Raw genomic sequence first — 239238 nt, forward strand, 5'->3', positions numbered from 1 at the left:
CATTACCGTAAACCCCAGAGTCTCAGCTGCACACTGACAGCTGGGCGGGCGGGGAAGGAAATGCCTCACTGCTGGCTCTGTTGTTTCACAGAACTTGATCACAGCCTCGGAGGTACGGCATGCACCGAGGGAGGGGCCTCTTCTGGCCAGTTCCCGTGAGCTGAACACGTAACTCCTCCACCCCCCCAGAATTCTAAAGCCTGCTGTGGCCAAGTCTTCATAAGCCATTGCATGAGGATGTGTAGATGTCTTCTGAACATCACATCATTTGCTTTGTCTTACATTTATTCAACAAACATTACATGAGAAACTACTGTATACCAAGCACTGGGGTTCCAACAGGAACCCTTCCTGTTGTTTTACTCCCAATGCCAAGCCCAGGGTCTGGCATGTGGCAGGTGCTCCGTTCGTGGTCGTTGGATGGATGAATGGGTGGATGGAGGAGGGACAGATGGACAGATGATGGATGGATGGGTGGATGGGTGGGTGTGTGGAGGGATGGATGGATGATGGGTAGGTGAACAGATGAGTGGAACAGGCCCTACGCAGAGGGGTGTAGGCTGATAAATAAGACCCAGTTGCCACCCCAAAGGAGTCCACTCTAATGAGACTTTGCTTATGCCACCCTATACCCTGATTACACACATGGTGGGAGGGGAGAGGGGAAGTAGGAAGCGAGGGAGTAGGGGAGAGAAGGGTTACATCTGGCTGGGGTATTTTAGGCAGAGCATTTGGCAGAAGCCTTCTCAAAGACCTCAAGCCCAGTAAGAGGAGCAGTGCCCATGCCCTGCCTCACAGAAGTGGTCATCCAGAAGCATCCTTTTGGGGGGTGACCCCAGGGCCACTGGGTCCACTGGAGTAGGAACTGGCATCGGCTGGTTTAACCAAGGCACGGCCAGACCTGGGTCCCTCACGGTGTCCACCTGCTTCAGCGTATTCCCGGTAAGTGAGCACACGCTAGAGACCCATCTCCTCCCGGTCACCCCATGGCCACAAATGCACCCTGCTTGGCTGTGCACACATGCCTTCAGCCTCTGTACCTTGCATTTTAGCACCGGCTCCCTCTTGCGTGTGCGCCCTCTCCTTCCGCGAGTCTCTACCTTCCACATATACCCACTTCCTGGGCAGGCACATGTCACTCCAGGTGTGGTCAGTGATTAGAAATGCCCAAACAGGGGCGCCTGGGTGGCTCAGTCGGTTAAGCCTCTGCCTTTGGCTCAGGTCATGATCCTGGAGTCCTGGGATCGAGCCCAGTGTGGGGCTCCCTGCTCAGCGGGGAGCCTGCTTCTCCCTCTTCCCACACTGCTCTCTCTCTCAAATAAATAAATAAAATCTTTTTAAAAAATAAAAAGGAGATTTAGAAAAAAGAAATGAAACAGACCCAATTCCAGGCCACCCCAGAAGTGTAACAGTCACCTCTAGAAACGCCAGACCAGACCAACTGTCATGAGATCGTTCTTATTTTTTAAAACTGGAACACCCAAGCACCCCCCAAACACCACTCTGTCACAGCAGAATGACTCGAACCTCGAGTGTCCCTGTGCATGTAGGGAGCAGCTACACTAAGCTGAAGACTAGAACCTGCTCCAACCTTTTGTTTCCCATTTAAATGACAATAACAAAAAAGTCATGGATTCCAACAAAAAAACCATTCCACTCCAACAAGGCTGTTGTCGGAATCGCCCCTCTTCTGGAGCTCCGACCTCACTGTTGTGGATGCCTGTGACTGACAGGCAGGCTTGTTTCCCCACATGTCAGGTCAGAATTGTCCCAACTGCCTCCGCATCCCAAGCATCAAGGGAAATTCAGGGTGAGTCCAAATGCGTTTAAAACTGCAGCTCTTCCCTGCAGCCCCACTCAAACTCCAGTTTTGACTTTTGAGCTGTTAATAAGGGTCTCATGGAGCCAAGAGCTCCTTAAGCCTTTCCGCCTCCTCGCAGGGGTTGGTAGCAAACTTAGAAGGTTGTCGCGGGACTTTGTCAGCCAGCTGTGCACAGTGGAGAGACTGCGACCCACGCAGAGACGCCCCACCCCTCCCCTCGCCCTCCCCCAGCCCTGCGCCTCTCCCCCCCTCCACCTCTGTAGAGGGGCTGCCCCCCGGCCCCCGGGTTTACGCTAGCATTTATCGCCCCCCAGCAGCATCAGATAGGCTCAGCTGCTGATATTCAAGGGCTCTCCTGTTTCCTCCACGACCACACCCTTCCCTTCCCTACAGCCACGCGATCTCCAGGGGACAAGGACTGACACTCCTGTCCCTCGGTGGGTCATCCATAAATCCTCCCTGGGTCTGTAAGCCAGTTGCCTAAGGCTTGTGCACCAAATATAAATCTACAGCCACAAACTCTGGGTTCCCACACTGTCAGGTTCCTTTTGTTTTCCTTTAAAGCACACTAAATCTCCCTCTGAGCCCCTATCCTCAGGAAATGGGGTCCCCACCGTCATAACGAACGGCCTGGGGTCTACAGGAATAAGACCCAGGAAAGCTGGGCCTTGGAAATGCTTTCATTCACTAGCTGTGGGGCCCAGGCAACTAACTTAACCTCCCTGAGCTTTGGTGTCCTGGTGGATAAAATGGGAATGATTGCACACACATGCACACACCACACTCATGCCCAAGATATAATGGGTCACAGCACTTTGTAATCCGAGGCCTATGAGTCCTATTACTTACCAAAAACGAGTATTTTCACATTTTTGTTTTGGTCTGCGTCTCCTCTGGATTCCCGCCTCCTCAACAACTTCCTTGAGGAGACCAATGTTACGACCAGTCACCGGAGGTTACAGGCTGCAGTCGTCCCATTTGAGGAAGGGCGTGCCCCAGACTCAGAGCTTGGGCTCTTGTCATGCCCATTTTACAGCAGAGCACACTGAGGCCCAGAACAGTGGGAGAGCGCAGCCGGCATCATGCCACTGCTAAGTAACAGGGGAAGGCGAGTTCAAGCTGAGATCTGAGGGAAGCCCGCCCGGAAGCAGGGAGAACGCATGGCACAGAGACTATAAAGTATCGTATTTTACGAAAATAAAAAACAATTTTAAAAATTCAGCCTTAAAGAAGTCTCTAAACATTTTGGAAGACTTCAAGCTTTTTCCTTCTGTGGCTTCATATCAGGAAACCAACCCCTTCTGGACTTGAATAGAGTGAGTGAGTGAGGGGACCCTACTGTTGGTTCCCTTCCCTCCCTCCTCTCCTCAACCCCACTCGCCCCCCCCCCCAGTCTGTCGAGCGGATGCTGAGTCATCATTTTGCTGATGACTTTGACCTTGGCCTCTCAGGGGGCAGCTTGTGTGGGAAAATGAGAACCGCACTCAGACGGGGTTGCAGTTTAGTTCCTCTGCTGAATTCTCTTATTTTCATCCTTCCTGGTCCTTTGCCACAAACTGCAAGCGTCTTATTTTTCCCCCCCTTCTTTGCCTTAGTTGAATTAACTTAATTAGGGCACTTGCTTTTGACAATGCTGGGAGATTTTTAGATACTGAACACTCCTCAGGAGACCAGCAGAAAGTCTGATGCTCTCTGCCTGCAATTATGGAGCTAATCACTGGAAACACACTCACTTGTTGTGTCTATTTATACCTTGGGACATAAACCTGCATTTCCATTTTCTTTAGCTCTGCCATGTGTGCCAGGCAGTGAGCTAGTTACCAGGGGCACGAGATGAGCCAGTTGATTACAGAGCAGCTAGGAACGCAGACAGTAACAAATAGTAACGCGTAGAAACACATAATTACAGGATGGCAGAATGCCACCGAGAAATAACACTTTGAAATATTTCCTTGTCTCCAGAGTCCCTTAGAAGATGGTGAATTTGAGCACACCTTAAAACCAAAAGTGATGCTTTTTGAAATAGTCTGTTTGAAATCAAATCCGTTCCCCAGCATGGTCAATGGAGGGCTCAAATATTCCTTTCGTTCACAGGCTGTAACCGGGGTTCCCCGATGCCCAGCCCCGAGCTGGTCACGGGACACGCAGAAGAGGCATATTTCAGCGAGATCTCTTCTAAAATTCACACCAAAGCTACAGTCTCTGAACTCCCTGGGATTAGACATATTTTCCTGTTTCTCCGTGGGTCGCAGATGTGCTGCTTTCTACCTCAACTTGTCAAAAAGACAAACCTTTCAGTGTCAGGGGGAAAAGTGGCGAGATGAAAAAGGAAGAAAAAAAAGAACCACGAGATCAGAGTCTTCACTTTTTCCCAAGTGGCGAGAAACAAACCACAGCGTTCCCAGCAGTGACTGGCAAGCGCTCTGAAAACTTCACCAAAGGATCACTTTTTCCTTTATTGGGGAAAAAAAAAAAAAAAAAAAAAAGCAAGGGCATTCAGTTGTCATTAGTGACAACCAAATTTCTCTAAATATTCCAGGGCTTCTCAAAATACCACATTGACAAATTGAAGTAATAAAAAAAAGTGCTGTGGGAGTTTTGAAAAACGTCCGGTTAGGGAGATGCAAGTTTCCTTCTTGCTGGGGTCCTCCTCGGAGGACGTGTTCATTCTGAAGATAAACCGTGGCCTTTGCAAGACTGAAGAACTGGTTGCAGACTGTGCTGATCTTGAGGAGCACTGTCTTCTTCCATCCAGTGCCATCAAAACAGCAGTTCTTGGAAGGGGACAGGTCCCAAAAGGGAGCTCAGAGGTGGTTCTAGAGGTACAGGTGGCTCCCACAGTGTGGAAACACGCTGACAAAGTTATTCCTCCGTAATCCCCCCTGAGTCGGCCAAAGAGCATCTCCGCTGGGGGCTGCCCTACTTATAACCCATCCCTAATGCTGCCAACCCGTTTTTAATAAAGAGAGCAAGCGGCTACAACATCGAACTAGACCTTCACCACCTTGGTGTCCATTACTTTTACAACCACCTTCTACATACAGCAAATGGTACTGGTTTTCCATTTATGGTAAGGATTTAAAGTTTCCTTTTTATTTTATTTTTTTTTTAAGATTTTATTTATTTATTTGACAGAGAGAGAGAGACACAGCGAGAGAGGGAACACAAGCAGATAGAGAGGGAGAGGCAGAGGGAGAAGCAGGCTTTCGGCTGAGCAGGGAGCCCGATGCGGAGCTCGATCCCAGGACCCTGGGACCATGACCTGAGCCAAAGGCAGACGCCAAATGACTGAGCCACCCAGGAACCCCTAAAGTTTCCTTTTTAAATGAAGGTGTGTAAATGTACAAAACAAGATTAACAATAGCAGAGGTGTGGTAGGGGGGATGTGAATGACAGGTTTGGGAATGAGGACCATCAACAGGAATAAAATCCAAGTGGGTTCTCCTGCTTTCCCTATGCTGCAGCTCAAAAGAAAACTAAAATTAATTCCTTTTGCAGGGTGACGAAGAAGATAGAGCGTCCGGAAGGAAATTCACCAAACCACTAAAAGCGATTCCCCCCTAGGGAAGGGGCTTGCGGGCCGGGGGGAAAACATTCACTTTTGACTTTAAACCCATCTGGATTATTTGAAAGTCTGTGTTGCATAGAAATTAACCCTTTGTCTGACATACAAGTTATATTTTCCCTCCTTTAGTTGTGTGTGTACTGCCTTCGTGATATCTTTGGCATGGAAAAGTTTTCTATTTCACAGAGTAAAAAAAAAAAAAAATCAATCTTTTCTTTATAGCTTTTGGGTTTGCAATCTTGATTAGGAAGTTCTCAGCCCCTAGATTGTATGTGCAGTATCATAAATTTCTTGCAAGACTACTGCAATTGTTTTATTACTTGTAAGTCTTTAATCCTTCCAGAATTTATTTCTGTATATGGGGATGATTGGTTCCATTTTTCTCGCATTTGTCAATGGATCCATCCTTCGTCCTCGAAAGTGAACCACCACACTGGCTGTCTGTAGAGATAGCCCCTGAGTTACACCAGCACGTACCGCTTCACGCATCAGGGTGCCTGTTCTCCCACCAATACTGACTTTACGGGGTCGTTAGAGCATGTACTTAGCATCTGGAGGGGTAAATCCCCATCACTGCCCTCATTTTTCACATCTCCCTAGCTATGTTGGGGTCATTTATTCCTCCATATGAACTCTAAGATCATGTTTTCATGCATCACTTTAACAATTTTTCAAAATAAAATTTCTTTCATTATTAAAACAGGGAAAGGAGTCTTACAATGTCTCTTTCTTATACACCAAGAATGAAGATATGCCAGCATTTGAAACAGAAAATGGCTGCGGGTTCATCTGGAACAAGGCCCTGGACCCCAACTCCCCCTCCGGGGGCATTCCCTGAACTTCCTTCACCGGGAAGGCAGGGGACGGGAGGATGGAGCCCCAGACTCCAGAAGCCCCACATTTGGCGCCCAGTCCCCTCCTGCAAAGTCGCCTTCAGACAAGCTAACACATTGTGGGGGAGCAGGATTGTGACCCAGAGCTTTACAGCCCGTTCCTGGCTGGGAGCTGGGTACCCTTGCTAGAAGCCTGTGGACAGGGCACTGGCTTGAACATGAATCAGCTCCAACTGCAGCTCCAACTGCAGAGAGCCCAGGATGGAGCATGTGTTCTTTTTCCGAGGGTCTGCAGGCTTGGGAGGCCCCCAGCCAACAGACCACGTGGAGAGCGAGGAAAACAACCACTACACAGATAAAAATAGGGGGTCAAGGCCCCTGAGTGCTCACAGGGGCCACACAGTGTCCTATGCCAGATGCTCACACTAACCACATCCCCCATTTCACAGAGAAGCCTCTAGAAAGCTTCACTCTCATCCACATCCGAAAGGCTCAGGAGCAATTGGGCTGAACGCTGCTCCACACTCAGACCACTGCTCTGAGCAGAACCCAAGCCACCAGGGCTGGCAGCACCTTGGAAGAAAACATGCAATGTCCCTGGGCTCCGCCCTGACTATGTGGACATTTATGAACAAAGGCACTGATTGCCAGCATATATATAAGAACAAAACCGGCTGAGACTGACCTGCCCTCTGAGAGGCAAAGGAGATACAATTGCGTTGATGCCAGGAGCCAGCAGCATTCAATAGACAAAACAAAATAAGGAGAGTCATTCTTTCAACATGTTCCCACATCAAACCTAGTACGTGTTCACCCATCACTGTTGTTTGAAAAAAGCCCAACCTTAACCCTAACCAATAACCTTACCTGCAAGCCCTAACCATAACTCTAACCCTTAACCCTAACCCTAACCCTAACCTTAAACCTAATTCCTAACCTAACCCCTAACCCTAACCTTTACCCTAAACCCTAACTCTGACCCTAACCCTTACCCTGACCCTAACCCTAAGCCTGACCCTAACCCCTAAGCCTGACCCTGACCTCTGACCCTAACCCCTAAGCCTGACCCTGCTGATGCACAGGGTGGTGAAGTCTTCGTTATCTCCCCCTTCCGCTTGTCGAAGCTCAGAGTCCTCGCGAGACAACACGAAGAACATGAAATGGATAAAGTGTTCGGCTGCTTCTCTTTCCCGGACTTTCATAAAAGTTCGGTGTCCAAGTGACTCAGCACACCCAGACCCTAACAACGATATTTTGTGCAGAATTCTGGGATCAAAATACAATTTCAAAAATAATATATTTTCTGACATCCTCCAAGAAAAAAATTACTGGTTTCTTTCCTCTAAAAGGATTTAGATGGAATAACATCTGTGTTGAGAATATTGTGAATATGTTAAACTGACAGGCAGTCTCTAAGGCACTCTGCTCATTAATGTTCTGTGCATAAAATTAAAACTTGAAATATATTTTTAAATCCATTTTGAATCATTTAAGCAATTCTCCCGCAAAGAAACTATTGTGCTGAAATAATATATTTGGAGCGAGGAATATGAAAGCTATTAAAATGTCTTAGACCCCCTGCCTTTCATGGGAAGAAGGGGGGAAAATGTTCTCTCTCTTTGATTTGAAACACGCTCTGTATAAAATATATCCACCAAAAGAAAAAAAAAGTGGTTTGAAATTACACTAAGAGTTTGATTTAAACCCAAAAGGAGCCAAAGAACTCAACGTTTCGTCTTTTTACTTCTGCCTTAATGTGCCCGGCCCAGTCAGCGGCATTTGGCAAGGGCCTGGGAGGGCCCAGCTGGGGTGTGCACCTTCCCTCGGTCGGCAGCACGCACCCCCGAGAGCGAGAAACCCCAAGGGAGGGAGGAAGACAGAGGTGGAAAGAGAGTCCTGTGCTGTCCCGGCCTTGTCCCGAGCTCGGCAAACACCCCCGTGGACGCTCAGCACAGTGATCAGCAGCCATTTGGCATAAGCGCGTGGCAAGAAGAGCAGGCTGCGGGCGCCTGGGTGGCTCAGTCGGTTGGGCGTCTGCCTTCGGCTCAGATCATGATCTCAGGGTCCTGGGATCGAGCCCCGTGTCGGGCTCCCTGCTCAGTGGGGAGTCTGCTTCTCCCTCTGCCCCCCCGCCCCGTTTGTGCTCTCTCGCTCTCTCTCAAAATAAATAAATAAAATATTTTTTTTTAAAAAGCAGGTTAACATTCTCTCAACATTGCCTCATCTGTGCATTCGACAACTATTTACTGAGTGCCGACCGAGAGCCATCATTGTCCTGGACTCTGAGAGTTCGGTGTTGAGCAAAATTCACCTGTGAAAATTCACTGTGAAACACACTATAAGGGAAAGAACATTCTTACAAGTGCTACCAAACTGTGGGAAGGCCTCTGGCCTGGTCTGGGAAGCCTTCCTGGAGGAAGTGACAGCAGAGTTACTTTCTAAGAGAAGAGGAGGAAAAGCAGCATGCATTCCAGGTATAGAGAAGGCAAGTGCAAAGGCCCGGAGGCAGGAATATGCCTGAAGTGGTTCCTAGATGGAACCCAGCCAGTGTGGCAGGAGCTCAGACCGTGAGCAGTTGGAGGTGAGGTCAAGGTGAACGAGTCAGCACAGGCAGGGCCTATGCCCACCATGGGCAGCCTCCACTTGACCCTAAGAGCAAACACTTTCATTGTCTTTAACACGTGCTAGGCAGCGTGCAAACGGCTGTCATATAGGGCAGTAAGTCATCCTGTCCTCATGACAACTGTCAAGGTGGGTGTTACCATGATCCCCGTTTTACAGATGAGGAAGCATCTTCCCAACTGGGCATGGGCTGGTAAACAGGGGAGGATTCGAACCCAGGGAGCCTGGCTCGGCAGCCCCGCGCTCATCCCACAGCATCACTCCTGAGGACAAGGAAGGGCCATTGGGGGCGTTTAGGGAGGATACATGCTCCAGATTGTGACTGCCGAGCCCACTCTGGCCGCCCATGGGGAGCAGTGAAATGGGTCAGGTGGGGGCTCATCAGGTGGGATGGGAGGCGAGCAAGGTCAGGGGCCATGGACATGCTATTTCCCAGCCCAGCCCTGTGTCACTGGTTCTCTCGGCCTGCTCCCCACTGCTTCCCACTGCTTCCCACTGCTCAGATTTTGAGACTCAGCTGCAATAGGCTGTGCCCTCGACCATGTCATGCTGGGACAGGGTGGGTCCTTGATGACACACTGCACTCCTTCCTTCACTGCCCACATGCAACTGGACATGTCCAGCCACCCCACAGCCCAGGAGCTCTTGGAGGCTCCAACCAGGGCTTACTCCCACCATACGCCACTGTCCACCATGGGCCTTCCACCAACTGGGACTTACAGAAAGGCTCCCGAAGGCAGGGACCACACAAGCCTTGCTCACCTACCCACGTGCACCTGGGACGCTCGTAAACATTTGTTGCATGAATGAATTTCAGTGTTAACTGAACTAAAATAGAGCCATCGGGTGTCATGAGCCTTAAGCTTCCAGAATTGATGACGGCAAGGATTTCTGACGCTTTTCTGCTTAAAAGTCAATGTTCTAGGAGACTGCCAAGTTGTCGGAGCCACCGGAGAACATCTGACCCCCCGCACCCCCCTGCAGATCCATGTGTGTCCCTCTCTTGTCCTGGATGCATCCAGGTAAGATCCAGAGTTGTTTCACAAAACCATGTCACCAATAGCCAAGTCATTGGCAGTCTCTGAGTGGTGGACACCGTGAGTATGTGGCAAACATGGTAGCATCCCCCGTGATTCCACACAGATCGTGCATGGAGATACGTAACCCCTGCCTGGCTCCGTGGAAGGGTTCGCACCTGTGGCTCCTGTGTGGTTGCTGGGTGATTATCATCAGAGACCAGAGTTCAGGAGCAATAGTATCCAGACATCCTTTGAGCCCACGCCCTTCACTGCTTTTGAACCACAGACAAAATAGGGGAGCCTCTGAGAGACGGGGACCGACCACAAGCACAGGGACCTCAAGGACATGTGGAGACCCTACAATCCCAAACGACTTGGTGTGAGTCTTAAAGGGTGAAGAATCTGTGGATGGGAAGACACATTTTTGTTAGAAGACCCAGCAAAAGGCCACAGGTGGGTTGGAGCTCCCATCTCTGGGTGGGGAGGGAGCCTCACAATTTAACCATATGGCTTGAGCTGCCCCGACACACCCAAACACCTCCCTGAGCTCAGGCTCTGATGTTCCTCCACACAACAAACTTACCAGCAAGATGTTTGCTTCATTGGGGAAAAAAAAAAAGTTGTTTTCCTGTAAAACCCATCCTGATTATCATCAGTGTGATAAGCCAATTGTCCCAGGAGATAAAAAGCAAAATTGCTCTGGCTCATCCTTTTTCCCTGAACGAGGAGCAGTGAACACACAGCAGTGTGACAAGATCTTAAGTAAGAGATAAAGTGGAAATGACAGCTGAGTTATAGGCAAACAAAGGCCAGATCATCACAAATCTATAAATCAAGAAAACCGATGTCGGGCAGAGCCAGACGGTCATTCTGGTTTCATTTTGTCCAAATGTCATTGCCTCGCACACCCTTGTCAGCAGGCTCAACTCACGGCACCCAGCTCCAGTCCCTGGTCACATCCCAGCATGATGCTCAGAGTCACCTGTAGCGTCCATTCCTCCCCCCCCCCGCCCCGGACCTGCCCGCCCTGCGTGGTGGTTAATTGCCAGATTTGCCTGCCCGCACCTTGACCGTCTCTCCTGAAACCAACATGCTTTCCTGTCCACCCAGGTGTTGGAGTGGACACATGGCCCCAGCCCATCAATCAGCTCCTTCTGTCACTGGCCATGGTGATCCTGTCACGGATGACACATGACCTGTGGCAGCCCAGTCTAGTCAGAGAGAATCCAGAGATTTGTGGGGAGCAATGGCGAAAGAAGACCCTCCACCCAACCTGGAGGCTGGAGCTGCTACGGCCAGAGAGAACCTGCCTGAGATGAGCCAGCCGGGAGTTGCACGAAGCCAAGGGGTGGAGGACACCAGTCCTGGGGACATTACTGGAACTTCTGGATACAGCCTTACCTGAAACCTTAGAATTTTCCACATACAGGAGCTACACATCTCCCTTTTGTTATTCACGCTGATTTGAGGGGTATATCTAACACTTTCAAGGAAGAGTCCTGGCTAAGTTCTTCCATAAGCCACCATATCTCCTTCTCCCCACCCCAAATGCCACTCCTCTGGGCCCAGGCCCTGTTACCACCTGTCCAGGTATCATTAACAGCTCCTCAGCTGGTCCCCTGGACTCCAGTCCCTCCACGGTCCATTCTCCAGGCTAGAGCAACCTAAACGAAATGGGCCTGGTAACCCCGCCCCCAGGGGGCCTGGTAACCCCTTCCCCCCAAACTTTCAAAGGCTCCCCAGTGAGGGCAAAGTGCAAGCTGACCACAGGGCATTTGGGTGTCTTCTGGTTGTCAGCAGGACATTGGGGGTCTCTGGCAGTGGGCTTCCCTTTCTCCCTGGAGGCTCCAAGCTCCCTCCCATCCAGGAGGACCAGCAGCGCCCTGGCGAGTCTGGGAGACCCCGTATCTTGGAGCCAGGACCTCACCTCCACAGCCTCGGCTGTCCCTCTCTTTCCCCCAGTCATGGGAAAGAAAATGAGGACAGTGTGGTTGACCACAGACAGCAGTCCCCTCGGCAGAGTCCTGACAACACCCCCAGTCCCCGTCCACCACCCCCTCTCAAGTCAGTCCGACAACCGGGCAGACAGTCCGGAGCTGGGAGCCACTGTAATCCTCACTGGTTCTGAGAGAACCCAGCCCAGACGTGGCTCCTCGGTCATCACAGCACTGGCAAATCTCTGAAATAACACATTCCCCACTTAGTCTTCTGCATTTTGTAGAGCCCCCAAGATTTCATTTAAAATCCATTTGATATGAAGTCATCTGAAAGTGAACAATATGATCCTCAAAGAGACGTCTCCCCAGACACCGACTCGAGGACGCTGAAGGAGATGAATCCACAAAATCAATTTGCCTCTTAGATCAAATATGCGGAGTCCCAGCGGGTCCTGTCTCCGCGTCCATGACAGGGAGAGGCCGCTGCCTGACACAGAGGTGGGGACCACGTTTCTTAGCCCCCCATGGTGCCGTGTCATGTCCCGGGTGAGGCGTCTAGCCACAGGATGGCTGGAACAGCCTTCCATCAAACAGGCTTCTGCAGAGAGCCCACTGCACGCACGGCACTGACCGCTGGCTGGGTCTGGAGCACAGAATGACACTTAGCCCCTAGACCACCCACACGTGGAGCCCCGCACGCAGTAGGTCCTTCACAGATACCCAACAGATACCCACTCAAGCCTGGGGGGGTGTGGTGGGGTCAGCATACTGCTGCCTATTTTCCATCTCAGAGGCCTACCCGGACATTCCAGGTGATCCTTCTCCTTGCTGTTTGCCTCGATGATGACTAAGTGCATCTGCATCTTGGCTTTCTAGCTCTAAAGCTGTGTGACCATGGACAAGTGCCTTGACTTCTCTGATTCTGTGTCTACCTCTACAGAATAAGAATGTTCATCACTCCCACATCATGGGGCTGCTGGGAGGCTGAAAGGCAGCCATGCTTGGGAAGTACTTATCACAAAGTAAGTGCTAAATAAGCTTCAACTCTTCTTTGTCGTCGTCATCATGAGATGGACAGCTAAGCGGTATGCACTTCGGGAGGCCCCACTCCCAGCCCAGCAGAGAAAGTGAAACTCTCGAAAGGAATAGCCACAGAGCCCCTCTGGGTGCTTACTGGAGTCACGGGGAGACATGAAGGTGTCCCCAGAGCTCCAAGATTAACGTGCTGGTCCCCGAGCCACCCCTTCAGGCCCTCCGTGCTGCTTCCTTGTCCCTCTAGAAGTGACTCTGTCTCCCAGCCACGGGGGACTGGGCGTGTGCCTGACCCACAGGGCGTCCCTAGGACCTAACACGGGCCCTGGCACTCAGCAAGGGCTTGCTACACCAGAGCCAGCCCTCAGAGCACCTGGGGCCACCAGGGGGCGGGGTGGGGCAACTAAGCAAGAGAAGACGGAGAACGTGTGACTTCCCCAGGGCAGGAGAGTTCGATGAGGTTCTGGAGTGAAACGGTCTGAAATGCGTTTTGTTCTAAGTGATAGAAACCCATCGCAACTAAAATTGAAGTGGGCTTTAATTGGTTCAGGTAACTGGGAAACCCAGGGGCAGAGCTGTCTTCAGGGAGTGGTAGACATTCAAACGGTCACTGGGTTTTCTCTCTCTCTCCTCCCCTCCGCTCCCCTCTCCACTCTCTGCACACGGGCCTCAGACTTCCCTGTGACTTTTAGACTTCTTCCGTCCACACAGCCAGGTAAGCAACGTGAGTAGGGGCAGGAAGAGAGGTGATCAGCCATAGATAGCTCTAAGCTTTCCATATCCCAGCCCAGGGACAAAAAGAGTCTTTGGTCATCCCAGCCTGGTGTCTATTCATAAACTCCCAGGGAAAGACTCTGATTGGCCCTGCTTAAGTCACATGTCCTCCTGTCTGGCCAGGAAAACGTCACCTGCTACTCAGCAGGCCGAGCCAGGCTGGAGGACAGTATAATTCGCTGCTATCCCAGAACCACCCCAAGCATGGAAGGGGATAGTCTGCAAAAGATTCCAGGACACAGCCTTCCTCCTCTCTCTTGTGAGGGCTCAGCCCTGAACCAACCCTAAAAAGCAGCAAAGAGAACATCAGAGAATATTGTCTGGGGGTCCAACACCATGCCCAAGGCCACAAAGCCTGTGGGTTGGACTGGACAGAGCTACCCAAATGCACTAAGCACCTCCCACTGAATTGGAAGAAAGTCTAAATTCCCCACGTCCACCCGCAAGGCCTGCTGGAGGGCCCACCCCCCACGGGTGTCCTGTGCTATTTCCGGGAATGGCCTCCACGCATCACTTGTGTCCCTGCTCGAATGCCAGGCGATCCTGCTGAGAAAACTCCCTCATCCCACACCACCCCTTATATGTTTAACACGCGTCCCCACCGGAGAGTCTCCTGGTTTATTTGTTTACAGAACTGGAAGCTTCCTGAGGCTGGAACCAGTCCCATCTTGCCCCTGATGGGTCCCCAGTGCCTGGCACAGTGCCCAGCACATAGAAGAGACTCAATAACTGTGTTGGTTGAATGAATGAGTAAATGCATGGCCATTCAAAACTGTAGACTGCCTTAGGCCTCAGCCAGTGGAGAATGGAGAAGTCTGCCAAGTGCCCCCAGGTAAGTAAACAGACGACCGCCATAACCTTAGGGAATAGACCATGGAAGCCATCGCCTGCCTCCCCACCCCCCAACCAAAGATCCAGTTTTCCTTCAAAACCTTCCACCCAGCCCTCTGTTGGCAGAACCCAGGGCAGTGGGTCCTCCCTGGAGCAAAGTCCTCTCCACGTTGCTGGGCCAGCAGGATGAAATGTCTCTGGGAGAGCAGGTCACAGGTGACAGCCCCATGTGAGTTCAATCGGGTACCTGGAACTTAAAGCCACCGGGGCAAAATCTGCGTTCTCTAAGCCAACGCGCTGCTAAGCAGACTCTTCCTGGAGCACAGAGCCTTCACGGCAGGGGCACCGTGGGAAAGCCCGCAGACACCCTCCCTCTTGATTCTGCAGCTGCCCGAGGAGGGCTCTTGGGCACTTTACCACCTTAAATTGCAAAGATGGCTTGTGTTCGCCACACCTGGAAATCAAAGCTGGTTCTTTTCCCGGGCATTCAAATGGACTTTTCACACAGGGGGTGGGCTTTTCTCTCAGCCTGAGTTGGCACAAGAGAAGCTGGAAAGGGAGGGGCAGGACAGAGGGAAAGAGGGGACCAAAATGCACCCTCAACCTGGGGGCGGGGAGGGGGGAGCTCAATAATCAGGCCCAACGGAGAACAAGCTGATCGGGAGGTTGGGGCGCCGTGGGAGGGATTCAGCTTTGTTCTTCCTCAATAAGCCCCACGGAATGATGTTAATTGTTACTTTAGTTGTGTGGGGTGTAGACGATTTGTAAGGTAGAGGAGTCCTTTGGCTGTGACCAGAGCTAGCATAATGGGGCTATAAAGACTAGAACTTTTGAGTTCCTTAAACTCCGTGAAGGCATCAAATACCTTCCCTGCAAATTGGCACTTGCAGCCCAAGCCTTCACGTCTTTGTTGTGCAGTGGGGGTAATAATCACCCGCGCTGCGAGAAAGGCACGCTGGCTGGCGGGGACGTTGGCTGCACAAAGCATTCTTGGTTTAAAAAAAAAAAGAAAAATCATGCAATAAAAAAGAAAACTGTTTAAGCTTAAAAAGTAAAAAGAAGCAGTTGGCTCCAGTTGTTGAAATGTTTTATAAAGCAACAGCAAGATGAAAAAAATAAAAAATAAACTGTCCCAGAATGCTGAGAGAGGGCCAAAAATATTAATGTGCAGGAACACGGCAAACCTTCTGCAAGCTGTAAATATTTCCTTCGTCCCCCACGTCCAATCAGCAGGGACGGCGGTCCCTTTTCTCTCTCCGATCTTCCCATGTGAAATCTATGCTGAATAACACGTTTTCTGGAAGAATAAAACTCAAGTAGTAGGTGGAGAACATGATGTCCGTCAGAGGTCCGTGAATGTCTTGTTTCAAATATAGGGAGGAGGCTTCCACCCCCAGAACCAGGTGAGGAGGGGAAGGGTATGTATAAAACAAATTAAAACCCCACCATGGGAAATAAAAATAAAAAATAAACAGGATTTCCTACATGCAAATGTACTCATTTGCTGAACATGGTATGCATACGAGAGAAGACATTCACTGAGGGAACGATGGTCAGATAAGATACAGGACGCCCAGCGAAATTTAATTTCAGATAAACAACATAATTTGTAATTTGTTGGCCTAAGTACGGTCTGGTTTAAGCGTGCTCGGTGATGTTCAAATTTCGCGGACATCCTGTATTGGCTGAACCTGGCAACCCTACTGACCTGGTGGGCCATGCTGGTGGCCGTGCTGATTGAAGACTGATCGTTCACACCCTGACAGGACAGCGAGCCCGGGCTCCGGCTGAAGTGAGTCCTGTGCCCATGGCCCCGGAAGTCTCTTCGGGAGGCCCGGGCAGGGGGCTGCTCAGGACCTCGCACCATCTGGGCCCTCCGTCAGCTTCAGCTGCCTGAGAGCAGTTTCAGGCGGAGGCACAGCAGGGCCAGAAACTTCCTCGCAAGACCTGCCGAAAGGGGACATTGCCCAGTCGGGCCTCACCTCGGAAAAGCCAGAGCTGGACTTCTTCCCAACTATTATTTGCTGCTCAGATTGGACACCCACGGCCAAGCCCAGCCACCTGAAAATCATCCAGAGAGAGAAGGGCATCATGACGGGTCCAAACAGAGCGGAGGACCAGGGCATGTGGACACCTCATCCCTCCTGCAGACCCTGCCCCTGGGGAGAAAGGGCTGCCCCCCAAACCCAGTGTTCATGCTCAGACGGGGGGCTTTGAAGTTTGCTTCAAATCCTTTCTCACCCACCAATTGTTGGAGCCAGTTTTCCCTTCCACAAAACGGCCACGAAGGAATCCCTCTTCCAAGAAATTAGAGAATGTCGGCAAGCACCCAGCCGGGGCCCCGTGAAGCTGGTGCCGTGATGGTTCTGAGGCCTCAGGATGGCCCAGTGAGCCCCCCCAGGTGAGTGCTCTCTTGCCTCTCAGGAAAGAAGGAATCCTGCCGTCCAGGCCAGGCCAGCAGCCATCCACAGCCTCTCCTTCAAAACTGACCTCCTCAAGGAGCAAACCCCAGTTCCGCTCAAAGCCCCGTTTCCATCTCCCCACACTGTCCCCCAAACCCTCTGTGTCTCGAGCTGAGACAGCCAACAGGCTACCCCTCGGGTGACACTCTCCATTGCTGGTGAGCGCCAACAGCTCTGGCACCACGTGGAGCCCTTTATGTTTGCTCCCCCACCACCACCTCCCCAGCTTCCTAAGATCCCTACAAGTTCATTTGACAGATGAGGACACCAGCTCAGAGAGGTTAGTCAACTTGCCCAAGGTCCCCGAGATGGGACACAGCAGAGCAAGGCTTGAGGCCACATCCCAGGCCCAAAGCTTGTGCTTTCAACCTCAAGACTCTCCCCATTTCTCATCCCGCCCCATCCCCCCCCCCCCCCCGGTGCCCCCTGTGGGTATCTCTGAGGAGAGTGGGCAGGACCGGAGAACTATCACTCATCTCCCCAAGCCCAAGTCACACCTCACCCGCTCGGTGCCTCCCTGCCTCAGCCAGGGGCACGCTCTCCATCTCCGCATCGTACTCTTACTCCATCTACCGCTACAAAATGAGGCACTATCACCTGGTCCACATCCATGTCCCTACTCAATGGACCGCCCGGAAGGCGTCATGCTTGCTTTTCCATTTCTGTACCCATCCCACCTTCCAGGGGCGCCTCCGGCTGCAGCGGCCTCCTTAGTGTTCTCCGGACACCCCAGGCCCGTTCCAGCTCAGGATCTGAACTTCTCTCCTCCCTGGAAACTTGCAGGCCCCCTCCCTCATCCAAGCTGTGCTCAAATGACCCGGCCCCGGAGAGCTTTCCAGACGACGCACTCACACTAGTTCCTTCCATGCCGTTCACCTTGAGCCTCCTTCCTGGTGTCGCCTGCTTTGTGGCACGCATCGCTCCCTGGCCTGAGCATGTGTGTGCATTTGTTCACTTGCTTCCTTGTCTTGTCTTCCCTCCAGACACGCCGGCCCCTCCCCCAGGGTAGGGGCAACGACTTAGCCGGTCTCCTTCCTTCCTGGATCCCCAGGCACATCAGGGGTGCTCAGCAAACATTTGTGGAATGAATGAACCCTCAGTGCTCATCATATATAGTCAGTAAATGAATTTATTCTTAATTAATCATTTTAACAGAATCATCTTGGAAGCTTCCCAAGGGGGAAGCAGCCTTTGCCCGTCCTGCATGAGGGACCCTCCACTCCCCAGCCCATCCACTATTCACATTTCTTTCCAGGTCACTGACCCACTGTTAGAAGGATGGCAACCTCACAGAAAAGGCCAGAAAGAAAACCCTGGGCCCACCTGTACACCTGTCCACCCTGTGCCAAACTGGCCATCCCACCAGCTTGCTCAGCCATGGGCATAGTGTGTTCTGTATCCATGAATCAAACTGTCCGCTCTCCTTCCAGCCCCTGCCTGTCCCCTCACTATTTTGGCTGAGTGGACAAAAGTGACCACCCCAATTTGGGGCCTCTACCCAGCACCCACAACAGCCAAGAGAAGCATCACATGCCTTGGGTGCAGGGAGCATTGTTATAAGAAAATACAGCCTCCAAACAGCCCCATAAAGGCACAAATCTGTTGACAAGGGAGGAAGGAGTTCAGGGAAAGGGAGGTAGGGAGACATACCACGGAGAATCACGGACACCTGTGCCCTCTCCGAGTGGCCTTGGTCATTATCTGGGAGATGACCCATTGGTCAGCAGAAGCACGCTGCCTCCCCTCACTCAGTCCCAGGAGGCCCTGCACACATGCGGATCTCCCGGCTGCTCAGGCAGAAAAATGTCCCCCTGCCCCGTGCTATCCGTCCACTCAGTCATTAGACCCATTTTTCCAGTTCCAGGCCTAGGACAATGTGCAATGGTGGAAGCCGTTGGGTCAGTAAGTCAGCCAAACGATTGAGTGCCCCAATTTTGAGGGGTCGGTGTTGATGGGCAGGAAGGAGAGTGTGGCTGTGGCGTCTGCAGGCCATCTTATCGGTGAGTGTCACTGGGGGATTGTTCTAAAGAGTGAATGCCGACAGACATGCATGCATGTGTTCTCCCAAAGCCACGGACAGGAATACTCAGAACAGCACCGCGGTGGCCAAAATCTCGCGCCCCAAACCGGTGGCGGCAGGATGGAATGCTCCTCCGGAGTGGAGACGAACGGTGATTATTTCCTAATCCAGGCGGTGGCCGCAGGGGTGTGTTCTCTGTGACAGAACTGATGAAGCTTGGTACACCTCGGATGGGTACACGTGTCCGTTTGCATACTTGCCTCACATGTAGGCCTAAATTTTAAAGGGACCGGGGTGTTAGGGGTTGAGGTTTCCCCAGGGTTTCCCGCACAGGAGGGGGCTACTGCCACCGGGGCCAGGCAGGTGGGCAGGGAGGAGGGCGAGGGGGCTCGGAGGCGGGCAGCAGGCACACGGACGCAGCCCCACCCGGCGCCAGGTGCAGCGAAGCCTCCGCCTCCGCGTCCCGCGTTGCTGGGCAACCGGTCTCCCTGGCGACGCGAGACGCTGAGCCCGGGGCTGGTGCGTGCGGGCGCCCCTGACACCCGAGCCCCCATGGCGGAGAAACCTCTCAGCACCGCTGCGGCCGAGCGCATGAACCTCGTGGCCCAGGATGAGATCTGGTAATGCCCAGGATCCGGTCCCCGGTGGGCGGGGCCGTTCCCACCTCAAGCGCACACACCTGGCGGCCTGTTTCCCCCCCAAGTCCTGGAGGTGGTCGACCTCTGGGCGCGACCTCTGGGCGCGAGGACCGTGCGCTGGAGGTGGTGGGGCAGTGAGCTCAACCAGAAAGCCTTTCTTCCTTTTCTCTCAGGCACACCCCTAAAGATGAAAGATATTACATCTGGCTTTACAACCATCTGCAAAGCTTTGCTTGTTGAGAGCCAACATGTTATTTTTATGATTTACCGAAGTTTTTATAAAAAGGAAAACAAAAATCTTAATATTTGTTCAATTTGAACGAGAGATAAATATGCTCTTTACATTCTCTCTTGAGTCTCCTGCTTTTTTAAATAGTAAGAAATTTTAACTTAAATCCTTCTTCTAAAAGATTTATGAAAAAATCCTTTTTCTAAAAGATTTATGTTGAGCAGACATTTGTAATGGATGTTTTTATTTGGCATTCTCTTGAATTGCTAAATACACCATCTCTTTAAGGTTTTAACCAATATGGGAGGTTACTAATTTAAGATGCAAGTAAGTAAAGTTTAGTAACAATAAAGCATAACTGCTTACCTCTTAAACTGAGTTATCTCTCAGATTTTTGCCATTTCCTTGTAAAACCTTTGTTAATCTCTTCATATTTTTCTTTAAACTGGCTTTGTTTCACTCAAATTTATTTTTATAGGAAACTTTATATCGCTCTTGTCAATGGAAAGCCAGTATCATTTGGCATAAAATACACAACTATTAATTTTTATAATCTTTGTCTTTATCTACTTTATCTACTTTGTCTTTATCTACCTCCTACTTGGATACCTACAAAATCACCATAGCAAGTATGTTCTGTCCATTTAAAATGCCCCTTCCTCCCTTCTCCACCAGATGAATTCCTATGCATCCTTCAAGACCCAAATCATACGGCCCCTCCTATACGAAGAGAGCTGGTGCAACCCTTAGACTGTTCTTCTGTCCCATGTCCAAAGTGGCTATTGAGCCCTTAAAATGTGACTGGTCCAAATTGGAATGAACTGTAAATGTGAAATACATACGAGATTTCAAAGATTTCACACCACCAAAAAGTAATACTAAAAATTAACTTCACCTGCTTACTTTCACTTTTTTTTTTTTTTTTTTTAGTGTGGCTGCTAGAAAAACTGTTAATTATGTACGTGGCTCATATTTGAGGCTCACATTACATCTCCATTAGACTAGACTCTGCTTTAGATGCTCAGTGCCCAGGGCAAAAAGCTTGTTTGGGGGGCCTCCAAAACTGTTGAGACACTGGGGGATGGGGATGGGGGGCAGATATTGATTCCAAAATAGGAAGAGAAACTTGAAAATCAAAATGAACGAATGTTGAATTAGATGTTTGCAAAATGTGGCACACCAGCTCTCAACTAGTAGGTCATTATATATAAATGATATTTAATGTGGAGCAAAGGCAGGGCCAGGATTGGGGGGGGAGGGGGCCCCTGGTGGGCAGTATTTAAGGAAGGCTGCTTCTCAAGTTCATGCAAGTGAAGGCTCTGCACTTGCAGGAACCTGGGAGGAAGCACCCCCTTAAATTTTGCACCCCAGAAGCTTCACTCTCCCCACCTCACTCACCATACCAAAATGAGGAATCTCGTCCCTAGATGGTCCCTCAGGCAGAGCCAGCCTCCAGTCCTGTCTTCTCCCCAATGTGCCACCCAACCAGGACCTCTGGTTCTTTCGACACCTGCCTCCCTCACGGTCTTATTCTGGCACCCAGCTCCCGTCCCGGCAGAGTCATCATTCAGTCAATGTGCATTAAAAAAAATGTAAAATGTTCCCCAGTGGATCCTTTTAGGGTTTGCTACTTTCACCTTTTTCAAATACTGTCCAGCACTTAGGAACTTTCTTTTTCAGGAAATACCGCCTAAAGGCTGAAACTGAAGCACGGCAAAACTGGGCCCAGAACTGGGGATTTTTAACAACCCCTCTCGAGGAGGTAAGTATAAATTTGATGAGCCCAGGGGTGATAGAATTGATTATTTCAAGGAATAAACGATAAGGACGCATATACTCCACAAGAATAAAGTTCGCGTTGCATACGAAGACCGCTAATTCTGAAACCTTTCTTTCGTGAATTTATTGAGCACCTACTACATGCCAGGCATCCTCCAGCTGCTTCATCTGAACCAGCTCATTTAATCCACACAAGGACCCTTGCGCAGAGGAGGGTGCTGTTTTATGCCCATTTTGTAAATTAGGAAATTGAGCTCAGAGAATTGCGAAGTCATACAGCTCACAAAGGGAGGCACCAAGGAGAGAAGCTGGTCTGTCTGATTCCAGAGCCACTTGGCCTCAGACTGCCCATCTGTAAAAGGGATGAGAGTCCTCAGCTGCCTCTCTGGGCGATGGGGAAGTCCAGATGGGATGAGAAGTAGAAGCCAGGTGGATATACGAGGGATTACTGGGAAGATACTCTCGGTATTTTCCTAAGCCAGCTAGGTAACAAGAACAGGGAAAAGGGCCAGGTGTAATTAATAGGGAGTGGTGGGGATGTCCTCAGAAACCCCCGGCCCCATGCAGGGGGAGCCCCCATCAGCCCAGCCGAGGGCTGAGCTTGCAGAGAGGATAACTCCATATTCCCATTGTTCAAGACAGTCCAGAAATGCCCATGTTTAAATGAGATCCGAGTATAGAATAGTGGCTCAGATGTATAAAACACCATACAGATACCAAATGCCTATATGGGCTTCAGTGGGATGGTGGCCACCAGACTACAGCCTTTCAAACCACCTCCAGGACAGGACACCCAGAAGCCACATTTCTTTGGACGGATGCAGAACCACGTAAGAATCACATAATTCAAAACATTCATGGTTCAAGGCAGCGTAACCCCGTTTGTAATTTACCCCATCCCGCTAGCTTTGAAATTATGCCATTCTTAATGAATTTTTTTAATACTTACAGAGTTATACAACTTGAAATGTTATGCATAAAATGAGTCCTTATTAATATAAAATGCATAAAAAGTCTATATTAATATTCTTTATATGTAATTAAGTTGTAATTTCAAAGAGTTTGAAATTGTTTTAAAAATTAAAAGGGGGGTGGGGCCTCTCCTCTAATATTTTAAAGATTGGCCCTGAAACCTTGTTGGCAATTATTTATTTGAGTCCGTAACCTGTGAAGTTTTCTCAAATTATGACTCGGGAGTATAAATTAGCAGGTTGCCAAAGGTGGTGGGGGACACGGCAGTTGATCACTGTATCCAGAGGCTGCGCAGCCTGAAGAGCCAGTCCCCGAACGGCCCCTAACTGTGTGATTGCACCAAGCTCCCGGACGTTTCTCAGAGCGGCTTTGGTCTCCTGCAAAACGCGGCGCCCTGGGGGGACGATGCAGAGAAGGCTCCCACTAACCTCAGTCTGACGCTTCCCATCTCTGGGGATTGTGTTGCAGTTGCTCAAGGGTGAAGAAAAACCCCCCACCCCAAAGCCCAAAATCGAGCTTCCCGAGCGGTTCCACATCCGGCCCGTGACCCCAGTGGAGAAATACATCAAGGTTTGCAAAGTCGTTTTGAATACTTGTTCTCCTAAGTAAGAAATAAGCGTGTTCGCTCCAGGAGCACAAAGCCAACCCCCAAAGGTAAGAACACAGTGGCAGCCAGCAGGTGGGAGGCCAGCTTCCACGCCCTTCCGGAGCCCACAGGTAAGGAGCACATCGGGTTACTGGTCTCGACACAGGCAGGAGCCGCTGCGTTCAGCTCTGCAGAAGCAGAGGGAAGCCAGGAGAATGACGGGGTCGGTCCAGTCATTCAGCAGACATTTACAGGGACTGGGAGGGTAAAGGCCCGGGCTCTGGAGTCAGACCACTGAGACCCAAATCCTGCTCGGCTGCTCACCTTCTGTGTGGTCTTGCATGTGACTCGATCGTTCCATGTCTCCTTTTCCCCTGTACGGTGGGGCTCACGAAAGCACCTACTACAGCGAGTGGCATCAGGGTTCCGTGGGATAATGCCTGTGAAGGATCTGGAATGTTACCTGGCACTTTTAGAGAGAGCTAGGGACAGCTAGCTGTAAGTAGGCACCAGGTGCTGGGTTGGGCAAACAGTGGCAAACAAGAAGAGGGGACTCCAGCCCATGAGTCTGGCTTGGGGGTGGGGAGGTAGGGGGAGGCCCCGTGAAACAAGAAATTCAACAAAATTGGGGGTGTTTTTTTAAGATTTTATTTATTTATTTTAGAGAGAGAGCACGTGTGTGTGCATGAGAGAAAGAGAGAGCGCACGAGTGGGGGAGTCAGAGGGAGAGGGAGAAGTAGATTCCCCACTCAGCAGGGAGCCCAACATGGGACTTGATCCCAGGACCCCAGGATCATGACCTGAGCCGAAAGCAGATGCTTCACCAACTGAGCCACCCAGGTGCCCCCCAACAAAATTGCTATTTGCTACGCTAGATGCCATGGAGACAAGAGACAGGTGAGGTTTTGGAGGGTAACAGGGGTTGGGGGTGCCCATTGATCTGAAGACTGAAGGATGATAAGGATCCAGCCCTGGAAAGGCTTTCCAGCCAAAGGGAAGAGCATGTACAAAGGCCCTGAGGCAGAACAATTTTGGTATATTTCAGGAACAGCAATGGATGCCATGAGGCTGGAGTTTAGTGAGCTGGGGGTGGGTCAGAGTGGGAAGGGAAGTGAGGTGGATGGAGAGGTGGGCACAGCCAGATCCCACTGGACCTCAGAGGCCAGAGGAAGGAGTTGAACCCAGTCTGCAATGGGAAACAGAGCTGTGGCATGGTGAGGACTGCCTTTTTGAAAGATCCTTGTGGTTGCGAAGTGAGCGACAGGCAATCCCAGAGGGGAGAAGACCACCTGAGACCAGTCAGCCATGGACATGGGTCAGATGCCTCTAGGACCTGCCGAGCTGGGTACATCCCCAGGCCTCCCTTCATGGGTCCATCATTCTGGTCCTGGATTTTGCCCTCTGCCAGGCTACGGAGAAAGCACTTCTGTGTCCTGATGAAAGAAGAGATGTAAACTCACATGGAAGGCAGCCAGGGGTGGGAGGAGTCAGGCTCTATGAATTTTCTTTTCCTGATGCTCTCAGGGTCAGACCGAGCGGCAGGCACAAGGTGAGTGCTCAGTGGTGAGTGCTCAGCGGGAGCGCATCTGATGGCTAAATGAACGAATACGCTCCAGTGAGATATGTTGAGAGTGTTTCCCCCCTGATTATCCAGCAATATAGATTCACTGATATTTTAGAAATACAACAAAATAATAAATTAAGGAGTGCCTGGGTGGCTCAGTCGGTTAAGCGTCTGCCTTCAGCTCAGGTCATGATCCCAGGGTCCTGGGATCGAGCCCCACAGCAGGCTCCCTGCTCCGCGGGGAACCTGCTTCTCCCTCTCCCTCTGCCCCTCCCCCTGCTTGTGTTCTCTTGCTCTCTCTGCCAAATAAATAAGTAAAATCTTTAAAAATAATAATAATAATAAATTAAAATATCCATATATACCCTGACCGTGATTAGCATTTGGGGGAGCTCCTTCTGGATGTTTCGCTATGCCTCTATCTACCACCCCCAAAGAATTGCTAGCTCTTCTTATTGTGGCGTTGTTGCTCACCCTACTAAGTACTTTACATGGTCATCTTATTTTCACCACAACACTAGAAGGTAGGTATAATCACCGCCAAACCCATTCTGTCCCTGGGGAAACCGAAGCAGAGGGCCTGGGGGCACAAGGACCTTGATCAGGTGAGAAAAGCACTTGTCCGATTTCCTTCTGAACGTCCTTCCTTGCTGACGAAACGGTCCCCTTCTTCCTCCTTCCCATCCCTCCTTTGGGTGGCTAGACCCTTTTAAAAATCTATTTATTTTTAACAGGTGTGCTACACCCCAAAATGCATGCCCTGAAAAGCCTCTTTCCCTCCCCTGACTCTCAGTTTCCCAGGCACCCTTCCAGAGACCAGATCGGCATATGCAAGCGCGTTGTGTGGATCTTTAATCTTTTCTCCCTTGTTGCACGAATTATACCATGTTTCATCTGTTTTATGCACCTTTTTTTCTCTTAGCAGTTTATGTTCAACATGTCCCGTCTCAGAACATACAGGCCTGCCTCACCGTGTTAGACTGCTGTGTAGTGTTCTATCGTATTCCATCGCGCGCCGCTGAGCGAGTCCCCTGCGGTGAACCGCAGGCTGCGTCCGGTGATTTGCTATCACCCCAGGGCTGCAGTGAACCCCCACACCAACACTGGTGTGGCGCGCACAGATATTGAGGATGTCTTAGGACAAGTCCCTAGGAGTACCTTTTAGGTCAAAGGATGTCTGCGTTTTCATTTTTGGTAGATAAGCGCTCTAGTCGCCCTTCACAGACAATGAACCAACTTGTTCTCCTGCAATGCCCTTGTTAACGGCGGTGTTTTCATCTCTGCCAACGTGGTGGATGAAAGGTGGCATTCCAGGGTGGTTTTCGATTACATCTCCCTTACAAGTTGGAGGTAGACTTGAAAGCTAGTCTGTGTGTCCCAAGGGCCCGTCTGGACAGGCGCGGAAGAGCAGGCCCCTCTGGCATCTGTTGATGACCTTCCCTGAAAGTAGCCTCTCAGGAGATTAATTTTAGCACTTCATCGAGAACATACGTTTGGGGGCTTTGTGCGACAGTGGCAGCCAGCCCGCCAGGACCACCCCCACCCCTCCCCCCGCCGCCACCACCACCGCCTGGAGCACAGATCCCTTGAGCCGAGCATTGAACGCATAACCCCACGCATTTGAAACCACTCTGTCTCAGTTCTCCTGTTAGAACAAATATTCCTCGTGTTGTCGTCATTCAAATCACCCTGTAAAAGCAGAACAGAACATCATTTCAAATGGAAGGGGAGAAACAGCCTGAAAATTTGCCCTCATTTTTCAAATATTTCAAGTCTGTCCAAGGAATTGACAAATGAAACTGTATTTTTTTCATCTCAGACAGAACCTCATTTCCCTTTGGTTTTTAATTAAATTCCATTGCTTTTCATTCCCGTGGTCCCCACAGTCTGGGGTGTGCGTGGGTGTGTACACACACATATCATAAAGCCTTCCCATCGAAACCGGCAGATTTATAAGTGCCATGATACCATCCGACAATATTGTTCTATATTTTATAAAGAGTGGTGTGAACTGTAGTATTTGATATTTCTATACCTCACTCTTTTTTCCCTTTTTGCTCTTTTGTCAAATGAAAATTATTTTACTGGAGGTTGTGAATGAACGTGTTAAGCATGACCAGATAAAGAAACATATTCGGTGTTCATGACTTTTGCAGGGAGAAGTGAGTCTCGGGGTCCAGGTGATTGGAGCATGGTTACCTTGGGTGCACCTCGCTCAGGGATATTTTCTTTCCTGTCTTTTTCCCATCAGGTCTCCCTCACCGATCCTGATGCCTCCGTGGACAAGCCTCATGTCACTGTGGCCCCAGGTGGCTAAACCCCATGCCTTTCCATTCCAGATCCTGCCATCGCCCCCAATCCCGAAGACGACCCAGGGCTTCATCGGATGGAGATCCGGGGTGCCCGGCCTGAACAAGTGTCTGGAGCACGATCATGAGATCAGAAGCTGCAAGGGGGCATATGCCAAAGAGCTAGGCTGGCCGAAGCAAGGCATCCACTGAGTCCAGATAGACTGCAGGCCCTGGGCAAGAGCGGGTCGACCCAACCACTGGGCACCCAGTGTCCATGCCCAGGAAGGGGGGCGCTCCCCCAGCAGATGGGGTTCCCCTCCACATTTGCTCAGCAGATGTTGCAAAGAACATGAAATAGCCCTTTGACTTTTTTAGTTCATCTACCCTCCCTTCCAGAACATTCTCATCACACACTCATTCTTGATTAATGTAATAAATAAGGCAAAATGGATGCTCTCATTTTTTTTTTTTTTTGATACTTTGGGAATTCTAAGTATGGCTTTTTAAAAAAACAACGTGATTTCATTTTAAAAACAAAATTCTGTATAAGTCCTTTAATATTGCTTTCAATCCTGTACCTCTCACCACCTGTTTGAGATTGTAGACCAGGAGTCTCTGCACCCAGACATTCCTGGGCCTGCTTTTCAGGAGGAACAGAGCACTTCAAGAATGCCTCTATTCTCCTTTCCCAGGATATTTGCAGTAAGTCAACAGCTTTAAAGGCAGAAATGAGGCCAAGATTTGCCACTGAGTATGGATTTCCAGGAGAGGATGGGTCTCCCAGGCTCTGTTAAAACCTGCCCCCCCCCCTTACCTGCCCTGTCGCAGCACAGATGGCCACCCAGCTGGCCCAGCTGGACCATTTTCCTTCCGCCATAGACATTTGACACTAACTCTGAGGTTTTGTTCCAGGTCCTACAAATGAGGGACAGACAAGGGGGTGGAAACTGAAGCAATCCACAGAAGAGAATGCCGGGAGGAAAAGCCCTCATGCCCATAGGCCCCTCCATCCAGACCCTAAGGAGCAAGAAAGCAGAGAGTTTGCTAGAAGCCTGTGGAAGCTGGTTTGTGTAGGTTTCTCAGTAGCAGAGCTCGATGTCTTCCTTAGACCCATGGGGTGGGTTCCTCCCTGTGTTTGCTTGACTGGGGCCCAGGGGGACTTCTGTAGGGTGCAATCCACCCACAAAGCCCATCCACCCAAACTTTTCCTATTCACCTTCCTACCCAGGTGTGGATGGATGTGCTTTACAATCCAAGAATCCCTCATCTAGAACCTTCCCCCAACCCTGAGCACTGGCCTCTCTAGCAGGCTTCCACATGGATTCCATGATGTTGAGGGCACAAGATACCCGGGGGACAGAAATCCTACTGAATCTGGGCTATCCCCTGCAAGGGGGGCTCAGAGAGCCTCTAAATTCTAGAAGCCCCCTGCAGAAGAGCCTCTCGTGTTCAGAGATGTTGTTCTCTGTAAAGTCTGCAGAACGTGATTTGAGTGAGCAGCCTTCTTACTCCACCGTGCTGGCTGCAGACGCCTTCAAAGCAGGCTACTCAGGTACTAAGAATAGAGCCACGTAGCAAAACTGACGCCTGGCCACCTAGTTGGCTCTCTGTTCCCCCACAGCCCTCCTCCAACCCAGGTTTCCCCTGGAAGAGCCAGAACACAAGAGAAGCAGCCCCTTCAGGAAGGCTTGTCAGTCCCTCTGAGTGGGGCGCCCACACTAAGCACCTGCCACAGGGGCCACCATGGCCACCAAGAAATCCTACAGTCATCATGGCTCAGATCCCACCTGCCACCTACAGACCACACATTTGAAGGAGAAATGTCACAGCTCTTCAGGTTCTGAGAAAAAGAGAAGCAAGGTATTAGGGGTTGAACTGTGTTCCCCCCCACCCCGAGAAAAGATATGTCGAGTCCTAACTTCCTGTACCTGTCAATGTGACCCAAAATAGAAAATAGGGTCATTGCAGATGTAATTAGTTGAATTGAAATGTGGTCATCCTGGAGGAGGGTGGGCCCTTAATCCAATATGATTGGTGGCCTTATAGGAAGAGGAGATGGACGACCATGTGAAGAACAAACATGCAGGGAAGGAGGCCACAGGGTGACAGGGACAGAAACTGGAGTAACGTGTCTACAAACCAAGTAGGGCAAGGATTGCTGGCAAATCACCAGAAGCCAGGAAGAGGCAAAGAAGAGTTCTATCCTACAGGTGTCAGAGGGAGCACAGCCCTGCTGACACCATGACTGTGGACTTCCAGACTCTTCTCCTGTTCCTCTAAGGCACCCGGTTGGGTCCTTCAGTGTGCGGGGCAGGAGATGAGAACAGTACGGAGCACATGGTGCCTCCTCCCCTCCTCCCCTGCCCAGAAAACACCCTCCTCCAAGCATATGTCTCTCTCACTGGCCTTGACCCAGGCCGTGTCTCCGTGAGAAAGGGTCACGTGGCCCATTCAACTCCGAAGATGTTTCTAGTCACCCAGATGTTTAGCCCGGTGTAGACTAAACAATGCGATGCTTGGCCAAAGCCCATTCCTTTGCAAACCTAATGTTTTGGCATCTTGGTGATCACTGCAGGCAACGCATCTGCTCTTGAAGAAACCCAGGTCGTTTATTGGGATCAGATGCCATGACCGTGGCTGAGCGGAGCAATCACCCGGCCCACCAGGATCGCGGCTCCGTCTGACTGCCAGGCGTGAGGCAGCAAACACCTGTGGGCTGGGATGAGCTGCCGAGGGCACGTGTTGCTTTTTGTTCTAATTCCTCCTCATAAAGCGAATCTGAGAGTCATCTTCCATTGTGTGCACGCCCATAATGGTTTGTCAGCAAAAAAGACGGGCTCCCTTGACCTGTCTTGACTCCTGCAGGCATCCCGACCAAGCCTGGACAGGGATTCAACACACCCGTTTCGACTCCTCTGAAACTTGCTGGTGTGACTTTAATCCTGATTTTAACTGGCTGGTCTATGTCGACTGGCAGCCTGACTTTAGCGAGACCGGTCAGCCGATACTGTCGACAGAAAATGCCCCAGGCAGAGCTGAGCAGGCCACCCCCCCACATGGACAATCGAACCTCCAGACAGACCAGAAGTCAGGGCTGGAAAGGTTTTCAAGGCTGTCCTGCCTCTCACGTCCACCGGGTACTAGTGGAGGTAATGGGCACATCCACACCCATGTCACATCTGCCCGACTCCAGTTTCTCGGGAGAAGAAACATCTGAGAGATCAACCCTCGTGCACGGGGGATGGGAATGCCCACTGGTGCAGCCACTGCGGAAAGAGTGTGGCGGTACCTCGAAATTTAAAAATAGAACTGCCGTATGACCCAGCAACCCCACTTCTGACGGTAAAGCCAAGGGAAACAAAATCTCCATCTCAAAGAGATATCTGCACCCCCGTGTTGATTATAGCATACATTATAATATCCGAGATGTGGAAACATCCTAAGTGTCCATCATCAGATGAACGGATAAAGAAGATGTGATGTGTACTTATATACGCCATTTGCAACAACCTGGATGGACCTTGAGGGCATCATGCTAAGTGACATAAGTCAGACAGAGAAAGACAAATACCGTAGGATCTCACTTCTGTGTGGAATCTAAAGGAACCAAACTCATTGAAACAGAGAACGGATTGGTGGTTGTCAGGGAGAGAATGGGTAAAGGGAGTCAAAACATATAAACTTCCGGTTATAAAATAAATACATTGTGGGGATGTCACGTACAGCACGGTGACTAGAAGTTCTAAAAATTTCTTTTGAAAAAAGAGGGAGAGACTCAAAGTCTGAAGACGCACCCACTCTTTGGACAATGAGAACACAAAGACATTTCCATTTCTAGGGAACTATTTGATGCTTTTTGTTACTCCTTAATTTAAGTGAAGCTTTACTGCAAGTTTATGGACGTGTGTTTAATGCCCCTTAAATCACTTCTCCTTAACGCATCCAAGCACAAATCCTTCTTCATCCTTTTCACGTGTCAATACACAGACAGGTTGGGGATCCTGAGCGGCTCAGTCGTTAAGCGTCTGCCTTCGGCTCGGGTCAGGATCCTGGGGTCCTGGGATCGAGCCCTGCGTTGGGCTCCCTGCTCGGCGGGAAGCCTGCTTCTCCCTCTCCCACTCCCCCTGCTTGTGTTCCTGCCCTCTCTACCTCTCTCTCTGTCAAATAAATAAATAAAGTCTTTAAAAAAAAAACACAGGTTTTATAAATGAACCAACACCTTGAAAACCTCAGTTGGTGGGTTTTTCTCTGCCTCCAATAATTTATTTACCAACTAACCACATGTGTGTTTTATTTTAAGGAGTAAAAAGGAGGCAATATTTCGGTGGGTATCAGACTCCACTAGCCTGACCCTCCCCACTCCCACCATGTCCCCTGGCCTCTGTCTGACCTAAGCAATTGGGGCTGCTCTTGTGGGTTCATCCCACAGCACAAAGGTCCAGTCAACAGCCCCAGTTGAGAATCTAAGTGGACAACGCTCCACGATTCAATTACCCTGGACGGTTTCAAACTTGACATTTAATCTATGGAAATCAACTCTTTGTGGGTGTCCAAATGGGCTCATAAATGTCACCACACACTGTAAAATACCACAACATTTCCAAGGTCAAGGCGAGGCTGGTGAACTTGTGTCCACAATGCTGGAATACATCACAGCAATGAACCTCCAGATGGGCCTCGGTCTAACTGAGTGGCCTCTGAAATGATGCAAAACATAATTGGGTTGGGGACTCAGAATGGATTCGGTCACAAGCATATCTCAGTCCAAGACAAATTAGAAACTCCAGTGTTTGAGTTACAAGAGAATTGCGTGATCGAATAAAATAGGACTACTAGGAAACACGGCTCTTGTGGCTACACGTTCAAGTACACCTGGGTATAATGGCCCCAGTGGGCGCGGAGCTTCCAGTGTCCAAAGCCTGGGACCATGCCTATTCGAGAATTTTGGACTTTTGTGGATTTCAGGTAGTGCACATACTGTGTATCACATAACCCCTCTGGCAAGGCCTGGGGCAGCTCCACGAAATTAAATGCATGAATATTTTTGTAGCAAAACTTAGGAATATTCACACCTGGGTGGCTCAGGCGGTGAAGCACCCCACTCTTGGTTTCGGCTCAGGTCATGATCTCGGGGTCCTGGGATCGAGCCCCACCTCGGGCTCCACGTTTAGCAGAGAGTCTGCTTCTCCCTCTCCCTCTGCTCCTCCCCATGTTCTATCTCTAAAATACATAAATAAAATTAAAGTTAAAATAAAAAAGAACATTCACATGGAATCAAGACTCTAAGGAGCCAGTTCTCAGTTAGGTTCAGGTTTTTGCCACCAAATCAGCTTTGCTATCGAACTACCACTACTGTTTCTTGATTCGGGAGTGTTCTGGAGTTAGGGATTGGTAAGAGATTTTGGACTTAAAAGGTTGTCGGCACTCCCCAGATTAGGTTAAAAGGGCTGTGACTTCCACCTCTCACAGCTTTCTCCTCCCATCCCCCCACTTCTCCCCCGCCTCCCTCTCTGACGAAGCCTGCGGCCACTGCCCTTGCTCAAATGCTCCGTGGAGATGCCCACATGACAAGCAGCTGAGGGAAACCTCTGTCCGGCAGCTCATGAGGACCCGAGGGAGGCTTTTCTCCAACGGCCCACAGGACCTGAATCCTGCCAGCAATCACTGATCCTGCTCAGTGAAGCCTTAAGATGGCAACACCGTGTGAGGGACCCTGACCCAGATGACCCAACTGAGCTGCACCCGGATTCCTGACCCGCAGAAGTTGTGACATCCAAATGATATTTTAAGCCACTCAGTTTGGGTAATTGTTACACAGTAATAGATAACAAATACGGGCTATTTCTAAATAGCAAACCCACTGGATCACCATCGTGTTCAGGAGAGCCCAGGGAATCCCCACAGGCTCTGAAGAATTCCAGAATTCTGGAAGATTCCCCTGAGACACATGGGCTTCACCATGAGGAGCAGAGCCCTTTTGCAGGGAGTCTCCTTCAGGAAGCTCTTCCTTAAAATTGCCCGAGCTGGATCAGCCTTCCAAATGACACTTGGCATTTTAAGGCTGGGGGACAAAACCAGGAAAATAATTCACAATCCCTCTAACCTCAAATTACCATTTAAAGACTGTCCTTCACGGTCCACAAGGGCTGGATATATCGTCTCTTGAGTCAGCAGAAAGGTGAGGACACAGGGCAGTGGGCTGGGTGAAGAGCAGGGTTCAAATCCAGACCTTCTCCTTTCAGACCATGTGGCTTTGGGCAGGTGGTCGGGACTTCCCAGACCCCTGCTTCCTCAGCTAGAAAATGAGCACACACCACTCACTCTCATGGGGGTGGTGTGAGGATCAACAGGGATGAGGATTGAAAGGGCTTAGCAGGGGATATACACCTGCAAATCCCTCAAAGCAAAGGAATAGATTCTTTAGAAACAGGGCGAAGATAAAATGAGATGCTGGTGATAAGGCATCTGTTAAGATGTCTAGACTGGCCAAGGGATTCAGCCAAGGGTGGCTGGTGCTTCTCTCATTACTATCATTGTTGTAAACTAGAACGAGCCTACCTCCACAAAGTTCGGCTGTCCCCGGGTGTTACAATTCGGTGCAGCACATTTATTCACCACATAACCCATTTAAGACCCGGGGGTTGCTAGGGCTCAAGGGAAAGCTGGGTGCTCCTTCCAAAATCCACAAATAAATTAAGCTCCCCCCACGCCCCCATGAAAAAATAGATGTTAATATCTTTCTGGGCCATTCATTCAAACTTTAAAAACGGAGCCCAGAATAATTGTGGATTTTACACTTGCTACGTGACGTGTAATTGCATTGCCTGGAGGCGACCTGACTGGGCTTTGGTTTGGGGAGATGATCCTATGGTTAATAAGCCGTGTTCTGCATGAGTGGGTAATGATTCTGGTTATTCGATGGTAACTCCTGGATAAGCCGCAGCCTTGGAATCCTGGGCACCCAGAGAGAGCCACTGGTTCCCCCAAGAAATTAGGCACAGGTGTAAGCAATGTTGTCTCTGTGCTGGTGTGTGGGTCTGATTGATTGATTTGCTCTGCAGGACGCTCTCATTTAATTAGGAAATAAATCTTGCCTCTCGATGTCTGACTGTTAACATTCCCATGAGGACACACAAGGAATGTTGATCGGGGTACACTGGGCAAAGAAAAACCCGCTCACGCTGCATGGTGAGCATAGAGCAGTGGAGCGGAGTCAGCCCCGGAGCCGGAGGCTGGGGCACCGAGTGTCCTGGAAATGGGGTGCACAGACAGGGCTGAGCCGGCTCATGCCTCTTACAGGGAAAGAGAGGCTGGACAGCCACTGGGTGGGGAGATAAAGCAAAGCTAATGTTGATTGCATTTACTGGGACTCTACTAAGTGTCAGTGTGATAGTCTGACCCCACTATTTGATGTTTGACGGCTCACCCATCTGTCTCCCACTCTGCCCACATCCGGGCACGCTGGGAAGAAAGCAGGGTGCTTGGCACCCGTGGGATGTTCAAACCATGCATGGGACCCCTCAGCCCTGCCCCACCCCCGGCCACCACCACACCCCCAAGAGTCTCCCCTGCCAGCATTCTCAAGCCACTTCAAGACCAGCTCAGGAAGCTGCCTTTCCTTCTCCAGGAATCCTCATTATGTAAGTCATAAATGTCTTCCTAGGCTTCTGGTGTGTGCACTGCAACCAGCCTCTACGTCGGGCTGAATTTTGGGTGGAGTCCATTCTGTCTCTGCAAGGCGATGGGCTGGCCAGCCTGATACTGTGCTGAGTTCACTGCCTCATGTCAGCAGCCCCGCACACTCAGTCCTATTCTGAGCCCCTAGCACAGGTAGACAGATGGAAGCTCCACAAGGTGAAGGGACTTGCCCAAGGTCACACAGCCATGGAGCCAGATGGCAAGCCCTGCTCTGCCTGACCCCAGGGATGCCACAAAACCACTTTGAGAACGTTCCATGAGCTCACTGAGAGCGAACTATGTGCCGGACACAGCTGTTCCCTCTGCCCGGAGCACACGAGTGCCAGGATTATAAAAACCCCCTCCCTGCCCCCAGGGTTCCAACCCTCCTCCCCAGAACTTGGGACTCTGAGGACACAGAGGTGCCTGTTTCATGGCACCTTTGACCAGAGATAAGAGGATTATCTGGACTATCCTGAGGGGTGCAGCACAATCCCTTGAGCCCTGAAAGGTGGAGAGAGTTCTCTGGCTGGAGGCAGAAGGGGAAGTCAGGAGATGTGAAGCACGGGGAAGACTGAACACGTCATCGGCACTTTCAGGATGGAGGAGGCCATGTGAGCAGGAAGGCAGGAGCCTCTAGAAGCTGCAAACCCCTCCCGGCCAACAAGCAGCAAGAAAATGGGGACCCCATTCTTCTAGTCACGTGGAACTGTATTCTGCCAAAACTCTGAATTAGCCTAGAAGAGGACTGTCCTGCAGGACTCCAGAGAAGAGTTCAGACTGGCCGACACCATGATTTTGGCCTCGTGAGACTCTAAGCAGAGAACAGCAACGCCCATCTGGATTTCTGACCAGAGCTAGGAAATGATAAATGGGTGCTGTCTTAAACCCTTAAATGTGGGATGATTTATTACAGCAGCAGTAAAAAGCTAAAAGCTAATACACTGGGTGTGCCAGGAGCGTAAGTCCCTGTGTGCTATTTGCCTGGCCCTTTGTCCAGTTATGTTTGTGGGATAGGTGTGCAGGCCTACTTACTGCTTGCTATAAAACAGCTGGTTCCCAAGCTCAGCGTGTCCCAGCTCAGGGCGACACACACCCACCACACTGGCCCTATGGGACCCGAGGGCACATCGGCTGATGCTCATGCAGTGAAGTGCTTCATCTCTGACCCCCAGGGACCCGAGTCTTCTGCCAGCATCCATGGATCAGCAACATGCTAATTTTGTAGCCTCTGAGTAAACTCGAAGGAATCCCAGAGCTGACAAGGCTTCCTTCCCCATGTCCCCGTTAAACCTCAAGCCATACTCAGCTTTCAGCTGGTGGCCCCACTCTGTCCTCGACACACACCATCCTTTGTACCCGTTCATCACGAAACAATTCCCCACTGATCTGAGCAACATTCTGACTCATATCTTAGTCCCCTAACAGCTTGGTATTCCTGGTCGTCCAGGGATCATGTCTGGCTTTTCTCACCATTACACACAGCGTCCAGAACAATTAGCCACAAAACAGGTGTTTAATATTTGTTGAAAGAAGGAAGGTACTGCTGGTGATGAAGTCAGAGCCCCTCAGCCCTTGAGATAGTCACAGTCCAATATAATCTTTACGATGTAGCTTTATAATAAAATACAGTCACCTCTGATGTTCAAATGCAATGCTTTCCGAAAAACATGTGTGAAAGTATAGTGTTTAAAATCCTAGCTTTCACTTTACATGGCATTAGGAAGGTTCTCTTCTCAAAAAGTGAAAATATTTTCACAAAGTCCCTGCTCACCCTTAGCCTTCAGCTGTACTGTTCAGTGCCAGAACCCCACAGGTGATCTTGTTGGTGTTTTTTTCAAAACTAGACAAAAAACCATCACACTTCCCTCCTGTGAGCACCCACTTGGGCCAGGGGTGTACCACGTTGTCCAACAGCTCCTGTTATGGTGGATTTCGTACAAGTTGACCAGCCCCCAGAGGTGCCCAGATGAAACATTATTTCTGGAGGAGAGTGTGAGGGTGTTTCTGGATGAGATTAGCATTTAAACCAGTGGACTCAGGAGAGTAGATTGCCCTCCCCAATGCGGGGGCGGGCTCACCCAATCCACAGAGGGCCAGAATAGAACAGCAGGTGGAAGAAGGAGAGATTCGCCACACCTTCTTCCTGTCTGCCTGCTTGAGCGAGAACATCTCCTCTCATGTTTTCCTGCCCCTAGACAGAGATTTACACCACCGGCTCCCCAGGCTCCCCCAGGGGTACAGACTCGGACTGGAGTTCCCTCACCAGCTTTCCTGGATCTCCAGCTTGCCGATGGCAGATCATGGGACCTCTTAGCCTCCGTAACTGCATGAGCCAATTCCTCGTAACAAATGAATATATATTTACTGGAGACATTGTTCTGGAGAAGCCATGTCAGTTGCAATGGTATTAATGTGGGAGACCTTCACTTCCCATCCCTGGTTTCGATGATCCCTGTTTCCTGCTCATCTTTATAAAATAATTACACTGAAACGCAGAAGCATATACCCACACTTGCACCAGCAAAAGCCGAGGGAGCCACGAAGACGGTGCGGGGACCCGCCCTGATCTTGGGCGTGCGGGCTGCTCACCAGGCGGCAGGTGGCAGCTGAAATTCATCTGCTGGCTGACACAGCAAGGGTTACTCTCCAACACACGAGAAAATGCACCAAGTGTAAGGAAAGAGCATACATCTTCCGAATTCCCTCAAAACATGACTCTCTTGCACTGTTGTTTCCCCAGGTTCAGTAGAGATATGGGTATGGAGAAATAGCTGAGCTTCCTCTCCACCAGGGCATCCTGAGTGAAGCAATCAATGGCAGCTGACATGCCAAGTCAGGATCCAGGACCCTCCTGGGAAGGGCAGAGATGGGGGCCACCTGTAGAGCCCGGGTCCTGTGGGAAGAGGGTGCGGGCCCTCCCGTAGGTCACCACCTTGGCGAGCTGGCGCCCAGCGTGGCCGGATCTGCCCATTCTTCAAAGGAGGCGGGACGTTTTGAATTTTATAAATATGAACTCTCCCAAACGTTTACAGGTTTTAAAATCTCTCTCTTTTTTTTTTTTTTTTTTTGCTTTTGGTGTTTAAATTACTGTTAAAGACTCTCTGCCCATGAAATCAAACATGCCAGCAATCCAGTTTACAATTTCTAAAGTAAACCTGTATTTCCAAGTGCTTTTCTGACACCTGCATTTGGATGTCTAAGAGGCATCTCAAAGTTGACATGTCAAAAATGAAATTCTTGATTCTAGAATCTGCTGCAACCACGAGCCCTGGCTTCCTCTCGGCTCCTGACAGCGATCCTTGGGCCCTGCCCCTTCTGCCCCCACCACCTCGGTGACAGAATGGGCATGTAGCCCGTGATCACACCGTTTGCAGGGGTGATGGTTGTGGTAGATGGTGCGGTCTGTGACAAATGTCACTGTGTGCTGGCCTGGAGGTGACACATGTCACTTCTGTTCATGGCTCATTACCCAAAGTCTCCCAACCACCTGGAGGGAGAGGGGGAAATGTTCATTAGCACTAAACAGTGTCCACTGCAGGGACTAGCAACTTCTATTATTGCTAAATTTTAGTTTTGCAAGTAAAGAATATTTTTTTAATTATTGAACTTTTTTTTAAGGTTTCATTTATTTTTGCAAGAGAGAGAGAGCACCGGGGGGAGGGGCAGAGGGAAAGGGAGAAGCAGACTCCCTGCTGAGCAGGGAGCCCAATACGGGGCTCGATCCCAGGACCCTGGGATCGTGACCTGAGCAGAAGGCAGATGCTTCACCGACTGAGCCGCCCGGGCGCCCGCGAGTAAAGAATACTGAAAATATACAACCTTTACCACCATTTATCAAATGAGGGCTGGTCAGGTCTGGCCTGCCACCTCTTTTTGTCAGTGAAGTTTTACTGGGACACAGCCAGGCTCATTTGTTTGCATACTGATGGGTCCGCTTTCCTGCTACATGGCCAAGCAGGGCGGTTGCAACAGACATTGTAGATCCTGCAAAGCTGAAAATATCTACTTTCTGGCCCTTGACAGAACAGGTCTCCCCATCCCCAGACAACAGCACTTACTATCGCAATCATCTCATAAAAGAACAATTTAACACTGAGAAAGTACACACAGTCTCTCCAAATAGAGGCCCGTTCTTATATCAAACCTTGACGGAAAAGATGCGATGTCTTCATTTTCTTCGTTGATCTGCGAAGAGAGAAACCTCAGCAGAGACGTGCCATGGGGCACAGACAAATGTCCTTCAGGGGCTACAAACTCCAAGGCTGGGGCAGGGGTGCAGGAAAGTGAAGTGGGTCAGGTGGGCCTGGAGCAGCCTGCAGAACTCATGCCTGCCTGGGGGGCAGCACCACCCAGCTGAAGCCTGGGGCTGTCGTGAGTGGCGCAAAGCCCCCCAGGGTGCGCAGCAGCACAGAGCCCAGTGTAGCTGAGACTTCCGATTCCCGCAAAGGATCCGAAGTACAGACCTCAGGTTACCCATCAATCCCCATTTTAAAAAGAAAACTGTACAGGGCTGATTTCATGTCTGGAGCTGAAGAACAGGGAACAGATATTCTGTGGAAAAAGAGGACTCTTCCCCCTTATCAGTAATCTTCATGTTTTTAAAAAAAAAAATAAAAAGCCTTGAAGCAAAAATGACCAGAAGTCATTCAAAAAAAAAAAAAAAAATGAAGTGCAGGAAGCATTGACAGGCGCTACCACATGGGTGAACCTCAGAAACATAATGCGAAGCAAGAGAAGTCAAACACGAAAGGCCAGACGCTTACTGTAGGGAAAACAGTGTGCGAAAATAAAAATAGAATTACCACAGGATCCAGGAGTTCTCTACTGGGTATTTACCAAAGAAACGGAAAACACTAATTCAAAAAAAGATGTACGCACTCTGTTTACCGCAGCATTGTTTACGATAGCCAAGATACGGAAGCAGCCCAAGTGTCCATCGGCGGACGAATGGATAAAGGAGATGGGGTGTATATACACAGTGGAATATTACTCAGCCATCAAAAAGAATGAAATCTTGCCATTTGCAACAAGAGGGCTGGACCTAGAGGGCATTATGTATGGTCCCAAAGAGATAAACCCGAGGAGACAGAGAGCAGGTTGGTTCGCGGTTAGCAGATGCTGGAGGCAGCGGGGAAGGGTGCCGATGGGCAGTGGAGACAGGATTTCCTTCTGGAGGATGAAAACGGTTGAGGAGTAGAGGGGAAGATTGCACAACATCATGAAGGTACTAAGCAGTACTGAATTGTGCGTTCTAAACTGGTTCTTTTTATGTAATGTGAGTTTCACCTCGATAACAACAACAAAGATGACCAGAGGTTTGTTTTTTTTAAGTTGTCAACTCTGGGCATCGTGTGTGAAATTATTCTTTTACAGTTTTTCAACTTGGAGACATATACTAAAGTATCTATTACGCACTGCAGAGGTCAGATGGAACTGGATGGAGGACACGACAGGCCGCTGTGAGCCTCCGATCTGCCACCCTGGATCTTGATCACCTGTGTTGGCCACCTGGGCACTATTTCTGTAAAGCCACCACCGCCCAGGGGACCTGCTTCATGGAATCCTTCCCTGCTTTGGGAAACTGCGCTGGTGGGATCAGAGATAAAAATAAATCCTAGGCATGCTGGTCCAAAGAAGCCAGACACAAAAGAGAATGTGCTGTGTGATTCCATTTACATAAAGTGCAAAAGTAGGCAAAACTGAAGGATGCAGAGAGAAGTCAGGGTGACGGGGTCTTTGTGGGGATGGGGCCTGGGGGGCCCAGGAGGGAGGGGGTAGCTGCGCATGGGCTGTGGCTTAATCTGGACGATGGTGACCCGAGCATGTTCAGTTGTGAAACTGCATTAGCTAAACACTTGGGATGTGTGCACTTCCGTTTTAGAGAAGTTTAAATATAAATCATAAATGCGTAAATCCATCAGATACATTTAATCTCCTGCCAAATCTTCGAAATGCAGACCCAGGCCTTGGCTTCAGGTTGCAAGCGACCAGATGGGTGAGTCTGTCTGTGGATCCAAAACCTCCCTACCCCGGGATGTTCAGACGCCCCTGAAGGAAATCCAACACACGGGAGGTGGATTGCAAGGGCTCATTACAGCTTCCGTCTCACGCACACAGAAATAGCCTTCCTGCCGTCTCAGGATCCCCTCTGGACACCAGGATCTAAAGCAGGGCATGCATGCAGCGTATCACTGCAGACCCACCCAGCTCAGGGAGCAGAGGGTCCACACCTACTCCTGTGGACACTGAGAGCTCAGGAAAGAAAACAGAAGACAGAGGATGATACCAACCCAGACCAAACTGTTCTCAGGCTTGGGAGCAGGAAAAAAGACAAGGGCTCGCAGAGGGCAAACACTTCTCTAATCTTTTTGGAAAGAATCCGAATGCACTGGTCTGTTACTGAGTCCTTGGAGAAGCTGCTAGCCCCCACCTTCCCTCCCTGGGCTCACAGACACCTGGGGCGGGGGGGTAGCCCAGGAAGGCTGGAAAGGCCCATGACAATGGCCAGAATGGCTTTCCAGGGCCCCCAGCCCCCAGTACAGGCCCAGCATCCCTGGCCCTTTGAATGGGTCCAATGGCATCAGCTCAGGAGACCCTGTTTTTAGTCGGTCAGCATCTGCCCAAACAGCAGGCAGGGGATCCTATAAGCTAATTACCCCTGTACTTTCCCCTTAAAATAGAAGAGGTCAAGTCCCCATCATGGGACAGAGCCCAAGTACAGCCCCACCTCCAGCACCACCCCAGGGTGGCAGTGGGGAGAAAGACGCAAAGAGGGAGAAACAGACAGAAAGAGACTAGGCAGGAAGGAGCAAGAGACAGAAGCAGACAAAGAGAGGGAGACATGGAGCAAGAGACAGAAGCAGACAAAGAGAGGGAGACATGGAGCAAGAGACAGAAGCAGACAAAGAGAGGGAGACATGCCAAGGGCAGGAGGATGGAGGGACAGAGAGACAGAGAGAGAGGAGGGAGGAAGGAGGGGAGGGAAGGGGTGGAGAGGGATTGATTGGTTTTCTTCCTTTACTTTTCTTCTTTTGAACTTCCAGCGGGAGGGGAGCGTCTGATTTCCCAGGAAAGCGACAGCTCCCGAGAAGCATCTGTGGTGTGTACTGGGCAACGAGCCTGGAACCAGACTGCACGAGTTTAAATCCCAGCTCTGTGTCCGGAGAACCGCACGATCCCAGAGATGAGCTGCCTTCTGGGTGACCAGTTGGTCAAGTTACCCCCGAAAGTGCTGGGAGGGGTGAAGGGTGTTTCTACACACAGCAAGCGCCGCACTGGGCCACGTACTTCCCATACCAGCCACCCCCTCACTAAGCACAGTCCCCGTGACACTGTTGTCCAGTTTAGCATCTGTCTCAGGCAGAATCGTCCTGGTCGGGCCCCTTGTGCTGTCCCCCTTGGTCACCAGCTGGGGCTGGCCTGGCTTCAAGCCCCACCTTCAACATCAGGTCGGGTGACGCGGGCCCCCATGGGGGCACTTAGCCTCAGGCTGTGGTGAGGGTCAACGATATACAGTGCACACCTGTTGGCTGGGGACCCTTCATGTTGACAGTGAGGCTGGCAGAGTTCAGAGCCCTCCCAGCGCTGGGACCAAGGATGCACTTACCTGCCCTGGGGATCACAGGCTTTGTCCCTGACCTGTCTTAAGCAGGGTCCCCCCAAAGCTCTGAGGAGCTGGTGATCTGGAGAAGAGCAAGTGAGGGAGTCAGGGAGAGAGACCAGCCCGGACTATTCCTATCCCGGTCCCAACTCGCAAGGAGCTTGCCCACAGGCCCCAGCAAAGGGGGTGAGCCTGCTTCGCGCCGTGATGATTTGGCTCTGGACCCCGCCCTTGATTGACACAGACCTTAGCAGTCTGTTGAGGGCAATGGCCAGATGTGGGGTACAGGGGTCTGGAGACACAGCGGCTCAGCTTCCAGGGTCCAGCTCATGCCAGCCGAGATCCCACCACCTGCCCGGGGCTGCAAGGGCTGGGCCTGCGGTTCCCCAGCCCTGAAAACCCCTCCCCGGCTCTCATTACCGCAGCCCTGGCCCTTCTAAGGCATCCCCCCTTTCAAAAATAAAAACCAGAGTGGAGTTGTCATTAAGCAAATTCTGGGCTCCTCCCCTTGTCCCAAAATCCTGAAGGAGGACGAGAAAAAAAGTCCCGCTATATTCTGGGAAGGATAGGAAGAACAGAAAATAGCAGGAACACATTGAAAATTAATATTCCAATAAACCGGGAGGCCACAGGCTTGTTTTCTGAGGGCTCTGGAGCCTGTCACATCTCAGGCAGCCTGAATCCTGCCGGGATGCACTTCCCGCATCCTGGGTGACAGTGGGGGCCTGACATTTCACGAAGAGGATGTCTCTGAACTGGGGCCTCGACAAATAGCAGTCACCTCTGAATCCATTCCTCTAAAAGGTCACCAGCCAGACGCCCACAGAAAACCCGGCAGGCCCCTGCCATTCCCCAGCTTTCTCCGCCCCCTCCCGCTCCCCGTCTCTGGCCTGCGGAGCCAGCACAAGCCTGAGGGCACCAGCCAGATCGTCACCTTCCTAACGCCTGGCATCCCCTTCTTCCTGCCTAGGGAGGGCCCCACGGGAGATGCTCACGCCCCTGTCCTTACCGTGGGAGGACCAGGAGGCTCCTGGGTCCAGAATCTTCCCTTGCTGCCTGGGGTGTTTTCCTGCACCTGGAGGAGCCCAAAGCCCACCACGCCCTGGGAAACGAAGCCCTTCATGAATCACAGCCTGTGCAGACCCCTCCCCAGCCAGGCTCTACTCCTGGCTCTGCAAAGGAACAGCTCGCACCTGCCCGGTCCGGCCCCCACCGCAGTCAGGAACCTGGCCATCCTGCCATGTGCGCCAGGGGCTCTGGCCCAGGGCTGGGAGGCATCCAGGACCCCCGGGGCAGACAAGGCGCAAGGCCCCCCACCTGCCAGTGGGAGAAAAGCTCTCCTACCAGGGATGGGCTGGGACAGTCAAGCAGCAAGAGAGTATCCACTTTCCCTGGGGAGCAAGAACCAAGGGCTCCTTCCTTGATTATCACGGTTTTCTTCAGTGAGAAAAGAAGAGTTGCCCCCGCTGGCGACCCTGGGCCCCTCTGCCAGCCACCCTGCAGCACCTCCCAGCTGGAGCGTGCACCTGCGTCCACCCCTTCCTTTGTTCGTCCCATCGTTCACGTGCCCAGCACACGGCTGAGCACCTACTGTGTGCCGACTCTGCTCCAAGCAAGGCTGGGTGCCACCCCGGCCCCCTCGGAGCTGACGGCCTCGTGATCACTGGTCAGTCCACCAGCCACAGATCGAAGGGAGAATGGCAAACTTTGACCAGCTCTCTGAGGCAGAAGAGGTGACAGGGTCCTACTCTAGCGTGGGGACATCTTGGAAGGACCCCGAGAAGGTCATCATTAAGCCAAGAATTTGGCCAAGTGTGTGGGGGGTGGTGACGTCTGGCGGTGGGATGAGCAGAGGAAGGAGACCCCTGCAGGGGAGAGTGGGGTCAGAGGAGACCAGAGAGGCAGGACGTGTGCCCCACCACTGCCCCCCCCGACCCCTGCTGGCTGCCACTGCGCCACCCGCTGCACCTGGAGGACCTCAAAGGTCAGCCGTGGTCCGCTCACCTGTGGGGCCAGCAGCAGGCACCATCCACAGCGAGTAAATGCGGGAGGGCTGCTCCCTTGGTGGCCGGCTATGGACAGGGGCTTGGCATCCCTGTGCCTCAGTTTCCCCTTCTGAGCTTGCAGAGGTAGGAGTGGGCTGTAGGGCCTCACATACGCAGGTCTGCTGACCCTGAACACATTCTTAGGAGGATACCACGCTCTCTGTGGACCTCAAAGGTTCTGACTTGTCTACAGTGAATCTCCACTTGCTCTAGAAACGTCTGCATTTTGCACAGACCTGCTGGAGTCCCATTCCGAGGCAGACAGGGGGAGGGGGGAGCGAGTCAGGCAGGGCAGCATCCCTTAGGGCTCGAGAGCTGACTCTGGGGCCAAATTCTGAGTTTAGAATCCTGGTCCACCTCTTCTGTGCTGTGTGACCTTTAGCAATTTACTTAACTTCTGTGGACCTCTGTTTTCCCGGGAAATGGGAATACTAATAAAAATAGTAACAGCCACCTCACGGGGTTACTGTGGAGATGGCATGTGGTCTTCAGGACACGAAGGGTAGTAAGGATTGGGGGCGGGACTCTTTGGAGGAGCAGCACACCCTGGCCTTCTGGAGAGGACAGCGGACAGACCCTCCTCAACCAGATTCAACCACCCAGCCGTCTCCGTGTCTTCATCCCAGAAACCACTTTTGACTAAGCATCCTGCTAAGAGCTCACTTTAGCTACATTTTCTCAGTTAATTTATGTCTAAATGTGCTTTGGTCTAAGAGACTTAATTTTTTATGGTTTTCTTTTCACATTATGAAAAGCAATGCATACTGCTTTAGCAGAAAATGAGTAAAATATAAAATGCACACGGATGAACGGAAGACCCCACCACCAGCGTTGGCCCGGGGTGGAGGTCAATCCCCCCTCCCCAGGTGCCTCTGAGAGCTCTGATGTGCCTCCCCCCAGCCCCGCCTCCTGCAAGCACGCCCCCCCCATCCATGACGTCACCCTTCCTAGAGCCATCCCAAGCACCTGTGCTGGGAGTACAGCCCTCACCATTCATTCATCTTCACCTGGCTCTGTCATTTCTTCACTCTCTCACCCAGTCAACTAGCTCAGGCCAACATGCCTGGGTCTAAGTCCTAGCAGCCCTGTGACCCTGGCCCCCTTCCTCATCCGTTAAATGGGGCCAGGATTCCATAAGGATTCCAGAAGGAGTCAAACGCCACAAAGCCCTTCCCGTAGTGCCTGGCATACAGTAAGTGCTCAATAAGTGCACCAATAAATGTTATTCCTGGTGGGGGTGATGGTGGGACAGGGGAGGTATTATCAAGGCCAACCACCAGCCTAGGCCCCTGAGGCTCAAGCCCACCTGGGACCTGGGGTGAGGTGCCAAACACCGCCGGGTCACCTCACTGGCGGGGCAAGGACCTGGGCGTTGGGGACTAGGCGCTGGATCCAAGGGGGACGTTAACCCCCTGGCACTTGGGCCTGGGCCCGAGTAGGGAGTGCAGGGAAGAGTTGCCCATGACCCGTGCGGGCAGGGGGCGGCGCCGACAACTCATGACCCGGCTCCCCACAGTGCTCCCAGACCGCTTTGTGGCAAAGGGCAGCATGTCCTTCTCCCTCAGTGTTCACGCAACAGGCCAGGCAGGTGTTGGGAGCTGGCAAACCCCTCAGAGTTCAATGGAACTCCACTGTTTGCAAGACAGGACAACAGGAAGGACACACTCAGACAGAGCAGGGGAGACTCTAGTCGGTAGTCCACGCAGCCCCTTGTCCCAGGGGAGCCTCCGCTGAGCCAAGAGGGGCACAGCTCTACCGAGCGGGGCTTGCAGGACTGACCACCTCTGAGGGCTGCTGAGCAGAGTCAGTGGGGACAGGCTGTAAAGAACCAGGCACACAGTAAACATCCATACATATTTTGTATGTGTGAACGTGGGAACTTTTTTCAGTTCCATTCCGGGGAAAAAAAAAAAAAAAAAAAAAAGAGTGCTCTTACTCAAACAGAACTCGGAGGCTCCTCCCTCTCCTTCTCCCTCCCCCGAGGTAGGAGCTGTCAGCAAGGGGTTAAAGGGCAGCCTTGTCAGCTGTCATTTGGTTGGGCTGTTTGCAGGAAGTGGGAAAAGCGGCGCCAGTGGGAAGGGAAGTGCCCCAGGCCTCAGGCTGGGGATGCGCGTGCCCACGCCGCCCCCTGCTGGGCAGACATGGAGTTGCAGGAGCAGAGGCGGCGGCCCACGGGGACTTGGGTGCCCCCCCCCAGGGGCTGGGTTCCCTGAGGAGGAGGGCGCCGAGCCGGGGGTCTCCGGGGCGTGGGTGAAGTGCCTCCCCTGCCAGCTCACGCCTTAAAGGAGAGGGGGCAGGGCTGACAGCGGCTGGGGAGCGCGGACGGAGGGCACCCTGGCAAAGGACCGCCCCACCCCAGCAAGGACAGGCTCGGAGGCGGGGGGGGGGGGGGGGGGGGGGCGCCCGCGTTCCCACTGCCCGGTGGTCCCTGGAAATGCCCACACCCACTCCCCCAGCGCCCGCTCCCCAAGACAGAGAGTGGAGTGAAATGGAGAGTAAAATTTAAAGAGGCACCCCCCCAAAAAAAGCGTTCGAAACAAAACACATTTTAAAATTCGAAATCATTGCAGACATATCCATGATGAACAAAACATCGACATTTTAAATGAAGACAGGATCGGTATTACCGATTTTTCCCTTTGCCTGGGGCTCCAATATGGCTCGGCGCAGCGCAGTTATCCATCTTTATTTAAAGCTTTGATGTTTTGTTCTTCATGGGGTTGGGTGTTGTGGTTTTTTGGGGATTTTTTTTGCATTAATTTTGATCTTTTAAAAATTGCATTAAAATATCATTTATCTTGATTACTGTTTCTGACATCCCCTTAAATTTTTGCCCCAGGCGAGTGCCTTGCTCGCCTCCCTGCGGTCTGTGCCCAGCGGTGGCCCTCCCCCACTCCTGTCTCCCCAGGGGCTCTGCAGCCAGGCCGACCTGCTTCAGCGCCAGCAAGGCTTCTTACTACCACCTATACCATTCGGGGTAGATGACTGGACCTCTCTGATCCTCGGTTTCTTCCTCTGCCACCTAGAGAGGATCCCAGTTGTTTCTACCACACCGGTTGTTGGGAGGATTAAATGAGCTAATGACGCGTGTGAAGCAATTAGCCTGAAGCCAGCATCTTTGGAAAAGCCTCCTGACAGCCTTTGTTTTCATAGTAGACAATTCAGAACCTAGCGATGGTTTGGAAGGATGTGTACATGCAGCCCGTTAGCAGGAAGAAAAAAAAAAAAAACATTCTAATTGTTGAGGATACTCAAGGAGAACCCAAAGCCTGGAGCAAAACATCCATGCCTTTCCATCAAGTCACCGAACATCCGGTCGCTTCTGAACCCTCCTCTACCCGGCACCTGGCACGGAGGGGGGCAGAAGGGGGCGGACAGACCTAAGAGCCACTCCCCACTCCATCCTCACTCACCGGGACCCTTGGGACAAGTGACTTTGGCTCCCCGACCTTCAGCTTCCTCCTCTCTACAATGGGAGTGTGGCTGTCTCTCCTAAGGTCCTACGAGCAAGTGCTAGAAGAGTCCCTGGCACCAGGAGAGTGCTCTATAAACCTTAGCTAACATCACCTTTATTAGTAGAATCGTAACTGACGCTGCTGGTGGAGAGCACGCGTGGCCTCCCTGCACCGGGCCTGGCCAGCTCTGTGGCCTTGAACGCATGCCTGTATGACTCTGAGCCTCGGTTGCCTGGTCCACATGATGTACTCCTTCAAGGGGTTAAGTGAGAACACTCCCAGAGAACATGTAGCTCCCTGCCCGGCCCATGGAGAAGCTGCCCAGTCCCCCGCACCCCAGGGGAAGGGGTGGGGGAACTGGCCTCTCTGCCCCTCAGAGGCCTCACTCCCGCAGCCCCCTACCCCTGGTGTACATCATTCAGACATGACGTGTGTCCCGTTTTTATATGGTCAGCTGTCATTCCGTGCAGTTTCTGGTGACAGGAGCTCACACACACTCGGTTGTTGACGATCCCTACAGATGGAATTACAGCTTTATTCTGTATAATTGGCCATGGATAAGCCCACATTTTATTTTTATTTATCATTATTGCTAATTATACAGGCAAACCCGTGTCATTTAGGGAAGCATATAAATCACATCTCAGACAGTTGTGCAGAACCGATTTCCAAAGGAAGGAGAGTCAACAGGCCCATCTGGCTCGGGAGAGATTTTACACATATACATTATACGCATACATATACACCCATATTGATAGATCAATGTATTTCTATTTCTTTCCCACCACCTTCAGTCTCCCAGGATTTGGGGGGATATTTTCAAAGGAAGCTGTGACGGGCAGACAGTTGGATGTCTCAACTCGTCCAGACTAGTCTCCAGGTATACAATCAGATGCTAATTTAGCTGTTGCTGGTAAGATACTTTGTAGATGTGATTGAAGTCCATAATCAGGTGACTTTACAGAAGGGAGACTGTCCGAGATGCTCTGGTTGGGCCTGGTCTAATCAGTTGAAAGGCTTTAAGAGCTGGGCTCAGGCTCTCTGATAAAGAAGGAATTCCGCCTGTGGACAGTGGCCTTGGCCTGTGCCCGAGGGTCCCAGCCCTTCCCGATGGCCTGCCTCCTGCCCTGGGATGCAGGACCTACCTAGCCAGCTTCCACATGGCCTATGCAACTCCTTCCCCTAATGTATGCCTCCAGCCAGTTTATTCTCTGGCTGAGAAGTCTGACTGAGACAAGGACCCTGGAGAATTGCAACCCACAAAACAGGCTGGGTGTTCATGAGCTGAGATCTGGTCCAAACAATTTAAATGGAATTACTGAAGTTCTGTGAGTCAATTGTGCCCTTCTGAGTGTGGGAAAATCATTACAAAAATTCTCATTCTAAAAGGCCAGTAGCATATTCCAGTATCTTCAAGATCCGTTAGCCTATCCTTTCACTGGGGACACTGAGGCTCGGGGAGGGTATGGACTACCTTGAGACCACCCTGGAAGGCCCAAGCTCCCCTAGCTGTTCTGAAGCATCAGGGCATCTTCCGTCCCCAGCCTGTCTCCCCGAACTCCAACTCAGCACAGCGACTCAGTGAGGACTTCCCTGACCCTCAAAACGTCTCCCTGCAGCTGGTGATTATAAGGTTCTTTACAGGATCCCTTGTGGGCCCACCCCCCTCCTCCACCGAGTATGCTCACCCTACTGCCCCTGGATCCCAGACAGTGAGTGTTCAAAGCACATTTACTTACTGAACTGATCGAGACGCGGTCACCTCACTGGCTGATTAGGGGTTGATCTGTCCCTCCATCACTGGGCAGAGATCCCAGGGCTGAGGACCTGGGCTTGGCGGGGGTCGGGCCCATCTAGCTTACCTCTGCACCTGGTCTAGCTCACCTGTGCACCTAGACAAGCCTCCCGGTGGCATCAACACCTCCGTCTCTGACCGCGTGCTCTGGGAGACCCCAGGCACCCTCCAAATGAAAAGAGAAACAAACCTCTCTCTCCAGATGTCCAACCCACCACACAAGCAGGCCGATGGCACCTCTTCCGTGGTCCTGGGCCTCTCATCGGCGGCCCTCTCTAAGCCCATCCTCTCCCCACCACCAGACTGTCACTAAGCCAGGCTGCCTGGGTTCGAATCCCTGCTCTGCCCCCTCAGGAGCTGTGTGAGCTGGGGCAGGTCACTTTGTTCTCCGAGCAGAGTTTCCCCACCTGTAAAACAGGGGTAACATGAACCCCTTCCTCACAGGTTGTCCTGAGGATTCGGTGGGTCAGCGCGGGTTTGTGGCAAACTCTCTGTGAATGTCAGCCTCCATTGGCAGCTTGAATGTCCCCTCCTCCAGGAAGCCCCTGCCCCCAGCCACCATAGCTAAGTAGCTTCCCCTGCCGCCCCCACACCAGCCACTCTGTCACACCGCCCTGTTTCTGTCATTGCTCTGATCCCAGTCTGGACTTTTCTCATTTACTTGGTGTGGAGCGCAAATCCCCCCACTCCTCTCAAGTCCCTGTACTCCTTGAAGGGAGAGATTTCCAGATATTTAGTGCTGCATATCAAGTCACCTTAAAATTTAATGGCTTGGAATGATAGGCAAGCTGCCGGTCTCAGGTCTCTGGGCAGGGCCCTGCAGGGTGGCTCACCAGTGCTGCAGGTAGGGGGTGCCCTGGCTGGGGCCCTGGGACCTGGGGCTGCCTGGGCCTCTCTTCTCTTACTCTGCCTCTGCCTCTGTCTCTGTCTCTGTCTCTCTCTCTCTCTGTGGTCTCCCATTTATCCTCTTTCCATCACGAGGTGGGTCGTTGCACTTGAGCGCCTTGACTCCCACGTTCCCTGGGACCGTCTGGGCCTGTAGATGTCCCCCCTTATTGGAAAACACAAGCACCCTCTTGCTAGAAGGACAGGCAGAGGCCCCAAAGGAGACTGTGGCCACATAAGCCAATGCCCACCCTCCTTAGATCGGCCCCCACCACCACAGCCTTAACCAGAACCAAATCCCAACATGGGGACACCGATCCCCCACCGATAAGGGGGGCTATTTGCAGCAGGTGCTCTGGGAATGGGATTGGGGAGGGCGGAGCCTACAGCTGGGGGCGCAGGTGTCAGAGATCCCAGCAAGGGTCAGTGGCCTGCTGCCCAGGAGAAGTTTCGGAGGCCTCCTGACGCGGCCATGCTTGGACATTCCCTGCAAAGGGAAAGACAAGCCATCGCACCTTGCCCCTTCTAGCTCTAAGAAAGAAGCTCAACGCCAGGAAGGCCCCTGCTGGTGGGGACGACACACTGCGCACCCGGGAGTGCTGCCATGACCCGCTCATCGGGCCTGCCTGGAAGAGCCCCAGAGCCAGAAAGGACCCTGCAGTAGATCCAGGCTGTAGGTCAGGCTGCTTGGCCGCTTGGCCCACAGGACCCAGAAGATTCCATGGTGACTAGAAATAGAGAAAGATGCCGTGGGACCTCTCTGGCAAACACCAACAAGAAAGCCGCGATGAAGACTTCTAGGTTCTAGATCAAGGTTGTGCCCTCTGTGGCCGCTCCTGCATGCAGCCCGCTGCTGGTAGGAATGGAGCGTCTGACCGTGGGACATGAAAGGACCACGCGGCCGGACACCGAGTTGTAAGGCCAGATGGGTGCAGCGGCACCCCACTGCAGGCAGGTGCAGCGGCACCCCACTGTAGGCAGGTGCAGCGGCACCCCACTGTAGGCAGGTGCAGCGGCACCCCACTGTAGGCAGGAGGCGGTACCTCCAGCAGGGGCCACATGCAAGACCAGAGGACACACAAAGCCTGCGCGAGCAGATGTCCAGACCACATCACCCACCAGCACTGCACCCGCACAGGGGTCATGGGCCACCTTCCTAAAGGTGCTGGTCCATACGCGGTGGCTGGAGGAATGTGTTTGGTGCTGCAGGGGTGCATGGAGCAGTGTCTCTCACACCGGGCCGTGGCCACATATGGGCAGGGACCACATCCCTGGCCTGCTAAGGACATGCTACCAGGAGCTCAGAAACCCCCCCCCACCCCGCCCCAGGATGAGCATCTGGGTTGCCCCGCCAGGCAAGCGCCTAGACCGGCAGAGGTGCCAGCCAAAGGGGGGGGCGGTGTCTGGAGAGTATCTGATGGGGGAGGGGGAGGGTCCGGCCGCGGGACCCGCTGCTTCTCTCACCCACCTTCCCCTGAGGGAGGTCCTTCAAACTCGGACCTGTCTGAGCCAGGGCCGACTCCAGGCGGCAGGTGAAGGGAGCAGCAAACACAGAAGGCAGCCCGTTCAGAAAGTCCCTAGAATGTCTTCAGGATGATGAAATCTCTTGAACAACGGTTATCTCTGGGTAGAGAGGAACTTTGGGTAACTGAAAAGCTGGAGGTGAATTAGTCAGGACACTTGAAAACACACACAAGGAAACTAAACCAACAGGAAAAAGGGTTGCTAGTAACCCGGGAAGAACAGAGTCGGACAGAAAAGAAAAGAGTCCCAGTTTGCCATGTGGCGCGGGCCGCCTACAGTTCCGTACTGGAAACACTGACTAGTGATCTGCACCTCGAAGGGGGGTAGGCCGGGAAGCAAGCACGCGGGGGGCGGGGTGAGGAGAAGGAGCAAAACCCTGCTTCCAAGTCAGGAGGCTTCGGTAACACCTAGAGCTGCGTGATCGGGAAGCAACAAGAGCAAACCAAGCACGTGATTTAGGAAAATGCTGAAAGAAATCAGGGAAAAGTGTTGGAAGGGGGTTCCTTGATGGGGCAAGAGTGATGGACACTGCCTGTCCCCCCCCCCCAATAACCTTTGTGGAAGTACTTGGCTCTCAGTGCAGCAATTACTTCGATTAAATATAAATTAAGAAATAAGACTGTCCCTCTCGGTTCCAAATAGCTCTATTTAAACAGTGCTAAGCACTCAAACACATGCCATGCGCTCAACAGTCTGTGGAGGAAGTGAATGAATGTTCCATTCGGAGGCATCCCCGCAACGTGGCTCCAGTGGGGGAGGCGGGTGATGGAATGCTGGGGTTCAGCTCCTCTCTCCCAGCTGGTGTGGGGGTCCAGGAGGGGAAAGCAGAAGCAGCTCTTCCCGAGGAGGTCAGCTCCACATCTTGTGTCTGATTCCAGCGGGTGGCATCTTGCTGAGACCCCAGCACACACCTCTGTCCCCCACACTTCAGGGATCTTTGTAGGTGAGATCTCCAATTTCATTTACTGAGCCAGCTCCAGGGTGCCATCCCCCCCCCCCCCGCCCTGGCTCTCAGGAGCATGGAGCATAGAAAGGGTCTGCTCACACCACTGCATTTCTGCCCAGCGCTCTGCCCTCAGCTCAGACCAGGGCTGAGTGGACACCCAGCCGGGGAGAGAGGGTGGCCTCCCACTTTGCGGACATCCCACCTTCCTGTGCTTCTCCTGAGCCTCCCTCTTTTGCGTTGAGGAGGAAAACCCGCTGAGATTGAGACCCTGAGAAAAGAGGGACCTGGCAGGTGTCAGAGACTTTTACTACATTTTCGTATAATCGGATGCTGTCACAAATATTTTATGTTTAACAATAAAGCTGGGCCTGAGAAAGACATTATCTTAAAAAGGAGAAAGTGAGGTCTCAATAAATCCTACTTTATTTAGGGAAAGGGAAACTTACCTTGATGTTATCAACAGGAGAGGAGGAAAAAATAAACACTATTGATTTGGTCGTTATCAGGAAAGTGCCTTCTCCAAGGCCATTTTGGGTTCTCATTACAAACGAGTACAGTGGGCAGGATTCTAAGATGACCCACGGTCCTGCCTCCAGTGTCCACACCCTGGTGTTGTCCCTTCTTTGGAAAGTGGGCAGGACCTGCCACTCTCGTCTACCCTTCAGAATAAGGCAAAGGTGAGGGGGTATCACCTCCAGGATTATGTTATATGGCAAAGGTGAAGGGTCGTTGCAGGTATAATTAACATCCCTAACCAGTTGCTTCAAGTTACTCAAAAGGCAGATTATCCTTGGTGGGCCTGACATAGGCCAGTGAGCCCTTTAAAAGAAGGTTTAGAGATGAGAGTCTCTCGTCTCTTTCTGTGTGTCTCTCTCTCTGTCTCTCTCTGTCCTGCTGCCTCCGTAGAAGCAAGCTGTCATGAATTCTACAACCACAAGGAACTGCGTTCTGCCAACAACCTGACGAAGCTGGGAAGCTCCGACCCTAGTCAGGTCTCCAGATGAGATCGCAGCCAGACCGGTACTTTATCTCAGCCTCGTAAGATTCACAAAAGAGAAGCCGACTAAGCTGTACCAGATTTCTGACCTGAGAACTGTGGGGTAGCAAATGGGTGTTGTTTTAAGCCACGAATGTTGTACTAATTTGTTACACAGCAATAGCAAGCAAACATAATGAGCCAATTAAGATTGCTTTAAAAGGCAACAAAGTAAGTGGTTGCACTAAGATCACTCACACACCGACAGGACAAGTGGGGAAAATGTCCTCACCCCATACCCACGTGCCCTTCAATAACACGCCAAGGGACAGGCTCGTAGAGGGAATCTGAAAAGTGCCATGTTTCTCGCCACTCAGGTGGGAATGAAGATGCTGAGCTCTGGAAAATATTGGACCCTCAAGAGTCCTGATGATGACAAGGACACTGCAGGAGACCCAGGTGAGGAGTTGACGTAAGACTGATGGATGAAACGTGAGAAATGGAATTTGCCATGTTGCCAAAGTGATACCTCCTGTGTTGTATGATTTTAAACATGCACGTATTACTAGTTAAATAAACATGATGAGTGGGCATTTGACTACTTCATCTACATCTCAGCCAATCTGCTGCCTCTTCTGACATCCTAGTGGGAAAATGGGGAGAGTCCCCTTCTGTTTTAGGTCCCCATATATTCAGGCATATGTGGGGATTGTTGTCAATGAATTCATGGGTGTCTGTTTCCCAAATGGAGGGGGGAGTCGCTGCTGGGAAGTAGGGGAGCTGGGACACAAAGCAACCACATTTGGCCCGAAGACCATCCTTTTGAGACTACTGTAGACATACATGGCGGGAGGGAAGTTTCCAGAACCACAAGAATCCGCAGATGACAGGGACATCGAGGTGGCCCCAGGCTCTTCCACTGGAATCACAAGGCTGAGACCCCCCCCCCCAGCCTCCCATAAATCTCCTGGTTCAGGTCCTAAGACTCGTACCTCTCCCCCAGCTCATCCCTGAAACTCCTTCACCTCCCAGAGATAACAGCTTGGCTTTCAGCACAATTTCAGTTGTGTTAATGGAAAAAAAAATATCTCTGAATGAAGGCTTTTAATGACCAGCCATACATTTCTCATTCTCCAGCCCATAGGGATATGGATCTTGTCCATTTACTGTCCCCACTGATATTTGGGGTAATGTGTCCCAGGAACCTAATTCTCAGACCATAATGGCAGAGAGAACCCATTTGGGGGTCACATTTTGAGCTAATGATATATACTCATTTAGGGTATGGACAGCTAAAAGCTAAAATGCACGGCGAGGAAATTACTGTCAAATTCTGCTTTTTCACTTTTAAGCTCCAGAGCTCACAAGAGTTGTGAAAAGTTCTCAAAGTTTGATAAAAAGCCACACAGAGAGTTTAATTCCCAAACTAGGTCAACTTAGGAAAAGAAAGAGACGTTGCCCCCCCTTTTTTTTAATTAGAAAAGAATTTAATGGATAAAAAATTTATTCTTGGGGTGGCTGGGTGACTCAGTCGGTGAAGCATCTGCCTTCAGCTCAGGTCATGATCCTGGAGTCCCGGGCTCGAGTCCCGCATCGGGCTCCTTGCTCAGCAGGGAGTCTGCTTCTCCCTCTGACCCTCTTCCCTCTCGTGCTCTCTCTCTCTCTCTCTCATTCTCTCTCTCTCACATAAATAAATAAAATCTTAAAAAAAAATAAAATAAATAAAAAAATAAAAAATAATTAAGGGGCACCTGGGTGGCTCAGTTGGTTAAGCGTCTGCCTTTGGCTTAGGTCATGATCCTGGGATCCTGGGTTCGAGCCCCAAGTCCAGCTCCCCACTCAATGGGGAGTCTGCATCTCCCTCTACCTCGGCCCCTCCCCCCCACTCATGTGCACATGCTCTCTCTCGCTCAAATAAATAAATAAAATATTTAAAAAAGAATGTATTCTTCCTATGCCACACCCTCTCCTTCAGGAGACAACCTCCTGCGTGCCCTCCCACCCTGTGGTCACAGGTATGGACAATCCTGAGCCAGTGCCCTTCCTCCAACACGTGTAGGGGGCGGGCCATGAGCCATGTCAGCCAATCAGAAGACTCCATCCTGCTGGGCATGTGACCCAAGCGGGCCAATCAGGGACTTCCCTGGGACTTGATGCCAGGAGAGTTTCTCATTCTTGAGTGGTGAAGGCCAGGTAGGCTGGAGCTTCTGCCACCATTGTCCCCAGGACACAGAGGGACCTGACTCAGGAAAATAGGGACACGAACGTGAAAGCAGACCTTAATGGAGCTGTGAGAGAAAGAGAACAATGTGGTGACACCACTTGACTCTCTGGAGCCTCTAAACCCAGCGACACCCCTGAACTTTTCCGTTTCGTGAGCCAACAATGTCCAATGGGGGCCAACGCCAGTCTGAGTGGACTTTCTGTCAGTTACACCAGAAACGTCCGAGGGATGCGGGGATGCGGGGAACTTCTGTCCCTTGTTCACTCGGACGGCAGAGACACAGTCCCGCTCCATGGGGAGCACAGGTGAGAGAGGTGGCAGGTGTCACACGAGGTGGCCCCGGACCTGGTCGCTAACAGGGGCGATTAGCACCACGGCGGAGAAGTCAGGGCCCTCGGGGGCACGTGTGACGGGGGCGGGGGGAGTCTTCCTCCCGAAATGACCCAGGAGATTCGACAACAGCTCCCGCACTCCCTGCTTTTGTCCTGTAGGATACTCTCTTTTGTGTTCCAAAGTCATCAGGGATGCTACGCTGGGGGAAAACAAACATTGTCTTTCCTCCCTCAAGAGAAACCTCTGCTTCGTCCTAAGCGGAGATAAACACTCCTCGCTGCCGCAGAAGCCCAGGGGTACAGAGGGACCTCCTGAAACAGTCCGGAGGGACGTGTGCTCGCCTCACCCCACCCCAGCCCCAGAACGGACCGCTGCGCATCCCCCAGGAGGACACACGGGGCCCGCTGGGCTGCAGGCACGTGCACGGCTCCCCACTGTGGCTCCAACGTCCCCCCACGCCATTCGGGGTCCCACCCAGCAAACTCCCCGGAGAAGGTTTACTTCCAAACGGGCCAGTAGCCAGGGGCCAGGGAGGCTTGAAAAAGCGCCTGAGGGTTGGGGCACAGGCACCGGCCTTGGAGGGTGGCAGTCCCAGCCCCGCATCCCGGTTGTCGGCCAAGTGCACAGGGTTGCCTGCCCACCCCGGAGTGGCTACCTCGCATCTGGTGGGCCCGTCGCTCTAACAGGGAGCCCCTCCTCTAAGGCCAGCCGGACATTGTGCAGAGCTGGCCCCGTGGTCTGGGCCCCACCCTCTGGACACACTCTTCTCCCCCTTGCTCCAGCCACACCAGTGTCTCCCCAGTGCTCACACACACAGACACGTATGTATACACAAGCAGACACACGCACGCACACACAGACGTGCATGCACACAGAGACACACGTGGACATAGGCACCGGTGCGCACACACACGGTACTCATACATGGGCAGACACAGGCGTGCACGCACAGACACGTGTGCAACCACAGACATGCACGTGTGCACACACACACACAAAGATACACAAATAGGCGGACACACAGAGGGCAGCAGTGTGTGAGGGGCTGAAGGTGAGAAGGAAGCAGGGAGGAGGCACAGATCCAAGGTGAAGAAGGGACACGATGGCCACTGACACTTGGGGGTCACCGTGGCTCCCTGTGGTGGGAGACGGGATCGGGGCCCCCGCTTGCACTAGCCCGGGATTCAGCCGCCGCTGTTGGACAAACTGGATTCACATTGGCGCTCGTCCTGAGCTGCCTGAGCCTGGGCCGTTCTTCCTGCAGAGGGGGGAGAGGGCGGTAGCGGCCTCAGGGGTGCGGCGAGCACTCCATGGAACTTTGGACCCGAAGGTCTCAGCGCAGCACCTGTCACAGAGCCAGCGCGCGTGGTAGCTAGAAGTCCTACGGGTAACACAGAGAAACACTGTGTCTGGATCAGAGAGAGGCGAACAGGCAAGCCGCATGGCCATGTCAGAGTGGTGGCCTCCCTAGAAACTCTGCAAGACGCTGGGCCAGGTCAGCCCCCTGGGGACCCCCGACAGCACCACAGGAGTGTCAGGGTCTTGTCCTCCCCTCACCTGCAGCCCAGAGATGGTGGCTGCTGTGGCAGAGCCTAGGGCCACCAGCAGAGGGCAGTGACGGCCAACAGATAGACCCGTTCAGGAGCCCAGGTGTGACAACCCCGAATCCCCCAGAAATGTCTATGCTTTCCTGGGGCCCCGGGGGACAAGGGCACATCTCGGTGATACTGGGCAATGGAAACGGCCCCACCCAGACCTCCAGGTCGCTGAGAGATGGAAAGCTGGAGGGGGGCGGGGGATGGGCCTCAGCAGGATTCATTATACCTATTTGCACAAGAAGGAAAGGGGACTGGGGAGGCATCATGGGGCTGACAGCACACTCCTTGGAGAGCAGAGTTCACCTTCCTCCGTGGGGGAGAAAGGCAGCAGCCCCGGGTCGAGGCCTTGGCCCTGCTCCTTCCCTGCCCACCTAAGGATCTTGGGTAAGGGGAATGGAAGGGCAGGCCATTTGCTTCTCCAAGGACCCCGACTCCCTGCACCCACTCTCCGAGTGCTTCCTCGGATTCTCACCGGCCTTCCCCCCAGCCCCTCCAGCTTCCCAGACCGAGACCCCAGGCGCTCCCAAGCACTCTGACACCCACGCAGTCACGTGCCTCCCAGGCCCAAACCCAGGTTTGCAGCCCAACTTGGGTGCTGCCTCCTGAATGTCCTGCTGGCCTGGAACTCAGCTCGTCCACACTGGCCCCAGCACCTTCACCCTTCACACCCTCCCGTCCCACTGCACCCCATTCAGCCCATCCTTCCTCTTAGTTTCTCCCCTGTTGGGTCAGCACATCCCCGAGGACTCAGCCAGCCAGGGACACCATTCACCAGCACATCATCATGAACATTCACGATTAACTCAGTTGGGGAGCAACCATGAGGCTGCAAAACAGGACGGTAGGTGGGGTCCGCCAGATGAGGAGAAGCAAGGCGAGCATCCAGGCAGAGGGAACCACGTGTGCAAAGGGCCTAAGGAAGGGAGCAAATGAAAGAAGTTGCAGAGGAAAGGAACGTGGCCCAGAACAAGACCCACGGGAAGTCAGTGGGGCATGAAGAGCCCTGAAGCCTTCGGTCAGGAGCCTCGACTTAACTTTGCAGAGCAATGGGGAGTCATTGAAAGTTCGCAACAGAAGAGAGATGTTGGCACAGTTTTGCTTTTCAGAGACCATTCTGAAGGCTGGGCAGAGAAGGGAGGGCCCCAGGGAGACACGAGACACCTCCCAGCGGGGTGAGCCTTGGGGCCGGAGCGTGGGGCAGCTCATGCCACAGGCCTTGGCGACAGGCGGACGTGGGGGTGAGGGACAGGCGGGGGAATGGGGTTCCGCTCTGAGACGGGGCACCATCCAAACAGTGGTTGGCCTGATTTTTGGCCAGAGCAGCTGGTGACTCCCTAGCGCAGCTTGGCAGTGAACTTGCACGGGCCCTTCCAGCGGCCCGAGTGCACTGCCCGATCATTTAGAAGGCATCTGCTCGGCTCCTCCCAGTGGCTGCCACCTAGCCACTTCGTGTCCTCAGCACACTGGCATCGTTGTAAAATGAGGCTCCGCTCCCAGCCAATACATTAAACTTAAATGTTTTCTATAACCAGCGCACCCTGAGCCTGCTTTAATCCCCACCTGATTTATCTACCCAATTTATCACCAGGCCTCGATTCAATCAATACTGGCTGAGATTCAGCCAGAAGAGGCATCTGATTTATGTATGCAGACACTCCCGGGGTGATTTGAGATTCCACTCCTGCACCACAGTGCTCCCCATCTCCCAAACTGATGGGTCGGCCTCGCTGCAGGGCAAACCAGCCTCCGCATCCAAATGACCGAGCAGAGGTGGGCCGGAGGCACCCTCTCCCTTCCCAAAGGGGCCTGCAGTCCTTGTTCCTGGACTGCCCTGGGCTGGCCCTGACCTCAGGACCCCCTGGGAAAGAAAAGTTTCACAAACTACGAAGGCTCTGCGTTAATCTGAGCAGAAACAGGCCCTGGGAAGGGGGAAGACATGCGTGCCCTGTGTGAATTGTGTCTTACTGCCCTAGGATCAGGGTCTCAACTAGATTCTTATCTTTTGCTCTGGACGCATAAAAACAGGATGTTGGGGTTTCTTGTTCCCAAGGATTTAGCAAAACTTCTGCTAAAAAAAAAAAAAAAAAAGTAAAGAAAAGAAAAAAGATGCCAGAAGGATTTTTTTACTTCCAGAAGGAGGGTCATGGGGTCTGAAACCAAATATAAGAGGTCAAGGTCTTCCCTCTTGAACTTTCTCTGGCAAAAGTTCAATAGAATCATATCCGCTGGTTCTAATTCTAAACTTCCTGAAGGGGGAACAGCAGGAGGGTTTGCTCAATCTATAGCCTTTCTCAAAATAAATCACTAGCAGGTCATGGCAGCAGTAATTATTCCGATATTACTTGGTATCTCCATGTTTTTCCCTCTCCCCTTTCTTTAAACAGACTTGGAAATGCCTTTGGGCAGGAGGAAAACTTTTTAAAAGCTCGAACCATTCATCTAGCACTAAATGCTTTCAGGGCCCCACAAGTTGTGTAAGTGGGTGGCAAGGCTGGGGGGGGGAGGGGGGAGGCAGTAGGGAGTGGTAGGGCCTAGGGCAAACTTAGGAAGGAGGAAGCTGCTCTCCACCCGACCCAGTCGTTGCCTGGGAGGGCGAAATCCAGATACTAGGGTCCTTGGTCTTGCCAAAGGCTCTTGGGACCCCCCCAAAAAACAAGCACATGCATTCTGTGCCATCAGGCCATGTGAGGACCCCCGATGTCCCAGGACCATTGGGATCTGGTCAACGCCTTTAATCCCACCCCTAGAGGGGGAGAGTCTGTAAGGCTGACCGAGGCTCAATTTACAGCAGTCCAATGGGATGAGGCTCCCTGAGTCAAAATTCATTTTGCATCAAAGTAATATTTTCCCGGGTGCCTGGGTGGCTCAGATGGTTAAGCGTCTGCCTTCGGCTCAGGTCATGATCCCAGGGTCCTGGGATCGAGCCCCGCATCGTGCTCCCTGCTCAGCGGGGAGCCTGCTTCTCCCTCTGCTTCTCTCTCTCTCTTTCTCTCTCTCTGGCTCTCATGAATAAATAAATAAAAAATCTTTAAAAAAAAAACAAAGTAATATTTTCCCTTCTGCTTTTTCCCTCATGACCCACCCCCCCCCCGCCCCATGTGGGAAACAAGCATTTGGTGCCACCCCAAGAAGAAGGGATGCTGTGCAAGCTGGAGCAAAACCGGAGTCGGTTCTTGGTCTCTGAGTCTCAAAAGTCTCATCCTTAGAGAAGTAGGGAGCCATCAGGGAGATCGGGCTGGGGGCAGTTCTGGAAAGAAAAACAAGCTTCATAGAAAAGTTACCCTCCCAGGAGCCTGCTTCTCCCTCTCCCACTCCCCCTGCTTGGGTTCCCTCTCTTGCTGTGTCTCTCTCTGTCAAATAAATAAATAAAATCTTTAAAAATAAATAAATGAAATAAAGAAAAGAAAACTTACCCTCCCATCTCATTCATCCCTGAGCTAGGCAAAGTTCCTCCAGAAGTGGGTGGCTAGGAGGAAGTGGCCCTCTTCTCAGGTAGAAGCCCCTTGAAAGAGCGCAAGACCCCCTCAAGGATATGGCTTGCCCAGACTTTCCAAGGCACAGAGGACATGAGTCGGCCTCCCAGAGCTGCTGTGGCAAGAAGTGGGGACTGAGTGGGGACTGAGATGTGCATTTCTAGCAAACTCCTAGAGGTGCTGGAGCCCTGCCAGGGGTAGCCCCAAGATGTCATGGGAATAAGAGCCTGAGGTCTTGCAGCTTCCTGGGCCCCCAAGCTGCTCTAAATGGTGAGGGAGCAGCTCAATGATCCCACTGTCCCTGAGAATAGATAGAAAGTGGCCCAAAGAGAGCAGGACCAGGCAGGACCCCTGCAAACATCCAATGGAGGATTTAACAGTCATCTGCATGGAGCAGAGTCTGAAGGTCAGGCAGGACCACATGTCTCAGCGGAGGCCAGCTGCCCAGCCCTGATGCCTAAGCGTGCCCCAACTGCCACAGAACAGAAATTTAAAAAAGAAAACTTTGCTTCTCCATCTCATCCCGTTGAAGGACTTGGATCAGACACCCACCAAGCCTGGTGCTGAGGTCCCCTCAGGGCAGTGTTGCCTTTGCGCAAAGTGTGATGGAAACCTCTGGTGGAGCAGCGGTGTCCCGATGTTAATGCCCATGCAAATCACCTGGGATTTGTTGAAATGCACACTGACTGAGCCGGTCTGGAGTGGGGACTGAGATGTGCATTTTTAACAAACTGCTAGGTGAAGTCAGGCTGCCTCTGCAGGGACTGCACTTGGAGTAACAGGGTTCTAGGAGGTGTCCAGGGAAGACCTAAGACCTAGAACATGTTGGAAGAATCCCAGTGGTTTGCCCACAAGCCTGACTGCTGGCCAAAGCACAAATGCTGCCTCCCTGGAGGGCTTCCGGTACATTCTCTATCTGGGAATTAAAGTTAACTGAAAAATCGTAGAATCAAGGTTTTAAAATATGAACCCGTGCTCTTAAGTTAGATTGTGGCGATGAGTGTGCAAGTCAGGAAATTTACTAAAAATCCTTGAATTGTACACCTAAAACAGTTCTAATTTGGGTTTATGTAAACTATTTCTCAATAAACCTGTTTTTTTTTTAAATGTGCCGCACTCCAGTGGCCAAATTTGAGATTATCTGAGCATCTAGAATATAGAAATAACTGTAATTGGTTGAAACACATTGAAGATATAAATATCCAAGCATCCATAATGATTAAGGACTAAGCATTTTCCCTGCCTCTTCACTTGGAACTGCCTTTTAGGAAAAGCAGACAGCTCCAAAGGATGAAAGAAAGCTTGTTTTTATAGAAGAATGCCAGCTAATGAAATGTAGAAGGAATGACAGAAGGTCACCACTTTGCAACCCCCCGTGGAAGAATTGGCTCAGTTGGGGGTATGGGTTTGCTCAAGGGTGGATGGAGGCAAAACCACAATGAGCTACAACTTCACACCCACGAGGATGGCTCCGATCACAGCAGACAACAGTGGGGAAATCAAAACCCTCGCACACTCTTGGTCGGAATGTAACACGGTGCAGCTGCTTTGGAAAACCCTCTAGCGGTTCTCCAGCTGATTAAACATAGAGTTCTCATATGACCCAGCAATTCCACTCCCAGGTATATATCGAGAATTGAAAATATTTGTGCACATGGGGCACCTGGGTGGCTCAGTCCGTTACGCGTCCGACTCTGATTTAGGCTCAGGTTACAATCTCAGGGTCCTGGCATCGAGCCCCGGCAGCATTTGTGCTTTGGCCAGCCGTCAGGCTTGTGGGCAAACCACTGAGATCGGCAAACCACTCTGCTCAGCACAGAGTCTGCTCGTCCCTCTCCCTCTGCTCCTCCCCCTGCGCTTACTCTCTCTCTGTCTCTCTCTGTCTCTATCTCTAACATAAATAATAAATAAATAAAATCCAAAATGTCCGGGATAAGTAAACACCTAGGAACAGAAAGATTAGTGGTTGTCAAGGGGCTGGGGGGCTAAGGGGATGCGAAGTAACTGTTTACTGGGTATAGGGTCTCCTTTGAGAGGGAGGAAAATGTTCTGGGACCAGATAAAGGTGAAAGTTGCACCAGTCTGTGAATGTACTAAAAACCACTGAATTGTATACTTTAAACGGGTGAGTTGTATGACATGTAAACTCTATCTCAGCAAAGCTACTTTTTAAAAAGGCAAGTAGGAGCACAAATATTGGATGATCCCACTTCTGTGAAGTACTCGGAGCAGTCAAATTCATAGACAGAGAGAGTAGAATGGTGGGAGCTGGGGCTGGGGTGGGGGGAATGGGGAGTGAGTGGGGGTGGTTTCAGTTTGGGAAGATGAGAAAGTTCTGGAGATGGGTGGTGGTGACGGTTGCACAATAACGTGAATGTACTTAATGCCCCTGAACTATACACTTTAAAATGGTTAAAATGAGGGGCTCCTGGGTGGCTCAGTCGGTTAAGGGTCTGCCTTTGGCTCAGGGTCCTGGGACTGAGACCCGAGTCGGGTTCCCTGCTCAGTGGGGAGTCTGCTTCTCCCTCTGCCCCTGCCCCCACTTGTGCTCTCTCTCTCTCTCTCTCTCTCTCTCTCATAAATAAATAAAAACTTTAAAATAAAATAAAATGGTTAAAATGGTAAATTGTATGTCATATTTGTTTTACCATAATAATAAAAAAGGTAGATAGAGAACAGAGTATTCACAATGTGTGAAGGAATCATCCCCAAAGGACCTACTGGTCCAAAGGAGGAAACATAACTTCTCAGTGGAGAGGGGCTACCATCACCACCTCAACCCTGAGCTCAAACTTCTACCCCTGACAGTGGGACTGCCTGCAGGCATGCCTTGTGATGTACACGAGGTTGGCCGTGAAGTAATCTGGCAGAAATGGTCAACCTGGGTATGATCCCACTGGAGGTTCACTAATTGCTGACCCCTTGACTTTGAACTTGACCACTTGACTTGCTTGTTCAGTGATCTATGGCCAGGAGTCCCCGTTGGGCGGCTCTGAGCCCATACCTCCAAGGAGCCCCGCCAACTGCGCCTGCCCTCACCTGCCTCTGCGGCAACGAGACCACGCCCAGCCACCCTGCTGATCCACGGAGGGCGAGAGGCCTGGGGGGCAGGGCCGCTCCAGCCAAGCCCTGGCCGGGGCAGTGCCAGGCCAGCCGCCCTAGCAACATGCGATCAGGACTCAGTCACCAGTGGCTCTGCAGCAGGGCAGCTGACTCGTACAGCCTCTGAGGCTCCTCCCACCTTCCTGCCCCATCTCACTCCTATTGCCCTCATTGATGACTATGCTCTCATGTCAATGGTTTCTGGAAGGTTCTAAGCCTGCCCAGATTTAATTCCTTCCCCAAAACGGCAGCTTCATGAGGCAGAGACAGACTGGCCTGCCGCTGTCTCTCAGAACGTCGAATAGGATGTCTCCTGTTTTCTTGGAATTTCAGCTGAAGCCCCTGGCTAAAGACAATATGTGATACATCCCCACCTTCCGAAGACAGGCACTTACCATTCAGGTAACACCCGGACTTGCTAACAGAGAGCCAAAGCCACTTCTGAGACCCACACACTACTCCAAAGAAAATAGCCACTATTTTCTAGAAGGTTAGAAACTCAATGCAGGGAGTGAGGATTTCTTGCGGGGGGGGGGGAGTTGTCTTCTCAGAGGGGGCTCTGGGCATCTCCGCACTCTCCCCACCACCAAAAGCCACGTGAAGGGCATCTAGAGACACCTTCACAGGGACTGAGGATGCCCCCAGGGGGCCCCTGACACCTCACTGCCCGCCCAGGGGAAGGTTTGCCCAGCCGATTCTAGATCAGGTTCCGGGCAGCAGCCCATACTTCAAGAATCCCATAGTAAAAGGACAAAGACTACGTTCCCTGGGCCAAGTGCACACATAGGGGCAGGTAAGAGGACGCGCCTCGTCCTACCCAAGAGTATCGCCTGCCCCGGCAACACGCAGAGGCTGGGCGGTGAACAGTCAGAGGGAGGAGGGTGGGTTTTACGAGGTCAGCAGGGGATCACCACTGTGAAAGTCCCAAGTGGGGGGTCTCCAAACACACACTCGGTGCCTGGTAACCCCAAGAGAAGGCCTTTGGCAGCCGGTGGGGGAACCACGAGCAACCTCTCTGCCCGAGCCCTGTGTCCTGGGCCCATCCCGAAGACGCCAGAAACAGCTGGGAGAGTGGACAGGTGTGGGGGGCAGAGAGCAAAAGCCCACAGCCACCAGCCCAGCCCCTGGCCAGCCCCGATCAGCCCTAGCCAGGGGAGGGGGCTTCAGTGGAGGAAGGGTTGCACTTTCTATTTGGGCCAGGAGGGGCTTTTAAAGACTTGCAACAGACAGCTGTTGATTCATAGCAGAAAATAGCCAAATGTTCTAGTGAACACCCAAGGCAGGGAGGGGAAGTTGACAGGGTGGGTGCACAGGGCATCAATGGGGCAACGATGAAACCATTCCCCATAACTCCAATCAGAGTGGCCTAGAGCCTAGAGGAAGTTTCGAGCATGTGAAGCTCCATCACCAAACCTGTTGCATGCCCGGGTGGGCGGCACGTCCGTCATCTCCCCTCATTGCTAGCACGTGCATTTGTCTGAAGTCCAATGCCCCAAGCTGCAGGGTACCAATCCGTTTCTTTTCAAAGGAAGCAGCTTTGTCTACCCAAGCCTCTGTCTCTGCGGGGCAGGGCGGAAATAATAGAACTTCCGAGCATCCTCACAAGAAGCAAATGAGATACTTTATGGCTTTAGCAAATCTGGTACATGGTTTTGCATTATTTAAATATAATTCCTACACAATGTGTGAGATGCACCAGGTATGAAATACACTGCAGTTTGCTACCAGGTGGAGATAAATCATAAAGTTCTTTGAAGGTGTCATTTGGTAAAAATAACTCTGATGTGTGCTCATTTCAAGCCCCACCCTTCTCTGCAGGCTGTGGCTTATACTTCGCTTTGGGGAAATAACGTTGAGGATCCTGAGTTTCAACACATCTAAATTAGCAAAACCCCTCCTTGCTTTTCTTGTTGCAGCCTCTCCTGGGTGATAGAGACATTATTTAAAATGTTCATTAGAACTGCAAGGAAGATCCTGGACTTTTCCTCCCTTTGGGGGGTTAAAAGAAAAATGGAATTTATCTCTAATGCTGGCTGGCTCTTATCCCTGACCCCTAGACCATAATTTGTGAGGGCCTGGGGGAAGAATCTTTGAACTGGAGGACTATATTTCTTTCTGAATTCTTATATTATTACCTTTATGTGAAAAGTACTATCTACATAAAGTTAGGTTTTTTTTAAATATTCTATACTATACAAAGATCAAAACAGCATAAAAGAGGAATGGAAAGTCCTTGGGGCATAATGGTCTCGAGAGAGAAGAGAAAATTAACAAATGCAACAGGATCTACAATTTCTATGGGGCACCAGAGAGGTCCGGGTCTGGATCAGAGGACCCTGCTGACCCGTAAAGTTGATCCGCGGTCTCGCTGCGACACCTGGTGGCCGCCTCGCTCGTCCACCTGAGGCAGCAGCGCCCAGCAGCGCCACCTGGCGGGAGCTCCTGGCCGACGCTGGGAGGCCTGGGGAGGATTCAGGACCCCCCAGGGGCCTGTCCTGTGGTCGCTGGGGCTCCGCGGAGGAGAGGTGCTGCGAGGTTTTATTATCTGCCCCACCATCCTGCATTCTGCACTGCCTGCTGGTGCCCAGCCCAGTGGCCTGTCCTAACCAGGCTCTGGGTGAGCACTTCTGCAATACTTTCACAAGGAGGGCCAGTAAACAGGGCAAGGGGGTCTTGGGGAGGTAACCGAAGTCACAGCCACCAGGCAGGCTGGTTCACCCCTCGAGAAGAAGCATGGCCTGTGATCAGGCGCATTGTCAGGTGCTTGTTAAAAGCATGGTCTCTAAAGTCAGATGTCTTCACTTTGCCATTTTTGTACTGTGTGACTCTGGGCAGGTTGCTGACTTCTCTGAGTCTGCTTCCTCAATTAAAAGTGGGCATGGACTAGAACTAGAAGACCTCTGACTTTCAGGATCACAGAAAAGACTACATGAGATAATGCACGCAAAATGTCTGGCCCAGGGTGATTATGATTATTATGATTCTCAGACTTTGGAGAGCTCCTGTGGGGGTTTCTCTTCCCTTTGTTTTTTAGCTATATTTTTAATTACAAATGTAACACGTGCTATTAAACATAGAATTACCGTATGACCCAGCAGTTCCCCTTTCAGGTGTATACCCAGAAGAACTGAAAACAGGTACTCAGGCAAATCCTTATACGCTCATTTATAGCAGCATTATCTACAATAGTCAGAAGGTGGAAAGGGCGCCTGGGTGGCTCAGTTGATTAAGCGTCTGCCTTCGGATCAGGTCGGGGTCATGGGATCGAGCCCTACGTCAGGCTCCGCACTTGGCAGGGAGTCTGCTTGAAAGATTCTCTCCCTCTCCCCTTCTCCCCGCTCGTGCTCTCTCTCAAATAAATAAATAAAATCTTTTTAAAAAAAAAAAAAGTGGGAACAACCCAGATGCCCATCAACTGATGAAGGGATAACAATGGAATATTATTCAGCCATAAGAAGGAATGAAGTGCTGATACGCGCTATGGTGTGGATGAATCCCGAAAACACATGCTAAGAAGCCAGATACATACTGACTTAATTTGTATGAAGAATCCAGAATGGGCAAATCCATACAGACAGAAAGTAGACTGGTGATTGTCTAGGGCTGGAGGGAACTGGATGGGAGAGGGGTAGACTGTTAATGGGTCCAGTGTTCCTTTGTAGGGTGATGGAATGTTCTAGAACTAGATACTGGCGTTGGTTGCACAACATTGCAAATATGTACAACATCATTAATGACAAATTTCACATTATCTTACCATAATAAGAGGAGAAACACTGGTCGTGACCGTTTAGAGATGTATAAAGCAAGAGTGCTGACCTCAAGCAGGCAACGCTAAGAGTCTGAAGATCTTTGACATCATTATTTTTGCTCAAATAAACTTATATGCACATTTATTGGATTTGCCTCTTTTTCAAAATTGTAACTCAGTGATCTCATACACATCTCCTGGGCCACTTGCCGTTTCTCACTTCAGGACACATCACACCCCTTAATGTCTTAAGAAATTAAGTCATTTCTTAATTGCTGCAAAAGGTGCCACCGTCAGCCTCACTGGTGGGCATTTGGAGCGTCTCCAGGCACTTGCCACCGTAAAGAGCTGTCATGAACATTCGCACACATGGCTCATTATGTTCTGGGGGGTTTCTTCTCTGCGGGATGGAGGCACAAAACTGGGGTCGCTGGACAGAGTCATGGGCGCACCTACTGTGGATCAGAATCCTCCGAGCTCCCCTGCGCCGGCTCGCGCACATGCGCACATCGCAGGGCCAGATGTGACCAGTGTCTATCATTCTTCCCGTGGCAAACTGACCCTGCACACCAACCGAAGGGTGGCTCAGTAGGACACTGTATGGGCACAATGGTGGGATTTGACCATGGGTGGGGTTGGCCCCGTTACGTAGCCCAGGTTTGGGGACCCCCGGGCAGGGGGTCCGCAGATCCTTTCTGGAATGTGATGGGAGCTCTGAAGTTCCCCCCAGAGCACACGTGTGCGCTCACACGCACATTTTGCAGACAATTTCGGGGGCTCAGGCAGAGAAGCCCGCCTGCGAGCCCCCACCACTGAGCCCTGCTCTTGAGTTTCCAACGTGGCGCAGACTGCAGCATCTCTGACATTTCCAGTGAACACAAACACCAGCGTTTTTCTAAATGCTAATGGGTTTCTGTGCCCTCTGCTGGATGCTCACATCGTCAGGCCGGCCCTGCGGAGGCAGAGCAGAGCGCCTGGAATTTTCCTCTCATCTTAGAGCTTTTTTTTTTTTTTTTTTTTTTTTTTCCCCCTCCTGCGCAACTGGCCCTGTTGTTTTCAATTCGGAACGACTTTCTGGAAGTTGCTGAAGAAGCCCTGTACTTAATACCAAAATCAGCAAGTTTCAGGGAAATTATTTATCTCTCACTTTGGGAATTATTAGTTCTGGATGGAGACTCTTATTGTATAAGGTTTGCTGAAAATTTATGAGTCTATCTGGAAACCGGGAGCGTATTGATTCCCAGTGAGTAAACATTTTAAGCAAATTAAGTGGTGCTAGTAATAATAATAATAATGGGCACTATTTTTCAAGTGTCTGCTCTGTGCCAGGCATTTAATCCCTCCAGTGATGACAGGGGCAGGTTTTATTACCCGAATGTTACAGACGAAGACACTGAGAGATGCAATTGCTTGGCCCCATGCCACACAGCCGATGGAGAAGGAAAGTTCTCAACCCCACCTGCCGGATGGCCAGCCCGGTAGGGCCACAGTGGCGAGGCTTCGGGCCCCAAGCGCTCTGCCTCATCTGTCCTCTCGTCTCCAAAACATGAGCAGGTTAGAATGGAGACGACAAGACTCTGACGGACGGAGAAGCTGAGGCCCTTGGCCCTTGACAGTTTGCCCCCAAGGTCACACACGCACTAGGAGTGGAGAAAGGGATAGAATCCAGGCCCACAAATACCCCGGGAACAAGACCCTGCTTTTCAATCCCGGCACAATCCTCTTGCCTGCAGAAGCCTGCTCTATGTTAAAGGGGAGATTGGTGAGGGTGGGGAAGGGGTCAAAGGCATACTAGCACCAAACAGACTTTCTCCTTATTGGAATCAGGACTCAGAGCAATCTGCACAGAGACTAATGCCCCCAGCCTGTGTCTCAGTGTCATTTGAAGCAGTCTCAGGGCCACAGAGAAAGTCCCCCAAGTTGCCACCAGGGGGAATGCCCTTCCTTCCAGCTCTCTGGGAAGCTCTGGTTGGTGAATTGTCCTCGGGTGAGGAAAGCAACAGGGTCCAAGATGCAGGGAGATTCAGTGGCAAGAGAGAGACCCAGGGGGTAGCCTGGGGTCCAGAGGGGCAGCCAAGGTGCCCACATCCAGGTTCTGGAGGATGCTGGAGACCAGGCAGATAGACTGGATGCAGAGGAAAACTCTGCATCTCTGTCCAGCTGCCTCTGAGGCCATGGCTGCGGCAGGGGGACCCAGGGGCTGGATGGCTAGGAGGCTGGGTCAGCCGAACCAGGCCTGACCAAGATGTTCACATTGCCCTCTGGACCCCACAGTGTGTATGACCTCTTTCTGATTTGTACTGCATTGCCTTCTAGAAAAGATTTGAGGCAACTTCCAATTAAACATGTGTACAAGAAAGAACAACTTGTTATAACTCATTCAGGGCAAGCGCAAGGGGAGGGTATTTGCCCCAGCTGAGCATCCTGGCAGGCAAGGTGAGTGGGAACATGTGGGGGGCACAGGTCTCATTATCTGCCTGTAATGAGCAGTCCCCCACCCCCCAAGGGCTGTTTTCCAGGCTGACCCAGGGAGAACAGAGCTGGGTATTGTACCCAGAAGACTAACCAGAGCCCCCTTCCAAGGGGCAGCCCACCCCATCCTGCACTCGCAGTGAGACCCACCTGGGCGATCACGGACCACAGTGATTCACACTGAAGACCATCCCCAGGGTCTTGGATCTAGAAGGATTTCAGGGTCCCACAAAAATGCTTGAATTGACCCCACAAAAAATTTTTCTGTTGGCTCCACCAAAAAAAAAAAAAAAAAGCTTAATGAAATATCTATGACACGTAACGTGATTGCGACTGATTGCAAATCAACTCTTCTTTGGCTATGGACATATTTTATTCAGTACGTGATGCCAGTTTGTTTGAATATAATAGATAGTACGGTAAGATTTGTCTCTAATGAAGAGCCCCCAGGACCTGTAGGAGCGTGCGCATGACCCTGTCACAGACTGAGCCAAATGTCAGCCACGGAGTTTAGAACTTGCCCCTTTTCTGGCCGAGTGTTTAATTGAATTAGGGGCATATGAAGATACAGTGTTTGCTTCCAAAGTTTTGGGGACAAGTGTCAGGCAGTTGGCTCTGGTAACAACAGAGACAACAGAGCAAAGCTTCTGGCAAACACATGACTTTGAGTAATGCCACTTGTTAAGTTAAAAGGGTGCCCGAGTCGCCCCGCCAGCACACCTCATTAGCTAAATGAATTGACCCAACGGATGGGGTTATTTAATATCTGTCTACTGACTTTGGAGAATGTCTGCCAAAAACAAGATCTCAGTTTTGACACAGTTGATGCTGAGCTCTATTTTTTTTTTTTTCTGACTATTATTTGTCAAACAGATTGCTGCGCTGGGTACAGCCACGTCTACCGAGTGTAAAGCCACATCATCAACACGGATCTTCCTTGTTATGACAGCAGGAAATGCAGCCAATTAATTTAAAAGCTGAATCCAGTTATCGGGATGTGTGTCAGAAAGAAGTGTAGCCGGGATACGGGGCTGTTTTCCATCACTTTGAAAACAGAACTTCCATGGTCGAGAGGCCATTGTCACAGACACAGGTCCCAGAAGTCATGCCAGAATATAGGGCTTTAGAGAAATATACATAACTGTGGGGTGGGAGTGTGGACCATACCTATCACCCAGCAAGACCCACGGCCGCTCGAGCCTGTGGCTTCCGAGCCGCAAATGTTCCAGGTGCCTTGAGTTGCTTCTGCCACTTTCCTCACCGAACCGGGGTAGAGTTTGGCAATAGGAGGCCATCGCATAGATGTGCCTCAGATCTGCTACTCCTTCTGTACCACGCCACCATGTCTTTAAAAAAATTCAAGTCAACACTTAAAAGGCAGAATGTATCCTATCAAAAGGCTCTGGAAAAATCTAGCCGCCCTTGGCTCGCATTTCTGCTGGAGCTGATTCATGGCGCGCTCTCCAGACAGGGCTGTGCATGTCAGCTTCCCCTCTGGCTCCCATTCCCAGCTCAGGCACATGGCAGGCTGGGCCCCTTGTGAGGTACAGAGCCTGGAACTAAACACAGGAAGGATGATGGCATTGCCACGTGGGGACCTAGCAGGGAAGGAGAACGCTGGAGGGAGGAGGGGTGCTGGGGAGAGGTGTGCTTGGACCACTGCAGATAGGGAGGACCAGAGCACAGAAGGTTCCAGTTCTGATTCTCTCCTCTACAAGCTCGTTGTCATCCCCAAACCCATGGCAACTTATCACCTTTCCCCAAGACTAATAAAGGCACCCTGGTAGAGGACGTGACCAGAGAACCAAGCTCTCTCTGCTTCTCTTGTCCCCCACCCCCCAAGCCCCAATTCAAGCAGCAGACCCCTCAGAGATGGCTCAGGAAAACTTCTGGAACACCACTAGCGGCAACAGCACGTAGCGCGCAGTTCCTGAGCTTTACAAACTGAAACTCACAGCCCACCCTGCACACGACTCCCCCACCCCCACCCCCCCGACATTTGCCAGCCCTTGTTCTCGGCAATAGCAACAGTGCTGTTCTCATCACTGCTACTACTTCTATTATGCTGACGCATTAGATGGTCTCCAGACTCGAGAGGAGAGAAGGTAATTGGCTCTCATCACCCCAAGCAGCGTTATTGGATACAATGTACAAATAGCTTAAAATTAACAGCTGGCATCAGAGACCCACTCAGTCCGTAGCGGATTACGGAATGAACACAAACTCACCTACTTCCATCAACACCCTCCCCAAGTCATTTGCAAACAGGACCCATAATTGAGTATCTGATTCAGATTAATTGCCATGCTTCCTTGGCTTCCTGCTCCCCGAGGGCCACTGCGAATTTGAACTCTGAAAAGTGACCCAAGTCAGCTTCGAGGTGCAAATGTTCCCAGGGCGAGTCAAAGTTGGCTCTTCTTGGAGCCAAACCTGGACTTCGCCCTGCGAAAAACCTTGTTCGTGATCAAGTTCTTTGGGTCCTTTGTCCCCGACTTTGCCATCCAGTAAAAGAGGAACATCCTCCGTTCACTGTGCCTGCGGTTCAGGCGCCGGGCGATGGACATGGGGCTCTCCCCCCTGTCATCTCTTTCGTTGATGGAGGCTCCGTACTTGAGCAGGTGGCTTATACAATCCAGACGGCCCATGGCTGCGGCCACGTGCAGGGCTGTCCTGCCCATGGGGGTTCTGCTGAGACTGTCGGCTCCTGTAAAATAAGACAGCTGACTGAGCGAGGCTCACCCTCCCGGCCAGGAGCCTCACCTCCAGGATCACATTCAAGAAGAGAAGCTCGGGAGGGGTGAGGTTGTAAAAAGAATGCTTGGGAGAATTAATTACTGCCCCCGACCCAGCACCGAGTATAAGGGAGGAGGCGTCACTGCACTGTCCCAGCACCCGGCTCTGCCTTGCCTCCAGTCTGCCCATGGCACGCTCCTGCTCAAACCCCATTTCTGGCATCCACTACCCTTGGGGTCATTTTCTAGATTGTTACTGCTCTATCTCACCCTGCCACCCTCCCCACACCACGCTCTTCCCCCCCTCCCTCCATGCTCCAATTTTACCAGGCTTCTATCTTTATGCCTTAAATACCCCCTGCTCCCGCATCCCGCCCCAGGCCTTTTGCACATGCTGTTCCCTTTGTTAACAGCACTGTTACCCATTTCTACCCCCCCCACCCCCGCCACCCCTGGCTAACTCCATCCTTCTTTATCCTCCATACACTTCCTCAGGAAAGCCTTCCTTAGCCCCCCTCCCCAGGAATCCCGCCCCCCTGTATATGCTCAGTAGACATTCTGCATCTTCAGAACATGCCACGCACGACTGACCATGGAATTAATTATTTGTAATAATTTGCTGACTTCCCTTCATAAACTCCACGAAGGCAGAAAACACACTTGTTTTGATCACTGCTGTTTTCATCCCCGGCACGTAGCGCGATGCCTAGAAAAGACAGGCGCTCGGGAAATGACAGACGACGGGCAGCCTGACTCATGGACAGATTTCACTTCGATTGAATTCCTCACTGCCTCCCGCAGATGGATGGGCTAATGACAGGTGTCCAATATGGACTTGTTGAATTGAATCAAATTCTGGGTAACAAATATCATGACACAGAAAACAAGGCAATTCAATTACAAGCAGCTGACATTTCTCTAGCCAGTTTTTATGAGCTATGGCTGGTCGGTGAGGTAACGTTTTAAATAGGTTCTCATAACGCCCAGCCTCAGCCTCAGCATGGCTTTGCGGCGGCTGTGTGCAAAGGACAGAAAACTTTGCAAAGCTGGCTGTAATGTTTTAACTGGGGCTTTCAAATACATCACAGTTCCATCAGAGTGAAAATGACTTTTTATGAGCTTAAAGGACTGCTGGTCTGTGAACGGCCCATATTTCATCCCACAACAGGCGGCGTGCAGAAAGCAGTGGAGGAAGAAGCAGAATAGTCAGGAAAACCTCTACCCAACATGCGAGCGCCAGTCATCCTGCCCTGGCCCTGGGGATGCTTGCACCTTGCCTGGTGGAGGTGGCAAAAGAGGCAAAGAGGCGCAGAGAGAGGCCGGGGTCAAGACCGCGGGCAGGAAAGGTTCGGATTGGAAGACAAGCTGATAGGGGAGACCCTCGGATGAGGCCCACTTCTGGGCCTCAAACCCCTGACCAAACAGTCCGTCACATGTTCTTCCTGTTCCTGAGGAAGCCGGCGGCCTGGGCAGTCTGCGGCCATTGTCTATTGTTCTGGAATGGTCGACACCTCAACCTGAGGGCCTCTTTTCCCAAAAATATCCTACGTCCAGGGAAGATAAAGTGTGCTCCTGCAGATCTCATGCAAGCCCTCACATTCAGAGACAATGCAGGCCAAGGCTTCTACTTCTATCAACAGAGAGAGAGGGGGCAACTTGTCCTTGAAGGGTGGGCAGAGACAGGGATGGAGAGGAGATGAAAAGAGGGTTTGAGGCAAGGGTCTCTTGAGGGAAATAATTCAAAGTCATGGAGAAAGGAGACTGGCCCTCCTGCCACACACCCACACCCACACCCACACACACACACACACACACCCCAAGAGAGCGATGCCAACTTGGGGCTAGAGCTCTCAGACCGTGGCAGAAACCCAACTTCAGGTGGGGCAGAAATAACACAGGGAGTTTAGGAACATCTCCAGCAGTGTTGTAAGAGACCAGGAAGCTCTTCTGGCTATGAATTAGTGTCTAAAAATTCCATCTCCCACAACAGAAAGAATCTTCTTGAGACCCGGCCAAGAGAGGGGACAACAGCTTTTACTCAGCATGTCCTAAGACCCCTACAGACAGAGAGCCAGTGGCCCACGGGGACCATGATTGATGGTTGACACAACTTGGGTCCAGGACGCCATTGCTCAAGGGCCCAGGAAGACAAGCCACTCTGTCCTCCCTACCCACAGAAGACTCCACCTTGTGAACATACTCAGCCGTCTCTCAGAATTACCATGTTCTAGAAGGTACTGCACAGCATCCGAGTGGCCTCTGTGAGAGGTAATGTACAAGGCCACGAATGCTCTCTGAGCGATCCAGGCCTTCCACTGCTTGTGTTCCAAATGCTGCGAATTTGCAGTTTGGTAGAGAGAGTCTTCATCAACACCGAGGCAGGAGAGCTGGGCAGGATAAAGGGGGACCACACAGTGAGTCTGAGTTATTTCCAAAGTGCAGGTACACCTGGCTGGTGGGTACCTGGACCCTCCTGAGGGGAGGGTTGCTCGAAGGCCCAGTTAAGGCTCGTGATGGGAACAGAAAAGGGCAAACCCTAACTGAGAAGCTGGAACACACCCAGGGGAGGACATTGTTGACCGCGCTCTATACATGTCCAGGAAATACGCATTTACCATCAGGCAGGCTCGGGAGGCAGGAAATTCTTCCTGTCGGTGTTTTGAAGAGAGAAAATAGCTTTTCTGGGTGTCCAGAGGAAGGTGGTTGTGGCCATTAAGGAAGACACCAGACGACACGAAGTGGCCTCCCCAGAGGGGAATGCACTTCTCTGGAGACTTGATGCATTCTGGCCTTCCGATCTATTTTCGGGCCCATTGTCTCCGTTAACGTTTGGAACACTCTGAACTCCACTCACGGATGAAAAATAGCCCCATAATATAATCATCTCGTGGTGAAGTGAGGCCCTGAGCACGAGAGGAAGGCTGCGGGCTCTGGCAGAGAGGAACTCCGTCCCAGATGCGGGGCATCTGGTGTGGGGGCGGCAGTGGGGGGAGGCAGAGCCCCAGAGTGTGGGAGACAGGAAGGAATCCCCGGGTTCAGAGCAAGAGCCAGAAAACCCAAGCAGGACCGAGGCCCCGGTGGCAGAGGCGAGGCAGGGGAAGGCCGGGAGCAGAGGCCCCCAGGGAAGGACCTGGAGGGGATGCTCGACAAGCTGGGACAGGCCCCACCCCTCCTTCTAAGGCTCCCCCACACAGGCAGGGTTTGCCTCCCTAGAGACCACCCACCTCTCCCGGACCTGATCCCCGCAAGCTGCCTACAGCCAGCCTTCCCTGGCTGGAAGTAAACCCTCTCCTCACACGCTCATAGCCTTTCATCCAAATGTACTTTCTAGAAGGAACATACACTCGCCCCCTCCTCTGCGCCACCCGCCCACCCCCATCTTCTCTGTTGGGTATAGATGTTCTGGTTTCCTGGTTTCCTCCTCCCTTCTCCCCGCTGCCCACCCCAGAGCTCAGCTGAGAGCCAAGCATAAGGCCTGGCAAAGAGTAGGCACTAGGCACCTGCTGTGTATCGAGTGGTGTGTGGTCTTGCCACCTTAGGGGAGGGGCAGACCCCCATTAGGATTTTTGACCTATCACATGCTCTAGCTTGTGCACTTCCCAGTTCTCCGGAGCCCTTCACCCACTGTTAAATCAGGTTTTCAACTTTACAAAATACACATGTGAATAGAAAATGCACCACCCTGGCTCCTTTTTCTTTGGGGTGTGCGTGTGGGGGTGGGTTATAAGTGAATACCATGAAATAGCAAATCCAAGAGTGAGTGGAAACTCTCAATATAGTATTTGATCATTATGACATGACTCCAAGTTCTGTTTTTTCCTACTCTGAAACTTTTACTCAAATATTCACATGAAAGACTGAATCCCCCCCTACACACACACACACAAGACACAGTTTATGGTTGCTTCATGAAGTACAATATCCATTTAGAGAAGCATGAAAGCACCTTACTGGGATCCCCTTCCACAGCCGCCAAAACCAGTTCCGTCCATCCATCATAATGCCAGATACATAATGAAATAATTCCACCAGGAACAACATCATGGAACTTCAACGTAGTATCATCCATCAAAACTCCTACAGGGAATAATTTTTTCTTTAAAAAAAAAAGAGGGTATTAAAGATAAACTATTACACTGGTTATCTTAAGAGATGATCTGACCTTGGGTATCACAAACATCATTTGAAAACGTTGAGCACTAATCTCATTTGATGACTCCATATGAGTCTGTTTGTGGTCATTAATGCTTTTTAGAAAATTAATTTGGCTCGGCTCAAACAGAAGCCAAGCCCCCCCCCCAAAAGGCAACAATTTCTAAAATTCTGTAGTTATAACTTGTTCTATTGCAAAAAAAAATACATGAGGCAGTAAAGTCATTTTATGAGGGAAACTATAAATAGGACTACTTGAAGTAACTACATTACAGACTCGGCACAATGGACCTCCGTGCGTCATACATGAAACTAAAATACTTATCTCTGGTTAGTGTTGTCAACAGCTGGTTAAGGATGTAACAATGGCAAAACTTTGTTGCATCTTTCAAATGCTACTCTACAGCAGGGTTTTTTTTTTTTTTTCAAACTTGGCACAATTGACATTTTAGACTGGATTGTTCGTTGTGGTGGGGCCCGCCCTGGGCACTGAAGGGTGGTAGCGGCATCCCTGGCCTCTACCCAGTAGATGCCAGTAGCAGCCTCACCTAGTTGTGACCACCCAAAAGGTCTCCAGATGTTGCCACATGGCCCCTGGGGGACAAAACTGCCCCAGTTGAGCATTTATGGTAATGTAAATGTTGTCACGTTGCCATTCACCATGATTTGGACTTGGGGCCTTAGAACTCCTTTATGTCATCACCCAGAACAACCCTCCACTAGTATGAAACAATGGGGTGAGTGGATCTACTCACACTTCATACGTTCAGACCCTTTGGGAAAGCCTGTCAGGATGATAGAATATAGAAGAGGACTCTAGAGCATTTTAAGTGAAGTTGTCTTCAGTTTATCTTTTTAAATAAACATGTTCCCTTACATAGCCACCTATAATCTTGCTTAAGAATAACATCATAATTTCTTTTCTCTACAAGTGATGCCGCAAGTGTAAAGTCTCAACTCGGCCAGGTCAGGTTATCCATTATTCCGAGTGGAATTCATGAGTTGTTTGGATTCACGACTGAGGGATTACTAAGTGCCTGTCCCAAGCACCTACACTCTTTAATCCTCATGACGAGCCAGGTTTGTCATTTCCATTTGCTGGTGAGCAAACTGAGGCTCCTACGCCCAGGAAATAGCAAAACCAGGACTCCAACCAGACCTGCCTTTCCCCCAGTGCCATGCATGAGTCGCTGTAGGCTCCATTGGCCCCCTTTGGTGGTTACGAGAAACTTCGGATGGTGGGTATGAACAGGGAATAGCGATTAGCAAATTTGTTAATTAGGGTCTTATTTGTGGTTCTAACACAGAGGATAATCAGTAGTCATCAGTAAGACAACTTGACTTCCTAACAACTTTGAAAAAAATCGAGTAAAGCTGTGTTTCCCTAAGAAAGACAAGAGTGCAATTCACACATGCTGAATAGCTCTCTTCGAGAAATCAGAGCATTCTCTCTTTATAGGCAGGCAGCAACTGCCTTCAGCTTACACAAATACTAATTACCACCAGCTAAATTATTAGAGTTGACAACAAATGTGTAAGATCGCCCCTCGTCCATGAATTTTGCTCACCCCTTTTAGATTTGTGTCTCTCAAGGTTTTCACGCACACATTATCTCATGTGACCCTCCCTGGCCACCTTTAGGTGGGTAAAGAGGCATCAGCAGGTTATTCATGGGCAGGAACCCACATTTACTTTTCTTAATGTAGTAGTACCTTCTTTCTTTTTTTTGTTTGCTGTCAACAGGAGGGCTTGCAACGGCAGGAGAGGTCAAGCTTCTCCCAGTTGCTAAGTGCTTGCTGAGCGAGAGGATTGTGACATCGTACAAGTCACTAGGTGTCTTCCATTGCCTCGTAGCTCTCTTGAATTTATGGCTCAGCACAGCTCATCGGGGAAAATAAACTAACAGAAGGGGTGCCAGACATTTGTAGTTCAGGATACATAATTTTCGAATTACTTGTTTTGGAACGCTTACTATCCTTCAACAGCTCAACCTCAACGTTAATGTGTTAAATAGAGACTGGGTTTGAGATACAAACTTCTTTCCAAATAAAGCCTCAAAAATGCCCCAGAGCATCTTCCAAACACTACTATAGCAAAATAAGGATGTCACAGAAGGTGCTTAACCTGCCACAAAGAGAGCAAAGGAAGGTATTCTGGCCCAAATCATCCCTGTCTAGAGGGGGACCCAGCACTGAGAATTCTAGAGCCGAAAGGCTCTGCGTTGCAGCTTAGGAAACTGAGCCCCGGAAGAGCAGTGTCTGGGGGGACGGAGATTGTGGAGACAGGCTGCTCTCAGATCTCTGCCTGTCTCCATCGCTTCCCGGCCCTGCAGTACAACTGCGGTATCCCTGCAATATCGCTGTGCACATCCGCTGTGCTGCAGCCCACAGAGTTTTTTATACATCCATTTTCTTGAAGTATTTTTGCGTTGATTTCAACCGGGTGGGGAGATGATGGAGCCCAGGGGCTTTGACCCTGTTCTCATATCCTAAATATTATAGGGATCGGGACAAGGACAGCCAGGTCCCTCAGGCTGAGGGATGGAGATTGATGGATGGAGAGATGGGGCTCTAGAGCCCTCGCCCTCCACTGGGTGCCACCCACATGGGATCTGTCTGGATAGGGGCCTTTGGGGTCCTGATTTAGCCACAGTGAGCTTTGGGTGCTGGGCTCTGATTCCGATTGGGCTAGTTTTGAGCACCTGACATGGACAAGAACACTGCTTGAGATTCAGGGTTCTGATACAAACTGGGTTAGTGCCAATATTTGGGTGGGTAGGGTTTGCCTTGAGATTTGGGGTCCTGACAAGGGCAGAGTTTGCTCTGGATGTGGGGTTCTGATGAAGGCAAGGTTTGCTTTCTGTTTGGGGGTCCCAGTATAGGAAGGGTCTATTCTGGGATGTGGAGTCCTTGAATGGGCAGGACTTGTTTTGGGATTTGGGGTTCTAATGTAGTCCTAGGTACTGTAGCCACTGAGTATAAGGAATCGGATAGGTCAGCCCTTGGGAATTGGGGGTTTTGGTGGCGACAGGTTCTGCTCTGAGATTTGGAGTCCTGAGATGGGCAAGATTTGGTCTAGAGCTTGGGGTTCTGGTGTGGATAAGGTTGGCTGAGGGATTTGGGATGTAATACAAGTAGAGCTTGCTTCGAGTTTTGGGGTCCTCACGGAGGCAAGGTTTGCTTTAAACTCTGGCTTCCTTACATGGGTATGTTTGGCTTAAACATGGTTTCCATGAGATTTAGGGTTCAGATATGGGTATGTTTGGCATGAGTTTTGGGGTCCTATTATGGGTGAAGTTTGTCTCATGCTTTGGAGACCTTATGAGCATATTTTGCTTGGGATTGGTGTTCTGGTGCGGTCATGGTGAGCTTGGGAACGGGCTTCCAGATGGGGGAAGAGTTCATTTTGGGTCCTGGCATCCTCACTTAGAGATGGCCAATGGATTGGGGTTTGGATGCGTAAGTGGCTAGTTAGAGACTGGGGGCTCAGAAATGAGTTTGTGTGCTCTGGGATTTAGGGTCATGATCTGGGTAGAATCTGCCTTGGGATACAGGTTTCTGTTGCAAGCAGGGGTAGCTTGGGGATTTATTTGGGGTTCAAACATGGGCATAGTTGGCATAGAGATATGGGGTCCTGGGGCAGGCAGTTTGTTTCAGGCATTAGGTGTCCTTTTCGGTGGACATGGTTGCTAGAGGATTCAGGGTTCTGAGAGTCGCATGGTTAGCCTGGGCATCTGGGGTTCAGTCTTGGCCAAGTTTGTTCTTGGTTTGGGGCTCTTGAAGTGGGCAGAATTTGTTCTGAGCTTCAGCATCCTTGTATGGACATGGCTGCCGGAGGATGTGGGGTTCTGGGGTAGTCTTGGTTACCCTGGAGATTTGGGGTTTAGTCCTAGGCAGATTTGCTCTGGGTTTGGGGGTCCTGAATTGGGCATGGTTTGTTTTGAGGTTTAGCATCTTTGTGTAGACACAGTAGCCAGAGGATTTGCGGTTCTGAGGTAGTTGTAATTACCCTGGAGATTTGGGCTTCAGTCTTGGGCACAGTTTGCTTCAGGCTTTGGCATCCTTTTGTGGATATGGCTGGCTAGAGGACTGGGGGGGGGGGAGGGGTTATGAGTCCAACATGGGTTTTTGGAAGTTTGCTTTGAGTTTGGGGTCCTGACATGGGAAGGTTTGCCCTAGATTGTAGGGTCCCATTGAGGACAGGCTTTGTTTCAGGCTTCTGGTCTTATGTGGACCTGGTGGCTTTGGGATTTGGGTCTCTGATAAATACAAGGGCAGCTTGAGGGTCTGAGAGGTCTTGCTGGGGCAGCAGCGCCTTTGTTGAGATTTGGGGACCTAACATGGACAGGATCTGCTCAGGGTTGGCAGGTCTGACTAAACAACTTGCTTTGGGACCAGAGTCCTGGCATAGGCAGGATTTGTGGATTAGGGTCTTGCTGTGGACAGGGTGTGCCCTGAGATTTGAGGTTTAATGTGAACCTGGTTTGTCGGGATTGGGAAGTTCCTTTCATGGCCTGGGCTGGCTTTTCCATCTGGGGCTTCCAGGGCGAGGGGTGGGGTTTGTTCTGACACCTGGGGGTTGGGCGGCGGGGGTCCTCACGCGGGCAGGGGTCCCTTCGGGGACTGCAGGGTTAGAAGGGGACCCGGTGCCCCGGTGGAGGCCATACACGCGGGAGGGAAAGGGGTGGGCAGGGGCCACCTTGGTCCAGGTACTGGAGCCGCTGCAGGTCCAAGGGGATGCCGACTGTGAGGTCCAGCTCCTCCTTGAGCTCCCGCACCGTCATGTCGCTGCGGCAGTTTGTCACTTGGAACATCTCCCCGGTCTCCTCCAGCCGCACCCGCATAGCGAAGACTTCTGGGGAGGCGTCTGGGGCTAAGTCGAGCGCCGGACTCGCGGCCTCCGGCGACCCAACGCCCCTTGGGCCGGGGGCGCGGGCCGGGGGCTGCACGGAGAGGGGCCGCGGGCCGGCTGAGCCCGCCCTCCGCCCCCACCGCCCAGACGCCGCGGGGTCGGAGCCCAGGGCATCCCCCCGCGGCGCCCCCGGCCATGCTCCGCCGCCGCCCGCCGTGCCCGCCCCCCGCCGCATGGCCCCCCGCCTCATGGCCCCCCGCAGCACAGCCTCCCCGCGTCACCACGCCCCCCGCCCCGCGCCCGGCAGAGCCCCGCGGACGACCCCGGGAGCCTCCAAGCTGCTCTCCCGGTCACTAACTGTAACCTGGCAGCCCTAAGGACCCCTCCAGTCCCCAGCTGTTTGCAATACAGTCTTTGCAAAATTCAGGGCCTACGGTCTGGAGTGAATCGCCCTAAATCCTCCTGGCATGCCTCGTCTAGAGTTGTCAGGTGCAGTCTGTAGCCATGTTTAACAATCCTATTTCTGGCACCAATGAAAAGCCCCACGGAGCTGGGCCCGGCGCTCAGGCCGCTCCGGAAGCGGGAGCCGGGCCTTCGTGAGGGTCTGCAGAGCCCCCTGAAAGTCCATCAGTTCTGAAAACGCTCTCGAATTCTCCGAGGGAGAAAGGTGCTGATGAAAACACTCAGCAAGGGGGAAACGTCCACTTGGCGCGAGGCTGAGCCGGCTCCATTGTTAAGATGCCTTTCAAGGGAGCTCCATCTGTGAGAAACCCATCTCGTGCTTTTCCATTAATTCACCCAAGAGGAGGCAGAGTGTTCAAGTACACAGGAAGCTTACGTGTGATGATCAAATCGCAAACACTCAGCACCCCACACCTAGAAACAATTAATACACAAAGAGCTGTGGTGATGGGGGAAGGAGCACGAGAGAAAGGAAGGCGAGGAGGGGGGCAGAACCACATCAGAAAAATCTGTTGTTACAAAAGAAGAATAAAATGTGAGCCTTAAACATACTTTTTGCAGAGAAATTACAGTCTTAAAAAAACAAAACAGAACCTGGCACTGGAAAGGCATTCATATTAAGTTATAGACCATTTTTAGTGTATAAGCTGAACTTTTTAAGGTTGGATTTTTTACCAGAGTCTCTACAAGCACATTTGTTTCAGCATGCAAATTCTACACAGCACAGCACAGACTGAGGTTATTTTTTTTCCTTAATGGAAAGTGAAGCTCTGCACAGAATACAAAATTCCAGGTGAATAATTCTACTTGCTGCCAGGTCAACAGATTTTAACAATATGACAATCTCAATTTCTAGACAATAAAAAAATTAAAAATTGTTACCGAAGCAAAACAATATCTCCATCTATTTACTTTAGGCAAGTATTGAACACAAAAGGGACTGATTGATTTTTGTTTCTCTTAATACGAAGCCTCCACAATTTATTAGCTCACGCTCTGCCGGAGTTGCCCAAATGCTAGCCTGGGTTACAACTTGAAATTCTCACACACGTACCTTATTTTCTTTGGCACAGTATAGATTCCTTCCTTTCTTTTTAAAGAATCAGCTCAGTGGAATTTGGAGGAGGGGGACATCCTGTATACCAGGAAATTCAATATATAGCTCCAGAAATTTTATTTTTAAAAAAGGGAGAAAGAAAAGACCAGACAAGAAAAATATCCAAGGAAAGAATGGCAATAGCAACACGCCCTTTGCGGCCAGCTCTTGAACCCCAAATGGGCCACTCCTTCCTCTCTTTATGCCTGCTTTCAAGATGATTTAAAATAGAAGTAAAATAACATGAGCCTACATGTTATACAGAATTTAATGAAACATTTATAGAATCTCAAATTATTCACAAAAACCCTGTTTAAGTTCTAGAGCATCTTAGTCTAAATTTTAAAAGCATGAAATCTAAATTCGGTGTACTTAAGTCAAATTGAAGAGTGTCATAATTTAACCCCCAAATCCCTGACAAGTACATGGACTGATCAGAACTGTGGGTTCCTAGTCTCTGTTAAAGATTCTAAAGCATTAGCTATAAAGTCAATATCCATGCATCTCAATGATCAATTTCCCTCCCACATTCTTAAACGTAGGATAATAAATCCATGTAAGAATGAAAAATCTTTCTGCCTCTGTCAAAGGCCAGTACAGATCTTTATGGATACAGTCAGCGCAAGAAGGGGAGGGACAAGTGCCTGAGGAAAAGTTCCAAGTACAGTTTATACAAAAGTACAATATTAGAAAGACTGCCATAAATCATTCTTTAGTAGATTTCCTTAACTATCACATTTTTCAAAAGTAAACAAATTGGGCTATATTTGCAGCAACTCAAAGTAGAGCATAAATTTAAATGATGTATTTGTTGTGTTCACTGATAGGAGGCTAATATTACGTTAATATATTTTCTTCCTGTCAAGAGTTATTTACATATGTACATTATTTCAGTTAAAAATAAAAATGTAATACCATAAACTGTATTTTCCAGGAAAGCATGAGGGAAGCCAAATATGCAAGTCTCTTAAAGACTTAAAAGCTTCTAATAAACTACTTTTATTTTGGGAGGAAGGGGGCTTTAAATAATATAGTCAGTCTGTCATGGAGAAGGTGATCTGATGCTATGGAGACCCCTGTGCCCAGCTAGCCACCTGGTGCTACAACCTTGTCGTGGCTTCCCAATCAGCAGGCAGGGGCGCAGAGGGTGGTGCCCGTCCCAGGTGCAGTCCCTGGAGCTGCGGATGGGAAAGGGGTCATTTGAGTGCCCGCCCTCAAAGTTTCAGAAATCTTTCCTCCCTCAGAACGTGTGGCACAGTCAGAACCCTGACAAGCGGATGTGAGCAGTATGTGGCCACATACGACATGGCCGGGGTGCGCGGGATCCCAGGGCGGCTAATTCCGTTCTGCCAGTACAGGCGTGTCTGCGGTGCTCCGCCGCTTTGGCTCCAGGGTGGCGAAAAAGGACACATCTGGGTCCCGGTCTGACTGCAGAGCCTGGACGGTCTCTTCAACGACTTGAAGATGAGGGTTACCGGCATTTCTCAAGTACGCTAAAGAGAGAAAACGGTAGTTTGGCTCACATGGGCCATGAACTGGGCTCCGAAACAGACTCGAGTGCTGGGGGGTTTTTTAAACCACACCTCAGGACAATAAATCACTTTTCACAGAGTAACCACGTATATAAGGCCTTCACAATGATAACATGACTGCTTTCGTCAAGGAGTAACTTCAATTTCGAAGATGGACTCCCAAGAACAGCTATGCGTATTTTTTAAATTATAGTTTAAAAACTTTGCATGTCATCTTTCCTTCCCTCCAATGCCAAAGAACTGCCAGTGTGTGGAGGGCAGGGAGGGGAACAGGTGGCTGGCAGGGTGGGGCGGGGCTGGGAGCGCGGCGGGAAGACAGGCACTTGCCGGGACCAGCTGGAAGGGGCCGGCTCCGCACGTGGTGCAGGTGCGAACGTGCCATCCAAGGGACGCAATGCTGCAACACGTCCTATTCAGGACATAGTAACAGGCTGCAAACCTCACCGTAATGAAGGCTTACGTTGGCTGCCTGTCATAATGTCTGTGTCATCACTCAACGTTTACAAAAGTTTCCCCCATTTCTAGAAGACTGTGAAGTTCTGCATTTTACCATGAAGCTCATTAAATGTGAAAATTCAACTGCCATTTTATAAATAACAAACTATACTGCATAAAAGTTAATACATCAATTTATATAATAAGTCTGAAGTATGCGATCAGACAAGTTCCTAAAGAGGGAGACGAGTTGCTGCTTGGTGAACTTTAAAATGTGTAAGTTCGGAAAAACGGTCCACATACCCTTTTCCAACAGCGTCTGACGCAGAGCTTTGGCCAGCAGAACCCTCACATTTGGCACAGGATCTGAGGCAAGGCTTAAAAGGCTGGGGAGCAAGTGTTCAACAAACTGGTCCACAGGGATGCACTCCTCGTTCACCACTGCCTGCCACGACAGACAGCCACAGTCAAAGAATTGATACTTCTCCACAGTGGTCAGCAGGTTTCTTCTAAAAACACCCTTCCACAATTCCAAAGAAGTAGTTTCGGGGTCTGCTGGTCTGAGGATTGTGTGTGTGTGTGTGTGTGTGTGTGTGTGTGTGTGTGTGTGTGTGTGTGTCTGAATCTTAAAATCTCAACCACTGGGATGAGATAACTGAATTTGGTTAGAAACACAGTTAACAATTTCTAAGTCCTCACCAAGGACTGGATTATAGGTGGTATAAAATTTGGTGAAGAAAATAAAGGATTCTGAGTCAGACAGGCCTAGCTTCAAACCTAACTTGGTCACTTACTAACTTCATGGCCTGGAGTGAGTGGCTTCACCTTTCTGGGCCTTGGTTTCCCCACCTGTATAATGGGGAAGTGGGGGGGGGGGTGGCAGATCATTTTTGCAAAGAATCTAGCAAAGCGCCCACCAATGAAGGCTGAGGGCCCTCCCCTCTGTTACTCACCAGAATTCGGGTTCTGAGGGCCAGCGCCAGGCCTGTCTAGTGCCAGCCAGCCCCAGACTCCCATGCAGGCCCGGCCCCCTCTGTGAACACCCGACAAACGCTGCCTCTGCACACTGCCACTCCGCCGACAGAGGCCTACAGCTCCCGCCAGCCATGGAAGCCAGAGTGGGGCCAGTTTTACAGGGGAGGAAACTGTGGTCCAGTGTGAGGCCACTGCAGGTCCGTAGTCAACGAGCACCAGCGATTGGGGGGGGGGGGAGTCCAAACCAGGCGTGTGGATTCTAAACCCTGCACACCTTCCCGCCGCAGGGTGACGAGAGCAGCGGGTGTCCACTAGGTGTCTCCCAGGTGCTGGGCGCTGCGAGGCCAGGCAGAGGCGGCAGCTCGTCCCCCTCCGCAGCGCGGGCCTGTGCTGGCCCCCAGGTCAGGCTTGCCCCCCGAGAGGCACTGAAATAACCATCAAGTGACGCCCCCCTCCTTTCGTCGGTCTTGTTGTGGGTTTTCTACATCTTACTGATGACTCGTGAAAGCGCACACGCTGATTCTTCCTCAAGAAAATTAGTGGGTGTTTTTTTCCTTTTGTCCCATCATGGATTTTCTAAGTCTCAGATCAAGCATTAAAAGACAAAAGCAAAGATATCTCACTTAGGGGCGCCTGGGGGGCTCGGTCGTTAAGCCTCTGCCTTCAGCTCAGGTCATGATCCCAGGATCCTGGGATCGAGCCCCGCATCGGGCTCCCTGCTCGGCGGGAGGCCTGCTTCTCCCTCTCCCGCTCCCCCTGCTTGTGTTCCCTCTCTCGCTGTGTCTCTGTCAAACAAATAAATAAAATCTTAAAAAAAAAAAAGATAACTCATTTACCAAGACTGATACGGACTTCTTATGGACTGAGCCCAATCCCGCATCTACGGGATTGGCTTCCTCCTTACAGAAGTGTGTGCTGTCAGGCCTGCGGTTGTGAGTCTGGCACTTCACTCGGCCACCCACTGCTCTTTTCGCAGCCGACCACCGAAGTACCCGGTGATGCCCCGCCAGGCCAACAGGGGGCCCTGGTGAGTACTCTGGTGGGGGAACTGGGTAGGAGGGTCGGGCAGAGTCCAGTTACAGCTTTACTGTAATACTGACAAGCTGGGTGACAGGCTCACGGAGAGTCCGTGCTACTCCCTCCACCTTGGTACATGCTTGAAAATATGCAAGGGGAAAAGTGAAAACTTTTTAAATAACACACTAGCAGAAAAAAAAAAAAAATCACAGTGTTAACACTTCCTGTGTGCTCCTGATCAAGTTACTTAACCTCTCTGGGCTTCAGCTGCTTCACCTCAAACAACCTGTCTGAGAGTACACGGGTGTGACATGCCTGATACACGGCCGACCTTCACCACCGAGGATCAGATGTACGTATGACGAGCTACCTGGCATACAGAGGCGTCCAAGAAATGGCAGCCATCAGCACCAGCCAATCTGACCCACACCATTTCCAGGACACTAAGTAGAGAGGGTGACCAGAGATGCTGGACAGGACATGAACTTCACTTCAGAGGGACTCAATAGTCTCTGCCCTAACCTACTGCTCTGTTCTTCACCCCACCTTCCCTGCCAGGCAGCTGGCTGAGGGCAGGGGCAGGGATGACCACAGCCCTGGATTGGGCACGGCAGAGGCAGGGCTCTGGGCCTCGCCCTCACCTCACCAGATGGAAGGTGCTGGGAGAGCAGGAGTTTTCTCACTCTCTCTCTGCAGCTTCTAGAACACGCCCGGCACACAGGAGGCATTCAGTCAACATCTACAGGCTGAATGCAAAGATGGGTTGGGTAACCCTGGGCCAATCATTCTGCCTGACTGCGCCGATCACAATCTCCTGTGAGATAAAGGGGTTGGGTCCACTGATCCCCAAATTCCCAGCTGGTATTTCAGGGCTGGGATTCTGTGTCTGGTGCATCTGGTATCAGTCCACAGCAACATAAGCCCAGGGGAGATTCCCCCCAGGCCGTGCTAACCTGACAAATGAAAGCGAAAGCTTGCCTTCCAACCCACTTAGCGCAGTGCCGGAACCTTACGATGAGCTCACTGATGAAATTTAACCCCAGTGCGCGCTCACTGTGGGAGTAGAACTTCTGCAGAATGGCCACCACCTGTGAAAAATATCAGAGGTGCACATTTAAAAGGCTGCCATCCGTTTGAATTATGAATCCTACTCAACACGGAAACCAGACATTTTTATGCACCTTTAAAATGAATCTATAAGCAAGGGAGAGAGTCATTTTTGTCACGGTCATCATTAGAACACAGAGGAAAACAGATGTTCAAATATATGGCAACGCACATACACACACTCACCCACGTGAAACCCTTCATAAAAATGAAATTTAAAAAGGGACCGGCATTAGAAAAAAACATTCTTATAATCTTAAGATTCCAAATTTTAGAAAGTGGCCACTTGCATAATAACTAAATCATTACCTTTCAGAACATGTCATTTTTAGAAAATTGTAATAGCATGAGAGTACCTTAGTAAATCAATATTTTCAAGGGACACCCCCACCCCAGTATTCAGCTGGGATGAGCCCACACAAAATAGGATCAGCTCTTCTACGTTGGAGCTCTTGCTCACTAACTACTTTTCTACAAAACCATGCTGCCAAGTGAGCCCAATCTCTATTTAAAAGGAACACTAAGCCATGGTTTGAAGGGTTTCTTATATAAAATGACTTATCTACAATTTCTATCACTGAACCATACACCTTAAGAAAAAAGCCATGTTCTGTATTGATAAAACTGTAATACAGTTCCCTAATTTCAAAATTTAAAAGCTGGTTTCACAGGTATACTGAAAAATCAAGAGCAGAAAATAAAGGAGTTAAAATGGAAGAAACATAAATATTCCTATTTCCAAAAATCACAAACAACAACAGAAAAAGCCATGATTCCTTACTAGTTTGAAGGAGATCCACCGAACTTCAGAAACTTTATCTGCACACAACTTTAAGGCAATATGCATTAAGTAATCATAAACATCATTGGGATTATAGAGTTCCAAAATGAGTATCAGCTGTCTGAAATTAAAAAAGAAAGAAAGAAATTATTTGGGGGGACAAAAAAAAAAAAAAAAAACAACACCTTACTAAATTTCTCTTTACTCTCACTTCATCTTACAGACAAAAATAACCAGGCTGGGAGATTAAGGCAAATGAAGACCCAGCAAGGCTTTCCATCAGTGAAATGCCAAAAGCAGAAAGCTGAGTGAAATACCACGCAAAGAAAAGTGGAAAAAATAAATAAATCTTCATTCTTCATCTCACTCACTCAAATCAAACAAAAAGCAAATAAATTAAACTTTGTAAAACAGGCTGAGAAATTTATGGATGGGGATACTATTTCAATTTGAGGTTATCGGTTCGAGAGCACATAAAACTTTGCAAATCAGATAAGGTAAAAATAGCCAGGCCGCTGAAGTTCCCAGAGATGCCGGGGCGCAGGAAGGCTCGGGGAGCGCGCGCCGCCCGGCCCCGGCCCGGCCCCCAGGCGGCGGGCAGCGAGCGGCGGGCGGCGGGTGGCCCTGCGCGGTCCGCTTGCAGAGAACCGCGCGCGCCAGCTCTTCACTCCGAGGGAAAGAAAGCGTGCGGGAGACGGCCGGCTGGGAAAACCTGCCACCAAAGCTTTCACTGTTTTCTAAATGGGGAGGGAGAGAAGGGTATGAAAATAAATGGCATTACTTCCACGCTGGCAACGAAAGGAAATGAAAAAGAGATTGGAAGGAAGTTAGAATCAAAAACCAGGAGTGCCGGTGAATACTTTCATATCAAAAAGCACTGTTTTCAGAAAAATGATACCAATATCACGGGCAGGGGGAGCACAGAATTCATATCAGTGGCTCTGGCTTCAGTAACCACGGCCGAGATGGAAGATAGCCAGAGCTCGGAGATAACGCTGTCGGCGGCGCGAGCCCTGCCGGCCCGGCCCCATCCCCGTGTCCGTGCCGGGCCCCCGGCCCCGGGCCCCGGGCCCTCGGGAAGAGGGTCAGCCCGGCCCCGGTCTCTTGGTTGCGATCCTGGCCCCGGGAAAGCGGGTCAGTCGGGCCCCGGCCCCAGCCATGAGCGCGGGCTCCGGGCCCGTTCCGCGGTCTCGGCCCGCATCTCTGGCCCCATCCCCTACCCCCACCCCGGCCCCCTACCCCCACCCCGGCCCCCACCCCCGCCCCGGGGAAGCAGGTCGGCCCGGCCCGAGACGGACCTGGCCGAGTTCCCTCGCACAGCCGCTAGAGGGCGCGATGCTTTCATGGAAAACGTGGGCCTGTTTTTCTCTCAGAATGTAAACTGGGAACACGGCATAATGACTAAAACCTCAATCTCTCAAATTAAGCATTATGATTAAAGATCACAGCAAAGAGAAAATCTTTTAGTTTGCCCCTGGCATCGGCCAAATCATATCCTGAATAGCTGCAAAAGCCCGATGGATTTCTACAGCAAAGATAATGATTTGAGAGATTTCTAGTTGAGGGTAAGAAAAATGAAAACTAAAGCAGGGGAGATAAACCCCGGGCAGGGGCAAACTAACACCAGGCCGCCCACCATCGTCACCAAATGCACTCGGCACTTCGCAGAGCACGTCGCAAAGCACGTGGCACGCCTGGGGAAGGGGACTTTAGCTCTTTATTCAAAGCTTTAGCTCTTTCAGAACCGGGCACACCTTTGACATCCCTCTGGCCAGCACAAGCCAGGATTAAATAAGTCCTTCACGCACAAAATGACGTGCAGAAAGCAGCCACCTTGGGGGACGTTTTTTATCTCATAATCGTCTCGTCTGGGTGAGACCTTTCTGTGTCTGTCTGTCGCGTCATTTTCTTTAGAAGCTGAAGTGCATACACCACACTGTGCCCTGCAGAGAGGGCTACACTCAGAATGTTCAGGAAAGCTCTGGCAAAAACTCTTCCGATTAACAGGAAAATATTGAAGAGTGGGTGATTCATCTTTTATTTGGTTCGAATAAATTGCCTTATAGAACAGCAGAACACACTAATTCCACAGTGACTCGAGCCCTGTCTGCATCTGAAAATGAATGTCTCCCCGGAGACCGTGGTATTTGTAACTTAGAGCTTCGGAATTCACTTTATCCCTTAATAAAAACATAATCTCTTTATCCAAAAGAACACTATTACTGCTAGTTTAGAAATCAATTATAAGGTAGGAAAATTAAGAATTATTCCATCTAATTTGCCTTCTCATATCCCCAAACAGGTTTTACTTACTCTGCTAGTTCATATCGAAACCTCCAATTCCTGCTGTTATCGGTGACTACAAATTCTTGAAGCTGATAAAGATATTCTCTCCTCTTGTCTTCATGAAGCAACTATTTTTTAAAAATGTATACATAAATAAAAATAGAGAATCTCTCAAAATGACCCCAAATATACTGTCTGATCACACTTGAAGTTATACACTTGTTCCCGACAAGAACTGGGCATTCCCCTAATGCCTTGAACTCCATCCATCACCCAGGGTGGCTGTGAATTAACGTTGCTGGGAGCAGACCTCACAGGGACCCCTGAATGCTTCAACCTTTTCCCCGGTTAGTGTATGTGCTTGTGTGTTTCCACATGCCCCCTAGCTCTTCCTTCTCTCATCATTTCCTGCCTGCAAACAACACGTATGTGTGTGTGTTCCAAAGACAACGCCGAGGCTGCTTCCCGGGGAGCCGGCTCTGCTCGTGTATGCCGGCACCACGAGAGAAAAGCCAACCCAGTGCATCATGCACCCCAGTCTGTCAAGGGCAGCTCGTGGTCATGTGGATGCAAGTAATTAGTTTCTCTAGGTCATTTTTAAAGTCTTATTTTTACACTCATCATTCCTTTGGGAAAAAAAATTAAAAAGGCAAGCAGGGAAGCAGCAATGTCTTGCAGAGAAAGCCCTTCATGCAGAACTGAGATTGGGTTTTGGCTGGGCTCTTCCCCTGGGTGACTCCAGGCACGCTGCGCGCTACCCCCGGGGGGCCTGGGCTCCTTCTTCCTCACAGAGCATGCTAGGCTACATGTCTGCCATCCTCCACAGAATTAGGACTCCAAGGGACAGGGAGATTACAAGGAAAGATACAAAAATATTTACCCATCACTGAAAGAACACCCACTGTAAAGACTCTGGATGGTATACTTCAACCGGAGAAACCCAGACTAGCTGCTTTCTGTTGTCCACGGACACTTTCCACAGCCCGGGGTTTAAGAATTGTTTTGAAGAGGGAAGGTCTGTTTTTTATTTGTAATCCTTCTTCCTACCTTTAGAAAATCATACAGGTGTTTAAGAATTCCTATTCGTACTTCATCCAGGTCCTTTAAAAATCCATTGAAGACGGGCACCAGGTCAGCTGCTGTGAGCTGGTCCCCAAGAATCACGGCCAGCTCGTGGATGGAGAAGGCCAGGGTCCGACGCACCTTCCACTGGCAGTGCACAGGAGGCCAGACAAAGCAAAGCAAGCAAGCACAAGGCCATGTTACCAAGAGCGTTAAGTGGCGCTTCTAGAATAAACCTGATGCTGCCGGGCGCTGGCCGCCACGGGCTGCATGTCATCAGAGCCCCATCAATATGGCAATGGCAACCGCAGCAAATACAGTGAGTGCCGCCGCGCTCCCCTCTTCTTCCCCGGCAGATGGGCCACCCCATTTCCATGGGTGCCTCTGAAAGGACTCCTTTTACCTGCACGTCGGAAGCCAGCGTTTCGTACGTGTCTCTCAGGCAGTGCCAATTCTGCCTGCCCAGGGTGAGCGCCACTCCGGGGAGGCTGTAGGCGCAGTGTTTGGCTATGTCAACGTCGACAGTCTGGGCGCGAGCAGGGTCGGTCATCGACACATACTGATCGAGCAGGGGTTGAGGTATTATATCCTGGGAAACAGCAGAGAAAGGAAACCATCACGCTTGCAGGAAAGAAGAAGAATGCTCGGGAAAAACAAGGGGTCTGGGACTTGGGGGTGCAAACAGCAAAGCCGAGATGTCAGGGGAAGAAGAGGCCTCAGAGAAGCTCGGGGCTCTGGACTGGCAGACTTCTTGGTCTGCAGGGGACATTTTCAACTTGGACGGAACGATGCTAAAGCAAGGCCCACACTAATCTTTTCCCAAATCGTCTAACATTTGATATCCCAGAGAACAGTCTGGGCACCAAGGTTTGGTTAGCCTGATGCACACAGCTCTTGAAAATGGAAACACTCTTCCCTTGTAGCTACCCAGCACCTAGAGCCCCGGCCCGGACACGCCAACTGTCACTAGCTTTTTCCAACTGACGGGACAGTGCCTTCCTACGACATCACTCACTTACCTTCTCTTCTGTCAGGACAAGGGGATACAGTAATTTAAAACATTTAAGAGTTCTTACATAGCACAAGGGCCTAGCCACAAGACAGAACAAAGACAAACATAGGTCAATCAAAGAATCTGTCAAAAACTTTTCAGACAACAACAAAAAAAACCCTGAAATGACTTGTATAAATAGACACTAAATGCTAACGTACAGATGTCAGGTTTTTTTCTATGTGACTTGTTTTATTAAAATACTATTCTAGATTGTTCAAAAGAGACTTTAGCACCCCTTTAGGATTTGTTTTTTATGTTAGGAAACTGTAGCAACACAAAGGAGTGAAGCTATGTCATTAATATTGACAGAAGAAAAATATCTGGTTCCCGTGGCCATTCTTAAATTTGACTCCCAGAAAAGGTGACGTTTTGAGCTGCTTTTCTTTTCAAGGAACAAACCTGTAATTTAGATTTATGCTCCTCAAGTGGGGCGGGGAGATGCCTCTGCTCCATCTCCAGCTGGTCAACGGCCCCACTGCAGGGTTTGCCGGGGTCCTGCAGAGTGGAATGGACACGTTAGCAACTTACCCCAAACAGGGAGCCATCCTATCATTCTCCCTTCAAAGAATCCTCTTTCGGTGCTGGAAATGACCTCTGCAGACCAAGACCAGCGCTTCCCTGCAAGTCAGGGGTCTCTCTCCAGATGTTAAAAAAGACATCTGCACAGGTATAGATGACATGGTCAGTGATTTTAAGGCCAAGGCAAACAAATATCATGCATTTTCATCTCAAGACTGCTTGAGACCCTTACAGAAGACAGGCTGGATGTCCATGAGAAGCCACCACTTGAGTCTGCACTGACCATTCTTTAAGCCCCAGCGTCCCAGGGTGGTCAACCAATCCCCTTTTAAGAGTCACACGATTAAGACAGAGCCCACCCTGGACGGCAGGGCGAGCAAGCACGTCCAGTATTTCTTGGGAGCTGAGATGTGCAGCAATGTGGACCCGTCAGGGCGGATGGACAGGCAAGGAGAAGACCTGTCTGATTTGGGGGAAGGCGTGGCCAATAAAGGAGTATTTACCTGGAAAACTATCCTCGATTTTCACATGTACAAACACTTCTAATGTTTGCTGATGAACCTTTACAGTAGGTTAACAATTAAAATGAGCAAGAACACTCAACAGTGACATATTGGTCTCTGATCCTTGATTACATTAGCGGAGATGAACCTGACCTTCTCCTCCACCCGTCACATGGGTTCCCACGCGCACTTGAAATGTCACACTGTCTACCAGCTTAATGGATCCTGACAAATCAGCTCAATATATGATCCAGGAAAGTCGATTAATACACCGATAGATGCTTCGTTTGCTCTGAGGCACATGACCACAGCCTTCAATTCCCAAGATTTTCACTGAAGTATAGTGCTTATTTTAATAGAGGACAGGGTAAAACAGAAATATTCTGGCATGACAACCTAAGACCTCAATTTCTCCAAGTTCATAAATTCATATATATTAATGTGTAATAAATCATTATTCTTCTTTCGGGAGTTAATCTGATTCCGAAGTCTTCAGTGCAGCTGGCATGAACAGCACTTACTCCAGGAGCCACGTTAAGGGTTAAGTACACTACCACAAGCCAAAGCAACCTCCAAAGGCATTGTGAGGTCATCTCCCCAGAAAACCACCGGGCAGTCAAAAGACACAGGTGAGAAGCAACACACCTCCCTTCCCCGCCCTGCACAGGGCATCTCGCAACTCAGATGATGCACTAAGAAGGCAGGATAGAAGCAGGGAGCGGGGTCAATGTCAAGGAGCCGAGTTAACCAGCCCCCTGGCCTTAGCCGCTCTTCTGTCGTCTCTACGAGACAACACCATCCTCACCATTTAAGCTCTCGGAGTTTTTGGTCCCTTTTCCTTCTTTTGCAACTGGAAGCATCCTTACTGATCCCAGTGGAACCCAAGATCAAGCTGCAAATTCAAGAGCCCTGACATCCCACAACATAAACCAAAGGTCTGCTTGCACCAGCCCTTCAAAATCCTTCATGCAGCAGAGCCAACTTGGAGGAATCTGTTCGTTTCCCTTTCTCTCACTTCTGCACGTGACAAAGAAGCCCCAGTCCGATCAGGTGTCCGCCACAGTAGACATGGCCACACCTTTCTACCTAACCTGTGATTTCCACACTCCAGGCAACACGGGTAACAACAACCATTTTCTTGCCTATTTCTGAAAACAAACCAACAAAATAGGATATCCTCTCATTTCTTACTAATCAAAGAGAACTGTCAACAACTCCTGAACACTTTATATTCAGGCTTTTAAGTGGGTCTTTTGTTTTGTTTTATTGGAACAGGCCTGGGGGGAAGGGGGGTGATAAGTTCATTTGGTTGCTAAGACAGAATTATCCACCGCGTGGATAGTGGAGCCATCGGTACTCTGGCCTTCAAGACCACGGGCTGGAAGAGATGATCCATCACGGCACAGGAAATGAGGAGACGCCAACATGCCCAGGACTTTATGCTCTTGAACCCCACCCTGATTTTAATTCTCTAGCCTCGCCCCCACCTGGGAAGGACCCCAGCTCAAAGTAGTCAGAGCAAATCACTAGGAGTGAGGAAGGCATCAGAGCCTCCCAACCCCTCGCGAGCTGGAAAGCTAGGGAGACTTAAAGTGTGACAGAGTTGCAGGCCCCTTCCTCTCCCTGGATGCGTCTCACGGGGGCTAGTTCCAGGTTGCAGGATAAAAGCCACTGAGCCGCTGGCTTTTCCAAGTCTCTCCTCCAAGAAACAGCAGGCCAGTACTACTACTGGGGTGACCACGTGCCCAAAGAGCGTCCCCAGAGCGAGGGCCCGATGCAGTGGTCCGCCTGCTGAGGCCGAGGCCGGCTTTCAGTTCTAGGAGCCGCGGAACCCACCTTGTGCGATTATGACTAAAAGCTGTAAAACAGCAGTGAAATCGGGCACTTAGATGGTTAATCCCCACAAAAAACTGAGACTCGACATCTTTGGAGAAGAGGGAAGGTACTCGTTGGTCTCTCCTCTCCTGTTTTTGTGGAGGAGAGTCAGGGTTATCAATCACCTGATTGATTGGTTGTCTAGTTATCCAAAACATGACCTTAGGAATAAAATTAAATTTGCCATTTATCATCTCTGCCAGGATATATTAATAAAAGAAAATGCAGCTTTGTGATTTCTGTCACATCGTCTGGGCAGAGGGAGAGGGCAAACACTTACTGTGCTTTGTAATATCCTGGGCTCGGAGAGCTCCTTCTGCGATGATGAAGCCGACAGAGCCGTCCGATTGTCCGAGGCAGGGCTGGGGTCAGAAACGGACCCCTCATGCCGACCTTCCATCGGCTGGTGCTCAGGCTCATTCACAGAGTCAAGCTGTGCGGCTCGCAGAGCAGCTGATAAGACCTGGACCTGAGCTGCAGGAAGAGAAGTTTCAAGAATTTTAATAACTTTATTTGATTTGTAGGGATTCACTTGAGAAGGATCTTCACAACAAGACAGTCTGGATGCAGGCAGAGCACACACGTGCGCACCTTCCACACATCTGTCCCTGCAGTAAGCATGCTCTGGAGTCCCCGAATGAGCTCTTGGGGAGGTGGTGATATTTAGGGCCATTAACTTTAACTATTCCAACTAAACGCCAGCCATGCACAGAGCATCAAATCTGAACTCGAAACGCCTCAATGAAGACAATCAGAGTTTGCTTCCATCATCTCTCACAGAAAGACAACACACTGTTCCTGAAGACCAGTGTCTGGGAGGTCCGTCTCCTCAGTGAGGAGGTCCTGCTCCCCGTGTATAAAGGAGGATTGCTGCCCTCTCCGCACCCCCCTGCCCGATGCATAGAGATCGATCCAGCTCCGTACACACAGATGAGTACAGATCTTGCTCACCAAGCCCCAAGGACTATTCATTTGTCCACAGCATGACTGCGTGAGACCCTCCGAACAGCAGAGATGACATATTTCACACACCTTTCTGTAAAAACAATCTGATGTCCATGTCCCCAACCTCCAAACACACACACATACACACAATAGTTCCTACATCCTGTTTTCTACGAGGTAAATTCAATAGACCTCAAGATTCATTAAAATGTTTAGAGCTCACAGCTGGCTCCCCACTCGGCCCAGGACAAGGTCCCACCTCCTTAGTGTAACCCATCAGGCCCTTCCCAACGGCCCAAGTCATGTTTCCAGCCGCAGCCAGTCCACAAGTCCCCAGCATGTCGTTTATTTCTGAAACTTTCAGGGTCACGGATCCCTCTGAGCTCTGATGAAAGCTATGAAAACGAGGCACACATGTATGCGCAAAATTTTACAAACGATTTCAAGGGACTGAAAGAACCCTCTGAAACTCATCCCTCCCCACTTCTCTGCATGGTGGGTTCCGAGCTGTCATCTTTTGGGGCCCACGTGAAATGCCGCCCCCTCTGCAAGGTCTTCTCCCAGAAATTTCCTCTGGCCCCTGGCGTCCTGCCCTGTGCTGCCACAGCACGTCACGCCGCCTCCCGGCCTGGCCCTGGCCCCGGCCACACCCTGTACTGATGGTGGTTTACGGAGCCCCCTCCACGAGACCGTGTGCCTATCACTGCTGCCCCAGCACCCAGCCCAGGGCCCACCACTGAGATGAATGCTGCTTTAGAAATGCGGTTTCCAAAACCAGAAACCAAAACCTTTGTCTATAGCTATTAGAAGTGATATGTTACATGTGCTCATTCCTTCAGCAAACATTGACTTAATTTCCTTTATAAATTTAAAGAGAAAGAATAATCACAGGGCTAACTGGATTTTCACATTTCCTTTCCCGAAAGCTTCACAAATCTTTGCCCGGCAACAGCAGCAAGTGTTGTTCCCAATCTCCCCAACCCAAGGAAGAATACAAATATAGCACTGTTTAGAGCAAGAAGAGGCGTGATAATGGATATGGATCGCGAGGCCCGGCTCCCAGATCAGACGCTCAGTGGGAGCACTAGTCATAACATGAAAAACACCCCAAAGAAGAAGTTGTACTTTCCCTTGCTGTACAAAAACAAAAACCTTAAAGTTTGGCTAAGGGCTGAGTTAATAAGCTCCAAAAGGAACACCATCCTTAGCTGTTAATAACGAGAAAAAGCACTATAACGTGGAAAATGATGTAACAGCGTCCAAGGAACTAATAAAATTTCCACTGTTATAGATATGCCCACAAACTATGCCTTTCTATTAGAGCTGACTTCAGCCTCGCACAGCTGCAAAACAAGGAGGCAGAACCCTGACGGGGCCCTGCACAGAGGTCCCCAGGGCTCTGGCAGTGCTGAGGCTGAGACCCTCTCCTGGCCATCTGTGCACAGTGGACATGAAGTAAGCACACACACACACAGGCGCAGCAACACACAGGCCTGGCTAACACCCAACCCAGAGACATCCTGTTTTCTCTTTAATCACAACAGACAACGTTTACCTTGAACATCTGGATCATTCATCAGATGCTCCTGCAGACTATCGAGGACTTTCTGAATCTCGCTCCTGGCCACACAGCTGTGGTGCACAGTCTCGGGCCTGCTGCAGCCCTTTTCCTGGGGCCCAGCCTCACTCAGAAATAGCTCTAGGTCCTTGCTTATGTCAGGGAGAGGAGTTCGCCAATAAAAGAAATTATTGAATACGTCCTCAGGACTCTCTGGGCAGGTAGAAGAGCCTGGTCCAGGGTGGCAGTGGATGGGGAGGTTGTCCCCATCAGGGAGCTTCAAGGAGGCATCAGCCTCTTGCTGTGCAGCCTCTGGGGAAAGCCTGGTTGACTCAGCTCCAGTCAAGGCAGAATCTTCCACTGAGTTTGCCATGAGGCCACCAGAGGAGCTACTGCCGCGCAGGAGATCACTGGTTCCTGTTGACGTGCCCTCCGTGGGCAGGTCTGGCTCCGTGTGTACCAGCTTTGTGGAACTAGGTGAAGATTGAGGGGAGTACTTTTAGCGCCATGTAATGGACTGGAAGTAAAATGGGAAAACGTGAGCTCCACGTCCTCCCAAGCCCGGTCCTCCTCTCTACCTGGCCACCCGACCTCCTGTGTCTCCCAGGGCCAGAAGCTCGTAAGCTCACAAGAGCATAAAAGGTCCAATCATCCCCCTCTGCCCACCTGAGAGTACTATGTGCGCTGAAAATGCCTCACACAGTTCAGCCGATCCCTCCATTCTATTCAAGTGGTGGATGAGCCCTGGCTTCTGCTGACACGCCCTCAGTGGGCAGACTGCATGCACTCACTGCTTGTCAGTACCTCCACCAGGGGGCAGCCACCGGGACACAAAAGCCACCGAAACGACTGGGTGAGTCCTGAGCAGGAAGGTGCTGCACACAGGCCAGACACACAGCAGCTCAGTGAATTTTGATGGAGACAGATGGAGGGAAGGATGCACCAATGGTAAAAAGGGTATGTACTCTCTGAGATGTAAATTACCACTCTCCTGCTCCCGTGTGATGCTAGCAGGGGAGAGACGCTTACCAACGACCTCGAAATGGTCTGGTTGGTGTGTACCCATCGACCTCCAAGGAAAGATGAAAAACTCCAAGATCAATCACTAGAACTTACTAGAAAGGCAGGATGGCGTCCACTAATGGTGGGTCAGGACTGTCACCTGTACGTGCAGGTAACATCCTACATTTATGGGCATGTAACATTGCATGGCACAAACAGACATTTGGGAGACCTCACATCTTCCCTATGTAAATTATCCAAAGAACTTCATTAATCAAAAAGTAAGAGAAAATTTTCTTTATAGGTTATTTAATCACTACTCTCAATGAATATTTTATCTAAATTTAGGAGACACAGTAGCTTCATTATTTATAACCCAGTAGTCATGTTTCAAAATCATTATTGCAATTACTTTTGCTTCTTTACATAATTAAAGCTCTAATATCCCATCTTGCCCAGAAGGTCACTGTTACTAAAACTCCAGACAAGATAATTGCTAAAATTTTAGGTGGACACTTAAGGTGAAGCGCGGGCCCTGGTAATTATCCTGCTTGGAGCTCACCCGGCTGAGGAAGTGTTACCACAACTGCCTGCACTGGGTGACCTGGAGGTGAGAGCAGAGTCTAAATCCTGAGCTGGTGGTCGGATGCTTAGGGTGCCGTCTTCTCGAATATAGAGGCCGGCCCTGGAGGGGTTCGCGAAGGTGGAAATGAAGGGGCCCAGGGACTGGAAGGCAGCCTGGCGCACCTGCAAACAGAGAGCACAGCATGGTGAATGTGGTGTCGGCCAGGTCTGACCCAGGCCAGGCAGCTGGTCGACCACGAGGCTGGTCGCTGTCTGCCGAATTAGGTCCAAGCAGATTTACCGCTTTCTAAGGCGTTCTCCAAATTCCAAATAAACTCTTTTCAACAGAAAATAAGGAGAACTTTAGTACCATCATGAAGTTTTTATTCTTCTAGAATTTTAATTCCACAGCAAACAAGTCCAGACTTCCAAGAGCACCTGACCAGACCGTATGAATCCTGACAGGCATGTTTGTGAGAGGAACAGCAAAGGTCACTCTCCCCTGAGTGTTTCCCTTCTCACTCCTCAGCCCTATGACGTCCGGTCACTACAAACGTTAGGGTGTGTGCCACCTTCTTCACAGGCACCCAAGCTTTGGAGATTTCGAGTGCTCCAATCCCCACAAGGTCTAAGTAAGCCAATCAGGAACCAAAAAGACAAAATCCACAGTCACAAGTCCAGAGGCCAAGATGAGGCCAGTCAGCGAGCGGCGGCTGGTGGCCCACACAGCCGAGCTGCCCGCACTTACCCATCGGCAGGGGTCGCTGATGAGCTTGATGAAGAGGGGTGACAGCTGGGCTCTGCGGACATCGGGGGACGCACTGTAGGACACCGCCATGAAGCACTCCGCGCAGGCTTTTCGCATCCCCCAAACATTATCTGAGCAGAGCTCAAAAAACTTTGGGATCTACCGAAGCAAATAAAATCATGCTACTCAAACTTGGTTACCCTGAGGAAGGGCAGAACCTTTTTTAATGATGTAATTAAGGCATAGTCATAAATTAACGACCAAGAAGAGGGAAATATATACGAGTCTAAAAGGAATCATTTGAGACAAAGAGAAATTATGGTAAGAAAACTAAAGAAACACTTCCTTTACCTCTTAATTCTAGTAAATGACTTGGTTAAAAGGCAGAATGACTAATATTCACATAGCAAGTGCTACATGAATTGTATGGAGAAAAATTGTGAAATGACCTTGAAATTGAGTGGATATCCCAACTAGCTCACCCATTCAGATATTACGATCTTTTTTTTAATTTATTTATTTGACAGAGAGAGAGAGGGAGAGCAGGAACACAAGCAGGGGGAGAGGGAGAGGGAGAAGCAGGCTTCCCGCTGAGCAGGGAGCCTGATGTGGGGCTCGATCCCAGGACCCTGGAACCATGACCTGAGCCGAAGGCAGACGCTTAATGACTGAGCCACCCAGGCACCCCGGTATTACGATCTTTAACTAGGGTCCTTTAGTGACAGAAGGTATATTGTTAAAAACTGAGAGTAATGCAAATAATTCTTGTTCACAGAAATGCAAATTGTGTCCAGTGGAATGCACCTGATTATCACCCTGGATGCTGAGCAATTTTGAATCCCCTTGCAAGGTCACTTCAGTACCCTCCGGTCTGACCATACATGTGTGGTACTTTGAGTTCTCCATTAAGCCAGGTATTGTACCTTACTGTTTCCCTCGTGAATAAATGACTTAAATAAAATCTTTGGCATGTTCGCCTTCCATCTGTATGAAGGTCATGATCACATCGTCTTTTAAAATTTATCCTTTAATGGGGCGCCTGGGTGGCTCAGTCGGTTCAAACATCCAACTCTTGATTTCGGCTCAGGTCATGATCTCAGGGTCATGAGATCGAGTCCTGCATCAGGCTCTGCACCAGGCGTGGAGCCTGCTTAAGATTCTCTCTCTCCCTCTCCTTCTGCCCATTCCCCCCGCTCCCGTGCTCTTTCTCTAAAAAATATTAATAAATAAAATAAAATTTACCCTTTAAAAATGAGGCTCTGTTTTTTATATCCTAATGTAAAATAATCAGCCAAAATGCCCCCACAAATGGGAATATATGATCATGGAAATACCCGCCCATAGGAAGGTTAGTATGTTGGTCACTGCTGTTCTTCATTCAGATACACTAAGTAGAAGACAGCTCTTGGTGTACATACAGAGCGACAGCCACTAAAAATTATTCTGGGGTCAGAACTATGTTGACATGGCTTGCACTTGAAATAAAATAAAATGAGCTTCTGAACTTAAATTTAAAAATCAATTTAAAGAGTATACTTTTTTGAGGTTAAATTCTAACCACACAGGTTAGATATCCTACCCAATAAAAATCCTGTCCAGTAAAAGTCAAATAAAAATACAGGTTGGATATCCTGTCAAATAAAAGTGGCAAGCACTTATTTAGCATAGTTCTGCGTAGGCACCAGGGAAACAGAGATGAACATGATAGGGTGAAGATCCCACATCAGCAAAACTATAATGAGGTGTGATAAGAGACACGCACGTACTCTGAGCAAAATGTTATGGGGATGCTGAAAAGGGAGAAATTAATTCTCTCTGGCACAGTGGGTAGGTGAGTCTAGACAAGGAGAGGACTTGACAGAGGCATAGGCACATTCAAGCTGGGTTTGAAGTGTGAGTTGGGTCCCACTCGGTGGGGAAGACACTGGAAAGAGAGGGGCAGTAATGAGCAGAGGTGTGGAAGGGGGAAAAGCAGAAAGCCTCAAGGGAGCCAAAAAGCCATCCGCTGGCTAGTGAAGTGGTTCTCTGCCCTGCTGTGCATCAGAATCACGAGGGGATTTATCAGAAATGCAGACCCCTGGGCCTTACCTGCCTCCCCGCCTCTCTGCCCATCCCATGAGTCAGATGCATGGCCAAAGGTGAGACCTGCCCAGGCCGGGACAGTGTTCAGACCTGAGGAAGGTAGCTGGAGGTGAGGCAGGAAAGGCACTTATGAGGGGACCCAAAAGGCCAAAAAGAGTCGGGATTTTAACCTGTAACCTAGAAAAATCCCACTGGTCTTGAAGCCCAGGAATGAGATGGTAGAACAGTGTTCTAGAAGGAGCAGTGGAAAAGAGACAGACAGAGTGGCTTAAACAGTGAGAAGAGACCAGGGAAAGCGACCAGTGAGGAGGTGCCAGCCAAAGCCCACAGGAAAGTGGGCTGGGGTGACATCCACGCCATTCCATGCACCAGCTGCCTAATGCTTATGAAAAAACGTTGGCTTCGGAAGTCAAGAAATTTGGAACTGATGAATGCAAAATTGAACTGTCATTCCAAAGTAACAGATTCATAAATACAAAACTTCACAATTTTAAAAGCACCCTAAGAAATGCACTAGCAATTACGACTGGCAAAACTTCACATACCAAAAATTTCTCAGCGGCTTCTTGTCCAACGGCATGACAAATATCACCAAAATTTGTAGCACACACCTTAAAAAGGCAAAAGGCATACCTGTTATTCTCTGCTTCTTTTTTGTCTTACCAAATTGTGACAGCTAACAAGCAGAAGCCTCAGGGGCAATGACTCCTCTAGTCAGGCACCTAACAAGCACTTACCGAGCCCACCACCTACACAGCCTAGCCCGGTGCCTCCGGTGTACTGGAAACAGAGAACATTTACAACACAGTACCAAATCCTAGCACTTTCTGGCTCCTAATTGATCTCAATACATAATGCATTTGGTTAGCAATAAAGCGAGAGACCCTTAGTATTCTCTGCATGGTAAATGAGACCTAGCTTCTTGCCGATGCGTCGTGAGGAGAGACCAGAGGGAAGAGGGCCAGTTACGCAGCGAGGAGGAAGAGGAGGAGAAGGAGGCTGTTGAGGGCGGTGTGGCAACGGCTTTTGAAAGGAAGAATCTGGTAACCAAGTGAACAAGCAACCGAAAGGGAAGGGGAAGGCAGGGGTTGGCGCCGGAAGGCACGGCAGAGGTAACAGCGTCCTGGGCGAAGCAGGCCAGATCATGAAAGACCGTGTGCGTCAGGGCAAGGGCGTCCGATGGCCAGCAGCGCGGTCCCAGAGCTGGGCCTTCTGTGTCTAAGAGCAACGGGCTTCCTCACCCAGGATCTCATCCTCAGGTCCCTGTGCGCGCCCTAGTTTCTGTATAAATGGGCAACGCTGCTCACACGTTTTCCTGACACAGGTCACAGGGGCCACATTTCTCTTCCAGCCTGCATCTACTGAAGAAGCCAGGCCACTTCCAAGGAATCGATTTTTGAATTTTCTAACTTTTTGAATTTGTCAAGTTTTGAAACCATATGTCCCAACCTTCCGAACTTGAAAGAACTTCCCATCACCACACAATTCGCAGAATCGAGGCAGCAGCAGGCTTTCAACTGTGCTCTTGCTCAGCATGGAAGCCAGTTTGCAGATTATCTATAAATGAGAGAAAAATCAGAGTCACTTGAAATACCAAAGCACATGTATTGCACCACATATCACTAATTAAATTCCAAAAGCTGATATTCAAAATATTGCCAAAATACTCAGGAAGTAAACACACAGAACACCTTCTTTTGAGTTTCGTCAAGTGATGCGATCAATAGAAGGCCAAACATTCCTCAAGGTTTACTCAGGTAAGAGTCCGTCTGAAGCTCAAGAGTTGCCATTTGCCAGGTACCCAGCATATGTCTGAAACATCAATGAACACTTTTTGTGTTCTCATTTTACTTTCCCCAAAGCCTATGACCTGGGTATTATTTATCCTTACTTTTGCAGATAAGGACACTAACACTCAAAGAGGTTAAGTGATATGACCAAAACCCAGCAGTGGTGAGGCGGGACACACAGCTGGTCAGAGAGTGAAAGTGACCGGTAGGCAACCCAGGAATTGCACTACTGGGTATTTACCCCCAAAGTACAAAAACACTAATTCAAATGGATACATGTACCCCTTTATTTTATTTTATTTATAGTTTATTGCAGCATTATTGACAACAGCCAAAGTATGGAAGCAGCTCAAGTGTCCATTGATAGACGACTGTATACAGAAGATGTGGGGTGGGTGTGTGTGTGTGTGTGTGTGTGTGTGTGTTTGTGTATACATATATGTATATATATGATGGAATATTACTCAGCCATAAAACAGATGAAATCTTGCCATTTGCAATGACATGGATGGAGCTAGAGGGTATAATGCTAAGCAAAATAAGTCAGTGAGAGAAAGACAAATACCATATGATTTCACTAATATGTGGAATTTAAGAAACAAATGAGCAAAGTAAAAAAAGAGAAAGAGGCAAAACCAAGAAACAGACTCTCAACTATAGAGAACAAACTGATGGTCACCAGAGGGGAGGTGGGTGGGGGGTGGGGAAATAGGTGATGGGGATGAAGGAGTGCACTTGTCATGATGAACACTGGGTGTTGTATGGAAGTGCTGAATCACTGGGTTGTATACCTGAAACTAACATTACACTGTATGTTAACTATACTGCAATTAAAATAAAATAAATAAAATAAAAAGAAAATGACTAGTAGGCACTGGAGAGTGACCAGGTACTGGTGGAAACTAAAGGAAAGCAGATCCTTGAGAGAAGGAGCCATGCTGGGTAAAATGTGCACTGCTCCTGCTTTTCTGCCCAAGTGCACCCCCTATTCTGCATGGCTATGCAGTGTAGCTAGACCTCAAGCAAAAGTTATAGCTTTACTGGCTTGAAAAGTAAGAGAACAAAGAGTGAGGTTGCCAAAGCAGCCAAAAAGTGAGGGTAGAAATCCTGGGAAGGAAGGAAGGAAGGAAACAAGCAAGCAAGCAAGCTAAAAAAGGGAGAGCCCCCAAATCTGTGATTAAATACTACTCTAATCCTTGGCTGAACTCGGAGCTGTGCATACACAGAGGAGATGGTAAGGTTTGTAGGAAAAAGCCAAATGCTTGAAGGCAGAAGGAACTGAGTGGTTTCAGCTGCTGACTATTACAGAGGAAAGAGAATCTGAATTCTTTGCTAGAACAAAGTCAACACTCCTCAGAAGAAAATAACAGAACCCAGAGTTTCTACAATGTTTCATCAGGAAGCTAATAAGAGGCAATAAAAAATTCATAGACATTACACTTATAATGATGAACACTGAGTAATGTATAGAATTGCTGACGTATAGAATTGCTGAATCACTACATTGTTCACCTGAAACTAATATAACTCTGTATGTTAATTACAGTGGAATTAAAATTAAAAACTTAATGTTGAAAAAAAACAGGTATCTAGAAAAAAATCCATAGACATGAGAGGAAATAGGAAAATGTGACCCACAGTCAAGAAAAGTATGTCAGTAGAAACAAACTCATAGAAGATCCAGACATTAGCATTAGCAGACTTTAAAAAGGCTTTAAAGCAGCTGTTATAAATATGCTCAAAAAAAATATGAACTAGTCATACTGAATGAACAGACAGGAAATCTCATCAAAGAAATGGAAACTATAATAAAGAACCAACGAAGCCTGTTGGTAATAACATAGTAACTTGGTCCAACATACCCTCCGACACATAACAATTAGAGAATCTTGAAAAAAAATTAAAAACTACCATTTGAGAGCCTGGAGAGCAACCAAAAGGCAGAAGCTAGAGGGGAGGTTATCCTTCAAAGATGAACTACAATGAGAAAGATCTGGAAGATAGGTCCAAAATCTGTGTATTCAATTTGCTGAGATCCCTGGCTGACTGCTAAATTATACATGCATGGGGAAGATCCCAGGGGACCCGGCAAAGGAGCAGTGGCCAGAAACTAAGTAAACTGAGCAGATATTTCAGCAGCTGCTCACTACCAACGAGAAAGCAGGGAGGTGGAGACCAGACAAGACACATGCCTGCTACATCAAAAATCACTTTACAGCACTTTATAAAATGAAATAGACACCTAGTACCAAAACAAAAACAAAAACAAAAACAAAAAACACCTTAGAGAAATAAAACAGAATCCAGAGTCTCTGCAGTGTATCACTTGTAATGTCTGGTGTTCAATGAAAAATAACTACCTATGTGTTGACAGGAAAAGGTGACCCATAAAAAAAAAAGCAGTCGACGGAAATCAACACCAAGATGTTCCAAATGTCACAACTCTTAGACAAGGACTTTTAAAAGGCTACTATAAATATAACAAGGATTCAGAGGAAAATGTAAGCATAAAAAACATATAAAGAATCTCTGTATCACAGAGATACAGAAACTATAAAACAGGTCAGAGTGGAAATTCTAGAGTTGAAAGATACAATAACTGAAATTAAAAACCTAATGGGTAGACCTACCAACCGGTCAGAGATGACAAGATTCACTGAACTTAAAGACAGATCAATAAAAATGATCAAATATGAACATCAGAGAGAAAAATGGCTAAAACAACAAAAAGAACCTCAAAGACCTGTGGCGCAATAGGAAGCAGCCCAACTTTGTGTAATCTGAGTCCCAGACGGAAAGGAGAAAGAGAATGGTGCAGGAAAAAAGTACTCAGAGGAACACTAGCCCAAAACTTCCCAAGTCAGGTGAAGAGCATCAACACACTAATCCAAGGCCCTCACAAAAGGCAAAGCAGGATAAGCATTCACTCTGCAAAGATAAAGAGAAAAATCTTAAGAGCAAGCAGAGAAAAGAAGGACGCTATAAATATAGTACAGAATGCATGACAGCTGACTTCTCCAGAAGACAACAGGATGAGATTTTAAAGCGATGCCAGAAAAAAACAAAAACAAACCAATCAACCCACAAGTCAATATCCAGTAAAACTATCAGCCAACATTGAAGGCAAAATAAAGGAATTTCTGGATTAAAAAGAGAAATCTCATTCTCAGCCAATCAAGCTAAACAAAGTACTTAAGTTCTTTAGGCTGAAAGTATGATACCAGATGGAAACTCAGATCCAGGAAAGAAAGGAAGAGTACCAAAAATGATAAAAATGTGAGTATAAAAGGCTATTTTTTCTCTTTTCTTAATTTCTTCAAAAGATATAATTGTTTAAATCAAAATTTATAATACTGTATCACCAGGTTCATAAGGGACATGTATGTCGTAATGTATATGAAAACAACAGCACAGAGGAGGAGAGGGAGTGAGTGGAACGACATTGTTGCAGGGTGCTACAGGTTTTCAAAATCCTCACAGAGGAATTAAAATATAGTACTATAAAAATACTCAACTAGTCCAAAAGAAGGCAGGAAAGAATAGAGGAACAAAAACAGATGAGACAAATGGAAAAAAAAATACCAAAGTGGTAGAATTACCAAATATAATCAATAATTATATTAAACATAAACAGACTAAAGACTCCAATTAAAAAGCAGAAACTGCCAGACTGGATATAAAAGCAAAGCCCACCTCCATGCTAATGAAAGCAGGAACACTTTAAACATAAAGATATTTGCAGATTACTGTCAGAGGTAAGTAACGTCATTCCTCAATGAAAGGGTCAATATAGCACAAAGATATAAACATAAAAGCTTTACATGCTTAAAAGGGAAAAGATGGACTTAAAGTTTTTCCTCCTTAATAATCTAGAAAAATATAAGCAAACTGAATTGAAGTAAATAGAAGTAAATAGAAAGTAGCTATCAATGAAAAAGAAAATAATGAAATCAGCAAAACCAAAAATAGATTATTTGAAAATATCAATAAAATTGATAAAGCCCTAGCAAGACTGATGATCAAGAAAGAAAAAAAGGGGGGAGAAAACACAAATTACCAATATCATAAATGAAAGGGGAACATACTACAGATCTTACAGGCATGAACGGGATAAGGATATATTTTTTTCAAGACTTTATATATTTATTTGAGAGAGAGAGAGAGCATGAGCATAAGCAGGGGTGGGAAGGGGCAGAGGGAAATCCCCACTGTGCAGGGAGCCAGATGCAGGGCTTGATCCCAGGACCCGGCGATCATGACCTGAGCCGAAGGCAGACACTTACCTGAGACTGAGCCACCCAGCATCCCAAAAGGGATAAGGAAATATTGCAAGCAACATTAGTCCAATAAATTTAACAACTTAGATGAAATTAATAAATTCCCTAAAATGCACAACTTACCCGCTGACACAGATGAAATAACAAATCTGAATATCCCCATATCTGAATTGGACTTGCTATCAAAAATCATCTCTCAAAGAAAACCCTAGCACCAGAGGTTTTACTGGTGAATTCTAACAAATACTTAAGGGGAAAACAACACCAATTTTGAACAAAATCTTTCAGAAAATAGAAGAGCAGGGAATGTTTCCCAACTCATTTTTTGATGCCCAAATAACCCAGATTCTAAAACCTGACAAAAACTAATAGGAAAAGAAAATTGCCTACAATAGTCCTCTTGAATACAGATATGAAAATCAACAACAAAATGTAAGCAAATAATGGAGAAGGGAACACTCTTCATGGTGGAAGATCAACTTGAACCATCAATGGACACCATACTAGTAGGGGGAAGTCTGATGAAAAGCACACTCTGACTCCCCTTCTTACATCCAGAGGAGAAAGCAGTACATAAAAACTGGGCAGACACCACCTCTAACTCCTAAGTCACCAGTTAAAGATGGCCAAAGTCAGAACACACTGAAGTCTTGGGTCTCCCGTCGTGATACATGAGAACACTTTTCTTCACCTTTCTTGTCAGAGACGCAGAGCCTGAATCTAATCATGAGGAAACATCAGACAAACCCAAACTGGGAGACATTCTGCCCAAGAACTGGCCTGTGCTCTTCCAACATGTTAACGTTACAAAATTCAAAGCCTCAGGATCTGTTCCAGATACAAGGAGACCAAAGTGTTGTGACAATTCCGTGCTTTGTGTGATCCTGGACTGGATCCCAGACAAATGACAACATCTGCATGTGAACTGTGCAGGAGATATTAGCATCATATCAAAGTCAGTCTTCCTGATTTTGATCGATGTGCTATGGTTAAGAGAGTATTCCCTTACTTTTAGGAAATACACACTGGAAAATGTGGGACTAAAAGGGCATAATGCCTCCAATTTCCTCTCAAATGGCTCAGAAAAACACTTAACCACACACGTATGTGTATCTGTGTGTGTGTGCGTACACACATGTGTAAGGCAGAGACTGTAATAAACTACAGGCGAACCTGGACAGAGGGTATACAAGAGTTCAAGAGTCCGTTCCTGAAAATTTTCTACAAGTTTAAAACTAAAACAAAATGAAAAATCACCCCCCAAAATTTTTAAAGAACTCTCCCACTGCCCCCTCAAAGAAAAAAAGATGGGGGAGGAAGAAGGAGGAGGGCTTCCTGTCTCTGCGGTCTGCTCTTCCCACGGTACACACAGCCTTAGCAGAAAAAGGTCCTGGGTTAGCAGCTCACCCACAACTACTTGGAATCTGCACACAGCAAACACGGGGCAAAAGCACACGGACTGGCAGGAAGAGGGGTGGGGCCGAGGGGAGGGGAAATGATCCCCACAAAATGAAAAGACTTGCGTCTTCCGAGCTCGGAGGACACATCTCTCTGACCTGACTCGAGGCAGAGTTGTACAGAGTGGCGGCCACAGTAAATGAGCACGCAAAGCTCCCGTATCCAGGGGAACAGGCAACTGAAGAGTGCCCAGTAGCTCCGTCTACCCCTGTCCATCTGCCACACCCACATGACCTTATTACTACCAGTATAAAACAAATCCAGAGTCATTAAAAGCCAGCCAGCACACCAAGTGACAAGAAATGATATTCCCGTGGCCCTGGGAACTACTCGCATGGAATGACGATCTTCACTTAGTTGCTTGGAGCCAACTATTCTTTATAATACACAACCACAACATTCTTTTTAAATAAATGCACAAATAAAAATGAGCTTAAAAATAGGAATGACGACAAAAAATGAGGAAGCCTTAATGTGAAAACGTGTTGAGAGAGAAAAATAGCCTTCTGACAATTAGTTATAATCTCAGAATGCTAATGGCCTTCCTGCAAGCAAGAGGAATTATAATTGGTCTCTGGTGGCCTCTTTATGCTGTCTAGATATAATTACAGGATGCAGCGCTTCCAGTTTTTACCGATTCATTCATTCAACAACTAACATTTATTTAGTACTGACTCTGGGCCTGGCACTGTGCTGGATGCCGATGGCGGAAAGACACCTGTGTTTAGAAGCTCACACTTTTGAAGGGGAAATAAGTCAAGTTCACAATTCGATTGCTAAAGGAGGGAGTCACGGACATTGTCTGCCATCTATAGAAAGATTTCACAAACCCAAATGCGCATGTCTGTGAGAAAGCAGGATGGAAGAAACCAGCCTGTAATTTACACTGCATAACTCAATTTAAAAATGCCCAGGCCATGTCTACTTGGCTACCTTTGATTTCCCTAATCAAGTATGCACTAGGGTTGCTGGCACCAGAATCAACTGATTGTAAGCCCTAACGAGAAAGAAACGGCGAGAGCACAGACACACATTTTGCTGATGGAGGCATGCAGGTTCCTTTGGGCAAGAAGCAATTCCTTTGGAACCAAACTATTCTGGGAGGGTGCGTGTTTACGGACGGTGGGCTGTAGCAGCATTCACACCACGTGGCTGGAAAGAGAGCCCCAAACAAGCAGCACAACTGGCTTCTCTCCTCACCCATCACCCTCCTCGCCGGCACATGGGGCCCACAGTATCTGGGGGTCACTCCCAGCCCAGCTGGGAACCCCGCCCTCCTTGGGGAGCTCTCCAAACCACACATGTGGGCTACTTCTCCTTGAGGAATAAAAGCCACTCTCTTCTATCCATCCTGTCACTTCCTAGCTAATGAGAACAGCGCCCTCCGGGATTCTCGATGCCGGGTGCCCAAGGAGTGAGATCTGTCCAGCGACCCCTTCCCCTTGGCCTCCAGGAGAGGAACTCTGGGGCGCCAGGAGAGGAATACAGGACAGCTTCCGAATCTGACCAAAGCACGCAGGGGCCTAACCAGGCACCCTGAATCCTGCTTCCAACAGGGCTCTGTGGGGAGAGAAGTGGAGCTCCTCCAGAAATACCCTGAAACGTAGCTGCACCTCAGCCTGAGGAGGGTTCGAGACTAACTGTTCTTGGCAGCCACATCTGAAAGCTTACACATTCGAGTAATGGTATCAGCCACTCGCTTAGAATGAAAAATACAATTTACGTGAACTAATTAGTTCTGTAAGTGAGCTGTGGAGATAGCTTTTTGAAGGCCTGTTATATTTTCCAAATATTTTCACCGGAAGAAGAAACAGAAGAGGGAGGAGGAGGCCGGGGAGGAGGAGGAGGAAAAGAATATTGCTGGCAAGAATGGAGTGGCTGAAAACAAAGCAAAGGAACAATCACGCAAAAACGCCTTGAGCATTATCTTTCACACTATTATCAGCCTTCAGGGATAAGAGATTTGGTTGTCGGTTGTAACCTTGGAAACTTGCCTAACCAACTTTCCAACAAAGAAGAAGATCTAGCTGGCAAAGTTCACTGCTCAACTGCCAAATATGCCAACTAAATGATATTATCCAGGTTCATTTTGCAAAATAAATTTAATTTCTTATAGGGAAACTTGAAATTTATAAAAGAACCCTGGAGAATTTGAATTTTAATAATCAATTATTCTTCAGCCTGATTCATCTTATAAACATATGGAATATGCAAAAACTTAAATTAGTTTAAAAAGCCAGCCCTGTAACTCATAGTTGAGGAAAACTTTTACATAAATGAAGAATAATTGCCAAATGCTCTGATGCTATAATACAATTTTTTAGCTCCGCACTCTATGTTTCCTCACTTTGAAAAAGAATTCCTTTTTCCAATGTCATTCTTTTCCAACCAAGAAAACAATTACCTTCTAGATATTGTCGTACTCATAATGAAGGCCCATGATTTTTTTTCTGTTTTTAATCCTTAGGTATGATTTTCCTAAAATACTGGGATAATCCTGAGTCTTCTGTAAGAGAAACAGGGGGCTGTTCTGTGCAGCACCGTCTGCCTGGGTCAGTGGAGGAAAGTAGCCACAGAGAAGATGGCCATGGACGACCGTCCCTTGGGCCACAAAGAAGGCATAAGGACAAGCCAGGGAGTCTGTGTCTAGGGCAGTACGGTGGAGCTACCACTGGCTCGTCAGCAGCTACTATGTGAACGAGGGTTCCAGAGGCAAGTAGAAAGTCCTTGACTCTACAGTCACGTTATGAGGGGTACGGGGTCTTACAAACCCAAGGAAACCACAAAATTAACTATTAAAGGAAGAAGAAATTTAGTATGTGTACCAGTCCTTCAACTACACACCTTTAACTGGTACAAGCAGATGCTTCGATAGGGCACATCCCAAACTGCCATGGACATTCTGGCCACCCTGCACTCTTCAAAGTCGACTCTCGTATCTGCTCACATCCCTACCCAGCACTCTCTTGTCCTAAACTATACGCAGACACTCACGTCTACTGGATTTTCTTGAACTGCCCAACCACAACCTAAAATCATTGCCCATACTAGACTGGGTTCTGTACTCTGGGAAACAAGGCTCATGATCCCAGTGGGTCCAAAGACTGATTTACCTATAAATCTCTGCATCTTGCCTCACCTCAGCCTAAACTACTTTGATTCCGACAGCTTTGCCATCTTAAAACAACTGGTGATCTAAGGATAATCATTGCCAAAACATGCTCAGATCTGAACTGTGAACGTTCTCTGACCAAGGCCACATCGCCAGCCGCCTTGTTTAGGGGGAAAGTGCTGGCCAACAATGAACACATGTGAAACCTCAAGTCATGCACACCCCAAATTATGGGACACACCACCAAGGTGTGGGGCTGTCGTTCCCCACACAGACTTACGTTCACAGCTTCTGCTTTATATTCGTCATCACTGTCCGGGGCAGAGAGCGCCAGCAGGATTGGACACACTTTGTTTTCAATATCGTGCTGGGAAATTAGATCTTGTTCCAGAAGAATCAAGAGCACTTCCTGACTTGATTTTCTAACCTAGAAGAGGAAAAAAAAAGGCAAAAGGTGAAACACCGAATGAGCTAAAGTGCTCTCAGGATCCAGACCAAACTCCCTGAGCAGAGTGCCAAGCTGGCCGCCCTGTCTCCTGCGGCACACGCGAACCACACAGGGCGTCTGGCCCGCCACGTGTACTTCCAACCCCAGGCCTCAGAATACGCCGCTCCCTCTGCCTGGCTGGTTCCTACCGTTCCTCTCCTCTCGGGCCACACATCCCCTTCCCCAGAACCCCATTGAGGTCATGTCCCCCATCTGTCCTCCAACAGCGCCCCCCACTTTGCCCTCATGGCTCAGACCCCGGATTTCTGCACAGACACACCCACACACGTCCACAGAAGGCCACGGGGCAGGGGCCCAGAGATAAGCCCCAACGAGGCAGGACTCGGAAGCCTCCTCAGTCCCAGAGAGGAGGGGCGAGCGAGCACTAGAAGGCAGAGGGACCCCAAAAAGCTGGACAGAGAACATATCTGGGGACATGAAAGCACAGGAAACTCCCAATTTACAGAGCAAGCAATGGAAGATGCAGCCCACTGCAGTGACGCTGAAGGAGGGAAAGAGCACCGGGACCCAGAGCACACACAGAGTGGCAGGTGAGCAGAGAGCGGTTACAAAAGAAGCCACGGAGGCACTCTGACGTGGAACCTCCCAAACAAGTGACAAGATGAAAATGGTATTTTAGAAAGGCCATTCCGGCAGTGGTGTTCAAGTCACCCAGAGGCAATGGAAGGCTGAGGGCAGAGACGTCAGCCAGGTAGCCACCGCAACAGCCCCGGTGAGAGGGGCGGGCAGAAGAAAGTGGATGCCCCAGCAATATTACCAGGCCTGGGTGATAGGACACAGTGTCCAGCCAGAGGCAGTGAAAGTCCCCCATAACTCGGAGGTGTCAGACACTCATTGAGCTTTCCGGAACATGCCAGGAGCAGAAAATGTGCGAGGTGCGAGGAGCACAGCCCGGGAGGGCCAGACCCTTTGGCCACCTCGCCGCGCGTCCCAGTCCCAGGTGGCAGCTGAGGACTCCAGAGGGCGGCAGCGCAGGGAGGACACGGCAGGCGGGGGCGGGTGGGCAGGTCCTCGGCTGAGGACATGGAGCAGAATGTCAGAGGCAGTCAGAAGCTTGCTGAGGGCAGGCGGTGAAGGGTGCCCCCAAACGTCGTAGACCTCCAATCTTTGGAGTCTTTGAATGTGACCTTCTGTGGAAAAAGGGTCTCTGCAGATGTGACTGGGGGTCACGTTAAGGACCTGAGGTCCCCTGGCATTAGCAGGGTGACCCTAAGGGCAGTCACAAGTGTCCTTACAAGACAAAGGCAAGGGGAGAGGACAGACAGAAGAGGAGGAGGCCACAGGAAAACAGAGGCAGAGGCGAGGGCGACGCAGCTGGAGACCGAGGGCGTCCACACCTCCAGAAGCTGGAAGAGACAAGGAGCAGAATCTCCCCTGGAGCCTCCAGACTGAGCATGACCCGGATGATACCTTGATCTTGGACTTCCAGCCTCCCCAACTGTGAGAGAATAAATGTGTGCTGTTTTAAGCCCCCAGCTTGCAGTGCTTGGTTCCGGCTGCCCCTGGGGACTGTTAGAGGAAGCAAGGAAAGCGAGGGGACAGTGGACATAGGAGATGAGCCCTGAGGACACGGGGCAAGTCAGGGCATAGCACCTCAAGCGAGCCGGGGGAGGCTGAAGGGCCAGCTGGGGTGGGGCAGGGCACCAGGGAGCCCCAAGGGTTGGAAAGCAGAGGAGTGACAAGAGCAGACACAGCTTCAGTGATGGTGACAGTTTAAGCCTCAAGTGGCTCTAAAAGCTGCAAGAGTGGGCGAAGGGCTCCTGGGCAGAGATGCTCTGGCTGAGGCCCGGAATTCGGGGGGTCAGGGGGGCCAGAAAGGAGAGGGGAGGTTCGAGAGACACCGCTGGACAGAGCTAAGCTCGTCACTAGAGACGATCTGGGAAAACCAAATATGACCCTGGGGGTCTTTGCCTCAGGCTACCAATCACCAAATGGAAAAAATGGAGAAGGAAGACTGAAGGTAAAGAGAACTGGGGTGGGTGTCTGAGCTTGGGGGCCCAATGTGATGCACTGGGTGCCTCGGGAGAACCGTCACCGGGCGGTGCAGGCTCGTGAACTCCTGGGGGAGAGAGAGCCCTGTGCACGTGGCTCTGCTCCACGGCGGAAGCAGAAGAGACCACCAAGGGAATCCTGACACAGTAAGAAAAAGACCAGACCACACCCTGCAGGGCGGGCAAGGGCCAGGGCCAGTGCGGCAGCTTAGGGAAGAGCAGACCAGCCGGAAAGGAAGGGGTGGGGGGGCACTTGGGTCACCCACAGGAGACCCTGCCCTGGTTTCCAGGCTGCGCCCATTTGCATCCTCCGGGGCCAGAGGCTGAGGGCTCTCTGAGCCTCGGCTTCTTGTCTGTAGAAGTACACAGTGACAGTACCCGCCTCCCAGGGCAGCTGTGGGGTGACACGACCTACAGACACGAAGGGCTCAGAACAGTGTGGGGGGGGGGGGCGGCGCCTGGGTGGCTCAGTCAGTGAAGTGTCTGCCTTCGGCTCAGGTCATGATCCCAGCGTCCTGGGATCGAGCCCCCTGTCCAGGCTCCCTGCTCAGCAGGGAGTCTGCTTCTCCCTTCTCCCCCTGTTCTTACGCTCTTGCGCGCGTGCTCGCTCTCTCTCTCCCTCCCCCTCTCAAATAAACAAATAAAATATTAAAAAAAAAAAAAAAAAAGAACAGTGTGTGGGGTCCGGTCTCCCCCAAATGAATCCTGTTTTACTGTGACTAAAATCATATGACTAGTTGCCAAGAGAGGGATGTAAGAGGTAATAAGACGATCCCAGTGCACACTGACCTAATGCTGAGCTCCAGGAAGAACAGAAAACATGTCCCCGTCACCTGTGCATCCCATCCGTGGGGGAAGAGCGATGCGAAATGTCTAGGAGGCAGCCAAGAAAGGTTTCTTCAAAGACCCACAAGTTGTTAATGGTGACAAACGGTGCAAAAAAAAAAATCAAGTAAAGGCAAAAAAGAAGTCACTGGATAGATAAATTGTGGGAAGAATATAAATGCAATCCCATTACCTGGTTAAAATGAATGATCACGAGCTCTTGGGATCGATGTGGATGGATCTTAAAAAGGGAGGGATAAAAGCAAGTGGCAGAATGGAAAGTTCAGTGTGATGCCATTTATATAGGTCTTAAAGCACCTAAAACAAGACCCTCTCTTATTCAGGGCCACTTGCACGAGGGGTGGGAATGTAAAACTCGGGACACCCCGGGGCTCAGGGTAGTGGTTCCCTACAAAGGGGGAGGGAGGGAGAACGGCCTGGGGAGGGTACAGCACAGTTTTAACCGTATCTACAACCTATACATAAAAAATTAAACAGGTCTAAAGCAAAATTACAAAAGTTTAACATTTGTTGAGTGAGTATAATAGGTGTATGGGTACTTATAACACAATCCTCTCATGTGATTAAAACATCTCATGGTTTTTTAAAAATCAAAACTATTTTTGAAGAAACAAAAACACCGGATTTCACAGTGAGACGAGCTGAGTCCACAGCAAGACACCTCTCGGCTGGCTGTGGGGCCATCGGCTGCAGTGGGGCCAGCTGCTGCCTGGCTGGGAGCCCATGCAGGGCAGAGGCTGCAGAGCTTCCTTTTTCGAGAAGCTCGGCAGTGGGGAAGGGAGTGGTGGTGCGCACAGGGGAGAGGCCAGGGCACAGAGGGTTGAGGGAGATGGAGGCATAATGAAAATCAAAAGAGGAAAGCCAATGAGAGAGACTGGAAAAACGGGCCAGCTCTGAGACAAGAAGATGGGAACAAAGAGGGAAATGAAGACATCGCACCAAAGAGGGGCTGGGACCCCCGTGTCCCCTGAGAGACAAGGCAAGTAGCTCAGGACAGCTGCAGAAATGTGGCCACACTAGCAAACAGAGAGGTGGCAGCTGCCTCAGCCCCCCAACACACTACTAAAACTCCACCAGGTACCAGGCCCTGTGCTCGGGCACAGAGATAATCAAGCAAGACACAGCTCCTACAGTCAGTGCTCAGAGTCTAACGTGGGAGAGAAAATACTAGTCACGACATCCAGAAGAGCCCAGGCAGTCCCAACACATACACCAAATGAGCCTCGGGAAACGGGGCCTGGCATCCCGGGCTCCCCCGGCAGCTCACGGCGCCCCAACACACACACCACATTTCTCTGCACTCGGCTCCCACACCTCCAAAACAAAAAGGAATGAACATGCATGCCCATACTTCACCGAGTGGTTAGGAAGAGTAAACAAGATAATCCTCGCTAATCCTGGAGCACAGTATGTCACACCCTGAGAGCTCAAGCAACGGCAGCTGTTAGCAGTACCAGCAACGTGGTAATGATATCGCTCTTGTGCCTGATTTTGTGATTTCCTACCTCCCATGAGTCACTGCAAAGCACACTGGCCCCGAAGAGTACCTGATGACGAACGGAGGGAGGCCTGCGCCGCAGATGCTCGGCCAACCTGACAGACCCACTCCCACAGGCAAAAGAATCTGAGTTTTGGCAGAATTCGGAATCCTACCTCCTCGGGGACCCTGCGGCATCGCCCCAGGGAGCAGGTCTGAAAGGGCTGGCCTCAGTTAAAGTGAGGAAGACATGGACAGGAGGAGAGGAGAGGCATCTGGAAGGAGCAAGGCCGCGAGCATGGGCAGAAGGGAAGGGGTGCACAGATGTGGCGGCCCACAGAGGAGTCGGCTGTGCCTGAAGGCATTAGAGTCTGAACGAAAAACCTTCAGGAACATCGGACTCTGCCATATTTCTGTGCTTAAAGGTGACAGGAATGGAGAAGAGGGGGTGTACCCAAAAGAGTTATGTTTATTATGGAAACAAAGGACACCTGGCAAGGCCCGGCTGGGCAGGGGGGCGGGAGGAGGGAGGGTTTTGATGGCCCCAGGCTGGGGCTCCAGGGAACCAAAGGAAGCATGAGAGGATCCACTTGTTGAGAGAATGGACGAAGACGGAAGGCCTCTATTTTCTCACTGAAGCAAAAGGCAAGGTCGCCCATCTGGTGGACGACAGACCAAGGTGGAGAGGCTTGATGACAGTGGCAAAGGTCTGAGAGAGCAGCCTTGGATGATGTAAGACCAGCTGAAGAGGGACGAGCGGAAGGGTCGGCAGGCAGCGCTGCGAGTCTGGCTGCGATCAGAATCCATAAATCTGCAATGGCACCAGTCAATGCATGGCAGCAGCCCCCACCCCCACCCCGACCCAAACTCAGCCCCCGGGACCTGCGAGTCTGCGAGTTGTGGATGGACGGACAGGCAGAGACAGAGTGGCGGCGGCCCTGTCAGAAAGGAGTGCAGATGGGGAGGCCACCAGAAAGGGGAGGCTGAGGGAGGGGGCACCCAAAGCGGAACAGGAAATGAAGGCAGGAGGACAAGGGGAAGTGGGAGCCACAGGCCTCTAGGAAGGCTCAGGGTGGTGGCAGAGCAAGGAGGGACAGGAGAGAGCCTGGGGTCCAACTCACAGTTCCAGCCACTCCCCTTCTGGAACCAAACAGATGTCAATGATATATGACAAAGGTCAAGGACATGTCAAGTTCTTTGACCCAGTACAATCTCATCTTCAAGAATATATCCAAAGGAAAAAACAACAGCCAATGGAAGAATATAACCACATCCTTTATAATGCTCACTGCATCCACTGCACCAAAAGGCTGAAAGAAAGCTAAGCATTCAACAAAAATGAAAACACAAAGATCATGAAGATGTACAAGGCCTACTACACACCAGGGAGCTTTCGGGGGCAGGAAACCCGTCCTACTCATGTCTGTATCCCCAGCACAAAGCAGCACGCGCGGCTCAGAACGGGCACTCAGAAGCCGTCGGAATAAAGGAACGAACGGGAGAAACTGCATCACATTATGATTAGACCCATGTGGGAAAAAATGGAAGCACCTGAAGAAGAAAATGCAAAACTAATCAAAATACTGCCGTTAGGAGAGTGGAAAAAGGGGGACTTTCTTCCTTATTCGAATACTACATTTAATAGTGTCACAGTGTAACAGTTAAAGTATTTGCTCTTTAAAAACGCTTAGATTAGGGGCGCCTGGGTGGCTCGGTTGGTTGAGCGACTGCCTTCGGCTCAGGTCATGATCCTGGAGTCCCGGGATCGAGTCCCGCATCGGGGCTCCCTGCTCGGCGGGGAGTCTGCTTCTCCCTCTGACCCTCTTCCCTCTCATGCTCTCTCTCATGCTCGCTCTCTCAAATAAATAAATAAAATCTTTAAATAAATAAATAAATAAATAAATAAAAATGCTTAGATTAAGGGAGAAATAAGCCAAAACTGCAGAACTTCTTGAAAACAACAATAACGAAAACTTGGCATATCATTAAAAATTATAAATATGGGGGCACCTGGGTGGCTCAGTCAGTTAAACGTCCAACTCTTGATTTCAGCTCAGGTCATGATCTCAGGGTCGTGAAATCGAGCCCCCCATCCCACTCTGTGCTGGGCGTGGAGCTGCTTGGGATTCTCTCTCTCCCTCTCCCTCTGCCCCTCCCCCTGCCTTGTGCTCTCCCGCTCGCTCTCTCTCCCCCTAAAAAAAAAAAAATTATAAATACATTTAGCCTTTGTGCAAATCCATTCCCAAAATAACTCAGAAATAGAAAAGGCTGCAAGGCTACTTGCTGCAACAATTTTAAAGTGACAAAACAGTAGAAATAACCCAAATGTCTATCAATGAACTATGCTACATCTCCCCAGTGGAGTACCATGCTGCTGGAAAAAGGGATGAGGAAGCTTTGCCTCACCTGCTATGGACTGATCTCCAGAATACCCTGGACAGCGGGGAAAGCAAGGGACAGAGCATCATGCACAGTATGCCACTTGCATCTGAGAAAGTAACACGGGGGGGTGCAGAGCAAAAGGGTATGTGCATATGTGCTTCAAGTTATCTGTGTGTATTTTTTAAAGGTAAGAATAAAACAAAACCTGGAAAAAATGGCTATCTACAGGGGAGGGACAGAACAGATGGGCGAGACAGGGATGGAAGTCAGATTTTTCTTTTCTTTTTTTTTTAAAGACTGTATTTATTTATTTTAGAGAGGGGGAGGGGCAGAGGAGGAGGGAGAGGGAGAGAGAGAGCATCTCGAGCAGACTCTGCACTGAGCATGGAGCCTGACACAGGGCTCAATCTCACAATCCTGAGACCATGACCTGAGCTGAAACCAAGAGTCGGACCCTTAACCAACTGAGCCACCCAGGTGCCCCACAAGTCAGATTTTTCTGAATGTACTTTGTTTTACAGTTTTGACTTGGAATTATGTAAAAACATTTTAAATAATTATAAGTCTAAATTAAATCAAAATGTAAAAGCTAAAACAATTCCTAAAAATAAAAAATAAATGAGCATAAGTATGGATCAAATTGGCAGCTTAGGCACAAAGAGAAGGATTAATACAAGTGACTTTGAAACACAGTCTCATTAATATTAATGTTAATATGACTGTGCATCTCTAGTGGGAGACAGCCCCAAAACAAAAAGAACAGCAAAGAAATTTCAAACTATATTCAGCTATCCTACCATACTGTTAGTAATCAATCATACTGTTAGCAATCATACTGGTATTTTTATTTTGGACACACACACACACACACAGACACATCAATGCCATTAAGAAGCAAGATTTATGCTGTGTAAAAAATAAAGTTATGAATATAAAATCAAATAAGTAAAAGCCCTATAATCCTAAATGTGATTTTGGAAATATCAATACATACTCTTGGCGAAGAATTCTGTAATGAACAGATAAGGCTGACACAACCCAAACACAATCCAATGCTCACACTTCCTGAGTGCTTCCTGATCTGATGCAGCAGGAAAACACAGAGGCATCTAAAAAGGATTCTCACTATACTGCATAAAACTCTGAATCTGACCAAGCCTCTAGACTTAACTAGCAGTTCAGAGGAAGTACTGGGAATAGAGGAACATTTCAAACCACACTATGGGGATGTGATCAGTCAGCTCCCAAATGCAGGAACTCCTAGAGGTTAATGACCTAGTTTCCCAGAGCAGGGGAGTAAATGGGAGGATGAAGGATTATAAATTAAGAGAGATTTAAAAGGCACATCAACCAAATGCCATGTGTAGACCTCATATGGATTCTGATTTAAAGAGACTGCCGGAAAAAAGATTTCTGAGAAAACTGGAAAAGTTTCAAGAATGACTTGAGATTATGTGATATTAAGGATCTATTGATAATTTTTATCCATGTGATAATGGAATTGCTATTATGTTTTTTTAAAAAGTGTCTATATTTCTCAGAGAGTAATACTAAAGCATTTACGGTTAAAATGACATGGTATCTGGGAAATGCTTTTATCTGGGTTGGACTATCTCAAGATAAATGTAAACAGACTGGTCAAATGTTAATGATGGTCGAAGCTGGGTGCACTCATTTGGACATGGACATTCATTTTAAGATTCTCTCTACTGCTGTGTGTTTGAAATTTTCCATAAGAAAAAGTTAAAAAAAAAAAAAATCTCATGATAATAAGAGTGAGTGCTGTCTATCTGCCTGCGTGACTTGAGGAACTGGGCACAAACAGGTCTTTTGTTCTTGAATCACTTAACTCTGAGAAGCTGTTCTGGGAATTATGAATATCAACTAAGACTAAAGGGAATTTGCTGCACAGATCTTCAGGTCACACAGTTTTTCACACCTGGTTGTTTGGATCCGTGAGGTACCGCACTACAATCGGTGTGAGATATTCAGAGAGCACCACTGGAAAATTTGATCTGTTTTCTTGTAAAAAAACAGCAATAGGAGGAATCTGTTCCATCAGCTCAGTCCGCACTGTGGGCTCTGCAGCAATAAAAAATCAGAAAAGAATTATATAAGAATAAGCCAAGCAGCTTATAGAGTATATAGTGATAGTTTCTAGCTTTTCTTACTAAAATACTTCATCAAGGAAATTAGACAAATGCAGTTTAAAAATCATTTCCCATTTAGAGTATTTATGGTACAGACAGGCTTAAAAAGCTAATAAGCTATCTGGCAATATAAAAACATAAAAGGAAGAGAGAATGACAACTCTATTATAACAAGCCATATATAAATCGAGGAGGGAGCAAGAAGTCTGCATGCTGGGCCAGCGTCCAAAAGCCATTACAACTAATGGCATATATGCCAGACCTATGGGTTGTGCTTATTTAAATTCCAGCCAGAATGTATACATTATAAATAATTCTTTCATAAATGCACTCCCCCACAATCCACGCATCCCAATTATTTCTAAGGCAAAGCATTAAACAAAAGAGAGGCTCTAGCTCCAATATACCACATTAAATTTAACAAAAATATATAATTGCTTCAGCACTGTAAATGGTGACTCATTTACAAAGAAAATCCATTTAAGGACTCAAAACATCCACTTGGGCCTTCTAAAAGCATTGTGTCATATTCATATGAATATTTTAAATGAATACGGGAGCTATGTGGAAGGCTTATTTTTCTATTTTCAGTTAAAATGATCAAAATCTAAAGCAAATGTAAGATTCCCGAAACTTTCTGAAGCTGTTCACCAATCATTACAAATGGGGGCTGGGGGGGGGCTGCAGGACAGCTGTCAGTACCGGCAGCCCCAGCACCTGTTCCTCTCACTCCTCTCTCCTGTGTGTATGGGGGAGGAGAGCATGCGAGGGACCTCTTCCTGTCTCCCGCACAGCAGTGTGCTTCCTTCCCAGGACAGCAATCATGGAGAGGTAGAAAGAGAAAGAAAAATCAAGAGTAGCCTACAAAGATCATAGGTGAGGGAAACTAATGACTGGGCTTGTGCTAACCCAAAAGGCTTCTTTTGATTTGGTATTTCTTAGCAACCAACAGGCTGGCAAAACTCACGAACTACAAAGGCCTTAACTGCCAGGGCAGATAGCATTCATGGCCATTAGTCATTCTAATTTTCTAAAACTAAGGATAATTTGATGCCAAATAAGACATCCATTCTTCATGACAAAACCCATTCATGCTTAGACACTGCTTAAAATGTATTGATTAGCACTCAGGTTTTCTTTTTAATTCACTATCATTGGCTATACACAATTTCTTGGAAATACACAAGGAAAAAATAAAAGTATACAATCCTTGTACAAACCTGCGTCTTCTGCCAATCTGACCACAATTTCCATTACCGTTAAGAAGTCCTCCTCATCGTTACTGAAGTCCCGGAGGACATCGAGCAGCCCTCTGGCAATAATCTGACTGTGGAGACAAGAAATGATCCATACAGTTACATGGGCAACACGGACGGCCGCTGTGCTAATTACGAGCGTCGTGTTAAGAGCAGGTAATAAAACCAGGGAACAAAGCAAAGTCAGCGACGTCTGTCCAGAGGGAGGAGAGGCCATCGAGGAACATCCAGAGATGGTCCGTACAATGTTGGTCACCATCCTCTAGGAACCAGACCTGTATCCTCCAGCCTGGTGGTCACTGGAGGTTGAAACTGTTCACTTGGGACTAGAGAAAACCCTTTTTCTCCATTTCTGATTGATTCTTCAGGCCTAGATAAACTCAGAACAGAGGCTCCATGATAGTGGGAGGGAATTAAGTGACCAAAAAATGCAGAAGGAAAAAGTAAAAAGAGGCATCCTGGGGGCGCCTAGGTGGCTCAGTCGGTTAAGGGTCTGCCTTCAGCTCGGGTCATGATCCCGGGGTCCTGGGATCAAGTACCGCATCGGGCTCCCTGCTCCGCGGGGAGCCTGCTTCTACCTCTCCCTCTCCTCCCAACTCCTGCTCTATCTCTGTCTCTCTCTCAAATAAATAAATAAAATCTTAAAAAAAAAAAAAAAAGAGGCATCCTGATGGCCACCTCAATCTCGAATGGCCTCTACCCACTAGGTGTCAGTAGAATCCCCCTGGACGCCCCCCCATCCCATGATGAGACAACTAAAAATGTCTCTAGACATTGCACAGGTCCACTGGGAGCAAAATCAGCCCTGGTTGGGAACCATCTCATTAAAAGATTAAAGGTACAAAGGGAACCCTCTGTACTAGCTTTGCAACTCTTCTATTAATCTAAAACTATTTCAAAATAAAGTTTAAAGACAAAACAAAACCAAAAACCAAAAACATAAATAAAAAGTCAGGAAGAGGTACTGATACACCCACTAGAAGAACTAAAATTATGGGGCGCCTGGCGGGCTCAGTAGGTAGAGCATCCGACTCTTGATCTCAGGGTCATGAGTTCGAGCCCCACATTGGGCACAGAGCCTAATTAAAATAAAATTTTAAAAAAGAAAAAATAACTAAAATAATAATAATACCTATGCTGGTAAATATATGGGACAACAGGAACCCACAGACATTGTTGGTAGGAATGCAAAACAGCACTGTAATTTCAAAAACAATTGGCAGTTTCTCAGGAAGCTAAATATATATTTATCATTCAACCCAGTAATTCCCTCTTAGGTATCTACCCAAGTGAAATGAAGAGTTATGTCCACACACAGACGTGTACACAAATGTTCACATTAGCATGATTCACAATAGCCACGAAATGGATAACATCTCAATGTTCCTCAACTGGGGAACACAGACACAAGACACCAACTATCCATACAATGGAATACGACTCAGCACTAAAAAGGAACCCTAGGGGTAACAACAGGGACGAATTTCAAATGTATTTTACTAAGAAAAAGCAGCCAGAGAGAAAAGACAACATACCACATGATTCCATTCATATGAAGTTCTAGAAAAGGAAAAACCTTAGCCTCCAGAAACAAATCGATGGTTCCTGGTCTGCAGTGAGGCGGGATCGAGGGACTGCTGGCAAAGGGAGGAACAAGGAAACAAGGGAAAGATGGCCATGTCCAAATGTGACTGTGGCTGAGGGTCGCAAGACTGTTTACATTTACCCAGACTCATCTCACCGGATGCTTTAGATGGGTGGATTTTACTGCATGAAAAATATGCCTCAGTAAAGCTGTTTTAAACAGACATTAACGAGGGGAAATATCAGTGCGGATCAGCGGTGGCTTACAGTGGTGGCCTGGAGGCCTCGGGGCATAAGGGGGGACAGGCACTCCTGAAAGCCTTCTTGGGACGAATGGAAAGGAGCCCCTGACTGCCTCTGCCTGCTCCTGAGAGCCCCTGACAACCCAGGGGCAGGGTGCATCATTTCTGGCCATGCATCAGAATTAGCTGACGTCGAAAACCCACCCTGATTTGCAGGAAAAGACTAGAAATGTCGAATTCAAAGAGGTAGTCTTTTGGCCCAGCACACTACAGGAAGAAATCCATCAACTCAAGCCTGTCCACGGAGAGACTTATACCACCCCTGGGATGAAAGGTCGAGATGTGGCAGCCAGGAGGTTTAGGAAAGACGAAAACAGACACTATAAAGTCCCTGATTACATTTCACTGGACCACATTCAGGTTGGCCTCCCCTGGGAAATCAAGCAACTAAGATCCCCAATCTGCTCGTAGGGCCATAGAATGGATAGAGAGATCTGCATCCAGCCTCAAGTGGTCACAAGGGACCTGCCCTCTTAAGGGAAGTGAGGAGATGGTAAGAGAGGGCCCCTGAAACAGGGGGGGACAAATCCACCGCAGTGAACACGGAATGGGAAAGAGCTAAAGACTCAAACAAATCAGTGCTTCGGCACCAACACTCTGGAAAACCTGGCTGCTTTACGGAATGACCTGGAGAGGTCATAGTGCATAAGCAGAGTCCAGAAGTATGAGTCTCAATACTTCTCAGTGTCAGCTATGCTAATGAGAAGAAAGAAGAGAGAATGACTGTGCATGACTGAGAAAAGCGTCAGAAAGGTTAAATGAGATTGTGCCCGGGAAGCTCATAGCACGGTCCTTGGCCCATGGTAAGCCCTGTAGCGTGTCAGCCATTAGTACTACAATATAAGCAAAGAACTGCAATCAAAATGTCTACCCAAGAGGGAGACTTAAGTAAATTATATCTACATAACAGCGTTCTATACAGAAGCACTTTTATTTTTTTTTAAAGATTTTTAGTTATTATTTGACAAAGAGAGAGAGAGAGACAGCGAGAAAGGGAACACAAGCAGGGGGAGTGGGAGAGGGAGAAGCAGGCTTCCTGCTGAGCAGGGAGCCCGATGCGGGGCTCGATCCCAGGACCCTGGGCTCATGACCTGAGCCAAAGGCGGACGCTTAACGACCGAGCCACCCAGGCGCCCCCAGAAGCACTTTTAAAGGTACCTGTAGATATGCACTGACTTAGAAAGATGCTCCTGAAAATTCATGTAAATGAAAAAACATGGTGAAGAATTTTATATGCAGTATGAACCTATTTCTTAATACAAATCATATTTATGTATAGATGCGCAATACATGTAGTCGTATACACATACACTCAATCAGGGAAAAGTCTGGAACCACATATTACCCTAGGCTGTAGTGGGGGAAGAAGGGAAATTCTCACTATTTTAACTTCTGAAATTGCTAAATGTTTCAAGTATGTGTTATTTTTGTGCATTTTTTAAAGTATAAAGAGGATGGCTCAATTTTACATGGCAATGTTTCCTGGAAATCTTACCATGGAAGCTACCCCTTGTGTCTTTGTCCCTTCTCTCCCTCACCCACTCGTGCAGTCATTATCATGAGTTAAGCCCAATTAAGTAGCCCTAGACTCAGGGCAAGAGATGAGCAAGTTCCAGAGCCTGCCCTGAAGGGCACAGTTTAGACCCAAATGTAGGCAAGAAAACTGAAGATGATGAACAGTGATGAGAGCCTTAAGAAAGAGAAGAACGCGGGGGAGCGGAGGGTGAGGAGGAGCAGGAGGCAGGCAGAAGGACAAGGAGGGGGAGGACATCAGACCCAGATGCGGGAACGATCACACAAGGGTTTGAAAATAAGTGTGATGAATATGAGGCTGAAGGTCTCTTGGAAGGGTCGGGCATGCTTGGGCAGTTAAGGAATACAGGAATGCTCTGTACTCTCTGCTCAATTTTTCTTGAAATCCAAAATCGCTCTCAAAATTAAAGTTTATTAATTACATTTAAAAAATGAAAGTGAAATAAAGACCGTTTCAGACAAAAGCTATGAGAATTCACTGATAGCAGTCTTGTGCTATCAAGAATTGTTAAAGGAAGTCCTCGCAGCAAAAGGATGCCAGATGAAAATGGGCATTTTACAAAAAGAAATAAAAAGCACGAAAATGGTATAAATGATGGTCAATATAAAAAATATTTTTGTCATTTTAATCGCTTTAAAAGATGGTTGCATGTCTTCAGGAAATAAAGTAACAAGGTACTGTGGGATGTATAATGGTGTATGGAAGTAAAATGCAGAAAAACAACAGCACAGGGGCTGGGGAAGAGACCACAGCAGTCCATGGAAGCGTGCTCTGCACTCCCGTACCTTGTACCGTATGAACAGCGGCATCATTCATCTCGTCTGAATATATGTTGTAACAATTTAGAGAAGTATATTATAATCCCTAGAACAACACAATAACAATTTTTTAAAGGGGACATAACTGATAAGCCATAGTGAAGATACCCGGGAATCCTAAAAAAGAAAAAGTCCATAGGACAAAAAAAGTGATTCTTCTATTTCAAATAATGAAATAATGAATAATATGAATAACAATGAAATAGAAATAGCAAGAGTTGAATCAATAGAAAACAAATAGCAAGATGGTAGATGTAAACCAAACCATATCAACAGTCACTTCAAACATACATGGTGTAAACATTAAAATGAAAAGGCAGAGATTGTGCAACTGGGTAAAAAAGCAAGACCCAACTACATGCCTTCTATAATAACCACACTTTAAATATAAGACATGGGCAGGCTAAAAATAAAAGTACACACAGAAATATACCATATAGTCAGTAACCAAGAGAAAGCTGAGTGTAGGGGCGCCTGGGCGGCTCAGTCATTTAGCGTCTGCCTTCGGCTCGGGTCATGAGCCCAGGGTCCTGGGATCGAGCCCCGCATCGAGCTCCCTGCTCAGCCAGGAGCCTGCTTCTCCCTCTGCCACTCCCCCTGCTTGTGTTCCCTCTCTAGCTGTCTCTCTCTCTGTCAAATAAATACATAAAAATCTTAAAAAGAAAAAAAAGCTGAGTGTATATTTTAAATTCAGACAGCAAGCTTCAGAGAAAGGAACATCACTAGGGACAAAGAGGGACATTACAAAGAGACAGATAAATCAACTCATTCAAGAAAACAGAACAATACTAAACGTGTATGCACCCAAGATCAGAGCTTCAAGATTTACAAAATAAACTGTTAGAATTGAAAAACAGAAAAATCCAAAATTATAGTTGCAGATTCTAACATTCCTCTCTTAGTAACTGACAGAGCAAGTAGACAGAAAATAAGTAAGAAAACAGAAGACCTGAACAATATTCTCAGCCAACTTGTTCTAACCGACATTTTAAGATACTCTAACCAAAAACACCAGGATGCACATTCCCTTCAAGTGTACCTGGAACATTCACCACCATAAAACAATTCCAAAAAATTAAAAAGAAAAGAAATAATACCAAGTATGTTCTCTGACCACATTAGACTCAAACTCAGAATAAAATAACAGAAAGATACCTGGAAAATCCTCCAATATTTGGAAATTAAGCAACATACTTCTAAATAACTCATTGATCAAAGGAGAAATCATTATAGACATTGAAAATACTTTATACTGAAAGGTAATAAAAATATTAATACCAGAACATGAAGATGCACCTAATATAACACTGAGGTACTTCCAGGACTTAACAGCAATCTTACAATTTAAAATGCCGATGTTATTTTAAAAAGGCAAAAAAAAAAACAGTTAAACATACCTCACAAGAAGAAAAAGAACAGCAACTAATTTCCCCCCAAAAAAGAAAATAATAGAAATTAAGAGCAGAAATTACTGAACTAGAAAATAAACACACAACAGAGAATATCAAAGCCAAAACTTGATTCTTCAACAGAACTAATACACTTGATAATCCTCTGGTAAGAATTATCCAGGGGGAAACAAAAGAAAAGGCACCAATAACCAGTAACAGAATGGAAAATGGGGCCATACTACAGATTTCACAGACAATAAAAAGAAAATTGCCATTTTCCAACACATAATGAGATAACAGATCTAAGCAATGATGATTTGTGACCACTAAAGTCATGAGAAGAAAGGCTGGTGGGGAGTTTTGTAATGAAAGAATCCAACACCTGCGCCCACTGCTCAATATGAACATCTCCAAAAGTGGGACACCCAGACATTGTTTCCTGATGTTTTGTAATGAGAAGTATACAAAACAACACATGAAGTATTGTTTAAAAAAAAAAAAAAAAACTGAAGCAGAATCTAATCAAGTCTCCAAGTGTAATTTTCGGTTTACAGAAAATACAAAGAACAAAGGATTATGTTAAATTACGCCATGAGAATAATGACCACTAAATCTAGAATGTGGAAAATTCTACAAGACTAATGACCCCTTCAAACAAATAGATGATGTAGAGAGAAGATGAGAGGGAGAATCAATTAGAGATTAAAAGAGATTTAAGATCAAAAGGAAAAAAACTATAAACAAAAAAAGACTTAAGAGACACATCTACCTATGAAATGTGTGGACCTTATTTGGATCATGATTCAAACAAATCAACCATAAAAGGCATTTTTGAGACAGTCAGGGAAAATTTAACATAGACTGGAAGGCATTATTATTAATTGGGTTGAGTGTGATAATGATATGGCAGTTAGATTTAAGTCTTTAACTAGATAAAATGATATGATGTTTTGGATTTCCTTTCAAATACACCAGCAAAAAAGCACAAAACTTCTACAGAGAAAATGACCAAATTTTACTGAGACATTAAAGAAAACCTACATAATTAGAGAGATATACCATGTTTATGGATTAGAAGTCTAAATATTGTAAAGAGGGCGATATTCTCTAAAACAACCTATTCATTCAATGCAAACCCAAGCAAAATCCTAATGGGGGGGGGGGTGCCTGGGTAGCTCAGTTGGTTAAGAGTCTGCCTTCAGCTCAGGTCGTGATCCCAAGTCCTGGGATGGAGCCCCACGTCAGGCTCACAGGGAGCCTGCGTCTCTCTCTCCTGCTCCCCCTGTTTGTTTGCTCTCTCTCTCTCTCTAGTGCTCTCTCTCAAATAAATAAAATCCTTAAAAAAAAAAAAGACTTTTAAAAAATCCTAACAGGGGTTTTATCTTGTTTTATTAGAATCTGATGAGCGGATTTTGAAATTTATATGAACATGCAAAGGACCAAGAATAATAAATCATGTCAAAGAAGAAAAACAAAGGGCAAATCTTGCTCAATCAGGTATCAAGACTACTACAAATCTATAGTAATCAAGACAGTGTGGTGTTGGCTGAGGGGGAGACAGACTACTGGAAGAAAAGACAGTCCAGAAAAAGACTATCATAGACTGGACTAGAACAGAGGTGGCATCCTAGAGCAATGGGGAAAAGACGTAGTTTTGATAAGTGGTATTGTGACAATTGAGAAAATGAAGCTGGACCCCTTTCACACAATGAACAAAAATTACTTTCAGATGGATTGTAGACCTAAATGTGAAAGAAAAAAAAATAAAGCTTTTAAAGCCATATAAAACAGTATATTTATGATCTTGGGGTAGAGGAAGACATTTTAAAGAAGCTCCAAAATGCACTAAGGATAAAGGAAAATGTTGATAAATTTACACCAAAATGAACAGCTTCTGGTCACCAAAAGAACACTATAAAGAGAGCTGAAACACGAGCCACAGGATGAGGGAAGATGTTTGCCGTTAAGAATTGACCAAGGTCTGAAACCAAGAATATACAAAGAGTTCCCACAAGTCAACAATAAAAAGACAATCCATCTTCCTCCTACCTACCAAAGAAAAATTTAAATGGGCACTTCACAAAAAAGAAATACAGATGCCCAACAAACATATGAGAAGGTGTTCAAACTCATAAAGTAAGATGTAAATTAAAACCACAAACTGATACCGTTATATAAACTAGCACACTACCAAATTGGGTGGTATCTTCAAATCTGCCAATACCAATTGTCAGATAAAATGTAGGGCAAAGGTGGGAGTGCACACTGATACAATCACTTTGGAAACTGGCACTATCTCCTAAAGTAGAAGACAAGCGTGTATCTTCACACAGGAATTCTCACCCGGTTATATGCCCTGCAGAGATGCGTACTGATGTGCACCCAGATACGTATAATAGACTGTTCATAGCAAAATTTTTCATAAGACTGAGAAAACCTGAGCTACTCCAACAACAGATAAAATGTCAGGATACTCAAACAACAGAACGCTGTTACAAAATGAAAAACTCAAAAACTACATGCAAAACCACAAAGTAACATATCCTGTATGATTTCCCATATTTCAAGTTCAGAAACAACAAAATGAACTTATTCTCTTTGGAAGCAGACACTTAGGTGCTAAGGCCAGAAACAAGATTAAGGATGTGATGAACATAACCATCCAAAGGTGGTCAGCACGTGGCAGGGAGGGAGTGGTGGTCAGGAGGGCGGGGAGGGCACACGTCCAGGAGGACCTCAGTAACGGCCACATGGGCATGTGCTTCATAAAAACTCCTTACACAAAAATAAATAAATAAAAAATAAATTAATAAAAAAAAAGAACTCCTTATGCTTTACATCCAATTATCTGTATGGGCTATATTTTGTAAAAGAAGCGTTATACAGGGGGCGGAGCAAGATGGCGGAGGAGTAGGAGACCTGGATTTCCTCTGGTCTCAGGAATTCAGCTGAATAGGGATCAAACCATTCTGAACACCTACGAACTCAACAGGAGACCGAAGAGGAGAGTAGCAACAACTCTCTGAACAGAGAAGCGACCACTTACTGGAAGGTAGGACGTGCAGAGAAGTGAATCCGAGGCGATATTCGGGAGGATAGACGGCGGGGGAGGGGGCCTCCGTCGGCCGCTTCTGGCAGGTGCTAGAGCCGCGGAGCACAAAATCGGACCTTTTAGAAGTCGGCTCCGCGGAGGGACGTCGCTCCAGGGGCTAAGCGGGGGTGGAACCCTCGCGGGACAGTGGGGTCTCAGGACCTTCGAGGTCAAGAAAGACCGGGGGTGCCTGAGTGCGGCAGAGCTCCCGGGTATCGGAGCGGGGAAGCCGGCTGCAGAGACGGAGCCGAGGCGCGGGCTCTCAGCTCGGGGTGGCCATAAACTGTGACCCGCGGCCCAGTCGGGCCACTGCTCCTCCAGCAGGGACCCAACAAGCGGCAGATCCGGGGAGACTCCCCTTCCTCCCCCGGGAGGAGCGGCGCGGGAACGCACCGCAGGGATCTGCTGGGTTTGGAGACTCCACACGGGGTCGGGTGCCAGAGATAGAAACGCTCGGTCACAGGCCGGGTGAGCACGGAGAGCGGCCGGAGACCGGGGACACGGGAGTGACTGCTTTTCTCTGGGGGCGCACTGAGGAGCAGGGCCCCGAGTTCTCGGCTCCTCCAGACGGGGATTGGGAGGCCACCATTTTCACCCTGGTCCTCCAAAGCTGTACCGAGAGCTTGCAGGGAACAAAAGCTCCTGAGAGCAAACCCGAGCAGCTTGCTTAGCCCGGACGACAAGGGCGGGGCAATTCCGCCTCCGGCAAAGACATTTGGGAACCACGGCAACAGGCCCCTCCCCCAGAAGATCAGCACGAACAGGCAGCAAGCCAAGACCAAGTTTACCGATCAAGGAGAACGGGAGAACTCCAGCGCTAGGGGAATACTGCACATAGAATTCATGGCTTTTTCACCATGATTCATTAGTTTTTCAAAGTTAATTTTTTTAACTGTTTTTTTTTTTAATTTTTCTTTTTCCCTTTTTCAACCAACATCTTATCAATCCCTTTTTTAAAAAAACATTTTTTATTTTTCATTTTTAGAGTCATATTTTATCCCTTCATAGTAGCTACCCTTATTTTTGGCATATATATATGTTGTTCTCTCTTTAAAATTTTGAGATACAGTTTCTTCTAACAGATCAAAATATACCCTAAATCACTAGTGTATGGCTTTGTTCTAGTCTCTTGCCTGATCACATTCTCTCCCTTTTTTTTTTAAATCTTCTTTCTTTTTTCAAACAACTTCTTATCTTATCAATTCCTTTTATAAAATCTTTTATAATTTTCATCTTTACAGTCATCTTCCATCCCTTCATTGTACCCTTATTTTGTACATATATAAGTATTTCTTCCTTTAAAATTTTAGGAGGCACTTTCTTCTAACAGACCAAAATACGCCCCAAATCTAGTGTGTGGCACTGATCTATGCACTAGCCTGATCATATTTGATCATATTTTTTTTTGTTTTGTTCTGTTTTTGTTTGTTTTTATCTTTTTCTTTTTTCCTCTTTCTTTTTTATTTCCCTTTTCTCCTGGTTTCAGGTCTTTTCTGACTTGTATAGAGTATATTTGCTGGGGACGTTGTTAACCTGTTAGCATTTTGTTCTCTCATTCATCTATTCTCCTCTGGACAAAATGACAAGACGAAAAAAATCACCTCAGCAAAAAGAACAAGAGGTAGTACCGTCAGCCAGGGACCTCCTCAATACGGACATTAGTACAATGTCGGACCTAGAGTTCAGAGTCATGACTTTAAAGATACTAGCTGGGCTTGAAAAAAGCGTGGAAGTTATTAGAGAAACCCTTTCTGGAGAAATAAAAGAACTAAAATCTAACCAGGTCGAAATCAAAAAGGCTATTAATGAGGTGCAATCAAAAATGGGGGCACTAACTGCTAGGATAAATGAGGCAGAAGAGAGAATCAGCGATATAGAAGACCAAATGATGGAAAATAAAGAGGCTGAGAAAAAGAGAGAGAAACAACTATAGAATCACGAGGGCAGAATTCGAGAGATAAGCGATACGATAACACGAAACAACATGAGAATAATTGGGATCCCAGAAGAAGAAGAAAGAGCGAGAGGGGCAGAAGGTATATTGGAGCAAATAATAGCAGAGAACTTCCCTAATGTGGGGAAGGAAACAGGCATCAAAATCCAGGAGGCACAGAGAACCCCTCTCAAAATCAGTAAAAATAGGTCAACACCCTGACATCTAATAGTAAAACTTACGAGTCTCAGAGACAGAGAAAATCCTGAAAGCAGCTCGGGAGAAGAGATATGTAACCTACAATGGTAGAAACATTAGATTGGCAACAGACCTATCCACAGAGACCTGGCAGGCCAGAAAGGACTGGCAAGATATCTTCAGAGCACCAAACGAGAAAAATCTGCAGCCAAGAATACTATATCCAGCTAGGCTATCAGTGAAAATAGAAGGAGAGATAAAAAGCTTCCCAGGACAAACAAAAACTAGGAATTTGCACACACGAAACCAGCCCTACAAGAAATATTGAAAGGGGTCCTCTATGCAAAGAGAGAGCCTAAAAGCAGCATAGATCAGAAAGGAACACAGACAATATACAGTAACAGTCACCTTACAGGCAATACAAAGGCACTAAATTCATATCTTTTAATAGTTACCCTGAATGTAAATGGGCTCAATGCCCCAATCAAAAGACACAGGCTATCAGATTGGATTAAAAAACAAGACCCATCCATATGCTGTCTGCAAGAGACTCATTTTAGACCCAAAGACACCCCCACATTGAAAGTGAGGGGGTAGAAAACCATTTACCATGCTAATGGACACCAAAAGAAAGCTGGGGTGGCAATCCTTGTATCAGAGAAATTAGATTTTAAAACAAAGACTGTAATAAGAGATGAAGAAGGACACTATATCCTACTTAAAGGGTCTATCCAACAAGAAGATCTAACAATTGTAAATATCTATGCCCCTAACATGGGAGCAGCCAATTATATAAGGCAATTAATAACAAAAGCAAAGAAACACATTGAGAACAATACAATAATAATGGGGGACTTTAACACCCCCCTGACTGAAATGGACAGATCATCAAAGCAAAAGATCAACAAGGAAATAATGACTTTAAATGAAACACTGGACAAAATGGACTTCACAGACATATTCAGAACATTCCATCCCAAAGCAATGGAATACACATTCTTCTCTAGCGCCCATGGAACATTCTCCAGAATTGATCACATCCTAGGTCACAAATCAGGTCTCAACCGATACCAAAAGATTGGGATAATTCCCTGCATATTTTCAGACCACAGTGCTTTGAAACTAGAACTCAATCACAAGAGGAAAGTCGGAAAGAACTCAAATACATGGAGGCTAAAGAGCATCCTACTAAACAAAGAATGGGTCAACCAGGAAATTAAAGAAGAATTAAAAAAATTCATGGAAACCAATGAAAATGAAAACACAACTGTTCAAAATATTTGGGATACAGCAAAGGCAGTCCTGAGAGGAAAGTATACAGCAATACAAGCCTTTCTCAAGAAACAAGAAAGGTCTCAAATACACAACCTAACCCTACACCTAAAGGAGCTGGAGAAAGAATAGCAAATAAAGCCTAAACCCAGCAGGAGAAGAGAAATCATAAAGATCAGAGCAGAAATCAATGAAATAGAAACCAAAAGAACAGTAGAACAGATCAACGAAACTAGGAGATGGTTCTTTGAAAGAATTAACAAGATTGATAAACCCCTGGCCAGACTTATCAAAAAGAAAAGAGAAATGACCCAAATCAACAAAATCATGAATGAAAGAGGAGAGATCACAACCAACACCAAAGACATACAAACAATTATAAGAACATATCATGAGCAACTCTATGCCAGCAAATTAGATAACCTGGAAGAAATGGATGCATTCCTAGAAATGTATCAACTACCAAAATTGAACCAGGAAGAAATAGAAAACCTGAACAGACCTATAACCACTAAGGAATTTGAAGCAGTCATCAAAAATCTCCCAAGAAACGGGGCACCTGGGTGGCTCAGTCAGTTAAGCGACTGCCTTCGGCTCAGGTCATGATCCTGGAGTCCAGGGATCGAGTCCCACATCCGGCTCCTTGCTCGGCGGGGAGTCTGCTTCTCCCTCTGACCTTCTTCCCTCTCATGCTCTCTCTCTACCATTCTCTCTCTCTCTCTCTCAATAAATAAATTAAAAAAATCTTAAAAAAAAAAAAAAAATCTCCCAAGAAACAAAAGCCCGGGGCCAGATGGCTTCCCAGGGGAATTCTACCAAACATTTAAAGAAGAATTAATACCTATTCTCCTGAAACTGTTCCAAAAACTAGAAATGGAAGGAAAACTTCCAAACTCGTTTTATGAGGCCACCATTACCTTGATCCCAAAACCAAAGACCCCATCAAAAAGGAGAATTACAGACCAATATCCTTGATGAACATGGATGCAAAAATTCTCACCAAAATACTAGCCAATAGGATCCAACAGTACATTAAAAGGATTATTCACCATGACCAAGTGGGATTTATCCCTGGGCTGCAAGGTTGGTTCAACATCCGCAAATCAATCAACATGATACAATACATTAACAAAAGAAAGAACAAGAATCATAGGATCCTCTCAATAGATGCAGAAAAAGCATTTGACAAAGTACAGCATCCTTTCCTGATCAAAACTCTTCAGAGTATAGGGATAGAGGGTACATACCTCAAATCATAAAAGCCATCTATGAAAAACCTACAGTGAATATCATTCTCAATGGGGAAAAGCTGAGAGCTTTTCCCCTAAGGTCAGGAACGCGGCAGGGATGTCCACTCTCACCACTGCTATTCAACATAGTATTAGAAGTCCTAGCCACAGCAATCAGACAACAAAAAGAAATCAAAGGCATCCAAATCGGCAAAGAGGAAGTCAAACTCTCACTCTTTGCAGATGATATGATACTGTATGTGGAAAACCCAAAAGACTCCACCCCAAAACTGCTAGAACTCATACAGGAATTCAGTCAAGTAGCACTATATAAAATCAATGCACAAAAATCAGCGGCATTCCTATACACCACCAACAAGACAGAAGAGAGACAAATCAAGGAGTCGATCCCATTTACAATTGCACCCAAAACCATAAGATACCTAGGAATAAATTTAACCAAAGAGGCAAAGGATCTGTACTCAGAGAACTATAAAATACTCATGAAAGAAATTGAAGAAGACACAAAGAAATGGAAAAACGTTCCATGCTCATGGATTGGAAGAACCAACATTGTGAAGATGTCAGTGCTACCTAGAGCAATCTACACATTCAATGCGATCCCCATCCAAATACCATCCACTTTTTTCAAAGAAATGGAACAAATAATCCTAAAATTTGTATGGAACCAGAAGAGACCCCGAATAGCCAGAGGAATATTGAAAAAGAAAAGCAAAGCTGGTGGCATCACAATTCTGGACTTCCAGCTCTATTACAAAGCTGTCATCATCAAGACAGTATGGTACTGGCACAAAAACAGACACATAGATCAATGGAACAGCATAGAGAGCCCAGAAATGGACCCTCAACTCTATGGTCAACTCATCTTTGACAAAGCAGAAAAGAATGTCCAACGGCAAAAAGACAGTCTCTTCAACAAATGGTGTTGGGAAAATTGGACAGCCACATGCAGAAGAATGAAACTGGACCATTTCCTTACACCACACACAAAAATAGACTCCAAATGGTTGAAAGACCTAAACGTGAGACAGGAGTCCATCAAAATCCTACAGGAGAACACAGGTAGCAACCTCTTTGACCTCAGCCGCAGCAACTTCTTCCTAGAAACATCGCCAAAGGCAAGGGAAGCAAGGGCAAAAATGAACTCTTGGGGTTTCATCAAGATAAAAAGCTTTTGCACAGCAAAAGAAACAGTCCACAAAACCAAAAGACAACCGACAGAATGGGAGAAAATATTTGCAAATGACATATCAGATAAAGGGCTAGTATCCAAAATCTATAAAGAACTTATCAAACTCAACACCCAAAGAACAAATGATCCAATCAAGAAATGGGCAGAAGACATGAACAGACATTTTTCCAAAGAAGACATCCAAATGGCCAACAGACACATGAAAAAGTGCTCAACATCGCTCGGCATCAGGGAAATCCAAATCAAAACCTCAATGAGATACCTCCTCACACCAGTCAGAATGGCTAAAATTAAGAAGTCAGGAAACGACAGATGTTGGCGGGGATGCGGAGAAAGGGGAACCCTCCTACACTGTTGGTGGGAATGCAAGCTGGTGCAGCCACTCTGGAAAACAGTATGGAGGTCCCTCAAACAGTTGAAAATAGAGCTACCATACGATCCAGCAATTGCACCAGTGGGTATTTACCACAAAGATACAAATGTAGGTTTCCGAAGGGGTACGTGCACCCCAATGTTTATAGCAGCGATGGCCACAATAGCCAAACTGTGGAAAGAGTCAAGATGTCCATCGACAGATGAATGGATAAAGAAGATGTGGTATATATACACAATGGAATATTATGCAGCCATCAAAAGGAATGAGATCTTGCCATTTGCAACGACGTGGATGGAACTGGAGGGTGTTATGCTGAGTGAAATAAGTCAATCACAGAAAGACATGTATCATCTGACCTCACTGATATGAGGAATTCTTAATCTCAGGAAACAAACTGAGGGTTGCTGGAGTGGTGGGGGGTGGGAGGGAGGGGGTGGCTGGGTGATAGACATTGGGGAGGGTATGTGCTATGGTGAGTGCTGTGAATTGTGCAAGACTGTTGAATCACAGATCTGTACCTCTGAAACAAATAATGCAATATATGTTAAGAAAAAAAAAGAAGAAGATAGCAGGAGGGGAAGAATGAAGGGGAGGAAGTCGGAGGGGGAGACGAACCACGAAAGACGACGGACTCTGAAAAACAAACTGAGGGTTCTAGAGGCGAGGGGCGTGGGGGGATGGGTTAGCCTGGTGATGGGTATTAAAGAGGGGACGTTCTGCATGGAGCACTGGGTGTTATGCACAAACAATGAATCATGGAACACTACATCAAAAGCTAATGATGTAATGTATGGTGATTAACATAACAATAAAAAATTTTTTAAAAAGCGTTATATAAAATTCAGACTTCATTGAGGAATTTTAAAAACTCTTAGTGAGTTTATTCTATATAATAAATCACCTGTACTCTTCAAAACTGTCAATAGTATCATGACAGGCAAAGAAAGGCTAAGAAACTTTAGAAATTAAATGAGCCTAAAGAAACATGACGATCAAATGCAATTATGATGCTGGGTTGGATTCTGGACCTAAAAACCAACCAAACATAAAAACCCGAAGGACTCTCTGAGGACCCCTCGACAATTTGATTAAAACCTAGATATTAGAGCATACCTGGATGGTTCAGTTAGTTTAGTATCTGACTCTGGGTTTCAGCTCAGGTCATGATCTCAGGGTCCTGGGATCGAGCCCTGCGTCAGTATCCAAGCTCAGTGCAGGGTCTACTTGGGATTCTCTCCCTCTCCCTCTGCCCCTTCCCCCGCTCACAAGCTCTCTTGCTCTTTCTCTCAAATGGAATAAATAAATAAAATCTTTTTTAAAAATCTAGATATTAGATAACAGTATTGTATCAAAGTTAAATTTCCTGACTCTGATCACTATACTGTGATTCTGTAAGTGAACAGCAAATGTCCTTGTTAGACAAATGCACACGGCAGTCACCATAGAGAGAAAGCAACGTGATGGCTACACTTACTCTCAAATGGCTCAGAAAAAAATGTGAAAATAGAGAGTGAATGTTAACTCGAACATTGCAAATTGTTGACAATCTGATGAATCTGAGTAAAAAATAGGAATTCTTTCTACCATTCTTTTTTTTTTTTAAGATTTATTTATTTATTTGAAAGAGAGAGACACAGCGAGAGGGAACACAAGCAGGGGGAGTGGGAGAGGGAGAAGCAGGCTTCCTGCGGAGCAGGGAGCCCGATGCGGGGCTTGATCCCTGGGCTTGATCCCAGGACCCTGGGATCATGACCTGAGCTGAAGGCAGACGCTTAACGACTGAGCCACCCAGACACCCCTCTTCCTACTATTCTTGAAACTTCTTTAAGTATGAAGTTATTTTTAAAAGTTTAAAAACAGGGGCCCCTGGCCGGCTCAGCTGGTAGAGCATGAGACTTTGGATCTTGGGGTTGTGAGTTCGGGCCCCACACTGGGCATAGAGATTCCTTAAAAAAATTTTTTTTTACTTTTTTTAAATTAAGGGGCACCTGGGTGGCTCAGCTGGTTAAGCATCTGACTTCAGCTAAGGTCATGATCTCAGGATCCTGGGATCGAGCCACATCTCGCTGCTTGTCCCTCTGCCCTTCCCCCCACTTGTGCACTCTCTCTCCCTCTCTCTCAAATGAATAAATGAAATCTTTTAAAAAATTAAAAACTTTTTATGGGGCGCCTGGGTGGCTCAGTCGTTAAGAATCTGCCTTCGGCTCAGGTCACGATCCCAGAGTCCTGGGATCAAGCTCCACATCGGGCTCCCTGCTCCGCGGGAGGCCTGCTTCTTCCTCTCCCACTCCTCCTGCTTGTTGTCCCTCTCTCAGTGTGTCTCTCTCTGCCAAATAAATAAAATCTTTTAAAAAAATAAAAATTAAAAACTTTTTTTTAATTAAAAAAGTGTAAAAATAATCTCTTAACAAATTAGAAATATAAATTATCCTAAGCTGATAAGATGTAGCTACTAAAAATATAAAACAAGATAGGAAAAGAAAAAATCAAACTACTGAATTTCACACACAACATCGTGCAGTATGCAGAAAACCCAAAGAACCCCCGGGGGAAGTTATTAAAATTATTAAGTGAACTTAGCATAATCAATGGAGACAAAATCAAAATAAGAAAATCAATTCCATTTTCATATTATCAGCAGCAATTAGAATTTAAATTTTAAGAAATGATATCATTTACATTCATGTGGAAGATTAAATACCTAGAGCTAAATCGAAAAAGGTACAGAAGATCTCTACAACAGAAAACACACACACACAGACACAAAGAAATTGAAGAAAATTTTTAAAAAATGGAAGGACTAGAAAACTAAATATTGTAAAGATGCAAATACTTTACAAATTGATTTATAGATGCAATGCAATTCCACTGAAAATCCCAGCGGCTTTTTTTTTCTAGAAATTGATGAACTGGTGCTAAAATGCATTTGGAAATGCAGAGTCAAGAACAGCCAAGACAATCTTGAAGAAGAACAAAGTGGGCGGACTTACTCTACCCAATACCAAGATTTTGATGATAAAGTTGCAGTAATGAAGACAGAATGGTCCGGGCACAACAAGAGATAACAGACCAAGAAAGCAGACCAGGATGTTCAGATATGGACACTTGATTTAGGACAAAGGTGGCAAAGCAGAGCATAGATAAAAGGTAGTATTTTCAATAAATGGCACCAGGTCAAGTGCATACCATGTGGAAAGAAATGAAACTTGACTCCTACCTCACATCATACACAAAGTGCAGATCCACATGTGAAACAATAAAACGTCAAGAAGACAATATAAGGAAACACCTTTTTTTTTTTTAAGTAGGCTCCACGCCCAGCAAGGAGCCCAATGTGGGGTTTGAACTCAGGACGCTGAGATCAAGACCTGAGCTCAGATCAAGAGTCAGACACTTGACCGACTTAGCCCCCCAGGTGCCCCATAAGGAAAATATCTTCATGGCCTTAGGGGACGAGAACGTTCCTTATACATGAAAAGAAAGCACTAAGCATAAAAGAAAAAGTTGAGAAACCATGAACTACATTTAAATTAAGAACTGCTCATCAAGAGACATCATTCAGAGTATCATCATTTCCCTATCTGTAAAATTGGGATAATAATTGAACTCACTCAGCAGCAATTGCTGTGAGCCTTTTACAATTTAATAGATAGAGATATTAAATAGATATTTAATAGAGACTCAGTGAGTATCATCCAGTCTTCACAGAACAGTGTGCTTAAGGAAAGATGCGAGGGAAGGCTGCAGGTGGGGGAGTCCAGAGGACTGCTCGGAACAAGAAACATGCCAGGACTCATGCGCGGAAGGAAAGGGAGTGTGTCACAGGCAAGAAGGAAGAGGCAGAAGACAGAAGGCATATCTGATAGAGGAAGGGAGACCAGAAGAGAGGATACCTTCCCCTCTGGGACAGGAGGGAAGAATGCCCTCAGATTCAGGTTGGGGCGGGCTGTCAATGGAAAGAAATGTCTGGGTTTCTGCTTTCTTCATGCAGTAAGGGTCAAGGTCATCCGTGGAAGAGGCACGGTCAGAGGCTGGAGTATAATCCTGCCAGCACCATGAGGAGTGACAACACAACACAGCAGGACAAGTTCACCGAAGTCCCCGGAGCTCAGGGCAGTCGAGGAACAAAACGAGCAAGCAGTGCTCCAACTGAGGCTTGCCAATTATGCGACGCATTTTCCTTTTCTGAGGACGGAACGTGTGAAAGAAACCCAGTTAGCAATCCTAATTATTTAAACCCCATTAACTTTCATCAGCATTTTATTCCTGGCTCACCAGGTGATCAGCAAAACAGTAACAAGAGTAATGGGAAAACCTAATCCAAGGGTGCCATTCAGACAGAATCCCAGCCACCTGGAACAGCCTGTGTTCCACCTCCTCCACGAGAGTCCTCAGAGCTGTCACAGAGAAGTGGTGACCACCGTCGGCTTAACCCAGACCCAGCGGAGGGCTGTAAGCACGGGAAGGGCTGGGGAGCTCACCGGTTGAAGATGTTGTCACTGAAAGCGTACTTTTCCAGGCGAGCGAGGGGAGGCAGATTACCCTGGCCTGGGATGTCCAGAAAGGCCGTTACCCTCATGCTGTCCCGATCGGGGCCGTAGTCTTCAAATCCATCTAAAGGGGAAAGAGGGGGAAAAACCACATCCATCAGGTCACACTTGAGCGAAGGAGTGCCCTTGCAGCACGCTTTTCTACCTTCATGGCCCTTTCCAGTGGGAGCCTCTGGGTCTCCAAACTTGACAACTCATCTAAAATGAAGTGGGTAGATTGAGAATCCAAGAGAAGGGTGACAAGACCAGATCATAAAGAAAAGCTAAGTGTCCTTCTGTCAGTGCCATCAATCTGACGCAAGTCACCTCTCATCAATATGGATGGAATCTCCCCTCTGCTGGGGAAGTCAGAAGCAAGTGAACAAAGCAGCCAGCTGACCTCTACGAGAAACATCCATGGAGGGCTATGCAAGCAGGTGTTAAATGGTCAAAAGAAAAACAGAGGAGTTGGATCTCATAAGCAAGAATATGCTAGAAAGTCTGCCCCATATTTTGTCTTGTCCTAAACATGCTCGTCATACAGCTTCACACACCACATTGTGACACTGATTCCCATAAAACCACATGGCAACACCCAACCAGACTCCTCCAACATGGATGTTCCACAGGTTCCTCCAACCCCTCATTCTGGGCAAAAATGAGCCTGTGGTCATACTGACTCTTCCCCCTGAAGCCTGCTCTTCCCCAAACCCCCAACTGAGGGCAGGCAGACCCTCCCTCCAATGTAGTGGAGTGGCGTGGCTGAGCTCATGGGCACCGGAGCCAAACATCCCTGGAATAAGATGAATCCCCCAACCACAACTTACTAGCTGTGTGACCACAGTAAGTGATTTAACCTGTCTACACTTCCATGTTCTTTTATCAGGGATGATACAAAATGCTCCATCAGGATATTGAAACAAGGGAGTCGGGGCATGTCAAGACCTGCAGGATCTAGCCCCTCATAATCTGGCCAACCTTGACCGTAGCCACCACTCTTTACCCACCCAATGCTTCAGAGGCATAAATGTTTCCCTACTACCACTGGCACTGAAATAACTGGGCAAGAAGCACTATTCATGCAAAAAAGCAGAGGATTCCTACCTGGCAGAGAGAAAAAGCAGTTAATTCAGGCAGTAACTAATAAGAGTTGAAAATAAGAAATGACACATTTGTGCCTAGGTATTTACTTCGAAACACTAACCACATTTTTTCTCCACAAATTCTTCTACGCTAGTAATTAGACCTTATTAAAAATTTACACTGTATAACAGTTACCCAGAGAATTTTAATAAAGAAGTATACATTTGTAGAAAATATATGTGTGATGCAATCAAATACATAATTTCTTGCAGGATCCTTGCCAGGGAGGAATGGGTCCCCACTGAGTCACAGCCAAGTCCCACCAACCACAGTCACTTTGTATGAGCTACTTTCAGTGCATTTCAGGACCCAGGAGGAACACGCAGCCTCCATCCCACAGATATTTACAAAGCAGTGTGGCCCTAGCTTGCAGTGGACTTTAAAATATTAAGTTTAAAGCAGAGTTTGCAGGGTGCCTGGGTGGCTCAAGTTGGTTAAGCATCTACCTTCAGCTCAGGTCACGATCTCAGTGTCCTGGGATCGAGCCCCACGCTGCACTCCCCGCTCAGCGGGGAGTCTGCTTGTCCCTCTCCCTCTCCTTCTGTCCCTCCACCCCACTCATGCTTGCTCTCTCTGTCTCTCCTCTCTCTCAAATAAATAAATAAAATCTTTAAAAAAAATAAAGCAGAGTTTGCTAAATTTTGGGGATCACAGATAGTTTTGGAACCTGATGATGGCCATGAATATGCATACTCAAAACTTTTCGTGAAGAATCCGGGGTTTCAGGGCATCTGGGTGGCTGAGTCAGTTAAGTGTCCAATTCTTGACTTTGGCTCAAGTCATGATCTCAGGGTGCTGAGATCAAGCCCTGCGTTGGGCTGCGTGCTGGGCGTGGAGCCTGCCTAGGACTCTCCCTTTCCCTCTGCCCCTCCACCCCCTCTTAAAAAAAAAGAAAAAAGAATGAGGGGTTTCAAAAGATCCTCTGAGGTCCACTTGTGTACTTCGTGGGTTAAGAACTGCTGTTTTGAAGTAACAAAAATACTCAGGCACTCTTCAAAAAACCTGTCAGACAACTAAAGAACTTGGCAATTAGTTCCACAAAAGAGTAACTGTTATTAGAGAATATTAATGATTCTACTGTGCTAACTACATAACATTATACTAACTACATTCATGGAAATAAAAGCCATAAACCACATAATACTGGATAATAACTAATGTTCATTGGTTACTCCCAGGAACTGTGCTCAAAGCTTTGTTTATAGCAGTGGTTCATTAAATTCTGACAACAACCACATTATCCCTGTGTTTCTGGGAAGAAAGCTGAAGCTGAGAGAAGCCAAGAAAGCTGCCAAAAGCCACATGGCTAGAGAGCAGAGGGTCAGAATCTGAACTCAAACAGCTGGACTCGAAACATTGCACTATGCTGTACAGCCAGAGGAAACCTACATTTTAATTTTCAAAGAAATCCCTCCACCCTCCCCGTCTGAGCTTCAGGCACGGTGACCTTCCCTTAGTTCTTCAAATGCACCAAAATCCTTCATCTCGATGATTTTCTACATGTCCTTCCCACTGCCTGGGACACTCTCACGTCTCTCCCCCCGCCCCACCCCTGCCCCAGCTTAGGCACCCCTCCTCGAATCCGCAGGAGAAGGCCACTCTCCGGTTACAGCCTCTCCCAGAGCTGTGGGCTCTCTCTCTGTCCTAACGCTCCCCACAAAAGCAGGGGCACCGGGTTTTGAGACTGTTTCATGCTTGTCTCCCAGTCGCTCTCTGAGCTCCATGAAGGCGCTGTAACCCCAGGGCCCAGTGTAGTACCTGACAAGTAGTAGGTGCTCCATAAAAAGTAGCAAAATGAGGAATGACACTACCAAAAGAAACTTGAATGAAAACAAATATCAAAGAAAATGACTGCTATGACACAGAATCATAAAGAAGGAACCCTAGAACATGCCTTGATAAACTCCCTCATTTTGTGGACTGTTAAATAGATGCGCCCCCAAAGCCAGCAGCAGAACTAGGATTCTTAGCACCCAAATGCTCGGCATTCCAGTGCAGTGTTCTTTCAAGATGTGCAGAAAAGTCTACTAAGATGAAGGCTGAAGGAATCGAAGAACACCAAAGACAAAGGGAAGGGTTATGGTCTCAGAGGGAACTGAAGGAAGGTGAAAGGCTTCTGTTTCCAGCCGAGATGGTAACAGACTCTCACATTTTACACATCTAGAAGACCAGGAAGCCATCCAGGAAACAACAGTTTTCAGGCACTAGACAACAGGCAGCACAGCCGAGGGCCCTCAGAGAAGGGACACAAACAAGGAGCCCTAAGACGGCCACCTCTGATTGCCCAGAGAGCTTCCAGAGTTCCGGAGACGGAAGCGTGAGGGGGGCCAAAGAGGTCAGAGTTTGCAAAGGAGGGAGCAGCAGAGGCCAGCACAGTGGCCCCCAGAAGCTTCCACCGAGGACTGATCCACACACACTTGAGAGAATACCACCAAGACTGGGGGGGGGGGGGACCACAGCAGGCCCCTCCCGGCGCTCACGAGCATGCAGCAGCAGCCTCTTCCCACCCTGTGACACATGGCATGGCTGTAGTAGCAGCTAAATTATCTAGACTAAAGCCTGCTCTAGACCCGCCTGACGGAGCTTACATCAAGCCTCACCAGAATCCAGCCCAATCCAAAAAAGTTAACTACATACCATAACAAAATCTAACATTAGCGGGTTTATACAATTTGGACTGTGAAATCTAACAACTAACACCCCCAAATTCTTAATGTCCAGCATCCAAATTATTACCACGCATGAAAAGAAGCCAAATAATATGACCATAATCAGGAAAAATGAATAAACTGAGAAAGTCCCCAAAATGTCAGAGATGGTAGAACAGAAAATGATCTTTAAATAGCAGTTAAGGGGCTCCTGGGTGGCTCAGTCGGTTAAGCGTCTGACTCTTGGTTTCGGCTCAGGTCATGATCTTAGGGTGGTAAGATCGAGCCCCACGTTGGGCTCCATGCTCAGAATGGTGTCTGCTTGGGGTTCTCTCTCCCCCTCTTGCTCTGCCCCTCCCCACCCACACTCGTGCAAGCACGCACACACACGTGTGTGCACTCTCTCTAATAAATAAATAAACCTTTAAAAAAAATGCTCCATATATTCCAGAAATACATGGAGATGTTGATGAGAGAAATGGAATTACGAGACCCAAATGTAAATTCAAGAGATGAAAAACACAGTAACTGAATCAAAACATAAACTAGGGTGCCTGGGTGGCTCAGATGGTTAAGCATCTGGCTTCGGCTCAGGTCATGATTCCGGGGTCCTGGGATCGAGTCCTGCATCAGGGTCCCTGCTCCTTGGGAGCCTGCTTCTCCCTCTGCCTCTCTCTCTCTCTCTCTGTCTCTCTCATGAATAAATTAAAAAAAGTTTAAAAAAAAAAACATAAACTAAAAGAAATGAACAGATTAGAGAACTGGAAAATATCAGAGAACTTGAAGGTACAGCAATAGAAACTATCCAAAATGAAGCACAAAGAGAAAAAAAATAAAATAAAATAAAAAAACAGAACAGAGCATCAGTTATTTGGAGACATTATCAAGCACTGTAACATATATAGAACTGGAATCCCAGAAGAAAAGAGGGAAGAAAAAGAGAGATGGAGAAAACATTAAAAATTTTAGAAGAATAGCTCAAATTTTTAAATTTGACATAAACTTAAAGCCTACAGATTCAAGAAACTCAACAAACCCCAAGCAGAATATACATAATGAAATATCACATTGAGGTACAACATAATCTATTGCTAAAAATCAGTGATCAAGAAAAAAAATCTTAAAAAGCGGTCAGAAAAAAAAATACACATTGCATTTTAAAAAGATTAATAATAGACTTCATGTCAAAAATCATTAAGGAAGGAGAAGATGATATCTTCAGAGTGCTGAAAGAAAAAACACTAATCAGAATTTTTTACTTGAAGAAATCTTTCTCAAATTGTTAGGGGAAATACAGACTTTTACAAACAAACAAAAGTGGAAAGAATTCACTGCCAACACACGTGTTCTATGAAAAATGTGAAAGGAAGTTCCTCAAACAGGAGAAACAGATGGAAATCTGAAGCTACTCAAATAAAAGAGGCTCAGGGATGGTATATGTGTGGGTCAGTATAAACAACGACTTTTTTCTCATTTTATAAAATCTCTTTTAAAAATGCCTGACTACTAGGGTGCCTGGGTGGCTGAGTCAGATGAGCATCTGACTCTTGATCTCAGGGTCGTGAGATCAAGCCCCAAACCAGGCTCTGCGCTCAGCACGGAGTCTGCTTGAGATTCTTTCCCCCTCTCTCTCCTTCCCACTCTGCTCCTCCCCCACCACCCCGCTCCAAAAAATAAATAAATAAAATCTTTAAATAGATCCACAAATCTAAGCCCAATGCATGTTTCACAAAGGTGCCAAGGTAATTTAATTCAGCAAACAGAGCTAGAATAACTGAATACACAGGTGAGGGGGGAATGTCCTTTGTCCTTAATTAACTCAAAATAGATAATAGACATAAAAACCATAAAATGATAAAACTTTTAGAAGAAAACATAGGAGAAAAATCTTTGTATTCTTTAATTAGGCAAAGATTTCTGAGAGGGGTACAAAAAGCATGTGCCACAAAAAGAAATGCTCATGAATTCAACTTGAACAAAACAGAACTTTTGCTCTTCAAAAGACACTGGTAGGAAATAGAACACCAATTGGGGTGCCTGGCTGGCTCAGTCAGAGTGTGCAGCTCTTGTTCTTGGGATTGTGGGTTCAAGCCCCATGCTGGATGTAGAGATTACTTAAAAATAAAATCTTAAAAAAAAAAAAAAAAAGGGAAATGGACTACCAAGCCATAGACTGGGAAGAAAATATCTGTAAAACATATCTGATATCCAGAATATAGAAAGAACTCTTAGAGCTCAATCTTTAAAATAGGAAAAAAAACTCGAATAGACATGTCATCACAGAAGACACACAAATGACAGCTAAGCATGGGGAAAGATGTTCAACATCATTAGTCATCATTAGTAATCAGGGAAATGTCAATTAAAACCACAGTGAAATACTACTACTCACCCACTAGGAAGGCTAAGAAAATTTTTTAAACTGACTCTATTAAATGTGTTGGCAAGGAGCAACTGGATCTCTCATACGTTGCTGGTAAAAAATGCAACATGGTACAGCTCCTATGGTTTGGCAGTTACTTAAAAAAAATAAATATATACTTAACCACGTGAGCAAGCAATCCCACTCCTAGGCATTTACACAGGAGAAATGAAAACGTGTATGTTTACGCTAAGACTTGTATTTGTGTGTTCAAAGAGCTTTATTCATAACAGCCAAAAACTGGAAATAACCAAAATATCTATCAACTAAGTGGCTAAACAAATTGTAATCTATCCATACAAAGGAATACTTCTCAATAATAAAATAAAAATAATGAGCTACTAATAGGCAACAATATAGATGCATCTCAAGAGCATTATATCAACTGAACGAAGCTGGACAGGTCAGATTTCATTCTGCATAATTCTGCCAATGTGAAATTCTAGAAAAGATAAAAACATACTAATATATAGCAGATCAGTGGTTGTCTGGGATCAGGGGTGGGGAAAGGTATGATGGCAAATGGTCATGACATGACTTCTGGTAGGTGCAGGAAATGTTTCATTTCCTGGTTGTGGTTGTGTGGTTGTGGTCACACAACAGAACATACTTGTTAAGACTCATTTTAACAAATTGCCCTTCAGTGAATATTATATATAAATTGTACTTCAGTACAGGTGAAAGAAAGGAAAAAGAAAAAAGGAAGGAAGGAAGGGAGGAAAGAAGGGAGGAAAGAAGGGAGGAAGGGAGGGAGGAAAGACGAGCAGAAGGCTGGCCATTCTTCTATTCTTCCCAACCCCGCCTTACAAAGGCTAGAATGAAACTACCTGGCAAGTTGCTGGCACCACTGTGATTAAAAGAATTCTTAAGAGTATCTAACTTCCCTTGCTCTGATTCTGTATTTATGAAGTGAGCTTGAGATCTTAATCTCCTTGAGAACTCCGAATCAGATCCAGAGAATGCACGGTACTTATGAGACCACAGGGAGTTGTGTGTGGTCTTCAGGTAAACCTTCAATTCATTTTAAAGGCATGCAGGAATGTATCTTAAAATTGCCAGGCTATTCATATTTGTCAGTATGGTGCTATTTGCCCCTGAATGGTGTTAATAAAGCACTGTCAAGTTCTTACTCTAGACTTTGTCCAGTGGGGAAGTGCTGATCTATCAACCTGAATACCTTCGCCTTCTCTAGGCAAATATTCATCTCATTCTAGTAAGTAATAAACTGACATTCTGATTTCTATTCTAACATCAGTCCCCTTTTCCCATCCCCATTATTACCACCTTAACCCAGGATAGATTACCATAGGAGCATGGGCTTTGACAACTACATTCAAACCCCAGTTACTGTGATTTCCAACAACATATGGTGGAGTTGAAGAGAAAGGAACCCCTTTCCACCACACACACAAAAAAATAAAAAATACAGAAATTTAGATAAAGTATTTAAAAACGCAGGAAGGCAGCAGTAAAGGCAGAAAGGACATCCTCAATGCCAGTAAGGAAAACGGTAATCAAAGTGAGAGCAGTTAGCATAAGGTGACACCCTATGATCAACGTTTAAGACCTACATATAGGTCTCAGGTACTAAGATTTCTGAAGCTCACATGGGGATAAATGATGTGGATGAATCTGAATCTAAGCCCCCAATATTAGACAGTTGAGTAAAGGGGACTACAGTTAGAGTGCAAGTAGAGGGTGGGGTAGTCAATCCTGAGAAATCAAACCACAGACCTACGTGACCTGTGAGGGCTGAGTCAGCTTACAAGACCTGCAGAGCCCCACTCCGAGCTCTTGGGGAGGACCAGTGTTCAGAGCTATTCCAATTCCAGGCATCCCAGCACAAGCAAACAGGAGCCTTTCACAATCCAGTAAGCATGCCATTTCACAAAACTATCCCTGCTGAAGATAAATTCCAAACATACATGGTTACAAACCTTCAAGAGAAAGAACAGACACAACAAATGAAAATTTGCACCCCCAAGACAGAAATATTAGAAAAATCTAAAATAGACTGTCAAATAATTATGCACAGAATGAGTAAGATTTAAAATATAGATGTCAAAATGAAAGAAAAAAGAAGAATGAGATTGGGAAGAACAGGCACATTTGAAAAAGAACCACGTAGAAATGAAAAATAGAGACAACTTAATTAAAAATTCAGCAGCTGGCTTAAATAGCAGTTTAGACACAGCTCAAGAGAGAGTTAGTGAGCTGGAAGACTGATCTGACAAATCACCCAGAACACTGCACAGAGAAAAAAGGAACTGGAAAATATGGAGACAGCAATTAAAGGACAGGAAGAACAGAATGCTAAGGTCTGAGATAAGTCCAGCGAGAATTCCAGAAAGAGGGATTAATGAAAATAGGAAGAGGCAATATTCAAAGAGATAATGGCTAACAATTTTCCAGGACGGGGAAAAAATGCATATTCAATTTGAAGAAGTACAAACCCTGAATGAGTGATTAATAACAAAACTGTCCTTGAGTGCACTGTAGAACACCCACAGCAAAAAAAGCATCACAAAAAACAAAACACTAACAAACAAAAAAGAAGCAGAGGAAGATTACACATTAAATCCCAGATCTCTCACTCAAAAGATGTTAGAGACATAGTATTTATAATCAACAGAAGTATGGGGTCTTGAGTCAAAATGCCTGGTTCTGCAGTCCCACACTGCTTCTTACCAGGTGTGTGACTCTGGATAGATACCCCACCTCTCTGATTCTCAGTTCCCTCCCCCTAAAACGGGCACCTGCCTCAGATGATGGCTGCAGGTAGAATAAGGGGCATTAGACAGCCAAGTATAGTTATACAGGATCTGAGACACGCAGCACTTTGAAAGGGCGAGCTGCCATTAGTAGTTGTAGTAGCGCTAAGTCACTGAGCACATGATATTACCAATACTGCTGATGTTTCTTCAGGGCAACCATAGCCACTACAAACTGTGCGTGTGTGTGGCAGGGGGCGGGGAGGGGGGTCCTGGAAAGAAAATCAACAGGGGGGAAGCCTCTGTGTTAAACTTGGCCTGAAATCTAGCTTGACCCCTAAACCATGCACGTCTGTGGCAAACTCTACAGCACAGCTAAGGCTAAGAGAACCGAGCTGAAATTCGGGGTCCTAGCTGCCACAGGACAGACAGTTAACGGTGGGACCTCATCTAAGTGCCTACCGAAACAAGGGGCTCCTGGGTGGCTCAGTTGGTTAAGCATCTGCCTTCGGCTCAGGTCATGGTCCTGGGGTCCTGGGATGGAGCCTCACGTTGGGCTCCCTGCTCCGCTAGGAGTCTGCTTCTCCCTCTCTCTCCGCCCCTCCCCCCACTTGTTCTCTCTCTCTTTCTCTCTCTCTCTCTCTCTCTCAAGTAAATAAAATCTTAAAAAAAAAAGTACCTACTGAAACAAAACAAAGAAATCAACACTCTTTGGAGGCATGTAACAGAATCCAGAGATTGTATAGTGTGTTAATAGTCACAATATCCAGATTATAATCCAAAATTACTCAATAAACAAAGAAACAGAAAAACATGAACTAGCTAAGAGACGAAAATCACAAAATGACTCCGAAGGGACCCAAATGCTGGAAACACAGACAAGGATGTTAAAGCAAGTATTACAGAGCGCTCACGGACCTGAAGGAAGTACACCTGCAATGACTGCAAAGGTAAGGAATCTCAGCAAAGACATGCTAACTACTAAAACACACTGAAAAAAAAAACTGGAAGTTGAAACACTATCTGCGACTTAGAAATTCGAGGAACGGACTTAACTGAATGATCAAATCATGGCAAATTCCCCAAATTTGGTGACAGAAATAAGTGTACAGAATCAAGGATCTTAACAAACCCCAAGAAGATACGCACGCAGAAAACCACACTAGACGCATCCAAGTCAAACTGCCGATAACCTTGAAAACAGCAGAGGAAAGCAACCACGGCGCACAAAGGATTCAAACGCCCTACACCGCCACGTGGGGAGCAGCCAGGCAGAAGACCATGAGGCCACACCTGGGAAGGACCAGAGGGAAACCGTCAATCCAGGATGTGACACCCAGTAAGACACCCTTGGGAACGATGATGAAATAAAGACACTGCCGGATCACAACAAAGGGCAACAAAGAATTTATTTGTCACGCACCCTTTTAAGCAGAGCCAGCCAATACGGACTATGAGAAATGGTAGGAGAAGGGCTCTTCAGGCTGAGAAGAAAGGAACCCATTTGGAAACTGGATCTTCAAAAGGAATCGAGAACATTGGAAGTGGTAAATATGTCAGTAATTTTTTAAAAAACTGTATTTCCTCTTAATTTCTTCAAAAATATGTCTGATAGTCTGGAGTGATGCAAAGCAAAAATAATTTTGTACTGTGGAATTTATAACATATGCAGATATACCACATAATAAAAACGATAACATAAAGTAGGAGGGTAATAAATGGAACTCTACAGTGGTCAGGTTTCACCATTTTACATAAAGTGCTGCATTATTAACTCTAAGTAGATGGTTTCTGTCTCCACAGCTAGACGTGGGGACCCTTTAAAACCCCGGGACCGTGTCATATAATGCCTAGCACACAGCAGACACTTAATAAATATTGGCTTCTGTAGAAGTCAGTCTCCCGAGACTTTGATTACCAGGATTCAATTCAGGAGTCCAGCAGCCCCTGAGAAAGCGGAGAAAATCTAGTTTCCACAACGACAAACGTGAGACGCAGCAGCAAGCCACCCCCACAACCTGAGTTACAAAGCAATCAGGACATTAATTCGCTTCTGCTTGCAAAAGTGAGAGATCTGAGTTTCAAAAAGGAAGAAAGCAGGTCAAAAACTACCCTACAATTGGTAAAGGAAGGAAGGAAGGAAGGAAGGAAGGAAGGAAGGAAGGAAGGAAGGAATTGCAGCATTCAATATAAAATGCATGAGTTAATCAAAAATACCCAATCATCCCAAATGATTGGGGGAGTCACAGTAAATATGTGAAGAAGGGCAGAGGGGGTAAGGATGTGTGAAGCACGTCTGAAACAGTAGGAGATCTGAATTGCAGGGACTTCTGTTTTGTTTCATTTTAAGAACTGGAGCTACAGATTTTGTCTTATACAGAACAAAGACCCACGTTATGTAAATGCAGCTGGTCAGAGGCGTTCTGCATGAATATATTGCTGGTGGCCACTCAGAGCCAGAGAACCAGCCTCCCCAGCGCCCCCACTTGGTCCCACACTCTCAGACTGCAGTTCTGACCCCGGCCAGGCGGCCACCTAGCCTCAGAGTACGGACAGCTTGGGACATCATGTCCCCCAATGTGGAACAGGGAAGGTACACTAAGTATCCCTAAATCACAAGGCGGGCAAGTTCTTCCCACCCAATTTTCTAATGACATCAAAAAAGTTGCCTTTTGGTGCTAGTATGTCTTGAACACTTCCCTAAAACTGGTTAATCCTCCTTTTTAATACAGTGCAGGCCTCACACTCTGAATCTTGGGCAGGCAGCTGTGTCTATCTAGAATTAAGATTATTTTATTTTTTATCTTATGATATTTTGGTTAAGTTTCGTGGTGAGCAACTGATACAAGTTTTCCAAATTTGTTCAAAAAGAAGTTATTGATACAAAGAAAAATACAGATGGTATATAGATAAAGTAAAAATAGGAAAAGCAGGTTAGAAATGACTGACTTCTGAAAAATAATGGATTAGTGTAATCCAAGGAAAATATTCCCACTAATAACATCACATTCGTGTGAAAATAACAATGCCTTTTATTTCAAGTACTGAAAATCCTTTTTTTTTTTTTTTTTGGTAGAGGTAAACATCTTCCCTTGTGTGGATCAACATCCTGGCCCCTTTCAAAATTAGAAGATCCTACTTGAATCTAAATTAATGAGATTATCATTGAGATTATTACTATTTACCTATAAATGATGTTAGATTTTTTAAAACTATTTCATGAAAGCACCAGAGTTTATTAAAGTCTTCCAAGTCTGCCATTGCCACATTTCCCACCTGAGAACCACTGTAAAAGAGGAAGACTATCAGGTGGTGTTACCTGAACAGCCTGTGGCGAGTGCTTGGTCCCAGGAGGGGAGGGGTCTGGGGTCGGCAGGAAAGTTCTGGCCCACCTTTGCCTCTCTGAGCTCTCCCTCTACACCTTCTCCCCCTCACTGCCCTCTCCTCCAGCCACATGGCTCCTTGCTACATCCCAAACACTCCGGTCCCTTCCCTGGCTAAGGGCCTTTGTACTGCAGGGTGGTTCCCTCTGGCTGGAACTCTCCTCCCCAAGATGTCCTCTCTGATAACCTCCTTCTCTTTATTTTTTTTAAAGATTTTATTTATTTATTTATTTGTCAGAGAGAGAGAGCACAAGCAGGGGGAGCAGCAGAGGGAGAAGCAGGCTCCCCACTGAGCAAGGAGCCTGATGCGAGACTCGATCCCAGGACCCTGGGACCATGACCCGAGCTGAAGGCAGAAGCTTAATCAACTGAGACACCAGGCGTCCACTCCTTCTCCTCTTTAAAATCTGCTCATTCACTGTTGTGAGTTCCTCCCTGACCACTTTATTTTGAAATTGCAAGCCTCCCACCTATACCCCACCTCACCATGATCTACTTTTCTATTTTTCCAGAGAAATCGTCACCTTATAACACACAAAGTATTTACTTCTTACGTTTACTGTTTATCAGCTGGTTCACTCCCCCCTCAAGCCCCCCCCAAATCTTTGACTCATTGATATGCCTGGCACACAGCAGGCACACAATTGAAGCTGCTGAACGAATAAATGAATGAATGAATGGTAAAGATCTGCCAAGCTAGCTTGCTGTGCCTGACAGTGGCAGCAGCACATAAAATGACTCCTGCTTTGATAAAGAATTTTCTAGAATTTACATTTCTAGCCACTGCTAGGAGGGCATATTGTCTGGTGAACTGTTCACAGGAACAAGAGTTGAGGTCTACATGGTGATATCATAAGCAGTCGATTATTCTCAGACCCAACCAGTCCAGGTCACCCACAAACATCAGGAATCTCAAGCTTTCAAGTTAGAAATGAAATATGAAGTAGCAGATAAATAATTCCTTGTTCAATATTTTTCTGTGTTTTCTTATATTTGTAAAAAAAAAAGTTGCCCACTCCATTCATGAACGCTTAATATACTGCAGAAAAGCAAAGCCCTCTCAAGAAAATAGCTTCTAATAATAACTTCAGGCCTTCTTGGCTCAATTTAAAATCTAAAAACCAAGACTGACCCTGACTGCCTTCATCTGCCATCTCTGCCGTGACGGACTTCTGAGCCGTGGCCACTCTCCGGGCTTCTGCCACGCATCAGGTTCACCGGCAAGTTTACACCGGACATTACTGACCCTTTACCAAAAACGAGTGAGAATTTAAAGCTAACAAAGACCAGGAGGGGAAGGGCTTGGAACGACTGCTAGTTTGCTACATCCGGGTGGGCGGCCTCTCCCATCGTCTTATGCTCAGCACCCTGTCCCCACGCTGTACCCCCACATGCCACCACGCCTCCCTGAACTGTAGGGCCAATGTGCCCGGGGCTCTGCTACATCCCAGTCAGTGGCTGTGGCTACTACCTGCCCTCCAGAGGGAGGGGCGGAGTTTAATAACCCAGCTAATTAGCTAAAAGATATGCATCGTACCTCCACCATCCAACCAAAACCAGAGTGGTTCTACAGCAATAGCCCCGAGCCCACACAACCCAAGATGAGGTTGGCTCCTCTTGATGAGGTCCTGATCAGTTAGCAAAGAATCACATAACCTAGAATCCTTTAACCTGATGCTGGGTAACTAAGTAAAAATTTTAAAAAATAAAAATAAAACCCTTTTCTTGATTTAAAGTTCCACCAGAAAAACGTATTTCTGGAACCTACAACTCCGCGGAAAAAAAAGGATCTATCCTCTTTTACGCTTCTACTAAAAATCATGAACAGTGCCAGTATAGTCATCATTTAAAACAGTCTGGGGCATGAGATATATGAGATGAGGGTGCTCTAGCGGCAACACAAGGGCTCCTCGAGCACTCGCCTATGTGTCAATGCTTTTCAAAAGACACCAATCTGTCTTAAAACAGGCTAAGCACAAATTAATGTTTTAAGTATAATTGTTAGGTGAATGTGCTTTACAGGTTCAAAGTACAGTACATACAATCTAAGAAAAGAAATGTTGCAGGCCATTTTGCATTAAGAAAAAAATCAAATGATCTAGTACCAAAACAGAAAGCATGTTAACAGCAAACCCACCTCGAACATATTTTCCTCCCATTGCGGTTAACTTCAAGTGACAAGAGTAAACCATAATTCAATATTCGACAGAGTATTGGGGAATCAGAGACGAGAAAGACACCACGGTCCCAGACTCCAAAAGCTCTCCAGGGAACAAAGATCGTCACACACAAAACAACCCACAATACTCAGGTGGCAAGAGCAGTAGGGTAAGGTATATACAAACCGGGGAAGAAACCAGCTCTGTCTGGAAGAGGGAGGAGGAGACAGGAGATGCTTCCCTACAACAATGATATTTGAGCTGGGCCTTGAACAGCAGGTAGGGATTCACCACAAGGAAAGAGAGAAAGAATCTGGGAAAGGGAAAAAGAACATTCCAGATGAAGGGAAGAGCACAGCAGAGGAACGTTACACTGAGCACTGCCTTTGAGCAGTTCAGGGAAGTCAGAGATCTCACACACCACCATCAAGCCCTGACTGAAGAGCCACACTATAATTGGTTTTAAGTGGAAAGGTGAGAAAAAATAAACACAATAAAACATACCCGATGAGCTACCTTTATGGGCCCAGACGTGAACAGAGATAGTGACGGGGGCAGGACGTTATAGCATGTCTATCCCAGCAAGCATTTTCATTAAGAATCCGTTCTCCAGGCATACCCAATATTTACGATTCCCCATTCAACATGTCATCCTGTCACTATAAGTCTATGTGAGATATGCTACCCTGGGCCAGCCCACTTATCCATACAATCCAATATTCTGTCTCTGACACAGCGCTAGGGGACATCGGTGGGGAGAACATGATAGATGTGGCCCGCTCTATGTCCATCTCAAAACATTAGAATATTATTGGTTGGTGGTGACCAAGAAGGAGTTTAGCCTTATTTGCAAAATTTGTACTTTAAAAAAACCCAGAAGAATGTAGCAATATAGAACTTACATAACTGGTAATTTTATAGAGTTGCTCATTAGCCATTCTTCAATGAACAATTACTAAGTCTTTGTGAGGCCTTAAATGATTTGGGGGGGGGAACTAGAGTAACCCAACCATTAATGTGTTATTTCAAGTGGTTTCATTCTTCTTGCTAACGGGCTTGTAAGTATGAATGCAGATTCCTATATTGGGATTATTTCTAATAACTAGACTAGACAAGCCTGGCCAATCTAAATGACAAAGAACACTCTTGATTCTTCACTGGCTTTTGGGGGGAATCTGACCCCCGCACACTGCAGGTCCTTGTTGACTTAACTAAATTTCAACAGCAAGTTGCACGGGCAAACTTTCTCTATATAAATGCCATTCTCTAACAAGACCCATGCTGATTTATTAGCTCTTGTATGAGCAGATCCGTCCAATGCATAATGTTTTATATTGCAAATCTTTGAGGGCTACTGATGGTTATTACCAGCACTGCGCAATGGGCTGGCTGAAAAGACCAACTTAATTCATGAGCAGCCGTCCTTTCTATACCATGCATACATGGAAATTCCTCTTTGATTTGTGGCTTTAATCACACTTCCAAAACCTGTCATTATTTATGACTCTGACTTTTACACTGATGGTCAACAGGAAATGTTTACTCGAGTTACCTGATAGGAAAGAACTCTGCAGCTCAAAGCGGTTCATGTGCTCCATTTTGATATTACACATCTCAATTTTCCTGCCAACTCACCAGGTTGGGGACAGAGCTGGAGGAGGTGGGCACGAGAGTGCTAGAGTCTACATAGTATTAATGAACAGAGAGATGATACTTAAATATGCAGTGACTTCACTAGTCAGATTTGAGGCAGATCTGAAAAGGAAAAAAGGTTGTAAAAGAAAACCAACAACCTTTGGGGTGAGTGTATGTGCACATGGGTCTCCATTTTCCTACTGTTCAATATATTTGAAACCATCAAGTAACACTAACCAACATAAAGTCCCTTCTTTATTGACCACCTTGGCCAAACTGCTAAGAAGGGTGCCCTCCTCCTTTTTTTTCTTTTAATGATTTTATTTATTTATTTATTGGAGAGAAAGAGGGAGAGAGAGCACGCACACGTGCGGGAACAGGGGAGGAGCAGAGGGAGAGGGAGAGAATCTCAAGCCAACTCTGAGCTGAGTGCAGAGCCCGACGCAGGACTCGAACTCACAACCCTGCGATCATGACCTGAGCCAAAACCAAGAGTCAGAAGCTTAATCAACTGCACCACCCAGGTTCCCCCGCCCTCCTACTTCTGGAAAGAAGCAAACTCTTCCACGGATGCACCAAGCTCCATCCCGGTCTCATACAATCCAACCCCCATTGTCTTCTACCCTCTCTTTCTGCTGTCAGCTTTCCCTTTAGGGGGCGCCTGGCTGGCTCAGTCAGTAAAGCATGCGACTCTTGATCTTGGGGTCGTGAGTTCCAGCCCCAGGTTGGGTGTAGGGATTACTTAAAATTAATTAATTAAATAATTAATTAATTAAAAGCTTTAAAAAATAAAGTCAGTATGTCATCTTTCCCTTTTCACTGACTCCCTCCCCTCGGCCCATGGTTATGCTGTCCTCCATACCTTGATTTTTAAAAATCAGTACGTTTTAGAAAATCAAAGTATAACACTATTGAGAAAAGTGTATAAATAACAACTGTCCCACCTGACAGATTTTCACAAACTGAACACACTGTTGTAACCAGCACTCGGCTCAACAAAGAAAATTTTACCCGCATCTCCAAAAGCCCCTCATGCTCCCCTCTGCTCACTATCCTACCCCAGGGGTGACCACTCTCCTGCCTTCAAACAGCCTGGATGACATTAGCTTTGCTTGTTCTTCTACTCCGTATAAACAGAATCACTCAGTATGTACCCTTTTGTGTCTGGCTTCTTTCACTCATCATTATGTTTGTGAAGTTCATCCACATTATTAGGTAGACTTGTAGATCATTCACTATTACAGCTGCATAGTTTTCCACTGTGTGAATGGGACCACAATTCATAATCCATTGTACTCATGATGGACATGTGGGTAGGTTCCAGTTTTCAACTATGAAGAACAGTGCTATTAGTTGATGGGTGAAACAGATACAGGGGATTAAGAATACAATTATCGTGGTGAGCAGTGAATAATATATAGAATTGTTGAATCGTTATATTGTACAACTGAAACGAATATAACACTGTATGTAATATGATTCAATAAAAAATATGAAAATAAAAAGCAAAAATAACAAATATAAATATATATATAACATGGGGGGACAAAAAAGATTAGCTACAGAATTACTAAGAAAATTTATCCAGAGAGCAGAACACAATGTCAGGTAATAGTGCATAGTCAATAAATAATTATTACTTGATTTTTTTTCCCATAACTACTCAATATATCTAAAGTTTTAATCTATGGATAGAGTTAACAAGGCTCTGAGACCACAAAAGGTGCTTTAAGATTAAAAACAAAGAATGGTGCTATAATGACCATGTCCTTTTGAGAATAACATGTTCACATCTTGTAGGGCATATAACCAGGAGGAGAATTCAAATCTTTTTTTTCTTTTTAAAGTTTCCAGAGTAAATATAACAATGCAACTGTGTTCTGGGCTCTTCTATTCGAGAAAAGCAATTGACCTCAATCCTTCCAGCTGCTTCTCCTTGAAAGGGTCTGTTTTCCCCTGCTAGGCTGTGGGCTCGCAAGAACAGTGACCATTCCCAAAAGTATCCAATCACCAGCCAGTGCCTGGAATACAGGAGGTACTTAATAAATAACCATTGAGCTAGTGGACTACGGGTGACACCACAGTCCGCGTAACTCCTAATGCCTTCCCAGGTAATTCTGGTCTGGCTTCTGCTCCTTGGCTGCACTGGAAAAGCTCTCACTAAGTTCACCGAAGACCTTCTAACTACTAAAGCCTGTGGCCTGTCTTCAGGACTCCTCTTCCCCGATGCTTCCATGGCAAGTGGCATGAACAATCAGCCCAAGCAAAAACTGGCTTCAAGGGCCCCCTGGCTTCTTGCCTCTGGGATGTTTGTTCTCCAGGGCTCACTATTAGAAGCTTTTGCGGCCGGGGGCTCCACCCTGGACCTTCTTCTCCAACACCCACCACCGTGCTGCTCTTATCCATTCCCCTGGCTTCAGCTGCCATCCATCACTAATGACTCTCTTCAGCCCTAACTCCGCTCCAGAACCCTACAAGGGGGCTTTTCAGTGGCCTCCTGGACTATGGCCCCAGGATCTCCTAAACACACCTCAAAAGTAACTCTCAGATGGAAAACATGACCTCCACCCTGGCATACTGCCTGGTTTATTTATTCAGTGTGCACTTCTGCTTGTCTGTTATGTGCCACTCAGCATGCTAGACCCTAGTGATCCAAGATGAGGAAGACTGGGTCTGATGGACCAGAGCAGGCATCTGGCCACGCCTGGCTTAAATGCTGCCACAGGGTTCAGGGAGGATGAGGAGAGGAACCCAGCCTAGCCTGGGTGGTGGGAAGCAGAAGTGCTGCCACAGGGTCTGTCTCTGAGTTGAGTCTTCCCTGTTGGGACTATCTATAGACCCCACTCGCTGCTCTGACATCCACCTCCTCCATCGAGACCCCACTGCCCTTGCCTGGGTCCCTGGAACACAACACTTTTTCCATCCCTGGCTTGTTTCTCCAAAGTCTGCCCTGTATAATGTAACTCAGCTCTGGGCACTCCCCTGACCAGAACTCTCCAGTGGCACCCCACGGGCTCCTTGAACAAAAGGCAAACCCCTTATCCTGTGAGGGGCTGAAGGCCACACATGGTAGGTCCCCCCTCCCCCCACTGCTCTAACTCCTGTGTCCAGTGCTCACTGTGCTGCAGATGCATGAGTTGTGGACAACAATGAGCCAGTCCAGCCTCAGAGCCTGTGCCCTTGTTGTCTGCTATGCCCGGATGCTTCCTCCAGCTCCATGGAGGAACATCTCCATCTTGTTATTCAAACCTTAGAGCGCTTCTCAGAGCTCCAGATAAGCCTTCTCTGGCCACTCAAGGTAAAGGAGCAACTCCAACCCTCCAACAGCCCTGCCTGGCACTTCTGATCACACTCACCTGTCATGCGTCCTGCACCACACCCACCACTCCTGAACTTAGCTCACTCATTTATGTTGGCTTTTTAATGGCTGGCTCTGTCACTGGACTGAAGCTCCATGAGAGTAGAAATCAGATTTGTTTCGCTCACCTCTGTGTCCCTAAGGCCTAGTGTAGTGCCTGGGACTTAATAGGTCCTGAATAATTATTAGTCCTGTCCATGAACGAATGAATGAACGAATGGCAAGTCCGCCGAAGCATGGCGGTTAAGTACAAATTCTGTAGCCAGACTCCCTGGTTTGAATTCCACCTCTGCCACTTGCTAGCTGCGCTGTTTGGGGCAAGTTACTTAGTCTTTCTGTGCCCCTTGGGAGCCTTGCTTGGCAACAAAATAAAGTCAAAAATACCTGCTTCATAGGGTATTTATAGTTAAATACTAGAAGCACTCACAGCAGAGCTTGGCACAGTATCAGTCCTAACTAAATGGCAGTTCTTGTACCACTGCCTGGGTTGCCTTCCTAAATCATAAGTCCCAACAACACATCTAGGGACTCCCTACCACCTCTCAGGGGAAGGCTAAACCCCATGACTGGGAAGGCAGATTCTTATTCTTCATGGGTAGGCCCCCAACCCACCTCCGCAGTCTCTCCCACTCCTCGGCCCTGTATACCCCTGGTTCCCAAGTCCCCAACCTTTTCACCACATGTCCACCTCTGCACACACGGGCCCTCTGCCCAGAATGCCCCTCGCCTTCCTCGGCCTGACCCAACTCAACCGGCACCTCCCCTCCTAGCCCTGGCAGACACGTGGCTCTGCCTTGGCCCTCTGCCTGCCTGAGCCCTCGAGCGGACTGCCTTCTGCACCACCGCTAGCATGCACCTCCCCACCAGACGAGAGTGTCCCTGAGGTGGAGCCCAGGGCTTCTTCAGCCCCCCATCCTCGGCATCTCCCGCAGGCTGGCACCTGGAAGGATGTTACTGGATGAATGACTTTCCAAATGTGGACAGCAACCACTTGCACTCACCTTACTTTTTTTCCCATCAGGGCTCAAATTAAGTGTTTTGAGGGCCAAAACCACTTTCTTTTATTACCTAGGTTTTGTTCCAAATAGACCTTACTTTGGGGCGCCTGGGGGGCTCAGTTGGTTAAGCGTCTGCCTTCAGCTCAGGTCGTGATCTCGGGGTCCTGGGATTGAGCCCCACATCCAGCTCCCTGCTCAGTGGGGAGTCTGCTTCTCCCTCTCCCTCTGCCCCCCCACCCCGCTCGTGCACTCTCTCTCAAATAAATAAAATCTTTAAAAAAATAAATAAATAAATAGATAAATAGATATCTTAATTTTCGGGGTACCTGGCTGGCTCAATCAGTACAGCAGGCAACTCAATCTCAGGGTCATGAGTTCAAGCCCCACGTTGGGCATGGAGCCTACCTAAAATAACTAACTAATTAGTTAATTTAAAAATAAGAATAAAATAAGAAAGATCTTAACTTGTGATGTAGAAAGCATTTAAAACTCTCTTTTTAAAAAGAGACAATTTCAGGGTATCTCTGATGTTCATCTGTTTGTCTCACAGGAAATGGAAAATACAGAGCAACAAAAGTAAAATGCATTATAATGATCAGAGAGGGGAAGCAAAGTTGATTCTACATCCACCACTCGGACTCTTTTGTTCCTTGCTACCTCATCCTCTTGGGATGACAGAGGTACACGTTTTTATCCCCAACATACCAACAGGAAAAATGAGATACGAACTTTGAGCAATATGTCAAGGATTACTTAACAAAACAGAGGTTGTGTTAGCGAAAAGCTCAGCTCTTCAAACTGAACCCGGTGGGAAAGACAGCCTATAAAGTTGGCTCAGATAATAGACAAACTTAGAGGCTCTGATAGAATGAAGTCAAGTTTGATTTAGAACAAGGGTTGGCTAACTATGGCCCGAGGACCAAATCCAGCCCACTGCCTGTGTTTGTAAATAAAGTTTTATTAGAAAACAGCCATATCCATTCATTTATTTATGTCTGTGGGAGCTTCCAGGCTACAACAGCAGACTTGACTGGCTGCATCAGACCTTCTAGCCCACAAAGCCTAAAATATTTACTATCTGATCCTTTACAGGAAAAAAATGTGCCTATCTCTGATTTAGAGAATAGTGTGATGTCTGGATTTTTTTTCCATTTCCCAAGTATTAGCATACTCAAGTTCCTGTTCCTATTCAAGCTAGTTCACTTAAGTTGGGGGGGGGGGGTTGTTGTTAATTGACAATCTTTGATTCAAGTTTATCTTATAGTTCAGAGAAAAAGTTCAATTGTTTGGTTTTGGGCTCAAATTCATATAGCTTCTCCACTTTCAGGCCACACAGCCTGGCTGTGGTCCTTGAACAGAACATTTTTACAAACTTGGAACAAAGCAGGCAGGTGAAATGGAATGCTTTTTGCTCTGGAGGATGTCTTTTATTCCAGCTTAACCATACCCTGCTCCTTCCAGCACTAAGGTCCAAAGAGTCTGTCTGTATTCCTCCGCCCTAGCTAATCCTATTTTCTATGAAAGTTCAGATATCACTGGTTGGCACCTAGGCTTTCTCATCAATAGAAGTATGCCCTCTTCCGACTTCTTTCATAGATACCTCTTAAAAACTAAACATTTGAAAACAAATTGTTCCCTAAATGCTAATATATTCTACCAGTCCGCTTCGGAAGCTAAATGCACCCTACAGTAATGTCACAGGGACTTTGGAACTGGGATTCAGCTCTCCAAATCTTTGTACAGATGTTGGATCACATATGAAACTTTTACCTCATTTTTCAAAAATCTGTATTATGGAAATTTTCAAGCACATGCAAAAATAGAGAGAACAGTATAATAAATCCCCATGTCCCCAGCAGCCAGCCTCAACAGGTATCAATATTCTGCCCTTTTTTTTCCCCATTTATCCTTCTTCCCAACTTTGTGCTTGTTTATTGTTTGTTGCAGCATCTGAAAACAGACCTTGTATGTCAAATCATTTCACCCATAAATGCTTGTTTGTTCCTGTAGATAAGGCCCTTCTCCTTTGAACAAAACTGTGTTACCACTATCACATCTGACAAAGTTCATAATAATTCTTAACATTTAACTTAACATCTACTACCCAGGCCAAGTTCAATTTCCCCCACTGTTTCCATAATGTCTTGTTAAAGCTGGCTTGTTCAACTAAGAGCCCAAGTATGACCACATAGTATTTGGTGATCAGTCTCTTAGGTGTCTTTTCATCCACAATAGATCACCCTCATTTTTGTTTTCAACTACCCCTGGCAAATGCTTAGGTGCTAACTGGCCAAGCAAACCTTACCAAGAGTAGTACCTCTTCAGGCTGCACATGCTATAAGCAAATTCATAGGCCCCGTAAACACAAACTCACACGGCTCCACTTTCCAGTGCGATCCACCATGGGGACCAATATGCCAGGCCACCCCACACACTTTCTGCTCTCAAGAGAAGGAATTTAGCAAGCTAATTCTCTAAAATTAAATCTTTTTTGTGCTGCAATGGCCTGAAGACTCTGAATGATTTTAAAAAAACAAGGCATCCATTCATTAAGGCTTTTTTTTAAGTTAGCCAAATTTAATCAAGAATCACAAAGTAAATCAGACAAGCCTTGTAATCCATTATTGTTACAAGTAACAACATTAATTAAACACCTAGCTCAAACAGGACATTGGGCTATAAAAAGGATGACCTGTGTCCCTGCCCAAAGCGACTTACAGCCTAAATGAAGCAGTTATCACATCATTTACACAAAACACCCAAGGAAGACGACAGACCTAAAATCACCCAAACTGACATCTATGCCCCTACCTTTAGGTTAATAATATTTGTGAGGCTGATCTGGGTGGCAGAATAAAAAGAACAAGAGTCAAAAGGAACACAGTGTGACTGCTAGTTCTATCATTTACGAGCTGTGCCACACTAGGTAAGTTACTTAACCTCTCTGATTCTCAGTTTTATCATTTGTAAAATAGGAACAATCTCACCTACCTCACAGAGTAGCAGCCATAAACACTGAATCAGAAAATCTTACCAGAAAGCCCAGCACTAGTAATGACAACGAAAATAATAATAAATTCATTGACTATAAAACTCATTATGCCAGGCACTAAGCTAAAATGTTATATGGGTACTATCTCATCTAATCCTATCAGTTCTATGAGGCATCTCTTATTCTTATATAATTTTCCAGATGAAGAAATTGAACAGAATGAGTGACGGATCGATCTGCTTGTCTAATATGACACAGCTAAAGGTAGGACGTGGGTCACAGGACCTCAGGGTTCTTGCTGTCAATCATGGCATAATAATGCCTCCCAAATGCCACCACAGTAAGGTGTAAAGGTGGGGCCAGGGAGTTTGGGCGGCGGCGGGGGGGGGGGGGGGAACAGGCCTTCCTACTATGGCTGTTAAATCAATTATATTGTAAAGTCATTATTTGTATTATATTGTAAAGTACAGCCCCTCGTAGCTCCCCACCCCTGCTCAAACAGGAAGCTCCTCGAGACTCCCAAAGACGCAATCCTAAGGCATGGGTACATTCAGAGCCATAATGGTGGTTTCCTTCCTTGTTGGGGCAAGTCTTCAGCCATCTGCTACAGATCATTTAAGGCCTTCTCTATTATGAGTCTCAAACACCCAATACTTGTTCAAACAAGGCCAAAGTAAAATCAATTATTTTTTCCTGTATAATCTCTTACTTTCTTCTTGTACATATATACAAAAGAGACTGAAGAAAGCTAGCCACCAGGAAAGAGGTCCAACAGCCACCATGGTTTCAGAAGCCCAACCAAGCCAAGTGGAAAATGTATCTGGACAAGAACTGAGGTCCTGCAACAGTCCCGTCAGATCTCCTGGGTGTGAAGCCATCTTGGACCTTCTCACCTTCCCAGAGTTCAACTGCAAACATGTGAAGCTTCTCTATCACCCAGGCAACCCACAGAATTGTTAGCAATAATAAAATGCTGTTGGCTTTGGCACGCTTCGGTGGCTTGGTTGGTTAAGGGGCTGACTCTTGCTTTTGGCTCAGGTCATAATGTCAGGGTCATGAGATCGAGCCCTGCCTCGGGCTCTGTGCTCTGTGCCAGTCTGCTCGAAATTCTCTCTCCCTCTCCCTTTGCCCCTCCTCCCACTCATGCGCACTCTCTCTCTCTAAATAAATAAAATCTTTTTAAAATAAATAATAATAATAAAATGCCGTGGTTTAAGCCACTAAGTTTTGGGGTGATCTGTTAGATAACTAAAACAGCCAGCAATCAGCTTTTCCAGCCAGGCCAAATATCAAATCTATGAATAAAAGGGGCCTTAATAGAAGTTCACTGATGTTTACCAATAGAAATGTTACATTCCTTCCATTCAAGGATGGCCACTGGCTGAAACACTTATCTCTGTAAACCCAGGGTCTATACTGTACCTGGCTCAACGGTGTTAAATAAATATGAATAATGATCACATTGATAATATTAATGGCAGCTAATGTTTACTGAGTGTTTACATACACGGCTTCACGCTAAACCTTTTATTCATTTAACCTTCACAAAAGCCTTTGAGGCGGAACACTATTATGCCCATTTTACAGATGAGGCCACTGAGGCTCAGAGTGGTACAGTGACTAGTCCAAGATCACACAGCCAGTAAAGAGCCACACAGGACCTCCTTCACGTTCTGGCCACCTGACTCCAGAACCGGTGCTCCTACCCAGTGGCTTTATTACCCCTTCAAGTGCCATCCTACGTTAATGTTGCTTCCTTCTGAAAGATGTCTATAAAGAGTTTAAAACTGTGCCTGACCTGCAGTAAGCTTTCAATAAACACCAACTCTTATGAGAAGGAACCCGCAGATGGGGAGGGAAAGAGGATAGCAAGCCCTGATTAACCTTCGCCGTCTTGATGGCTGTACAGGCGTCCTTCACCAGCAAGCATCCCACGGTTTGGTAATTTTCTGTGTACAAGTCTGCTCTCCCCCTGGACTGTGAACCCCCTCGAGAGCTGTCCCTGTTTCTGATTCATCTTTGTAGGTCTAGGGCGCTGCATGCTGCACGTGGCCTGGCCCAGAACAAGTAGGTGCTCAAGAAACATTTGTTGAATGGAAAGGAAATGCTTCATTTACCACAACTGCGAACTTGCACTTACAGGGCGACACCTCCCCCAGCCAGCAGTCCTTAAAGTGACCCCAAAGAAAAGGAGAGGGCAGGAAGGGACAAGTGAAGGAGAACCAGCCTAGGAATGCCCGCCCCAAAGGGCTCCTTGGGGTAAGAGATGGGGCTGGGCTTGTGGCCAGTACACGTGAGGAGTCCACACGGAGGGCTGGACCTCCCAAACTCCGAAACTCCCCTCACTCGGAAAAGTCCTAGGGAAAAAGTGGAGACCGCAGGTGGAAGTCTCCCCAACCCCGAGGTGGCCTCGCCTCCTCCCGCCCTGAATCACCAGGACTCGGGACGAGCCCTCCCACCCCTTCCCGGCCGCGGCGGGAGGAGGAAGAGAAAAAAAGTGACCGGAAGTCAGAACTTTCCTAACAACGACCAAAATCCTCCCCCAGGAGGGGAGGACTCCCCATCCTCTGCCCGCCCCGCCCAGTGAGGAGGGACCGCCACAAGAGCATCCAGGCAGTTGGGGGTCCCGCTCCTCTGTCCCAGCAAGGAGGGCCTGGCCTGTAGCTCCCCCCTGGCGTTCCGTACACCCAGAATTCTGTGAGAGGTTCCCAGGGAGGGGCGGGGGCGCCCCAACTGTTACTTACAATCGTCTAAGTCATCATGCAAGTCCACAAAGTACAGAGGGATCTCTGAAAACCAAGAAACACACAGGAGTTACACACAAGGAGGGGGCCGCGGCAGGCGGGCCCAGGGGCGGGCAGGGGTCCCTGGGCCTCGAGGAGTGGTCCCGGCTAGGGGGGGAGGGGACCGCCTTTGCGCCCAGGGAGCCAACCCCACTCACCCGCCATCTTGGGTTGGGCCAGGAGGCGGGGTCCGCGCGCGGGGGGCGGGGCCGGTGGGGTGGGGGCGGGGCCTCGTGCTCCGAGCCCCCGCCCCCCGGGCGGGCACCTCCCCGCGAGCCTCGCGGCGCCGGCCGGGCCCCGCCCTCGCGGCGAAGGTGGCTGCCGAGGTGGGCGGGGAGGTCAGGTGACCCGGCCGGCGTCCCAAGATGGCGGCGGCATCGGCGCCCGGGAGGCCGAAGCAGTGTCCCGGCTGCTGAGGCGGGCCCCGCGCGGCTGGCGGCACACCGGCCAGGCCGAGGGCTGGCGAGCGGACGGCCGCCGCCCCTGCGCGCCCCGCGGCCGGGGCTGAGCCGTGCGGCGGCGGCGCCGGGGGATGCTCGTGCTGGGCCCGGCCTCTCCCTCCTCAACTTAGGGCGGCGGCGGGCCCGCGCCCCTGGCTCCCGGGCCATGGCGCTGAGGGAGCTCAAAGTGTGTCTGCTGGGGGTGAGTGGCGGCGGGTCGGCCGCCGGTCGGCCGCGGGTGGGCCGCGGGAGGCCGGGCAGGCCGGGGACCCAAGCGTGCCCAAGTCCTCTGCACCCCTTCCCCCATCCTCGGTGCAGGACCTACCCCGGGACCCTCCCTCCGGCCCCGGGCCGTCCTGCCCACCTTGCCACCCCCTCCTGAGGGTCTTGCTGGCAGGAGGGACCCTCCCCCCTCGTCCCCTCCTGGAGTCCAGGGACTCTTCCCGCCCCCAGAGGGTAAAAGAGCCTTCCCTGCCTCTCCATTGCATCTGGGTTGAGAGCAGTTCCTAAATAGTTTCCTACTAAGGTACTAGTTAGAAGTTGGCCAAGTCTTCCAAAGTAAAACCAATGGCAGGTCTTACTTAAGGTTTTACAAGCAGAGTTTGTCTCCTTTCTCATTTGTTTGGAGTTTTTGAACTTGTGGGATAGCCGTGACACTTCTCATAGAGTTACTTTCTTGGGGGGATGTTCAAATCAGGAAGCCCCAACAACTAGTTGGAAGCTTCTGCTGCTTGTCTAGTCAGGGCAGCTTTGCTCCTTCAAATCATGTTCTTTTGCCTGAGTTGCTGCTTTAAAGACTGAAAAGGATTCCAGTAACTAGTCTTCCACCTGCCCAAATAGGGCGGGGCTGTGATTTATCAGGGATTACTCAGAGTAATTCAAGAGTTCATAGTTTACTTATACATGTTAAAAAATGAGTGTGTCACTTTTCACACTAAGCAGAAACTTTGGGTTTTTCAAAAGGTTCTCGTGTCCTTAAAAACTGCAAAACCCCTGTCCTACAGTACATTTTGAAATCTAATTACTCCCACTGAATGTTTATGAAAACCTTCTTTATGGGTCCCTTAACTTCTAAAAATTAGCATACAAGATGATTTTTCTAAAATCTTGAGCTTAAGGCCCAAAGTAGTTTTCTTTGTCTGCAAGCAGGTAAACTTATTTGTATTCATCCCTCTCGTTCTTTTTCAGGATACAGGTGTAGGTAAATCGAGTATCGTGTGGCGGTTCGTGGAAGACAGTTTTGATCCAAACATCAACCCAACAATAGGGTAAGAGATTAAGCTTATTGAACATATATCTAAACATGTATTGGCAGTCCTTCCAAATTAAAAGGTGTGTTACGGGAGTGGGGAGGCATCGCCATTTTACATTCCAGTGCATTCACCGATGGTGGTTTTCATCATCTCTGGAAGAACTTGAAAGTGTACAGTGAGGAGTGGTGTATTGTAGGAAAGTTATTTTTTGATGTGTGAGGGGAAAACTTCAAGATAAAAATAATGAAAGTTTTACTTAGTAGAGCATACTTCAGTCTATAAAGCTGAACAGCATTACATCTTGAAATAAAGCAGAAGAAAGCAGGTCCTGATACTATTCTTTCAGGCATTCAGCTAAAAGATATTTAGATGGTTTTGGTTTCTCCTGAGAAGTAGGGATCCGTCAGACTGGAAGGGCTGGCAAATGGAGATGTGGACGCGCAGGACAGTGCTGCGGACCCCATCACCGCTGCAACCTGTCTGAACCCTTCTCGTACATTCCTGCGCTAGTAGTAATAACGAATTAGTACGTTAATGTTGAAATTGTCAGCTTTTCCCTGGTGTCTGGTTCTTTGGATAAGTGAAATTGACTGGCTATAGGTTTTTGCCTATAAGAAAACTTTTCAGGGTATTTAAATATTGTAATATTAATACCCTGTGAGAAGTTGTGTTTTATAGGTTTTAATACTGTGTTAGGCTTGGAAAATTAAATAGCTGCTATGCAATTTTTATTGCACACCCCCCATCAAATGGTTTCTTCCATTGAGAGAAAAATCTGCCCAATATTTTACAACATACACATTCGAAGGCATGGAGATGAAACCACCACTAACTTTCTGAAATTAAAATGCCCTTTGATATCCTTCAAGAAAGAACTGGGTATGAGCACATGTTTAATACATGACCTCATCTGCCTCAAGGCCTGCCTACTGCCACCTGCCTGGGAAAGAGAAGTGACAGGAAGTGATAGCAAGTAGTGCTGGTGACTCAGTGAGTAACACCTTTCATACTGGGTCAGAGCTGAAAACCACTCTGAAAGACAAAAACACCTCCTTGGTTAAAAGTGGTCTCTGAGAGATGGCCAGAGAGTAGGGAGGGGTATAGCTCCGGCAGCAGTGACAGTGACAGGCCTGCAGCCCTGTCCGGGGTGTCCACGGACCCATGTGCCGGCCCTCCCAGTCTGACAGATGCTGCAGTTCCTCACCTGAGTCCCACCCTCTTAACCAGGTGGTCTTGGCTCACATTTCACAGGAGAAAGGAAGATGAGGTTTTCCCCCAGTTTCCTTCCACTTTTCCTTGGGTCTTGTTTCTTAGCCACAGCGGGTGTTTTCCTCCTTTGTGACCACCTCCTCACACACCTGAGCTCTGAGGGGCCCTCCTCAACAGTTCTCCCTTTCTTCCCCTGCCCTGCCTTCTTGTCACAGCCTGCAAACATGCTCCTCTTTACCCTGCTCTACTAAGACAACACCATTCCCCAAGCCTGCCATCCAGTGGTGGCACCCTTGGAAGAGAAGTCACTCCTTCCTCAACTGCTCCTCCCTCTTCAGCCCACTGTTGCCTCCATTCCACTAAAACCACCCTCCCTGTGTACCAGTTTCCATCTCATTGCCAAAACCAAGGGCTTTTTCTTCTTTATTTCTCTTCTGAGAAATACAGTTCACTTGAGACTCTATGCCAGATGCTACACTGGGTGCTGGTGATTAGGCCAGGAGTCAGCAAACTCTGGACCTTTGGCCCACCTCCTGTTTTAATAAATAAAACTTTATCAAATCATGGTCACACTCATTCATTCACATATTGTCTCCCCTGCTGCCCAGCTACAATGGCAGAGTTGAATACTTGTGACAAAGGCCCTGTGGCCCAGAAGGCTGAAAATATATGCTATTTGGCCCTTTTCAGAAAAAGTTGGCTAACCCCTAAGTTAGAGGAACTTGGTTCCTGCCCTCGTGGACCTTACCTACAAGGAGGAAAGAAAAACATTCTAAAGCTAATGTACAAGAAATGATCTATTTGACCTTTTTCTGTGCTGCAAAGGAGAAACACGAGTGCTCTGAGAGCATGTAACAGGCACCTGGCCTAGGCCTAAAGGAATGGCCGATGCCTAAGGGAAACAGTGGAAATGTAAAGCACTTGGAAGCCCTGACTTTCAAATATTGAAAGATGAGTGGATTATATAGTCTGTAATTTTAGCTGTGTTGGAAGGTGCATGGTAGTACCTCATTCTGGTTTTATTTTCCATGTCCCAAAGATGGAGGGAGGGCAGATGTGCAGAGGGAGGCGGGAGGGGTAGAATGGCTAAGTTTCCATTCTCCAAAGAAAGCTTCAATTTAAGTTCAGGCCAGATGAGTCTTAGGGCCCATGCTTGCCTCCACCCCGCCCAGTGTGACATGTTTGGCCATTAGGAAAACCATGAATATGGGAGAAGTGCAGGATTTAGGACAGGAGAAGCAATGGACACAGTCCTGCAGGGGACGAGATCCAAATCGTGGGTTGGAAATGTGAGCCTGGCCCTAAGGAGAAAGGCTGGAGAAGTTGACTTGAGACTGCATTGCACAGGTGAAGCTGAGTTGTGGGAGGGGTGAGAGCACTGATGGGAAACGTGAGGAGCAGGACAGAGCTGGGGAAGACCTGCCTGTGCAGGACAAGCTTTGCTGGAGAGGGGGGTGGGCCCGAGAGCATCTCGTTCCGGCCCGGCCCTGCGGTAAATGATGCTGGAGCCTCCCCCAGTCTCCAGGACTGGCCCGTGCTGCCTCAACCAGCCTCCTGGCCGCCCCTCCGACACATCCCGTCCTACTGCTTCACAGTCCCTGCCGTCCCCCATGCTACTCACTGCTCTCAACACCTCCAACTAGGTAACTTCCACTCTTGAAAGGCTTTTCTTCTTAAACTTCCGTTTACAGTATTTTTCGAAGTTCAATTTATCAGTTATTTCTGTAGTCATGTTTTTTGTGTCCTTTTTTGTGTCCTCCATGTTCTTTGTGTCACAAAGATCTTCTCCTATGCTTTCTTTTAGAATTTTTATAGCTTTATCTTTTAAATTTGAGTTTATGACCTATTTCTACTAGCTTTAGTTTACCATGCAAGGGAATTCAAAGATCATTTTTTTTCATGTGTCAGTCTAGTCATTATAGCAACATTTATTAATGTTGAATTCTACATTTATTAAATTACCTTGGTGCTTTGTCAAAAATAAACTGATAAGTATGTATGGGTTTATTTCTGTTCCATTGATCTGTTTGTGCTCCTTGTTACAAAGGAGCACAATAAATGCTGAAATTTATTGATTTCAATAAATGATACAATAAACAGTCCTGATTGCTGTAGATTAATAGAAAGTTTTAAAATCAGGCAGTATATGGCCTCCCATTTTATTCATATTTTGTAGATCTGTTTGGCTTTTCTCAGTCCTTTAAGTTTTAGAATCACAATGTCCAATTGCTGAAAAAGCTGAAATTTTGATTAGGAATATAGCAAATCTGTTGATTAATTTGGGGAGAATGACAACAATATTGCATCTTATCCATAAACATGGTATACTTTATACTAATTTAGTTCTGATTTCTGTCAACAAGGTTTTTCAGTTGTCACTGTGCAGGCTTTTCACATATTTTTTAAACTTATCACAAAGTATTTCATATTATTTTATGATTAGTAGATGGAATTTTTTCATTTCAGTTTTCAGTTGTTGCTAATATATAGAATAAACTTGATTTTTACGTATTGGCCTTGTGACTTTCTAAATTCAGTTAGTTCAGGCACCTTTTTCATAGATTCCTTGGGATTTTCTTAGGTGTACAATCATATCCAATGTAATAAACAGTTTTACCTCTTCCTTTCCAATCTATATGTCTTTTATTGCTTTTACTTGCCTGGTTGTATTAGCTGGGACCTCCAGTACTTTGTTGAGATATGGTAAGAGCAGAGGTCCTTACTTTATTCCCAATCTTGGAGTGGGAAGGATTAGGTCTTTTACCATTAAGTTGGATGGCTAGGCTCTAGGATTTTTATAGGTGCCCACTATTGGGTTAAGAATATTCTCCTCTATCCCTAAATCAGTGAGATCTTTCATCAAGAATCATGTTGAATTCTGTCAGGTGGTTTTTGTTTTGATTTTGTTTTTACGTCTTTTGAACTGTTCTTACGATTTTTCTTTTTAATCTTAGAATAGTGAATTACAATAATCTATACTAAAATATTAAACAAATGTGCTTCTAGGATAAATTTTACTTGGTCATTATGCATTATTTAATACATTATTGGGTTTGATTTATTAAAATTTTGCTAAGGATTTTTGCCTCCATGAAGTGGATAATTTTCTTGTAGTTTTCTGTGATATCTTTCTCTAGTTTTGGTATCAGGGCCTCATAAAATAAGTCGGGAAGTGTTTTCTCATCTTCTTTTTTGCAAGAGTTTATGTGGAATTGGTATTATTTCTTAAAGGTTTGGTATGATACACAAATGAAGCCATCTGAGCAAGGAGTTTTCTTTGTCAGAAAAATTTTAACTACAGATTCAATTTCTTTAATAGATACAGACATATTCATTTCTTCCCAAGTAAGCTTTGGTAGTTAGCGTCTTTCAATGAATTTGTCTATTGTTATCTTTTTTTTATTTATTGGCGTAAAACTCATAACATCTTTTAATATCTTTAGGATCTGTCCAGCTATACGTTTATAATTTTAATGATCTCAAAGGACCAGTTTATTTCATTAATATTTTCTATTTTCTGTTTCATTGATTTTTGCTTTTACCTTTTTTTTTTTCCCCCCTCATTTGCTTTTTTTGGCTTAATTTGTTCTTTTAAACTTTTTAACCTGGAAGTTTAGAATATTGATTTTTTTAGGGCCTTTTTTTCCCCCTCATACGAGCATTTATAACTATAAATTTCCCTGTTAAGTACTGGTTTAAGTGAATCCCACAGATTTTGATACACCATATTTTTATTTTCATTTAGTTCAGAGTATTTATTTCCCTTGTGACTTGTTTGATCTGTTGGTTGTTGAGAAGTATTCTTTAACCTCCAATTATTCAGGGATTTTCCAGAAATTTTTTGATTATTGATTTCTAGTTTAAATCTGTTCTGGTCAGAAAGTGTACTCACTATTATTTCAAACCTTTTACATTTGACATTTGTTTCATGGCCTCAAACATGGTCTTCGTGAATGTCCCATGTATATGAGAAAAGAATATGTTCTATAAACGTTAAATTAGTCAGCTTGGTTAATAGCACTATTCGTGTCGTCTGTACCTTTACTGATTTTTCCCCTCTCATTTGCAGTGACAGGAATGTTTGAAATCCAACCGTAATTGAGAATTTGTCTATTTCTCTTTTGTAGTTTGATCAATTTTTGTTCATGTATTTTGAAGCTCTTATTACTGAGTGTTTCTACGTGTAGCATCATTATTTTTCTTGATAACTTGACCCTCTCACCATCACGAAACACTTTTTTCCCTGGTAACAGCCTGATTCTGAATTCTACTTTGTCTCATATTAATACAGGCTCTTCAGCTCTCTGTTGATTAGTGTTTGCATATCTTTTCCCATCCATTTACATTTAACCTGTTTATATCTATGTATTTGAAGGAGTTTTCTTGTAAGCAGCAGTATGGGTCCTGCTTTTACACTTAATCTGAAGGTCCCTGCTTTTAAATTGGAGTGTTGAGACCTTTGCTGTCCAGCACAGTTGCCAGAGCCACATGTGGCCATTTGAATTTAAGTTAAAATTAAAAATTCAGTTCCTCAGTCACACTAGCTGTCTTTACAGTCCTCCTCGCAGAAAGCTATGTTATGTAATACTGATTTAAACCATTTTTATTTATTACAACTATCAATATGGTTTGGCTTAAATCTACCATCTTGCTAATATTTCCCTATTGGGCCCATGTTAATGATTCCATTTCATCTTCACTGTTGGCTTGTTAGCTCCATTTCTTTGTTTTATTATTGTAGTGGGTGCACTAGGATTTACAGTATACTTCTTTTTCAGTATACTTTCAAATAATACACAATTTCACATATGGTATAAGAACTTATGAGGGTATAGTTTCATTTTCCCTCTCATCCTTTGTACTATTAATGTCATGTTTTACTCCTGCATCTTATAAGATTCATAATACACTTTGCGGGGGGATCCTTAGTCATTGATCCTTTAAAGAGACTATCGGTCTTTTTTTCTGGGTCTTTGTGCCAGTATCGGTCTCTTTACTTCTGTATCTTTGTAATAAGTCTTAATGTCCAATGATATGTCTTCTGTGTTATTCTTTAAGAATGTCTTGGCTTACATTTCCATATAAACATTAAAAATCATCTTGTCCATTTTTACATATCCCAACACACCGATCTCTACTGATTCTGATTGGCATTCCACTGAATTTATAGATTGGTTTGGAAAGAAATGACATGTTTATGATACTGAATTTTCTAATATATGAACATTAATTATTCTTCCATTTATTAGACAAGCTTCTTTATTTTCTCTCAGTATTTTTTCCTACTTCTCTGTGTAGTGGACTTGCACATTTTTCATTAGATTTATACTAAGGCATTTGATGTTTCAAAGCAATTTTATGCTATTAATATACTACGTGGTATTGTTTTGAAATGTATTTATTTCCCATCCTAAACTTTTTATTTCTTTTCTTATTGAATTGAGTAGGAGCTCCAGTACAGGGTTGAATAGAAATGTGGTCCTGGGTATTCTTATCTTACTCTAATCTTAGTGGGAAAGCTTTCACTGTCATACCATTAAATTAAATGTTTGCTGTAGGTTTTTTGAACGTATCCCTTATCACATTACAGAGTATCCCTTCTTTTCATCATTTGCTGGGATTTTTTTTTTTTTTTACATAAATAAATGTAGGATTTATCAAAAGATTTTTCTACATCTACTCAGTCATGCAATTACTCTCTTTTATGCTGTTAATATGGTAAATTACATTGTTGAATTTTCATGGAATAAGCCCACTTAGATTGTGACGTATTATTCTTTTAGTAATCACTGGTTTTAGTTTGCTATTCTTTAGGATTTTTGTGTATGTTTAGAAGTAAGATTGTCATGTAATAATGTAATAATCCCTTTTGTAATGTATGTTCAAGTTTGGTGTCAGGTTTTGCTTCCCTTATACAATAAGTTGGGAAACTGTTCCAAGGAAGAGTTTGTATAAAATTGCTCTTATTTTGTATAAAATTGCTCTTATTTCTTAAGTGAAAGAAAAATTCTAGTAAAATTCATCAGTGATGCTGTCTGAGCTTCAAATTGTCCTTGTGGAATGGAGTTTAAGGAGTCCCATTTCTTTTCATAGTTGGAAGATAATTCATTTACAGATTTTCTATTTCTTCTTTTATTGGTTTTGCTAGATTGTGGGGTTTTGTGGGGTTTGTTTTTTTTTTTTTTTAAGGTTTTTGACTTTCATACACTTTTTCCAATCGGTGTAAAGATAAGATTCTAAACTGATATCCTTTTTGCATTTCTGACATTAGTTTTGCCTCTGCTCAGCTCTACAGTGTGTCTACTTTCCAGTTCATTAATTTTCTGCTCCTATCTTGATTGTTTCTTCCTGTTCAATGTGCTATTCTTTTTTAACTTCTTGAGATAGATGATTATATCATTGACTTTCAATCTCTATTATTTTCACTTGTATTTCTTACATTTTAAAACCTTAACCATGGCTCTTGCTGATTCCAACAAGTTTTTATATGTCATAATTTCATTGTCATTCATTTCAAAATATTTTCCACTTTCTATTAGAATTACATCCTTGATCCAGGTGTCATTTAGATGTGTGTTTCTCAGTTTTCAAATATAAGGAGGTTTCCTAGTTAACTTTTTGTTAATGATTACTGACACTATGAGGTGACAGAACATATTTTGCATGATTTAAATCCTTTAAAATATGGTACAGTTTACTATGTGCACAGCATATGTCAATTTTGGTAAATAATCCATGTTTGAAAAGTTTTTGTATACTGTGCACCTGTTCTGTGAATGGAATTAGGTCAAGTTTATTGATTAAATTGTTCATTCTTTCTGTTCTTGTTAGTTCTTTTGGTCCACCTGAATCCATCAGTTATGGAGAGAAGTGGGTTAGAGTCCCCGCCATGGTTATGTATTTGTTTACCCTTTTCATTCAGTTTCGTTTTATCAATGCTGCAGCTACATGAAGTACCTACAAATTTAGAATTTTATATCTTACTAATAATGCAAACCTTCTAGCATTCTGAAATGTACTCTTTAAGTTCTAGGGTGCATTTTGCCTTGAAGTCTGATTTGTCTATTATCAATATAACAACACTGTTTCCTTTGTTGATATTTGCATGGTGCATATTTTCTTATCCTTTTGTTTTTCAGCCCTTCTGTATCTTATATTTAAGGTGGGGCTCTTATAAGCAGCTTGTGATTTGATTCTGATAAAATATACTCCATACACCCTAATTAAAATCCAGAAATTTCCCTCACCTCAGAAAGTTCCTTCGATGAGTCCCACTGCCCATAAGCAACCACTGTGGTGATCTCAATCACTATAGATTAATTTGCCTGCTCTTGAATTTCACATAAATGAAATAGATGGTATCTAGTTTCTTCTCCATAAAACAGTGTTTTGGAGTTTCAACCATGTTGTTGCGTGTACTATAGTTACCCCCCCCGCCCGGTTTTTTAATTGGTGAATAATGTTCTCTTGTATGAATAAATCAAAATTTATCTCTTCTGGTTATGGATATCCAGGTCATTTTCAGCTTTTGGCTCTTGTGAATACAGATACTGTGAACTTTCTTTTATAAGTCTTCTTATGAACAAAGGTCTTCATTTCCTTTTGGGTAAATAACTAGCTTTAGAATTTCTAGTTTGTAGAATAAGTGGATATATAATTGCATAAGAAGTTTCCAGGCAGCTGTCCAAAGTGGTTGTATCATTTTACCCTCTTACTATGATGTGTAGAATTCCAGTTGCTCTACATTCTCACCAATATTTGTCTGTCTTTTTAACTTTACTTGTCCTAGTGGATACAAAATGGTATCTCATTATGCTTTTAATCTGCATTTCCCAGATGACTGATAATATTAAGAATCTTTGCGTGTGCTTTTTTGTCACTCATATCTTTCATGAAGTCACTCTTCAAGTCTTTTGCCTGTTTTCATTTGGAGTTTGTCTTATTTTTTAGAGATTTGTAGAAATTCTTTATAGTACCATTGTACAACAAATACAGCTCTATTGTCAGGTACTTGCCACATATATTTTCTTCCATTCTGTGGTTTGCCTTTTCATTTCGTTAATGATGTCTTCTGAGAAGAGAAGTTTTAATTTTATTGAATTCCATGCTGTCAATTTTGTCTTTTTTGGTCCTCTCTGGGAAAGCTCTGCCTGTTCCAAAGTCTCCACGACATTCTTCTATGTTTTCTTCATAGTTTTAGCTTTACATTTAGTTCTTTGATCTATCTCAGATTAATTTTTCTGTATTGTGTGAGACAGAGGTAAGGTGCATTATGTTCCCATGTGATTATACAGTTGTCCCAACATCATTTGTTGACTTTCTTTTCCACACTGAATAGCCTTGGCACCTTAGTCAAAAATTATAATATTGAAAAAAAATTATAATACTGAGTCTTCTGGACTGTGCAGTAGAATGGTGTCTCTCCGCTTATTTCAGCCTCCTTTAATGGCTCTCTTCATTGTTCCGTGGATTTAGGTGGGGGAGTCTTAAAAGTATTTCTGTTAAAATTTTTTAATATTAATATTTTTTAAACTATCGTTAATGGAATTGTGTTTTTTCATTTTATTTACAACTGTGTATTACCTGTCTATAGAAATACCACTGATTTTTGTATATTGACCTTACATACTTTAATCCTATTTAAATTCATTTATTCTAGGAGTTATCTTGTGGATTCCTTGGGATTTTCTTTTTTTTTTTTTTTAAGATTTTATTTATTTATTCATGAGAGAGAGAGAGAGAGAGAGAGAGAGCAGAGGGAGAAGCAGGCTCCCAAGGAGCAGGGAGCCCGATGCGGGACTCGATCCCAGGACCCTGGGATCATGACCTGAGCTGAAGGCAGACGCTTAACGACTGAGCCACCCAGGCGCCCTCCTTGGGATTTTCTACATACATCACTATGTTGTCTGAAAATAAAGACAGTGTGCATCCTTTCATTTTTTTTTCCATACCGTGCTGCACGGGCTAGGATCTCCAGTACCGTATTGAATAAAGTAGTGACCAACACCCTTGCCTTTTTCCAATCTTATTGGAAAGTCATTCAACATTATACTATACTGTTAAGTTTGGTATTAGTTGTAGGTTGTCCATTATTAAGATGAGGAAGTTTCCTTCTATTTATAGTTTGTTGGGAGTTTTTATTAAGAATGGGTCTTGAATTTTACCTTAACATTTTTCTGCATCTTTTTTTTTTTATTTTATTTATTTTAGAGAAAGAGCACAGGTGGGGGCTGGTTTGAGGGCCAGAGGGAGAGAGACTCTCAAGCAGACTCCAGGGTGAGCATGGAGCCCAATGGGGGGCTCAATCTCATGACCCTGAGATTATGACCTGAGCCAAAACCAAGAGTCAGACACTGAACCGACTATGCCACCCAGGTGCCCCTTTCTGTATCTGTTTAGATGATAACCTGGTTTTCTCCTTTTTTCTATTAAAGTGGTGGATGATTGTATTAGTTTATATATTGTTAAGAAATCATCTCAGTGCTTAGCCTCTGGCAACCACAAATATTATTCACTCTTTCTGTGGACCAGGAATCTGAGTGGCTTAGCTGATAGTGGTTCTCACTCTGGCTCTCGCGGTGTTGCAGTCAAGACGTCAATTGGGGCTGCAGTCAAGTGAAGGCTTGGTTGGGGCTGAAGGATCTGCTTCCAGGTTGGTACACTCACATAGCTGTTGACTGGAGGCCTCAGTTCCTCAGATCTTTACCATGTGAGCCTCTCCATGGGGCTGCTTGGATGTCCTCACAAGGCGGCTAACTTTTCCCAGGGCAAGCAGTCCAAGAGGGGAGCAGGGAGGAGTCTGCAGTATCTTCTGTGATGTATTTAGGAGTTACCTACCATGGCTTTTGTTCACTACCGGGGATGACTGAGTTACCTATCCCAAATGCACAGCGTAGAGAATGAAGCTCCACTCTTGAAGGGAGGCATATCGAAAGACAAAAAAGTGAGCATGTTTTGTAGCCACCACAAATACATTAAGTGAACTTTACAAGTGTAATCGTCCTTGATGGATCCAGTCATGAGTCAACATCAGAGAAACTCAAACTGAGAATAACATTTTACAAAACATCAGGTTTATCATCTTCAAAAGTCGAAAAAGTTGAGGAAAGACTAAGAAACTGATCCAGATTAAAGGGGACTAAAGAGTCATGATAACTAAATACAGCACATGGTTTTGAACTGGATGTTTTAGCAAAAAGGCTATCACTGGAACAATTGGTGAAACTCAAATGGGTTCTGAGAAATACATGGTAGTAATGTGTCAGTGTTAATTTCATGATTTTTATGATCTTGTTCTGCTCGTGTAGGAGAATGTTCTGGCTGTTAGGAAATGTCCACTAACCTTCAGAGGTAATGAGGCAGCTTATGGTTCAGTAACATGGTTGCATGGTTCAGGATAAATAAATTCTGTGCTTTTAAGTTTTCTCTAAATTGGAAGCTGTTTAAAAAAAAATATTTTTTAATGATGGTTATTTTACTGCAAAGAAAGGCATTACAAAACAACTGGCTTTTTCCCCTGAAGTCATTAAAAGACAACTGGCTATTTGGTGTAAAACATGGTAACATTGTATTGTTGGTGCCTTCTTCACCTTCCACAGGCTCTGAGATCCCAGGCCACCTTACTCTCCCTAAACAGGGGCACCTCACTTTGGCCAGCCTTTGATACCTCCCTCTGGGCCACGCTGCCTCTCCACCTGAATGGCCCACCGAGTAGCAACTTTGATGTTAAGGAATTATTCACTGCAGGAAAACAAGGAGGAAGAGCAAAAATAATTTCTTTTTATTTTACACACATAATACTATTCCCATTGCTCTTCATTCCCTCCTGTAGAAGTGAGTTTTCACTGGATGGCATTTTTCCTTTGGCCTAAAGAACTTTCGTAGTATTTCATGTATTCCGAGCTACTGGTGACAGATTCCCTCAGTTTTTGTTTATCAGAAAATGTCATGTCTATACTGCATCCTCACATCTGAAGGATATTTTTGCTAGAGAACAGATTTCTAGGCTGATTGTTGTGGTCATCGTACACCATAATGATTCGATATTTGAGCATATTGTGAAATGATCACAGTAAGTTTAGTTAACACCTATCACCACACATAGCTACAAAAGCTTTTTTTCTTGAGATGAGAACTTTTAAGTTACTCGCTGAACAACTTTCAAATATGCAAGAGAGTGTTAGTAACTATAGTACCATGTTGCACATTATATGGTCAAAACGGGTGAAGGTGGTGAGAAGGTACAAACTCCCAGTTGTAAGTCCTGGGGATTTCATGTATAGGTTTTTCTTTCAGGATTTTAAATACGTTATTCCATTACATTTCAGCCCATGGTTTCTGCTGAGGGGCCTCTAATCATGCTTAGTATTGTTACCCTATATATGATGGATCTTTTTATTTGGCTGCTTTTAAGATCTGCTATCTTTTAGGGCACCTGGGTGGCGCAGTCAGTTAAGCGTCCCACTCTTGGTTTCAGCTCAGGTCATGGTCTCAGGGTCATGGGATCGAGCCCCATATCAGGCTCCGTGCTCAGCAGGGAGTCTGCTTGAGATTCTTTCCCCCTCCCTCTCCCTCCCCATCTGTTCCTCCCTCCACTTGCAGGTGCTCTCTCTTCCTCCCTCCCTCCTTCTCTCTCTCTCTCTCTCTCTCTCTCTAAAATAAATAAAATCTTTAAAAAAAAAGGTCTGCTATCTTACATTTTCAGCAATTTACTCTAATAGCTAGGTGCGTAATATACTCTAGGTTCAATGGATCAGAGTTTCTTGGATCAGAAATTTGATTACTTGGGACATAACGGCCATTATTTCCTTAAATGTATCATTTATCCCGTTCTTTCACTCTGCCTATGGGATTCCAATTCTACATATACTAATTTGTTAGATACTATCTAACAGATGACTGAATCCTAGGGTTTCTGGGGAGAGGGGGGTTTCCATCTTTTTCCCTCTGTTCTTAGGATCAGGTTATGTCTATTGATCTGTCTTTAAGTTCAGTTACTCATTTCTTCTGTCTCTTAAGTACATCTAGTATATTTTTTTTCACTCAGATACTATCCTTAATTCTAGAATTCCATATGATTCCTTTTTTATATTTTACATACTTCGATTCCCCATCTGTTCACTCAATATGACTCTTTTTCTTTAAGTCCTGATTATATTTATAATAGCTTCTTTTAAAATGTATGTCTGCTAATGCCAACATCTGGATCAGCTCAGGATCTATTGCTATTTACTCTTTTTCTCTTGACCTTGGGTCACATTTCTTTGCCTATGTAGTATTTTTTATTGTATACTGGACACTGCAGAAGATAGGTTGCAGAGATTTTAGATTCTCTTATCTTTGGTTGAGGAGTGCTGAGTTTTGTTTTAGCAGAAAGTTAAATGAGGAAGCTTGCTTTTACACTTTGTTAAGACGGTTCTTTTGGAGTGTTGCCATTAGCCTCGTGGCACATCCTTATTCCCAGGATATTGCCTTTACTTCTAAGGTATTGTCTCTCTGGATATTCATTCAGGGTGTTCACTGGGCCCTGTAAGTTGGCAGGATTCAAATTTCCAACTCTTTCCTCAAGTTGGCAGCAGCTAAAATCTTTTTTTTTTCAGCCTTCCAGTTGTTGCTCTCCTTGGCGTCTCTCCCCATGTGTGCAGCTTAGGCGTCAGCTGTGGATTCGAGATGAGTGTATGGATAGATGGAAGGCTCCCTCCTCTGCAGCTACTTCCTTCCCAGGCCTCCCCTTTCTGTTTCCAGCCACACTGGGAGCCTTGCATGTTGTCCCCCAGCCAGGAACACTGGCTTTCCTCTTGACTAGTTTATGAGGGTTTTTCCAGCGCAGGCTACCACCACCACGACTGGACTTTTAATTGGACTGTTTATTTTAATTTTCATATAATTACTGATGTCTTTATGTTTAAACCTACAGATTTACACTTGTTTTTTATTTACCCTGTCCTGTATTCTTTTAGATTGAATTTTGTTTGTAATGTTGTGTTTCTCCCTGTTGTTATCTTGGTAATTATACATTCTTTTATTATTCTTTAAGTGTTTACTCTAGAAATTACCTTATGCATCCTCGACTTATTTGAGTCTAATATAAATTACCTTTACCACATTCCAACAATGCAAGGTTCTCAAATCTAATTTCTCTGCTTCCTGCCTTTTATGCTCTTACAGTATATTTTAATTGGAGCTCTCACAGGACAGTTATTGTTACACAGTGAACATTCCTGTTGATTTCCTCCATATGTTTACTCTCTCCAGTGCTTTACATTCCTGCCTGCATTTCTCACCTTCCATCTGGGGTAATTTACTTGGTTCTGAAGAACACCATTTTGTATTTCCTTTAGTATATGCTTCTGGTGCAGGGTTGTCTATCTGAAAATGTCTTAATTTTATCTCTTTTTATTATTGAGCTTTTATTTACATGCAATAAAATGTGCAGCTCCAAGAATGTTTATCTTGTGCTTGTTTAAGCGCCATCAAGACCCAGAGCACCCCCATTGCCTCCGAGAGCTGCCTCCCTCGTGCATCCACCTGCCTCACTGGCCTAACCAACGTTCTGACTTCTGTCACCAGAGAGCACATGTGTGTGTTTAAACTTCATTTAAATGAGTCACATTATATGTACTCATGTATGCTGCCTTCCTTTGCTCAAAACAGTTCCTGAGATTTATCCATGTTTTTGCATTTATCAGTAGTTTGTTCCTTCTTATTGTTGACTAGCTTTCTGTGGTGAGAATATGCCACAATTTGTTTATCCAGTGTCCTATTGATGGATATTTAAATGGAGTCCAGTTGTGAGCTCTTATGAATAAAGATGCTCTGCATATTCATACACAGTTCTTTTTGTGGACATATACATGTGTTACTCTTTGAGTATATACCGGAGGGGAGAATTTCTGGTTAATAGGCATATTTGTTACCTATCTTTGTGTAACAGATTACCCTTAGATTTAGCAGCTTAAAAACACAATGAACATGTATTATCTCTCACAGTTTTTAAGCGTCAGGAATTCAGGAGCAGCTTAGTGGGGTGATTCTGGTTCTTGCCATAGAGACCTCTCCACAGGACTACTTGAGTGTCCTCACAGCATGAGAGCCATCCTCTTCAGAATGAGGAGTCCATAAGAGCCCAAGATAGAAGCCACTGTGTCTTTATGACCTCACCTGTCATTTCCATAATGTCCTCTTGGTTACACAGATCTACCCTGTTCACTGTGGGAGTGGACTGCACAAGGACATCAGTGCCAAGAGAGAGGACCCCTGGGGCCGTCTTGGATGCTGGCTACCACGAGATGTTTAAAAGCATGTTTAGGGGCGCCTCAGTGGCTCAGTTGGTTAAGCATCTGCCTTCGGCTCGGGTCATGATCCAGGAGTTGAGCTCCCTGCTCAGCAAGGAGTCTGCTTCTCCCTCTCCCTCTGCTCCTCCCCCAGCTCACGCTCTCTCTCTCCCGCACATTCACTCACTCACTCTCCCTCAAATAAATAAATAAAATCTTTTTGAAAACTATAAATAAATAAATAAAAGCATGTTTAACTATTAGAGAAACCATTGTCTTCCTAAGCGGTTGCACCTGCTCCTCCTTCCCCACCAGCAGTAGGAGAGGTCCAAGTGCTGCACATCCTCACCAGTGGTTTTTAATTCTGGCAGATCATAATCATGTGTGAGGTTTCTTTTCACTGAATATAGAATTCTTGGCTTTCAGGTACTATCTTTCAGACCTTTGAAACTATGCACCCATGTCCTTAGGGCCCCTCTGCTTTCATTGACTGGTCAGTCTTGTTCCTCTCTTGATGCGAATGTGTCATTTTCCTCCTCTGAGCACCTTCAAAGTTTCCTTTCGTCTTTGGGTTTCAGCAGTCTTACTTTGATGTTCCAGGTGAGGTTTTCATTGTATTTATCCTGCTTGGGTTCATAGTATTTCTGGAACCTGTGGTTTGATGTCTTTCAAGTTGGAAAATTCTCCACCATTATCTCTTCAATATTGCTTTTGTTCCATTTTCCCCCGGCACTCCCAGCCTCCTGTGACTGCAGTGCAGAAGGTTTTCGTTTCTGTGTCTCTCCTGATGCTCTGTATTTCCCATCATTTTTTTTCTCATGCTTCAGTATAGGTATTTTTCCTAGTCCCTCATCCAGTTCATTAATCACTTTCTTCATCTAATTCTAATCTGATTTTAAACCTACTTAAAGAACCATTAAGTTCTTGATTTCTGTTATTATTTTCCCAAAGGTCTAGTATAGCCATGAAGTTTTTAGTTTCCTTTTCTCTGCTGAAATTGTTAGTCTGGGTTTTGGTTTTACTTTTAACTTTATTTATTTTAAGTCATCTCTATACCCAACACGGGGCTCAAACTCATGACCCCGAGATTAAGAATCACGTGCTCTACCCCCAGAGCCAGCCAGGCACCCCTGGGTTTTTGTTTTCTTAAATGTATTAGGCATAGTTATTTTTGAGTCCCTTTTGTTTTCCCCTCCCAACCCCCAAGTTCATTTTTAATGACAAAAACATAGTGGAAAGTGGATAATTATTGGAGTTGGGTAATGGATTCTACTTTTGTGAGTGAAAATTTTCATGACAAAAGTTAAAGATGTCTGATAACCAGTCCATCCTCCAGGTGACCTGTTTCTCTTCATTGTCTTTTGTCTTGATTGCTGATCACAGTGACTTATCCACTTGTATGCAGAGCATTTTTTTTAAAGATTTTTATTTATTCATGAGAGACAGAAAGAGAGGGAGGCAGAGGGAGAGGGAGAAGCAGGCTCCCCGCAGAGCAGGGAGGGCGACACGGAGCTCGATCCCAGGACCCCGGGATCATGACCCGAGCCGAAGGCAGCTGCTTAACCGACTGAGGCACCCAGGCCCCCCTGCATGGCGTTTTTTTAAATTGCATTCCAGCTATTGTTTAATTAAAGTTTTATGAATATTTTGAGGCTCTAGATCAGGGTCAGCAAACTTAGGACCCAGGAGCCCAATCCAGTCACACCTGTTCCTTTACATACTGTTTCTGGCTGCTTCCATGCTACAGCAGCAAAAGTGACAAGAGACCATGGCATGCAGAACTGACAACATCTGCTGGGTGCCCCTTTTACAGAGTTCACCAGTTCCTGCTCTGCAGGTTTTCCTCCAGACACCCAAATCCAGTCCTCACTACCACTCTGATTCCTGATCACTCACAGGACAAACGCAAACAGTCGTTTTTAGTTTTGGTCTGCATCCACGCCAGCAGTCCGTACTACGGCCTTCTGCGGCCTTCACCCCAAGCCTGGGGCTCGGGGCCTGGGTGATGGCTTACGCTCTCACAGCCTCTGCACTTGTCCGTTGTCTTCTCTTTTCATGCACGATTCCAGCTGCCTGAGCATGCTTACTGCCGAGTATACCTGCTGATTTCTGGCTCATCTCATAAGATGTCAGTCACATTGTTTTCTCCTTATGGAAGCTCTCTCTGAACCACATAACTTTGTCCTCTGTTTCGCCAGCTTGCCGCCTGGAACAGTGTGCTCTGTCCTCCATCCTGCCTGATTTGACAGGTGTTTGCCTGGGCCTTGCCCTAGCCTTTACTGCTTTGTTTCTCAGGCCTCACATGGATTGGCCCTCTGGGTGTGTTTTTGAGGGGTGACAGGGAAGATGTCTTACTCCACTCGTCCAAGGGTGTTTCCTCCTCGCTCTAGAGTTCATCGATTCCTGTTCATGGTGGAACCTGGCTCTCTGAATTGAGCCCTTCTTTTCCTCTCTGTCCAAAGTCTTGATCTACTCTAGTTCCTTCCATTGATCCTAGACACATGACTTACAACTGAAAAGCATTCTGACATTGGATCTGTGTTCGTTTGTGAGCCTTTTAGGAAACGGTGCCTGTCATCTTCCCCTCACCGTCTGTCCCATCAGACCTCAAATCCAAGAGGCTTCTTTGAATCCTCCCTCATCTTTACACTTCACTTTTCTCCATACGCAAGTCTTCTTTGTTCCTGTTCTTAAAACTAGCTCACACCCCTCACTACTCTCCAAATAGTCTTATTTTGAGAATATCAATTGGATCATGTTATTTTTCTTTAAAAATCTTTAATGACTTCCTGTTGCCCTGAGGATAATAACCAGAAACTTCACTGTCATTTTTATCACTTTTTCCTCTCTTACTACACTGCAGCCATGGCCCTTTCCAAACACCTGTTCTCTCCTACCTCAGGGCCTTTGCACTTCCTGTTTCCTCTTTTTGAAATGTTTTCTTCTTTCCCAATATTCACATGGTCAGATCTTCTCACTTTATCTGAGAGGTTTTTCCTACCACCCTATCTCAGATTACCACTTCCATCACTATCAGCACTCAGTGGTTTGATGCCTCTACAGTAAGTATTAAAATCTATAATCGTGTCTGTTTACCTATGTATTGTCTGCTCCCACCACTGTCCTATAAGTTCTCTGAGAGGAGAAACCTCATCTGAAAGTATCACCAAGTGATATCCCCCGTGCCCAGCCCATAGTGTTTGCTCAATATAAAGTTATTCTTTAATTACAAGATTGTTGTAATTGTGCGTACTCACTGTGTCTGTTTACCCATCTTGCATGCACTTCAGATCCTCTTATTAGCTTCTGCCCCATCACTCCACTGAAACCACTATTGCAGAGTTTAACATCAACCTGTGAATAGCCGGTATAACCCACGGGTGCTTCTTACCGTATTTGTCCTCTCCAGAAGCATCTGGCATTATCTTGATATCCTCTTTGCTGCAAAGCCTCTGCTTACCTGGGATACAGTTCTGAGTCTTCTTCTTCCCACCACTTGGGCCAGTCCTTCTTGTTGTTTTTCGGCCTCAGTGTCCACCCCTAAAATGTTGAAGCAGTGAGGATTTCTTCCACAGCCCCGTGTCTTCCTGCGTGATTTCATTCATACGCACAGCCCTGAGGGCCACCTTTCTCCAGTGACTCCAGATGACTGCTGTGTCACTGCAGAGACACCTGGAACTCCACATGTCTGCCACTGAACTCCTCTTTCCACCCTCTCAGCCCCAGAGACCTCATCCGACTTTGTCCATAAGTCCACCACTGGATGTGAATTGGTACAACCCGTGTGACATTTAAGTAGTAATGATAATCCTGTTTATACTTATAGACATTAAACTTAGTAACTCAGCCCTTAAACAGCCCTGTGTGCTTTTCGATTCAGTTATAAAGAGGCACAAGAGTCTCGTCCCAAAAGCCAAAACAAGCCAGATAAGATTTTAAAAGCCCATTAGAGGGGCGCCTGGCTGGTTCAGTTGGAAGAGCATGTGACTCTCGATCTTGGGGTCATAAGTTCAAGCCCCACGTTGGGTGTAGAGATTATTTAAATAAATTTAAAAACTAAAAAAAGTAATAATAAATAAAAACCCATTAGGTATCTGAGCTCACAGAGAAACTGATGTGAACTAAACTTGAGAAGGTGACAAACCACTCCTAAGAGGGAAGCGATCCATGGCGGCTCTTGATCCCAGCAGAAACAGAGAGAGGGACAGTCTGCCGTAGGTGGGAGCACTTGAGCTGTCAGCTGTGGAGACTTGAGGCAGGGCAGGCGAGCTCAGAGAAACCTCTCCAGGGGGCCTCTGCCTTCACTGGACACAGGGCAATAGTAGCCAAGGCACAGGGACCCAGGTGGGGAACTGGAAAGCCAAGAGGATTCCTCAAAATCTTGATCGGTTTACTGATCTTTGCTATGTCCAGTCTGAGCTCCTCTCCTAAAATTTGCATATAAAGTCAGGTCAGTAGAAAGTATCCAAACTGAAATACGAAGAGAAGATGAGTTAACAGCGACGAGAAGAATTTGAGGTCTGTAGATCACTGTCAGACAGTCTCACCACGAACTGTTTTTACTCATCACACCTTTTCTGCAAATTGTATGTTTTATTTCCACACCAACAACCAATTCTCCAACTCTCCAGACAGCTCCTGGGCATTCTCCACTTCAGGTCCCTCCTGACAGGAGCTCGCTGGAGTTAGGTCCGCTTCCCCGGGCTGAAGGGCTCTGTCCCACAGGACTGCTGGCACTTCAGATGCTGCATGCAAATACGGGGTACCCACACTCGGCTCTAACATGGCCATAAAGTTGAGAGTTCCCACAACTGCCCCCCAACTTCAGGTTGAATAATTCACTAGAACAGCTCTTGGAATGCAGGAACACACTTTACTTACCTGTATTACTTTATTACAAAGGACACAAATGCACAGCCAGATGAAGAGGTACATAGAGCTGGAAGGGCCTCAAGCCCAAGAGCTTCTTGTCCCGTGGAGTTGGGATATGCCACCAACCCAGCGGCTCTTCAAACCCCATGGTTAAGGGATTTTTATGGAGGTCTGATTACTGGGTGTGAAGGATCAAATCCCTGGCCATTGGTGATTAGCTCCATCTCCAGCCCGTCACCATTCCCTATGCTCAGTAGGATAGGGCTGAAAGTTTCAACCCTCTAATCAATATTTAGTCTTTCTAGCAACCAGCACCTCCCTCCCCAGTCCTGGGGCTGCCTGGGAGCCCACCAGGCGTCACCTCATTAGAACAAAAGACATTCCTATCACTCCTGAAATTCTAAGAGATTTAGGATATCTGTGTCAGAACCTGGCGACAAAGACCAAATATATATTTCTTATACCATAATGGCATATACCTAGTTGGCATCCCAGAAAGAAAGAAAAAGAATGGAACAAAAGAAATAATTCAAAAGATAAAGGGCAATAACTTTCCAGAATTGATGAGTGATCAGTCTATAAATCCAAAAATATCCCTAAACTCTAACCAGGACAAATATAAAACAAACCATAGCCCAGATATGCGATAGTCAAACTGCTCAAAACCAAAAAGCAGATCTTAAAAGTAATTGGGGGGGGGGTGGTATTAAAAAACACATAATATGTAGGAGAGCAGTGATAAGAAATATCACTGACTTCTCGGCAGAAACACTGGCGGCCAGAAGACAGTGATATAGCATCCTCAGTTTAGCGGTAGTGAGGGGGGCCTGCCAGGCAAACATTCTGTATCCAGCAAAAATTTTCTTCAATAGGGACGCGTGGGTGGCTCAGTTGGTTAAGCGTCTGCCTTCAGCTCAGGTCATGATCCCAAAAAATAAAGGTGAAATAAAGACATTCTCAGACAAGAGCTGAGAGAATCTGCCAGCCTGATATCATAAGAAATGCTAAAAGAAATTCTAAAAAGACTATTGGCTTTTAAAATAAAAATAACAAATACTGTGTTTATAGCAAATGAAGAAGTTAAATATAAGGCAACAAGAGTATGGTGGGTGGGAGGGGGGTACATAGCATCAGACTGTCCTACAATCGCGAGTTGTTCCTGAAATAGCGTGTGGAAATAGACCAAAACTTACAGATTCATATTACAATCTCTAGAGAAGCCATTAATAAATGGTCACATGAAAAGAGGTACAGCTAAAAATTCAATACAAGAGAAAAAAATAGAATAAAAGGGAAAAAAGTGATTTATCCAAAAGAAGGCAGGAAAGGAGGAACAGGGAAACAAATGACAAAATGGGAAACGTAACACCAGCTGTGTAAATAGATGACATCAAGTGTCAGTTTTCTTATTTCTAGCATTTACATGTTTTACGGACTCCATAGAGCATAGTGCTTTTCTACGAATGCTATCATGCTTGTATGACCTGTGACAGTTTTACAGTTTTTACCATCTTAGTGCCTTTTTTTCCTTTTTGTATTGGCTAGACCCTCCAGTGTGACGTGGAATAGTACTGGTAAGAGTGGACATCCGGGCCTTATTCTTAAAGCATGGCTCTGATTCAAGAGTAAGAACCAAAATGGTGGTGGGGGATGTGGCACAACTGGAATTTGATGCATTTCTGATGGGAGTATCAATGGTATGGCTGCTTTAAAGGGTTGTTCTCTGTTTTCAAATAAATTAAACATGCATCTCCCCTGTGACTCAGCAATTGCCTTCTTAGGTATTTACCCAAGAAAAATTAAAAAACGTCCTTACAGAAAAACTCATGCAATATGCCTTATTCATAATAGCCAAAACTGGAAACAACCCTCAACATGAGAATGGGCAGAGTAAGATAGTTCTACAGTGGAATACCATACAGCAATAAAGAAGAATTAGCCACCAAATAATGTAGATTAATTTCAGAAGCATTGTTAAATGAAAGAAACTAGACACAATAGAGGATATGAAGTCCAAGGACAATCCAAACTAATCTGTGAAGTAGAAGTCCCAAATGGTTTGCCTGGGATGGGTACAAGAGTGAAGTGGAAATGGGCATGAGGGAACTTTCTGGGGTTATGGAAGCATTCTATATCTGGTTTGGGACCATGGTTCAATAGTTACAAGAGATTATGAAGTGTCAAAACTCATTGAACTGAAAATCTATACTCTGCATTTTATTGTACGATAATTATATTACAATAAAATGTTAATTTTTTAAATATTTTTAAAGCCCTGTGTTATAGGTACTGAAGTTATTCCCAGTTTCCAAATGAGAGAACTGAGGCAGAGCGAGATCTGTTGACTTGCCTAGTGATTCGCAGTTCGTTGCAAAAGCAGGGTGGTCTGGGTGGTCTGGCTGAACAGTCCGCATTCTTGCTCCCTGTGCTCCTCCCGCACCCTGGCCCAGCTGTTCATTCCCTGTCATGGACTTTATTCTTCAGATAAGGTCATATAAGTTCCAAACCCCAAGGTTAATAATTGTACAAGGCTAGTCACTGCAGCACTGCTGGTGAGTGGGGGTCTGGCTATATTTATAGTGCAGTCACTCAGTATAATATGATAAAGGGAAAGAGCCAGCTTGAGAAAACCTTGTATATTTCTGTTGGACGATCTCCTAGGTAGAGGGTAGAGTGAAACGAGTCAGAGATACGGACTGTCTGCCACTCTGTGTGTCAGAAATAAATGAAGGGGCGGGGGGACACCGTGTATACCTGCGCTTGTGTAAACCTAGAGCATTTCTGAAAGGAGACCTGAGGAGCTAGTTAGGTTAGTTTCCAGGGAGAGGAATTGAAGATCTGGGCGGAAGGGACATTCCAGCAGGCACCTGTTCTGTACATCTTGGGTAATGAAGCATAGGAGTCTATAGTACCTATTCAGGAAATGAATGAGTACAATTCCAATTTGGAAATGACTGAAATAGCTCATCGCACACACAGTGGCCTGAGCTGACAGAAGCCGGCCCCCGACTCCTCCCACTGTCCCTCTCTCTCACGTCAGTCAAAACCCTGTGGCTTTTGTGTGTCAACCTCAGAGTTGAGCCTACCCTATCTCTCTCCGGAATCATTTCCCCTCCTTATTTGCTTCCCTTCCTTGTTTGCCTTGTCTGCCCATTTCCCTCCATCTGCCCATGCTCTCACTCCTTGGTGTTTCCCAGGGTTTGCCTACATAGCCACACCCACTTCCACTCTGCAAGATCCTTAAGAACAGAGAGCTGTCTTACTCCTCCGTGGCTTATTAAGGCCCTGGCATCTGACAGAGGCACCCCAAAGGTCTGTTGCCTGCTTCCAGAATTCGCCTCTAACACAGGTCTGATAACACCATCCCTTCCCCTTCAGTAGCTCCCCTTGACTTTTGCTGCCTTTCCCAAAACACCATCTGTGAGTGACTTGAGATGGTGCACAGATGAACGTTTTAAATTTATATCAAGTGTCTTATTGTCTGTTAGGCAAAATAAAACTAGTCCATCAAATCTGTGGGTTTTTAATTTTACCGATCTTATTGCTTAGACAAGGCTAAGTTAAGAAATAGGAGAGGGGGTGCCTGGGTGGCTCAGTTGGTTAAGCGACTGCCTTCGGCTCAGGTCATGATCCTGGAGTCCCGGGATCGAGTCCCACATCGGGCTCCCTGCTCAGCAGGGAGTCTGCTTCTCCCTCTGACCCTCTTCCCTCTCGTGCTCTCTATCTCTCATTCTCTCTCTCAAATAAATAAATAAAATCTTTAAAAAAAGAAATAGAGTGATTTTTTTTACAGTATTCAGTAGTAAGTAAGACAGATGGGACACAGATAGGGCAGAAATGGTGATGGTGGTAGAGCTCTGGCCTTGGGGGAGCCGCTAACTTACAGGAAACGGGACCTCACACAGAGTAGATGCTCATCCGTGTTAAGAGTGCAGTGGCCTGCTGACCTTCACCAGCTGTCTGTCCCCACCCTGCCCAGAGCTTTTTCTGTGGTTACTGAACTGCACTCACCACCCCACCCTGCCCACTCTAACCGTGTAGAGCCACTGGGATTCTCCTTGTACATTCACAGTTTTGTGCTTTTGTTCCTGCTGTTTATCATAGACTGTGACCCCCCTCCTCCCTTGGGTCCTATCCCTATCAGCCGGGCAAACTCCCTCCTTAACTTCTGGGTTTCTTCTCTGAAGTCCTCCCCGGTGTATTAGTTTCTCGTTGCTGCTCCAACAAGTCACAGCAAACTTAGTGGCTTACAAGAACACAGGTTTATCATTTTATCATTCTGGAAGTCAGAAGTCTGAAGTCCAGTTCGCTGGCTTAAAGTCGAGGTGTTGGCAGAACTGCTTCCTTCCAGAGCCTCTGAGGGGAGAATCTGTTTCTAGTGGCTGCCTTGGCTTGTCATCCTTTCATTTGTCTTCAGGACACATTGTTCTGGTCTTCACTTCCATCTTCGTATCACCTTCTTCCCTGGCTCCAACTCTTCCATCTCTTATAAGGGCCCTTGTGATTTCACTGGGCCCATCTGGATCATCCAGGATCTTCACCCCATCACAAGATTCTTAACCTAATCACATCTGCAAAGTCCCTTTTGCCCTAGAAGGCAACATAATCACAGGTTCTAGGATTGGGGTGTGGACATTCTGTTGGGGCAGGAGCATGATTCAGCCTCCCACACTTGGCACCACCACTTTCCTAGGTACTTAGACTTGGCTTTCCCTCGGGGCTCCCACAACTCTTTCCGTCCTTCAGGAGCTCACTGAGTATCTGCCTTTTGTCTGTTCACCCGACCAGTCCTCCCACTGTGAGCCGCCTGGGGGCACAGACGGAGTTAGACTCCTGTTGCTTGTGGCCCCGTTCCTGCCGTGCAGTAGAAGGCCGCGTGTTTGAGGGAGTAGACCGCCCAATGCAAGACGGCCCTGCAGAGTTGTGGCTCCAAGGATGGTCTGGGACCTGGCCAAGGATCCTAGCTGCGACACTCACTGGCCCTGTCCCCTCCGTGTCTTGTCTGCAAAATGGCAATGAAGAGTCAAACCCAACCCAGAGACTCACAGTAAGGACTAAAATGATCATAAAAGTATGAGAATAGCTGACAATAAGGAACACTTTGTCAGGGCGGCTAGCTAGCTTCATCATTGTTGTTGATTTTATTGTTTATGGTGTGAAAGGTTTTATATTACTAGAAGTTATTCTTGACAAACTTAGGAAAAGGGGAGCTAAACTGTTATTAAGTTTAGTTATCTTTATGTTTAAAGTAGTTTTCCTTGATTTTAAGTATTTTTTCCAAAGTTGTTAAAATGACAAAAGCGTCAAAAGTCCTAAAAGATTTGCTTAGGGTGACCATGAACCTGTGGAGCAATCCATCCGTTGTGCGGGGGCTGCCAAGAAGGAAGTGCCATGTGGCGCCATCGTTAACCCTTAGACCTGGTTAACCTAAGAGATGCTCATGTTTGAAGGAAGGGATAAAGATAGGCCTGACTGTGGAGCCCACAGAAGCAGCTGAATTTATGGAGATTCCAAGCCTTCTAGCTCTTTAAACCTACTCTAACAGAAGGCACACGTGCCCTTATATCCAGTTAATTCTCCCTGAGCATCTCAGTTCCTGGCACTATCCTAAACTCTTCTGAAGAGCCCTGGGTCTGTCCTCTGGAGGAATGACTAGATCTCATGTACTTGTGGTCTTATGTCTTACTCTTGGCGCATCCAATGGCATTTCTGTCCCTATATATCACCTAGACATGCAAGCATTGTTTGAGTGAGATTTAGAGTTGGCTAGAAGTTATGGCCCTTCATTAATTTTAAAATATGTTGAGTTGTTTATCCTTAAAAGGCACCACATAGCATCGTAGGGATGACAGTATCCCCTATGCCATTCCAAGAAAAGGGCTCGCAGTCAAGTGAGGTGCTGGAATGTGGTGGCAGGGCACACCCGTGTTCGGAGAGAGCTAACCAAGTCTACTACAGTTAAAGAAAAGACACTTTTAAAACATGTCGTGGCAAGTATTTTCATTGGGAACACGTATTCTGACCGAGGATCATGACTACTTGGTGTGCATGGAAGTCATATTTTTAGAATGTCGTGAAAAATGGAGAAGTATATGAAAGGCATTCTAGCTTTAGGAAATAATGCTGGTGGGGATTTTAGATTAAAGAGGTAATAAGATCTGCCTAGCAGAGTGAAGAGAGATGGTTTAGTAGTGAAAAATAAGGTTATCAGACAAGTAAATGGCAGGCTGGAAAATAAAAATGTATCATTTGGATGGCAGGAAGCCATTGCCTGTTTCTCAAAAAGCGAGATATTGAAGTTATCATACCCTCCACATCATTTAACTGGAACGCTAAAGGAGCGACCCTGGAGCTCAAGTGACGATGGGAGGGACAAACTGTAGTAGTCCTGCTCAAAGATTAGGGTCCAATTTATGAATTTATTTCAGGGGTTGAGGTTCAAGTGTAGATCAAATATAAAATGAAGAACCAGACAGTTCTACAAAACTGGATGCAAGTAACAAAGGACAAAGAATAGTTGCAGACCAGCCTCTGTTCTGTGGAAGGCAGGCATAATGTTCTGATTGAGAATGTGGCGTTTGGGACTATTGTTGGGGGATGTGGAAAAGCCCTGTCTTCACCACGGTAAGTGTGAGATGGTGACGAAGTATCCGGATTGTATGTATAGTTCAGGTAAAGTCGATCAGATTTACAAAAGTGCTGTCCTCAACAGATATGAATGTGAGTCTTGGTTAAGGGATTCATCCAGGTGAGTCATGCAGGAGACCTTCTGACCCAGGGCTCCATAGGGGTCACCTGGGCAACACCCCCTCCTGTGTCTGGCCCTAAGTCCAGGTGTTACCACTATGTAGACTAACCAAAGAAAACACTGAAAAGGAGGATTTAGTACTTACAGGTGTAATAAGGCAAGATTTCAGGCTCTCAAAAATCAACAGAGATGTTCATTGCAATAAAGAGGCATTTGTGGGGCTCAGGGGAAGTGAGGCAAGGGAGGTGCAGTCATCTCCCCATAGCCACTTGAGCTGGGGCCTTGGGTGGGGATGAGCTCCTGACTCAGCACATGAGCCAGCAGCCATGAGAGCCCATAAAGGGCCACAGCTTCTTCCTGAACAGAATTCCAGAGGTCTGAGTGATGGAGGGACATGGTGATTGTTCGCTGCAGCTGCCCAGTATTGCCTCTTGCCCTTTGGCTAGCAGAGAGCTAAGAGCTGGTGGCTGGGCAGGAGTGGGCAGGAAGGACTCCCCGTGCTTGTTGAACCACATCCCTCACATCCAAGAGGACACTCACCTGGCTGCAGTTGAAGAGTTAGGGTCACCTGTAATTTCAACTTTACCTGCCCTTCGGAAGCACTTCTCACTTCATGCTTTGGGAAGTGCTTGGCCAAGATGCCCTGGCACTGTTAAAGTAATGGAAAGCAGAGTAATCGATGGGAACATGGGAAAATGTTTTGTCAGAAATCTAAGGTAGCTTGGAGAAGGTAGATGAAGATACCCCAGTTACAGAGGAAGAAGGACAGCAAGGTCGCTGCCTTCATGGAGCTTACGTTTTCCCTGGTTAGACAGGTAAATTAAAAGACACACACACACAAATAAGCCAATCAGACATTGTGTACCGATATGGTAGTAGGCGTCCTGAAGCCAAAACAGGACGGTGTGCAATTTGCAGAGTTGAGTTGGAGTGGGAAGCCACCTGGTTTGGGTGCACTGCACAGGTTTCTGTGGTCATTGGCGATTGAACTAGGACCAAAAGAATGAGGAGCATCTAGCTGTGGGTGAGCCAGGGGAAGAGCATTCAAGGACAAGGGACAGTCGGCATAAAGGCAGAAGGAGGAACAGTTGGGAGGATTTGAGACTGGGAGCGGAAGACCTTGGATGACCGTGGTGGCCCGGACAGGACGTGCTGGGTCACGGTCGGGCAACACGATGGAAGAGACCTCTCTGACTCTGCTGATGTCGGGAGAGCAGAGACCACAGCCAGGGTGAATGGTAGGGTGTTGGGAGGGCTGTGACTGGAGAACACGTTGGGGGCCTGAGGGCTTACGTTTTCTGTTGTCTCTGCGAAGGCGGAACCAAGCTGCTGCCCTGAAAAGGGAGGGTGGGAGGAAGTGGAGGGGGCTGGAAAGAAGTCATAGGAAGAACTATTAGTAGTAATTAGGAGTACTGCTGTGCGGAACAGGAGGCCTCAGAGGTGTCCCAGCTTAAAAAGGACAATCTTCCCACTGGTCCACGCAGCTTTGTGGCTTTCCTTCAGCAAGGCAGCCATCGCACCGCTAGAGGAGAAGCAGGTGCACAGGCACGTGGGGCCTTTCTGGGTGGTCAAGACGGAAGGACAGACAAGATTCTTAAGGAACTGGCAGTATGGGCGAGTGACGCCGGCATAAAGGACAAGAAGCCCACAGCCGTGGACCCAAGAAGACCCAAGTAGAGAGCTTTGGGCTCACCAGATACCAGTGTAGACAAGGAGGTGTGCTGAGAGTGACGATGGCAGGGGAGCTGGAAGGATGGTCTCCGGTCAGAGAGGAGGTTGGCTTTAACCTTTAAGACGCTTACATTGCATTATGGCTGCCATTTTGTGTGTCTTTCTCCTGTCTGAGTAATGAATCTGTGTGTTCATTAAAGGAGAAATGGTTGGCAGGTAGCTGGAACTTCAGTGAATTCTGATCCTGAAATGAAACATTTCCTTTTAATTGTTGCATATACCTTTCTCAGCTTTTTGTCTTCTTGAAGCATATTTCTTCTCCTGCTCTTTGAGCAGCCAAAATGGGTGTGTTGGATGCATTGACTCTGCTAATAGGCCTCTATTGGACGCCTGTTGTCACTCTTAAATGTAACACCACAGCCATAATTGATGGAGAGTCGAGTTGTAAGCTTTTAGGACTAATTGCAAAGTCTAAACTAAAACATTTCCTGGAGCTGCCTTTAAATACTAATAATAATACCTTGTATAGGTTTAGTGCTTTACAATTTACAAAGCACTTCTGCATACATCATTTAATCCTTACAATAAACAAGGCTTTTTGAATGCTTAGATCTTTCCTAAGTGAGAAATCATGTTGCACATCCTGATTTAATCCTGGTGGGTTGCCAGAAGTTCTTGATACAATAACCATTTATCGAGCACCTTCTATGCATAAAGCACTTTACTAAGGATAAGGATACCAAGGGGTAAATTTCTAGTAAATAAATATCCAGTAAATGGTACCTATCCAATAAATGTGATCTTGCTTCCCAGCCCATTTTCCCTTCTTCATCACAGTCACTATTTCAGAGGCTGCTTGCTAAACCATAAATTGATATAAATATTGCTGGGAATTCATTGTATCAGAGTTTAAGTTTTTACAACTAAGGATTCTGATACATATCTAATAAGCTCAGTGATTCTTCAGAAAGTCGTTCTATGGATTTCAGCTTGCACCTTCTTGAAGAACTTGCACAATTAGTTGAATCTCAAAAAATACTTCAGACATCCAGCATATTTGAAAATGCCTAGCCATTGCGTTCATGTCCTGATTAAGATGATTAGGGTATGATTCCAAGAGTAGAACTCGGCCCTCGGGCCCCGGAAGACTTGTTACCGAGTACAAAAGAAGGCATAATCCTCTCTGGATTCTGCCGGCGGCTTGGGATGCCTGGAGGAGCCTGGAGGAGCCTGGAGGACAGAGGACTTCCCAGGAGGGAGCTCTGTGCATGAGGTGGGGGTGGAAGATGACACTGGAGCCGAGCCCAGCCCCAGGACTTGGAACCTGTGTCCAGGAGCCACTTGGTTCCAGGCACGTGCTCTGGGCCCCCGCGGCTCCTCACACATTCTCCAAAAAGTAGAAGACCCCCAAATGGTAGGAACCTTCAAAGGCCCCTGGGCAGAGCAGTCCCTCAGAGTAAGCGAGGTGACCTGCACACCATCATTCCTTCCCCTGTCGAGGGCACGATCAGGCCCGAAGGGCTGATGTGGCCTGTCAGGTCAGCCAAGAGGCTGTTCTGGTTCCGAGACTCAGAAGTGGTCACTGGGGGCATCACTGCTCCGACCATCTTCCTGCTCCTGGTTTGGCGTCTTAATTTTATTAACTCTAGTGTTACATTACGTCTTATTCAGCTACTTCCATGGTCGTTTGGTTTGGGAATGAGGGAGGACAAACCCCACTGGCCCAGTACCTTTTCCTGATGCACCTGTTGCCTGGACACACAGGGCTTTTGTAAGTTTCATAAGTTTTCCCATGATACCATCTTTTTAAGTAACCGCTTCGGTGTACAAGGAGGCTGATGTCTGGATTGCCAAGTTATCTCTTGGTTCTTTCGATATGAGCTTAGGCGATCACAAACCAGAGTCTTCTGGGCAAATGTGCCTAATGCTTTATTTTGACCCAGAATATGCAGCCAGCATCTGAGCGTCCCATAAATACTCCAGAGAGGACCACAATTAGGAAATAGGGTGGAGCGGGAGTTTGAGCATTAAGTCTAAGTGATGTTTCCAACTGGGGCTGGCATCGTGCTTTAAATAACTGTGTTCTGATCATTTAGGTCTCTCTTTATAGGGCATCTTTTATGACCAAGACTGTCCAGTACCAAAATGAGCTACATAAATTCCTAATCTGGGATACAGCTGGACAAGAACGAGTAAGTCGCCCTTTAATTTACTGTGTGTTTTTCTGAGGCCCACATTAAAGCTCCAACCCCACTGTCAATGTCCCTGTCATCTCAACATTACTCACTTCTCTTCCGTGCACCAGAGACACACTTATTTCCATTTGCGTAGGCCAGCCTTTTTCTTTTCAATTAGAGCCACAAAGTCCACTGATAGAGAAAGTGATAATGAGCACTGAGGGCATTTTTATACTTTTTAGTGTCTTAAAGTAAATGCTGACTAACAGGCCTGATAAAATCCCACTCAGAGCATTGTGTGTAATTTGGGGCTTCATCCTCTAGCAAAGATATAAAAGAATTAGTGGTAGAAAGGGAGAGTTAAGCACATCTCATTTACAGCTGCCTTTTAAAAGCTCTTAAAGAGGGAACTTTACAGCACATAAAGTTTGAGATTTAAGTGAAATGGATGAGCTAACACAGAGCCAAGCAATAGGTACTTAATAAATGCCTGATGATAAAATTGTCCAAGATGGTTATCTGCTTAAGGAAGAGCCCGAACCAGAGGTGGGGCCTGGGCCGTGGCCTCCCAGTGCACAGTGGGATTGGTGAGGCCCACCCGCATCAGACAAGGGGTGGGGAGGCAGGGCAGGGAACAGACACTTCCTGCTGCCTCATTTTCCCTCTGGGCCCAACGTCTGATTTCCCTATCGAGGTGTGCCTGGCAGCCACCCCATTATTCAGCTGCTGTTTAATTTTGTTCTCAAACAGTACTATCAAAACAGAACATCTGATGGATGCACGGTGCTATCGTAAGCTCTTAAAGGTATACCAGAAGTAATCAGGAGAAATAGTCTGTCATCACGGTCTTATCTAAGACAGCATAGATACTGTGTATGGTATAAAACCTGACAAGAATCATCACAGACAAATGGGGGAAGACAAAACAAGCCATTACTGTTGTCCTAGACGTAGACACCATACATTTGTACAGATTTAACATCTTAAGTTTGCTCTGTTTGGTTTCTTCTGTTTGTTTGGTTGGTTTTTTTTAACACCGGATGTCATGCTCTGCGCCCAATTATTCATCTGAGATACATCTGCTTAATCTCCCATCCCGCACTCCTCCTACTTTGTTTGTGCATCTAGAATGGAGTATTTAGGACAGCTAGACCTTTGCTAACCATCACTCTTCCATCCTTCACAAGTGTTGCTTCCCGTAGTCTCCATGAATATATCTATAGACACAGCCCTGGTGTCTGTCCTATTAGCCAAGAACGCCTGCAGCTCTTCATACCAGTAATATATGTACCTTTCACTGAATCCCAAGTTTCAATTACCCCCTCCCATATATTTGATGATACAGCAAAACCCTCATCATAAAGAATCATGCTATAATATAGACTCCATTATACTTTGAATCAGAGCCTGTCCTAGTATACATGGTGATATAGAGCATCTCTTTTCTCTAGGACATAAGAAAAGAGTAACACAAGGCTTTACGCCTCTCCCTTACTGCTACCGTAATAGCAGGATTCTTTTAAGTTTTGTCATTAGCTGGTTTGCCTGCCTCTTGTTTCCCCACTTCTAATTGATTCTGCACCAGGGGTAGTTGCTCTGAGATGCAAATCGGCCTTACCCCTACCTGAAGCAGGTCACTTAGCCAGGGGCTGGCATGGGGAATGGCAGGCAGGCAGAGGTCAGGAGGACTGCCCGGTGGAACCCCGTGCTGTGGAGGCCATCAGGAGAGGTGCACCAGCTGCTGAGCACCCACTTCAGCCGGATGTTGTAGGGCAGGAGTTCACATCCAAGCTGGCCAGGTCACAGGGTTTAAGAAAAGCAAAATATCTGACAGCTAAGCACACGTCGTTTGAAATGCTGTGAGCCTCATACCAGACACATCTGGGAGCTTGTTCTGACTGCCAGTTTTCCCTGGGCAAGGCCTATAAGACCTGACTCGGCTAGACTCCATTTTCACTTCCTACCAGCTTATGTTTTTGGACCAAACTGCTTATAGTTCTCCAGCATGCCATACTGTCTCACCCTCCTAGCCATGCACTATTCCCTCTGCTCGGAATACCCTCCCCCCCAACTTCAGCCAAGAAAACTCATATACGGCCTTCAAAACTCGCCTCTGATGTCACCTCAAGGGGGCCTTTCCTAACCATCCCTGTTGTGTTCAGACAAGTCACGGCTTTGCCATTTGCCCACGTTGCTCAAATCCAAGTCTGAAGGTCACCCTTGATTCCTCCCTCCTCATCTGCCCCACACATTTGTTCTATCAGCATGCCACCCAGCTGCGTCTTCTAAATGTACATCATCACGTTCACCTCCGTCCACCTCCACTGCCAGCCCTCTGCACTCGGCCACCTGTGACTCACCAGAGGGTCCCTGTAGCCTTTTAACTGGTCCCCAACTTCCCTCTTCCCAGCCTGCCACCCTGCATCGCTTCCCCTCACAGGACCCAGAGGGATCTTCTGAAAACAAATCAGATGCTATTGTCTTCCTGCTTAATACCCTTCAATGACTTCCCACTGCTCTCATCATAGCCAAGGTCTGAACTGCGGCCTGCAAAGCCCTGCACGGCCTGCTCTGCCTTCTCAGCTCAGTTTGCCCTCCTGGCTCCTCCCTCGCCCACTGAGTTCCAGCCCACCGGCCTCCATTCAGTTCCTCCAACGCCCCAAGGTCCTTGCCTCTCTTCACGTACATTGTTTCTTCTACTGGAACTCTCTATTCCCTCTGCTCAGAGCATGGCCAGCTGGCTCCTTCCCAGCCTTTTAGTCTCAGGTTCAGTGACACACCCTCAGAGTTTTCCCTAACCCCCCTGCCCTAAGCAGGGCCCCAGTGTGTTCTCCGTCACTGCCTCCCATTCATTTCCCTCAAGACCCTCATTACAAGTTGTAATTAGATGATCTGTCTACTGAATTTGATTGACAAGAGCCAGAACCGGCGTCTCGGTCACTGTCATATTCCCACTGCCTGACAAAGCACTGATGCTCAGAGACTGGTCAAACCGGTCAGTGAATGAACTCTTCAGAGTATTTCCTTGTATCCTACACAGTCTTTGATTGCCCCGATCCATAGGATTGTCTCCTCTTTCCTTATTTGTCTGTCTCATACTAGACTGTGAGCTCCTTGCAGGCAGGAACTGTATTCATGTCTGTGCTCTCAGCCCCTGGCACACAGTATTGATGTCAGTGGATTTCTGTCAATTGCTTGCCAGCCCTACTTTTGCACAGATAAGGAAGGACAGATCCTCTACCGTTACCATGTGAGTATTGCATGCCTCAAATTATAAATTTCTGGTATTGGCATATGTATTGTCCCCTACATTAGTAAGTTCCCTACAATAGTAAGACTCATCATGGAACCAAAAGGTATTATAAAATAATTCTTTCTGATGAACTGACCCTTCAAACCTCCTCCCCTTTTGACTCTCGCATCCCTTGCTGTCTATGGTTTTGGCAGGTGGATTGTCTTTCTGATGGTCCAGTTGCAATTGATTTGCAAATTGATTTCATTAAGTCAATGAAAGTGATTTTGGAGAACTTCACAAATGTCATGCAAAGCCTGCTGGATGGTAGGGCTCTTGTTAAATGAAGGGGAAAATACTGATCAGGATGATGATATAAGTCTTTCAAAAGATAATGATTTGTGGACCAAAGAGTTGAGCAGCCTAGGAAAAACTGATGGAGTCCTCAGATATTTTTGTAAAAATTCCCTTTCTGTGACCGGATTGGAGAGTCAAGCATGAAATGAAAGATAGACATCGTATTGTGCTGGCATATAGTTTCATCAGAAGAATCACAGTCAGGTCCTCAATCAACTTCAATTCAGTGTTCATTCAGGACACTGCAATAATAAACCTAATTTTTTTCCTAACGTCAGATGAAATGCAACTTGTTCTCCTAATTTCAATTTATTTTTTCAAGAGAGTACCTTTGTCAGATCTTTTTGTCCCTATTTGCTATCCTAAACGAATTCATTCATTCCCTGATCATCCTTTACTAACAAGGACTCCCGCAGTAGCATGGAGACAGACCCAGCACCGTGCACAAATGAGCACCACAGATACCATAGATACACCATGAATGGAGCGAGAACATTTGAAATACTTGCCAAGAAAGCGTCCTAACTAAAATCTAATAGATACTTCATCCAGTCCTTAGATGGAGATATACGAATCTTCACGTGGTTTCTCCTGATGACCATTTACAGAGGCCAGAGCACGAGGATGGCACAAACTCAGTTACTGTCATGTGAACAAGGAATCGTTCTCATGTTTAAAATCAGGAAAATGGGGAGTCTGGGTGGCTCAGTTAGGCGTCTGCCCTCGGCTCAGGTCATGATCCCAGGGTCCTGGGATGGAGTCCCAAATCAGGATCCCCACTCGGTGGGGAGCCTGCCTCTCCCTCTCCCTGCCACTCATGCTTGAATGCTCTCGAGCGCACAAAAGTAAATAAATAAAATCTTTTTTTTAAAATGTTTTTAAATAAAACAAAATCAGGAAAACCCGTGGTAGCTGAGTATCCTCTAGAGCTGGGGTTGACGCTCTGGCCTCTCGGCCAAATGCAGCCTACTGCCTGTTTTCATAAAGTTTTATTGGAACACAGCCATGCTTGTTTGTTTACACATTGTCTGGAGCAACTTTCACTCTTCAGTAGTAGAGTTGGGTAGTTGTGATAGAAATCATATGACCCACAAAACCTAAAATATTTACTACGTGGCCCTTCCCAGAAAATGTTTTGCTGACCTTGATCTCTTGGAACAGAGATGTGCTGACATCCTTTGAGTCTCTTTTTTAAGCTGACACTTTCTTTCTTTACGCCGAAAGGTCATGGAAAGAGTTTCAGTATTAATAATGGCGGGGTGGCTTGTAAGGGACCAACCCTCCCAGAGGTAACAATTATACACGAACTCTGGACAAAACATTTAAAAACAGTTCTCCAAAGGCACTGCCAGATATCATCAGAGACTACAAAGGGAATTAGAGTGGGTGAGGCTCGTGGTTTTATAGCTTTTCCCCAGAGGGTGTGCGCTCGGCCGTGCCACACAGCGTAGCTAGGACGCAGGCAGAAAGCCCCAGTTTTTAGCTTATAGTATTGGACGGCAGAGTTTGATGCTGCTAGAGCAGCTGGGGGGAAGGGGGACAAATCCCAGAAAAGATGGATCCAACAAGGAAGGGAGCTCCAAAATCTGCTTATAAATTCCCTTCGGGCCTTCGCTTGACTTCCCGCTGCAAGGGGAGACATCGAGGAACCTAACAGAACAGCAGCTAGAGTGGCAGTGACACTGAGCAGAGAGTCGGCTGGGACTTCCCCTGAAACTTCAGAAGGGCCAGGCCTTATGCGGAGAGACCATGGCCCAGAATGACAAGCAGGCCCACCCTCACCATGCATAAAACCAATCTCAGGGTTATTGTCTGGGTTTTAACACTTCAGAGAAGATCATAGAAGCTGGACAGTTTACATACACTCGGAGACTTCAAGGAAAAGTAGTCTTACCAACTTAAGTACAGGTGGGGACCCTCACACAGAATGGAAACTGATCAAACAAATGGAAATGCTAAAGCTGAAGACCCTAAGACTTACGATGGAAAATCCCCTAGATGACTGGCAGAACAAATTAGCCAACCAGAAGAACAGAGAGTGGGAAATGTGAACCGTCTCAGCACCATGGGGACAGATCCCAGCAACCTGATGTGTGTAACTAGAGACCCAGAAGTTGTGAAGAAAGAGGGGAAACAATAAAAAGATACTTCGAGGGGCGCCTGGGTGGCTCAGTCGTTAAGCGTCGGCCTTCGGCTCAGGTCATGGTCCCGGGGTCCTGGGATCGAGCCCCGCATCAGGCTCCCTGCTCCGCGGGAAGCCTGCTTCTCCCTCTCCCGCTCCCCCTGCTTGTGTTCCCGCTCTCGCTTTGTCTCTCTCTGTCAAATAAATAAATAAAATTTTTAAAATAAATAAACAAGATACTTCAAGAAAATTTCCCAAATGTGGTAAAACATACCAATTCACAAATCCAAGAAGTTCTAACAAACCTGTAAGTACAAAGGAAACCACCCAGACCGCTGGAAACAGGAGCGGAAGAAGAAAACCATGACAGCAGCAGAGATAACGGGCCCGTGCTGCGCAGGGGACAGCAGTGCACGCAGTCCCCAGGCCCAAAGATAGTGGGACACAAGCCTCTTGAAAGTGCTTCAAAGCAGAAAGATGTCAATCTGCCAAAATTGGCTTTCAAACATGAAGTCCGAGGAATGACCTTTTCAGAAGAACAAAAGATGGGAGGACTCGGCAGCCGCCCCAGAAAGTTTTTCAGGCTGAAGGGAGGCACCGCCGGGCGGTCACTCGTATCCATAGGAAGAATAAGAACTGCTAGAAGTGGTAAATAGGAAAATCTGTCTTTTTTTCTTCTTATTTACTGGCTATTAATGTAAAAATTATAACACTGGATTGCATGGCTTACCGTATATGTAGATTTTAAATATTTGACAGCACAGAGGACAGCGGGGAGAGAATTAGGCTCTTGCAACATTGTGATATTTTATGTGAGGTGGTACATTTTAAATTCTAAGTAGACTGAGAAAAAACGTATGTTGTAGTTGTAAGAGCAACCACTTAAAAAAACAAGAAGATATAGCTAAAAAGCTAGTGAGCAAATTAATATATTAAAGTTGAATACTAAAAAATAGTTGATGCAAAAGGGGAGGAAAGGAAAAACAGATTTTTTTTTTTTTAATGGAGCAAATATAAAACAAACAGCAAAATGTTTGACCTTATAACCAGCACATAGTTGAGCCTGGTTTTTGATCCAGTCTGACAACCTCTGCCTTTTAAGTGGAATGTTCAATTCCTTTACATTTAATTACTTCCTCATATAAGAGGATTACCTTCACTATTAAAACATAGCTTGAAAATAAGGGAATGGAAAAGGATATCCTATGCAAATCATAAGCAAACGGAAATTACTGCAGTTACATCATTATCAACAAATATCAGTAAGGTAGACTTGAGGACAAGAGTGATTATGAGGACTAAAGAAGGGGCATGATAAGATGGGCCTTAAGGAACTTTCTGTCTACTGATAGAAATATTTTACGTATTGGTAGGATGTTTACATGGATGTACATACACATTAGTCATTTTATCAAAACTTAAGATCTAACTTAACCAACTGAGCCACCCAGGTGCTGCAAGATCTTTTATCTAACTTAAGATCTTTGCATTTCTCCACATGAATTTTACCTTACAAATTTAAATGCTAAAGAAAAACAGAAACCCAGCAACCCTGTAAAGGATGTTGCCAGTATAATATATCAAAATGAAAGCTAAAAATTATATATCTGATAAGGGGTTAATACCCAAAATAAATAAAGAACTTATACAACTCAGTACCCAGAAAGCAACAACAACAAATCTGATTTTTAAATGGGCAGAGGAACTGAATAGACATTTTTCCAAGGAAGACATACAGATGGTTAACAGACACATGGAAAGATCCTCAACATCACCAATCACTAGGAAAACACAAATCAAAACCACAAAGATATATTACCTCACACCTGTCAGAATGTCAAGTTTCAAAAAGACAGAGGGGCACCTGGGCGGCTCAGTCAGTTAGGCATCTGACTCTTGATCTCAGCTCAGGGCTTGATCTCAGGGCCATGAGTTCAAGACCTGCACTGGGCTCCACCCTGGGTGTGGAGCCTACTTAAAAAACAAACAAACAAAAAGACAAGAAACAACAAGTGTTAGCAAGGATGCAGAGAAAAAGGAACCCTCTTGCACTGTTGGTGGGAATGTAAATTGGTGCCCCTACTGTGGAAAACAGTATGGAAGTTCCTCAGGAAATTAAAAATAGAACTACCACATGATCTAGTAATTCCACTGCTGGGTATTTACCCAGAGAAAATGAAACACTAATTCAAAAAGATAGATGCATCCTTGTTTATTGCAGCATTATTTACAATAGCCAAGAATATGGAAGCAGCCCAAGTGTCCATTGAACAATGAATGGATAAACAGGTGTGCTGTGTGTGTGTGTGTGTGTGTGTATAAAAGGGAGTATTTCTCAGCCTTAAAAAAAAAATCTTGCCATCTGCAACAGCATGGATGGAGCTAGAGGGTATAATGCTAAGTGAAATAAGTCAGAGAAAGGCAAATACCATATGATTTCACTCATATACGGAATCAAAAAAACAAACAAGCTATGGGTCTGCATAGCTACAGAGAACAAAGTGGTGGTTGCTGGAAGGAAGGGGTTGAGGAGGTGGGCAAAATGGGTGAAGGGGAGTGGGGGGCACAGGCTCCCGGTATGGAATGAATCAGTCACGAGGGTGAAAGGTGCAGCACAAGAAATATAGTCAATGGTATTGTAATTGTGATGAATGGGGACAGATTGGTAGCTCTACTTATGGGGAGCACAGCACAGCATATAGACTTGTCCAATCACAGTGTTGTACCCTTGAAACTAACGTAACATTTTGTGTCCACTATATGCAAAAAGGAATGAACGAAGTGAAGGAAGGGAAGTGAAAGGAAAAGCTAATACCATCACCATTTGTGCTCTTTGCATGCTCCTGCTAACTCTCAGCCCATGAAAATCAGTCCAGAGTCTTCTCCATCTAATAATGTTTCCTATTCTGTAGTGCTTTCTTGCTTGCAGTCCTTAGTTTTGTTATTTTCTCTCTCCAACTTAACGTATTTTATTGGAAGTTACCTAGCTTTCACCCCAGTGGCAGAGATTTTTCTCACAAATAGTAGTAGGAAAGCTTCATAATGCCAGATCTGGTCTGGCATTTAGTTCCACATCACCTCATATTTAAACAGTTCTTATTTATTCACCAATTCTTGCTTACCTACAGTGTGCCAGGCATCGGGCTCCAGAGATAAAATGGTATATACTGAGCAGACATGCTCTCTTCCCTCCTGGAGTTTACAGTCATAATTTCACTTTCTTTTGCAAAATTCAAAATAACTTAAAAGTTTAGAAGCCAAAGGTTAAGCTCATTGGATAAGAAGTTGCAGAATCTATAACTGCGTATGTAAATCGTACAGTACACCAGATGCTCACCTCTGACGACAGTTCCTACGCGTACTTGGGGGTCAGCCACCAGAGCGGAGAAGCAGGGTGAGAGTACAGGGGTATCACATCAGCCATAGGGGTCAGGTTTGAAAGGCAGGGTCTAAGACAAAGATCTAGTTGGTAAATTTCTTAGCTGCAAGCATGGGCATCATATCCACTGAGCGGGTTGCCCAGGATCAGCGTCGACTGGGTAAAGAGCCTCACATTTTCCACTTTCCATCGCGTGCTCATCAGGAGAGGTGGCCTGTTGACTGAGCCCTGTGGTTATCCCCCTGCCTCGCCTTCCCATCCCTTCCCTCCCTGTCACCGGGTAGGGGTGGGGGGCGGCAGGTGGGAAGGGGCCACGCGCACAGAGTGAAATGCATGTAAATGAGAGTTCTACCCGCATTTGGGAATTGCCACGTGTGCGGATATCAAACAGGCGAGTTACAGACTCATCCAAGTAGCGAATGTAAATGTGTACTCATTTCTGTAGTACAATCAGCATTTAGATTACAGCCTTATCTTTACGGCACCCAAATGCAGCCACTTCTCTGGAGAACTATTTACAGCATTATTTTTATCTCCTTGATAGTTTGGGAAGCCAAAGTTTAAAGGACTATTGAACAAATGAATTCGGGAATTATAACACTGAGTTCAATTAAAAAGCCTTTTTAGCTGAAACAGTTGTTTATAGCAGCATATTTAATTCCTATAAAACTGTATTATAAACTATTTTCTGAGAAACGGAGTTACGTGAAGAGTTTCTTGCCCTTGGTAATTGCCGCTTCCTCTGCTCTGTGGCGCCGTGTCCTGGGCTCGGGCTTAAGACAAAGATTACTTTTTGTGCAGGGCCACTGGGCCTAAAAGTCTGGTGAGAAACATCTCTAACCCGCTTTCCCAATTTTGTTGTTTCTTCTTTCCCCTTCTCTGCAGTTTCGTGCCTTAGCGCCGATGTACTACCGAGGCTCGGCTGCGGCCATCATTGTTTACGACATCACAAAAGAAGTAAGCCTTTACATTTGCCGTAGACTGTTTTGAAAGCTCTCTCTTGGCTGCTTCGGCCTCCAGTCGCTTTCGTGTTTTGTGTTCCAGGAGACATTCTCAACGCTGAAGAACTGGGTGAAAGAACTCCGGCAGCACGGCCCGCCCAATATCGTCGTTGCTATTGCCGGGAATAAGTGTGATCTTGTCGACGTCAGGTGCGTTACGAGACCGGGAGAGGACAGTGCTGACTATGTGTTCCCTTTGTTCCTGAGCAATATCCAGTATAAGAATCTTGCTTTTATTTTATCTCTGACACTGAAAAATTCCTTTTTGTTTAGTTGGTGTCCTGAAGTTTCAAACAAAAATTAAGAGTTCAGACATTGGGGGCTGATTAGATGAAAGAAAGAGAGGCACAGGTGTGTGATTTATGTAAACATTGGTTACATCATACTTGACATTATCTGAGATGAGTGTAGCCCCCCAGTTCCCATGACATCGGGTGCTTGAATGGGAAAACATACATACTTTAAGGGAAACACATTTACTGGCAATTTCTCTGGACTACTTCCATGATTCCCAAAGCAAGGACTCGACTTTGGCGGGAAAAGAAACCCTTGCCGTTCTGTGATCGTTCCATCAGACAGATGCATTGTTAGTAGTGCTGAGTTCAGTTTTGTGCTGTGTAACCACAGCAGTGGTGCGTTTGGGAAGACCACATGTCAGGGCTTGGTCACTAGCCGTTCATGACATCCTTTGTCATCACTAATCTGGTTAATTACTGGGTAGGTGGGTAGGGTAGGGTAATTACTGGGTAGGTAGGATAAGCTCTTGATGGGTAGAATTTCTGATTTGCGATTGTTGCCTTCCAGAGAAGTCATGGAGAGAGATGCTAAGGACTATGCCGACTCCATCCATGCAATTTTTGTGGAGACCAGCGCGAAAAATGCGATAAACATAAATGAACTGTTTATAGAAATTAGTGAGTATCTCTGTGCTGTATGGGTTTTGTCTTTGCAGAGCACCTTAATACAGAGTTACACAACTGGGGAGAATTCCCTCTGCACATCGAGTCGTCTGGTCTCCACCATTGTTCTCAGTGGAACGAGGTGGGAGAACGTAGGAGTGGCGGCCAGGTCTCAAATCGTGTTCTAATTGCTGGGGAGCTGCTGCCTCCCTTCTCGAAGAGTGTTGCTACCGAGTAAACTGTGCACAGGGCCTGGAAGCTGCCACCTCTCCCTTGGTCTCTCTTTAAATGTGTTTCAGTTAGTCATCGAAAACGAACAGATCGGTAAAGGGAAATGAAATGCAGGTGTGACTCCACTGTAAGAAAACCCTCAAAAATGAAATACCAGGCGAGTAGAAAGTAAGGCCTCTCTTTCCACCCTTCCCCCTTCCTTTTCCAGAAGTGTTAACATGATGCCGCTGGATGGAAGGAGGCTGCAGCATCCCTTTGGGATCCTCTACAGATTGTATCTGTGTTTATTCATTTCATTCAAATTCATCAAAATATTTATTGAGAACGGTTCCAGGCCCAAGGGAGACCGTGGCGAGCAAGACAGGCACAGCCCCTGTCTCCTGAAACACACATTCTACTGCAGGAGCCAGGCAGTGAACGCAGAAACCATTGCGATCCCTTCGGATGATGCACAGCGATAGGAAAAACATAATGTGGGATGAGGTGAAGGAGTGTCTGTAGGTAGTCAATGAAGGCCTCTCAGAGCGGGTGATGTTGGAACTGAAATTGGGCAGAGCAGGTTATGCGGAGATCTGGGATTCACGTTACCCTGACGTGTCAGACTTCCAGGTGGAGAACAGGAGAAAGCAGACAGGGAACAGTGAACTTTCTGGGTGAGGTCAGAGGTGACTGAGGCTGGAAGTGCACTTGGCCATCGTGTAGAGGAGGGAGTGCAAAACCCAGCGCCCCACAAGGCCAGGCAGGGATGGGCCACCAGCACTGAGACATGGGAGCAGCAGAAAGCCCGCATGACCCCAACAGCTGGCACATGTGGGCCCTGCTCCAGCAGGTGGGGTCACAGTGGAATGGAGGCTCCTGGTTGCCCAATTAATTACTGGGGTTATTTTTATGCTTTTTGATGATTTTAGTTTGTTCAGAGACCTGGATTTTATGTAACATGTCATGCTGTTTAGATTTGGCCGTTCAGATATTTTCAAAGCGCTGTGCAGGCCTACCAAACCCATCTGGGGCCATAGGGGGCCACTGGCCTGTGGGCCCGCAGCCTCTCGTCCAGTCCCTTCCCTTCAGTGTTTGAAGTCATAATGTCTGTGGTCTTCCTCAACTATAAAGAACAGTCACCCAGATGCATGCTTGAAAGGCAACATGAGGCCAATCGGGAATTTTTTAGTTCAAGCTAAAATATCTTAAGTGCGTGGTGTTGTGAGTGTGCCAAAATTATCGTTTTTTTTTTTTAAGTGTTCTTTACTCCAGCGGTATTAAAAACAGGAAGGTAGTGAGTTATGCCAACAATGAAAATTGTTATATAAAACTAGCATGTACATACTCATTTTAACTGTGAAAAATAAAATAAATACATGTTGACAAAGATTAGAAAAATTTAGAGAGAAGTAAATTGAGTTTATTGTTTACTGGGTGTTGTAAAATTGCACAGTGCCTGGCATGCTTTTTATTGAAGTGTAATATACGTACAGAAGGATGCTTAGCACTATAAAACAGAAGGAATTTCCACAAACCGAGTATCCTCCTACAGTCGGCACTCAGATCGAGACCCCAGAACCCTCCCCCATGCCCTTCCAATTCTTCCCTATCCCCCACCCCCAAGGAAGCACAGTCCTGACTGCCAGCTCTTCAGATTTGTTTTGCCTGTTTTTATACTTTATATTTTCTAAAAAACAAACTCTCTGTCCCCTTTTCTGTCTGGCTGCTTTAGCTCGACATTACATGTGTTAGACTCATCCATATCATTCCATGACTCATCCTCATTACTGTAGTGTGTGTGTGGCGGGGGAGAACATCCACTGTGTCATTATCCATCCCGTTGATGGGCATGTGCGTAGTTGCTTGCAGTTCAGAGCTGGGGTAAATAGTCCTTCTGTGAGCACTCACTTCATGTCCAGTGTGCACACGTTGCGGACGCGTGTTTCTCAGGCCTGTTGATACCCAGGAGAAGATGGGTGTGCAGGTGTCTGGGAGGAGGTCTTCAAAGTGGTTACCCCAGCGGGTGCTCACACCAGTGGTACATGGAACCCCAGTCACTCTGGGTCTGCTGTGTGTGTCTTGATCTGCATTTGTGATGCACAGTTAATGAAGCTGAGCCCCTTTCTGGATATTTATTTACTTTTATGTGAAAATATCTCGATATCCTCTTTTGTGAACTTTTGCCTATTTTCCTGTAGGGCTACCTGCCTTTTTCTTAATTATGTTTATAGTTTATTTTGGATACGAGTCCATCGTTGATTATGTGTATTGGAAAGATCTGCTTTGTGGCTTGACCTCCATTTGTGAATCAACTGTTTCATAGAGCTGGGATTTTTAATCTTGATATAATCCAAATTATCCTTATTTACCCTTACGGTTAGCACTTTTAGGTTCTAGTTTAAGAGGTCATGGTCTATTCCCAGGTTATAAAGATGTTCTCCTCTGCTTGCTTCTAAGACTGTTTCAGAGATGGCACTGTAATACCAGCTGGATTTCCATGATCCATTTATTAGAAATATGTAACAACAAGAAGCTTCAGTAAAGCTTTTTAAATAAATTTGCAATTTATTCACAGCAGTATCTACAGGCATTTGAAAAGTAGTTATAGGACATTCTGGGGGACACTTTCAAGTGTAGACACCATGCTGTGTACTACCCTCCTGGCTTTGCAGGCTGCCCAACATCCTAGAGGCTCCAGGCTTGGTGACCAAGGACCTAAGAATTGGCAGCCTTGTTAGTGCCACAAGATGCATGTGTCTGTTCATTCCACGCTTTCAAAATACCTCCGTGCCCGGTACTGTGCTAAATAGATACCAGAAACAAAGATGGAGAAAAAAGAACCTTTTACCTCGAAGAGCTTAGGGTCTAATTCAAGGGACATAGCTCTGTAGGCAAGTAAGTAATGTGCTTCTGGCTCCTGGCTGATTTTAGTGTGGGAGGTATTGGAGAGAGCTAAGAAGTAGGAGGGCATCTGGAAGGCCTTTGTGCGTGGACACAACCCTTGCGTTATGGGCTGGGTAGGTGGATGGTGATTTAAGGTTTCTCCTGAAATTGACATTATGCTTCACGGAGCAGTAAAGTGAAACCTGTTCATTCTCATGCATTGTTGGTAGGAGAATAAAGTGGCACAGCCTCTTCAGAGAGCAATTTGGCAGCATCTGTCAAAATTTAAATTGCACGTCCTTCTTGCATTTGTGCTGGATAGACACTGGGAATATGGTGTGTGTGTCAGATAAATACCCAGGAGGAGAATAGCTGACCCAGTTCCCCCACTCCTGTTAACTTATCTTACACATTGGTTCGCGGAGATAGTTTTTACATTGTTGTTAATACCATCACAGTGTTGGAAACAAACTAAATATCCATCAACAGGGGAATGGATAAATAAATCATGGTACACCCATGCGGTGCAGTAGCACAGAGCTATTAGAAATAGTGCTGCAGGGAGACCACCCCCAGAGCGTATCCAGTGGAAGCGGCAAGGTGGACGACAGTGCGCCTGTCTGCTCCTCTCGGGTCTTAAGGAGGGGGCCAGGTACAGGTGTGTGTGTGTCCTGTAGGCATCTGTGCACACCTGTCTCTGGATGGTGGCTCTGCCCCGAGGCCGAGGGACAGGCATGTTCGGATGGAATTACCAAAGTGCATATACTCCCTACTGAGAGTGTTTTGTTGGCATGTAATTTCTTTTTATTTAAAAACATTTTTACTAAATGCAATGTGATATCCTTGTTCAGACCCTTGAACAGAAATAGGACATACGTAGAAAAACTGATGTCGTCTGCACAAAGTCTGGACCTTAGTTAGTGATGTGCCAGTGCCCAATTCTTCATGTCCACAAATGTCCCACGGGAGTTAAGATGCGGACATGCCCTGGGTGAAGGCTAGATAGCAACTCTCTATGTTATCTTTGCAACTTTTCTATAAATCGAAAATGATTCCCAGATTGAAAATTTGTTCAACTCTTTTTATTTTAGTGAAACCCGTCAACTTGCATCTGCATGATTGTTGCGTCTGAGAATGAACAGATTTGGAAAGTTAAAGTTCCTTCCCTTCCCTCCTCTCCTCTCCGTCTAGGTCGAAGAATTCCATCCGCTGACGCCAACCCGCCGTCTGGCGGCAAGGGCTTCAAGCTCCGGAGACAGCCTTCCGAGCCACAGCGAAGCTGCTGCTGACCGAGCCTCGGCCTCCCAGACTTGATGATGAAGTAGGTGGTCCAGAACGTTAACAGGAGGGCTGGGGTCCCTGCCAGCAGGTTTCGCCTCGCCGGCTTGGGTCTTCATGCAAAAAGGACTCAGAGAAATTGGCCAGTTCCGCTTCCTCCTTGGAGGCTGCTGCAGTAACATTTCAGTCTGCGGACCGCTGTCGTGTCACGAGTCTGGTGTGCAGAGGGACTGCATCGTTGGCTTTTGACCTTGCTGAAAAGGAACATGTAATTGTACGGATGGTAGGATTAAATTGTTGAGTAGTTTTGTAATCAAGATTTTATGTAACATTTGTAAAGGGAAAATTAGCACTTTCATGGTTCTTGAGGAAGAAAAGACCTTGCAGAGATTGTAATTTCCTTGGTTTCCCGTTACCACTGTTAGAGGGAATCATATCATTTAAAATGTGGTAGGTGATCGTAAGTGGAGGGATGGCAATCATTATTGGGAGCTAAACTGGGTTATTTATAGGACTGATGGAAATGACTCCGTCCCCACCATCTCTAAAGCACTTTTCATTGAATACTTTAGCCCACGATAACATACAGTAAATTAATAACGGTAACAACAGATGCATAGCTCACTCGAGGTTTGCATTCCAACCTCGTCCTGTATGTGTCACAAAACACATTATTGGCACCTTTTTAAATAAGCTGTCATGATCAAGATGGTGGCGGTAGAGAAGCTGCCTGGAATAAATTGAATTGCATATGTTTGAACTGACTAGCAGTGGTTTAAAAAAGAGGAAGAAGAGAGATAGTAAAGAAAGTGGTGTAAATTCTGTCAATTTTTTATTTAACCCAGATATTTTGGTGGGGAAAACAGTTATCTGTTGCTTAGCATATGTAAAGTTGTAGTCTATATTTATGAGACCATTGCTTAAAGATTATAAATTATGTAAATACATGAATAAATTCTATGTTTCACCCAACACTCCATTTAATCTCGCAGCCAGTGTCTTGGTGTGCCCACCCACCTCTCAGCCTACACGTGGGGGGCTCTGCCGCACATTTCTGTTGGGCGAGAGCACAGAGCACTTGGCTTACAGTCTTTGAAGAGGTCTCTGCCTCTCCTTCCACCCACCCCTCCCTTCCACATCCCATCTGGAAATCATAATAAAGACATATGCCACTTTGACAAGCCTGACTAGCCCTTCCTAGCCTGGGGGTAAAAGATTACACTCCAAGTTCAAGTCATTTCACCTGGTCTTAGTAATAAGTTTCTTTTAGCATTTACAGCGACCTCAGACAAGTGTTTCAAGCGAGCTTTCCTTGTTAACAATTCAGCTTATCTTTCCGTTTCCTTTATCCCCCTGCCTCTGTTAGTGGTTAACACTCTTTCCCTCAGGGAGCCTAATGAGGTTTTTAATATAATCTAAAAATAAAGCACTGAAGTGAAGTTGGTGACAATTTGCTCCTGGTCTAATTTGGCACCCTTCCAACCTGAGTATTGTAAGGGAAGGAAATTTACAAGATTAAATAGGAAATGAAACAGCTTGAATTTCAAACTAAATTGTGTTTTCAGAGCTATCCTTAAACCGAACAGTTGAAACTTTTAAAAATAATTGTTATTTCCCTGTGCCCCCCACTTGATATGGGTAGATTTTAATGGGAAAATTATAACCCAGATTAAGTAAAAAGCGATTCCCTTTTCCCTGGTGTATATCTTAAGCGTTTGAAATTATTTATTCTCTTGCTGAAATCATATGGAAGGACTGTAGTTAGGGAAAATTCTAACGTTTTTTTTAAAATACATGCGGACTCAATACCCTCCTAGCAGCTTGCTCCCTTCCCACCATGAAATGAGCAAAAGCTGTAAGAAAAAACACACGATTCTAAGGGTGGGCTCTTGACACCTGAAGGGGGCTGAGTCTCCTTTCCTACGCAGGCAGGTGGGTCAGGGCGTCTGACCTCGGCCCTGGTGTGTCCCTAACGCTCCCACTGCTGGGCCTCCATCTCCACGACAACAAACAAAATGAAAACAAAGGGTGCTTGACTCACTACCGAAGAGGCGGTGCATGGGTGGCCCTTTCTGTCTTCACCAAAAGATGACGCACATCTGTGACCTTCACAGTCTTCCCACCAAACCTGCCAGCCTGGCGATGATTCCCTGGGGTCTGGGTGCCCGGGGAAGGCGGCGTGCTTCCGTGCCTGTCTGACTGGCAAGGTGTTGGCCTGCCTCTCATCCTGGCCCCACCGTCACTGCAGTTAGCCCAAAACAGGGCCGGCTCTTCAGGCCCTCCTTGGCTGTTCTTTTTTCATGACTTCTCACGCTCCTCCCCGTTTGTAGAGAGGGCTTCTGTTTGGTTCTGGCCACATGTTTTAGTCCCAGAATGAATGACGGGTGGGTGGCTTGTGCAACATCGCTGTCTTCCCACGTTCTGGGGCCTCTTCTCTTCTGCCCTCCTTTTCATCAGACTGTCTCAGGAATCCACAAGACCCTGCTTCTCATGTAGCACCTTCTTAACCACTAGCAGCAGCACCTTGTCATCTCAGATCTTTGTGATCCATACCCCATGAAAACAGGGGGAAATGTTTCCATTTGTTTTGTTCGCTTGTGTGATGCAGAGGTGGAGATTAAAGGTGGAAGCAGTTGTTTTATTTTGAACATGCTTTGGATTAATAACCTGACCAAGCAATGATCTCATACACATTTCATATATTCTCAGTTATTTCTTATGGGAAAAAGCTAGATTTCAAAGGAATTGAGACACAGCCCATCTATAAAAATCTTCTTTTTGGTTCCCTTCTGACAAAGGGCCATTTTAAAAAACTTTGGGGACTGAAAAAGAGAAAAATCATTAATTAGCTGCAAGTGTATATTGATTCCTCTCAGAGAAATTGAAATGAGCTCTTTGCAGGTGCCCAGTCCTAGGAACCATCAGTCTCCAGAACTCTCCTTTCACACAAGTGTTTTTCCGATTCTGTGATAACTAATTAGCCATCATTTGGTGATTAAAAGAACATAAAGTAAGAGTATGATTAAGTGTCCTTCATTTTAAACTCTCTTTAAGAAGTGATTAGGGAGAAGTACCTATTGCAAGCCCTTCTGGTTCCAAATGAAACCTCCATCACCTGCTTTTCAGCCATAGGCAGAATAAGTGCTACGCAGAGCGGCTGTGAGAGCTGGTTCCTTTAAAATAACACACTTCCTTGTTGCCCATTTATGATTTTGGTTGAGCGGACGCCTCCCGTATCCGAAGGTTAGAGTCTTTTGTTTTAGAGGCTTGACCTCCTCCCTGGAGTGGGCTGGTGCCCTTCTCGAGGCGATGATTTTTCATTATTTTTTAAGTATATAAAAAGGGAAGGAAGACCATATGTAGTTTTAGAATTTCTCTTTAAGTCTTGTATTTTTTTTTTTTTTCTCAAGAAGGAAAACAGTTCTAGGAGACCTTCTAAATTAAACTCTGGGAGATGGAGTAATGAAAATGTCCTTTAGAGAACCACTCCATGGCTTTCCTGGAGATGTCAAAGCAGAATCTCGCTACCTTCTCGGCAGTGTGTTAAAATGGACAGGTTTGACTCAGATTACACTGCACTGATTGGCATGTCCACCTCGGGGCTTGAAAAGACATTTGTTCACCGTTAGATGCCTCTTTTCTCTTCTGTGGGTGAGTTGCAAAAGAGGTTATATAAATTCTTACAAGCATTTTTTCCTACTCATTTTTTTCAGAACACACAGAACATGATTCATGGCCCTGCGGTTGTATAATAGGTGCAAAGAATATTATATACAACAGCTGAGCCCCCCCCCCCACATTCAGATGTCTTTGCAAGAGCCTGTCTGTAGAAGTAATGAGGGAATCCTTCCCTTCTGAGGAAGACCTACCGAGAGCCCCTTAACTCTGGTATCTACCAGGTACCTGCTTCAGAACACTGGGGAGATGACAGCCCACACACTCAGGCTGGCTCTCTTCTCTAAACTCAGTAGTCTGTAAATGTTCTTCCTGACTCTATAAGGAAAGTTCATGATCACGATAAGCTAGATGGTGTGAACTCATGGAAAAATCGTCCTCGTTTAAATTTGTTGGAAAGGGACTGGCAGCATGACTTCTGTTTACAGTTTGACTTCAAGAGAGTCTACCTCTTAACAGTTAAAGTATTTTAAAAAAGGAAGAAGTGGAATGTACTTTTATGGGTCAAGCTATCAGTATATACCTGCCTTCAATTAGCTTGGTGCATGACAAGCTCAACAATGAATCAAGGTGATGTTTAGGAGACTTACCTTAACTCCTACAGCACGATCATTAAAAAAAAAAAAACAGTCCAAGTAACAGATCTGTCCAGGAGATACACGTTATAGGCACAGTTTTAGAAAAGGGAGGTCGTGTGGAAATCTAGCCTAGGCGTGGAAGAAACGACCTCTGCCAATTTCTCTTGACAGCAGAGTTACTTGTCTTGACTTCCAGTAATAGAAATCCAGGCAATTTGATTATCAGATTTGCAAGAAACATTAATGGAATTCTGGGGCATTTGTCCTGTTTTATGTGCAAATGAAAGTCTAAAAAATATTAGGAGGGTGTTACATTTTTCAGGAGCCTCCGCTTTTTCAATCTAAGAGAATGATAAGAGAGACCTGGCGTGATGAAGTTGCATTAGACATAATGAAGAAAGTGAATAAATAAAACCAAGAATTCCCATATTTCTCGGTTTGTCCTTCAGGATGCTCTGAGTATATAGGAAAATGATTTACTTTCCAAATCTAGAAGGACTTCCAGTAGCATAGATCAACTTTAATTTGATGGTCTGCACCATCAGAAATAACTAATATCTGTGTTCTTTCCTTTTAGAGTATAATCAATTACAGATGCTAGAATATTTTTGTCTTCAAAACAAAAGGATTCAGAAGTTTAATAAAAAGAAAAATTTTAAACCTTCCATCTTTCCTTATCACATTGAACATCTTAGAGAGTGAGATGAGGATGTGCCCTCCATCGGTACTGCAATTAAAACCATGGAGTCTGAACAAATTTAAGGAAAAAAGATTTAATTTATTGTTAGCTCGTTTTCGAATCTGTATGGTGCCCAGTACCTCATCAAAATGCTTCGTAAATGAAGCAAACCAAATTCTGGATAGCTTCCCATGAACAGGAATTCAAGTGCCCAGAATTCAGCTAATAAATGGGAAACCCTGGGGCGCCTGGGTGGCTCAGTTGGTTAAGCGACTGCCTTCGGCTCAGGTCATGATCCTGGAGTCCTGGGATCGAGGCCCACATCGGGCTCCCTGCTCAGCAGGGTGTCTGCTTCTCCCTCTGACCCTCTTCCCTCTCATACTCTCTATCTTTCATTCTCTCTCTCTCTTGAATAAATAAAAATAAAATCTTTAAAAAAAAAAAAAAAAATGGGAAACCCTGAGATAGTCATGATTTTTTGAAAAAGCCTTCTTTAATTGGTATTTGTAAACTGTAGATTCTTGATGTTCTCCTTAATCACGCCACAGAAACAAAACGTGCTGGTTTTGATGCCACTTCTTTATTCGGGAACGTGTCCTCGTTTCTGGAAGCAGATTGTGTTGAATGCGGTACTGTGAAGGAAATCATCTTTAATACAGCATATTGCACGGAGGGCCGGTAGTCTTTACTCAGAACTGAAATTGCTCGGGTGGCTCCCGGGACAGCATAAGTCAGATTGTGGAGAACGGAGCACGCACCTGCTGGCCCACAGCGAGTCCAGAGCTGGCTCGGGCGCGTTGTTCAGCACACAGCAGCGTGTGACTTCGCCTCGGGGCCTCAGTCTCACATCATTTGTCCTTTATCAATTTTGTCATCAAATCTGTGCTTGAATAGTGAGTTTTACCCCCTGAAAAACGTTGAAAGCAAGGCTGAAGTGTGCATACCTCTGCTGACTTCGCATGTGAGGTTATCACGGAGTTTATGGAACTTTTTCTGAATATGGGTCATGCACGTGATGTCAGAGTGACCGGTCGATTCAGCGCGGGTGGAGGGAATTGTGGGCAGCTGGCTAGTCAGGGCAACTGATCGGTGGCTCTATTTTTAAACCATTTGTTGTCTTGTGTAGACAGGGCTGTATTGGCCTGGAAAAGATTTTTCTTTTTTTACTCTCATCCAGCTCAGTCTTTGCATCATTTCACCTTATGAGTCATTCACATAATTGTCAATCATGCCTCTGACCTTCTTAAGAATTGATGTCTCACCTTCTCTGTGATTGAAACAGACTCCTTGCCGTATTTCTCTTCTTCTCATTTTGCGGTGGGCTCTCCCTTAAAGACGCACAGCACCCTCCACCTCCTCAGGGCATGCAACATTCCTTCCCATGCCGCCTGCCACGGTGGCCGCCACCGGGTCCGGCGAGCGCCAAGTGCCGTGGGGAGACGCAAAGGCTAAGTTTAGGTGAGGAGCTCCTGTCTTTCCAGAGAGGGAGCGGGCAGCACTAGCCGACGGGGGCAACATGACTGAGGGACAAAACGGGCTTTCGAGTCGGTGACGAGATGGTTGAAGTGTCAGAACATTTCTTCGTCTGTAACAGAGCACCTGTTAAAGTATGTAAAGATACACGTCTAAAGTCTTGAAGAGAAACAGCTGCGGAGATGAGCCTAGACCTTTAAAAATAAATAAATAAAAGCAAAGCTGTCATACCAGCAACTCTTGTTTCTCCTAGGAATGTCATACCTTTCAAGACCCGATGCAAGGAGTAAGATATTTGTGCCTTTTTATAATAGCACCTATTATGGGGAAGGAAAAGAAAAACAAAACCATTAAGTTGCTTACAGGTTAGGCTGCTTTGTAGCGCTGTAAACAGCCCAAATTTGTAGCCATGGCTTCACTGCATGACGCATCGCTTGATCACCTGTGATGGAATGTTGTAATGGGGATGGCCAAGCTCGTGTGGGTGTCGAAGACTTTATTTTTGCAGTCTTTACCTTGGGCTGGACCTAAGTCTACATGTAAACCATATGATGTATGATGTCTGTACTGTTTGTAGATGCTGACGAAAGAAAACTAGATCTTTTGATTTTTTTGTTACAAGACTTTTCTTTTTATACTTAGGCTGGTAGTAGGTAGTTTGCAGACGGTGGTGGATTTGGCATACTTTTAAACTCTATCGTTTTAGCTTAACTATTCTACGATGAACTTTATAGAGTATAACATGCTAAATCACCACAAAATTTGTTGTATTGTAAGAAGGGTGTAAACATTTTGTTAATAAAATGCTATGTTTACAAATACATGTATTTGCCTTTCAGATGGTTTGGTTTCTCTCTGTGGTTCGTCACATGCTTTTCTCAGCCAAATATTCTGAAGTAACTTTAATGCTATTTTTGGGAAAACTGAAATGCCCGAACGTTGACAGCTACCGTGTATGGTGAGCAGCAAGGTGTTTTTGTCTCTGCTCCGGCCTCCCGGCTTCCTGCGTCTCCCTCTCCGAGTCCTTCCTTAGTTAAGGTGCGGGAGGGGGCTGGAGGCAGGCCGGGGGGCCCTGCAGTGAGCATCGGCCAAGTGAGGACCTGCGTCCTGCCCTCTCCCCTGATGGGCGGGGTCTCATCCAAGGTGCTGGTGTTTCCATTCCAGTGTTGACTCGAACCCTGGAATCCCCCAGGGCCACTCACCGCCTACAGGAGCACAGCTCCACATGCCTGTTTTCTCTTTGATGCCCCCCTTTACATAGAAGCACCGTGTCTGTACGCCGTGACTGTCCCGAGAGAGGGCAGACAGGACTAGAGATGGACAGACCTGGGGTGGAGTCCCAGCTAGCCCCTTTCTAGGCTGCATGGCCCTGAGGAAAGCTCCTAACTTCTCTGAGTTCCATTCCCTTCGTCTGCAAAATGGGGAGGTGATACTTGGGGAAGACACCTACGCATCTGGCATTCAGCACAGCATTCACAGAGAGGAAGCGCTCGTGTCTAACTTTTTTTCGAGAGAGAAAGAGAGCAGTGGGGGTGGGGGAAGAGGTGCTCAGGCAGACTCCACGCTCAGCATGGAGCCCGACATGGGGCTCGAGCTCAACCCTGAGATCATAACCTGGCCAAATTAAGAGTCAGATGCTTAAGCGACAGAGCCACCCAGGCGCCCCTCGCCTATAATTTGCTTTTACAAGCCATCTCCCTGATAATCTTTATCTGATTCAGTCTAAAAAACTATTTGTCATTAGTTTATTGTTTTTTACGTTTCTTCTGAAGTATAACATGTACAGAAAATGCTGTAAATACGGTGTACACCTCATTAAATTTTCAAAAAGGAGACACACCCTTGTAGCCACTCCTCAGATCACAAAAAGACATCATCCACAACCCAGAGGCCCACCCAGTGCCTCCTTCCAGTCACTGTCTTGTTTTCTAACGTCACAGGTCAGTTTTGCCTGGGTTTGAACTTGACATACACACCCTGTACCGGATTCCACTACATGTCATGTTGAATGCAAGAAGCCAGCTCTGTGATAAGTTAGAGCAGGAAAGGCCCTATCCAAAGTGGAAAGGTGAACCAAAAACTGGGGAAGATGTTTGCTATGTATATAAAAGAATGGATTACTATTCTTTAGTCTACTAACAGTGTCCACAAAACAAAAAGGACAACCCGCAAAAAGGGAAATGACCCGCATTTTAAAGACACACACACACACACACACACCAGGTTCCGTACAAGAATTCCTAAGTCGACAAGAATAGCCCCGCAGCCTTGTTTATAACGGCTGGAGAAAGAACATAAAAGAAGCAAACTGTCACGTACAGATTAGTGGAGACTTGCCCAATATATAGTTGAATGACAAAACGTGCGTATGTATGTGGAATCTGACTCTGTTTCTATAAAACAAGTTATGCCCATGCACGTAACTTTATGTGCGTGCTTCTAAAATCCAGAAATCTGTGCTCCAGGCTGTTGGAGTCATTGCCTCCGAGGAGAAAGGCTTGGATGACAAATGCCAGCTTTCATTCGCTTTGTGCTTTATATAAACTTGCATCCTATTTTACACTATTTTCCTGTGTGTATGTGTGGGTTTTTCCTTATTAGAAACAAACGGGCCCCTGCTGGCGCAGTCGGTAGAGCCTTCGGCTCTTGATCTCAGCGTCGCGAGTTCAAAGCCCATGCTGGGGGGAGAGTTTACTTAATAAACAATGAAGACAACAAAATTAAAAATAAAAATTCAGGAATTCCTGCACCCTAATCCCCTCTCAGATCCTTAATGGAAACTGGCTGAATAGATAAATGGAAGTGACAGTCATCTTTGTTTTCCTTTTTAGAACACACCTTCCCTTACAACCCTCGTGCACTGCTGGGGGGAATGCAGCCTCTCTGGAACACAGTGTGGAGGGTCCTCAAAGAGTTAAAAATAGAGCTACCCTACGATCCAGCAATGGCACTACTCAGTATTTACCCCAAACACAAAAATAACTAGTTCGAAGAGATACGTGTACCCTTTTATACACAATGGAACATTAGCCACAAAAAGAATGAAGTCTTGCCATTTGCAACAACACGGAGCTAGAGGGCATAATGCTAGGTGAAATAAGTCAGAGAAAGATAAATACCATATGATTTTACTCCTATGTGGCATTTAAGAAACAAAACAAATGAGCAAAGGGGGGGTGGAAGAGAGGCAAACCAAGAAACAGACTCTTAACTACAGAGAACACACTGACGGTTCCCAGAGGGCCGTGGGTGGGGGGCGGGGGAATAGGTGAAGGGGATGAAGGAGCGCACTTGTGATGAGCACTGGGTGATGGATGGAATTCCTGAATCTCTATACACCTGAAGTTAACGCTGTGGGTTAACTAACTGGAATTTAAATAAGAACTTCAGAAAAAAAAAACAAACACACACCTCCCCTTCAATGTGGTCAGTAAAAACCTTAGAGCCACATTTGGAGCAAGTGGGTAGAACTTTACAGAACAAATTTTTTTATTTTGATACTTGATGTAAATCTTTTCAAGCTACCCTAAATCCTCTTAAGAAAGAGGGGATATAAATAAATATATGTTAAGAAGAAGAATATTAGTCTATAGCCTGTCAAAATAGTACTGTTGGGGAAGCCAGTCTCATTTATGGATGCCAAGAAAAAGAGAATGACTCTATGCCAAAAAGGAAGAAACAAATTAGCACGCACCCGAAACAAACAGGGATGTTTTAAATGCATACACAAAACAAATTTGCTTTATTTTTCCACAAGCAACTGGCTGCCTGCCTTAGAGCATGTAAGAACCAAATCATGGACCGGGGTTTCTAAGCAACCTTAACGTTTATTGCAGACTTTTTTTTTTTTCCCATTGAAAGTTAAAAACTAGATTGCCTTTAAGATGGTAAATTATAAAATAAAATGCAAAGCCTTTTAATATTTTCAGTTGTTTGACTTATGTTAATACCAGCCACAAACATGATTCTCTACTGAAAAACGTCAGTGTTGTTTGGGAAGTCAGGCATCCCAGCTTTCTAGAATTTACCCCCCCCCCAGGAGAATCAAATGATCACTTCCCTTTATACCCTCTGCAAGGGACCGCTGCTGACGCTTACAAGAGAGAGGAAAGGAAAAAAGATTTGACAGCTAACACCTCGTCAGAATGAATCACCTTGTTAATTATGATTTTAACCTGACCTCTGCTCACTTCGATTTTTTATCTTGAGCACATCCTTTCAGCAACTTCCGGGAAACAATGTAAGCCTGCAGAGATCACCCTTTTAAAGCTGACATAAGCACAAATACCACTGTTAAAGGAGTGGGAAACAAGACAAGAGGACCAGAATTCTCTTCATTAGTACTCAGTGGAGAATGTTACCCTCGGGTCTCTGTTAAAACAAAATATATGGAAAACATAATGAGGCTATTATGTCTCCATTCTATTAGAGACAGGGCATTTTTAAGAAGAAAATTGTAGGGCTGTGAACATAAATAGGAGGTTAATGCACAGTCTTGGGACACAGAAGTCACGCCCGTGGTATACTATCATCAACGTTCCCATTTCAGTCTGTGGCTCCAGCAATGGGGTCGAGTGTCTTCTTTGCATATAAATGAGAACACATCATAGTTTGAGCAGATACTACAGCAGTGACGTGGGGGTTCTTCATCAACGGATTCAGACCTGCTGTCTGAATCAGTCAGTTATTACCGTCTGGTCCTCCAAATCATAAAATATCCCACCGCGCATGTTCTGCTTGAATTTATTTCTCTAGTTCCTATTTCCAGCATGCTAGCCTTAAGTTAAAGAAGTAGGATCCCTGTGGGTTTTCTTGCCCTGTTCTTAAATTACTTCTCCCAAAACAAATCTTCTGAATGTAAGAGGAGTTGGGAACATGGGTGGCCAAGTGGCAGTTTTAATAAATGGCCTGTTAACCTTGCGGGTGCTGAAGTTTTGAAGCCTCTTAGAGTCTGTGTAAGGAGATGATCATTGAGTAGATCAGATTACCTCCCTCCCCCACCAAAAAAAACAAAACAAAACAAAAAAGAACAGCCACCTTGAACAGAAGAAAAAGAATCTCACCAGCTCTTTGGCATGAGTTAGATTAAATGATGTGCAGATTTCCGTGATCCAGAAATCTTGATGAGAAAATTTCAAGAAGAAGAATAAAATTGCATTTACTTGGAAAATGGGCTCCGAGATGAATGACTCAGGGCTCATATTTCAAAGAGAGCTCCAAGGCCAGCCAGAAGACACTTAGTATTTTGCTGACTCAGGCACTGTGCTGAAGCTTTGGCTGCCTCGCCTCCTCTGTGAGTCGGAGTGTGATTTTATTTGTGAGATGATAACGATGCATCTTCACGTGGTGACTGTGAATAGCTAATGATGGCAAACAGTCAAGCTGCAGAAGCCAATATTACTGATCGCATCAATAATAAACATATAAGTTTCATTACTAGCCCTAGCATCCAACTGTCAGTTACCAAACCACACATTCAGTGCCTGCTTTTTTTTTCCACCATGAATCCATCAGCGACTTCTTTATTGTTTCTCTAATACAGCCTAAAACATAGAAAAATTCATCTTTACTTTTCATAATGCTGTAGTTTTAAAAAATACACCCACACATGCCCATGAGTACACACACAAATGCAAAATGAAGAAAATACAAGTGACTTCAATTGCAAAGTAAAATGAGAAAAAGACAAAGGTTGGCTTGTGACCCCAGCTGCAGGAGAGCAACAAGGTTCCGAGGGGGTCTGAGTGGGAGGAATCTAGGCTGGGAGCCGGGAGCAAAGAGAAGATGGAAAGGCGCCCAGCAGCTGAAGAGGCGGAGCATCTGTAACTAGTGCCATGGGTACCACAGCTGACACTTGTCACCCCCTCCCCTCCCAGGGACCCGCTTCCAGAGGCTGACCCAGCATCGTTCAGTATCCAAATTAAAGGTTAAAACGCTAGCCACTGGAAAGCCCTACATCACAGCACGGAGGAATACATAAGTGAAAAATCGGGACTGCTGTCATACACCATGCATTATCACAGCACAAATACATGAGGACCCCTGTAGGGAATTCATCTGCTGAGTGGTTCTTTTGTGACACCTCTCCCATTTGGGGGGGGGGGGCGGCTAACAGAAGGTCTTTACTATGGCGGTCCCTTTTCTAATTGCTACAGTTAAGAATCGGTTACTGTTACTTAGTAACATTTACAGATTGGGGGAGAGGGGAGATCTTCACAGAGTTACAAATGGAAGATGAAGAACCAGTTTTGGAGGGGTTTTATTTTAAGTCATCTCCATGCCCAACTTGGTGCTGAAACTCACAAACCCCGAAATTGAGAGTCTCTTGCTCCACCCACTGAGCCTGCCAGGGGACCCAAAGAATGTCTTTGTAATGCTTTGTTTCCTGGATGGGGGGTGCAGGGGGCGGCAGATTTTCATATGTGATGAGCTCATTTCCTCACAAAGTACAAAAAGACATACAAAACCTGCCCTGCAATGTCCTCAATCCCTGGGAACGGAGCAGCTCCCCAGCTCACATGCCCCACAAGCCTCCCAGGTGTCCCAGGGACCTGGGGAGCTCTTTGAAATGTGCCCCGTGTTAATAGAGAGTATCTTAGTGAGGGTTGACCGTGTGCTAGCCTAGAACCTCACTTGTATTCGCTTGCTGGATCCCCCCCAAACCTAGGAGGCAGAAACCATCTTTATTCCCTGCCTTCCAGACAGGGGACAGACACAGGTGGCCGCAAGGAGCAAGCAGCCCCTGGCACCCACAGCCGGGCTTGGTGCTCTGCCTCAGGCCCGACACAGTCCCGCAGCACATCACACGAGGCCACCCGTGACCACCATGGGTCAAGACAAGCAACAAGACCCGTCCGTGATCATTCTGAGCCCCAACAGAAGCAAGACCATTGTCCAAGCGCCCTAAGTCAGCCAAACATGCCCTCTCGCAGCGAATCTGAGTGACGGTTCTGGCTGCGGCTTTACCAGTTGGCTGTAGGCCGGCTCTGGTCTGCCAGGCCCGGGCACCCACCCGATGGTAGGACCACCCCGTCCTGGCCGCAGCCAACCCAGGGCAAAGCCCCACTTCTTCCAACCCCCTCCCCTCGCCATCACCTCCCCCAGGTGCAGGGCTGCTTCCCTCTTCCCTCCTTCAGTGGCAGGTGTGTCCCTGTGGCCTTTGGCTGGAGGACGTTGCCTATGGCTTAGTAACTTCTAGTAAACCACAGAGTTGCTGGCGCTGGGTGGGAACCAAGCTGCAGGGCTCTGGCACCTGGGAGGAGCAGGCCTTTCCCAGTGGGAAGTGACGGGCCTTCCTCAACGATCGGGATTCCATGGGAACCCCTCCGTTGCTTTACACACCGGGATGCCCAGTTTTGTTTTTCCTCCGCAAAGAAATGCAAAGTTGTAACAGTCCCTCGAGAATCCATAGCCCTAAGCATCCTGGGGAGTGGACACAGGAAAATGGAACCAGAGGAGCAAAACTTTAAACCCCTCCACCTCCCTCCGCCCCTCTTCCTCCTTGTCCCTACCCCATTCCATCCTCTATCCCTCCTTCTCTCTCCCCTCCCTCTCCCTCCCTCCCTCTCCCCCCTCCCTCCCTCTCTCTCTTCTTCTATCCCCCTCTCTCTCTCCCCCATCCCTCTCTCTCTCTCCCCTCCCTCTCCCTCCCTCCCTCTCCCTCTCCCCCTCCCTCCCTCTCTCTCCCCTCCCTCTCCCTCCCTCCCTCTCCCCCTCTCCCCCTCCATTCCTCTCTCTACCTCTCTCCATCCCTCCCTCCTTCTCACTCTTTCTGCATCTCCCTTTCTCCCTATCTTCCTACCCCCGCTCTCTCTCTCCCCTCTCTCGCCCCCTCCATCCCCCCTTCCTGGGTTCCTCAGCTCCCAGCCCCTGACCGGCTCTGCTCCACCTCTGGGCTGGGGTCCCCTCCCTCTCTGACGCTGCCGGCATTGGCTGCCCTACAGTTTCTGCTCTCGGGGGGCCGCCCGCGGGTCCGCAGGACGTGGGGGTGGGGGCGCGCGACGCTGCAGTCACAGAGCAAGCTACGTTCTTACTCAGATCAATGAACGCAGCAGAGCTTTCTCATGATGCCTTCCCTGTTGCCTATAGTAGGTAGAGAAAGATAAATGTCTGTACCTATACCTACACATATTTTTTTTTTACATGCTTTTGTCATTTATCTAGGGGGGCTTGGGAGAGACAAACAGAGCTGATGGGAAGAAGTGGAACACTCCCAGCGCTGGTCACTCTCTGGAGGGCCACTGGAGACTCTGTCTTCTTTTGCTTTGTCTCCTGGCTGGACAGAGCAGGAGGGGTCCCCAGCACTCAGCCCCTGTGTTCCTCCATGAACGAAGGCCACACAGTGGGCAATCACTAGGGCTTGGGGAAAAAAGAGAGGTATGCAAATTTTCCATACACAGGAACAGACAACACACATGGATACACTTCCTATTCCCCCAACCCCCAGCACACTGGAAATAATCTGTGGGGACCCTATAAACCCTTCCCACAATAAGACCATTCTCACTCCCTGCCTCATCAAACATTTATCATGTAACTCTTCTGCCTCACACTGCCTTGGGGGAACAATGAGGTAAATATGCCTTCCTTACCCCTAAGGAGCATGGAATCTAATTATCTTCTAGAGATCCTTTGGGGATCTGCTTAATAAATCAATACAAATGATTTGTAATTAGAATATCAATTATTTGTATGCAAATGTGGCCTTCTGGGTGCTTAGGGACAAGTCCTAAGGACTGAAAAGACTCTCTTCCCCCGCCCCACCTCCAATTCTTAATTACATTATTTCGTTCATTCATCAAACATTTATTGAGCACCTTTTACGTGCCAGGCACGGAGACGGGGACCAAGAATCCATCCCCAGTTGCTCCGAGTCTGGATTGAAGGACCAAGGGAGTTCTGGGCAACGGGAGAGCTTGCTTCTTGGGGGGGGGTGGGGGAGAGGGGGAAAGCAATGGTCTTCCTCTGCCCCCAAATCTGCCAGCACCCACCTTGTTCACTGAGACCCTCAACTGAGCAGACAGATGCTCCAGCCCGAGGCTGGAGGGGCCCCCTCCTGGGGCAAAGGTCAGGCTCCATCACTGCCCCACCCCTCTGCAGATATGTGGGGTGGCTCCCCAGCCCCCACCCAGGCCAGTGCTGACCTGCCAAGTCTGTCTGGATTTCAACAAATCCTGTGCACAAGCCAGCCCTGACATGTCAACGCCCAGGGACCCCAGACCGTCATTCATTCATTCCATTCATCTCTTCACCGGTTCCTCTATTGATTGCTGTGCTTCAAGCCCCTGCCAAGCTTTAGAGGTAGGGCGTCCAATCAGGGATGCATCCTGTACGAAGTTGGCTTCCTAGTGGGAGACAGACAGCAGAAGCGCTGGGAGGGGAAAGTGTGGCTGACATAGAAGCCGGGTTTGGAGAGCCCCGTTGGGGAAACCCCCTCCAGAACAGCTTTCTAGGACCAGCATCCAGGACAGCCCACACCTACCCTCCATCACCTTTTCCCATTCCATCCCTACGCCAGCCAGTTTTTCTTCAGAGGACTCCCTTCCCAAGGTCCATTTTCACTTGAATACGTCTGTCTCCTGTGTCCCTCCGTCTGAGAGCAGGCTCTGCATGTCCCCAGCACCTGGCAGGATGCCCAACACGTAGCAGGTATGTAGGAAGTCGTGTGATGATGGTGACAATGTACAGGCTGCCACAGGAAGTCCAGCGCTGGCCAGTCCACACCGCCTCCTCAGAAGTCCGCTCCCACCTCCACGAAGGCCCTCTCCCGAGCTCCTGGGGTCTAATGAGCTGGCACTGCCCCTCTGCTCCACCTGCCCTAGGCGGTAAGTCCAAGACCAGAGCGCGGGCAGACTCCATGTCTGGTGAGACCTTTCTTGCTGGTTCACAGCCTGCCATTCTCCTGGGCTCTGGGGCTTCTCTCTAAGGACACTAGTCCTGTTGATGAGGGCTTCACCCTCATGATCGAAGCTCCTCCTACACGCCCCACTTCCCAACACCATCCCATGGGAGATGAGGTTTCCACATAGGAATTGGTGGGGGGGTCGGATACAAACCTTCAGTCTATAGTCTATAGCACTTACACTGCTTGAATTCTCAGGGTTTTCTGTATTTGTTGTTTGGTATCTTTCATCCTTCTGGAAAATTCTCAGACAACATGAAACATTGGTTTTTATTGTTGTAAGCTACACATAACACACAATTTACTAGCTTACCTATGTTAAGTGTGCCATTCATTGAGAGTGAATACATTCACACTGTTGGGCAACCATCACCACCATCCATCTGCAGAACGCTTCCTCTTGTAAAACTGGAACTCCCTACACCCAGTAAACAAGAGCTCCCCATTCACTTCACTAGCCTTGTGATACCTTTGTCTTCTCTTCTGGCTTTTACGGGTTTTCACTACCTGATTAACCATTTCCTTATTCTAAATGATCTTTGTCAAATAACTGTTGTGGGGTGCCTGGATGGCTCAGTCGGTGAAGCATCTGCCTTCAGCTCAGGTCATGATCCTGGAGTCCTGGGATTGAGCCCCTCATTGGGCTCCCTGCTCGGCAGGGAGTCGGCTTCTCCCTCTCCCTCTGCCCCTCCCCCTGTTAATGCTCTCTCTGTCTCTCTCTCAAATAAATAAAGAAAATCTTAAAAAAAAAAAAAAACTGTTGTAATTTCTGCTTTCCTGGCTGGACCTTGACTGACACCACTTGGTACTGAAAGTGGTCCCAGGACACAGACCCTTGAAGATAGTATTCTGGGACTGATGCAGCCACATCCTCGTGCCTGACAGCAGTGTCAGCTGGACGGGATCCCAGCAGGGCTGGGCTGGAGTGTGCTCATGCCAGCTGGTGACTGGTTCAACTCTGTTCAGTGACATCCTGTAAGTAGCTTAAAATCAGTCATGGCGGGAGCGTTTGCACCACAGAAATCTGACACAACTACAAATCAGAGTTATTCTTTTCTCCAGAGGGCTAGTTTAGCATAGCAAAGGTTACAAGGAGTCCACCAGTAACACATGGTGGCGTCACTACTTATTACATCATCATCCACATTGGATTGTGCCACAGTGCCCACAGAAGAAGGGCCTCGAAGAGCTGAGTGGATGCTACGCTTTTGTAGCTGTGAGGACAGAAGACTGTGGGGTGGGGTGGCTGCATCTGAGTTCACTGGAGCTCTTGCAGAAAGAAAGTGACAAGCTCTTTAAACACGAAGCTTAATGCACAGTCAGAAAACCAGGGAGATTCTATAGAGCCCGAAAATAATCTTTTATTTCTAGTAGCTATAGTTTTTTGCCCTCGCTGGAAATCATACCCCAAATTTAATTAGGCAGGTGGCAGAATTACAACCTAAATGGACTTCATAGATTTTCCAAAATCTCAAGCAGTATATTGGGATGTCTACTTTGTCTGGCTGAGCCATGACCAGAGAGCACAAATGTACATTCACTGGCAGCCGTGGCCAGGGACAGACATGGCGGAGCTCGGCTGGGTGAGAGAGGTGTGGGAAGGAGGGCTGTGGATGGTTCTCAGGCTGGGAACAGTGGGAAGATACTTGTGTCCCATGTGGATGCCCACCCAAGTGCATCTACGGAAGCAGTGACTCTCCAGTAATCAAGTGGACCAGGTGACACATTTTGCAGATGACAGTCCTTTTTCCCAGTGGTGCCACTGCTCCCTCACTGGGTTTATTTATGAAGTGGCCGTGATGGCAGATGTGAAGTTCTACCTGGGCCCAAGAACATGGACTTCCCTCATCAAGCAGACCTGGCCACTTGCCACTCCTGGGTGCCCCAGGTGACAACAGTGGAGACCAGCCCTCACACCTCAGAGGGCACCATTTCCTGGGGAGGGGTGGAGGCTAAAACCAACGTTAGAAACCTGCCAATGTGACCACTAAGATATGTAAAAAAAACAAAGCAGGACTTATAGACTCAAAAAAAATCCTGAAATGAAAAATACCTGGAACAGGTTTATCAGCAGCCTAAAGGAAAATTAGTGAGTGGAGGGGAGGTCTGAAGAAATATCTGTGATGTGGGACATAAAAATGAGAGATTAAGCTATGACAGAGAAGTAAAGAGATATGGAGAATTATATGTTTTACAGACTTCTCTTTCTCTCTCTCTTTACCACAGTCCACAGTAATAAATGCGTTTTATTTGTGACTCACTACATAGATATATGTATAAGTATGTTAATAAATACAACTGCAAACAAAAGTTTCCTGAAATAATACAACACACTCTGATGTTTGCTATTTATTTTCTTTCTCAGTGCTGGTAACAACCTACTAAATTGATTTTATAAGTCACTCTTGGGAAACAACCTACAGTTTGAATAACACTGGTTGAATAAACTACTAGTCAGACTTCCAGAAGAAAGAGTGAGAGAATGGGGCTGAGGCAATATTTAAAAGAGATGTTGTCACACATGCTCCAATATGGATGAACCTGGAGGACGTTATGTTAAGTGAAATTCGCCCAATACAAAAGGACAAATACAGTATGATTCCACTCCTGTGAGGTTTCTAGAGTAGTCAAATTCACAAAGACAGAAAGTAGAGTAACCCCTGGTTACTAGGGGTCATGGGAAGGTGGAATGGGGAGTTATTGTTTACTGGGTGTGGAGTTCCAGTTTTACAAGAGGAAGCGTTCTGCAGATGGATGGTGGTGATGGTTGCCCAACAGTGTGAATGTAATCAATATCACTGAAAGGCACACTTAACATAGGTAAGCTAGTAAATTATGTGTTAGGTGTATCTTACAACAGTAAAATCCAATGTTTCATGTTGTCTGAGAATTTTCCAGAAGGATGAAAGATACCAAACAACAAATACAGAAAACCCTGAGAATTCAAGCAGTGTAAGTGCTATAGACTATAGACTGAAGGTTTGTATCCACCCCCCCCCCCAATTCCTATGTGGAAACCTCATCCCCCATGGGATGGTGTTGGGAAGTGGGGCGTGTAGGAGGAGCTTCGATCATGAGGGTGAAGCCCTCATCAACAGGACTAGTGTCCTTAGAGAGAAGCCCCAGAGCACAGGAGAATGTCAGACTGTGAACCAGTAAGTAGGGTCTCACCAAACATCAAGTCTGCCAGCACTTTGGTCTTGGACTTCCCGGCCTCCAGAACCGTGAGAAATAACTGCTGCTATTTAAGCTATCCATTCCATGGCATTCTGTTATAGCAGCCTGAATAGTCTAAGACAATAAATAAAAAGACACACCATGGTAAAACTGCAGAACACCAGAAAAGGTGGAAAAACAGACCATCTTTGAGGGATGATGAGGAGATTATCATCTGAAATCTCAACAGTAACAATGGCAGCTGGAAACCTTAGTAAACCAACCAAAATATCTTTCAAGAACAAGGGCAAAATAAAGTCATTTTCAGATTAACAAAAACAGAGTTTGGCCCAATAAACCCTCAGTGAAATAGAATTTAAAGAATGTACTTCAGGCACAAGGAACGTGATCCTGGTTGTTAAGTTCTGAGATGCAAGAAGAAAAGATGGGCAAAGAAATTGGTAACTGTGGACGCCTGGGTGGCTCAGTCATTAAGCGTCTGCCTTCGGCTCAGGTCCTGGGATCGAGCCCCGCATCGGGCTCCCTGCTCCACAGGAGCCTGCTTCTTCCTCTCCCACTCCCCCTGCTTGTGTTCCCTCTCTCGCTGTATCTCTCTCTGTCAAATAAATAAATAAAATCTTAAAAAAAAA

At 46.8% G+C, this 239238-nt stretch overlaps 4 protein-coding genes across 6 annotated transcripts; 2 read left to right on the top strand and 2 right to left on the bottom strand.

The window, feature by feature from the left end:
* Window positions 1-19469: 19469 nt before the first annotated feature.
* Window positions 19470-27186, top strand: CIMIP1 (ciliary microtubule inner protein 1). The gene is made up of 4 exons (XM_028089131.1): window positions 19470-19537; window positions 21465-21546; window positions 23004-23105; window positions 27025-27186. Exons 1-4 carry the CDS (start codon window positions 19470-19472, stop codon window positions 27184-27186), a joined length of 414 nt encoding a protein of 137 aa, XP_027944932.1.
* Window positions 27187-73237: 46051 nt separating this feature from the next.
* Window positions 73238-82805, bottom strand: ANKRD60 (ankyrin repeat domain 60). Its single transcript, XM_028089171.2, has 4 exons — window positions 82418-82805; window positions 77514-77644; window positions 75789-75954; window positions 73238-73539 (listed from the first exon to the last, which is right to left on the bottom strand). The coding sequence occupies exons 1-4, from the start codon at window positions 82803-82805 to the stop codon at window positions 73238-73240; spliced, it is 987 nt and encodes a 328-aa protein (XP_027944972.2).
* A 776-nt stretch (window positions 82806-83581) lies between these two features.
* LOC114197934 (serine/threonine-protein phosphatase 4 regulatory subunit 1-like) lies at window positions 83582-171302 on the bottom strand. Of its 3 annotated transcripts, XM_028089151.1 has the most exons (21): window positions 171281-171302; window positions 171084-171128; window positions 144843-144975; window positions 125385-125491; window positions 123954-124096; window positions 118328-118375; window positions 115091-115237; window positions 105623-105730; window positions 104719-104784; window positions 102092-102250; window positions 101342-101526; window positions 99775-100250; window positions 97555-97748; window positions 94777-94872; window positions 93727-93912; window positions 93309-93470; window positions 92289-92389; window positions 89976-90096; window positions 89041-89175; window positions 86399-86540; window positions 83582-85621 (listed from the first exon to the last, which is right to left on the bottom strand). In XM_028089151.1, exons 1-21 carry the CDS (start codon window positions 171285-171287, stop codon window positions 85464-85466), a joined length of 2919 nt encoding a protein of 972 aa, XP_027944952.1. In that variant the 5' UTR covers window positions 171288-171302; the 3' UTR covers window positions 83582-85463. The 3 variants fall into 3 exon arrangements, with proteins under 3 accessions (XP_027944952.1, XP_027944953.1, XP_027944954.1); XM_028089152.1 differs by lacking the exon at window positions 118328-118375; XM_028089153.1 differs by lacking the exon at window positions 83582-85621 and having other exon boundaries at window positions 86448-86540; window positions 89066-89175.
* Window positions 171303-171468: 166 nt separating this feature from the next.
* RAB22A (RAB22A, member RAS oncogene family) lies at window positions 171469-226352 on the top strand. The gene is made up of 7 exons (XM_028089149.2): window positions 171469-171764; window positions 172751-172830; window positions 203699-203780; window positions 213741-213812; window positions 213900-214006; window positions 214661-214770; window positions 219040-226352. The coding sequence occupies exons 1-7, from the start codon at window positions 171729-171731 to the stop codon at window positions 219135-219137; spliced, it is 585 nt and encodes a 194-aa protein (XP_027944950.1). The 5' UTR covers window positions 171469-171728; the 3' UTR covers window positions 219138-226352.
* Window positions 226353-239238: the final 12886 nt, after the last annotated feature.

This window comes from Eumetopias jubatus, unplaced genomic scaffold, assembly GCF_037043125.1.
Source record: "Eumetopias jubatus isolate StellerSeaLion01/CBP00866 unplaced genomic scaffold, mEumJub1_p1.0 scaffold_9, whole genome shotgun sequence".
Taxonomy (NCBI): domain Eukaryota; kingdom Metazoa; phylum Chordata; class Mammalia; order Carnivora; family Otariidae; genus Eumetopias; species Eumetopias jubatus.

Excerpts from the sequence above, each read along its gene's own strand:
- LOC114197934 (XM_028089151.1), bottom strand. Across the intron at positions 102,251-104,718 it reads AAGCCGCTGAGAAATTTTTG|ATCCCAAAGTTTTTTGAGCT; the intron begins GTATGTGAAGTT and ends TTGCTTCGGTAG. Across the intron at positions 93,913-94,776 it reads AGCATAAATCTAAATTACAG|GATATAATACCTCAACCCCT; the intron begins GTTTGTTCCTTG and ends GCTGTTTCCCAG.
- CIMIP1 (XM_028089131.1), top strand. The coding sequence starts at position 19,470 with ATGGCGGAGAAACCTCTCAGCACCGCTGCGGCCGAGCGCATGAACCTC. Across the intron at positions 19,538-21,464 it reads GTGGCCCAGGATGAGATCTG|GAAATACCGCCTAAAGGCTG; the intron begins GTAATGCCCAGG and ends TTTCTTTTTCAG. Across the intron at positions 21,547-23,003 it reads TAACAACCCCTCTCGAGGAG|TTGCTCAAGGGTGAAGAAAA; the intron begins GTAAGTATAAAT and ends ATTGTGTTGCAG.
- ANKRD60 (XM_028089171.2), bottom strand. The coding sequence starts at position 82,805 with ATGCGGCGGGGGGCGGGCACGGCGGGCGGCGGCGGAGCATGGCCGGGG. Across the intron at positions 77,645-82,417 it reads GCTCCAGTACCTGGACCAAG|GAGTTTTGATGGATGATACT; the intron begins GTGGCCCCTGCC and ends TATTCCCTGTAG. Across the intron at positions 73,540-75,788 it reads GCAGTACCTTCTAGAACATG|GAGCCGACAGTCTCAGCAGA; the intron begins GTAATTCTGAGA and ends CTTATTTTACAG.
- RAB22A (XM_028089149.2), top strand. The coding sequence starts at position 171,729 with ATGGCGCTGAGGGAGCTCAAAGTGTGTCTGCTGGGG. Across the intron at positions 172,831-203,698 it reads AACATCAACCCAACAATAGG|GGCATCTTTTATGACCAAGA; the intron begins GTAAGAGATTAA and ends CTCTCTTTATAG. Across the intron at positions 214,771-219,039 it reads TGAACTGTTTATAGAAATTA|GTCGAAGAATTCCATCCGCT; the intron begins GTGAGTATCTCT and ends CTCTCCGTCTAG.